A 265,703-nucleotide genomic window follows, 5' to 3' on the forward strand; every position below is an offset into this window, starting at 1 on the left:
AGGTCCTCCAGAGTGGTGGGAGTGTCTCGCCCGGCAAGCTCATCCTTGATCTTACTGGAGAGGCCTCTCCAAAAGGCTCCCACAAGAGCCTCATTGTTCCACCCCAACTCTGAAGACAGGGTCCGAAAGCGGATGGCGTATTGCCCCACTGTAAGGGAACCCTGGCGGAGGTTAAAAAGGGCCTCCGTGGTGGATGCTAAACGACCCGGTTCATCGAATACCTTGCGAAAGGTTTCCAAGAAAGTCTGAATGCTTGACACTACGGGGTCATCCCTCTCCCACAAGGGATTCACCCAGGACAGGGCCTCACCCTCGAGATGGGACACAATGAACGCCACCTTGGCGCGGTCAGTAGGATACTGAAGGGGGGATAGCTCAAAGTGTAGCCTGCATTGATTCAGAAAACCCCGGCATAACTTAGGGTCTCCGCTGTACCTGGGGGGTTTACCCAGACGGGGAGACGGAGCAGAGACTACGTCTCGGGGGGAAGTTGCTGCGGCTGCAGAGGATTGCAGAGCAAGCAATCGATCATCCACGGATGCCATGTAACTTAAGATGTGGGATTGAGCGTCGCGCTGCTGCGCGAGCTCCTGCTGGAGGCTGACCAGGAGGGGGGCGTGCCCGGGGTCTGAGGTCTGCAGGGCGGATAGCCGGGTGTCCATAGACTTCATAAAGGACATTATCCGGGTCTGATTTTCTCGAAGGAAAAGTAATTCCTTTTGTGTAGCGGCCGCGGCACCGGCGGGATCCATGGCCTGGTGATACTGTGACAATTCTGGTCTAATACGTCCAAGAGTGGACCCTCTGGGTCGTGGATCAGGAGCCCCTGGGCCGAGCACACCTGGTGAAGACCGACCCCTGTACAGGGATCGTTAGGGGCAGGACCGCAGGGGGCAGAACCGCGACAGCCGGTACCAGGAGGGACGGCTCGATGGACAGGCAGGCAGAACAAGGATAGCAGGACGGGATAGCGGAAAATACTGGGCAGGAGTCCGCAGGAGGAGGATCGGAGAGGGGGAAACCGGGCAGAGACAGACAGACGGAAGTGGAGCAGGGCACAGAGCACACAGGGGAAAACAGCAGAAGGACAGGCAGGATTCACTAGAGTAGATAAGGGGCCGATGAGTGCAGGGAAGTCACAAACAATCACCAGGCGCCCTCAGAATAGAGCGGACGCCTGATATATCCAGAACCCGGAAGTACGTCCTACAGACCCGCCCCTCAGCGACGCCCCCTACTAGCAGAAGAGAGCGGGGGAACGCGCGTGCGCGGCCTAAGGCCGGCGCGGTTACCCGCAGCAGAGCGGAGACCAGAGCGGAAGTGCGCGTGGACAGGAGGGCGCAGGTGAGGGGACGCTGCGGCGGGCACCGCCGCTGAAGGGGCATCGGCGGGCACGGCCGCCGATGTCACACACCTGAGATACATGATACATACCCGAGCACCCTATGTAAACTTGAGTTGTCATATCGTCATAATTTTTGTTTTACTTTTGAAAAAACCTCAACCCTAACCATAACTCTAACTCTGAGCCCAACCCAGAGCCTAACCCTAATGGCACAGAATGAAAGAAATAAAAATTATAGACTAAAAATTTGGACTAAGTGGATGACACGAGGCAGATGACATACTAATTATTGGCTTCTGATCACTGTAATAGGGTCTATTACAGTGATCAAAAGGAAACCAACAGGACAAATATCTGCTGTTGCCGGCCCGTAGATCTCGGTGGTGCACTACTCATGCGCCCACCATTTTTTAGCGCCAGGGATGGAGCAGGAGGGACTGGAGGATTGCATGGGGACATAATTTCTCTCTACTCTGACATGTATATCATGTCAGAAAGAGGAGAAATGATTTTAATACCAGGCACACTTTTTGTTTTACGTGATTGCCGTTGTTCAATTAAAATCTGGCCCTGATCATGTTCTCCAGGGTCTCCACTACACCATGTAGCTGAGACCTCCGATATTTTTTTGACTCTGGGATGCGCTATACCCTTATGAGGGAATAAGGCCCTTTAGCTGCCTCTGTTTTAATGTGTATCGGCAGTCAATTGCACTCTAAAACATTCCCGCCAAAGCAATTTTCTTTTTAACCAGGCCAATTTTTTCAAATCTGACCATTGTCACTGTATGTGGTAATATTACTTGGGAATTCTTCTACGTATCCCCTGAATCTGAGATTATCTTTTTGTGACAATGTACTTAATTCTAGTGGTAAAATTAGGTAGAAAAATGGCTTCAGATTTATGGAGGGAGGTCCTCCAGAAACAAAGCGGACAGAACCACAGCTGCACATCCAGGGACTGAGAAGGTTCAAACTTTGGCATTTGCCTTTTATTAGCTCCTAAGTTACAACCACACACCTCCTCTTGATGACTTCTAAAAGGGCTGGTCATGGGATGTGGCTTCAGTTTCAGAAAATTATGATATTGCTTATTTTCATGAAATCTTCGTTCCTGGGGGACGCAGATGCTAAACATTGTAGTCATATTTTTTATTATTATTTTATTGCTGCATATACCCCAAATATGACAGGTTTAGCCTTGTCTATTAGGCTGTTATTTATGCTTTCCATTCACCACTTCATCACTTTTCCAAAAATATGACTTTCCGATCTATTATATCGGCGCAGTTCATGCAAACCTCCCTTCTTAATTTCTAATAAGCAGACAAAGATCTTTACGTCTCTCCTCATTCTTATTTCGATCATAAATCTGCTTATCCACATTCCTCGAGCAATGGTCTCTCATCTGTTAGCCATTAGGAGTTTCCTTAATTACCTGATTCTGAAGGAGCAGGTCAGCTACATAGGATCATGTGGAGACAAGTTGTAGAGTGCAAGCTCTTTCTCTCCTCTTCTGCAAATATTTTAATTTTCTCTATGACATAGAGTTAAAGGGGGTGTGATCACTGCTGGCTTGCAGCCCAGCCAAGGAATGAGGAGCGCTGTGCAATGTACTAAGACAGGAGTAGAGGATTCTGAGGAGGAAGTGATGGCTGGAAGTGATGGCTGGAAGTGATGCAGATCAGGTGTCAGGGCACAAAAAGCAAAGCAGAAGGGCACAAAGTAACATAAACTTGACAGAAAAGGTACCATATTTTTCGGATTACAAGACACACTTTTTTCCCCAAAAACTTGGGGGGAAAATGGGGGTGCGTCTTATAATGCGGATATACATTACCAGTACCGTTGCTGCAGGCTGGGATGAGGGGGTGTCCGGTGCTGTGGGGGCTTGGAAAAATGGCCAAGATCTCCATCTGTGCCTGTGCCGCCACCCGGCGGCCATTTTCCTAGAGTTCACCTCGCATAGGAAACCATGGAACTGCGGGGGCTCTGGCGTTTCACACAATGTTGGCAGAACCCCCCCCCCCGCAGCACAGGACAACCGCAGTGGCGCCGCACCGCACATCCGAACACCCCCTCATCCCAGCCTCCTCCAGCAGCTACCCTGGGACCCCGCTTCACCGCAGTCACCACCCCCCCGGGAAGCAATAAGATGCATGGATTATAAGAAGCACCACCATTTTATTAAAAAAAAGGTTTTTTCCTATTTTTGTCCTCAAAATTTGGGGTACGTCTTATAATCCGGAGCGTCTTATAATCCACAAAATGCGGTATATAGGGATCTTTAGAGGGCATTATGCTTAATCATTTATGACAATACCAGTAACTGGTTCAGAGTTCAGGATAATCTTTTTAACAATTTTTTTAATGGGCCATTTGCGGCTTGGTTCATATTTGTGTTATGGCTTTTGTTTAGTACAACACTGCTACAGCAGATCTCAGCATTGAACCATGCCAATTTTTGGCAGCTTAATACAATAACTGTGCATGTTGTAATGTTCTGTGAACTTTGAACTGCTGAACAAAGCCTTCACTATTATGGAAACATAGCCTAATGTACTGCCAGGTGAAATGGTGTCATATAGAATTGGTGGTGTAGTGCATACTTCATCCGAAAATTTAAATGCAAGCCCTGATGGGATTGATGAGAATCTCTGAAAAGATCTTCAGAAAATGTTGAGGACATAAAATAAATAATGTCTAGCTCTCGCATATAGAAGGCATTTACAAAAATTTGGCATTAGTTCTGCATTGCAGCAAAATTCAGTAATTTAGAGGTCAATGTGAATTGTATGTAATAGTTTTTTTTCCTCGGTGCCCATATTGTCTTGAAGAGTTCATACTATATGTGAGACATGCTTTTCCGCACCTGGCACAAAGTGATCTGAGCTCCTGAACTTGCTGAAACAAAGAGTATAGCATATCAGCTTTACCTGCCATGTGTTCTTCTTAGCCGGAAACTGTTCATGCAAATTTCATACTTTGCTGGCTGTCTTTGTTTGCTCTGATCCATGGCAACAAGTGCCAAGTAAAATAAAGCATTCATCAAAGCTACGGTCAGTATTCAGCTCTGTATACCTTCAGTTACTAAGTAGCTTTTATAGCTTCATATCAAGTATTCAATTTAATCCTGCTTTGGGGACAGTGACCGGTCACATCTGGTAAGGGAAGAAGCTGTGTGGTGCACTGGTATGTAAAATAAACCACATGATTTTCTTAAAAGTGAAGGAGTTACATTGCAATGTCATTGGATTTATGGTTTTTTTTTTAAGCTTGAAAAACAATGGCTTTGGCAAGCGGGCATTGGGTACAAAGCAACGTTGTTGGGGATGCACCAAGACCACGGTATGTTTAATGACTTATTTCTCATATTTAGTTTAGAAAAATGTAAATTGTGAAAAGAGACAGAGATAGGGTAGAATAGATACATTACGGCCGGCCTATGTGTGCTTACAATCTACTTTACATCTTTTGCTGCACTTAGTATTCTTTTCAAGGCACTCCTAAAATTGCTTGTACCAAGTTAGCAAGTAACTTGCAGATTGCTGGGGGTCTCTCTGCTAGATTCCCCCCTTTTCCTTGTCAGACAACCATGAAAACCTTCGCTCCATTCAGTGTCTATGAGATAGCCGAGTGCTGAACTTAGTTATCCCAGATATTTCAATCATAGCTTTTTTCCTCCTGTTTTTATTCACTACCATTCTCTAAGGACATTTAATTGAAACAAAATCATGATTTGGGCTAACCAAGCAATGAATCGTTAAAGGCTCAGCTCATCAATATTGATATTGGTCACGCTGGTCATATCACCCAGCTCCAATTCCTTTACTTTATTCTAGTGGACCGGTCTCTTTTCATATAGCCATGCCTAGTGATGCTTTTTCTCTACATTTACTAACAGTGACTTGTATCTACAATGGTATAGCTTATTCAAGTCATTCTGTTCTTCACTGAACACGGGACCTTGGTTTCATTTCCTAATCTTAAAGGGAATCTGTCACCCTTTTTTTGGACAATCAGCTGCCGGCATTGACATCAGGGGCTTATCTACAGCATTCTGTAATGCTGTAGATAAGCCCCTGATGTAACCTAAAAGATAAGAAAAACACGTTAAATTATACTCACCGAAGGGGGCGGTCCGGTCAGGCGCCTCCCATCTTCATACGATGCCATCCTCTTCTTCCCTTCCTGTAGTGGCTCCGGCCCAGTCGCACTGCTCTGCCCTGTTGAGGGCAGAGCAGAATAGTGCGGTGCACAGGCGCCAGACCTCTCCCGACGCCTGCACACTGCAGGACTCTGCTCTGTCCTGTCCTGCGCCGGAGCCACTACAGGAAGGGAAGAAGAGGACAGCATCGTATGAAGATGGGAGGCGTCGGACCAGACTGCGACACCCATCGGACCAGACTTTCCCTTCCAATGAGTATAATATAACGTGTTTTTCTAATCTTTCAGGTTACATCGGGGGCTTATCTACAGCATTACAGAATGCTGTAGATAATCCCCTGATGTCAATGCCGGCAGCTCATAGGGCAAAAAAAGGGTGACAGATTCCCTTTAAAGGGTTTTTCACATTTTCCCCTTTTCACATATAAAGCGCCATGGAATAAATGGTGCTATAATAATAATAAATAATAATAATAATTTTCATAGACATTGTCAGATAGTGCTCTTAAAAACAAGTACTTTTGTCATTTACTGCTTATTAAAATTTTCAGCCTTTCTGGGGATAGTAACACCTTTTATTCTGTTTACAACTTATTGCCTAGGAGACCGACCACTGCTGCTGTCTAAGGATTCTTTTACATTTGCTGTGTTTTTGCGGGCCTCCCCAATAGATTTCTATGGGGTCGCAAAAATGGCCCACAAAAATTAATCGGAGCGCTGTGTGCCATATGGCCGTGAGGGCCGTATATATGGCCGTGAAAGTATCGAGCTTGCTCAATATTTTTCACGGCTTACGGACACGGCCTCAATAGATTTCAATGGTGCCACAAAAACAATGGTAGCTTGTTTTTGCGATACACCTTGTTTGCGGAACGCCGTATTTTTTCCCACCACCAATGTGTCAAAACGGAAAAATAACGATCCAAGGTTTTTTGTGGCAGACCGTGAAAATTATGGAAATACAGCTCGCAAAAAACACGGGAAGTGTAAAAGAACCCTAGCTTGTAAGCACTGCACTGAAGCTGGGCGGGATTGAGAGATAATGGCGGATTCATGCAATCCTGGTAGGCTTTGAAAAAGTGCTTACCAGCTCTACAGAAATGGGCTTCCAAGCACTACACATGTTCTGCGGTCTAGCAGTGGTGGTCAGTCTCCAAGGCAACAAGCTGTAAACAAAATAAAATTGTTAATATCTCAAGAAAGGCTGAAAAATGTAATAAGCATTAAATAGCGAAGTTGCTTATTTTCAAAAGCACTATCCAACAATACACACTTATCAATACATGGATAACCATTTAATCCCTTCACCCCCAAGCCTGTTTTCATCTTTCTGACCAGGCATCAATTTATGGGGTAATAATTCTGGAACGCTTCAACATGTCCCACTGATTGTGAGATTGTTTTTTTGTTGACACATACTTCATGTTAGTGGTAAACTTTCGTCGACTTGATTTGCATTTTTATGAAAATATAAAAAATTTGCCAAAAAGTTGGAAAATTTCGCAATTTTTAAACCCTAATTTTTTATTCCCTGAAACGAAATAGTTATACCACACAAAATAGATAATAAATAGCATTTACCACATGTCTACTTTACATCACCATCGTTTTTTAAGCATAATTATTCATAAATGAAGTTAGAAGAGTTTAACGTTGCTCAGCAATTTCTCAATTTGTTATTGCTTTGGCCCTAGTTTTTAATTTTCAAAACGGTAAATAGGAGAAAATGAACTGTGTTCGGAAGGGAAGAAGCACCATATTGGAGTTCCGATTTTGCTGGAATGGTTTGAGAGTGCCATGTCACATTGGTAGATGCCAGAACAGTGGAGCATAAAGTCTCAATTAATTCATCTAGAGGTGCAGTGATCATATTGACACCAAAGGTGTCACAGAATTTTATACTATTGGGCAGTGAATAAAAAATAATTACATTTTTAGCACAATGTTTGTTTTAGCTCCAGATTTTATATTTTCACTTGAAGAAATGGGTAAAATTGGCACCAAAATTTGTCACGCAATTTCTGCTGAATGTGTCAATGCCCCATTGCTTTCTATTACGTTTTTTGGGGAGGCAGAATGAACAAAAAACAGAAATTCAGAAGTTGTTTTTCATGGGTTTTTTATGCCATTAACCATGTGATAAGGCAGCTTTATTCTTTGGGTCAGTACGATTACAGCGATACCACACTTACATCGTATTTTTATGTTTTGGCGCTTTTACACAATAAAAACTATCTTTTAGAAAAAATAATTGTTTTTGCATCATTATTCTCTGAGATCTATAACTTATTATAGTTCAGCTGACGTAGCAAAATGGCAGCTTGTTTTTTTGCAAAATAAGGTGAAGGGTTCAGCTATACTATTTTTATTTACATTTATTTTTTTATCACATTTTATTGGGGGAATATTGAGGTTTTCTTTCACAGTATGATGAAAAAGCATAAATTTTGCCACTTTTTTATAGTGTTGACTGAAGGGGTTAGATAGTGTGACAGTTTTATAGATCATATCGTTCCAGAAAAGGTGAAACCAAATATATGTGCTTTTTTTTTTTTTTTTTATATATAAATATTCGTAAGTATTGGTATAGTATTTTTATTTTCGCTATTACGTAAAATGTAATGAAGGGTGAGACAAAGTTACTGGTAAGGTGCTGGAGGGGAGGTATGTTTCACTGCGCTTCATGGCTAAAGTGATGTAAAACCCAGAAATTTTCTTCCAGCACATTAAGTGCTGCGAGGGGTTAACAGCCAATTTGTTTAAAGCGCTAGGTTTTTTTGCGGATGACCATAGAGCGAGTGGGAGGTTGTCCACCTTATCTCTACCCCAAGGTGTGGTCTGGGGCTTAAGATCTTGCCCTTTTTCATTTTTGCGTTTCTGTTTTTCGCTCCTCTTCTTCCCAGAGCCATTACTTTTTTATTTTTCTGTAAATATATCCATGTGAGGGCTTGTTTTTTGCGGGACAAGTTGTACTTTTGAACGACACCATTGGTTTTACCATTTTGTGCACTAAAATACAGGAAAAATTTTCAAGTGCTGTGAAATTGCAAAAAAAGGGCAATCGTATACTTGTTTTTTGTTTGACTTTTTTACTAGGTCCCCTTAATGCTTAAAATGACCTGCTATTATGCTTCTCCAGGTCATTAGGAGTTCATAAACACCAAATATGGCTAGGTTCTTTTTTATTTAAGTGGTAAAGAAAATCCAAAGTTTATTAGAAAAAAAAATAAATTGTGCCATTTTCCAATACCCGTAGTGTCTCCATTTTTTGTGATCTCGGGTTGGATGAGGGCTTACTTTTTGCGTGCTGAGCTGAAATTTTTACTGATACCATTTTGGTGCAGATATAATCTTTTGAATGCCCGTTTTTGCATTTTAATGCAATGTCTCGGCGAATCAAAAGACTTAACTCTGGCGTTTTTACTTTTTTCTCGCTATGCCGTTTAGCAATCAGGTTAACCCTTTTTTTATTGATAGATCGGGCGATTCGGAAAACAGCGATGCCAAATATGTGTATGTTTGATTTTTTTTTAATTGTTTTATTTTGAATGGGGCGAAAGGAGGGTGATTTAAACTTTTATTTCTTTAATTTTTTTTAATATTTTTAAAAACATTTTTTTCTCTTTTGGCATGCATCAATCGTCTCCATGGGAGACGAGAAGCTGCCATAACGCGATCGACTCTGCTACATAGAGGCGATGATCAGATCAGTTTAAGGCCCCCCTCCCCTACCTATTATGGATAATAGGTAGGGGAGGGGGCCTTAAACTGTCCCTGGAACTGGGACCCTAACTGCACCTGTCTTGGGGATACTGTTGATGGCAGAGAGGCCAGAGTTTCCGATCTCACTATGCTCCTGTTAATCCCTGGTCTGTCCCCTCCCACACTCCATGGAGCCTGGGACAGAAATGTAATGTGAACAAGACTCATAAGACAAAACAGGGATAACAGAAACCCTCTATCCTACAAAAGCACCAACCAGAAATAGGGAGGAGGATGGGGGTAGGGAGGAATAAAGTTAACGGGAAACAAGGACCAGGAGATAACACACATATAGAACAGAACACCTCTACAACAACTTCTCTCCAAAACACTTAGCTTAAGCACACCACACTGGAAGACAAATCTCCTAAGAGCAAGGAAGCAGAGCTTTCACTGGCAAGACAGAGACGGTCTGGCCAGGTTTTATAGGAAGAGCTAAAGACCAGATCAGAAGCAGCTGAAATGGAGCTGCTTGTTTCTGACAATCATAGAAAGGGTCGTTAACCTCTTCTGCACCAAGGGAAACCAAGTTCATTTAATATGGGATCCAAATACACAGGCTAAATGGAAGATCTGCGATTCACAATATGTAGTGATCATCTACCACCAGATCTCCCAGGTTGGCATGACACACTCATGACAGCTAAGCAGTGCTGCACAGCCACATATGGGTTATTACCACATTCAACAGAAATTGTGTGACAAATTTTGGTGCCAATTTTACCCATTTCTCCTTTGAAAATATAAAATCTGGGGCTAAAACAAACTTATTGTGGTAAAAATGTAATTATTTTTTCTTCACTGCCCAATGGTATAAAATTCTGTGACAAACCTGTGTTGTCAATATGATCACTGCACCCCTAGCTGAATTCATTGAGAGGTATAATTTGTAAAATGGGTAATTTATAGGGGGTTCTGCTGTTCTGGCACCTCAGAAACTCTCCTAGTGGGTCATGGCACACGCAAACCATAACAGTAAAATCTGCACTGTGGGAAAATGTTTTTTTTTATTTTCACAGTTCAACATTATAAACGTCTATGAAGCACCTGGAGGTTCAAGGTGCTCACCACACATCTAGACTAGTGATGAACGAGTATGCTCGTTACTCGAGATTTTCGAGCATTACCTAACAAACAGGCAATCCCCCACATGTATTCAGACTGTCTAGAAGCCACATATCATGCAGCTGCGGTGACACAAACGAAATCTCGAGTAACGAGCATACTCACTCATCACTAATCTAGACATACTCCTTGAGGGGTCTAGCTTCCAAAATGGGGTCACTTGTTGGAGGTTTCCATTGTTTATGCACATTATGCTCCAAACGTGACATGATTCCAGACATTTTTCCATCAAAAAGTCAAATGGTGCTCCTTCCCTTCCAAACCCCGCCATACACCCAAACAATAGTTTTGCCTCACTAAAGTGGTATTGGCGTACTCTGGGGAAATTGTACATCAAATTATGGGGTCCAATTTCTCCTTTTATCCTTGTGAAAATAAAAAAATTTGGGCTAAAAAACATTTTTGTGGGAAAGAAGTGGTTTTTTTATTTTTACGGCTCTAAATTATTAACTTCTGTGAAGCACCTGAGGGTTCAAGGTGCTTACCACACATCTAGATATATTCCATGAGGGGCTAGTTTCCAAAATGGGGTCACTCCTGTGGGGTTTCCAGTGTTTAGGCACATCAGAGTCTTTCCAATAGTGACATGATGTCCGCTCTTCATTCCAGACAGTTTTACATTGAAAAAGTAAAATGGTGCTCCTTCCCTTCCGAGCCCTGCCATGCACCAATACAGTAGTTTTCCTCCACACAGAGTGGCGCACTTATGAGAAATTGCACAACAAATTTTGAGGTTCATTTTCTTTTGTCACTTTTCTGAAGATAAAAAAATTGGGGCTAAATTAGAATTTTTGTGAAAAAAGTAAAATGTTCATTTTTTCCTTCCATATTGCATTCATTCCTGTGAAGCATCTAAAGGATTAATAAACTTCTTGAATGTGGTTTTGAGGACTTTGAGCGATGCAGTTATTAGAATGGTATCACTTTTGGGTATTTCCTGTCATATTGTCTCCCCAAAGTCAAATGTAATGTGGTCTGTAAAAAATGGCATTGTACACTCACTGGCCACTTTATTAGGTACACCTGTCCAACTGTGTGTTAAGACTTAATTTCTAATCAGCCAATCACATGGCGGCAACTCAGTGCATTTAGGCATGTAGACATGGTCAAGACAATCTCCTGCAGTTCAAACCGAGCATCAGTATGGGGAAGAAAGGTGATTTGAGTGCCTTTGAACGTGGCAAGATTGTTGGTGCCAGAAGGGCTGGTCTGAGTATTTCAGAAACTGCTGATCTACTGGGATTTTCACGCACAACCATCTCTAGGGTTTACAGAGAATGGTCCGAAAAAGAAAAAAAATCCAGTGAGCGGCAGTTCTGTGGCCGGAAATGCCTTGTTGATGCCAGAGGTCAGAGGAGAATGGGCATACTGGTTCGAGCTGATAGAAAGGCAACAGTGACTCAAATTGCCACCCGTTACAACCAAGGTAGGCAGAAGATCATCTCTGAACGCACAGTGCGTCGAACTTTGAGGCAGATGGGCTACAGCAGCAGAAGACCACACTGGGTACCACTCCTCTCAGCTAAGAACAGGCATCTGATGGCTACTTTCAGCAGGATAATGCGCCATGTCATAAAGCTCGAATCATCTCAGATTGGTTTCTTGAACATGACAATGAGTTCACTGTACTCAAATGGCCTCCTCAGTCACCAGATCTCAATCCAATAGAGCATCTTTGGGATGTGGTGGAACGGGAGATTCGCATCAGGGATGTGCAGCCGACAAATCTGCGCCAACTGTGTGATGCCATCATGTCAATATGGTCCAAAATCTCTGAGGAATGCTTCCAGCACCTTGTTGAATCTCTGCCACGAAGAATTGAGGCAGTTCTGAAGGCAAAAGGGGGTCCAACCCGTTACTAGCATGGTGTACCTAATAAAGTGGCCAGTGAGTGTATATTTTGTTGAAAAAATTAGAAATTGCTGCTGAAATTTTAACTCTTCTAACTTCCTAACTAAAAAAATATATTTAAAAAATTGTGCTGATGTAAAGTAGACAAGTCATCGGCCGAAAGGGATTTTCTTCACAGACATTCGGTGGTTAGAGAGCATGAGAAGGAGTTAGTATTTCATACACTAAGTAGACCCGTAAGAAGACCAGGTCCTGTGTATTCCCGTCTATTGTGCCAATGTTAATAGTGTGTGTATTGCCTTATGTGTTATAAAAGCTGCATTCACATGTAGTTAACTAAAAACATTTGTTCCTATACAATGTGTAGGTACGGCCATGCTTTAGCCGTCGCCGGAAATATTGCATTTATATTTGGAGGTTGCACAATGAACAAAGTTCTGGTAAGTGCCATCTTCCATGAACGCTATTGCATTACAACAAATATTATATAAAATTTCTCAAATAACATGCATTACATAAATACTGACGTATAGCTATTAGAATACTTTATCTAATATGGGATCATATGCAAATTATCAATAGTTTTTTCCTGAAGTGTAGAGTGAAGCAAGAGGTCAGTCTTTTGCATATAGCATGGACAAAGTCTGTAGTCAAAAAGGCCACAGGTGGAGTGAGAGATCCTACCCATGAGAACAGTCAAATATTTTCTATATATAGAGAAGACCAGTATAAGGCCTCATTCAGATGTACGTTTTTCACATACATGTTCTATCCATGATTTTCACGAATAGCACATGTACCTGTTATACTCTATGGGGCTGTTCATACATTGGTTTCTTTTCGTGGACCGTGTGTCCATGCAAAAATTATGGAGAAATGTCCATTTTGTTACTGGCATAACGGATGAGAAGTACCAGTACAAGTTATAGGTCCAAGGAAATCACGGATAGCACATGGATTTCATCAGTGCATAGATTGTGTGCTGTCTGTGATTAACATTGCAAATGATAAGAGAAGCTTTGTAATTTATGTATTTTTAAACATATCGGCAAGGTTACATCATAATGATATTAGAATCCCGTCGATTGCTTTATGCATACCTGCTAGCCCCTGATGGTCATGGCAGTAATCAATCATGATGAAATGTGTAGGGCTTGATTTATACATTTGAAAATCGATTTATCCGGTGTAGATCCTGGTTGGGATCTGGGGTTCCATATTGAAGAGCACTGCATGTTTCTTTTTAGCCTATGCTTAGGAGAGTGGTGATGCCCATGTGCTTTCTATTGATATCCTAGAGAAGAGCACCCTAATACTAGTTATATTGATAGCATAGCTCCAACTAAAATACAGTGTGTTGCTGTTGAAAATTTGTCCAGTGACAATAGATAAAAATTTTATTATAGCAATAGCTCCACTTAATGCGCAGCACATTGCTGTTAGTAACTGCTACAGTTTCAATATCTATTGAAAACTGTATTTAAGCAAACAAGGGGGAAGCTGCTGAAAATACACATAATAACATCCAGACTTAAAGCCCTTTAAAGGGAATCTGTTACCTCATTTTTGGCCTATGAGATGCGTCCACCGCCATCAGGGGCTTATCTACAGCATTCTGTAATGCTGTAGATAAGCCCCTGATATAACCTGAAAGATAAGAAAAATGAGTTAGATTATACTCACCCGGGCGTCCGGTCCGATGGGTGTCGTGGTCTTGTCTGGCACCTCCCATCTTCTTGTGACGACATCCTCCTTCTTACTTCTGCCGCGGCTCCTGCGCAGGCGAACTTTATCTGCCCTGTTAAGGGCAGAGTAAAGTACTGCAGTGCGCAGGACCTCTCTGACCTTTCCCGGTACCTGCGCACTGCAGTACTCAACTCTGCCCTCAACAGGGCAGATAAAGTACGCCTGAGCAGGAGCTGCGGCAGAAGTAAGGAGGAGGACGTCATCGCTAGAAGATGGGAGGCGCCGGACCGGACCGTAACACCCATCGGACTGGATCCCCGGGTGAGTATAATCTAACTTGTTTTTCTTCTCTTTCAGGTTACATCGGGGGTTTATCTAGATAAGTCCCTGATGGCGGTGGCTGCATCTCATAGGCCAAAAATGAGGTGACAGATTCGCTTTAAGGGCGGTTATCTTCTCAGGTTCACACAGGAAGCGTAATATTGAATAAATCTGTTATACTGTGGGGGCAAAAACCTGATTGACAGTGACAGTATATGAAATAAAGGGGAGAAAATATCATGTTGCTATAATTAAACAAAATTTGCTCTCCAGTAGATAGGGCACGATACCTTATCGTTTATCACAATCTATTAGATTGTCTAACATCTTGTGTGTTTTAATAATAGTAAAACAAAAATATTTAAATAGAATTTGTCATTAAAGTTATGTTTTAATATTAATTCTTCTTTACTCCAATTGGATTAGTCAGTGAAAATTCAAAATGTATTCTTTTTGGAGAAATTAAAATATAAGTACACTGTCAAATTACCTGCAAACGTGTTATTGAAATTATGTTAGTAGCATTATTCTCCATATAACTTTTAAATCACTTTCACACAACTACATATACAAGTGCTTCTCACAAAATTAGAATATCATCAAAAAGTTAATTTATTTCAGTTCTTCAATACAAAAAATGAAACTCATATATTATGTAGAGTCATTACAAACAGAGTAATCTATTTCAAGTGTTTATTTCTGTTAATGTTGATGATTATGACTTACAGCCAATGAAAACCCAAAAGTCATTATCTCAGTAAATTAGAATAATTAACAAAACACACCTGCAAAGGCTTCCTACGCGTTTAAAAAGGTCCCTTAGTCTGTTTCAGTAGGCTTCACAATCATGGGGAAGACTGCTGACTTGTCAGATGTCCAGAAAGCAGTCAGTGACAATCCACAAGGAGGGTAAGCCACAAAAGGTCATTGCTAAAAAAGCTGGCTGTATCCAAGCATATTAATGGAAAATTGAGTGGAAGGAAAAAGTGTAGTAGAAAAAGGTGCACAAACAATAGGGATAACCACAGCCTTGAAAGATTGTTAAGAAAAGGCCATTCAAAAATTTGTGGGAGATTCACAATGAGTGAACTGGGGCTGGATTCTTTGCTACAAGAGCCACCACATACAGACGTATGGAGGACATGGGCAACAAGTGTTGTATGCCTTGTGTCAAACCACTCATGACTTATAGACAATGCCGAAGTGTCTTACCTGGGCCAAGGAGAAAAAGAACTGGACTGTTTCTTAGTGGTCCAAGGTGTTGTTTTCAGATTAAAGTAAATTTTGCATTTCATTTGGAAATCAAGGTCCCAGAGTCTGGAGGAAGAGTGAAGAGGCCACAATCCAAGCTGCTTGAGGTCTAGTGTGAAATTTCCACAATCAGTGATGGTTTGGGGAGCCATGTCATCTGCTGGTAAGGGTCCACTGTGTTTTATCAAGACTGAAGTCAGCGCAGCCATCTACCAAGAAATTTTAAAGCACTTCATGCTTCCCTCTGCCGACAAGCTTTTTGGAGATGGAAATTTCATTCTCCAGCAGGACTTGGCACCTGCCCACACTACCAAAAGAACCAATACCTGGTTTAAATACAACAATATCACTGTGCTTGATTGGCCAGCAAACTTGCCTGACCTTAACCCCATAGAGAATCTATGGGGTATTGTCAAGAGGAAGATGAGAGACACCTGACCCAACAATGCAGACGTGTTGAAGGCTGCTATCAAAGCATCCTGGGCTGCCCTTACACTTCAGCAGTGCCACAGGTTGATCACCTCCATGCCACACCGCATTGATGCAGTAATTAATGCAAAATGAGCCTCGACCAAGTATTGAGTGCATTTACTGAACAAACATTCCAGTAGTCCAATATTTTGATTTTGGATTTTAGAATAGTTTTTCAAGCTGGTGTTATAAAGTGTTCTAATTTACTGAGATAATGACTTTTGGGTTTTCATTGTCTGTAAGCCACAATCATCAACATTAACCGAAATAAACATTTGAAATAGATCACTCTGTTTGTAATGACTCTATATACTACAGTATATGAGTTTTCATTTTTTGTATTGAAGAACTTAAATAAATTAACTTTTTGATGATATTCTAACTTTGTGAGAAGCACTTGTGTATATCTACATACTGTATATACACAGTTGTGTGAGAAAGTTTTGCCCCTTCCTGATTTCCTACTCTGTTCTTTGTTTGTCACACTTACATGTTTCAGTTCACCAAAAAATTTAAATATTAGACAAAGATAACACAAGTAAACACTAAAAGCAGTTTTTTAAATGAAGGTCTTTATTATTAAGGGGAAAAAAAAGCCATGTGAGAAAAAGTGATTGTCGCTTAAACCTTATAATTGGTCGGGACCCCCTTATCAGCAACAACTGTAATCAAGCATTTGCTATAACTGGCAATGTGTCTTTTACAACTCTCTTGAGGAATTTTGGTCCACTCATCATTGCAGAATTGTTGTAATTCAGCCACATTGGAGGGTTTCTGAGCATGAACCTCCTTTTTAAGGTCATGCCACAGCATCTCAGTCGGATTAAGGCCAGGACTTTGACTAGACTTCTCCAAAGTCTTAATTTTGTTTTTCTTAAGCCATTCATAGGTGAACTTGCTGGTGTGTTTAGGATCATTGTCCTGTTGCATAAACCAAGTGTGCTTCAGTTTGAGGTCATGAACAGATGGTCTGAAATTTTCCTTCAGGACTTTTTGTTAGACAACAGAATTCATGGTTCGATTTACCACAGCAAGTCTTCCAGGTCTTGAAGCAGAAAAACAGCCCCAGACCATCACACTACCACCACATTTTACTGTTGGTATGATGTTCCTTTTACTTCTATGCCAGATGTAATGGGAACTTCCTAAAAGTTAACCTTCTGTCTTGTCAGTATTCTCCCAAAAGTCATGCAGACCATTTTTGCCCAGTCTTATGTCATGAACACTGAACTTAACTGAGGCAAGTGAGGCCTGCTGTTCTTTGAATGTTGTGTGGTCTTTTGTGACCTCTTGCATGAGTCATTGCTGCACTCTTGGGGTAATTCGGGTTGGCCGTCCATTCCTGCGAAGGTTCACCACTGTTCCAGGTTTTTGTGATTTGTGGATAATGGGTCTCACTGTGGTTCTCTGGAGTCCCAAAGGTTTAGAAATGGCTTTATAATCTTTTCCTGATAGATCTCAATTACTTTGTTTCTCATTTGTTCCAGAATATCTTTGGTTTGCGGCATGATGTCTAGCTTTTGGGAATCTTTTGGTCTACATCATTTTGTCAGGCAGGTCCTATTTAAGTGCTTTCTTGATTGATAAACCACATTTAATTTATGTTTTAAGAGGGGGCAATCGATTTTTCACACAGGGCCCTATAGGTTTGGATTCCTTTTTCCCTTAATAATAAAGACCTTAATTTAAAAACTGCATTTTGTGTTTACTTGTGTTTTCTTTGTCTAATATTTACATTTGTTTGGTGACACATTAAAGTGTGACAAACATGCAAAAGAATAGGAAATCAGGAAGGGACAAACACTTTTTCAAACAACTGTATTTATCTATATTATGCATTTCATGCATTAATTTATCTTTTTATAGGATGAGGAGCCAGTGTATCTCAATGACTTTTACATGCTTTCAAGTAAGCGTTTCTTACTCAACAATATAGTGTGTATAACTAAAAATGTGAAATTAAGATATGATCAGTTACAGCAAGGTATATATAATGCAGTCATCTGCCAAAATGAATTTTTTTTTATTTTGTTTATTCTTTATAATGATCAGTACAATTGCTTTATACATAGAATTAATTTTACGTTTCATGAAAAATATAATTCTACCTAATTATGTTCTATTTGATTTGCATGGAAAATAAATATGAATTAGTATTAAGTATTATGAAACGTTAATAAATAAAATGTTGGAGACTGGTGCTACTACAAGAGGTCTACAAACTGTAAGGTTAGGTCCACATTTATGGAGGTTTGTCATTTAGATCTTTCACGGGTGGATGAAAAGTAAAAAGAAGGTGTCATCAACTGTGCTGCTAATAAGGATTCAATAGCACGATAAAATCTGTTGATTTTATCCTGCTATTGAATCGTTATCAGCAGCGCAGTTGTTGACACCTCCATTTTACTTTTCTTTCACTCTTGGCACTTTGTGACCGGTGTCCTGCAGCAGCTGAAACACATGCTCGTTTCTTGTTGCTATTTGCAACTACATCAGGTGAGTGGTCTCACATCAATCATTGTACTGGTATCATCGGATAAGACCATATTGCGCTCCTTCTTGTCTCCTAGTACTTTTCTTCCATTTAGATCTTTCGACATTCTGGATTTTTTTTTTCTCAAAGGAGCTTCAAAATTGTTGCCAAACAAGCTTTTAGCTATGTAGGTGTACTTTCATATGATCGTATCTTGAGTTCAAATGTTTTAGAAAAACTGACCTCACATGGGCAGCATTTAGATCAATGTTAGTCTTCATGCTGGTGCCCACAGGCTACTTTTCACAATGACTAATGACGATGGGGAAAAAAAATCGCAACGTATTCCAGTTTGGTCCGATTTACGGACCAGACTAGTGAATGTTAACAGCAGTAAGCTTCTGAAGGGCAAGCAGAACTGCAAATTGCGGACATGACTGGTCTGATAAATTCTGCGGCAGTGTGAACTGAGCCTCAGGTGTATGGCAATGTCTTGAATTGCTTCTGAACCAATTTTACTGCGTAAGCAAGACCTGGAGCAAGGATAAGCATGATCTTAAAAAGAAAACTAAATAAAATAAGCAAGAAATAGTAAAAAAGTTAGCACTGTTACCCCATACTTAAAGATCAATCCTTTCCAAAATCTGACTGAGGCCCTGTTCACACGTACAGTATTTGGTCAGTATTTTACATCAGTATTTGTAAGCCAAAATCAGGAGTGGAACAATCAGAGGAAAGGTATAATAGAAACACTTCACTTCTGTACTTTTCACCCACTCTTTGGTTTTGGCTTACAAATACTGATGTAAAATACTGACTAAATACTGTACGTGTCAACATGGACTCAATTGCACTTTGCTTGTGCGTCAAGTACAGACATAATCACACATGATGTATGCATGTTACACCAAAAATATACACTGTGTGCAGAATTATTAGCCAAATGAGTATTTTGATCACATCATCCTTTTTACACATGTTGTCCTACTGCAAGCTGTATAGGTTTGAAAGCCAACTGCCAATTGTCATGATCCCAGTGCAGGTTTTTGAGCTGCACGTCAGGGGATAATGTCTGGAGCTCAGTGCAGGTTTTGACCTGCACACCTGGGGTTAATGATTGTGGCCTCTTTCTGGTTCTGGGAGAGATTGTTAAACCCCTGGGAAGCTCCAATCCCTGCCAGTTATACTTTTGCCTTTGGCCGAGTGTGCTGAATGACCTCTGTGTGCCTGTTCGTTATAGCTTGTTTATATGGTTCTGACCCAGTTCTGTTTCCCGTTGTGAGTTTGCCTGTTCATTCTGTACTGCACTATCCTCTCTGTGTATGACTCATTGCCTGTGATCTGACTACGCTCTGCTCGCCCCTCTTGTACCTTGCAGCTATCCCAGTGTATGACTCATTGGCTATGTCCTGACTATCCTCCCTGTCTATGCCCCTTGGTAACTTTGTCTCGCAGTTACCCTGCTACGAGTTCTCTTGCAGCTCCTAGCTCTCTGGAGTTTAGGCCACGCCCCTAGCAGTCAAGTGCTTCAGGTCCTGCAGCTCTGAAGTACGCATCTACTCAGCTGCTGCCCTCTCCACAGGTATCTTTGAGCACAGTTCGCTTTACTCAGGACACGCGCACTGGCTCAGTGAGAAAGTTCAGTGCGGCGTTCCTGACATTATAACTGGCCTGCTATTTTTTTTCTCTCCTCACTTCTGCAGCATGGACCCAATGTGTGCTTTATCTGAGCAGGTGAAAAGCTTGACTCAGTCACTGCAGAAGCTTCGTTTGGAACACCAAGCTCTGGCCCAGTCCCAACGGCGGGTTGAGGACTCAGTTCAGGGGGTACTTTCCGCAGGCTTCCAGCAGGTGGGGAATAGAGATGTCATTTTAGTCCCACCCAAATCCCCGGTTAAATTGCCAGATACGTTTTCTGGTAACAAAGATGATTTCAGAGCATTTAAGGAGGGCTGTAAACTCTTTGTCTCTTTGAGACCCTGCTCCTCTGGGGATGAGAAACAGAGGGTGGGGGTGGTTATGTCCCTGCTTAGGGGGTCACCACAAGCCTGGGCATTTTTGCTTTCCTCTTCTGTCCCTGAGAAAATGTCTGTGGATGCGTTTTTTGAAGCCTTAGGGCTTATTTATGATGAGCCTGATAGAGTGCATTTGGCTGAGGACAAGGTGATGAGTGTCTGTCAGGGGAGCACTCGGCCGAATGGTTCTGTACTGAATTCAGACGTTGGGCAGCCGAGATTTTCTGGAGTGATGCCACCCTTCGGGGGCTGTCCCGTAGAGGCCTGTGTGAACGTCTGAAGGATGCTTTGGCATTCCATCCTCCGCCTGACTCCCTGGAGGATGCCATGACCCAAGCGATTCGCTTGGATCGCAGACTGCGGGCTAGAGGCATTATGCAACGGGAAACACCATTATTCTTCAGTGGAGATGAGACCCGGACTCTTCCTGTGGCTATGGAGGTGAGCGCTGTCACCTGTGAGGAAAAGGAAAGAAGACGCCGCCTGGTGAAGCAGTTGTGCTTCTATTGTGGGGAATCTGGACACTGGAAGAAGGACTGCCCCTCCTGTCCGTCATCCTCCAAGATGGCGGGAAACTACTAGGTCTGGGTAGTAGTCGAGGAGACTACCCAGACCTTCAGGTACAATTTTCCTCATGTGCAAAAATGGTGCTGCAGTTGGAACTGGTACTTGGTAATGGTCCGGTTCAGACTACTGCTTTTGTTGACTGTGGTTCTGCTGTGAACCTGATTGATACCAAAGTTATGACTCTTAATAAGATAGGGACAGTCAGGCTTCAGGATCCTTTTAAACTTGTGGCAATTGACTCGTCTCCTCTTACCCAGGACGGTATCTGTTGCAGGTCTGAACTTTTTTCTCTAAAAGTGGGTTCCACTCATGTGGAAAAACTAAGTTGTCTTGTGCTAGATAACTTGCCTGCAGGACTGGTACTGGGGATGCCTTGGCTTCAATGCCATAATCCTACCATTGATTGGGTTACAGGGGAGATTACTCAATGGGGATGTAAGGATAAATGTGTTAACCTGGGACATCTTCTTAACGCTTTTAAATCTGTATCTGTGTCGTCTGTCGGTCTGGAAGGTATTCCGGAGTACCTGAAGGATTTCGAAGACGTTTTTTCCAAAAGTGAGGCTGAGGCGCTGCCACCACAAAGACCCTACGATTGTGCCATTGATTTAGTACCCGGAGCCAAGTTACCTAAGGCTCGATTGTTCAATTTGTCTGGGTCTGAGTGACAAGCCATGAAGGAGTACGTAGCTGAGAGTCTCCGCAAAGGGCATATCAGGCCTTCTGTGTCACCTGTGGCAGCAGGATTCTTCTTTGTGAAGAAGAAAGATGGTGGTTTGTGGCCGTGCCTCGACTTTTGGGAACTGAACAAGATAACGGTTAGGAACACTTACCCGCTTCCGCTCATCCCAGACTTATGTAACCAGTTAGCTGGGGCCCAATGGTTCTCCAAGTTAGATTTGCGGGGGGCCTACAATCTGATAAGGGTTCGGGAAGGGGACAAGTGGAAGACTGCATTCCTCACATCAGAAGGACTCTTTGAAAACCTGGTAATGCCGTTTGGGTTATCTAATGCACCCGCTATTTTCCAGAATTTCATCAATGTTGTGTTTTCTGACCTGATAGGCCGTTTTGTTATTATTTGTTTGGATGACATTTTGGTGTATTCCCCGGACAGCCAATCTCACTTGCAACATTTACAGACAGTTCTCCAGAGACTCAGGGAGAACCAATTGTACGCTGAATTGGAAAAATGTTCATTTTTTGTACAGGAACTGTCTTTTTTGGGGTTGGGTGTGTCCTGTGAGGGGTTTCGTATGGATCCTAAGAAGGTGCTGGCGATCGCTGACTGGGTTCAGCCTCGAGATCTCAAGGGGCTCCAGCGCTTCTTAGGATTTGCGAACTATTATCGAAGATTCATTAAAGGTTTCTCACAAGTGGTTAAACCACTCACGGATCTTACCCAGAAGGGCGCTGATGTAAAAAATTGGTCTGTACTCGCAAAGGAGTCCTTCTCAGCGATTAAGAAATGTTTCATGTCTGCCCCAATGTTGGTACAACCAGACCCGTCCAAACCATTCATTGTGGAGGTGGATGCTTCTGAAGTGGGGGTGGGGGCTGTGCTGTCCCAGGGTCCGGCCACTCTTACCAATCTCAAACCCTGTGCTTTCTTCTCCAAGAAGTTCTCCTCAGCTGAGAAAAACTATGATGTAGGCAGTAGGGAACTTCTTGCGGTCAAGCTGGCGTTTGAGGAATGGAGGCACTTTTTCGAAGGGGCGGCTCACCCTATCACGGTTGTCACGGATCACAAAAATTTGGCATACCTTGAATCTGCTAAGAGGCTTACTCCTAGACAAGCCCGTTGGTCACTTTTTTTTCACGATTTCAGTTCTACATTACTTTTCGACCGGGGTCCAAAAATGTTAAAGCGGATGCCCTGTCCAGAAGTTTTGACCCAGTGTCTCCCCCTGAGCTGCTGTCCTCCATTCTTCCCCCAGGGGTGGTAGTGGCGGGGGTCTCAACTGAGTTGGAACAAGAAATTCTAAGGGCTCAGGCCCTAGCTCCGGCAACCAGGCCAGGGGATAAACTGCTTGTTCCAGATTCATTGTGGCCTAGACTTCTGCCGGAGTTTCATGAGTCTAGGCTGAGTGCTCATCCAGGTATCACGGCCACTAGAGAGGCAGTAGCCAGGGGTTTTTGTTGGCCTTCATTAAGGTCCGATGTCAAGGAATTTGTTTCTGCTTGTGGCGTGTGTGCCCGTTCCAAAAGCTCGCATAACCGGCCGGCTGGGGAACTCATACCTTTACCGGTTCCTGATAGGCCATGGACTCATCTTTCCATGGATTTTATTACCGGCCTTCCACCTTCCAGGGGCAATACCGTGATCTGGGTGGAGGTGGATAGGTTTTCTAAACAGGCCCATTTCATTCCCTTGGCAGCATTACCCTCAACATTATCAAGGTTGTTTGTGCAGCATGTGGTCCGATTGCATGGGGTTCCCCTGAATGTTGTGTCTGACAGGTGTGCAGTTTGTGGCCAAATTTTGGAAGACATTCTGTATGAAATTGGGCATCTCACACTCCTTCTCATCGGCATATCACCCGGAGAGTAATGGTCAGACAGAACGCACCAATCAATCCCTGGAACAAATTCTCAGGTGTCTGACCTCCGCCAGACAGGAGGATTGGTGTGATGCGTTACCGTTGGCGAAATTCGCTTTTAACAACCGGGTGAGTCAGTCCACCAACATGTCCCCATTCCTGATTAACTATGGGTTTAATCCGCATTTTGGGGAGTTTTCACGGGTGGATTCCAGTTGTCCAGGGGTAGAGGGGTCCGTTCAACGGTTAAAAAAACCTCTGGGCTGAAGTCCAGCATAATATCTCTCGAGCCCAGGGGAGGTACAAAAATTTTGCTGACAAACAGAGAGCCTCAGGAGACATGTTTCAGGTGGGAGAGAAGGTTTGGCTTTCCACACGTAACATCAACTTAAAGGTACCATCAGCTAAGTTGGGACCAAAGTTCATTCGTTGGTCCGTACGAGATTATGGAGATAGTCAACCCAGTGGCATATAGGTTGCGTCTCCCCGCCTCCTTAAAGGGGTTGTCTGGGCTTTTCACATAATCTCAGTACATATCTGGGCTGCAGAATTATGACAATAAGTAATTTACTTTCTGTCACTAGTTTGCACGGTTTTCTAGATATTCTGAACAGAACGTCTAAGGGGGGGTGTTATGGCATTGAAATGAGAACTAGTCGTAACCTCCTACTCTACTCCAAACATACCCTCTATAGCAACAACCCCACCCTCCATAACTACAGGCCCTCCCCATCCACATGAAGAAGCCCTCATCACACAGTAACAAATCCTCCCCCTCCAGCAGCCTCACTGCAGAGAGCAGACCACCCAGCTGCTCCTCCCCCAGACACACACTGAACAGTTATCTATGGAAAGTGAAACTAGTGAGGAGGGAAAATCATCCTGTATTCTGGGCCACTCCATGATTACAATACATAACTCATTATCAGTAATTCCTTCCCTAACTGTCCCAGGCTGCTGGCAGCAGTGAGAACAGACTGTGTGATGGCCAGTGATGGGGGTCTGCAGCTTCTAATCTGCACAGGGGATGGCAGTCACTGATGTAATCTGTTGTGTGACAAAGCCTCTGCTGTGTGAATGAGACAGCTCTGTGTCACTGATGTCTTCACACAGCAGCAGATTTGGTGCAGTGTATGTGCGAAGCTCCACCAAACTCCCAGCAAGCTCCAGTGACTAGTACCACCCACTGCCCACTCATTGGCTGGCAGTAAACTGCACCAGCACTCATCTTTATCATTAATCCAGCATTGGAAAGAACACATCAGTGATCCTGTATTTGTGAAAGCAGCACAATACATACATACATACACCCCCCAACACTTCACACTGTTACAGCTGCTGATTGGACAGGCTGCTCCCATCAGTATTTGTGTCATTAGAGACACAGTGCTCACACATACACTGCACCAAATCTGCTGCTGTGTGAAGACATCAGTGACACAGAGCTGTCTCATTCACACAGCAGAGGCTTTGTCACACAACAGATTACATCAGTGACTGCCATCCCCTGTGCAGATTGGAAGCTGCAGACCCCCATCACTGGCCATCACACAGTCTGTTCTCAGTGCTGCCAGCAGCCTGGGACAGTGAGGAAAGGAATTACTGATAATGAGTTATGTATTGTAATCATGGAGTGGCCCAGAATACAGGACGATTTTTCCTCACTAGTTTCACTTTCCATAGAACACTGTTCAGCTTGTGTCTGGGGGAGGAGCAGCTCTCTGCTCTCTGCAGTGAGGCTGCTGGAGGGGAAGAATTCATTACTGTGTGATGAGGGCTGCTTCATGTGGACGGGGAGGGCCTGTAGCTATGGAGGGTGGGGATGTTGCTATAGAGGGCATGTTTGGAGTAGAGTAGGAGGTTACGACTAGTTCTCATTTCAATGCCATAACACCCCCCTTGGACGTACTGTTCAGAATATCTAGAAAACAGTGCAAACTAGTGACAGAAAGTAAATTACTTATTATCATAATTCTGCAGCCCAGATATGTACTGAGATTATGTGAAAAGCCCGGACAACCCCTTTAAAAATATCCAACGTGTTCCATAAATCTCTGTTGAAATCCGTAGGGTCTGTCAAAGAGGACTCCGAGCCTGTTGTTCCTCCAGTGCTGGTGGAGGGTCAATTGGAGTATGAGGTCGGACATATTGTGGACTCTCTGCGGGTGCGCCGCTCTTTGCAGTATCTGGTCCACTGGAAGGGATATGGACCAGAGGAGCGCTCATGGGTCCCTGCTCACTCTGTACATGCAGATCGCCTCGTTCGGGCTTTCCATGCCAAGTACCCGGGTGTTATAAATGAGTCACCGTAGGAGGAAAAAACAAAAATGCAAGATAAGTCCAGAAAACCGGAGAGGATGGTAGCTAGTGGATTGCAGACCCCTGATCCTATTAACAACTAACAGTAGCTGTGGAGCGTTCCATGATGGTCCTAGATGCCTCTTCACAGCCGGAGAACTAAATAAGCCTAAAGAAAGAAAGGGGAAATCTAAACTGCCCCAGAGCAGACCCCAAAGCAATAGACAGCCCCCAACATGTATTGTCGGTGAAAACAGATGAAAACACAAACACAGACAGAAAGACAGGCAGAGCAAATGATGGGGCCAACTAACTAGATAGGAAAGGACAGAAAAGATGCTGGCTGCAATCCGCAAAAATCCTACCAAAAATGTCCCAACACATCTGATAGGAAAAACAGCCCTGAAGTCACTAAACTTCAAAATCCCTATATCAGCACTTCAATATATTCTGAAGACAGAGCAAAAGAGATTTAACCGATCAGGGACAAAAATGGAAATTCAGCAGAGCCCCAGCCGGGGCTAGCAGAACACAAAACTAAGCAAATCAGATCAAATCTCATGGAACAATAACAGAGCAAAACTTAGCTTTAGAAGACAGTAACTGAACTGGAGGCCAGAGCTCAGAGCAGAGAAATCACCAGCAACCCTACAGGGCGTCGGCTGCCTTATATCCACTCAGAGATTCCAGATGTCCAATCGCAATCCACCTGTTCAGGTGACAGGTTTCTCCCATCCAAATCAGTTTCACCACCTCCTTTCACCAGCAGAGGGAGATCATCGGATATCAAAGGTGAACGAGAAAATGAGCTCACAACACCCGGGGAAGCCTGGGGGTCCAGAGGCCCCCCGTTGAGAGGGGGTACTGTCATGATCCCAGTGCATGTTTTTGAGCTGCACGTCAGGGGTTAATGTCTGGAGCTCAGAGCAGGTTTTGACCTGCACACCTGGGGTTAATGATTGTGGCCTCTTTCTGGTTCTGGGAGAGCTTCTTAAACCCCTGGGAAGCTCCAATCCCTGCCAGATAGGCTGTGTTCACACACAGCGTTTTTTTCACGGTTTTTCCCGCGGATTTGCCAAAAAATCCACGGGAAAAGCGTGAAAAAGAATCTTCCCATTCATTTCTATGCATTTAGCACTTTTTGTGCACATTGATGCGTTTTTTACCTCGAAAAAACCGCATTGCGGTAAAAAACGCAGCTTGCTCATTAATTTCGCATTTTTTTCCGCGTTTCTGGCTTTTTCCATGTGTCTAGAAACCGCACGGAAAAAAACGCAAAAAAAGCACAAAAATCGCGGTAAAAACGCGCAGGAAAACGCGCAGAAAAAAACGGACGGTTTCTGGGAAGGGAGTCCTGTTTTTCAGCAGAAAATTTCTGCTGCGTGTGCACTTAGCCTTATACTTTTGCCTTTGGCCGAGTGTGCTGACCTCTGTGTGCCTGTGCCTGTTCATTGTTATAGCTTGTTTATATGGTTCTGACCCGGTTCTGTTCCCCGTTGTGAGTTTGCCTGTTGATTCTGTACTGCGCTATCCTCTCTGTGTATGACTCATTGCCTGTGATCTGACTACGCTCTGCTCGCCCCTCTTGTACCTTGCAGCTATCCCTGTGTATGACTCATTGGCTACGTCCTGACTATCCTCCCTGTCTATGCCCCTTGGTAACTTTGTCTCGCAGTTACCCTGCTAGGAGTTCTCTTGCAGCTCCTAGCTCTCTGGAGTTTAGGCCATGCCCCTAGCAGTCACATGCTTCAGGTCCTGCGGCTCTGAAGTACGCATCTACTCGGCTGCTGCCCGCTGCACAGGTATCTTTGAGCACAGTTCGCTTTACTCAGGACACGCGCACTGGCTCAGTGAGCAAGTTCAGTGCGGTGCTCCTGACACCAATTCTGTAAATCAGGTGATTTGCATCTCTGTAATGAGGAGGGGTGTGGTCTAAGGACATCAACACCCTATATAAGGTGTGCTTAATTATTAGGCAACTTCCTTTCCTTTGGCAAAATGGGTCAGAAGAAAGATTTGACGGACTCTGAAAAGTCAAAAATTGTGAGATGTCTTGCAGAGGGATGCAGCAGTCTTGAAATTGCCAAACTTTTGAAGCGTGATCACCGAACAATCAAGCGTTTCATGGCAAAGAGCCAACAGGGTTGCAAGAAGCGTGTTGATAAAAAAAAGGCGCAAAATAACTGCCCATGAATTGAGGAAAATCAAGCGTCAAGCTGCCAAGATGCCATTTGCCACCAGTTTTGCCATATTTAAGAGCTGCAACGTTACTGGAGTATCAAAAAGCACAAGGTGTGCCACACTCAGGGACATGGCCCAGGTAAGGAAGGCTGAAAAATGACCACCTTTGAACAAGAAACATAAGATAAAACGTCAAGACTGTGCCAAGAAATATCTTAAGATTTATTTTTCTAAGGTTTTATGGACTGATGAAATGAGAGTGACTCTTGATGGGCCAGATGGATGGGCCCGAGGCTAGATCAGTAAAGGGCAGAGAGCGCCACTTCGACTTAGATGCCAACAAGGTGGAGGTGGGGTACTGGTATGGGCTGGTATCATCAAAGATGAACTTGTGGGACCTTTTCGGGTTGAGGATAGAGTGAAGCTCAACTCCCGGACCTACTGCCAGTTTCTGGAGGACACCTTCTTCAAGCAGTGGTACAGGAAGAAGTCGGTATCGTTCAACAAAAACATGATTTTCATGCAGGACAATGCTCCATCACATGCATCCAAATACTCCACAGCGTGGCTGGCCAGTAAAGGTCTAAAAGAAGAAAAAATAATGACATGGCCCCCTTGTTCACCTGATCTGAACCCCATAGAGAACCTGTGGTCCCTCATAAAATGTGAGATCTACAGGGAGGGAAAACAGTACACCTCTCGGAACAGTGTCTGGGAGGTTGTGGTGGCTGCTGCACGCAATGTTGATCGTAAACAGATCAAGCAACTGACAGAATCTATGGATGGAAGGCTTTTGAGTGTCATCGTAAAGAAAGGTGGCTATATTGGTCACTGATTTTTGTTTTTTTGTTTTTGAATGTCAGAAATGTTTATTTTCTAAATTTTGTGTTGTTATATTGGTTTACCTGGTGAAAATAAACAAGTGAGATGGGTATATATTTGGATTTTATTAAGTTGCCTAATAATTCTGCACAGTAATAGTTACCTGAAAAAACAGATATTCTCCTAAGATAGCCAAATCTAAAAAAAAAAAACCCACTCCAACTTCCAAAAATATTAAGCTTTGATATTTATGAGTCTTTTGGGTTGATTGAGAACATAGTTGTTCAATAATAAAAAGAATCCTCTCAAATACAACTTGCCTAATAATTCTGCATGCAGTGTAATTGGCTCTTGACACTGATATGTCTGATTTAGTCTAGACGCAGATGACCATGTATTGTCTCATCTCAAAAAATCGGGTCTATTAGGCAAATCACACTCTGATCCGATTCTCTCGAATAAGGAGAAAATGGAGAAAAACAATTTCTCAATCATCTCCATTCTGTCAGTCATTGGAAACCGGACCTCCGAGCACAATCTGATGGTTCCCACAGACTAATTGACTAGCTGAGTGCAATCCAAATATCAGATCAAACACGGACATGCAGTGATATTTTTTCTTGTGCACACTTGGCTCGAGGAAATAAATTGACATATGCATAACCCAATAGAATAATGTTGATGCAAGTGTGATTCAACATTCTGTCGGATCGCACTCGGATCGAAAATACAGCTGTGTGCACGAGCCCTTACATTGCACCTTTACTGAAATTTTCACTGTCAAAAATGTTACAGTATTTTCCCAACCTTTCCATGAGATGAACAACAGGTTATACTGTAGGTGATGTCTTTTAGGCTGTGTGCACATGCTGCGGATTAGGTGCGGATTCATCCTCGCGGATTTTGTAAAATCCGCAGGTGAAACCGCAGGTCAAAATACCTGCGGTTTTCCCTGCAGATTGCTCTGCGGTTTTTCATCTCCTCAGTGGAGGAGATGGCAAACCGCAGCAGAGTCCGCAGAAAGAATTGACATGTCAATTCTTTCTGTGGATTGAAAACCGCAGATAATCCGCGCGGAAAATTCTGCACCGTCTGTATTGCGTTTTTTGATTCCGATAGGGAATCATGGTACTGTACGCCGCAGCAAAAACTGCTGCGGGTCCGCAGCGGCCAAAACCGCTGCGGAACCGCAGCAAAATCCGCAGCGTGTGCACACAGCCTAAAAGGTTCGAGATCTCTGTATGATCATTTCTTCTTGATAAAGGTTATACAATTCTGTATTGTGAGCAATAAGGACTTTTTAGGCATACCTTCCAGAATGTTCAGTCATAAATGTTTTCAGTACCCTCTATTGTCATTGTGCTTCAAAGTAATAAAAAGAATCTGTATCCAGGTTTTAACTATGTAATCTGTACAGCAGAGAGCCTGATTCTAGGCATAGCAAAAATCTGCTGACAGATTCCCTTTAACACATGTTTACATGACAGGAAGGCCTTAGTGAAAGAGTCAGTATAAGAGACCAGGTGGGTCTGGGTGCTCTCAAGGTTGCCACTCTGCGACCAATCTACTTGTTTTACATAAGTCTCTGATGACTGGATCCATGGTTTTTGAAAGATCTGAAATGGACCTCGCCCCCCAAAAAAATTATGAGCCACTGATTCCTGATTTTGTGGCGCAATCGGAAATCAAGTTTGACATCACCAGCCTCACAAAAATAGACTTTTTCACAGTCTTTTTCTCTTAGGATTTTGTTTACCTCATCATGGGCCAAACTAATTTGTACACTCATCAATTTTTGGCACAAAAATTCATCATTTTATAACTGGACTCCTGTAGACGCAGTTGAAATGATGAAGTTTTTGGGGCCTGATCCTTCACATGAGGATCTTGAAAAAGCCAGAACTTCGGCAATGTTGGAGTGTTGATGTTTTATACAACACTCGAGTATGCCGAATGGTCATGACCTGAACACATTTTGAGGCTATCCACAAATCCCTGCATAATAATAATAATAACAATAATAATAATAATTTTATTTCTATAGCACCAATATATTCCGCAGCACTTTACATTATAGAGAGGACTTGTATAGATAATAGACTATCCAGCATAGCAAACACAGATCAAAACAGATACCTAGAATAATGAGGGCCTTGTTTGCAAGCTTACAATCTATGCAGAAAAAGGGGAGACACAAAAGGTGGATGATAACAATTGCTTTCGTTTTTTGGACCAGCCATAGTGTAAGAATCGGGTGTTCATGTAATGCTGCATGAACTGGTTATCAGCTGTAACAGTAAACACAGAGGGCTATTAGATGCATAAAGCATGTGAGAACATGATGTGAAGAGCCTGGTTATGATAAAAAATTTGAATGGGTCACACAGTGATAGGTTAATGCGTTGATGCGGCAGGCCAGTCTGTACAAATGCGTGTTTAGGGCACACTTAAAACTGTGTGGATTGTGGATTAATCGTATTAACCTGGGTAGTGCATTCCAAAGAATTAGTGCAGCACGTGAAAAGTTTTGTAGATGGGAGTGGGAGGTTCTGATTATTGAGGATGTTAACCTCAGGTCATTAGCAGAACGGAGGGCATGGGTAGGGTGGTAGACTGAGATGAGGGAGGAGATATAGGGTGGTGCTGAGCCATGGAGTGCTTTGTGGGTGATGGTAATAAGTTTGTACTGGATTCTGGAGTGGATGGGTAATGAGTATAATGACTGGCATAAGGTAGAGGCATTGGTATAACGATTGGTGAGGAATATGATCCTGGCTGCAGCATTCAAGAGAGATTGGAGAGTGGAGAGTTTGGTAAGAGGGAGACTGATTAATAGAAAGTTACAATAGTCCAGACGAGAAGGAATAAGAGAAACAGTAAGAGTTTTTGCAGAGTTGAAAGTAAGAAAAGGTCAAATTCTAGAAATATTTTTGAGGTGCAAATAACAAGAACGAACCAGTGATCAGATGTGGGGGGTAAATGAAAGCTCAGAATCAAGTATAACCTCAAGACAGCGAGCATGTTGCTGGGGAGTAATGGTGGAACCACACATGGAAATGGCAATGTGGGTCCCCCCCCCCTTTCGCCCCATTCAAAATAAAACAATTGAAAAAAATTAAATACACACATATTTGGTATCCCCGCATTCAGAATCTCCTGATCTATCAATATATAAAAAGAATGAATCCAATTGGTAAACGGCATAGCGAGAAAAAAGATCGAAATGCCAGAATTACGCTTTTATGGTCGCTGCAACATTGCAATAAAATGCAATAACGGGCGATCAAAAGATCCTATACACACAACAAAATGGTGTCAATAAAAATGTCATGTTGGCGCGCAAAAAATAATCCTTCACCCAACCTCAGATCCTGAAGAATGGAGACACTACGGGCCTTGGAAAATGGCAACTTTTTTTTTTTTTACAAACTTTGGAATTTTTTTAACACTTAAATAAAAAAGAACCTAGACCTATTTGGTGCCTGTGAACTCATAATTACCTGGATAATCATAATGGCAGGTTAGTTTTAGCATTTAGTGAATATGGTAAAAATAAAAATCCAAAAAACAATTGCAGAATTGCACTTATTTTTGCAATTTCACTTCATTTGGAATATTTTTCCCGTTTTCCAGTACATGATATGGTAAAATCAATTGTGCCATTCAAAAGTACAACTCATCCCGCAAAAAACAAACCCTCACATGGCCATATTGACAGAAAAATAAAAAAGTTATGGCCATGGGAAGATGGTGAGCTAAAAATGGAAACGCCAAAACGGAAATACCCCTGGACCTTAAGGGGTTAGACTCTAGAAGCTGTGTGAGAGTACCTCAGGGTACACCCACAGGTCTAGAGTTTACGAAGGGATTGAAACCCCAGAATGCCACCCTATTCTGGGCGTGAAAGGGAAAATTGTGTGCAATTTGGTGCAGCGACTGCCGGATCAAAGTTATCACTTCTACATGGATAATTTTTATACCAGTATCTCACACTTCAAGTCCATATCTGCGAGAGGTACCTCAGCTTGCAGTACTGTCTCCAAAAATCATAGAGGCCTCCCAAAAACGCTAATTGGGCAGATGCTCAGAAGGGGTGACAGCAGAGCCCAATGTAGCGACCACCTGCTAGAGGTCAAGTACAAGGACAGGTGGGGGGTGTCTTTTTTGTTTTCAACATACATGGTGATGGCAGCACCCTCAGCAATGTACAAAGTACCTCTACGTACACACACAGGTCACCAAACCAGACTGTGTACTGGGGTACAACACAGTAAGGCTGGAGTCAGACACAACGTATACAAATACGGTCTGTATTTTATGGCCATAATCTTGCCATATCTTGTGGTATGAGTTTTTTTGAATTTTTTCTATGTTAGCTGTTTTGATATTAGTGTTAGGACTTGCAAATATAAGGAGCCTTGACACGGCTTGCGAGCCTAATCTATTTTGGCCAAAATATTAACCAATACCTCATTAAATGCACTCATTGTATGCATTAATTTTTTGCACTTATATCAGTTTTTGCAGGATGCAGACAGGCGTCTTTCTGTTTGCTTGGTCTATTGGGCATCTGTCACTGTGTGTTGCATATTATGGTGCTGGAGCAGCCCGCCTGATAATACTATGGGCGTCATTAATAGGTTGCAAGCCAGACACTTTGCATCACACTTGCCTGTGTGACTGGCATCATATGCAAGCCTTATCTATGTGCAATTTTTCTACTAGGCAACCAACCCCTCCATGGTCTGGTAGGTGTGGGGTGGTTGTTTTTATCAGTAGTTTTCACCTGTGCTGCCCCTTGCCTTTATTAGTGGAGGTCTGCTGCATCCTGCTAATTATCAAGACACCCTAATAAAGGAGTGGTTCTGCAGGTGGGGACCACAGACCACTTCTCAGTACCAATGCTTTCTGGCTGATGTTTTGGTCACTTTAGAATGTTGGTTGTGCTTTCACACTCGTGGTAGCACTAGATGGACTCTTCAACCCACACAAATGGTTTTAGTAGTGCAGCTCATCCAGGATGGCACATCAACGTGATCTGTGGCAAGAAGACTTGCTGTGTCTGTCAGCGTAGTGTCCAGAGGCTGGAGGCTCTACCAGGAGACAGGCCAGTACACCAGGAGATGTGGAGGAGGCTGTAGAAGGGCAACAACCCAGCATCAGGACCACTACCTCAGCCTTTGTGCAAGGAGGAAGAGGAGGAGCACTGCCAGAGCCCTGCAAAATGACCTCCAGCAGGCCACAAATGTGCATGTGTCTGCACAAACGGTTAGAAACCGACTCCATGAGGATGGTCTGAGGGCCCGACATCCACAGATGGGGGTTGTGTTCACAGCCCAACACCGTGCAGGATGCTTGGCATTTGCCACTGAACACCAGGATTGGCAAATTCACCTCTGGCACCCTGTGCTCTTCACAGATGAAAGTAGGTTCACACTGAGCACGTGTGACAGACGTCTGGAGTCGCCATGGAGAGCGATCTGCTGCCTACAGCATCCATCAACATGACCGATTTGGCAGTGGGTCAGTAATGGTGTGGGGTGGCATTTCTTTGGAAGGCTGCACAGCCCTCCATGTGCTCACCAGAGGTAGCCTGACTGCCATTAGGTACCGAGATGAGATCCTCAGACCCCTTGTGAGACCATATGCTGGTGCGGTTGGCCCTGGGTTCCTCCTAATGCAGGACAAAGCCAGACCTCATGTGGCTGGAGTGTGTCAGCAGTTGCTGCAAGATGAAGACATTGAAGCTATGGACTAGCCCGACCGTTCCCCAGAACTGAATCTGATTGAGCATATCTGGGACATGTCTTCCTAAATCCACCAACGTCCCGTTGCACCACAGACTGTCCAGGAGTTGGTGGATGCTTTAGTCCAGGTCTGGGAGGCGATCCCTCAGGAGACCATCCACCGCCTAATCAGGAGCATGCCCAGGCGTTGTAGGGAGGTCATACAGGCACGTGGAGGCCACACACAATACTGAGCATCATTTTGACTTGTTTTAAGGACATTACATTCCACTTTAATTTTGTGTGGGACTCCAAATCCAGGCCTCCATTGGTTAAAAAATTTGATTTCCATTGATGATTTTTGTGTGATTTTGTTTTCAGCACATTCAACTTTGTACGTACAGAACAAAGTACTCAATGCGAATAATTCATTCATTCAGATCTAGGATGTGTTATTTGAGTGTTCCCTTTATTTTTTTGAGCAGTGTGTGTGTGTATATATATATATATATATATATACACACTGTATATATACAAGGGTTGGACAACATAATGGAAACACCTGGAAACATCAACAAAAGTTAGTTTAATATGGTGTAGGTCCACCTTTTGCGGCGATTACAGCCTCAATTCTCCAAGGTATGGATTCATACAAGGTGTGAATTGTTCCAAAGGAATTGTAGCCCATTCTTCAGTTAAAACACCCTCCAGTTCTTTGAGCGACGATGGTGGCGGAAATGAACGTCTAACTTGAATCTCTAAAATCGACCATAAATGCTCAATAATGTTGAGGTCTGGGGATTGTGGGGGCCAGATGAGATGCTCAACTTCATTAGAATGTTCCTCGTGCCATGCTTTAACGATTCTAGCTGTACGAATTGGTGCATTATCATCCTGAATGATGGCGTTCCCGTCCGGGAACAGTGCTTGAACCATAGGATGCACTTGGTCGCCCAAAATGCCTAAATAATCGCGGCTGTTAATTCTTCCATGAAGGGATATCATTGGCCCGGCGGATCTCCACGAAATAGCACCCCAGATCATCACAGATCCTCCGCCATGTTTTACGGTTGGGAGAAGGCAGTCTGGATGGAATGGCCAGAGGTCGGAAATAGGGTAAACGATGATTCGTCTGAGAATATCACATGTTTCCACTGCTCGAGGGACCAATTCTGGAGGTTTCTACACCACTTTAAATGCTTGGAAACATTTGTCATTGAGAGCAGCGGTTTTCGAATAGCAGCTCTTCCGTGGAATCCAGATTTGTGCAGCTCCCGACGAACAGTTTTCACGGAAACTGGGTTCTGTAGGTGTTCATTGAGCTCAGCAGTGATTTTCGGAGCCGTGGTCTTGCGATCCTCTCTCACAATTCGCTTTAGAGTCCGACGGTCTTCTCAGTCAACTTCGACTTTCGGCCGGACCTATGCTTTGCTGCGGACGTTTTTCCTTCTCTTTCAAACGCAGTCATTACTTTGGAGACAGTACCTCTTGACACGCCAAGCATTCGGGCACTTTCTGTTACCCTAGCACCTGCCATACGAGCACCAACAATTTGGCCTCTTTGAAAATCCGAGAGGTCTGCCATTGGTATCAGTTTCTCATCAATGTTCTTACAATTCTGCAAAACAAACAGTTAATTTAAATACACATATCACATAACACAAATAATCAACTACAAAACATTACCATATGTCACGGTTTGCATGTTTATAACATGTTCGAAGATTATGATGCCAAAACGTTAGGTGTTTCCATTATTTTGTCCAACCCCTGTATGTGTATATATATATATATACATGTCATTGAAACACATATATATTTATATTTCATTCTACATAGCAGAATAGCCACTAAATCAATTGCCGGCTTCTGTAAAATCATTCCAAAACCCGACATGAAATGACACATGGTTTACTGTTAAGAATCGGTCACCGAGGAGTATAGCAGGCCAGGCTAAGCCACAGAAAACCAGAGAGTTGGTAACTAAGTGGATGCAGACCCCTGATCCTGTCCACACAACTAGCAGTAGCCGTGGAGCGTACCTACGATGATCCTGGATGCCTCGGCACAGCCGGAGAGCTAACTAAGGCTAAAGCAAGAAAGGGGAAATGTAAACTGCCCCGGAGCAGACCCCAAAGGAATAGATAGCCCCCAAACATATATTGTCAGTGAGACAAGATGAAAACACAAACGCAGGCAGAAAAATAGATTGAGCAAACGATGGGGCCCTCACTGACTAGACAGGACAGGAAAGGAAAGACACTGTCTGCAATAACGCAAAAAACCATGCAAAAAGTCCAACACGTCTGATGCACAAAAACACTGAAGTCGCATGACTTCGCCCCCCACTCAGTGGCGGATTATAATGAGGTCAATTTGGGCAGTTGCCCCGGGCCCAGTGGGGTTAAGGGGCCCACAGCCCAGGCCAGTAAATTGCCCCATTATAATCCGCCACCGCACAGGGCCGGATTATAGGCAGGGCAGGCGGGGCTTCAGCCCCGGGGCCCCCACCACAAGAGCTTCTAAGGGGGCCCCCACCACATTCCTGCTGGCTGCTGCAATGGCACTCCATCTTCTCCCCACCTAAAAGTGAGTGACCGTGGGGGCGGCATTATGTGCTCTGCTACCAGCAGCATCTACAAGTAGCGTGCAAAGGCTTGTGATGAGATCACAGGAGGTAAGGTGTCAGAGCCCCCGATCATGTGACCCCTGTCTCCTCCCCTCCTGTGACCTCATCACAGGTCCTGTGCACACAGCACAGAGCACTGAGAGCAGCCATGTATGTGGAGTGCGGCTCTGCGGGTGGAGGTCGGTGCTGGAGGCCCCATTATTCTCTATGTGGAGTGCGGCTCTGCGGGTGGAGGTCGGTGCTGGAGGCTCCATTATTCTCTATGTGGAGTGCGGCTCTGCGGGTGGAGGTCGGTGCTGGAGGCTCCATTATTCTCTATGTGGAGTGCGGCTCTGCGGGTGGAGGTCGGTGCTGGAGGCCCCATTATTCTCTATGTAGAGTGTGGCTCTGCGGGTGGAGGTCGGTGCTGGAGGCCCCATTATTCTCTATGTAGAGTGTGGCTCTATGATTCGTGACCCCCGTCACGTGACAAGGGGGGCCCACAGAGTTTGAACTGCCCCGGGCCCTGGCTACCCTTAATCCACCCCTGCCCCCACTATATCAGCACTCTGGTATATTCTGAAAGCAAAGCAAAAAGAGACCAATATAAAAGGGGGCAAAGCAAACTGGCACATACAGTAACATATGGGTGGTGATTCAGCACAGTCCCAGCCGGAGCTAGCTGACCCGCACAAAGCAGAGATAAACAAAACCAGATCAAATGCAAACAGAATAGCAAATGAACCACTTAGCTGAACATGCAGGGAAAGAGCAGGAGACATCAGACCTCAGGAGGCACAGGAAGAAAATCACCAGCAGGGACAGAGGGAGTCAGCTGTCTTAAATCCCAATCAGAAACCCCAGATCTCCAATCGTCTTCCTCATTATCAGGTGGCAAGTCTCTGTCAGATCAGCTCCACTACCTCCAGTAACCACCAGAGGGAGCCCAGAAAGAGAACTCTCAATCTGACCAGTTCCACTATCTTCAGTAATCACCAGAGGGAAGCCAGAGAGAGAATTCACAACAGTTCACATAAAGTAAACCATTTTATTTCATTTAGTTTTTTATATGTCTTTGACTAATAATTACATTAGGGTATGTGTGTAAAATTTGGGACAGCTAGGTGTTAAATAAAGGGGTTAATTAATTGAAAAAAAATGCATGGGCTCCCGTGGTAATTTCGCAACCAGAGAGGGAAAGCCAGTGAGTTAGGTCAGATATTAATAGCCTTGAGAGGGACCATTGTTTTTGGCCCCCTGGCTACAAAAATCTGCCCCCAGACACCCCATCTATGAGATGCACCTTTTCTGGCACTTAGCCTCTCTATTCCCATTGCCCTGTAATGGGTTAATAATAATGAGTTAATGTCACCTTGCTACTGGAAGGTGACATTAAGCCGGATTAATAATGGAGAGGTGTCAATAAGACACCTATCCATTATTAACCCTAGACTAGTAAAGGGTTAAAAAAAAACACACGCATACATTAATTACAAATTCTTTTATCGAAATAAAGACACCAAGTTTTTGACCAAATTTATTCCTCTGCTAATCCGTAAAAGAAACATGGTCCTGTAAAAAAAATAAAACAAAAAAGCAACAATATACATACCTCTCCGCTGGTCAGTCAGGTCCCCCGCTGCAATCCATCAGAAGGGGTTAACTGGTTTACAACGGGACCGGTGCTAATGCGACCAGCCCGCTGTAAACCACTGCCAGAATGAATTAGTTCATCTCTGCGCAGCCTCCCCGGTTGACCGGAGATGAACTAATGAGCGTGGGAAAGTTTCTAAACTTTTTCCCATGCTCATCAGTTCACCTCAGGTCAGCCAGGAACATTAGTGTGGCTGCGCAGGAATAGAGAGGCTAAGTGCCAGAAAAGGCGCATCTTATAGATGCGCCTTTTCTGGGGTTTCTGGGGGCAGGTTTTTGTAGCCGGGGGTGCAAAAACAATGGTCCCTCTCAAGACTATTAATATCTTCCCTCACTCACTGGCTTTCCCTCTCTGATTGCGAAATTACCGTAGAGGCCCATGCAATTTTTTTCAACGAATTAACCCCTTAATTTAATACCTACATGTCCCAAATTTTACACACATACCCTGATCTAATTATTACTCAAATACATATAAAAAACTAGGATTAGATACATGGCTCAGCACACAGTATCACACAGGATAGGATTATATACACAGGTCAGCAGACAGTATCACACAGGATAGGATTAGATACATGGCTCAGCAGACAGTAACATACAGGATTGGATTAGATACACAGATCAACAGACAGTAACACACAGGATTGGATTAGATACACGGCTCAGCACACAGTATAACTCAGGATAGGATTAGATACATGGCTCAGCTGACAGTATCACACAGGATAGGATTAGATACACAGGTCAACAGACTGTATCATACAGAATTGGATTAGATACATGGCTCAGCAGACTGTAACACACAGGATAGGATTAGATACATGGCTCAGCACAAAGTATCACACAGGATAGGATTAAATACACAGCTCAGCAGACAGTAACACAGGACAGGATTAGATACACGGCTCAGCAGACAGTATCACACAGGATTGGATTAGATACACAGATCAGCAGACAGTAACACACAGGATAGGATTAGATACATGGCTCAGCACACAGTATCACACAGGATAGGATTAGATACACGGCTCAGCAGTCAGTATCACACAGGATAGGATTAGATACATGGCTCAGCAGTCAGTATCACACAGGATAGGATTAGATACACGGCTCAGCAGTCAGTATCACACAGGATAGAATTAGATACACGGCTCAGCAGTCAGTATCACACAGGATAGGGTTAGATACATGGCTCAGCAGACAGTAACACACAGGATTGGATTAGATACACAGATCAGCAGACAGTAACACACAGGATAGGATTAGATACACGGCTCAGCAGACAGTATCACACAGGATAGGATTCAATACACAGTTCAGCAGGCAGTATCACACAGGATAGGATTAGATACAGTTCTGGTCTCCGGTGTATAAAAAAGACATAGCTGAACTGGAGCGGGTGCAGAGAAGAGCGACCAAGGTTATTAGGGAACTAGGGGGTCTGCAATACCAAGACAGGTTATTACACTTGGGGTTATTTAGTTTGGAGAATCGAAGGCTTAGGGGTGATCTTATTACAATGTATAAATATATGTGGGGACAATACAAAGACCTTTCTAATGATCTTTTTACTCTTAGACCTGTGACGGGGACAAGGGGGCATCCTCTACGTCTGGAGGAAAGAAGGTTTAAGCATACTCACAGACGCGGATTCTTTACTGTAAGAGCAGTGAGACTATGGAACTCTCTGCCATATGATGTTGTAATGAGTGATTCACTACTAAAATTTAAGAAGGGACTGGATGCCTTTCTTGAAAAATATAATATTACAGGGTATATACACTAGTCTCCTTAATATTGCGTTGATCCAGGGAGCTAGTCTGATTGCCGTATGTGGAGTCGGGAAGGAATTTTTTTCCCCAATGTGAAGCTTACTGTTGCCACATGGGGTTTTTTTTGCCTTCCTCTGGATCAACATGTTAGGGCAAGTTAGGATAGGATATGGGTTGAACTAGATGGACTTAAAGTCTCCCTTCAACCTTAATAACTATGTTACTATGTTACTATGTTACTATGTTACATGGTTCAGGAGTCAGTATCACACAGGATAGGATTAGATACACAGATCAGCAGTCAGCATCACACAGGATAGTATTAGATACACGGCTCATCAGACAGGAACATACAAGATAGGATTAGATACACAGCTCAGCACACAGTATAACACAGGATAGGATTAGATACATGGCTCAGCTGACAGTATCACACAGGATAGGATTAGATACACAGGTCAACAGACTGTATCATACAGAATAGGATTAGATACATGGCTCAGCAGACTGTAACACACAGGATAGGATTAGATACATGGCTCAGCACAAAGTATCACACAGAATAGGATTAGATACACGGCTCAGCAGACAGTATCACACAGGATAGGATTAGATACACAGGTCAACAGACTGTATCATACAGAATAGGATTAGATACATGGCTCAGCAGACTGTAACACAGGATAGGATTAGATACATGGCTCAGCACACAGTATCACACAGGATAGAATTAGATGCACGGCTCAGCAGACAGTATCACACAGGATAGGATTAGATACATGGCTCAGCAGACAGTAACACAGGATTGGATTAGATACACAGGTCAGCAGACAGTATCTCACAGGATAGGATTCAATACACAGTTCAGCATTCAGTATCACACAGGATAAGATGAGATACACAGCTCAGCAGTCAGTATCACACAGGATAGGATTAGATACACAGCTCAGCAGTCAGTATCACACAGGAGAGGATTAGATACACAGCTCAGGAGACAGTATCACACAGGATAGGGTTAGGTGCACAGGTCAGGAGACAGTATCCCACAGGGTAGGGTTAGATACACAGCTCAGCAGTCAGTATCACACAGGATAGGATTAGATACACAGCTCAGGAGACAGTATCACACAGGATAGGGTTAGATACACAGCTCAGTAAACAGTATCACACAGGACAGGATTAGATACACCGCTCAGCAGACAGTATCACAAAGGACAGAATTAGATACCCAGCTCAGCAGATGGTATCACACAGGAGAGGATAAGATACACGGCTCAGCAGACAGTATCACACAGGATAGGATTAGATACATAGCTCAGCAACATTATGTGCCAAAGGAGAGGACATTTTCATTCCAAGAATTCCACTCATTCCATATGATTTGCCTTTTGATTTTAAACGCCTCCAGTTTCCACTTCGAATGGCATTTGTAATGTCCATTAACAAGGCTCAATGACAGTCCTTGAAAGTAGTAGGGATTTGCAATCTCCATGCTTTTTTCATGGTCAACTTTACGTGGCCTGTTCAACAGTTGGAACTGTCAAAAATCTGTTCATCTTTGCACCAAAAGGAAAAACCAAAGATGTTATTTATCAAAAGGCTCTTGAATGAGTTGAAAATAAAATACTATCAATACTTGGGTAATCGTTTAGCTAATTTGTGTTGCAAATCTGTAGTGTTGGATATATGATGTGAAATATTTTTATGTGCAATATAATCATTATAATTTGTTATAACTAACCACAGTTAGTTACTATGCCCGGGCAACGCCAGGCTCTTTAACTAGTTGGTTATAATGCCACCACGAGTGAAAATATGGGTCTTGCACATGGTTAGTATATGCTATAATGGGTTTAAAATGTATCTTGTTGATTTGTTGCCTTGGGCATTAGAAATGAATTTTTATTAGGACTGCGAATGAAATGAATAAGTTCATTGCAGAAATGTTTCATAGAAAAGCCTTATGATAGCATCAGAATAGAATATTGTTTATACAGAAAATTGATATCTTTGTCGGCACTGCTTAAGTTGGTTTCCAATCATGCAGTAAATTCATGCAGTATTATTCAATCCACTGCATACAAACATTTATTGACAGGGGAGGATGGCAGGGTATATACAGTAGTAGGTTTTTGGCATCTTTGGAACTTATGATGCTTTGTCTAGAGCTAGAGAAAGTATAGGAGCCACAAAATGGCCATTACTCATTATACACCCTGATAACCTATCCTAATAATATAAGTTTGGATATAATGGATTGAATAATAAACTAATCTTTTTTCGTACTATTCCGTGAGTGGTTCATTGTTTCTTTCTTAATTTTGAGTGTTGATAGTGTACTCCTGTTTACCCGCCTGTTTCATCACCTGCATATCAGTAGTTGCTCACTGATGCACCTTTTTAATGGCTTAATAAAAGTCCTTGTGTGGCTGAAACATTGCATGTTTTTCTGCTTGATTTTTCTCTTATGTGTATCCTGGGGTCAATAAAGTTTTTGTTAAGGACAATCTTAGGTGTCTTGGATTTTTGAAATTGACCAGTTTTACAACCTTGTGGTATGTTGTATCAAGTTAGCAGGAACTGTGGAGTGTTTCACGGAATATGTCTCAATAAATTATTCAGAGCCCTCCTCACTCTCGTTGTTTCTCCCATACAGAGCTGCTGAAAATATAATTTCTACTTTACATTAGAGGACAGTGATATAATAGCCCAAACAATATTTAGCCTATACTTGCCAACTCTCCCAAAACATCTGAGAAGCTAATAAAAAAAGAGAAGAATCGGAATATATTCATTATATTCATAGAAACATCCAGGAAAGCCGCACTTCCAAATGTTTTCTGGTGCATCCACTCATCCAGTGGCAATATCTGCTTTGAGGTGGTGACGGGCTCTGCAGAGGGTATCTCAGCGGTCGTATGCTCCGCAGGGGCGGCCTGGGGGCGAGTTGCCTTTCCTCCCCACATTCTTCTGGCATCTCCCTCCTTCCATCATGGCGTTCTGGCTTTCTCCTTCCTGCCTGGGCTCTTTTCCCGCCACTGGCTCCCACCCCTCCTTCCGAGGGCGGCGTCTTCTTCCTACTCCTCCCTACCAGACCAGTATACGAACCCCTCGGGGGGTGGGCCATGTTGCTGTCGCATAGAAGTTCAGACAGGGGAGGCCCAGGACAGTTTGCGGTCTTTTCTTAGGACCACCCATGTTGTCACGCCCTTCCTCACCGCGCCGGCGGCCATTTTTAGAGTTCATTTTACAGTCTATTAAATTGGGTCTTCAGCACATTTTCAACAGATTTGAGTCTTAGGCACACAGAACCCGATGGTATCTGGTCTCGTCATCCTGTTCGTGACGCCAGAAATGGGTCACCCTCACAGGGCTGTGGGGTACTCGGTACCGGGCCCGACAAGCTTCAATGGGAGATGTCACGGCAGCTGGGACCTGGCCCGTGGCCCTGGGCGCCCATTGTAAAAGGGGTTGTTGCAGTGTGCTTATGGTGATGAAAGTTTACAAGTGATTTGTGACGCCACCTGTGGTGTTCGGCAGTAGAGATGTAAGCCGACACTGCAGACAGATCCTCTGGGACAGATAGTGTGGTGCAGCAATGATGTTATAGCCCTCCACAGGCAGGGCTGTAGTCCCAGGGCAGAGTAGGTGAAGTGACACGTAGATGGTATAGTGTCTGGCGCAAGGGATGTAGCAGTGCTGGGCGGGTTGGCGCAGGAATGAGTGGAGGACACCAGGGCATGTAGTTCCAAAGCTTTACTCACAGTCTGTTGTACAAACAGGTGCCTGCCTCCTTGCCGTGTCCTCCGGGACAGGGACTCAGTCAACCTCCAGGCCAGATGGAATACTCCTTTCCAACACTTCGCCAACATGTGCCTTTCTGAACGTCTCCTCTTATAGCGCCTTTAAATGAAGTACTCCTAGTGCTGAGTTACACTCGAGTTCCTCCTGTCCGATGTTCTTATGAATTCTACTTGGACGGCAGACAGCTGTAGCCTGCTTCAGGGACTCCTTGCTACTATGTCCCGGCTCACTATCCAGTTGCTGTTGTGCCCCCTAGTCTTGTGTGTGAATAAAGTGGTCACTACTTCTATTCCTCCAGTGTCTGCTGCAGGACCACTAGTATCCATACAACCTCGGGGACCGGGCCCCGGCCTTGCGCTTAGAACTTCTAGGAAGGGTACTCTTCTAACCCACGTCCTCTGTTCTCTTTTACTCCTCACGTTCCGTACTAATCTTTCTTTCTATGGAAAATAAGGCTTTCAGTCTGTGTTGCTCTCTCTCTTCCTTTCCTGTGCCAGCAGACCCAGGTCACTGGGATCTGCTGCAGCACTTCCATCCATCTATCCCTCTCTCCGGGGATCTTCTTCTCTCTCCAACTAACTAACCAACTGACTCCCAATCCTAAACTCTTCCCGCTCTTTGTAATGTAAACTAACTCCACCCACCTCTCAGCACGTTTCGTGTTCCAAGCAGGGAGCCACCAATGGGTGCTTTGCTATACTCCAAGCAGGGAGCCGCCGAAGGTGCTTTGCTACACTACTTTGTGGTGTGGGGAGCAGGTGTTGGAGTGTGGTCAGGAGTCTCCACCTTACCTGGATGGTGGGGCACCACAACTCAGGAGAAGGTGCAGTACCTCTGTGGCGACTGAGCCTCAGGGGCACCACACATACATTCAGGGAGCCGGTAATTGGGCATAGAATGGACATGGAGCAACCTATAAAAGGTGTGGTCATGGCAAATTTATCATGGTCATCATTTAAAGGGCCATATCAACCAATTGACCAGCTCTTGAAGCAACCTGAATTTAAATTGAAACTGTCAACAGGTTTGTACCACCTAATCTGAGAGCAACATAGTGTAGAGACAGAGCCCTTCTGTTACGACACAAGTGTCAGTGGGCACTTTTTTCTGCTGGCCTGGCTGTCCTTGGAAAGACCGAATAAACCAGGGCTCATCCCACTGAACGACCGTACTCCTTTCCAGAATACTAATCAGACAACACAGGGTGAGGGTAACAGTGTGGCAATACTTTATTGGACCACCAACAGTTAATAACATATAGTACAGTTCCAGCATGTACATACGATGGTGCAAATGACAGAGTATCACCCTTCCGCTAGCTCACCAGGAACTACAACTTCTGCGACTTCAGGGCTTGCAGGGCCAACTACCCAACCAGTAGAACCCCGCTTTTGGCAGTCACCCACAGAGGGCAGGTTGCAGCGAGCTTAGGAAACTGACAGATTCCATTGAGGTATGTGGCCAGGTGACCTGATTGTCCCAATCTGGGTTCTCCAAACATCTCCATGAGTTCAGTGATGGGCAGTGGATCAAATCTGTATTTCTCTGGTTGGAGCCATGGTTTCTTGGCTGTTGACCTCTAAAATATCTCTGTAGAAGGATAGAGTGCCCTTTTTATACCCACAGCTGTCTTTCAGACTATGATCCACAGGTTTGGGGGGAAGTGGGAGGAGGTCATCTCTCATTTTTCGAGTGTTCAATTAACCTGCATATTTTGTCCTTCAATGTTTGCAGAACAACAAGCTGCATGAACTGACACAATTGGTAGTCAGCAGTTATTCACCAAATTAATAAACATTTGATTGGTCAATTAACCTGCTCTTTTGTCCGTCAAGGATAGCAGTACAATAAGCTGCAAGGACTGATACAATTGGTATTCAACAACAGATCAACAAACATCAATTCAACCTACACAAGTCAATATTCAGTCTCATATGAACAATAGCTCATGTCTCTGGGTCTACTAAATAATACATCTGGCATAATTAAGAATAAATGCAGTGTTGTCACATCCTGTGATGTGCCACTTATTGGGCTATGTGCTTTAGTTTTGATAAAATAACTACTTCTTTTACTAACCAGTAAAGGCTACGCAAACAACTGTGAGGTGATATTAACCCCGGAGGTATTTTCGTTTTTTGCATTGTTTTTCGCTCCCCTTCTTCCCAGAGCCGTAACTTTTTTATTTTTCTGTCAATATGGCTGTGTAAGGGCTTGTGTTTTGCAAGATGAGTTGTACTTTTGAATGACACCATTGTTTTTACTATGTTGTCTATTAGAAAATGGGAAAAAAATTCCAAACGCGGTGAAATTGCAAAATAAAGTGCAGTCCCACACTTGTTTTTTTGTTTATCTCTTTACTAGGTTCACTAAATGCTAAAAATGACCTTCCATTATGATTCTGAAGGTCATTACGAGTTCATACACCCCAAATATGTCTAGGTTCTTTTTTATCTAAGTGGTGAAAAAAAATTCCAAACTTTGTTAAGAAAAAAATTGCGCCATTTTCCGATACCCGTAGTGTCTCCATTTTTCGAGATCTCGGGTTGAGTGAGGGATTATTTTTTTTTACATGCGAGCTGACTTTTTTTAATGATACCAACCCACCAGTGACCCGCGATCACATGACGGAGGTCACCGGTGGGCGGATTTCCAGCGCAATTGCCAGAAACGCATGTTAAATGCCGCTGTCAGCGTTTGACAGCCGTATTTAGCAGGCTAATAGCCACGGGTGGATTGCTATTTCATCCATGGCTGTTCTGGGCACTTGTCAGCTGTTCACAACAGCTGACAAGTGCTGGGAAAGAGGTGGGCTCACCGCTGCAGCCCACATCAAAGGGAGGGAGTCCGACATCAGCATAAATATACCCCCGGTGTTGGAAAGGGGTTAATAGCCTGTGAAGCTCCATGGATATTGGCCCCTTACCAGAAAAATAATACCACCCCCCAATTGTCAGCTTTCCCCGGGTTAAGAAATTTAAGGGGTCCCCCCATTTTTGACAACTAGCCAAGCTAAAGCAGACAGCTAGGAGCTGATATTCTCAGGCTGGTGAAGGGGCCGTGGATATTGGCCCTCTCTAGCCTAAAAATAGCAGCATTCTGCCTCCCCAGAAAAGGCTTATCTATTAGATGCACCAATTCTGAGGCTTTGCCTGGCTCTTTCCACTTGCCCTGGTGTGGTGGCAAGTGGAGTAATATTTGTGGGGTTGATGTTGGCTTTGTATTGTCAGCTGACATCAAGCCCGTAGGTTAGTAATAGAGAGGCATCTATAAAACACTCCCATTACTAACCCCATAGTCAAATGTAATAAAAATATGCACAGAGTGAAGTCCTTTAAAGGGAATCTGTCACCTCATTTTTGGCCTATGAGCTGCAGCCACCGCCATAAGGGGCTTATCTACAGCATTCTGTAATGCTGTAAATAAGCCCCTGATGTAACCTGAAAGATAAGAAAAACGAGTTAGATTATACTCACCCGGGGGTCCGGTCCAGTCCGATGGGTGTCGCTGCCGGTCCGGCGCCTCCCATCTTCTAGCAATGACGTCCTCCTTCTTACTTCTGCCGCGGCTCAAGTGTACTGCTCTGCCCTGTTGAGGGCAGAGTAAAGTACTGCAGTGTGCAGGGAAAGGTCAGAGAGGTCCGGCGCCTGCGCACTGCAGTACTTTACTCTGCCCTCAAAAGGGCAGATAAAGTATGCCTGCGCAGGAGCCGTGGCATAAGTAAGAAGGAGGACATCATCACTAGAAGATGGGAGGCGCCAGACCACGCCCCAAGTGAGTATAATCTAACTCGTTTTTCTTATCTTTCAGGTTATATCCAGGGCTTATCTACAGCATTGCAATGCCGTAGATTAGCCCCTGATGGCTGTGGCCGCAGCTTATAGGCCAAAATGAGGTGACAGATTCCCTTTAATTGAAATGAAAACACAGACTCCCTTATTTGAAAGAAACACTTCCCACTCTCTTTTAAATAATTAAAAAATACAGCTCGTGGACCTCTCTCTGTTTGATAATCGGACAATATAAATAGAGGGGTCCCCATGCCATTTTTTAATTTTTATTTATTTATTGCACAGGGGCCAGTTGATGAAAACTCTCATCAGCGAACGCCTGCTTTCGCTGTTATTAGCAAAACCAGGTGAACTATGATGAGAGTAGTACTCTCTTCAGCTGACAACTGTGATAGCTCAGACGCTTTCATCTGTGTGACAGTGTGGGAACCGCAGCCCCCTGACAGGCGATAGCGAACTTACCGCCGATCAAAGCCGGTGTTCCTCGTGCTGTCACACAGTTTGGGCCCCCCCCTATTCATTTGAATGGGGTTCGGATTCGGGTTCGAGTTCAGGTACCCTTCTGGCACCTGAACCAATTTTTTTTTAAATGGTCGACCTAATCTGACGGACCCAAACATCCACGTGTCTGCCCATCACTAGTTGTAATGTCTTTTCATTTTGAATCTCAAGAATGATAAACACACTGAAAGTCTTTTAAAATTCATTATATCATAAGAAAAATTAAATTTGTTGCAATTGGTTCAAATTATTTATTCCACAGTAACTCCTAATGATGTAACATGGGAACTAATCCCACACACCGGCCACATACCATCCCCTCGAGAAGGCCATGACATTTTGTAAGTATTAGATTCAACTCGTCGAACAGATTGTGTTTTTCTTTATTTCATAGTCTTTATTTAAAGGGACCCTGACCACCAGAAAAGTTACTTACTTGAAGATATAGAGTTAAACTGACGGTAAATAGCGTTAATACCCCTATATAGCCTACTTGCTTGAAGTGCGGCTACACAGAGTAAATTAAGTTTTAATCACAGAATAACTTCGGTAGAATAGCTCTCTCCGACTCACCAGGGTGGTGCAGGGAATTGATTTTGTCACCTTTCAGGCACCGAGTGACAGCTCGCTCTGCGCTTACACGCAAGCAAGTTGTCATTGGGCAAAGTCTCTGGGCATAATTACAGCCACAGTCGCAGCATACTGAACTGTAATCACTCCAATGCACCGTCCTGGTGACTCGGAGGTACTATTTACATATAAATTGAAATATACAAACTTCTTGATTATATATATCACATTTACGCTGTTAAAATCTTAGTGTATCTAATATTGTTATTTTTTTCCAATAACCCCACATGTATATCTACATAGTTATTTCTTACATTTAAATCAACCATTATTTAAACCTCGCATTACGTATTTCAACAGAAGGAAACGGGAAAGAGAAAGAAAACATAAAGGGAGGGAAAGAGAAAGGAGACAAAAAATATTCGTTTAGTAATTTTTGTGCATCATTTCATATCTAATATATAAAGCTCAAGTGTGTGTATGTATGTATGTATTTGTGTGTGTGTATGTGTGTGTGTGTGTGTGTGTGTGTGTGTATGTGTGTGTGTGTATGTCCGGGATTGGCATCCGCACCGTAGCAGCTGCAGCCACAAAATTTGGCACAGTCACACGTCTGGACCCCGAGAGTGTCCTAGGCTATGTAGTGAGGCGAAATTTTAACCCCGCGCGTTCCAATTCACCAAACAATTTTGCCCCATCTACATAATGGGGAAAAAGTGTGTGTATCAAGCCCCGCCCCTCATTATGATGTCAAAATGGTTGCCATGGCGATGCTGATGTCATCATAGGTTGCAAGCCCCGCCGCTCATTATGATGTCATAATGGTTGACTATGAGATGGAGGATGTGGGAGGATGTGTGATGGGTATATGGGCACTGGACTATGGGATGGAGGATATGTATGACGGGTATATGGGCAAAGGACTATGGGATGGCGGATATGTATGATGGGTATATGGGCACGGGACTATGGGATGGAGGATATGTATGATGGGTATATGGGCATGGGACTATGAGATGAAGGATGTGTGATGGGTATATGGGCACTCGACTATGGGATGGCGAATATATATGATGGGTATATGGGCACAGGACTATGGGATGGAGGATGTGTGATGGTATATGGGCACTCGACTATGGGATGGAGGATATGTTTGATAGGTATATGGGCACAGGACTATGGGATGGAGGATATGTATGATGGGTATATGGGCACGGGACTATGGGATGGAGGATATGTATGATGGGTATATGGGCACGGGACTATGGGATGGAGGATATGTATGATGGGTATATGGGCATGGGACTATGGGATGGAGGATGTGTGATGGGTATATGGGCATTGGACTATGGGATGGAGGATATGTATGATGGGTATATGGGCACTGGACTGTGGGATGAAGGATGTGTGATGGGTATATGGGCACGGGACTATGGAATGGAGGACGTGTGATGGGTATATGGGCACAGGACTATGGGATGGAGGATATGTATGATGGGTATATGGGCACGGTACTATGGAATGGAGGATGTGTGATGGGTATATGGGCACTGGACTATGGAATGGAGGATATGTATGATGGGTATATGGGCATGGGCCTATGGGATCGTGGATATGTATGATGGGTATATGGGCACGGGACTATGGGATGGAGGATAATTACAATTTGCTATAACTAACCACAGTTAGTTACTATGCCCATGCAGCGCCAGGCTCTTCAGCTAGTACATTAATAAATCTCCTTCAGCACCATCCATATGCACTAATAAACACACGTCCAGCAGTCTCAACATAACCTATAAAGCCATTTATGTTGTTTCCTTTGGCACTATTCAGAAAACCAATTTACACAAAATCCAATACTAATTGTGTGCAACAAAGATTAAATATATAACCTAAAAAGAGATGCCACACTTTATATGTAATGAAAATATATAATGTATTAAATAGTTAAAAACATATCATTCATTATATATATACACAATGGGGAAAATAAGTATTTGACACACTGCCAATTTCACAAATTTTCCCACTTACAAAGAATGGAGAGGTCTGTAATTTTTATCATAGGTACACTTCAACTCTGAGAGACAGAATTAAAAAAAACAAACAAAAAAAGCAGAAAATCACATTGTATGATTTTTAAATAATTAATTTGCATTTTATTGCATGAAATAAGTATTTGATCACCTACTAACCAGCAAGAATTCTTACTCTCGCAGACCTGTTAGTCTACAATTTTGTCCCTGGTGTTCTTAGACAGCTCTTTGGTCTCGGCCGTGGTGGAGAGGTTGGAGTGTGATTGATTGAGTGTGTGGACAGGTGTCTTTTATACAGGTAACAAGTTCAAACAGGTGCAATTAATACAGGTAATGAGTGCATAGTAGTAGGCTTCTTAAAGAAAAACTAATAGGTCTGAGAGACAGAATTCTTGCTGGTTTATAGGTGCTCAAATACTTACTTCATGCAATAAAATGCAAATTAATTATTTAAAAATCATACAATGTGATTTTCTGGTTTATATTTTTATGTTCTGACTCTCACAGTTGAAGTGTACCTACGATAAAAATTACAGACTTATCCATTTTTTGTAGGTGGGAAAATTTGCAAAATCGGCAGTGTATAAAATACTTATTTTCCCCACTGTATATACGTGTAACCAATCCATTAAATATATATATACGAGAGAGAGATTTTTTTTAAATAATTTGTTACATTATTGCACTGCTCACTTTAGACCACTTTCTGGTAACAGTTTAATCTCACAAGAACACTCATGATAGTCTTCATTTTTCCAGTGTTGTGAACAAGAAAATCTTTTTGTTTGGAGGTCATGATGACAAAGGTTCTGATGAATGTTTGCCAGGGATATACTCGTTTGACCTAGGTAAGAAGCATTAAATGGTTTTATTTAGAGGGCCCTGATGCAGAATTCTCTTGGACATAATGACCTGTTTCTATATTTACTGACATTTAATGGGGTCATTGGATTTATTTAGTTTACAAAAAAGCCTAATTACTATATTTCAATATAACTATATCCAAATGGATTGAGGATAGAAGGATTCCCCACTGGAAAAGAATGAGAATTCTGTACTAGAAAGGTAAGTCTGGGGTGAGGAATTGTTTTTGTGCCAAGGGCCATTTCGAAATTTATACCTTCCTTCGGGAGCAGTACAAATCGCGTGCTTTCTCCGCCCACAAAGTACGCCCTGACGCTAGCACAGGTGTCAGGATGTAATCTTTTATTGCACGCACCTCAGTGTTCAGTAGTGGACACTGCGTGTGCGTCATCACAGAGCAAGAAGAAATTAATGGGCTGGCGGCTGTCAAAATACAGCTTCCGGCTCAAGAATTGCAGTTTCCGGAAATCTGCCCAGGGGCCGGATAAAAGGCTTTTGAGGACCGCAGATGGCCCTAGGGCCTGAGGTTACCCACCCATGGGATAAGTGCATATGGCGTCACTTAGACGCCGGTGCATCCGACAAATTTTCCCAGGCAAAACTGCTTTAGGAAAGTGCTGGCAGACATTTTCCTGAGGCGGCACTGCCCTCACTCATGCAGAGACTCCACTACCATTGACTTTCACTCTATCGGTAGGTGTAGAAAGCTAGAAAGCCCCCCAAAGAGTGATCATGTCACTCCTTTTACCTGCTTGAGTCTTTCCAAAGAAGTGACTGAAGATGGAACAAGTGCACAGCTATGTCATTCAATATGTTCATTTATGGGGTGCTTTTGCTACACTTTTTCAAACAGATTACTGGCAGAATCCGCCTGAAAAAGATGCTGTACACACAAACTCTAAGAGTGTGTACCCTACCAGAATATTTGGTAGGGTTGATAGATTAAAGAGCTGTGAGCAGCAGTGAATTTATTCTTCTTCTGACTCATTGGAATTGGGAGGGAAATGTTAAATCAACATTTTAGGATAAAAGGCGAAACCTGATTGAATTAACAGCTAATGGCTCGCCAAGAACCAAGGGGTCTTCTGCTCTGAGTTCTTTTTTATTTGTTTCTTGTCCCAGAAAAAAAAAAGGATCACAAAGATTAAAAATATAAACAGTGTCCTTACATTATTTCAGGTACCTTAAGATGGGAAAAATTAAAACCAACTGGAGCTGCTCCTCAGACCTTGAGCCATAGTATGGCCACTGTTGGTGAAAATGTTTTTGTTTTTGGTGGAATCAACCATGGAAAAGTTGTAGATGACCTGCACATGTTTAACACAGGTAACGTGCTTTATATAAATTATATCTTTTTTTTCATATGTTTGACTGGTCTAGTAAAGTTTACCAAAAATCAATGTATTTCCATGGCTTGAAGGAATGACTGATTTTATTCCAATTAATTGTTAAATCAGATTCAGGTAAATTGAGAAAAAAAAGGATATTGTTATATTTGTTATATGGAAAATTAATTGCTACTATGTGTAACAAAGGAACAATTCCAAAATATTACCTATACATTCAAAATGCTGTTTTATCCATTGACAGCATATGTTAGTCTTCAAATGGTGTTAATAATTCATATATTTTTACATGTAAGAACATTTTTAGGCTATAAATTTTCACACAAATACATTTCTCTAAGTTTACATTAATGATTTTACTAACACCCTCAATGCCTTGCTCACAGTCTTTCTCTTTAGGTGTTGAAAAGTGAAGGGTGAGCATGCTTGGCACTGCTCGATATTCGATCGAACATGGGTTCCCATAAGAAACTTATCTGAATTATGCCAGCTGGGTGCAGAGAGATCATTTTTCCTCCGGAAACGTGCTTGAGTTTGCCATTCACTTCCACTACTGGAGTCGAGCACGTCCAAGTGTCCAACATGCTTGATTCAAGTACTGGGCACTCGAGCATTTCAGTGCTTAATCAACACTAATGTGGAGGTCAATCATATCTATAAGGCCTCTTCAGATGTCATTTTTGCATGTACATGTTCTATCCATTTTCTTTTCACAGATGAGACACATACCCAATATAATCAATGGTGCTATTCACATGTTGGTTTTTCTCCGGCATCATGGCTAAAAAGGTTCAATACAAGTCTATGGGTTTGCGAAAAACACGTACAGCACACGAATGGCAACCATGTGCCATCTGTGTGCTGTCCGTATTTAACATTGGAAAGCATCTGAGAAGATTTGTAATTTATGTAAAAAAAAAACTGATGACATATTGATGGCTATAACAGACACACAGGCCGTACACTGACACACTGATTGAAAGCACTGATTATATAGGTACCATTTTTTCACTTACGTGTTTAAACATGGATGTGTCAGTGAGGTTTAAGAAGTACAATTTCTCATTGATTTATTGCAATGAAAGAAAGATAGTGGAATCATGTACAGTGGGTTCGGAAAATATTCAGACCCCTTTACATTTTTCACATTTTGTTTTATTGCATCCATTTGGTAAATTCAAAAAAGTTCATTTTTTTGTACACTCTTGACTGAAATAAAACAAAAATGTAGACATTTTTGCAAATTTATTAAAAAAAGAAAAACTGAAATATCACATGGTCATAAGTATTCATACCCTTTGCTCAGACACTCATATTTAAGTCACATGCTGTCCATTTCCTTGTGATCCTCCTTGAGATGGTTCTACTCCTTCATTGGAGTCCAGCTGTGTTTAATTAAACTGATAGGACTTGATTTGTAAAGGCACACACCTGTCTATATAAGAGCTCACAGTGCATGTGAGACCAAATGAGAATCACGAGGTCAAAGGAACTGGTCAAGGGGCTCAAAGACAGAATTTTGGCAAGGTACAGATCTGGCCAAGGTTACAAAAGAATTTCTGCAGTACTCAAGGTTCCTAAGAGCACAGTGGCCTCCATAATCCATAAATGGAAGAAGTTTCGGACCACCAGAAGTCTTCCTAGACGAGGCCGTCCAGAAGAACCCCAAGATCACTGTGGCTGAGCTCCACAGATGCAGTAGGGAGATGGGAGAAAATTCTACAAAGTCAACTATCACTGCAGCCCTCCACCAGTCGGGCCTTTATGGCAGAGTGGCCAGACAGAAGCCTCTCCCCTGTGCAAGACATATGAAAGCCTGCATTGAGTTTGCTAAAAAAAGCACATGAGGGGCTCCCAGGCTATGAGAAATAACATTCTCTGGTTTGATGAGACGACGATAAAACTTTTTGGTGATAATTCTAAGCAGTATGTGTGGAGAAAAACAGGCACTGCTCATCATCTTCCCTATACAATCCCAACAGTGAAACATGGTGATGGCAGCATCATGCTATGGGGTGGTTTTTCATCTGCAGGGACAGGATGACTGGTTGCAATTGAAGGAAACATGAATGGCAGCCAAGTACATACGTATCCTGGATGAAAACCTCTTCCAGAGTGCTCTGGACCTTAGACCTGGCCGAAAGTTCACCTTTCAACAAGACAATGACCCTACTCTCCTCTGTGACCTCCCTGCTAACTCTCTTGCACCACTCCAGTCTGTCCTCAATTCTGCTGCACGACTAATCCACCTCGCTACTCCCCTGTCTCCCCCCTCTGCAAATCCCTCCATTGGCTCTCAATTCCCCAACGAATGCAGTTCAAACTACTACCACTGACCTACAAAGCCATCCACAACCTTTCCCCTCCCTATATCTCTGAACTAATCTCCCAGTATCTTCCCTCACTTAATCTTCGATCCTCCCAAGACCTCCTACGCTCCTCCACACTTATTCGTTCCTCACACAACCGCCTCCAAGATTTCTCCCGAATATCCCCTATCCTCTGGAATGCCATGCCTCAACACGTTCCATTATCCACCACCCTCGGATCCTTCAAACAGAACCTGAAAACCCATCTTTTCAGGAAAGCTTACAACCTACAATGACCATTCTGCCGCCTCACCACCGCCTGAGCTGCCGCCTCGTCACCACCAGAGCTGCTGCACCCCCGATCTTCTGTCTCTTCCCCACTATCTGGTAGAATGTATGTCCGCAAGGACAGGGTCCTCTCCCCTCTGTACCAGTCTGTCATTGTAAATTTATTTACTGTTAACAATATCTATAACTTTGTATGTAACCCCCTTCTCATGTACAGCACCATTCAATTAATGGCGCTATATAAATAAATAAATAATAGTAATAAGCACACGGCTAAAATAACAACAGAGTGGCTTCAGAACAACTCTGTGACCATTCTTGACTGGTCCAGCCAGAGCCCTGACCTAAACACAATTGAGCATCTCTGGAGAGACCTGAAAATGGCTGTCTACCAACGTCCACCATCCAACCTGATAGAACTGGAGAGGATCTGCAGGAAAGTATTGCAGAGGACCCCCAAATCCAGGTGTGAAAAACTTGCATCATTCCCAAGACGACTCATGGCTGTACTACCTCAAAAGGGTGCTTGTACTCAATGCTGAGAAAAGGGTCTGAATACTTATGACCATATGATATTTCAGTTTTTCTTTCTTAATAGATTTGCAAAAATGTCTACATTTCTGTTTTTTTCAATCAAGATGTGGTACAGAGTGTACAGTAATGAGAAAAAAATGAACTTTTTTGAATTTACCAAATGGCTGCAATGAAACAAAGAGTGAAAAATTTAAAGGGGTCTGAATACTTTCCGTACCCACTGTATGTAAGATTTGTGATCATTACTCTACAGCACTGATGTACATTATATATCTGTATCAAAGGGCTTTTCAGAATGTTGACTTGCTGCATCCTCAAGAAAATTGTCAAAGAAGATTTTTTCACCCTCTGGACAAATGTAATCTATTACTATGGGCATACAGGTAATTGAAGGGTTAAACCAGTCTTACCTGTATGCCACATAGCTGCGGTGTAGATATTGAGAAAAGCAGTTTCAGTGTTATATGGTAATAATTTCTTCCAGGCTCCGAGGCATATGGTGCCTGGAAGAAATGACTACCTCCTGTCTTTGTTATAATGGCACCCTTCTCCCATGACGTCACGCAGACCTGTGACCTGCAGTTGCGGCGCTGTAATCCTGCACATGCGTTGTCCACTTGCACGGTTATGTGAAACTTATCCGCCCTTCTATTGCCAGAGCCGTCATCGAAAGATACAAATAAATGTGCATCTGTTTGAAGCGACCGGAATCAAACCTTCTAGCAGATGAGCATTTCTTTGCATCTTTTAAATCTGTTTTGCATTTTCATTGATTCTGTTGCGGTCCTGCTTAATGGTGTTCTTCTTTAACTCTGTACATCTTTTAATGCATTTATATACTTTATAACTATGTGTCATAATTATTAGTATGTGATCACTTTAGTTCCAGTTGCTTTATTTAAAAGGTGTTACATTATTTTCAAGGTGTCATACTCCCTTGACTTGATGCTGTGAATATAGGTCAGTAACTGGCTTTATTTAATACCTAAGAAGGTGGCAGGGAAATTAACCTGACCTTTATTGCTTGCATTTGCCTATCTGAACTAGCTGAGAAGCTCAGTAGAGGAGATGGAGGAAGAGGAAGATGAAGGGGTTCCATTGCGGCTTCCCATACAGAGGCAGCCACTACAAGCTTTGCATCCTCAGCCCCCATTCTGGCTGTGGCTAGCAGCGGTTGCAGGTCTGCAGTTTGCAGAGTCGGCAAGGGTTGACTAGCCTGGTCCTTTTTTGAGACTGCAAAGGATGACCCAACTAATAATAATAATAATAAATTTTATTTTTATAGCGCCGACATATTCCGCAGCACTTTACAACTCACATTATCTGCCAACTTTATAAAAAGGCGACTCCGTACAGACAAAAATTCCAATAATTTGACTACTACATGCATGAATCCGCACATGCGCCATCAACATGCGTTAGTCTGAGAATCTCACTGTGATAAAATGCGGCCTAGCGGGCCTCACTAACCACCAGCTGTCCCATCAACCGCTTTTGCTGCTTTTTCTTCCTCCGTCACCATGGCAAGTGTTCTCACACAGGTATCTAGCCTTAGAACCTCCACTTAATTACCCACTACAGTCGAGGTGATTGAGAACCTGTCAGCTGTTATGGAAGTGGATATGTCTGCTGCTTTGACCGATCTCAGACACAGAGCACATCAATCATATCTTTCTTAATCCACCCTTTCTCAGTACAGCAGCCAGCCATTGATCCCGCAGTTGTGGTCAATTAAAAGATTTTTTCATCCTACATATGCCAAAGCTAAGAGCTTGAACTTCACCATCTCCAATCTGTTGGCCACGGAAATGCTGCATTTCTGCCTGTTGGATACAGACAGTTTCTGAAAGCTAATGGCCGTCGCAGTCGCCTAATGTCAGTTGCCCAGTCACCATTACTGCTCTAACAAACCAGTGCCTGTTGCAGACAACATCACTTGAAAAAAATCTATATCTGACAGGGTGCATTTCACCACTGACACTTGGACGAGCAAGCTTGGCCAGGGGCCTTACATCTTGCTGACTGGGCACTGGGTGACTGTGGTGGCTGCGGGGACAGTTGGGGATGGGGTTGTTCCACAAGTCTTGAAATCCTCAAGGCTTGCGGGACAAACTTTTTTATCTAACACTTCCTCCACTGTTTTTGCCTCCTCCACCTCCTCTAAGGCCTCCACCTGCACCCTCAACCTCTCTTTTAATAAGATACACATTCCATCACTGTAGAGAGAATCCCCCCCACCTCCATACTGCACAGTCAGGGCTCAGCGCAATCATCAGTGTTTAAATTAATATGCCTTGGAGATCACAGTCATACAGCTCAAAAGTTGTGGACAGCCATTCAGTTTGATCAATGGCAGTCTTCACTGATCCTGGAGCCAGGGAAGGCAGTATGCGATAACGGTGTGAACCTGGTGGCGGCCCTATGCTTGGGCAACCTCACACACGTGCCTTGCATGGCTCACGTCCTCAACCTGGTGGTACAGCAATTTCTCTGCCACTATCCCAGCATGGATGCGCTGCTTCAGAAATCACAGTTGCTATGTGCTCACTTCCACCGTTCGCACCCCACGGGTCATCGACTTGCATCTCTGCAGATGTTTTTCAGGCTACGGATTAACCAGTTGATAAGCAACACAGTGGAATTCCACTCTGCACAAGTTGCAGTGACTGTGGCAGCTGCGACGAGCCCTGGTGCAGTATGTCATTTTGCATAGCCTGGGCCAAAGCAGTACAGATGAAGAGCAAATTACGCTTGCAGAGTGGGCAAAGATGAAGGACCTCTGTACCTTTCAGCACAGTTTTGAAATGGCTACTAAGATGGTTAGCGCTGATGATGCCATCATCAGCATCACTATTCTGGTCACCTACATGCTGGAGCACACTTTGAATAGTCTGAGGGAGGAGGTTGTGATCTCAGAGGAAGAGGAGGATGTGGAAGGGATAATGTGGTGCCCCTGAGGCTTCAGTCGCCACAGAGGTACTGCACCTTCTCCTAAGGTGTAGTGCCCCACCATCCAGGTAAGGTGGGAACTCCTGACCACGCTCCACACCTGCATTCCACACACAGGATAGTTCAGTGGGGCCACCTAACAGCTTCAGGCTGGGGGTTAGCAGAGCACCCCTCGTGGAACCCTGTTTCATAACACGAGATGTGCTGGGAGGCGGGTGGAGTGAGATGATATAAAAGAGTGGGAAGAGTGAGAGTTAGTTGTTGGTTAGTTGGAGAGAGAAGATGGGTGTCTGAAGGACGTGCTGCAGCAGGTCCCAGTGATCTGGGCTGCTGGCACGAGAAAGACCAGAGAAAGAGACTGATAAGATTGATAACCTAGCCTTCCATAAGAGAGATAGAACAGATCGGAACAAAGGAGAATAGAAGGACGGTGGGAAGGTGGTTGAAGAAAGATAGAGAACCCTTCCAATCCAGAGAGCGCAAAGGCCGGGGCCCGGTCCCCGAGGTTGATTGGATCTTTATGTCCGGCAACAGACACCGGAGGAGTAGTGAGCCACTAACGCCTTGCTCCCATCATAGACTTGGGACACAACAGCAACTGAATAGAGAGCCGGGACGCAGTGAGGAGTCCCCGAAGCAGGCTACAGCTGTCTGTCATACAAGTAAAGACTAGGAACACCTAGAGAGAGGCATTCCAGGGTAACTAAGTACTGGAGTGCTTCGCATCTAAAGGCGCATTGGAGGACTCATTCAGTAAGGTACATGTTGGCGGAGTGTGGAAGGGAGAATCCTATCCTGCCTGGAGGTTGGCTGGAGCCCTGACCTGGAGAACACGGTACGGAGGCAGGCAGTTGAGTGAACTGCAAACAGTGAGTAAAGCTTTGGAACCGCATACTCGGGTGTCCTCCAGTTATTCCCGCACCACTACACCTGGGTACCAGCATCTATACCATTCTGCGCCTCTCCTCATCCATTGCACCTACACTGCCCTGGGACTACAGCTCCACCTGTGCAGAGCTATACCATCTTTGCTGCACCACACCATCAGTCCCAGCGGATCTGCATGCAGCGTTGGCTCAACATCTTACTTGCCAAACACCACAGGTGGCGTCACGAACTATTCTAATAAACTTTAACACCATTAACATCACCGCCATTGATATTGAGCGCCCAGGGCCACGGACCGGGTCACCGCTGCTGTGACACATTTTTTCTTACCAAAAATCCTCTAGATCTCTATAAAGAAAATTATGATAAACTGATTAAAACAATTGAGGGACTACTAAAGTCCTTTGATCACCAGTATCTCTCTTGGTTGGGAAGAATAAATATAATCAAAACATATATCACACCTAAAATACTATACACAATGTCCATGGTGCCGATTCCTCTCCCCAAAACTTTCTTTTCGTCCATTAGGAGAACTATCTCACAATATTTTTGGAAATTCAAAAAACCGAGGCTTTCCCATAGATTTCTTACTCTCCCGAATTTATCTGGGGACTTAAACTTTCCAGACTATACTTCCTATCATAAAGCCATTCACATTAATAGATGGTTAAAACTCGCACAGGCCTATCAATCCCCAAATCACAATAATCTAGAACTACTTTTCTTTGAGAAAAATGCGTACCACTACATGTGGAATGATTTGATACCCACTAGCGTCATTCCATATCTTCTCAACCCCAATTATACTGACATTTTCAATATGTGGCATCAAATCCCATATCAGGCAATTTCCCAATTGGACTTGGGAAATGTTTCTTTATTAGATATCTGGCCAAAAGACGCCTGCACGCACCCTGAGAACTTTATACAAGAAGCTCACGCCTCTGAAATTTTAAAACAATTTAATGCTAAATACACTAAGACCAGAAACTGGTCCTGGATCGAATTTCTGACGAAACTCCCCATGCCTGTCTCCGGGCTGCTCTCCAGAATATACAAAAATATTATCTCCCCCTCCAGCACACTGACACCAGTCTGCATACTTTCATGGGAAAAAGAGCTAGGCATCTCGCTATCTGACTCGGAAGTACATAAGATTCTGGCCAACTCAAAGGGGTTCTCCAGATGAATTTTGTTACAGGAAAACTCTTACAAAATCCTCACAAGATGGTATAGAACACCCAAGTTCCTGCATCATCTTGGATTAATTGAGTCAAAGTCATGCTGGAGGTGCGGTTTGGGAAAAGGCAATATGTCGTATATTTTTTGGACCTGTCCTCTTCTTAAAGACTTCTGGTCAGGGGGTGAACAAAACGCTTTTAGACCTAAAGTTAATAACCAGAGGCCTTTCTCCTAAGGAAGTATTGCTCTCTTGTCCCACTCCAGATTGTAGGCTAAAAAAGCATGGGCCTCTGGCTCTATTATTGAGTGCAGCCAAACATTTAATCTCATCCCACTGGAAGAATCCATCTCCTCCACCCCTTGCCGAATGGTTCGAAAAAATCAAACTCATTTACAGAATGGAGGAGCTCTCCAGTTGGGAATCTCATTCACACCCTTTTTTTTTATAAAGGCTTGGGCCACATGAAAGCTAAAATATGCCCAAACTTAGTCCTCTAAAAATCCCCAGATTTCTTCTATTTTCTTTTAGGCTGGTCCATCTGCTGTCTGCTGCCTTTTCCTAATTGCTCCCTCCGACCAACAGATCTTGGCTTCTTAGACATTTATATCCCCCTCACTCACACTTTCCCTTCTGTTCAAGCCCCTACCAAAGCTTCTAAAGGAACTTATTTTTTTCTCATATACATTATTGATGACATCCATATACTCATTTCTGCATGTCCTTGTACCAATGCAAAGTTTTACTGTTAATTTTGGTGTACTATTTGGTTTGACTCTTAGTCAAGCCTCCTAATCTTCTCAATATACTGCTTGTCTAACACCTACACTCTTACTTGAAATGTTCCAATTAGCTGTATTGTTGCTACATTTTTATTCAATAAAGAAATATATTATAAAAAAAAAAATTGAAGAGATGCCTGAGCTCGCCAGTTATGCCTTATACCCATCAACCAACGTTCTCTTAGAACGTGTCTTCAGCGCTGCTGGTGGTGTCCTTACGGATAAGCGCATCCGGCTGTCCCCTGGAAGTATAGACCGCCTAACATTCATCAAGATGAACAAGTCATGGATCCCCAATGACTTTTGCAACCCAGTCGTAGACTGGGAAGACTAGGCAATGGTGTAGTATTCAGTGTGCTGCACTGAGCTTGTGTTACTGCAGTCTGTGACACCTTTGTCGTGGCTTCGGTGGCTGCTGTTGCTACTGCTTCTGATGTTACTAACAAGTGCCTTGATGATGCCACAATCAGAAGGTGGGTGTGTCCACCGCTGTTACTTTTACAATTTCCCTTTCTTTTTTTAAAAGCACCTAATATTCCTCCTATTCCTCTGCCTTTTGCTTCCTTCTGAGTCACGACAAGTCAAATTTTTGTCAAATGGAGACTCTTATACAAGTCTCCTTGTTGTATGTTGCCTGGAGTGGCAGGGGTCTCGGGTCACCATTATGCCATTTCTACACTGGGGAAATTGATGCCACTTTAGTGTTATGTGCAGATAATTTTTTAAAATGTGGAGACTCCAAGTTGGGTCTCCATCTGTTAGGTTGCCTATAGTGGTAGGAGTCACAAAGAACCATTATACTTTTTATAATCTGTGGAAATTGATGCCACTTTAGTCGTGTGTGCCAATAATTTTTTGAAATGTGGAGACTCGAAGTTGGGTCTCTATCTGGTGGGTTGCCTGTAGTGGAAGGGGTGTCAGAGCCCCATTAAACTATTTTTACTTTGGCGAAATTGATGCCACTTTAATGTTGTGTGCAAATATTTTTTTGAAATGTGTAGACTCCAAATTGGGTCTCCATATGGTGGTTTTCCTGTAGTGGAAGGGGTGTCAGAGCCTCATTATACTATTTCTACTCTGGAGAAATTGATGCTACTTTACTGGTGTGTGCCAATAATTTTTTGAAATGTGGAGACAGCAAGTTGGATCTCTGTCTGGTGAGTTGCCTGTAGTAGAAGGGGTGTCAGAGACCCATTATACTATTTCTACTCTGTGGAAATTGATGCCACTTTAGTGGTGTGTGCGAATAATTTTTTGAAATGTGGAGGCTCCAAGTTTGGTCTCCATCTGGTGGGTTGCCTGTAGTGGAAGTGGTCTCAGAGCTAGAAATTGTCATGCTCGCCATGTCTGTCATGTCCGCCTTGTCTGTTTTGCTTCATGACCCCTGGAGCGGTGTGCACGCGCATCTCATGACTGTTGAGCTGTGGGATGCCTGCGTTTCTGCTCTGCCTTCTATGATCGTCTCGTCATGTCTAGAGCCCCTGATCATGTGTCCTTCCTATGTTCCAGCAGAGGCTGGTTCTGCATTCATCTCTGCATGTCTGGAACTCTGATCATGTGACCTGCCTAGGCTTCAGCACTGGTTCTGCTATCATCTCTGCATGTCTGGAATTCTGATCATGTGACCTGCCTAGGTTTCAGCACTGGTTCTGCAATCATCCCTGCATGTCTGGAATCCTGATCATGTGACTGCTCCCTGTGATCCTGGAGGATCTGAACTGGAAGTTCTTCCCTGGTCCTGACCCGGAAGTGGAGGTGCTATGCCCTATATCAGACCGCCCCTTCCTATGGTCAGGGCCTGAGTATTGTGTTGCTTCCCTGCATGGCTGCTTGGTCTGCTGGGTTGCTCCCTCTATTCTGTGCCCTTGCACTTTGCTCTGTCGTGCGTCTCTGCACACGCTCCATGCTCGTATTTCGTCTCTTGTCTCGTGCTTTGTCTCGTGTTGTCCTTCGTGCTTTGTTTGTCCTCACTATGCTTCCTTGTTATGCTATGTTCTGTACCCTGTCCCTGACGTGTCTTTCTACATGTGCAGGCCTCCGCTCTGTACCCTGTCCCTGATGTGTCTCTCTACATGTGCAGGCCTGCACTCTGTACCCTGTCCCTGACGTGTCTCTCTACACGTGCAGGCCTCCACTCTCTACCCTGTACCTGACGTGTCTCTCTACACGTGAAGGCCTCCGCTCTGTACCCTGTCCCTGATGTGTCTCTTTACACGTGCAGGCCTCCGTTCTGTACCCTGTCCCTGACGTGTCTCTCTACACGTGCAGGCCTCCGTTCTGTACCCTGTCCCTGGCATGCCTCTCTACATGTGCAGATCTCCGCTCTGTACTCTGTCTAGTCCCAAGGCTCTCCCTTGGCCCGGCTCTGGGCTTCGGCCTACGCTCCGCTACTAGACTCTGTCCCTGTCCCTGGCGTGTCTCTCCACACGCGCAGGCCTCGTCTTGTACTTTGCCCCTGGCATGCCCTCTGCATGCGCAGGACTCTGCCTCTTACCCTATGCCTTGTCTCTGATGTTTCGTGCGCCCTTGCACTTTTTGTACTAGGCTTTGTCGTGCTGTTTCGCACGCGTCTCTGTCCTGTACCTTTGCCTAGCCCTGCCTTGTGGCTCCGTGCCCTCGTGCACACGCCTGGTCGCCCTGTGCCTGCCTGTTGTGCCTCAGCCGTGCCGCCTCTAGTCGTGCTCGCCTGTGTGCCTCAGCCGTGCCCGCCGTCCAGTGCTATAATAGTTACCGGCTATGTGAGCCGCAGCTGTGCTACCTCTAAGTCGTGCCCGCCTGCTTATGCCACCGTCGGTACCGCCTGCCGGTGCCCCAGCCGTGGTTTCCGTGCTACCTTGCACGCACGCTGGTTTTCGCACTGTGCCTTTTCGTGCTAGTCTTGCACAAAGTCTTTTGCTACTTTGCTCTGCTCTGAACCCTGTCTTGCCTGCCGGATTCTGTAACCTGCCGACCGCTGCCAGAGGTCCGGACCTAGATGACTGCGGCCTGATGTCCGGAGCTGATTTCCGCAGTCTGATACCTGGACCCTGTCGGTCGATGCCAGCACCCCGGATTGCGATGCCACCGTACCCTATCTCGGTCCCTGGCGTGTCCTCTGCACGCGCAGGCCTCCATCCTGTATCTCTCCCTGGCGTGTCTCTTCGCACGCGCAGGCCAGCGTCCCTGTACCTGTCCCTGGCATGCCCCTTGGCATGCGCAGGCCTCTGTCCTGTGAACCTGACCCGGGCGTGTTCATTCACAGGCATCCTGTTTCTAACTTTGTCCTGTCTCCTTGCATGGAACCCTGGTTTGCTTACCGAATGTCCGGAACCTACCAATCACCTACAGAGCTACAGAACCTGATGTCCCGGTTGATCGTTGCCTGCTGTCCGGAGTCTGATGTCCTCGTGCCTCTGTCTACCATCTGCACGTACCATGCTTTGGACCTCGGCGTGCTCTTGCACGCACCTTGCTCTATGTACTCTGTGTGTTCACGTTTTGCACCTGTTATACCCTGAAGTGTTCCTCATGCCTTGGACCTCGGCGTGCCCTTGCATGCATCTTGCTTTATTTACTTTGTGTGTTCACGTTTTGCACATGTTGTACCCAGAAGTGTTCCTTAATGAAGTTTCCTTGAACTAACGTCTTGTCTCACCTTGTCTTGTTTCCCTGAGCCGGCCGTCTGGTCCAGCTGCTGTGGTGGCTCACCCCCTTGGTCTTGCCCCTGACACTCCCTGTATAGGGGGTGGATTCTCACTAGGTCAGCTCGCCTTAGGTGGGTGGGTGCCACGGCCCAGAGGGTCCACTCATTCAAAAGGAAAACGACTCAGCGTAAGCTGACGCTAGTCACAGATATGCTGGACCAGGCCCAGTCCCAACTCCCCCATGCTGTGCCATTATACAATTTCTATGTGGGTCTATTGATGCCATTTTTCCTGGCATCTGCCCCTAATTTTTGGAAATGTTTAGACTCTAATTTGGGTTTTCTTCATGTGTGTTGCCTGAATTTGGCAGGGCTACCAACACAGCAGACCTACACCGGTCCCTCACCCACTTCATAATTTCATTTTAATTTCAAAGCTGTAAATGCTGGCCCAGACCCTGTCTCATGCATGGCCCATACCTGACTGCTGCACCATTATAACATTTCTACTGTGGGTCAATTGATGCCACTTTTCCTGGTGTCTCACTATAGCTGTTTTGGAAATGTTTGGACTGCAAGTTGGGTCTCCTTCATGTGTATTGGCTGAATTTGTCAGGGCTCTCAGACCACCGGGACTACACATGTCACTCATCCACCTGTTACTGATCCATGTTTTTGCTAGAAATGCTGTTCCAGGCCCTGTCCCATGCATCCATGCAGCACAATTATACTATTTGTACTCTGGGTCAATTGATGCCACTTTTCCTGGTGTCTGCCACTAATTTGAGCTGTTTTAGCAGCTTTTGGGCCCCCCTGAAGGTATTGTCTATGTGTTTGGTTTTGCCTTCCAAATTGAATTCAGTGGGGTTTGGATACGTTTAGCAAATTGTTTGGCAAATTGTTCGGCAAACATCAGGAAGTTCTACGATCGTAACCAAACCTTAAAAAGTTTGCTTGTGCCTACTTACAAATACTGATGTAAAATACTAAATCTGTGGTCTTATACTATTCCTCTTATAGTTCCATTCCTGATTTTGGCTTACAAACACTGATGTAAAATACTGACAAATACTGCATGTGTGCACATAGCCAAAGTGTTATCATTTTACTGGGAGGAAAGGAGGAATCGTTCAAGTAAGGCTAATTTCACACTTGCTTTTTTTTGCAGCGCGTTTTTCCCGCAAAAAAACGCATTGAAAAAACGCATACAAATGCTGCGTTTTTTTCAAGCATTTTTATGAGCATGCATGAAAAAAACGCAGCGTTTTTATGCGTTTGTATGCGTTTTTAGTGCGTTTTTACCGCGTTTGCATTTTTTTCCAACATTAGGTGGCCCCTCACACTAACCCAAACCATGACTTTACTAACCCTAACCCTAACCCTGACCCTAACCCTAACCCTAACCCTGACCCTAACCCTAACCCTGACCCTGACCCTAACCCTTAACCAAACCATACTAACCCTAACCCTGACCCTAACCCTAACCCTTAACCAAACCATACTAACCCTAACCCTAAACCCTAGCTAACCCTAACCCTAGCCCTAAACCCCCTTAACTAACCCCAACTCTAACCCAAACCCCTAAATTCCATTGTCCAACTAATGGTAAAAAAAAAAACGCATGCGCAAAAAAACGCCTACATAAGCATGCCAATGCGCACATATGCGCACCCATAGACTTATAATGGGTGTCTTGCTGTAAAAAAACGCATTGCGTGCGCATGCGTTTTTTTGAGGCAAGTCGGACGCCCAAAAAATGCAACAGGATGCATTTTGTGCGCCCGAGCGCATACCGCAAAAAAACGCATGCGCGGAAAAACGCATACAAACGCATGTGTATGCGCACATAAGCGCATCCCATGCAAAGTATAGGAAAAAAAAGCGCATGCGTTTTTTAGCGCTAAAATGCCGCGAAAAAAAACACAAGTGTGAAACCAGCCTTATGAGTGTGCCCTTTTGCTGTACAGGCTTTAGAAAGCATCTTGAGACTAGCTGAGTAGATTCTGGGTAATTTTAAGTTGACTAGATTATGGAGGTATAAATATTTGCCTTAAAAAAAAAAGAATAATAATTGTAATTATTTTTCTTCTTTTGTCACTGATTAAATTTCAGTTTCTGAAACATGGGTGCCAGTAAAGACATCTGGCTCTATGCCCGAGGCAAGGTAAAAATTTAAATTATTTTGCAAACCTAAATTATAAAGTAATTCCTTTGATCATCCAGATATAATTGTTATTTTTGAACAAAACGTAGTAATTCATTGATGTGTTATATTAAGATCGGGTCACACATTTGCCCCTGTCGGAGAAAAAATATATATGTTTGGCGGATGTTCAGCAGATGGAGTGTACTACAGTGATGTCTACATCCTGAATACAGGTAAACTATTTTTTTCCTACTACACATATAGATAATTCTTTTGTATATAAAATTGAAGTCTTGCATTCTTTTTTTTCCATTTTCAGTCTTCCAAATTGCGAAATATCATTCTAAATATTTCTCCATGTTTAATGAATATGCTAGTAGACAAAAAAAGGCATTTTTTTTGTTTAGATGGTGTATTATGTGTCAAAACGAACATTTAGTTAACAAAAATCTTTGACAGTGTAATGTAGGTTATACTGATTTGTGAGTGTTTGTCATCGCTTTCTGACTTCATTCACCCCTTAACGACTGCCGATTCGCCTTATTCCCTCATTGCCGTCTTAAAGCAACGATTGGGAATAAGGGCTCCGCCACACATAGCAACTCACCAGCGATCCCGACAACAATATCAACTTGTCAGGATTGCTGGTGAGTCGCTACATGATCGCTGGTGAGCTGTCAAACAGACAGCTTCACCAGCGATCAGCACCAGCGACGCTGAGCCCGCGGTGTCGCTGTGTACTTTAGTAGCCAGCGCGCTGATGCAGGGAGCTGGTAACTAAGGTACACATCGGGTTTCTAAGGGGCGTGCGTCACTTAGAAACCCGATGTGTACCTTGGTTACCAGCTCCCTGTATCAGCGCGCTGGTAACTAAGGTACACATCGGGTTTCTAAGCACCGCCCGGTGCATAGAAACCCTGTGTTTACCTTAGTTACCAGCGCGCTGATCGCTGGTCTCCCGCCTGTCACACGCAGCGATGCGTGCTGTCCAGCGGGAGACCAGCGATCAAAAAAATGTCCAGGGCTTTTCATCAACGATCAGCGATACTGGCAGGGGGGCCGGTCGCTGGTCAGTGTCACACACAGCGATCTCGCTGGTGAGATCCCTGTTGCGTCACAAAACTTGTGACTCAGCAGCGATCTTGCTAGCGAGATCGCTATGTGTGACAGGAGCTTAAGCATATAGTGCCCCCACAGCATTGGAAATTCTCCCAGATTTCAGCTACCCGGCATGGCAGAGACCCTGGAGAACATGATTAGGGATGTTTTTTCCGGTCCCATGTCACTTGATCTCCTTTATTCTATGAATAACGGAGATTATGTACAAAAAATATCTGTTCTGACATGATATACAGTACATGTCAGACTCAGAGGAAAGAGAAATGAGGTTCCCGTACCCCTCCAGTACCTCCGCCATCTGTCAGTCCCTCCAGCTCCATCCCCGGCCCTCCGCCAACTTCTCCTGGAAAAAAAATGTCAGGCGCATGCTCTGTGCTCCCACCAAAGTCTGATGGCCGGCACCCGACAACAGCGGTGATTTTTATTATTGGTTCATTTTGATCACTGTGATAGATCTAGCACAGTGGTCAAAAGTCAATAATTAGTATGTTATCTCCCCCAGCCCGTGGCATCCCCTTAGTCAGAATATTTTTTTTTATTTTACCATTTTTATTTCTTTCATTCTTTGCCATTAGGGTTAGGGTTGGAGTTAGAGTTGGGGTTAAGCTAGGGATAGCATTGAGGTTAGGCTAGGGTTATGGTAATGTTAGGGTTGGAGTTAGGGTAGGTTTAGGCTAGGGTTAGGGTTTTGATTGAGCTATGGTTAGAGTTGGGCTAGGGTTATCATTGGGGTTAGGGTTTTTTCAGAAGTTATAAAAAAATGATGACAATATGATGACAAGTGCGCACTATTTAAGTTTGCATCTGGGTCTCTCGAGCATCTACAATGCTTGGTGCACATATGAGCATCCCGATGCAAACTTGAGTAGCGAATCAAGATGGGTGGACACCTGGATGGGTCCGGCGGGTTCAGCCGAACAGTTACAAAAAGTTTGGGTTCGGGTACCAAAACCATACTCAGACCTGAACCCGGACTCATACCCCATTCACTTGAGTGGGGAGCCCGAACATCCAGTGTTTGCCACTCTGTCATGTGCATGACAGTGCAGCAAACACCGCTTCTGATCGGCAGTGAAATCATTCCCACGCTGTCAAAAGAAAAACTCTCACGGTGCTAGCGGAGATCTCATCGAAGGCACGGCAGTTCAGCCCGGCTGGGAACAGAGCCTCAGTGACTGGAGGTAACCTCTATGATGTCAGCACCCGTCATTGATGCTGTGTTCAAAGCAGCTCATTCACCAGTGGTTCTCAGCCTGGACAGTCACATCTTGGCACCATCCAGGTTGAAAACTGTTTATCCCCCATACATGGATTACGGTGTGAGACAGAATGACAGACAGGTATGGTATATTGTTGATGTTTAATTTTTGATTTATTACAGGAGATCAAGGGCTTCAGTGAAATTAGGTGTTAGGTGAGCATAACTGTGTTTGTTATTTTTAAATAAAAAAGTAAAAGTGTGTTTTGCTTTATTTCTAATAAAGGACTTTATTCTGGCTATGTCTTTACAGGCGCCTCTCCATTACTAATCAGTGGGCTTGATGTCACCTGACAATACAAAGTGACATCAACCCCGCAAATATGAACCCCAATTGCCACCGCTACAGAGCAAGTGGGAAGAGCCAGGCAAAGTGCCAGAATTGGAGCATCTAATAGATGTGCCTCTTCTGGGCAGCTATTTTTAGGCTGAGCGGGGGGCAATATCTTTGGCCCCTTACCAGCCTGAGAATACCAGCCCCCATTTGTCTTCTTTAGCAAGTCTGGTTGTCAAGAATGGGGGGACCCCACACCATTTTTTTAAAATTATTTATTTAAATAATTGAAAAAAAAACAGTATGGGGTGTTAGGGCCTGCGTAACGCACCAAATAATATGAGGAGATATGAGGTGCGTTCGCAGCCCAGGGTCCACCATGCAGAGATGGAACCTGCTGCTGAGTAATGGCGGAACAAGATGGTAGATGAACGCTTGCTCACACGTGGGTTAACTTCACCCAGTGTGAATGGAAGCAAACACTGTTGCTTTACAAAGCCGCTAAAACAAACGTTGGAGCCTGTTGAACTCACAGAGCTCGGCTCGGTGAGTGCTAATTAAAGGTCACAGAACTCTGTCCCAGAGGCACAGGACTAGAGTTCCTCTAGACAATCAGTGCTCAGCGCTGCAGTGCCAGCAAAAGGACGGACTATATAATCGCGCCAAATGTGCACAGTACCACTTCGGCAGACGCCACTAACCACTATGGGGGTAATAGGAAGAAGCTATACGCAAAACGCGCGTCGGGGCATCAGGGCTGCTCACAGGTCAGGTATAGTTCTCTTGGTGCCATTTTCCACCTTATGACTCCTTGTTTGGTATGATATCTCCATTATGTTTTTAGCTGCTGGGCATTATTTACACTTTTGCAGACATAGCGGTTAAGTTTACATATTGACAAGCTGCTTATCACATTTATCTCTCTACATTTTGTACTACACTATTGCACTTTATGAAGAGGCTTTGTATGACTAATTCAAAACAAAAAATTGTTTTTGCTGCTATGCACTTTTTGCACTTTGCAAATTATATGCTAATTATCTTCTTGTTAGTGTGCTGCCTTTTTGTAAGAAAAATCTTTGCTTTATTGTTCATGGAGTTCATTATGTGGACACCTGTGTGTTGATAATCTGCAGGGATTATTTCATATTTGTTGTAGGAAAAATTCTTTTCCACAAGAATTTAACATTTTTTCCCCAAAAAATGGTTGTGAACACCAGAAATAGAGATGGGCTGTATTTTTTGACTTGTGTTGCTAGTCTTTTTTTGTAGTTGTATTTCCATTGTCTACTTTTTAAAGGAACATGTTTGTTTGAATAAAGATGGATTACTATTTATTATGATAAGGAGTTGACTTCCATTTTTTGTAGGATGCATATTTGATGGGAAGTGCCATTTTTTAGGTCAATCTTTTTTTCTTTGTTTGATAAAATATGTGTTCCCAAACAGTAGTTTTCTCCTACATATGGAGTATCGGAGAAATTGCACAACAAACTTTGGGGTCCATTTTCTCCTGTCACCCTTGTGAAAGTAAAAAGTTTGGGGCTAAAGCAAAATTTTTCTGAAAAAAAGTAAAATGTTCATTTTTTCCTTCCACATTCCTTTAATTCCTGTGAAGAACCTGAATTGTTAATAAACTTCTTGAATGTGGTTTTCAGGGTGCAGTTTTTAGAATTGTGTCACTTTTGGGTATTTTCTGTCACTTAAAATGTGATGAAGTCCCTAAAAAAAAGATTTGTAAATTATGTTGGAAAAATTAGAAATCACTGGTCAACTTGTAACCCTTCTAACTTCCTAATAAAAAAATATGTTTCAATAATTGGGCTCATGTAAATTAAACATGTATTACTTATTAATTATTTGGGGTGGCATAACTTTCTGATTCAAAATTTTCTACGTTTTTGGAAAATTTTTCATATTTTTCTAAATATACGCAAATCATATGGACCAAAATTTACCATTACTGTAATATGAAGTACAATATGTCACAAAAAAAACAATGTCAGAATCAGTAGGATCCGTTGAAGCGTTCCAGAGTTATTACTACATAAAGTGAATGTCACGCTGCTACAATGTAGGTAGGTGCAGGCTCCACTAGATGCCAGTAGAGTGGAAGCAGGGCTGCACCTAAACAGAGCTGGCCTACAGCGCAGCAGTGAGGCTACCACAGGTGGCACAGTTGTGACGGAAGGCTGGCGAGTAAACTGGGACCTGGGGCACCTTTCCTGGCCCTGACACTAGGGGGCACCCTAACTCGCCCTGTTCCCTGGGATGCCACAAATGGCGAGGACATTCTCCTAGCTTCAGCCCTCCGTCTATCCCCTTCTCCCTACCCGGGGAAGAGAGGCGCTACTGTGCACCGAAGTACACAAACCCGACAGACAGAGGAACGAGACAAGGGTAAAAGAAAATTCCACTCACAAATAATACTCTCACAAACCACAGAAGTATAAACCAGGGTGTGAAGGACGGGGGGGGGGGGGGGAGAAAATAAAGCAGGACGGGATGAGGAATTTCCAAGCGTACAAACCAAGCACCAGTCGCACAATAAATTCCTCCAGCACTCCAAACACCAGCTTCTCCATCTCCTTATCCAGATCTTTGTAGCAAATGCTAACTCAGACAAAGATCTGGCCAGCAGACCTAGCTTTTATAGGAGAGAGGAGTGGTTACCCAAGCACAGCTGGTAGCAGGGATTTCCACATGGCAGAGTAACCTTTGTCCTGCTGAAAGAAAACAAACACCTTTAATATGCCGGAGAAGTGCTTCTTCTCAGCGGCAAAGCAGAAGCCATCAGACCCTGCGGTCTTCCGGCTCTGTTCTGTAGTGGTAACTAGAGATGAGCGACTTTGCCTTTTTTCGGGTCGAGTCAGGTTTCATGAAACCCGACTTTCTCAAAAGTCGGGTCGAACTAAATCGGCCGATTATCGTGAAAAGTCGAAGGCCGACTGAAACACGAAACCCAATGCAAGTCAATGGGGAAGAAAAGTCAGCAGTGAGTGGAGGACAGGAAATACACCTACAGTGCCCATTTTATTGCCTAAAACATCAATTCTTATTACTTAAGCTTGTCAACTTTAATTTACTTTATAATAATAGTTAGGCATTGAAAACTGGGGGTTATTTGGCTAAAGTTGTGGGGGGTTAGGGCTGGCTCCAGATTTTCGTGGGCCCAGGGCCAAAGAGTGTCAATGGGCTCCTTTAACACATGCCACAATTCATGATCCTCTGATACGGCAGAGAAATAGCGGTATAGTACAATGAAAAATACTTCACTTCTTACATCTCATGACTGATATCCATTTTAAATTCTCCAATAGCTCCAAAAACGGACAGTATATTACTCCATACATTATTGTGGCCACCGCATAGTGCGCTATACAGAGTAATGAGGCCCATATATTTCTCCATACAGAATAATTGGTCCCATATAATGTTTGAAACAGTATATGATGAGCTTCCACATAATGCTACAGTATATGTTGGTCCCCATGGATGAAGCTCCACTGTGTTATGGGCCCAAATAATGCTCCATATATAATGGGCCCCATTTCTAATGCTCCAGTGCATAATGGGCCCTGTAAATGCTGCTCCAGTGTCTGAAGTCCACCTTTGGAATGCTCCAGTGTATGGTGGGCCTCATATATCATTCTCCAGAGTATAGTGCTCCCCAAAAATAGCTGTCCCAACATTGAAAACAAATAAGTCTCCTCGCTAGGGAATCCCTGTACTAGTCTGGACTCCTCGTCGTCCCCATCTTCCATCTCACTGCACTTGGACTGTTTAGGCAGAGGGCGTACAGACGTGATGTCATCGCGCTCTCTGACCAGAATGTCACTGTCAGGAAGCGCGGAAGACGTCACGGCGGTGGAGCAGGGAGAGGTATTTCAACTTTGCAAGTGCTGTGATCCTGAGCAAGCAGGGGGGGCCTACTCCTTGGCGACGGCACTGGCACAGGACTCCTATTAGTACGCCGGTGTGTCTGACGGCGGGTGTGCACCCCCACCGTCAGAGACACTTGATTGTACTATGAGGGACCTTGTGCCAGTGCCGTTGCCAAACAGTGTGTCCACCCACCTGTCCAGGGCAACGGCACTCGCACGGGTGCGTGCGCCAGGTGGTGACCCCGGCCCTGTGGGGGGAGGCAGCCCAGTTAGGGAGGTGGAAAAATTGGCATATGGTGATATTGGACATTCAGCAGCTGCAAATGGAGTAATTGGAGAAGTCCGCGGAAGAGGAGAACTAAAGCAAGCCATTTTTCTGGCAACCTACGTGTCAGCAGGGGAGGGTGGGAAAAAATCCTTTGAAACCCATGCATGGTTCATTTTAATGAAGGTTAGATCATCAACATTTTGGATTGACAGACGGGTTCTTTTTTCTGTCAGGATTGATCCAGCAGCACTGAAGACTCGTTCAGATAACACACTAGCAGCAGGGAAAGCGATCTCCTGTAAGGCATATTGTGCCAATTCAGGCCAGGTGTCAAGTTTACTGGCCCAATAGTCTAAGGGGAATGACCAGTGAGGGAGAACATCGATATGGGAGAAGAAGTAGTTTGTTACCATAGTTGACAACTGCTGTCTCCTGTCACTTTCGATCGATGCAGTATTACCAGTCGTGTGAGCGGTACTTGAAAAATCAGTCCACAACATGGTCATGAAACCCCTGTGTCCAACGCCACTTCGGCTGTGTGCACCACGAACACCTCATGTTGCCCCCTAAGGATTGTTGGAAAAACATCACTGCCGCTGTGTGCTGGGAATGCCTCAAACAAACGGTTTACCAGAGTTGCTTGTTTGTTAGCCAATAGTAGCTCTAGGTTCTCCTGTGGCATGATGTTTTGGAATTTGCCTTTATAGCGTGGATCCAGGATGCTGGCCAACCACTAGTCGTCATCAGTCATCATTTTGGCAATGCGGGGGCCCCTTTTTAGGATCTGCAACGCATAATCAAACATGTGGGCCAATGTTCCAGTTGTCAATGATGCACTGCGAGTGCTGGGTGGAGGAGCACTTTCTGGCAAATCCACATCCCTCCAGTCACGCACAAACCTTGTACCTGACCTTGTCACGCCAACATTTTTTCTTGCCCCCTGAGAAGCATCCTCCTCCCCAAAATAATCATCCCCATCATCCTCCTCCTCCTCCTCTTCCTCTTCTTCCTCCACCTCATCCACGAGACTTCCCTGAGCAGACAATGGCTGACTGTCATCAAGGCTTCCCTTTTCCTCTTCCTCCTCGGCTGCAAACGCCTGCTCCTTAATGTGCGTCAAAGTTTGCATGAACAGACGCATAAGTGGGATGCTCATGCTTATGATGGCGTCGTCTGCGCTTACCAGCCGTGTGCATTCCTCAAAACACTGAAAGACTTTACCGAGGTCTTTCAGCTTCGACCACTGCACACCAGACAACTCCATGTCTGCCTTCAAACTGCCTGCCCGTGTATCCTCCCACAAATGAATTACAGCCTGCCTCTGTTCGCACAGCCTCTAAACCATGTGCAGAGTGGAGTTCCACCTTGTTGCAACATCGATAATTAGGCGGTGCTTGGGAAGGTGGAGCAATCACTGCAGCTTCTGCATACGACTGGAGTGTACGGGCGACCGGCGGATGTGTGAGCACAGTCTTCGCACCTTATGGAGTAGGGGTGTTAACTCCGGATAATTATTGAGGAAGCACTGCACCACCAGGTTCAAGATGTGAGCCAGGCATGGTATGTGTCTGAGTTTTGAAAGGGCTATGGCTGCCACAAAATTCTGGACTCAAGCGGTAGACTGCCCAGCCATGACTCAGTTTGTCGCTGCAAGTAGTCAGCCAGTACCTCCGCGGTGTGTCTGTTGTCTCCCAAACACATCATCTTCAACACAGCCTGCTGACGCTTACCACTAGCTGTTCGATAGTGGGACACCTCATATGCAACACTGCCAGCTGAGGATGGAGTGCTCGTGCGACTGCGCTCTGTGGACGAGCTTTCGCTTCTGGAGGAGGAGGAGGGTCGAATGCCTACAGCCAACTGTTTCCTATACCGTGGGCTAGGCAGCACTGTCCCACCGCCGCTGTCCCCTGTGGACCCTGCATCCACGAAATTAACCCAGTGCGCAGTGATGGACACGTAACGGCCCTGGCTATGCCTACTGGACCATGCATCTGTTGTGAGGTGCACCTTTCCACTCACTGATTGCTTGAGTGCATGGACAATGCGGTCTCTCACATGCACGTGGAGGGCTGGGATGGCTTTTCGCGAAAATAAGTGCCGACTGGGTAGGTCATAGCGTGGTACTGCGTAGGCCATGAGCTCGCGGAAAGCTATGCTTTCAACCAACCGGTAGGGCATCATCTCTAACGAGATTAGTTTGGCAATGTGGGCGTTCGAAGCCAGTGTACGCGAATGAGAGATGAGTACTTTCTTGTCCTACTCAGAGTCTCTGGTAGGGTGAGCTGGACTTGAGAGCTGCATATGGTGGAACTAGCAGTGGACATGGCGGACTGAGAGAGGGTTGGTGATGGTGATGGTGTTGTGGTGGTGTTGCTGATGACCTAGATTCAGTCTTTCGTAGCAATAACATTGTGATTCCATGACTGCTTTGCCCTTGCGACGACACCTCGACATTTGCTGCTGGTGGTGTGCTAACCGGTGGGCTTACAGTGGGGGAAGCGATGTAGCGTTGCTGATTACCTTCATTCGGAGCAGGTGCACATGTGGTACGTGAGCTTTGGTAGTCCGTCCACGCTTCTGGGTCGCCTTCCCAGAGCTGTGGGGTACTCGGTACCGGGCTGGTCTCTCAAAGGGGAATGTCACAGCAGCGGTGACCCGGTCCGTGGCCCTGGGTGCCCATGTAAAAGGGGTTAAGTGATGGAATAAAGTTTATGAGTGAATGATTCGTGACGCCACCTGTGATGTTCGGCAATGAAGATGGTAAGCCGACGCTGCAGACAGATCCTCTGGGACAGATGGTGTGGTGCAGCAATGATGTTGTGGCCCTCCACAGGTAGGGCAGTAGTCCCAAGGCAGTGTAGATGAAGAGATAGGGGAGAGACATAGATGGTGCAGTGTCAGGCACAGAAATGTAGCAGTGCTGAGGGTGTTGCAGGAAGAAGGCAAGGACACAACAGGGTGCAGTTTCTTTACCTTTACTTTGCTTGGCAAATGCAGTCCAAGGTCCAGATTACAGATGGCACAGGATCTGGCTAGCCTGGAAGCAACTTAGGAATCTCTCTATGCAGATGGGTTGTGTAGTCTCCTTCCTAGCGCTTATTTTTAGGTACTTGCAGTACTGTGTTACACTGAAGTTCCACTTGCTTATTCTCTTTAGAACTCCCTCGTATGGCAGACAGCTGTAGCCTTCCTCTTCTGGCTCACACGTCGCTGTTGTGCCTCCGAGTCTTATGTGGGAATAGAGCTTTTACAGCTTCCTATTCCTCCGGTTTCTGTTGCAGGACCATCAGTGTCCGTACAGCCTTGGAGACCGGGCTCCAGATCATGCGCTATCACTGGGAATGAGCCAGTCCACACACGTTGCCCTCCTCATACGAACTCCTAATTTTCTCTCCTGGCCCCCAGAGAGTAGCTCCTCCCCCAGTTTTGGTTCAGAGCTCCCTCTGCTGACCTGGAATGGAAACTGTGTTGTGTGTTGTGGTTAACTGCTAGAGAGATCCTTTATTGCTTCCAAGCATGACATCACACTCCCTAGGAGGAAGGCAATGCCACTGTGGCGACCATACTCCTGGGGGCGCCACATTTGCAAGTGCATGGTGGTTAAATGTCTAAGCATGCAACTGGTATTCAAATTTCTCAGATTTTTCCCTCGGCTAAAGGTCTTTGCGCACTTCTTACAGATAACTTTTGCCTGATCATTAGGATTTTGTTCAAAAAAGTGCCACACTGCACTCTTCCTACTATGGAAGACATTTTGAGACCTTGCACGCTGTGCTAATTTGACCGTCTGGCCAAGCTGTCCTGCAACCCTTTTGGTTTTTGTAACACGTTTTTGGACTGCTACGGTCCTGCCAGATAACAGCTGTTGCGATGTCGTTGTCTGCTGCGGATCCTCCTCCTCTTCTGGGCTATTGGCAGCGGCACCTTCTTCCCCCAATGGATGCCAATCTGGGTCAACAACTGGGTCATCCATCACCTCCTCTTCAATTTCATGTGCACCTTCCTCTGTGTCACCGTGTAAGGTGGTATAGTACGCGGGAAGGGGCACCTGAGTTTCATCAGGGTCTGATTCTGCCTCAGTACACTGCGAGGAAAATGTAGTGCTCTGAGTGAATGTACCAGCAGAAGAATTTAACATTCTTGCTCTATGGCCTAAAAGTAACAAAAAAGTTAAATCTGGTAAAGAATAATGCCCACCTTGCCTGACGCGGCGTGAGACGTTTTGCCAACTCCAAGTAAACCAGATTCTTATGATCAGGGATCACCATCACAGGGCGAACCGCTCCCTCCAAAAAATGACGCCATTCCTCAAATGCCCATTTGATAGCCAAGAGTTCCCTATTACCAATATCGTAGTTTCTCTCAGCTGGCGAAAGTTTTTTAGAGAAGTATGCGCATGGTTGCCATTTACCAGGAGACGCACCCTGCGACAATACTCCCACCTCGGATGCATCCACCTCTACGAAGAAAGGCTGAGTGACATCAGGCTGAATAAGTATCGGCGCAGACGCAAAACACCCCTTCAGTGTGTCAAACGCCTCCCTTGCAGGACTAGACCACTTGGAGAAGTCTGTCTCCTTTTTGGTCATATCAGTGAGTGGGTTTGGCTACTACCGAAAAGTTTCTTATGAACTTTCGGTAGTAGTTAGCGAAGCCTAAATACCTTTGTAAGGCCTTCAAATCCTCAGGACGATCCCATTCCAATACCGCCCGGACCTTCGCTGGATCCATGCGAAACCCAGTGGAGGATAATACATATCCAAGAAAAGGGATCTCCTCAACCGAGAACATATACTTCTCCATTTTGACATACAACTTATTATCACATAGAATGTGTAGGACTTGCCTGACATGTCGCTGGTGTGATTCCAGGTCAGGTGAATAAACAAGGATATCATCCAGGTAAATAACAAACCTACCTACTAGGTGACTGAAGATGTCGTTTATAAAGTGCTGGAACACGGCGGGGGCGTTTGTCAACCCAAAGGGCATCACTAGACACTCATAGTGACCCTCTGGCGTATTGAACGCAGTCTTCCACTCATCCCAATCCTTAATGCGGATGAGGTTGTACGCCCCCCTGAGGTCCATCTTAGAGAACCATTTTTCCCCCACAATTTGATTAAAGAGGTCGGGAATCAGAGGTAGCGGGTATGGATCACGGATAGTGATTGCATTCAATTCCCGGAAATCCAGGCAAGGATGTAACCCCCCATCCTTCTTCTTTACAACAAAAAAAAACCCTGCAGCAAGGGGAGAAGAGGATGGTCTGATATGACCCTTAGCCAGACTTTCCTCAATATAGTCCTTCATAGCCTGCCTTTCTGGACCTGAGATGTTATAAAGTCTACTCTTGGGCAGCTTGGCACCAGGTACCAGATTAATGGCACAATCATAAGGACGATGAGGAGGAAACTCTTGGCTCCCCTGCTCTGAAAACACATCCTCGAAGTCTGACAGGTAATGGGGCACAGACTGAGTGTCCACCCTGTCAACCGGCTTTCCAAGCATTGTCCTTGACAGTATGTACCCCATTTTACCACTTCCTGTGTCTGCCAATCAGTTACCGGATTGTGCTCAGTGAGCCAAGGAAGTCCCAGTACTACAGGTGAGGGCAGGCCCTCAAGCACGTAACAGCTTAACACCTCAGAGTGTATGGCCCCCACCTGTAATCGCAGGTCATGGACCACCTGTGTGAATGCCCCTGCTTTAGAGGGCCAGAATCGATAGCTATAATGGGTATCGGTCTAGACAAGGTATGTGGGACAAGGCCTTAGTCCTGGACAAACTTGGCATCTATCAAGTTAAACCCTGCCCCACTATCCAAGAAGGCAGATACGTCCACCTTAATTTCACCCATATATACAATAGCTGGAAGGAAAAACTGAGGTTTTCCCACCGAGGTTATAAGTACACCCGAGTTGCCAACCTCCCCGCAACCCGGGCCCTCTAGTTATCCGGTGGTTGTTTAAACAAATGACAGGTGGGACATGTGCTCACAAAATGACCCTTTTTGCCACAACAGAAACACACTCCCCTGTTACGCCGGACAACTGTACGTTTGCCAGATTGGGACGCCGCACCCACCTGCATAGGTTCCACAGTGGGTTCTGTACAGGCCATGCTCAAATTCGGACCTCCCATCCCCAGAGGTGACTCCTTTTTTCTCTGGTGAAGACGGCGATCGACCCTGATCACCAGAGCCATGGCCGCCTCAAGGGAATCGGGAGTCTCATAGAGAGCTAATGCATCTTTTACCCTCTCAGAGAGACCCTCACAGAACTGACTATGGAGGGCCAGGTCATTCCACCTAGTGTTGGTTGCCCAGCGCCGAAACTCGGAGCAGTACTCCTCCGCCAGACCATCTCCTTGCTGAAGTTGGCGCAGAGATGACTCAGCCAAGGAGACGTGATCAGGGTCGTCATACACCAAGCCCAAAGCCTGAAAGAACCCCTCTACTGTCTGGAGTGAGTGTGAGTCAGAAGGGAGAGAGAATGCCCATGCTTGTGGGTCCCCCTGCAGGAGCGAGATAACAATCCTCACCCGTTGCTCCTCCGTATCGGAGGATACCGGACACAGCCGGAAATATAGTTTACAGGCCTCAAGGAACGCAACAAACTTGTCCCGCCAACAGAGAACCTGTCTGGCAGCGCGACCATGGGCTCAACAATAATTTGTCTGGATGACGCGATCCCCACACCAGATGTAACAGGGGGCTGTGAAACCACCATGCGTAAATCCGCCACCTCCAAACTGAACTGCTGCAATTTCCCTGTCAGCGCTGTGATGGGATCCATTATGGATCAGAAAAAGGTTTTGTTCTGAGTTAATGTCACGCTGCTGCAAAGTAGGTAGGTGCAGACTCCACTAGATGGCAGTAGAGTGGAAGCAGGGCTGCACCTAAACAGAGCTGGCCTACAGCACAGCAGTGAGGCTACCACAGGTGGCACAGTTGTGACAGAAGGCTGGCGAGTAAATTGGGACCAGTGGCACCTTTCCTGGCCCTGACTCTAGGGGGCACCCTAACTCGCGCTGTTCCCCGGAATACCTCAGATGGCGAGGACCCCGGGGCCTCCGCCCTAGCCCTGTCTCCTAGCTTCAGCCCTGCGTCTGTCGCCTTCCCCCCACCCGGGGAAGAGAGACACTACTGTGCACCGAAGTACACAAACCCGACAGACAGGGGAACGAGACAAATAATACTCTCACAAACCACAGAGGTATACACCAGGGTGTGAAGGATAGGGGAAGAAAATAAAGTAGGATGGGATGAGGAATTTCCTAGCGAACAAACCAAGCACCAGTCGCACAATAAATTCCTCAAGCACTCCAACCACCAGCTTCTCCCTCTCCTTGTCCAGATCTTTGTATTATCAAGGAAAGATAACCCATTAATAAATAGTAAAACAAATACACTTATATATATAAATTACCAACCAATGGGATATAATTTATACAGACCTAGAGGACAATCGCAAAGAAATGTATAAAATATATAGAAAAAACAGCGAAAAAAGGAAGTCCAATACAGATTTAGCAAATTTGTAAACAATTTTATTCAAGTATATCAGGATAATCAAAAAAGGGGGGAAGTGAGACAATGATGACCATAAAAGGTACATGGGCAAAAACAATAGGGCACACAATGGTGTCAGGACATGGGAATATACATAGTATTACAAATATATCATACAAAATTAGAACATGCATCATAATCCCAAATGTAGAAAATGTTAGTAACCAGTCATAATGACCCCTAATCCGGGCTAGACAGCACTAACATAGGCTGTGGAACCAGCCACCACTCATGGTAAGTGCTAACAACAAGTTAAACACAAAATATACACACAACGTCATATTACCTTCAGACTGGTCAGTAAAGTGAGTCCACCCAAGTGTTCCCTCCCCAACGCACGTTTCGGCTAGATGGCCTTCATCAAGGTAATATGACGTTGTGTGTATATTTTGTGTTTAACTTATTATATATTTTGTGTTTAACAAAAAACAAGAATATAGAATAGCTTCTGTTAGTAAAGATGTTGTCACGATCCAGTTTTGGATCTGTGGCAGATTTTGCTTTGCATATTAAACCTTTTTTCCTTTCAGGCCATCGGGGGTTAATATCAGTTTTTTCCCCCGGTGGCCGCTGGTGTAATTGCATGGTTGGTCTGCTTGCTATGCAGGTGGTTGACCACTCCCACCTTCCTTTAAAAGGTCACCAGGTGCTGTAGCTCACTGTTGGTGATACACTTTCTTTTTGATACCAACAGTGGTCAAGACAGGAGCTGGCTGAGAGCAGTGGTGCTTCTGCTGAATGCTGATCTGGTGCCTTACTCTGCTGCCTTACTCTGCTGCTCGGTGATTTAACCCCGAGGTGTTTGTCTTATCTTTCCTTTGGTGTTTGGTGCAGTTCACTTTTTTCCCTGTCTCACCTCCTGGGGAGGGGGTTGGGGATTTAGCTCAGAGCTAAACAGGAGATAGGGACAGGTCAGTGACTTGGGCCTCATTACCATCAAGTGTACCCCCAAGTTAAGGAATGTCAGGGCATCCCCCTAGCCTGAGGAGCAGTTCAGGGGCCCAGGTTTCTCGTCCCCTGTTTTCCCACTACTGCCCCGTGACAGATGACTTGTTTATTTTTGAAGTATAACTTTTACAGTTGTGTGAAAACATTTTTGCCCCTCCCTGATTTCCTATACTTTTGCATGTTTGTCACACTTAAATGTTTTATCTCACAAAACAAATTTAAATATTAGACAAAGATAACACAAGTAAACACAAAAAGCAGTTTTTAAAAGAATGTATTTATCCTTAAAGGAAAAAGAAATCCAAGCCTACAAGGCCTTGTGTGAAAAAGTGATTGCCCCCTAAACTTAATAACTGGTTGGGCCACCCTTAGAAGCAACAACTGCAAACAATCATTTGCGATAACTGGCTATGAGTCTTTTACAACACTCTGGAGGAATTTTCGCCATGTCATCTATGCAGAATCTTGTCATTCAGCCACATTGGAGGGGTTCCGACCAAGAACCGCCTTTTTAAGGTCATGCTACGGCATTTCAGTTGGATTAAGCTTAGGACTTTGACTAGGCCACTACAAAGTCTTAATTTTGTTTTTCTTAAGCCATTCAGAGGTGGACTTGCTGGTGTGTTTTGGATTATTTTCCTGCTGCATATCCCCGGCGTGCTTCAGTTTGAGGTTACAAGCAGATGGCCGAACATTCTCCTTCAGGATTTTTTGGTATACAGCAGAATTCATGATTCCATTTACCACAGCAAGTCTTCCAGGTCCTAAAGCAGTAAAACAGCCCCAGACCATCACACTACCACCGCCATATTTTATTGTTGGTTCGATGTTCCTTTTCTGAAATGCTGTGTTACTTCAATGTCAGATGTAATTTGACATACACCTTCCAAAAAGTTAAACTTTTGTATTGTCAGTCCGCAAAGTATTCTCCCCAAAGTCTTGGGGATAATCAAGATATTTTCTGACAAAACTGAGGCGAGACTTTATGTTCTTATTGCTTAGCAGTGGTTTTCGTTTTGGAACTCTGCCATGCAGGCCGTTTTTGGTCAGTTTCTTTCTTATGGTCTAGTCATGAATTTTTTCAGAAATCTCACGCATACACATTGAGTTTTTTTCCTGACCGAACTAGAAAACTACTGAATTTTTGAAAACTGCAGCATGTCACTTCTTTCAGCATTTTTGCAGCATATTTGCGGCATTTTTTCACTCATGGATGAGTAAGAACAAAAACGCAGCCATAACGCTGGTATCAGGTTTTGCTGCATTTTTAATGCAGAAAACTCAGTAACAACAGGCACTAAATTATATCAGCATAAAAACGCAGAAAAAATGTAGCAAAACCTGCCTTTTTTTCCACAGCTTCTTTACTGCCAAGAGAGAAGGTTTTGCCTGCAGAAAAAAATGCAGCAAAAACGCTACTTGTGAATATACCCTAAAGATTTGACTTGTTCATGATCTAAAAACAGACCTAAAAATTATTCCTTGGGTGCTCAAGTTCACTAAAGGGACCTGTGGCCTTTCCTGAGCTGTGTAATTGGGACACATAGATTAGAGCATAACGTGAACAAGAACCTTTCTGAGCCTATGTATGCTGAATTTCTGGAACATCTGTTTATGGGATCCAGAGCAATACTTTACAATCATAGAGTAAATGAATCCTTTGTTTCCATCAGTTGTAAGGTGCCAGACCGGACAAGCTGCTTCTCCATGTCACCCTGGCACTTTACAGGAAAATCGTGCCCTGTTCAATTGTGCTATCACGTGTAGGGTGCGTTACACTCACTGGTAGGTCGCAGGTCTCAGCCGTCTCCAATCTCAGGAGCCGATGCACATTTCTTTTCCTATAGTACAGTACACTTCCATCATTTTTTTCTGTTCTGCCTGGCTGTCCCTACGTTCACTGCTCCTGCTAGCCCCAGGGATTTCCAGTCCAGTTTAACAGTATGCTCAAGGTCCATTACCTCTCCCACACGTGGTTCCACAATAATCTTCCTCTGTACAGAAGGGGTTAAGGTGCTCAGCATAACACCCGAATCGAGCCTTGAGCTCTGAATGTTACAGGAATATCTGCAGGGAATTTTTATGAGGCTTCCTACCACCCAAAACAATTTGTACTCGCCCTTGCTATCAGCCCAACTGCACCTTGAACTTGACCTTATCTCACTAGCTAACAAACCCCTTCAAACAGGAAGCAGTCTCCTATTATTGGCACTTGCACCTCCCACTATGGGCTAGTCCCAAACATTAACACTTCCTTACCCTATTGTCATAATCTAATTACAGTCACTATCTTATATCCTAATTCCTAACCTCGTTCTTAAGGCCCTTTTACATTTAGCGATGCACCAGCGATCCAACCAGCGATCCGACCCGGTCAGGATCGCTGGTGCATCGCTAAATGATCGCTAGTGAGCTTTCATACAGAAAGATCTCACAGCGATGCAGCAGCGACGCAGCGCACGATACTCACCTTTCACACACAGCGATCCTGCGTCCTCCCGCCCGCCTCCACGCGTCGCTGGACGTCACAGCAGGAAGTCTCAGCAGGAAGCGCCCGATGAGAAATGGAGCCGGACATTCTCGCGCGATCAGCGATGGACAGCGGGGGAGCCGGTCGCTGGTAAGTATCACACATAGCGATATCACTAGCAATATCGCTATAACGTCACAAAACCAGTGACGTTTTAGCGATATTGCTAGCGATATCGCTTAGTGTAAAACCCCCTTTACTCTATACTTATTCTGCACTGTACACTACCTACATTATTCATTAACTTTCCATTACTTATACAATATGCATTACTATATCACACTCCATAACACATTGCAATTCACATTATATCACATAATTACACAATATATACTGAAAACTGCAGGACATAGATTACACAACAATATATAAATGATGCATGACACTATATGCATTATGCACCCCACAACATGACTGGTGTCTTCAGGGGTAGGAACATGAAAGTTACAACCTCTCAAAAGGTAGTACATGGAGGAGTGGAGGTAGCATATATTTTTTCTTTAGATTAAGCAGTGAGTGAAATCCGTGGTGGGCCAATGTACAGAGAGGAGTTGGATTCAATACAAGACACTAACAACCATCATCTTCTGTAATAATCATTATATTAAACTTATATTAACTCATTCCCCGCATTAGAATTATTGTTGAAAAAATTTATTTTTTTTGCACAGCGAAAATACCCAGCATCAAAATCTCACCAAAACCTCAAAGTGTGAACGTAATATTACACAGCCAGTATCTGCCTCTAACATCAGCGGGTAGAGTCAAGCTAAAGCTCCACCTCCCCTTGTCCGTGCTCCTATGTAAACCAGTCTGTGGTTGGCATTCAAAGGAGATAATTATTTTTACTATATAATGCAATACTCTAGTATTACGGTATACAGTGGATAGAAAAAGTCTTCATACCCCTGTTATAATGTCAGGCTTTTTGTCATGTAAAAAAATCATACCAAGAAGAATTATTTTAGAATTTTTCCACCTTACTTGTTGCCCATAATCTGTTGAATACAATGGAAAAATAAATTGAAATCTTTTTCAGGTGGAAGAAGAATGAAGAACGAAAATAATGTGGCGGCTTAAATATGCATACCCATAACTAATACTTTGTTGAATTTTCCCTTTCAATTTGTGACAGCATTCAAGGGAATCTGTCACCAGGATTTTGCCATCTAATCTGAGTGCAGCATAATGACAGAGACAGAGTCCCTGACTCCATTGATGTGTCACTTACTGGGCTGCTTGGTGTAGTCTTGATAAAATCACTCTGTTTTATCATTAGAGGACTAGTTACCCTCCACTTTCTGCCTATGCACAGTGTATACAGAATACTGGCAATCAAGGGTGTGGTTGGGGTTATACAGAGCTCAGCATTCAGAGAACTGGTAGATCTTCAATAGTAATTTTATCAAAATGACAGCAAGTAGACCAGTAAGTGATACACTGGAATCAGGGTCTCAGCCCCTACGTCATGTTGCTCTCAGATGGTGAAGCAAAATCCTGATGACAGATTCCCTTTCAGTATTTTGGGGTAGGAATCTATCAGTATGGCACATCTAGATTAGGCAATCTTTGCTCACTCCACCTTGCAGTGGTGCTCCAAATCTTTCAGATAGCAACTCCTGTGTACAACTCTCTTTAGGTCAACATCCCATAGATTTTCAGTTGAATTTAGGTCTGGGCTGTGGCTGGGCCATTCCATAACTTTGAACTTCTTCTGGTGAAGGAATTCTTTTGTCGATTTGGAGGTATGCTTAGAGTCATTGCTGTGCTGAAAAGTAAAATTGCTCATCTTCAGTTTTTTTATCTTTTAGAATTCTTTATTCAACAGAATCAGACAGGAAAGAATAAAAACACAGCACAACAATTACATTGTATAGCATCCAAAAATGTCAATCAGCTACAATTTCACAATATAAAGACATTATAATAACGGCAGCTGCATTAATAAAGCTCAATAGTCAAAATATAAACATCATCCCATCTGAATCCATATTCAGCTTTTAAGGAGAGACTTAATGGCTTTGTTGCAAAAATCACAGATATTTAGGACTGTTCATAATTCCATCCATCTTTACTAAAATCTAGTTCCAGTTGTTGACAAACTGTCCCAAAGCATAATGCCGCCTGCACCATGCTTCACTGTGGGTATGGTCTTCTTTTGATGATGCGCCGTTTTGGCTTTCTACCAAACATACCTTTTGAATTTATGGTCAAAAATGTCAATCTTAGTCTTAAGAGACCATAGCATTCGTTTGCCAGACTTGATGTAGGTTTTGGCAAAATAATAATAGAATATGGGAGATTGTTGTCACATGCATATGCAACAAGTACTTGCCAGAAATTCCTGCAGCTCCTTTGTTTCTTTAAGTCTCTTGGCAGCCTCATTAAACAATGTTGTTCTTGTATATTCATCCATTTTTGAGGGCTGTCCAGTTCTAGGTAATATTTCTGTTGTGTCAAATCTAAGTCACTTCTTGATGACCATCTTCACCATGTTCCATGGTGTATCAATGCCATAGAAATTTTTTGTACCCTTCACCTGACTGATAGCTTTCAACAATGAGATCCTTTTGCTGTGTTGTAAGCTATTTAAGGACTATGGTTTTTGCTGTAAAATGCAACTTAGAAAATGTCCTACTGGAAGTTAAACTTTATGTGGGTTTTTCAGATTCACTTTAATGATAGCAGCTGTATTGACTACTATTTAGCTTGAGTTTAATGTGATTGGCTAATTTTGAAAACAACCACATCTGCAATTTCATTGCACTTTTTTTTAAAAAAATAAATAAATTCCAGTTTCCTAGTCCTGGCAAAATTAATAGTGCCATTCTTAATTAAAACCCATCCTGGAAAAATCAAGTGCTCACACAACTCTGTCAACAAAAAAATAAAAAAGTTAGGGAGGAAAAAACTAAAGTGGAAACAAAGGCTGGTTAGGAAGGAGTTAAACTTGATCACTGTTAAAGACCAAAAGAGAAAATTAACATCTAAAAACAGTCACAGAATAAAGATTTTTATCTGGAGAGCCTGCCCAATGATGTATAGCAGATCTAAGGCAAACTTATGCAGTGTGAATCTCATACTATGAGGCTAAATGGATAGTATGGTGGAAAGAGTCAATGCCACTCAAGAGTCAATCCTGCACTAGTTATAACATAGTGTACCAGTTTTCCAGAGTGTTAAGTCCTTACAGATTTAAATGATTACTGCTTCATTTGACATTATGTCAACAAAGCAACTCTTTCCCTTCCGGTCGGCTCCGTTGATGAGGCGTCAGTGCCACCATCATGTTGATTGACAGCCAGCTCCCCATAATTAGGCAGTGAGGAGCTAGCTGTCACTTTGGACATTGTCCCACAACGAATTTCACTCTCTGCTTAATCTAAAGAAAAAATATATGCTAACTCCACTCCTCCATATATACTACCTTTTGACATTGACAGTAAAGCCCCATCAACAGAACAGAGTGGAGAAAAGGAAGTTGCACTGTTGATGATACGACACCAGAAGCCGCAAAATCACTGGAGACTACACTAAGCTGGCAGTGATCGGAGTGACGCAGAAAAGGCAGGTAGTTAGCAACTACCTTCTCTGTACGTTCTTAGACCCACAATGAAAAATAACCAAAGTCTCGGATAAACCGTTTAAATGTCCTAACCGTCAAAGTGTTCTTATTCCGTAATAGAGAAATGAGCCAGAGCTTTCAATCAAAACTCAAAATCTGAATTTACAGAAGCATCACCACCTATTTAGCAGTGTCCTTACCTATTCCACCCTGGCATAAGCTTATTTTGTCTGTAGCATAATTACAGAACTGAATGCGTATGATAATATTGCCATTTTATACTTCTATTTTTCGTTAGCTACTCTGTCATGGCAGTGTTGTGAGATCAAAGGAGAGAGACCACCTGGAAGGAAACTCCACACGTTTACAGCTCATCATGATAAGGTATTATCCAATACAACATGGCACAAATCGTTAAATCTAAACCAAAATGTGACTTTCTTCTTCGTCTTCTAATGCCCGGTACCATACAATAATATACATTCTGTTTCAAATCAAATACAGATTAAGGCAAGAGTAGTGTGATTTTTACCAAAGATGACCATCAATCTTAGTGAAATGTAAAGATGTAACTGTGAATATGAATTCACTTTTGCAACCTAATTTTTGAGCTGTGTCTATAGCTTCTATTCAGACCTATGTATCTCTATCCAGCCAAAATGCAGTCATTCTCCATACATCTAAATCTTAGTTCTTACAGTAAAAATACATCTTTGCACTGTGTTAGCCAGTAGATAGAAAAATATCAAAATATGAGAGTTCTCAGTCGTGGATACCTCTTAATGGCTAACTGAAAAGGTGGTAACAAACAGCAAGCTTTCAAGACCAACTAATCAGGTCTCTACATCATGCATAGAATAATGCAAAATCTGAAGAGTCATATATTTATACACAACAGGACATAGAATAGTGCAGTAAATAAGAAAAGTGATGTGAAGCTGAGTTATCAGTATGGGAAGGGAGAAACAGTTTTGTCAGTAAATGTTGTAGCAGTTCATTGATGGAGTGTAAAAGTTTTATTGTCCCATGATTAAGGTCAGTTCCAAGGTTGTGATGCCCAAAATGGTCTGAGGAGCACATTAATTGATATAGAAAGAATTAATATATTTTATTGATCACTCATGACAGCGCCACGAGAGAGGGGATCCACACTTCAAGGACAGGAAACCTACAGGTATAAAAGGGTGGCACCTTTCCTGCGCATCACTTGGTTTGCTGTCCTTGATGGGTAAACCTATTACAGGCATACCTGAAGATCAGAATAATGGATGACCGTTTTCCCAAGCCCAACCGGGCAATTCAGGCAGCGGTATTTTCCCTGCCTAGGCTGGTGTGAGGTGTCTGGAAACATCACAGTGGGTCCAGGAGGACTTTCATGCTTGTGTGCATGTGCAAGTGAGCAGTTTCCCAGGTGGAGATAGCTGGCTCTTCGGGCACTAGCACACACCGGGGAAGAAGACAGTGGCACGCGTAGTGCAGTGCTCCAGTGATGCCACTCAGCGTGTAATGTTCAAGGACGCTGGGGGCATTCTGGAGGAGCGTACCAAGGTGAGGTGCAGCTGGGGCGATCCCGGATGTCACATAGGCAATGTGATCAACCTGCTCACCTGGATCTTCTAGGTGTACCGGAGCCTGGAGGGGTGGGAAATAGTGCTGTTCTGGCTTTTAAGAGGCACTTCCATGCCCGTTGTCCCCTCCAAGAGAATAGATGCACCCGAGCAGCAGGTGCAGCCGCAGCAGCATGAGGAGCAGCAACAGCTCATTGGAAAGTTCCAGTAGCAAGCAAAATCCTGTCTATCCCGTAGCAATACTGGCAATGGCCGTGTTGGTCAGAGGCGAAGTTCTGCAGGCAGTGGCAGATCCAGTCATAGGAGCTCCAGCAGAGTGCCCGAGTCTTCAATCTCTCGAGTTTGTCTTTCGACAGATGTGTTCCCCTCATAATTTAGTACCATTGGATTGCCATCAGCCTGGTACGTGATCTTCCTGAAAGTTCACTCGGTGATGTAGCCTTTCCCTTTTTTTGTTTTTGTCATTTTGTTGCCAGGAAAAGAAGTGTACAGCAAAGTCTAAGCACAAGGAGTGTGCACTTTGCAGAAATCTATTGCCTATTTCCTATCAGAAAAGACTTTGCCAGACTTGTAGTAGCAGACAGTAGCAGAGGAGACACCTAGCTTTGCCAACTTAAGAGCAACCATCAGGGCAGAAGTTAGAGAGTCCCTTAAATCTCATTCCCAGGAAGAGGTCCATAAGGGGAAGAAGAATAAAAGGGCTAGGTCCCTGGTGTCTAGGGTTTCAGTTAAGGATGAGGACTCCTCCTAATCCTCCTCATCAGCTTCCTCCTCTTCAGACATTAACACAGCAAATCTCTGTTTCCTTATAGAACAGATGGACAAACTTGTAAAGGCAGTTAGGACCATGATGGGGATTAGTCGAGTCCAAGCCCAAAAATTCGGTTCAAGACATTATGCTTGGAGGCTTGAACCAAAAGAGGTATAGGTCCACACCTTGATACAGAGGGAATGGAAAATCACTTAAGAGGAGATATCCCTTTGATGAACCGTCCTCGTCAAGCTGGGACAAAGCCCCAAAATTGGATGTGACTGTAGCAAAGGCTTCTAGAAGAACCTCTCTCCCTTTTGAGGACATTGGGAATTTAAAAGACCCCCTCGATAAGAAAGCAGATACTTCCTTAAAGGTACATGAGAGACGTCGGCGGGAGCTCTAAAACCGGCAGTGACTGCTGCATGTACAATCAGATCCTTATTGATCTAGTTGGATCATCTGAAAACCTAGTTGAAGGATTAAACATCTAGAGACAGCATCCTGGCCACTGTCCAGCTTATGCGAGGGGCTGCATTATTTTTGTCGGACCCTTCAGAGGATTCAGTTCGTTTAACGTCGAGATCTGCAGCCCTTTCAAATGAGGCCTGTAAGGCCTTGTGGTTGAAATGCTGGCCAGGGGATATCCAAGGTAGAACAAAGCTGAGTGCCATTCTGTGTGAAGGGGTATACCTGTTTGGCCCAGCTTTGGATGAACTTTAGGTAAAGGTTGGCGATGCTAAGAAGAGATTTCCTAGCTTATCCAACCCATTCTACAAGCGATCCTTCAGGAAAAGAAAGTTGGCCCAAGGAAGCCCTCCAGAGATCACGACAAATCGGAAGACCGGAAGACGAAAGGTGAGGTTTCATGTTTGGAACCTCCTTCCAGGATTAAAAAAAAACGGGCCAATAACTTCCAGCCCAGGTGGGGGGCTTTCGTCCTTCTTTCTGGCCTGGGAAGAATTATCAGGGAGTAATTGTGTTCTTGCCCTGATAGAATCTGGGCTAAAGATGAAGTTACACTCAATCCTGCAAGAAAGGGTCATGGTACCGCCCTCTCGGTCTTCGACAGCAGAACAACAGGCCTTAGAGGCAGAAGTCTCATAGCTGGTGCAGAAAGCTGTCCTATTGGAGGCTCCCTTGTTAGAAAGAGGAAAGAGGTTTTACTCCCCTCTCTTTCTAATTAAGAAACCAGACGGCTCCTTTAGGACAATAATAAATTTGAAGACCCTGAATACATTCTTAAGAATCCTTCATTTTGAAATGGGATCTGTAAAATATGTAATAAAATAACTCTTCCTGGATAGCTTCATGGCAGTTTTTAGATCTGAAGGATGCTTACTACCATGTGTCCATACATGTAGAACACCAACAGTACCTCAGAGTTGTGGTAGTCATTGAGGGAGTAGTCAGACACTTCCAGTTTAGTGCCCTCCCATTTACCCTCGCTATTGCCCCTTGTGTCTTCACCATAGTGGTGGTAGAGGTCATGGCCCATCTCCTGGAAAAGAATATATTGATTGCCCTGTATTTGGATGATTTTCTAGTAGTAGGCAATTCAGCCCAGCATTGCGCTACCCAGCTAGAAGGAGTAATGTCCACTCTAGAACACTTAGGTTGGCTATTGAACCTTAAAAAAAATCGAGATTAGAGCCCCTAAAAGTAAAGGAATTTCTGGGTCTTCTGCCTGACTCAGAGGTGCAGGAGTGTCAACTCCTGGGCGGTAAAATAGAAAATATCCAATGCCAGGTGTTAAGGGCCCTGAAGTTTCCCATCATGTCTTTTAAAAGTGCTATATCCCTTCTGGGTTCTGTGACGTAGTGTATCCTACACAAACCACCAGGGGGAAACTTGATCCAGACCCTTAATGTAGACAGATCACTTGTTCCAACTAGTGGAAAGTCATCTCCTGTCTTTGATGGCTTTTCACATAAGAGGAAAGAGAGGAAAAGAGAGAATCAGAGTGCCCTTTTTAAGCCACAATCAACTAAAGCAAGGAGAGTGGGAGTTAGATCAGTCCATCTTCAGCTAGATAGTGCAGATGTGGGGCCATCCAGATAGTGACCTCTTTGCCACCAGGTAAAAAATTTCTGTTCTCTGAATCCAGAGAAGTTTCCCAGGGGGTAGACACCTTCTTAGTTCTATGTAAATTCAACTTAGCGTACATTTTTCCTCCAATAGCCCTGATCCCACTGGTGGTAAGGAAGATCAGAGAAGACAAAGCAAGGCTTATCTTAATCACCCCCTTTTGGCCCAGAAGACCATTGTTCTCATGGTTGAGGACAATGTCGATCACTGACCTATGGGTCTTTCTAGAAATTCAGAATTTACTCTCTCAGGGACCAATCTACCATCCAAGAGTATCCAACCTTCATTTGATGGTGAGGAATTTGAGAGGGTTTCTCTCCCAATCTTGTCTCTACCCTACTTCAAAGTTGGAAAGTATCCACAACCAGAATTTAGGCCAGAACATGAAGAAAATTTCTAACTACCCCAAGATCAAGGATAAAGGATGGAGCTTCAGAGGGTTATGTTCTGGAATTTCTGCAGAAAGACCTCAAATTAGGCCTATCCACCAGCACCCAAAAAGTCCAGGTATCAGCTCTGGGGGCCCTGAATAACTATGATCTAGCTCGGAATTATTGAGTTTCTAGAATTATTAGGGCTTCATCTAAAAGAAAGTAGTGCACTGAGATTTAAACCTAGTCTTAGCAGCTATGACAGAGTTACCTTTCAAGCCCATTGATTTAGCACCTGTCAAAGTTCTTTCCCATAAAACTGCCCTTCTGGTAGCCTTAACATCTGCTCAGAGGGTTGGTGACATACAGGCCCTTTCTGGAATTCCACCATTCACTCAGTTTATGGCAGACAGGGTAATCTTGAAACCTTTAATATTGAAAAAAGGTGCAGCAGTATTTATCTGACCAGATCTCAGAACTAATGCACTCTCAGTATACAGAAAACCCATGTAGTAGAGATGGTGGCATTAGAGGTGCAAAATACTGATGAGACAACCACTCACAACCAACCAGTCCATGGAGGGGGTGATTGCTTAGTATTATATTGCACAAAAGTGGCTTGTATAGGGTGCTGTTCACACACATGTAATGCAAAGTATCTGGCTTACTGCTTATTAGTGACTTTCATACTATCAGATTAGGTGGCTGCCCTGCCCAGCACTATCTAAGCGCATCCCATGAGAACAGACACCCTAGCTTACAAGGCCAAAAATGATGGGTCTGGCTGCACCCTGAAAAATAATATATATATATATATATATAATATATGAGGTATTGGTCAATATATTCACGCACACAACCCGTGACAAGAGTCCTCACACTTGTGAGTCCTAACACTAAACTAAATAGCAAAGCCGCATTTTTGGAGGATTTTTAGTCCTCTTTTTGTGGATTTGCTATTTAATGTAATTTTGAAACCTAATCCATCTGACCTACCTAAAGTATTGTCCCGGTTTAACACATTACAGGAGATAGTTATTCCTTCTTTCTGCTCTAACCCAAAGAATCATAAGGAAGAAAAGCTTCATACGCTAGATAGTAGAAGATGTCTACTGAAGTACCTGTCTGTTACTGACTCCTGGAGAAGGATAGTTCTTTGTTTGTGTTCTTTCAGGGACCCAGGAAAAGACTTAAAGCTTCAAAATGCATATTCAAAAGCATATTCTGCAAGTGACAAAGCAGTTCCAGAAGGTCTTAAGGCACAGGAACTGGTCTTCTCCTTTCACTTTCTATAAACATTATAAGCTGGAAATGGGTTCCTCTTCCGACCTTGCCTTTGGAATAAGGATGCTGCAGGCTGTGGTCCCTTCCTGAAATCTTACTTTTCTCTGTAACTCTCTCGTGGTTCTGTCATGAGTGATCGATAAAGTCTTAGTTAATTACTGATAAAGAGATTTTTCGGAACCCATGACCCTTATATTCCCTCCTGTCACATATGGATAAGCAATTCTTTCACTAGTGCTTGTGATTTGTGGTGTAGGTATAATTTGTGTTTTTACGATAACCATTGGAGGTCCTCTTATGATCTGTAATCCAATTGATTCATGGGAGAGGTGCCACTCTTTTATGCCTGTAGGCTTCCTGTCTTTGAAGGCTGGATCCCCTCTCTCATGGGGCTGTCATGAGTTCCAAAAAATCCTGTTACCGGTAAGTAACTAAGACTTTTTGGAACATAAGACACACTTTTTTCCCACAAAATTTGGGAGGAAAATGGGGGAGCATCTTATAGTCCTGGGGCGGCAGTAGTGAAGCGGGGTCACAAGAGGCAGGAGCAAGATCCTAGCAGTGGCAGGAGTGGGACCATGCTGCGGGCCCTGGGCTGGGAGGAGGGGGGTGTCGGCGCAAGCGCAGATTTATGTATCAGCTCAATGATGAGCCAAAATCACAATCTGCGCATGCACCATTTTACTGAAGACCACCATGAGATCAATGTGCACAGCGGGAACTCCGCTCCTGCCCTGCACAGCTGGAACACCACCCTCTCCTAGTCCAGGGCCCTCAGCATCATTCCACTCTTGCTGTCAAATGATGTAAATGTGACCCTGCTCCTGCAACCCCGCTCCACCCCCCCCCCCTTTTCCCCACTAAGCTACATTTGGGCTGTAATACGCATCTGTGATCCTTGACATGCCTGATCCTAATGACAGGTTAAAATTTCTTTTTTTTCCCCTACTATACTCCTCTAAACTTGGGGTGTGCCTTGTGGTACAGTGCGTCTTATAGTCTGAAAAATATGGCAAATACATGTAACACATTCATTCCTGCACTGAGTGTGTCAAAGGATGACATTACAACCCTGGGCGAGACATCAATCAGAGGACAATAAAACCTTTATACTCCTTATCTATGAACTGCTTCAATACAGTATTTACCCCCCCTTCCTATGTTGATAGTTCTGCTTCACGTCACGTCTCTTATTCACTGAAAATACTTTTATGCCCAAAAATGACAAAAGTATTCTCGGAGTGATACCTTTATTGGCTAACCAGAAAAATATATATTTGCAAGCTTCCATACCACAGGGGCTCCTTCTTCAGGAGGTTTTACAAATGGATTAAAAAGAAAAAAGCACAACATTTAAGAGATATTACAACAGGACATTTGTTCATGAGTAGGAATTCAGGTAAGGGGGTGGAAAGCGGAAGATGAAGTTAGTCAATGTTCCACAGCACTCACAACCAAATTCCGCCATTTGCTAGTTGAGCTCAACAGACTGGAACTGAAAGATGGGGACAGTATTTCCAGAGGGAAGAGCTTGAAGGTGATGCCGGATCAGGTGACAGCTGAGGTGCAGTTGTCAAATATAAAAGGCCGGGATGGCAAAGTGGGAACTCAGTTGGCACCAAAACTTGAGAATGGGAGGTTGCATAAGCAGCGTAAAGAGCTTGTTGTCACCCCCAAAATAGAGTCACCTGAAAGTGACTGGATATCAGAGCAGGCGAGGCGCCATTGGTCAAGCACCAAAGTGCAGACTTTATCAGTCAAGACTCCATGCACCTGTCAAGACACAACATCCATACTCCACCAGGCAAGCATCAAAGGTGGACGCTTTGAACAGTATGGAACATCTGTTGTGCTTAGGAGAAATTCAGGTTGAATTGTGCCGTTACTTCCTATGAGCATGTCACGTACAGGGTATGGGCCAGTGCCATGCTTCAGTGAACAAAGGCGGTCAATGTGAGGAACACACTGGGTAATAAGTAACTTACATACTAGGGACTTGCGGCCTAATGGGAAGTACCGGTGACCCCCGCTAGGGTCAGTGTAACAATGGGAGGCGGTAATAGAAGCATACAACGCTGATGGCCTAGTACAGGGAGTGACGGCTATTCAGTTGAGATTTGATTTGAGCTGCGACATATTAAGGATAGTGTATATAAATAGAGTGTCGAATAGGATATCGCATTTAATGTAGTAAGCGTCATAACATACTACATAACTCTTCTTGTTATTATCTATCATATTTTGTGAACTTGTGAACGTGTATACCTGTAACTAGATTTTGTTTCTGCATTACAGAAGTAAATAGTGAAGGTTGAATATCACTGCTTACTCATTGCTTGCTTAGTTGTCTCCAAGTAACCGATTACTGTCCGATTTTGTCCAATTTTGTATTGGATGGCACACGGACAAACTTTAAAATGATGGATCCAAGAATTAGATCCATGTACCTCAGAGCATATCCTATCCAGATCTGATTTTGAGGATAAAAAAACACAGTCCACAATAATTCACACACATTTCCAGACAAGTTGACTTGTCAAGTAGTGACGTGTCAAGTATACTTGTTACTCAGGTTTCCCCGAGCATGCTCTGGTGATCTCCAAGTATTTTGGCGTGCTCGGAGATTTAGTTTTCGTCGCCTCTGCTGTATGATTTGCGGCTACTAGACAGGCTGAATACATGAGGTGATTGCCTAACAAACAGGCAATCCCCACATGTATTCAGCCTGTCTAGCAGCCGCAAATCATGCAGCTGCGTTGACACAAACTACATCTCCGAACACGCCAAAACACTCGGAGACCACCCGAGCATGCTCGGGGAGACCCAAAGTAACGAGTATACTCACTCATCACTATTGTCAAGTTGTCTATTCAATGTGATGTCTTGCCTTGTGACTTCTTATTTCTGAAAAAGAAATATGTATTTTATTCAATCTTGAATAAAGAAACAACTCCCCACTCCACAACATCTTACCCAGCGTTTACCTATGCATAGACCAGTGGAGCTTTCTGTAGTGTATATACTGTAGCTGCCAAATGATGTAGCCATAGACTTCCTGTTTGTCTGTACACAATCACGTCTACACAGCCATCAAGCTGGCAGATAGTGTAGTTGTAATCCATTTGTTCCCTACATTTCCCTGCCAATCAACCAATCACCTTCTATTAAAACGGCATTCTCTTTATGTGATGGCCATCTAACTTCTGGTATCCCACCTAAATGCACTGCTTCAGCGCTGTACTCCCTTCAGTTTTTCCATGCATAATGGCACTATCAGACTGGGTAGATGACTGGGAACAACACTGTAAAGAGGAAAAGGTGTGAAGGGATCACAGCACTAAAGCAGTAGTTGAATCCATACTTTCGTATGACATTATGTTCTTTTTTCTTTGGCTCCATTGACAGGACATCTACTTGCTTGGAGGCATTGAAGAAACTGAAACTGAAATTAAAATGTTGAAATGTGATGTAATGAAGCTAAGTCTTGGTAAGTAATGTAAAATGTAATTACATTATATTTATTTAAAGTATTTACCTGCAGACATAGTGTAATCTGCAGTTTTAAACCATTTTAAACATGTTCGTGTGTCTTAATTGGAAAAGCGGCTGCAGGGAAAAAATGAAATTATATTCTCCCTGCAGCCACTTGTTACTCAGTGAGAGCACTTCCTCTGACCTTATTTGACATCCTGCTCTGCTGTATGTTTATGAACTGTTATGTCAGTCAAGGACCAGAGGGAGCGATTATAGTGCGCTCACTGTGTAGCGAGCAGTGACTTTAAAAGCTCCCTACACCTCTGATGATGGGAAGAATACAGTGCTACAGGGAGAATATAACTTCATTTTTGTCCTGTTGCCTCTTTCGGTTGGACACCCGCACAGTTTGTAATGCTATTTACCTGCCGATTACCATTATAACGGCAGGTAAAAACTGTTTGTTTTTGCTGAGAGATTCCCTTTGATTCTTCCAAAGCTCTGAGAATCGCAATTACTTGTTACACATGATATTTCTCAGTGGATAGCACTGCAGCCTTGCAGCGCTGGGATCCTGGATTCAAATCCCACCAAGGACAACATCTGCAAGGTGTTTGTATGTTCTCCCCGTGTTTGCGTGGGTTTCCTCCAGGCACTCTTCTTTCCTCCCACACTCCAAAGACATACTGATAGGGAATTTAGATTGTGAGCCGCATCGGGGACAGTGATGATAATGTGTGCAAACTGTAAAGCGCTGCGGAATATGTTAGCGCTATATAAAAATAAAGATTATTAAAAATAAAGATTATATCCATATAAATCACTTGTGGCTATGAACATTATAACCATCGCATCTATCAGCCTAGTTATAATCAGAAAAGTTGTGAAATAAGAACATTAAAAAAATACTATGTGCTCGACTACAGTTGTTTCCCAGATGTACTGCGGATATACTGTAGGTCTCACTGAGATTTTTAAGAGCGGTCATCAGGGAAATGAGAAATAAGAGTTCATGATATGTAATTAAGTTTATCTCTGAGCAAGCCATGGTTGAGTTGTTTACTTCAAACAAGACGATGATGCTGAAACCCATCTGTACTATACTATGAATTGTTAATATTTTACCTCTACGTATCATTGTATTGGTGCTCCAAATACTTATAGAGGTTGTGCACTACTTTATCATTGATGACCTAATGACCTATCCTTAGGATAGGGCATCATTGTCTGGTCAGGGTCCAACACCCCACACCTCATGCTGAGCAGCTGTCCTCGGTGTTGGCAGCTGCTGGCTGGAAATGCTCAATTGCGGAGCTGCTCCATCTTCTGATTGTGGCCGTGGCAGTGGCCACACTAAGAGCGTCTGATCATCGTGGATGCCCGGTGTCAGACCCTGACTGATCAGACAATGATGACCTATTCTGAGGATAGGTCATCAATGATAAAGTAGTGGATAACCTCAAAAAGTCACAGATTATTAGGTTGTGGGGCACACATCTAGTTATTCATTCTGAATGACTATGGTGACTGTGCGGCATGTGGTATATTGTAATTGTCTGGTATGGTTTTGATTGATGACAATGTTCAATGAGGTAATTTGTTTGAGTTATATTTTAAAATATCGAGATCACAAAGGTGTCCTCAAAGAGGCTAACAGGGTTCTACACTACCATTAGGGCTCATTCACACGTCAGATTACGAGAAAAACGGATCAATTTTAATCATCAGAGTTTGATCACAGTGTAGTCCGAGTGTCAAATTGTTTTACTCATACATGAAGACATTTAAAGAGAAAGTTTCTCTACCTTTTCGTTCTGACAGTCCGTGAAAATAGGACAGCTCTCAGATGTCATCTGTGGACAGTCCGATTTTTTTCATGTACCCATTGACTTGCATTGCTGATTTTGATCCAACAATTAGATCAAAATTGGAAATGTCGCTGCAGTTTTCCACAGATTGAAAAATCCCATAGACTACGAAATGTATTAGTGTTATCTGCTAAAAACTTGGATAGTACTCACACATGAAAATCGGACATGTAAATCAGCCTTTATATTGATTACCCCTCCTTAGTGTAGATCATCAATATGAGATCTGTGGATGTCTGACACCCAGGAGTGCTACCAATCAGCTGCCACCAGCGGCCAGATGTAAACGGTGTACGGAACAGAACATCACTGCTCCATCACAATGTTTATGGCTGCTCACAGGTATTATATTTTGAAGAGCTGATTTGCAGTACCTCGGAGCCAGCACTGAACAGTTTGTTGGATGCGGTAGGGTTTCTGTGCAGCTTTCTAAACTGTAGTGTGGGGACTGTATGAGGCTAATATTTTAAACAAAAAATAAATTCTGATATGATATAAATCTTTTTTATATAATGAAAAGTTATGTTACAGTCTAGTACACGTTCTATTATTATTTTTCAACCTTCTAAGATGTCTACTTGCTGTCAGTGAAAAGGACCATTCATTGCTTACCCCCAGAGGATCAAAGGCAACCATGATCGGGTCCAACACAGTGCATCAGATGTGTCCCTCCTAATGGGAAGTGCGTTTCTATTTTTTATCAGGGCAATTTTCAGCATCTGAAAGTGATTTTCCTATTCACGAACATCAAACATTAATCATGAAATGGTGAGAAAATAAAAAAGTTGAAGGATTGTTCATCAATATCAGATTGATGGGGTTCAACAAAAGGCAGCACCAAAAGTTTAAGGATTGTTCATCAATATCAAATTGATGGGGTTCAACAAAAGGCAGCACCACTTAGAAGCTATTTGTAGTACCAGAAGGAGCTACTTATGGGAATGTAACGGCACAGCTTTGTACATTGAGTACTGGCCATTCGGAGCTGTGCTACTGGGGGGACGGCCATTGCTATTCTGCCACTACAAACAGCTGATCAATGTTGGAAACCATTGATCTGGTGTTGATGACTTATCCTAAGTAGTTTAAAACCTCTTTAATTACACTTACAGATGCCAAGGCTCTCTGAGGAAATATACTGTTGTGCTCAAAAGTAGCAGAATTGTTGCTTTCTTGGCTTTTTTTCAGAGAATATGAATGATAACACCAAAACTTTTTCTCCACCCATGCTTAGTGGTTGGGTGAAGCCATTTATTGTCAAACTACTGTGATTTCTCTTTTTAAATCATAATGACAACCCAAAACATCCAAATGACCCTGATCAAAAGTTTGCATACCCCATTTCTTAATACCGTGTATTGCCCCCTCCAACATCAATGATATCTTGAAGTCTTTTGTGGTAGTTGTAGATGTAGTTCTTTATTTTTTCAGATGGTAAAGCTGCCCACTCTTCTAGGCCAAAAGCCTCCAGTTCCTGTTAATTTCTGGGCTGTCTAGCATGAACTGCGTGCTTGAATTCTCATACTGGCTCAATGATATTCAGGTCGGGAGACTGAGATGGCCACTCCTTGAACCTTCAATTTGTTCTGCTGTAGCACATGGCAGGTCAACTTGGCCTTGTGTTTTGGATCATTGTCATGTTGGAATGTCCAAGTAGGTCCTTGTGTAGCTTCATGGCTGATGATTGCAAATTTGCCTGCAGTGTTTGCTGATAACATTCTGCATTCGTCTTTCCTTCAACTTTGACCAAGTTTCCTGTGCCTTTGTCGCTCACACATCCCCAAAACATCAGCGATCCACCTCCATGCTTTATAGTAGGAATGGTGTTCCTTTCATCATAGGCCTTGTTGACCTCTCTCCAAATGTAACGTTTATGGTTGTGGCCAAAAAGTTAAATTTTTTTCTCATCACTCCAAATTACCTTGTTCCAGACTTGTCTCTGTGCTGTTTTGCATATTGTAGGTGAGATACTTTGTGGCATTTGCGCAGTAATGGCTTTCTTTTGGCGACTCGACCTTGCAGCCCATTTTTCTTCAAGTGCCTCCTTATGCATCATATTGAAACAGCCACATCACTAGTTTTCAGAGAGTCCAGTATTTCAGTTGATGTTATTTGTGAGTTTTACTTTACATCCTGAACAATTTTTCTGGAAGTTGTGGATGAAACTTTTGTTAGTCTACCTGACTGTGGTTTTGCTTTTACAGAGCCCCTGATTTCCCATTTGTTAATCATAGTTTGAATGCTACTGGCTGGAATTATCAATTCCTTGGATATCTTTTTGTATCTCTTCCCTGGTTTATACAGTTCAATGTCCTTTTCCCGTAGATCCATTGGCAATTCTTTTGCTTTCCCCATGACTCACAATCCAGAAACGTCAGTGGCTGGATGAAAGATTCAAGAGTCTGTCTGGATCCCATAAACTCACTCAGTTTTTATACACACACACTGTTTATAAGCAAACAGATCACAGGTGCGGATGTTACCTTTAGTAGCCATTCAAACCCATTTGTGTCAACTTCTGTGCATGTTATTGTAGGGAAAGTGGACTGACGTACGGACCTGTCTGCTGTGGGAATGTAAAGGTATGGTGTGCTTTAGGTGGACTGTTGCATTTATAGATGGGAGACAGCTGGAGAAAGGAAAGATGGGTGTAATACTGAAGTTTGGCCACAAGATGGGAGTTGTCATGATCCAGGGTGGATCTGACAGATTAAATGCACAAGTAACCTTTTTTTTTTCCTGTGAGCTGTTTTGCTTAGGGTTGGTTTTGTCCCCAGTGGCCAGTATGGTCATTGCACTTTTGCTTAGACATAGTTTTGCCCCGGTGGCCAGTATGGTCATTGCACTGGTGTTTTTAGAGATAGTTTACCCCCAGTGGTGGTTATAGTAATTGCACAGGAATCACTAACAGGTGTGTTTGCTCTATAAAGGTGTGTCAGTAGTGCTCACTCACGCGGGTGATATTATTATTATTGTTGGGCTTTCCAACCATCCTGGGTGAAGGAAGGAGCTGGATGGGGAGCTGGAGGAGAGTCCAGGGCGGCTCATTCAGAGTCCTGGAGTGGCAGCCATGGTGTCAGCGAGGAGTTTGTGTAAAGCATGGTGGAGTGGCAGCTATGGTGTCAGTGAAGAATTCCTGCAAAGCTTGGTGGAGTGGCAACTATGGTGTAGAGCTGCACTCAGCTTGCTGGACTCTGCTACTGAGAACTGCACTCAGTTTGCTGGACTCGGTTGCTGGACAGCTGCACTCAGGTGCTGGACTCTGTTGCTCCAAGGCGGCACTCAGTGCTGGACGCTGTTGCTGTAAAGCTGCACCCAGGTGTTGGACACAGTGGAGGAAGATGCACTCAGGTGTTGGTCTCTGTTGCCAGGAGCAAGTACATCAGAGCAAAGCTAAGTGTTTCCCTGTTTGTCACTTTTCTTCATGTTGGTGTTAGTGCAGCCGTGGGGCCAGTGCCTGCACCACCCAGCTCCCTAGCAAGGGATAGGTGTAGGGTGTGCCAGGGCTACAGGTTCCTGAGCGGCGCCCAGTGCGGAACCGGCATAGGAAACGTTAGGAGCGTTAGGGACACTGACTCAGGGGAGTGCAGGAGGTCTCCACGCTCCCCATTCCCTATTGCAGGGCCCTCCGTTGTAAATGTTTCCCTATCCCCCTTTGTCTTGTTGTATTAGTTACCGGCCTGCGGGCCGCGTCACACTGACAATTACACGTGCCGCGTCCTGTTGTATTAGTTACCGGCCTGCTGGCCGTGTCACACAGGACGGGGCACGTGACATTATCACCAACCACCATTACATTTTTTCTGGTGAGCCTCGGGCCATGTTCAGACCTGTGAGCATTTGCTGCTGGGTCTCACTGAGGTGAGTGAGGAGCTGTATGGTGTGTAAGCAGTTCCAGCAGCAGTAATCAGGGTCTGGGGCCTTCCCTCTGTCTCAACCGGCAAATCAAATAGTGGCTGGCAATAAAGCCCCCTAGAGTCGCTGCTGGGGAGCGGGACTTTCTCATACAGGCGAACGCACCCAGACAGGTGGGTGGAGTTGGTGTCCCCATGGTGCTGTCTGGGGTTCCCCGAGGTGAAGGGGTACGTCCCGGTAGTGAGCAGACTGGTGTTATAGTCTGTGGGGCTCACGCCAAATCTTCCATACCACCGAAGCCGCCCCCTCCTGGTCGTGTGGAGGAAGGCGACCAGGGAGTGTATTTTTCCTCCATATCCCAGGCCCCTCCCTCTCCGTTGTGAGCAGTAGGTGTGCAGCGGGGGAGTAGGGGCAAATCTCAACCCTCGCCATTAGCCAACCCTGGGAGGCGCAGACCTCGTGGTGTAAAGGGTTGGAGGGTGGTGTTCCCTTGGTGAATAGCAGGGGTGTGAGTGTGGTGACACAGGGGGACTCCTCTGTTGTCGATCCCAGAATGAGTTCACCGAATTATGACAAACGAATGTGTGGCAATAAACGTTCAGGTCCGGACCTGTGTGTGAACAAGCATGTTTGGGTGGCCACCAGAAAACATCCTGTGGAAGTGTGTTGCGGAGTCTTACCAGCTCATACCAAACATACACTTACATAACTCGTTCCCCAGGTCGGCGCTTTGGAGATGTGTGGTGCCTCCAGAACATACATTGCCTATACCAGCGGTGCGTTTGTCATTCACCTGAAGCGTCAGGTAGTGGTTGGGGTGAACTCTGGTTCTGGGCATCCCCGCTGTAGGTGGTGCCCTGATGAGGAGTGGTCTTGAGGGTCCAGAGGCCCCTCATTAAGGGGAGGGTACTGTCATGATCCATGGTGGATCTGACAGATTAAATGCACAAGTAACCTTTTTTTTCCTGTGAGCTGTTTTGCTCAGGGTTGGTTTTGTCCCCGGTGGCCAGTATGGTCATTGCACTTGTGCTTGGACATAGTTTTGCCCCGGTGGCCAGTATGGTCATTGCACTGGTGTTTTTAGAGATAGTTTGCCCCGGTGGTGGTTAGAGTAATTGCACGGGAATCACTAACATGTGTGTTTGCTCTATAAAGGTGTGTCAGTAGTGCTCACTCACGTGGGTGATATTATTATTGTTGGGCTTTCCAACCATCCTGGGTGAAGGAAGGAGCTGGATGGGGAGCTGGAGGAGAGTCCAGGGCGGCTCATTCAGAGTCCTGGAGTGGCAGCCATGGTGTCAGCGAGGAGTTTGTGTAAAGCATGGTGGAGTGGCAGCTATGGTGTCAGTGAAGAATTCCTGCAAAGCTTGGTGGAGTGGCAGCTATGGTGTAGAGCTGCACTCAGTTTGCTGCACTCTGTTACTGAGATCTGCCCTCAGTTTGCTGGACTCAGTTGCAGGACAGCTGCACTCAGGTGCTGGACTCTGTTGCTCCATGGAGGCACTCAGTGCTGGACGCTGTTGCTGTAAAGCTGCACCCAGGTGTTGGACACGGTGGAGGAAAATGCACTCAGGTGTTGGTCTCTGTTGTAAATGTTTCCCTATCCCCCTTTGTCTTGTATTAGTTACCGGCCTGCGGGCCGCGTCACACTGGACAATTACATGTGCCGTGTCCTGTTGTATTAGTTACCAACCTGCTGGCCGTGTCACACAGGACGGGGCACGTGACAAGAGTAGAGAGCTGTGAGAAAAGGACTTAAGATCAGCTTATGGCTATGAAAACGTCATGGGGGCGCGGTTACAGGAACTCTAGAGGGGAATTCCCAGTGAGAGAGGAGATATAAGAGAGGAGAGAGAGTTCCAGAACGGACAGTCCAGAGAGGGGAGCTCAGAAGAGAAGACTAAAGGAAGAGACAGGAGAAGCTCCAGGAAGGACTGTTGAGGAAGACGGTCAGGTGGGTGACCCTGACAGGAGAAGCCACAGACAGAGAGAGAGCCTGGGGGTACCACAAGACGGACGGACTCGGGCAGGTGAAGCGCTGTGGTGGTAAGCCTAGGGCGGCCACAGTGAAAGAGCCGCGTGGGACGTCATAGAGGAGAGGAGGCAAGTGAAGGTACCCGGGCCTGTGTACGGAGTTGAGCAGCTGCTGTGTGGTGCTGCGGGTCGTGAGAGTACGACCAATAAAGAGGGCCTGTTGGGCGCACCTTGGACTCTGTCTCAAGTCTGTTCGCGGTAAAGAAAGGGGTCACCCCCCAATCGGCTCACGTACCTACATTATCAAGCCAAAATCACCACGGTGTATGAACTTTTGATCAGTGTCATTTTGAAGTTTTGGGTTGTCATTATGATTTAAAAAGTGAAAACAGTAGTTTGACAATAAATGGCTTCACCCAACCACTAACCATGAGTGGAGAAAAAGTTTTGATGTTATCATTTATATTCTCTGAAAAAAAGGCCAAGAAAGCAAAAATTCTGCTGGGGTATGTAAGCTTTTGAGCGCAATTGTACAAAGCAGACACAAAAATTGGAGAAGTGACCTTTGCTAAATAGATTGCACTGGACATTTTTTAGAGCTTTTTGCTTTGTAGCTATTGACAATTACTCCCATTCCTTTCACTACTTTTCATGAACCTCATTATCCTTACCTGTGTTTTATCCACTTATTGAAAAGTAACTAATTAGTATGAATTGTGGAAATATATGAATTATATATAATGCATGATATCAGAGAAGAGAAGTACCTTATGACGAGGACTTTTAAGAAATTAATTCTGGCAGAAATACATTAACTATTCATGAGTACGGCTGGCATACAGGTGACTCTACCCATGACGCTAATCTGTTTTAGTCCTATTTAAACCCTAAAGAATAGTTTTACTCCATTGACACTTTCATGTGAATGGAAACGCTCTTATATAGAACGCGCAGTAGAATTATACTGTGCTAAATAATGCACATGTTATTGGATTAGACACAGAAAAAAGCACCATTATTCATATGTCATTTCCTTCGTGTAGTTATGTGTTCTGCCCATACGCACCCCATCTGCAGCCAGAACATTCATCACCTATTTATGCATGCAAGGTCTGTATAGGAAATCAGCAGCCACAAGTATGAATGTCTGCCTTCATGCAAACCTAAATGCAGACTTACAGCGGCAACTGCCTCAGCAGACCATCCTGGTTCTCCATCTCCTACTTTGTGAGGATAGTTGGAAAGTTTCCCCTCTCCTTCCTGGTTGTACCTATTCACTGTGCCTGCTCAGCAGACCATCCTAGTTCTCCATCTCCTACTTTGTGAGGATAGTTGGAAAGTTTCCCCTCTCCTTCCTGGTTGTACCTATTCACTGTGACTGCTCAGCAGACCATCCTGGTTCTCCATCTCCTACTTTGTGAGGATAGTTGGAAAGTTTCCCCTCTCCTTCCTGGTTGTACCTATTCACTGTGCCTGCTCAGCAGACCATCCTGGTTCTCCATCTCCTACTTTGTGAGGATAGTTGGAAAGTTTCCCCTCTCCTTGCTTGTTGTACCTATTCACTGTGCCATAGGGACAAAAATCCACAATAAGACCTCATTGAGATTTCCATTTTTCATGCATGCGTTCTAGCCGTCCTTTTCAAAGCTAGAACTCAAAATCTATGGGGCTGTTCACATGTCTAGGTTTTTCTGCATGAGTCCACAAACAAATCATTCAGTCTATTGGTCCGTTACAATCATGGACATCATTGTACAATCCATGTGCTGTCCATGATTAACATTGTAATGTATAGGCGAAGCTTTGTAATGGAATTATTTCTTGATATGTGAAAATCACTGAAGGTAAACTGACACATTGACCAAACGTTCATGAAAATCAGATCTAAAACACTGATGATACACGCACAATTTTTTAAGGTGCGTGAAAAACTACCGATGTCTGAATGAGTCCTTATAGTATAAGTTATATGTGCTGGCCCTTGTTTAGAAAAACATAAATTCTTTCATCCAAGAGCAGTGCCACACCTGTCCACGTGTGGTATTGCAGTCCTGCTCCATAGAACAGGTAGAGTTGAGTTGAGATACCAGACACAACCCAAGGATAAGTTTTTAGCTCCTTTCCAACCCTTTAACACAATGTGCACACTGAGCCTTTTTGCCACATAAATGGCCTCATAGGTTTGGCTAAATCAGAATTTATCATGTGCAGGTTTTTGCAGTGGATTTCATCATTAATTTCACCCATTGTATTGTCATGATTTTATCATCACTGTTTCTGGAAGATATAAGTTATAGTTTTCCAATCATGGATATTTCCTCTTAGATTGTAACCTTGCAAGCAGGACGCTCACTCCTCTTGGCATCTGTTGATTTATGTGACCAGGTGCTGCAGAATATGTTGGCGCTATAGAAATAAAATTATTATTATTAATATTATTATTAAAACTGTGCCTTTATTGTAGAATTTGTGTCTGTAGATACAACCACATAAAACCATCTGCAGCCATATTCTATGGTTGAAAATCATATTGTGCAGGGGTCAACAACACTTCAATGTTTAGTTGTTCTTTGTGTCACACATCACATTGTATCTTTCATTGCAATGAATATGTAGTCAGTCACATTGCAATGAATGGAGGAGTCCAAGGTCCCATTGGCCTAGAGATTGGAGAGGGTGACACATTTTTACCAATGACATCTTCTCTTTAGTTAGTGTTATGTAATGTCTGCTTCACTCATTCACAGTGGCGGGCTGGGCAGGGTGGCAGGGAGGAAAATGCCCCCGGGCCGCTCCCCCAGGTGCACATGTTGGCATCGGGGCCCGGGAGCTCTCTCTGAGCTGCGTGCTCTGCCGTCTTACCTTGACGGCTGCCCAGCTCTGACTGCCTCCCATTCAGGTACTTTCTCAAAGGCCTCATTCAGATGTCCGTTTTTCACAGATAGCACACATAGCCATGGCCTTAACATTGGAATTAGTTGGAGAAGAATTGCAATGTTATTCTCATATGTGAAAATTACAGTAGGTAAAAACTGACACATGGAGCAAACAATGATGAAAATGTGATCCAAAACACTGATAAAAATTGGTCAGTTTTGTTTACGTACAATAAAATAACAGATGTATGAATTAGTCCTTTTAAATATATAACAACCTGCTTCTTATCCTTTGCAGCTAAGATGAAATGGAAGATGCCACTCTATTTTGGCATTCCACCGGCATGCAGATATAAGCATACATCCTTTGTTCTGCAGAGTCATGCAAGTATTGACAACATGGCCATGCTTTCAGTAATGTGACTCCAAATCTCAGGAGTAATAGAAAGAAAAAGTCATGAACCATACTTTTATAGACTTTTGTACCCTATTTAGATAATAAATGAATATATCATAGCTCTCCTTTGAAGAAATTAGAAAAAAACGTCTTGTCTGTAACAGTTAACCGCTTCTATGGAGAGGTCAATGCTGACAGCAAAGAGGAAGTGTACCAAAGAGGTTGCTCTCTTAGTAGAAAAAAGTGTTTGCCCCCTTCCTGATTTCCTATTCTTTTGCATGTTTGTCATACTTAAATGTTTCAGATCACAAAATAGATTTAAATATTAGACAAAGATAACACAAGTAAGCACAAAATGCAGTTTGTAAATGAAGGTCTTTACTATTAAGGGAAAATGAAATCCAAACCGACAGTGTCCTCTGTGAAAAAGTAACCCCCCCCACCTTAAAACATTATTTAACTGTGGTTTATCACGTTTGGAAGCGGAGTTCAAATTCCCTAGCCATAATCAGGCATAATTACTGCCACACCTGTTCTCAATCAAGAAACCAGTTAAATAGGACCTGTCTGACAAAGTGATGATAGACAAAAAGATCCACAAAAGTTAGACATCATGCCATTGTCCAAATAAATTCTGGAACAAATGAGAAATAAAGTAAATGAGATCTATCAGTCTGGAAAAGCTTATAAAGCCATTTCTAAAGCTTTGGGACTCCAGCGAACCACAGTGAGAGCCATTATCCACAAATGACGAAAACATGGAACTGTGGTGAATCTTCTCAGGAGTGGCCAGCCAACCAAAATTAACCCAAGGGCGCAGCAATGACTTATTCAAGAGGTCACAAAAGACCCCACAAAAATATCAGGAGAACTGCAGGCCTCAATTGCCTTAGTTAAGGTCAGTGTTCATGACTCCACCATAAGAAAGAAACTGGGCAAACATGGCCAGCATGACAGAGTTCCAAGACTAAAACCACTTCTGAGCACTTAGAACATAAAGGCTTGTCTCAGTTTTGCCAGAAAACATCTTGATAATCCCCCAAACTTTTGGGAGAATACTCTATGGACGGAAGAGACAAAAGTTCAACTTTTTGAAAGGTGTACAGTATGTCCCATTACGTATGGTGTAGAAGTAACAGCATTTCAGAAAAGGAACATCATACCAACAGTAAAATATGGTGGTGGTAGTGTAATGATCTGTTGCTGTTTTGCTGCTTCAGGACCTGGAAGACTTGCTTTGGTAAATGGAACCATGAATTCTGCTGTCTACCAAAAAATCCTGAAGGACAACATTCGGCCATCTGTTCATGACCTCAATCTGAAGCGCACTTGGGTTATGCAGCAGGCCAATGATAAAAGACACCAGCAAGTCCACCTCTAAATGGTTTAAGAAAAACAAAATTAAGACTTTGGAGTGGCCTAGTCAAAGTCCTGACCTCAATCCAATTGAGATGCTGTGGCATGACCTTAAAAAGGCAGTTCATGCTCAGAAACCCTCCATTGTGGCTGAATTACAACAATTATGTAAAGATGACATGGTCAAAATTCTTCCAGAGCATTGCAAAAGACTCATTGCCAGTTACTGCAAACGCTTGATTGCAGTTGTTGCTGCTAAGGGTGGCCCAACCAGTTATAAGGCTTAGGTGGTAATCACTTTTCACACAAGGCCCTGTAGATTTGGATATCATTATCCCTTAATAATAAAGACCTTCATTTAAAAACTGCATTTTGTGTTTACTTGTGTTATCTTTGTATAATATGCATATTTATTTGGTGATCTGAGACATTAAAGTGTGACAAACATGCAAAAGAATAAGAAATCAGGACGGGGCAAACACTTTTTTACACAATTGTAAATATAATTGGCAATGCCTTATACTGGATAAAAAAAATTTAAAAACTGGTTGTTAGGGATCTTCCTTTATAAATTGTGTAGTGAGGATACTGAGTGATGGGGGCTGAATCTGTGCCCCTTTTCACAGTTTTGGTTGTTCCCCATTCCCCATTGATCTCTACAACTAGGATCACAATAACTTGTCTGTCCGTGGAAAACATGTAACCAAAAACAACGTGGCATGTCCAGGTGGTTTGATTTATGGACGCTATACATAGGATATAAATACTAATCCATGACAGGTAGACCTTTGGTGTGATGAAAGTGGGGAATACAACACTATGGGCCCATTCACACAGCATGTCCTCCTGCATTCAGTGGCCCCGTCAGAGTTTACGTCTTAACCCCTCACAAAACGGGGTTTGGGCTTATGTGTTGATGGAGTCATTAACTATAGTGTTACAGACAGAGTGATCGCGTACTCTGTTGTACATCATTTTCAGCGGTATACACCTATTGCAGGCGGACAACAAGACGTAGTCTATAGTGATGGGCGAGTAGCATCATTGCTCATTTCTCACAGAGCATGCTCGGGTGGTCTCCAAGTATTTTGGCGTGCTCAGAGATTTAGTTTTCCTCTCTCAGCTGCATGATTTGTGACTTGTTTTCCAAATGTTTTATTTGAGTTTCAATAAATGGGGAGGATGGAGGAGGAAAGATGGGGAAAAAATGGGGGGGGAAGTAAAGGGAAAGAAGGAAAAAGGAAGGACAATAAAGTCCAAATATAAAGAAGACATAAAATGAAACAAGTTAATGCAGAAGCATATTATACAGTGAATTATTACAAAGGTAGGTATTTAAGCATATAATGTATTAATATATATGTTCCAAAGACCCATACACAAGGGGCCTAGGCAGGTGCACTCTGGGTGAAGACTTAACAACTCCAGCCATCTAGACCATTTCCTAGAATATTTAGCAAATTGATCATGCTCATTTGCAAATTTCAATTCAAAAGAATGATGAAGGCTAAGTTTGTCTATAATTTCATTAATTTATGGGGGTTTGGGGTTTTTCCAAAGAAAGGCAATACTATGTTTGGAGACTAGTAAAATGTGCATAATCAATAGCCTGTTAGAAGTATCAATTTTGTCTGCGTCCAGAGAAAGAAGGGCCAGACGAGGAGACAAAATAAGTCGTGTCCCTAGGATAAAATCGATAAGGTTAGAAATCTTTCTCCAAAAGGAAACAATTTTGGGACATTGCCAAAATATATGCAAGATATTTCCTGGCCTTCCACAACCCCTCCAACAGAGCGGAGAATTGTCAGGGTTGATTCTAAGAAGTCTAACAGGGGTATAATACCATCTCGTTAAAAGCTTGAAGTGGGTCTCAAGGAGTGATACTGAAATGGAAGAGGCATACGAGAGGGTTCATGCCTGTTCAAGGTCAGAAGGGTCAATTGTCGTGTGCAATTCGGTTTCCCATTTGACAATATTTTGAGTCTTTACTGCTTCAAAGCTATTGTTACACCATTTGTACATGTATTCAAAACTCCAAAAAATAATATGATCTATATTACAAATAAAGTTAACTGCTGGTTCAGAGACTCTCGGGTAGATAGTAAGGAACTCATGGATTATGTCTTTGAGGTTAACATATTGTAAGAAAGCAGGGGTAATAGATTGAAATCTTTCCTTGAGTTTATTGTAAGGTGTACAAGTAATGCCATCGTATAAATCTTTAATTTCAGAGTCAAAGTCCAAGTTCAGACCAAATGGGGTCAATGGTCTCATTAGACGCTTGAAAGATAACTGATAGAGCCAGATTTTTTATTGTGACTTCTTTGTTAGAGCCTCTTTTTGGAGCAGAGAATTTTTTCCAAGCTTCAGAAATAGCTTGAAAAATCGGATGAGAATTTGTAATTAATTTTTTATGAAGGAGTTGGTTCAGAATTAGTAGGTGAAGAGGTTTATAATTATTAAAGAACAGTTCTAGTTCATGCTGGTGTCGTATCATGAGGCCACCAGTATGAGCTTTGTTTGACTAAATTTGCAATGTAATAGGCCGTAATATTTGGGGAACCAGCTCCACCATAAGATTTATGGTTGTATAGAATATTTTTTGCTATTCTGGGTCTTTTGTTATTCCATATAAAGGAGTTTAATGAGGCTTGAAGGTTTGTGAGAGAGGAAGTGGGTATTTTTAAAGGCAGTGAGCGAAGTAGGTATAGGATTTTTTGGGAAAATATACGACTTGACCATCATGATTTTTCCCCACCAAGAAAGCCCATCATCTCTAGAAGTACGGAATTCATTAAAAAGCTTTTTAGTAAGCAGCTCTAAGTTTATTTTTATTAGAGAGTTTACGTTTTTGACGAATTTTAGGCCTAGATATGTCAGCCCATCAGTGGCCCACCCCCAAGGTGAGATGCCCTCAATTTCTTCTTGGTCTGATCCTAGGTTAAAGCCAAGTATTTTGGATTTTGAGTCGTTTATTTTAAAATAAGAGATTTTAGCAAAAGTCTGGATTAAGGTTTGTAAGGCAGAGATAGAGTTGCTTGGATCTGTGAGGGTAAGAATAATATTGTCTGCATACAACGCTATTTTAAAATCTCTGTGCAAAGTTTTGATTCCCGAGATCTTTGTGCTGTTCCTGATTAGTTGGGCCAGAGGTTCAATAGCCAATGCAAAAAGCAATGGTGACAATGGGCAACCCTGTCTGGTCCCATTAGCTATATTAAACGTAGAGTAAAGATGATTGTTGGAATAAACCCTCGCACCAGGGCCAGAGTACAAAGCCATAATACCTCTCGTGATCTAAGAAGCCATTCCAAATTTTTTGAGAGTTGCTTCGAGATATGACCAATTAAGGCAGTCAAACGCTTTCTCAGCATCAAGAGAGATAACAATGGCCCTGAGTTTGTTCGAGGAAATAAGCTTAATTATGTTAATGAGTCTTCTCATACCATCTATGGATTGTCTTCCTTTGATGAAGCCTATCTGATCATTGGAAATTAAACTCGGGAGGAATTGATTTAGTCTATTGGCCAGGATCTTTGCATAAATTTTTACGTCTGTATTGATGAGGGATATAGGTCGATAATTAAAAATTTGGCTAGTTTCAGAATTTGGTTTTGGGATTACCATAATTTCTCACTTCCAGCATCTCTTTGGGAAATTGACCTGTTTGGAAAGCTGAGTTAAATACTTTGACAAGGTGTGGGGTTAATATATTACTAAAAGACTTGAAATAATCATTACTAAACCCGTCTTGGCAGGGTGATTTGAATGTTTTAAGTTTGTTTATGGTACCTAGGACTTCTTGTTCATTGAAGGGAGAAGACAAAAATGATAAGTCTTCAGGGCTTTGGAAGGTTCATGCTGGAAAGAAATGATCCAATGTCTGAGGTAGATGGCTGCATATTGTGGTTGTCTTGGTTGATATTGTACAGATTTTTGTAATAATCGGCAAAAGCTCCTACAATATCTTTAGGGTGGACTAGGGATGTACCATTAGAGAAAGTTATACTGTCAATTCTATTCCGTTTCCATATATTCTTAATTCTCTTTAACATGTATTTTTAAAGGGCGATTTATAGATAAGTAATGTTCGCATTTTGCTGATCTAATAGATGAGTCGTAAAAATTGAATATGATTTTCCTTAACTGCAACCTGAGATCAGTAAGTTCTGATAATACAGCTTGTTTGTTAGAGGAAACAGAGGATCGACATAGTTCCTCTTCTTTAGATTTAATAGACTGTTGTAGGGTAAGGATTTTATCCCTATTAATTTTTTTTTGTCTGGAGGAAATTTGAATCAATACTCCCCTCCACACCGCCTTGTGAGCATTCCAATAGGTAAACGGATTGAGTAGGTTTGATTCGGTTTCACTAAAATAATTTTGTAAGGCTGAGCTGATTTCTGATTTGATGGTGGGGTTATGAATCAGAGAGGAGTTGAATTTCCACATGAATTGGGGATGAATTGGGGACCCTATTATCAGTTCTGCAGTTACTGGGAATGATCTGAAATAGATTTATTAAGTATGGAGCTGGAGGAGAACCTTGGCAAGGAGAAGACATCTGTAAGTATCAGATCTATTCTAGATGCCGACTGATGGCCATCAGAAAAATGAGTAAATTCTCTAGATGTGGTGTTCAAACAGCGGAATGAGTCGAATAGCTCGTGATTATAAATCCAGCTGTTCAAGGATTGCGTTTTTTGTCTGCTGGGAGAGGTGGAGTCTAGTACACCATCTGGCACCATATTAAAGTCCCCTAACAAAAGTAGGGTTCCTGATCATAAGGTGTCTAATTTTTTCATTAGCTTATTCAGGAAGCTAATTTGTCTGAAGGTGGGAACATAAGTATTAACTATTGTGAAGATTTGGCCGTTCAATTTGCACAGAAGAATATGATAATGTCCTTTTTCGTCTTTTACGTCAGAAAGCAATTCAAAGGAAATTGAGTTACTAATCAGGGTTAAAACCCCAGCTTTCTTTCATGGGCCGCAAGATTCAAATACAAATGGGAAATTTTTGAGATTTATAGAATGGTGGTTGTCTTTTTTGAACTTGGTTTCTTGAAGGCATACAACCTCAGGATGCATCCTGTTAATCTCCCTACCAATGGAAAATCTCTTCCAAGGGCTATTTAGCCCCCTGACATTGTATGATACAAATTTTATTTTCATGTTACAAGAATGGTTGGGTTCGTATGAAGTGGGGTAGAGGAAATGCAGACACCAGAGTGCACCTACCTTTGTAGAACTTAGTTGTCCAAAAACCTCAAACTATATACCTAATCGAAACCAAAAACAAAAGAGACACAAAAACAATAAGAACAAAATTGTCCTTCAGGAAGAGCCGATCCGGAAGGCTGTAATTCCTTAGTGGGGAAAGTTTGTGTATGGATCCCATTGGAGGCATCCCTTGACATAACAACACTATTCCCAGAAGGAAAATAATCTCATGTGATATATGAGTCCATAAAGTAGTAGAGAAGTGAGAAAACCTGTGGAAAGAAGAATAATAAGCAGTACAGACAATACATTGACCAAATAATCAAGAATTGTAGAGAGGCCTTATAACAAGGTGAGTAAATATATTGGCCAGGTCTCTCCGTTGGATCATCCCTTCTCTGACGAGGGCCCAGGGTCTTGAGAGTTGGAGATTCTATGGCGGTCAGGTGTCCTGTAGTAGGACAGGAAATCTCTTCCTTCTTTAGGTGAGAATAGGACGGTCGTCTTTCCTTTGTAGATTATCAAAAGTTTAAGTGGGAAACCCCATTTATAGGGGATATTATTTTTCCTCAAGGTGGAAGTGACTTGCTTAAAAGACTTTCTTCCTTCAATCGTTTCCTTCGAAAGATCCGTAAATAGCTGAAGGTGAGCATAGGGTTCTGGAAAACCTCCTAGATCTTTAACTGATTGTTGAATTTTTTCCTTAATCTTGTAGAAGTGTACCCTTAAGATGGTATCTCTAGGTAGATCTTTGTCGATATTCTGTGGTTTGGGAAGTCTGTGGATCCTATGTATGATGAGATCTTGGTCTGTAAGTGTATGTAGTAATTTTTTGAAAATTGTCTTGACGAAGTCTTCTAGTTTATCCGGTGAGATAGATTCTTGTATTCCTCTTATTTTCAAGTTGTTTCGTCTGTTCCTGTCTTCTATATCCACAACTTTAATTTTAAGTCTGTGAAATTCAGATTTGAGGTCATGGGTGTCTTTTGATAAATCATCAGTGCGTTCTTCCACTACAGTTAGCCGTTTTTCGTGGTTGTCTAACCTGCTGCTAAATTTATCCAAGGTGGACGGTAAAATTTTATTTTGGTTTTCAAATGATTGCGACATACTTGACGTGATTTTCTGGGCGAGAGTATCCATGTAAGAGTGCATGGATATAACATCCAGATTTTAGGAAGGAGAAGGATTGGTGTTATCCATCTTAAATTTTGACCTTTCCGGCGAAAAGTTTGGTGAATTATCTCCAGACTCAGGACTTGAAGCGTCAGCTGGCGATGTGAATTTTTCAGAAGTTTTACCAAGATTTTTCCTTTTTGATGAGAGAGATGTATCCATGACCTCTTTATGAGGAGATCTGGCCTTAAATGGGTTAACGATATCCACTTGATCTTTAAAGTTAGGATTGTAAGAATCCTGAAATTTTTGTGATTTTTGAGGAGTCGTGTTAGACACTTTCATTGATTTGGACACTGGAGTAGCCTTGTGACTCATCTTGTGCCCTTTTTTGAAGCCTGCCTTGCAGGGATGATATTAGAGAGAATTGATATTATTGGTGATGTTTATACTGAATAAACGTTAAAAATATAGAAAATTCTTGTGTCTTCCTATGCCATTTTATAAAAGGGACCGTGAGGAATGAGATACACCACAGAATCAGATGGTACTTTTAATATTGTATGATGCATACAGTAAAATCCTTTATTAACTGCGCGCTGATATAGACGCGCTCCCTGTGACTTTAAATGCAGCCATGACAGGCGGCTAGTCTTCACACAGGGCTCAGTGACGTCAGTCCCCGCTCATAAAATATGCAACAGGGGAGCCGGCAGCTGATACATGGCACCGCTGAAGAAAGGCAGATCACCCCAGTGGAGCTGCACAGGAGCGGTGGGGAGCGGAGGTAACATAGAAATAGGCACAAATCACGGACTATTTTGTGTCCTTCCACCTCACAGATCTGTTATGACAGGAAAATGGCGTACTTGAGATAGGACGTTGAGATGAAAGAGATCCCTCCGCAGCCGTTATAGCTCCCGCAGCCCCGCACAAAGCAGGGGAATATAGCTAAATTAGGACACCCTGGGACTTCCAAAGGGTCTAAAACAGACAAGAGGAGTTTCCAAAAAAAAAGTCAATGTCTTAATTATGCAACAAGAGAAATCCTGTCAGATTAGGCACAGGGTGGGGACTATTTTGTGTCCTTCCGCCAATCAGCTGGTATATGACAGGTTTTTTGTAAAAAAGTATCTCCAAAAGACAATAAAAATCTTTAAAATGTGGTAGACAAGCGTGGAGATACTTTTTCTGAGGACAAGGACAGCCGGTGGGTAATGGAGGGAGCAGGGAAAGGATTTTTTCACTCACGGTTCAAAATAGTGTCACCTTGCAGTAAAATGGCGGGAAAAGGCCTCAGATTTCAAAAATGTATTTTTTAATGTCCAAAGCTCAGACAAGGGGTATCAGAATGTACCTCTGAGTAACGAGAAAATAATCCTTCCGTGGGTTATCGAAGAGAGCGATATTCTTTTGCTTTATTTGTCGCTTTAGGAGATGCCTCCTCAGAGATCCTGATCCGTGCGTGTTACACCATTGCCAGCTCAGGCAACGCCCCCATGATTTGCAATTGTAAACAGGCTGAATACATTCCCTAACAAACAGGCATTCCACACATGTATTCAAGCTGTCTAGCAGTCGCAAATCATGTAGCAGAGTCAACGAAAACTAAATCTCCGAGCACGCCAAAATACTCGGAGACCACCCGAGCATGCTCGGGGAGACCTGAGCCACGAGTATACTCGCTCATCACTAGAGTCTACTGTAGGCCACTGTACACCCTAATAAGACTTGTATTTTCTGCTTATGGTCATAATACACTAGTAAGTGTTATAGGTGTTCTTTTCTTGTTTTTGCTTATTGTTTCCAGTTTCCATTCTCCAACCTTTCTCTATGTCCTCTTTCCTTACACCCAAAAACCCTCACTTTCCCCTTTTATCACCCAACATTCTTATAATATCAGACTGGTTGTTCAAAAAATACATACTGTATATGGACTTTATTATCTAGTTTTAACTCCCTCAATATGTATGATATGATTGGGAGGATCCAATAAAGTGTTTTGTACAACCTGAAAATAACTGAAAAAATATTGTTAAAATTATGAAAAATTGCATAAAGATTTTTTTTTATAGAACATGTAAATCAAGTGTTTCAGTTTTACAATTCAGGTTTTAGATTGAGAACTATATGTGAATATAGTATGGTCACATTTTTACATTTTTTTTCCTTCCAATATTAAAGCTTTTTGTATTTGGTGGAAGAAATGAAGAAAAAGACTTCAATGATGTAATGGCTATGAAACTCATAAATCCTTCTGACAGACAACCCAGTAAGTTATACAATGCAATGTTACAAAAAGGACTTAAGTGTATATTCTTAAAAGGATGGTCTGGAAGTAAAAAATGTTTAAATCCTAAATATTTATTTTATGTCATAATCTAATCCTTTTTTCCAATATTCCTTAATTAGAAATTCCATATCATTCGCTTACTATGCTGTCTTTTTTTTTTCAACTGGTTCCTGTGTGATAATGGTTTGTTTGAGAATCCCACTGCATGCCGCATTACTCAAACGAGACGTCATCAGGGGCAGAGGCTGTGGTCACTGGCACAGTCTCTGCCTGCCCCACCCTTAAACGAATTGTCATCAGTGATCCGTTTCAGGGGCTTGGCTAGTCCTTGCAGTATTGTGCATTCGTCGGTTGTCAGTTTCAATAGATGCTCAGTAGGATTTTGTATATTGCACAGTGACATTGCGCTCCCTTGACAAAACAGATGAGAAGTGATGAGCCGGAAAGAGTGCACTGTCAGTGCAAATTGCAAGGAAAGAACAAGCAAGCAAAGTTTAGTGATGTCACCAGCCTCATCCCCTGAAGACTCGTTTGAGTATCCCAACATGCACTGGGATTCTCAAACAAAGCATCATCAAACATTAAATAGTAAAAAAAAAAAAAAATAAAGCAGTTACAGTAGTGAGGGAACGATAGGGACTTGTTAATAGAAATATGTTAGAAAATAAATTAGATTATGATATTAAATAAACAGACATTTAGGTTAAAAGTAAATGTTAGTTTAGGACCACCCCTTTAAATACTGAGTTTAACTGCTTGATATCTTTAATTCTTTGCAGTCATGAAAGACATTCTGTTAGAATGCGGGATTCAAGGCATAAGCAATGGGTATGTATAATTTTGTAACTCTTTGTAAATACTGCCTAAACTCCATGAATGAATTGTAATGTCCAATACCCTTTCTATGTCCGGGGTCACACTTGCGAGTGCAATGGGAGAAACTTGCGCAAGTCTCTCGCCTCAATACCCGGCACTGCCGCCAGTACGCGGGACTGGAGTGTGCGGCTGCATGTATTACTATACATCATCCAAAAAGATCAAGGAAGCATAATGCCATAAAATAACAAAGCTTTATTAAAGTCAATACCAAAAACACATAGACAAATATAAAAGGAGATACATATCCAATATGACACCACAAGGTACATATGTTACACAGTTATATATACCAAAGACTAATATGCTTAGTGCTACAATATATTCTGAAGGGCAAGATCAAAAAATTAATGTAGTAAAACGCTGTGCAGTAAAAAGCTGGATCAACAGTATAACCCAATGGGCACTCTCATAAAAGTACTGCTAAAATTCAATATAAGTTAATGTAAAGTTCCACTGCCCATTGGGCAAAAGACAAATATGAGATGAACAGTGGTGTTCCTATTGTTTAAGCCAAGAGGTGCCCAGAAGTATATTGATAGGTAAATTTATATGCAAAGGCTATAGTGGTCAGCATGCTCCATATTGGTATTAGTGCCTAAATACATGGTCCGTAGGACCAATATAGCATGATACCACCACTACCCCTGCATTACCTGCCACCCCAGATAAAAGTGTAAAGAGAAAGCATACCACCTTGTGGTGTCCCCGTCCCCGACGCGCGTTTCGCGTTAGCTTCGTCTTGGGGGATAAGTGAGTGTGGCTGCATATCTGCTGTGACCTTATGTACATGTCCGTTATCATTAAATTACCTTGCACATGTGCAGATGCGATCCCGCAACTCCCGACGTGTGACGTCATCTCCGGGATGCGCCCTCCAGCCGCTCAGCCACACCCCCATCTGGCACATCATGATGAGGAGGAAGCTAGAGCAGGACAGGAGGTACGCGTCTCCAAGACAACTCGCATCACTGCAAGATCACGTTACAGGCAGCTTAGCCACGCCTCCGTCCGACGTGTCAAGTTAACCTGCGAACATACTCAACACAGTGTCTGCCGAGAGGGTGAAAAGGCAAGATAGGGGGTGCAAATAAGGAAATATATGTGATAAATGTGATAATACATAAAGTGAAATGAAAATGGAAGTATAAATAAACTAAAATTATACATATAAATAGAAGTGACTCTCGAAAATACAAAATGACAGACATATATTAATTATGATATTGTATATTCATAAATAAACACACCTCAAGTAAATTATAATTAAGATAAGCTCATTATGTAATAAATGAACTCATATAAAGTGCAATGTTATATAAATCTATTACACCTAAAGTGAGAAAGTGCCAATAGCTAAATAGTTATACTAAATACCCCCATATGTATAATAAATTCAATACATGTGAACATCCTTCATGAATGGTAGTGGGAGCATGGTAAATTCATCAGACTCAATGACTAAATATAGTCCAAATGCATACAGAAATACAAGCAAGTTGATATATGCAAGTTAATAAGGATAAATTCCTCACAGTGAGATACCTTATGTGTTACAATTACACACAAGGAATAACTCCTACACGCAGTATCTATATAAAGCCAATAGACGTCCATACTTATATATACAAAAAAATTCCTTCATGGATAAATCATTCCATAAAAAAGGAGAAGATTCTCCCAACATCCACAATTAGGACAACATTCCTGATTTTCTATTTCTCTGTTTTCTCTTCTTCAATTCATCTTTGTAGGAGTCCCAAAAAGGTAATGGCCGGATGTAGGACTGCTCTTACGATTCCAAGGCATCCCAAATTTTGCTTGATTAACTCCGTACTCCATCACTCCCAAATCATACAGGTCACGCAGGGAATAAACTATTTACATGTGTAAGCTCTGAAAAATAATAATAATAATCGTATGCTTTCTCTTTACACTTTTATCTGGGGTGGCAGGTAATGCAGGGGTAGTGGTGGTAGCATGCTATATTGGTCCTACGGACCATGTATTCAGGCACTAATGCCAATATGGAGCATGCTGACCACTATAGCCTGTGTCTATAAATTGACCTATCAATATACTTCAGGGCACTTCTTGGCTTAAACAATAGGAACACCGCTGTTCATCTCATGTTTGTCTTTTGCCCAAAGGGCAGTGGAACTTTACATTAACTTATATTGAATTTTTGCAGTACTTTTATGAGAGTGCCCATTGGGTTATACTGTTGATCCAGCTTTTTACTGCACAGCGTTTTACTACATTAATTTTTTGGTCTTGCCCTTCAGAATATATTGTAGCACTAAGCATATTAGTCTTTGGTATATATAACTGTGTAACATATGTACCTTGTGGTGTCATACTGGATATGTATCGCCTTTTATATTTGTCTATGTCTTTTTGGTATTGAATTTAACCCCTTCATGACCAAGCCTATTTTGACCTTAATGACCAGGCCATTTTTTGCAATTCTGACCAGTGTCCCTTTATGAGGTAATAACTCAGGAACGCTTCAATGGATCCTAGCGATTCTGAGATTGTTTTTTCGTGACATATTGGGCTTCATGTTAGTGGTAAATTTAGGTTGATAATTTTTGCGTTTATTTGTCAAAAAATCAGAAATTTGGTGAAAATTTAGAAAATTTTGCAATTTTCAAATTTTGAATTTTTATTCTGTTAAACCAGAGAGTTATGTGACACAAAATAGTTAATAAATAACATTTCCCATATGTCTACTTTACATCAGCACAATTTTGGAAACAAAATATTTTTTTGTTAGGAAGTTATAAGGGTTAAAAGTTGACCAGCGATTTCTCATTTTTACAATAAAATTTACAAAACCATTTTTTTAGGGACCACCTCACATTTGAAGTCACTTTGAGGGGTCTATATGGCAGAAAATACCCAAAAGTTACACCATTCTAAAAACTGCACCCCTCAAGCTACTCAAAACTACATTCAAGAAGATTATTAACCCTTCAGGTGTTTCACAGGAACTAAAGCAATGTGGAAAGAAAAAATGGACATTTTAATTTTTCCAACAAAAATTTTCTTTTAGCATCAATTTTTTCATTTACACATGGGAAACAGGATAAAATGGATGCTAAAATTTGTTGGGCAATTTCTCCGGAGTACAACGATACCTCATATGTAGTCATAAACCACTGTTTGGGTGCATGGCAGGGCTCAGAAGGGAAGGAGCGCCATTTGACTTTTTGAATGGAAAATATGCTGGAATATTTAGCGGTTGCCATGTCGTGTTTGGAGAGCCCCTGTGTGCATAAACATTGGAGCTCCTCCACAAGTGACCCCATTTTGGAAACTAGACCCCCCAAGGAACTTATCTAGATGCATAGTGATCACTTTGAACCCCCAGGTACTTCACAAATTGATCTGTAAAAAAAAACAAAACACTTTTTTTTCACAAAAATTTTCTTTTAGCCTCAGTTTTTTCATTTTCACATGGGCAACAGGATAAAATGGATCCTAAAATTTGTTGAGCAATTTCTCCTGAGTGCACAGATACCTCATATGTGGTCATAAACCACTGTTTGGGTGCACGGCATGGCCCGGAAGGCAAGGAGCACCATTTGACTTTTTGAATGGAAAATTAGCTCCAATCGTTATCGGACACCATGTCGCATTTGGAGAGCCCCTGTGCACCTAAACATTGGAGCTCCCCCACAAGTGACCCCATTTTGGAAACTAGACCCCCTAAGGAACTTATCTAGATGTGTAGGGAGCACTTTGAACCCCCAAGTGCTTCACAAAAGTTTATAACACAGAGCAGTGAAAATAAAAAATAATTTTTTTTCCTCAAAAATGATTTTTAGCACACTATTTTTAATTTTCACAAGGCTAACAGGAGAAATTGGACCACAAATCTTGTTGTCCAGTTTGTCCTGAGTACGCTGGTACCCCATATGTGGGGGGGAACCACTGTTTGGGCACACGGCAGGGCTCAGAAGGGAAGGAGCGCCATTTGACTTTTTAAAATGCAAATTACTTCCAATCGTTAGCGGACACCATGTTGTGTTTGGAGAGCCACTGTGTGCCTAAACATTGGAGCTCCCCCACAAATGACCCCATTTTGGAAACTAGACCCCCTAAGGAACTTATCTAGATGTGTAGTGAGCACCTTGAACCCTCAAGTGCTTCACAAAAGTTTATGACGCAGAGCCGTGAAAATAAAAAAAAAATTTTTTCCCTCAAAAAATTATTTTTTAGTGCGCAATTTTTTATTTTCACAAGGGTACCAGGATAAATTAGACCCCAAAATTTGTTGTCCAGTTTGTCCTGAGTACGCTGGTACCCCACATGTGGGGGGGAACCACTGTTTGGGCACACGTTGGGGCTCGGAAGGGAAGTAGTGACATTTTGAAATGCTGACTTTGATGGAATGGTCTGCGGGTGTCATGTTACATTTGCAGAGCCCCTGATGTACCTAAACTGTGGAACCCCCCCACAAGTGACCCAATTTTGGAGACTAGACCCCCCAAGGAACTTATCTAGATGTGTGGTGAGCACCTTGAACCCCCAAGCGCTTCACAGAAGTTTATAACGCAGAGCCGTGAAAATAAAAAATATTTTTTTTTCCACAAAAAAAAAATGATTTTTAGCCAGCAATTTTTTTTTCACAGGGGTAGCAGGATAAATTGGCCCCAAAAGTTGTTGTCCAGTTTGTTCTGAGTACGCTGATACCTCATATGTGGGTGGGGACCACTGTTTGGGTACACGTCGGGGCTCGGAAGGGAAGTAGTGACATTATGAAATGCTGACTTTGATGGAATGGTCTGCGGGCATCATGTTACATTTGCAGAACCCCTGATGTACCTAAACTGTGGAACCCCCCACAAGTGACCCCATTTTGGAAACTAGACCCCCCAAGGAACTTATCTAGATGTGTGGTGAGCACCTTGAACCCCCAAGTGCTTCACAGAAGTTTATAACGCAGAGCAGTGAAAATAAAAAATATTTTTTTTTCCTCAAAAAAAATGATTTTTAGCTAGCAATTTTTTTTTTCACAAGGGTAGCAGGATAAATTGGACCCCAAAAGTTGTTGTCCAGTTTGTCCTGAGTACGCTGATACCCCATATGTGGGGGATGACCACTGTTTGGGTACACGTCGGGGCTCGGAAGGGAAGTAGTGACATTATGAAATGCTGACTTTGATGGAATGGTCTGCGGGCATCATGTTACATTTGCAGAACCCCTGATGTACCTAAACTGTGGAACCCCCCCACAAGTGACCCCATTTTGGAAACTAGACCCCCTAAGGAACTTATCTAGATGTGTGGTAAGCACCTTGAACCCCCAAGTGCTTCACAGAAGTTTAGAACGCAGAGACGTGAAAATAAAAAATATTTTTTTTTCCTCAAAAAAAATGATTTTTAGCCAGCAATTTTTTTTTTCACAAGGGTAGCAGGATAAATTGGACCCCAAAAGTTGTTGTACAGTTTGTCCTGAGTACGCTGGTGCCCCATATATGGGGGGGAACTATTGTTTGGGCACACGTAAGGGCTCGGAATGGAAGTAGTGGCGTTTTGAAATGCAGACTTTGATGGAATGGTCTGCGGTCGTCATTACGTTTGCAGAGCCCCTGATGTGCCTAAACAATAGAAACCCCCCACAAGTGACCCCATTTTGGAAACTAGACCTCCCAAGTAACTTATCTAGATGCCTGGTGAGCACTTTGGACCCCCAAGTGCTTCACAGAAGTTTATAACGCAGAGACGTGAAAATAATAAAAAAAAAAATTTTCCACAAAAATATTTTTTTAGCCCCCAAATTTTTATTTTCCCAAGGGTACCAGGAGAAATTAGACCCCCAATGTTGTTGTGCAATTTTTCCTGAGTACGCTGATACCCCATATGTTGGGGTAAACCACTGTTTGGGCACACGTCGGGGCTTGGAAGGGAGGAAGCACCGTTTAACTTTTTGAACGCAAAATTGGCTGGAATCAATGGTTGCACCATGTCGCGTTTGGTGACCCCCTGATGTGCCTAAACAGTGGAAACCCCTCAATTCTAACTCCAGCCCTAACCCCAACACACCCCTAACCACAGCCCTAACCCCAACACATCCCTAACCCTAATTCCAACCCTAACCATAACCCTAACCCCAACAGACCCCGAACCCTAATCCCAACCCTAGCCATAACCCTAACCACAAGCCTAACCCTAATTCCAACCCTAACCCTAATTCCAACCCTAACCCTAATTCCAACCCTAACCCTCTTTCCAACCCTAACCCTCTTTCCAACCCTAACCCTTTCCAACCCTAACCCTCTTTCCAACCCTAACCCTCTTTCCAACCCTAACCCTCTTTCCAATCCTAACCCTAACCCTCTTTCCAACCCTAACCCTCTTTCCAACCCTAACACTAACCCTCTTTTCAACCCTAACCCTCTTTTCAACCCTAACCCTAACCCTCTTTTCAACCCTAACCCTAACCCTAACCCTCTTTTCAACCCTAACCCTAACCCTAATGGAAAAAAAAAAAAAAAAATATTATCTTTATTTTATTAGTACTGCCTACCTATGGGGGTGATAATCGGGGGGTTTATTTACTTTTTCTTTCATTTTGATCACTGTGAGAGTGATCAAAATGAAAGAATAGAATCTGCAGCCGGCAGATTCGGGCGGGCGCACTGCGCATGCGCCCGCCATTTTCAAAGATGGCGGCGCCCATCATCCGGACCCGAGGGACACCGGGAGGGACGGGGGGACACCGGAGGTACCGGGGGGGGTGAGGGGGGGATCGGAGGCTGGCGGGGAGCAGAGGGAATGGGAGGGGGGCAGATGATGACAGCGGCGGCAGATCGCCGCTGTCATTCAGTTGCGGGGGGCGATCGCCGGTGGGGGGGGGTGGAATCGGTGTCTCCAGCCATGTCCGATGCTACAGCAGCATCGGACATGGCTGGATTGTAATATTTCATCAATTTTCATTGATGAAATATTACTATCGCTCTGATTGGCTGTTTCACTTTTAACAGCCAATCAGAGCGATCGTAGCCACGTGGGGGCGAAGGCACACCCCCTGTGGTGAATTACAAAGCCCCCTGTATCTGCGGGTCGGGTGACCTTTCAGTGACCCCGGTCACCCGACCCGCAGGGGGGGCTTTGAAGTCATGACGCCACATAGGCGTCACTGGTCAGATTTGAACCAGGTTTCATGACGCCTATGTGGCGTCATTGGTCGTGAAGGGGTTAATAAAGCTTTGTTATTTTATGGCATTATGCTTCCTTGATCTTTTTGGATGATGTTGATATTGGGAAGTGCCACTTATCTAGGCCCCACTTTTTGAATGCATTACTATACAGCTGAACGCTCCGGTCCGAACCGCCGGTGGCAGTGTCAGGTATTAAGGCGAGACACTCGCGCGAGTTTCTCCCATTGCACTCGCAAGTGTGACTCCAGCCGATTACTCTTTATTATGAGTGAAGAAAAGAGTAGATGAGCCTACGGGCTCAGCAGAACGTATGATTGTGAGCGATCACATGTTTTACTGCATCATTAATTTATTATTTCATGTACTATAGGACATGGTATGCTTTCCAGTTGTAGATAAAATAGAAATATGGAACAGACTGATGCAATTGTTAGATAGATACGGGCAGTATACTGACTTATAGGTCATTGAGGCCATTCACACATTAGATTTGTTTTCACTGTCCCGTGTGTCTGATAAAAAGTTTTAGCTGATCAGTCTTGGCCATCCAATTATACAGAATGCAAACTATCCATTGTCACATGTGAATATAGCTTCTGGGTGCATTCACATAGATGTTCGGCAATGTTTTCGATTTTCTCAGAAAGAAAAGCCCACCATGCTGTGTTATTTTTGCCATTAAAACAATGGAAGCCACAGTAGGACCACTAGAAAGTTAATTGAGTCCATCTGCGCTGTTTGGATCTGTCGTATGAAAGGGAGATTTTGGCTCCTAGCAAAGAGGTGATTGGAATAAAGAGAAATTCACTTAGATTAAAAGTCACAATTAAAAAGGCCTAGATAAAGATAACAGAAATATGTGCATGGTGACTCAATACTATAGGTATAGAGGTCTGGCTTGCTTTCCAGAAGGGTGGGGTATTTAGGTCACAACTCCATCAGCCATGGATCATTGTTGCACGTCCAAACCAGAATAATGTTGCACATTATGATGAGTCAGTTGTGCATAAATGAAAACTCAGCATACTGTCCTCATACTGATGACCATGTCAGCATTGCCTGAGTCATCAGATGGGGCGGTGCACGCACAGTATGATCCGAGTGACGTTGCAGGGGCCAGTCTAATGATCTGCACAGGTGCCGTTCCCCTCTGCTGAGACAACTCCAGGTGGTGAATCAGTGCCTGCACGGAATCACTGCCTGGAGTTGTCTCATAACAGAATGCAGCACATATGTAGATTGATAGCCCGGTAACCTCTGATAAGACGACCATGGGCAATAACTCGGTGCCTGCGCACAATCTCAGGCAGAGCAAGAGAGAAGAAGGACCTGTCCGGAAAAAAAATTAAGGCCAGCAAAATAAGAAGACAGTCACTTGCGATTAAAACCTGACAGATTGCGCTACAGTTTTTATACTACATACTACAATAAAAGTATGGAATTAATAAGCATCAATTCGAATCCACAAGCAGCTTTTTCCTCTTTAGCCTGAGAGCAGCATAATGTAGAGCGAGAGTCTGATTCCACTTATTAGGCTGTACTTTCAATACAATTAGTGTTTTATCAGCAAGAAATTATCTTTATCTCACATGCAGGCATTTCAGGCAAATCTGCATATTCCCGCCCCCACCTTTGATTGGCAGCTTGCTGGCAATAAACAGTGTACACAGGAGCTGCCAGTCAGGGGAGTGGGTGAGGTATCACAAAACTTAACATTTTGACCAGTGCTACATCTACAACAGAGAAAACAGGGATGCTATCAAAACTGCACCAAGCAGGTCCAGTAAGTGATATGTTGTCGGAATAGGGTATCTGCCCCTCATCATGCTGCTCTCGGATTACATCAGAAAGACCTACTGACATATTCTTTTTAACCCCTTTGCGACTTTGAATGTATTTATATGTCCAGGTCGGTAGGTACTTACCGACCTTGAACGTATGGATACTTCATAAATTTAATGCGGCAATGCGATTGCGGTCGCAGTGATCTCAATAAGGTGCTGCTGATTCTCACAGCAGGGCACCTAGAGTCGTCATCTCGAGGGGTGTTACGATTACTGTGATCAGACATGCATAACACTGGGGAACAATTTGAAAAAAATTTTCTGTTGAGTTAGGTTTTTGAGCTGATTTATAATAAAATTGGCATGCTGATTCCAAAAATGTAGTCAGTTTTTTTCTATCACGTCAAGTTTTTCCTCCTCAACTTACCTGCCATAGAAGCACAATTGCACTGATTTCTGTAATAAGACTTGTTATCTGAGTACAATTCGACTCATATAGAGCTACGTGGCAACTTGTAAGAGTAGTCACAACTGAGACAGTGTGGTGAGAGGTGTGTACAGCTCCCAATACGTCATAATTATCAATATCTTTACACAAAAAATGTATCATAGTAGGAATAAATTGGATTTGTGATAGCTTTTCTCTTTACATTGGGCGCTTAGTTGTAATTTATATATCTTTTATGATTTTTTTCTTTGTTAGTTTTCAAAGCTTGTAACTTTCCATCTCAGTGTTTTATTTGCTTATGTACATATTTCCTTTGTTTCAGATCATGTCTGCTCCTTCTTCCTCTCGTCGTAAATGCCTAAACAACCCTGACTCCTTCTGCTATATTTGTGGTGTTTTCACCATTCCAGTTCAAAGGGCAAACATCAGTGCATTTGTCAAACAAGCATATTTTGCATATTTTAAAGTAAAACTCGGTGATCAAGATAAGCCATGGGCCCCTCACATAGTGTGCAAGCAGTGTGTCGAGAGTTTACGGATGTGGACCAAAGGAACACGTGAAAAGTTGGCATTTGGTATCCCCATGGTGTGGAGAGAGCAAAAAAGTCATTCCACAGACTGTTACTTCTGTTTAGTGAAAACATCAGGATTTAACAGGAAAAATAAAAGTAAAATAGAATATCCAAATCTACCGTCAGCTATCAGACCAATGCCTCATTCAGCTGAAATTCCAGTGCCAGTTTTCGAACAGCTACCATCTCTAGAAGTTCTGAGTGATGTTGACGAACACTTTGACAGCAATGATGCAGAATTTGAAAGTCACAAGGATTCAGTTCGTAAGGGATTTGATCAGCACGAGTTAAATGATTTAGCACGTGAATTGGGCTTATCAAAAAAAGCTTCAGAATTACTAGCATCAAGGCTGAATGAGAAACAGTTACTTGAACAAGGAGCGAAGGTATCATACTTTCGTACTAGAGAAAGTACATTTTTGCAGTACTTTCGGTGTGACAGCGGTTTTGTGTTTTGCCATAATATTCCTGGTTTACTACAAGAATTAGGGCTTTCAATGTACAATCCAAATGAATGGCGACTGTTTATTGATAGCTCAAAGCGGAGTCTTAAGTGTGTCCTTCTACACAATGGCAATTTATTTGGTGCAGTCCCTATTGGGCATTCTGTCTCTCTTCGTGAAGAACATGGAGATGTAAAGAGAGTTATTGAGTTATTGAAATATGACACACACAATTGGATCATCTGTGTTGACCTTAAAATGGTTTGCTTCCTTCTTGGTCAGCAACGTGGGTACACAAAGTATCCCTGCTTTCTCTGTATGTGGGATAGCAGAGCTCGAGAAAAGCATTGGGTTGAGTCGAATTGGCCTCCAAGATCTGGTCTTAAACCTGGAGATCCTAACATTCTACATCAGCCACTTGTTGACAGGAAGAATATACTATTCCCACCTCTGCACATAAAACTAGGTCTCATGAAGCAATTTGTAAAAGCATTGCCAACTGACGGCGACTGTTTTAAGTACATCATGTTGGCACTTCCTGGACTGTCCATTGAAAAAAATCAAGGCTGGTGTGTTTGATGGTCCACAAATTCGACAGCTCATCAAAGATGAACATTTCACCGGGACTATGTCAGATCTTGAGAAGAATGCTTGGTTATCATTCAAAGACGTCGTCAAGAACTTTCTTGGAAATACACGTGCAAGTAATTACAAAGAAATTGTTCAGAAACTATTGGAGAGCTACAAAGTGCTTGGTTGCAACATGAGTATTAAACTACATTTTCTGCATTGCCATCTTGCCAACTTTCCGGAAAATCTTGGTGCTGTTAGCGATGAGCAAGGTGAACGATTTCACCAAGATTTGAAGGTTATGGAAGACCGTTACCAGGGTAGATGGGATGTACATATGATGGCTGACTATTGCTGGAGCATCAAACGTGATTGTCCTCAAGTTAAACACTCCAGAAAAAGCTATAAATGTACATTTTTACCTTAAATACTTGCATATATATATATATATATATCCTTTGTAAAAACATGATAGTGTTAAAAAACATATTTGTCATGCCTATTTCTTATATATTTCATTTTTTGTTCATATTTGTACTATTTAAAAAAAAAAAAAACTTTTTAGGTACAGTAGTTTACATATTTTTGAGAAGACAAAAATCCTATAGTTCAAAAACTTGACGTGATAGAGAAAAACTGAGATCATTTCTGGATTCAGCATCCAAAAATTAATTAAGAACAGTTGTCTGACCTAACTCTTAAAAAATTGCGTTCCCCAGTGAATTGATTAGTGTCTGTGTTCGCTTTTGGCAAGGCCTTTTTTTTCTTTTCTGTCTATTTTTTTATCACCCTTTTGCACTACATCTGTGTGTGCCCTACAGCCGTCGAGTGCTGATCACTGAAGCACATCAGTAATTGACCTCCGGTTGTTGTTTTTTGTGTGAAAAAAGAATCAAAATAAATAATGTAGATTAGTTGATAGGACTAGATTAGAGACAGTAAAAATATACCATAGTAATTTGTGTCTATTACATTATTTTTTACTGAATTTAGCTAGGATTAGTGTCAGTGCAGAAAAAAGAATCACATCTGCGCTTGCATTCTACAGATGTTGAGCATATCAGTGATCATCCTCTGGTTGTTGCTTTTTTTCTGAGTGTGAAGAAAAGAATAAAAGCAATGTTGATTAGTTCATAGGACTAGATTAGGGACAATAAAAATATACCATAGTAATCGGCGTTTACTATAATATTTTTCTACTAAATTTAGTTAAGGTGAGTGTCAGCATGAAAAAATAAGAATCACATTCGTGGATGCGTCCTACAGCCGTCGAGCGCTGATCAGTGATCAACCTCCGGTTGCTGCTTCTTTTTGTATGAGAAAAAGAATTAAAAAAATTAAATTAGTTGATAGTAATAGATTAGGGACAGTAAAAATATACTGTCTACTATGGTATTTTTTACTGAATATAGTCAGGGCTAGTGTAGGATAGTTGCAGACGCTCAGTAATTTTTTTTTTTTTACTGACGTACATTTAGTTATCTTTTTCTTTCTAGATTCTTTTCTTTTTTTTTTCTTTTCTAAATAAAAAAGTTTATAACACACACATACACCTGAATAAAATTTGGTACACACACAAACATCGCATGTGTGACAAAATGTCCCGCTCATCCAAATCACTTTATTCAGTGCAGGAGGCATAAACTTTCCTTACCTCAAACACTTATAGTGAGGGAGAAGATCCCACATTCCTTTATTTTTCCTAGTCCTCAAGTGATACTGAACTGCCACACAGACGCTATAAGACAGAAAATGAACTATCACCCTGTTAGGCGTCGGATTCCTGCCTCTGCACAGGAGGAATCTCGAGCCGTGCCTTTTGCGGTCTCCCATTCAGTCCCAGAGGAGGCTGCTCAGCAACGACGTCATTCATGGCGTCTTGATGAGGCCAGTGCTGTCGGTTCAGTTGCTGCTGCCATCTCAGGGATAGTGATAGCAGCCTGCACTGGTCAGCAGCAAGCAGCTACTGGGACTAAGTCCTTCTTTCGGGCTACTGAGCATGCCTGTGGGACGACCTCTAATTGCAGGTCGGAGGTCACATGCTCAGGTCCTCAAGCAGCTTGGATTGGACCATCAGGAAAAAGGTTTGCATGGCTGCTCAGCTATGCGCTAATATAGACTCTGATGGTTAGTTGTGTGTGTGATGACGGATGTATGAGACTGGTGACTGACTCATTATGAAACCACTACCCTCGGTTGTGTATGAGTTAGGGTTTAGGGAGATAGAGTCAGCGCCAATAGTGGCATAACCTATGTGCCTCAGAGCATCCTGCTTTCCACACGAGCGTTAGCACCAGATAGCACAAGTCAGCACAAGGCACCACTGGACCGCATGTGCAGCAGTGTTCTTCTCAGTGGCGCCGTGCGCAATTCAAGTGCTTTCCTCCCTCATCTAGGTGGTTAGTGGCGTCTGCTGAACCAGTGCAGTGTGCACGTGGTGCAATTAGATTATTTAGTTCAGGCACCGCAGTTGCGATGTCGAATGCTAGTGGGACTAGAGGGACTCTAACCCTGTGTCCTTGGGGCAGAGTCCTGTGTCTCTTAACTAGTGTTCACCTTGCCAAGCCCTGTGAGGTTAACAGGCTCTGTCACTTACGTTCTGTGGATCTGTGCAGTAACAGAGTTCACTCCTGTACACACCGGGTCAGCGGTTACTGCTATGAATGGGTCACCGAGGAGAAAAAGATTAAACAAGCTATGTCACAGAAAACCAGAGAGGTTGGTAACTATGCAGATTGCAGATCCCTGATCTTAACCACACAACTAGCAGCAGCCGTGGAGCGTGCCTACGGTGATCCTAGACGCTTCGTCACAGCTGGAGGACTACATAAGTCTAAAGCAAGAAAAGGGGAAAACTAACTGCCCCAGAGCAGACCCCAAAGGAAAGACAGCCCCCACACATGTAAAAAATGAGGATGATTGACCTCATGGAGATCAACATCCCACACTGCGGAGACACCATCACGTGTTTCTCAACGCAGTGATTCCCAAAGGAAAGACAGCCCCCACACATGTATTGACGGTGAAACAAGATGAAAGCACAAACACAGGTAGGAAAATAGGCTGAGCAAACGATGGGGCCCAAACTAACTAGACAGAATAGGAAAGAAAAGACACTGTCTGCAATCTGCCAAAAACCCTACAAAAATAATGTCCAACACTTCTGATAGCAAATTTAACCCTGAAGTCACTAGACTTCTCCCACTATATCAGCACTCTGAAATATTCTGAGACAGAGCAAAAAGAGGCCAATCTAATAAAGGACAAAAAAAGCAAATTGGCAAATACAGATAAATAAGAGTGGAAATTCAGTACAGCCCCAGTCGGAGCTGGCTGACCACACAAAAAACTGAATAGACCAGCAAAATCAAGTGTGAACATTAGCAGAAAACTTAGCTTGAAATGACTGGAACAGAGCTGAAGACCAAGACCTGACAAGCAAAAGGAATCACCAGCACCAGAATAGGGCGTCGGCTGTCTTAAATCCAGTCTGAGATTCCTGAGGTCCAATCGTCATCCTCATTATCAGGTGGCAGATCTCTACTGACTAAATCAGCCTCACTACCTCCAGTTACCACCAGAGAAATCCTGGAAGGAGAACTCACAACTGGTGGACCGGAAAATGAACTCACAATGGTACTCCCCTCTTGAGGAGGGGTCACCGAACCCTCATCCACGCCACCAGGCCGATCAGGATGGGCCCGGTGAAAATCATGAACCAATCTATTGGCATGAATATCAGAGGCAGAGACCTAAGAATTATTCTCCTGGCCATAACCCTTCCATTTGACCAAATACTGGAGTCTCCGTCTAACCAAACGAGAATCCAATATTTTCTCTACCTCATATTCCACATTGCCTTGAACCAACACAGGGTCAGGAGGTGCCGCCATAGGAACCACTGGCTCAACAAACCTCTTCAACAGAGACTTGTGAAATACGTTATGGATCTTGAACGTAACTGGGAGAGCCAATCAAAAAGAAACAGGATTAAGAATCTCCAAAATCTTATAAGGTCCAATAAATCTTGGCTTAAATTTTGGAGATGCAACCTTCATAGAAATATTCTTAGACGACAACCAAACCATATCACCCACTTTAAACCGGGGACCAATGGTCCTATGCCGGTTGGAAAATCGCTGGGCCTTTTCCTGAGAGAGTGACAACTTATCCACCACTTGGTCCCATATCTGCTGCATTCTCTCAACCACAGTGTCCACACCTGGGCAGGACAAAGATTCCACTTGCCCTGAAGAGAATCGAGGATGAAACCCAAAATTACAGAAAAAGGGTGACATCAAAGTGGCAGAACTAGCTCTATTGTTCAGTACGAATTCGGCCAAGGGCAAAAATGAGACCCAATCATCATCTTAAATAAGACTACAAGGTCTGGTTTGTTCTCTCAGTTTGTCCATTGGTCTGAGGATGAAATGCAGAGGAAAAAGATAACTGAATTCCCAGTTTAGAACAAAAGACCCTCCAAAATCTGGAAGCAAAATGGACTCCTCTGTCCGACACAATGTTCTCAGGAATCCCGTGCAAACGAACCACCTCTTGTAAAAACAGGGGCACCAACTCAGAAGAAGATGGCAACTTCGGGAGTGGTACAAGATGGACCATCTTGGAAAATCTATCACAAATCACCCAGATAACAGTCATTCTCTGAGAAACAGGGAGATCAGAAATAAAATCCATTGAAATGGGGCATCAACAAACCACTAGAACGAGAACAGGACTTGGACCTGGAACAAGTCCCACAGGACTGCACAAAATTCCTGACATCACAAGATAAGGCAGGCCACCAAAAAGACCGACTCACCAAATCTCTGGTACCAAAAATACCCGGATGACCAGCCAGCGCGGAGCAATGAATTTCAGCCATCACTCTTTTCCTCCACTGGTCAGGGACATACAATTCCCCCACAGGGCATCGTTCAGGTTTGTCCTCCTGAAATTCCTCCAGGGCAAGTCTCAAATCGGGTGAAATGGCGGAAAGAACCACACCCTCACCTAGAATGGTAGTAGGCTCGGTCACATCAAGAGAATCCGCAAAGAAACTCCTAGAAAGGGCGTCCGCCTTAACATTCTTAGTGCCAGGAAGAAAGGTGACCACAAAATTAAAACGCGTGAAAATCAAGGCCCACCTAGCTTGTCTAGGATTCAAGCGCTTGGCTGATTCAAGAGAAATCAAATTCTTGTGGTCGGTAAGGACCACAACTTGATGTCTAGCTCCCTCCAACCAATGTCTCCACTCTTCAAATGCCCACTTCATGGCCAACAACTCCCGATTCCCCACGTCATAGTTACGTTCAGATGGGGAAAATTTTCAGGGGCGGAGCCTGAACGTTGGTGGAGCAAGAAGCAGGAAACCTGAGCTCCCGGACAAAAGCACCAAAAGGGGCTCTAATATCACCAGAGCTTTTTTTTTTATACCATCCCCGCATTACAACCCAAACCAGGACCCCACTGGATCGCCTAGACCCTGAGTGGCGAGTCACATTCGGGATAAAGAAGAGATTCATCTAACTGGGGCCCTGCCGGCGGGAGATTGCCGGAGTGGCGGAAGGATACATTGCTAACAGCACCATCACCTCGGGCAGAAGACTTCACCCCTGACCTAAGGCTGACAGATAAGAGAGACCCAGGAGCTGACCCTCCCCGGCAGATAAGGTACCACTGCGAAATCCCCAGACCAGGACACACAAAAGCGCTACTGTTCTCATAGCTGGGGGACGGCTACAGAGAGTGTGTATCACGCTGCAGCACTGAAAATAGTCCCGTCGGGCTTGCAGAAGACACGCTGCCCCGGACCTAGAATAGACGTGCAGCTGCACGCTTCAGCCTCCTCCCCTCTCTGCAAACAGTGAGAGAGATCTGAGGGAATCAAGCGTCTCCGGGAGCAGAGGTAACGCTGAAATAACAGAAGCAAGGTGACGGAGTGTCTTGAGCAGGGGGGTCTGATTCAGGGGACAGAGAATCAGGAGAGCATGGTCATTCTACCTAACTCCGTAGCAATAAAGGAGATAGCTCTGATCAATCAAGTGGGGGCCTGAGACTGTCTGACCCGAGGGGTGCGAGGAGAGAAGGGAGTAATATTAGGAGCCTTAGATCTGTATTAAGCGCTCCCCCCACCAGTGCTGTCCCTACACCTTCCCTCCCCCCCTTATCTGCTTTCTAATTAACCCATGTTATACCAAGCTGAACGGATATAAGAGACGATTCTCTGGAAAACTAACAGAACGTGGTTATAGATTGCCATCTAGTGACCAGAGCCAAAACGACATCTCTTTCCATTGTTTATCACCTATAAGATTGGACATAAAATGGAATATTAGCTGAATCCATAGCCAGCGAGAGGAACTCTAATCTTCAAACTGCTCTATTCTTCTCTTCTTTAGATAATTGCAAAAATGGGGAGATCTAGCGTTAAAACGCAAAAAAGCATGCCCAAATCTACAAAATCCATTACGCAAACAGACGTGGATAATTTTCTTAAAAAACAAACGGTTCCGTCAGATTCTCTTAAATCACCCAAGCTTCGTGATTTGACCTCATTAGAAGATTCAGATACTGAACCGGAGAGTGACTCTGACACGGGAAGCACAGCAAGATAGGCCTTAGTCACTCGTTCGTTCATCAAACGTATATTGTCTAAAGCTCTCGAGCCAATAGGACAAGAACTTGCAGAGATAAAACACGACCTAAAACTTCAAGGTCACAGACTTGAGACATTGGAAAATTCGCAAGTTGCCATGACACAAAGTTCGAACGCTGTACTAGACTCTTTAAAGGTCCATGAAATCCAACTACATACAATTCACACGGTGTTAGAGGATCATGAAAACAGAGAACGTTGTAACAACGTAAGAGTTAAAGGCCTTCCTGAAACAGTGGCCTTTGAGGCGTTATGGAAAGCAACACAAGAGATATTCAAAGGTCTACTTAATGAATCAGATCCACAGGAAATCGAACTGGTGAGAGTACACAGAGCACTACGTCCGAGGCCTTCTCAAGGGGAAACTCCACGAGATGTGATCTGTCGCTTCCTCGATTACCGAGTAAAAGACTTAGTTCTCCGCAGAGCGCGGGAGGCGCAGGAGATCTTGTATGAAGGCTCACAAATTAAACTTTTCCAGGATTTATCAGCTAACACTCTCAGAAAGCGGAGGATTTTGAAACCATTCACTGAAGCATTGATAAAAAAAGGCATCCGTTTTAGATGGTTGTTCCCGTTTGGAGTACATATAACAAAAGGAGACAAAAGTATTCAAGCAAGAACATCACAAGACATCAAAGAGGCATGTGAATCCTTGGGGATTGAGCTGGAGGCTTACCCAGACCTGGAGCCCTTCCATTCGGCGACCCTATTGCACCCGCTACCAGATGACCCGGCGTGGCAGATAGCCCTGACGCCAAAATCACAAAGGCTGAAAAGGAAGCTAACAAAGACCTCGCCTCCTAAGGACTCCAGAGACACTACTTGATCTTTAAGTTAGACCTAGATTTTGCAGTTAAATTTTCTTGGTGTCTACCCCAGCTGGGGTATCGAATATGGTTGAAGCAAATTTGATGGGGTTGGCGTGCTTTTCCAAATATGGGTAAGCACTGCTGCCACATCTATCCAATAATTCGTTATAAGGTTTTAACCTAGATCTAGTTACAGCCCAAACTGGGCAATCTCCTAGAATGGAGCATTTCATATTTCATATTTAGTTTATAAGGTTGATTGGAATTTTCCTCAAGCTGGTGTAGGGTTCGAGCAGGCTCACAGGATGCAGTGACGAGACACGAGACTGAATGTGGGGTGAAATAAACTTTTATAAGTTTTAAAGCCGCAAGGGCTAAAACTGCTTAAATCAGACAAAAGGGGAAACACTTATTTGTCCTCGCAGGGACTCGTAAAACAACATAAAAAAAACAAAAAGGGTCCTTATTTTCTCTATAATACACTTAGCCTTCCGGGCGTCGCTCGAGTTCACGACCACTCAGGGGTTGCAGATGTGGCTGCCTTGTAATCCACGACTTCCCGGAAGGACTTGTGCTTGTCCAGCCCCGAAGAGACCAGAACGATGGGGCGCAGCAGGCCCTTAAGAAACTGGACGGTGGGGCGCAACGGGCCCTGTAGTAACCGGAACGATGGGGCACAACAGGCCCTGAAGAAACCGGAACGATGGGGCACAACAGGCCCTGAAGAAACTGGGCGGTGGGGCGCAACGGGCCCTAAAGAAATGGGGTCGGTGGGGCACAACGGGCCCTGAAGAAGCTGGCACGGTGGGGCACAACAGGCCCTGAAGAAATGGGGTCGGTGGGGCACAACGGGCCCTGAAGAAGCTGGCACGGTGGGGCACAACAGGCCCTGAAGAAGTGGGGTCGGTGGGGCACAACGGGCCCTGAAGAAACTGTTCAGGGGGTCAATCTCCCAGGCGTCCGTTTAGAGGCGCTCGTTCCCCAGCCAGGTCATGACGCAGTTTCAAAAAAGACATAAACGTTAACAAATTCTGCTCAGTGTCCCCTCAGTAACCGGGACGGGCTCTGCGGCCGCCTATAGCGAGGTGACGTCCCCTGAGGTCGGTGATGACGGGGCCGCGGCTGTGGGAGAAGACAGGGGGGCAGTGTCCTGGCCACTGTACCGGATTGCTGTGTCGTCGCAGCGGTCGCCTGAGATCCCGGTCCTGTCACACCACGGAGGGAATCAGCGGCCGTCACTTTATCTGAATCTTTGCGGGGGGAAACTCCCGGGGAGAGTCTCTTACGCGTCAACCTTCGGTAAGTCTCAAATTTCCCTTTTTCAGACTCCTGCCTGTCTCTCTTTTCCACACCGTCAGTTGCCACAGTCCTCTCTCTGCCGCACGGCTTCCTCTCTCCTGTCAAGCTCTCTGCCAACTGCCACCTCAGCGCGTCCCCTGCTCCTTTTACCCTCGCCCCGCCCCCTGTTGCCCTGACAACTTCAGTCGCATGTCTCCCTTTGTAATCCCCCTGATGTGGTTTCTTCAACAACCCTGATGGCGGTCCCCCTGGTTCCAGCCCAATCACTGTATGGGGGTCCTCCTCCCCACATTCCCCCACCCTGTAAGCTCGCCAGTCCTCGGGCGAGGGTGTTAGTCTATTGAGATTGGTCTGTAAAGGTGTCAATATTTGTTGCCATACGAACTGGTCTTGTTCATACCGTTCGGGGGGTTTGCCGGCTGTTGACCGCTCGGAGCGTCTAAGTTCGACTGGGGTGGAATCTTCTGGGGTGGTGGACGTCGGTGAGCTGCAAGATGCCGGTGGGTTAATTGTGTCAATTGGCTCATTATTGGGTGGAGGGCCCTTGGGAACTGGAGGGAAATCCTCGTCGTCTGAGTCCCAGCATATGGACTCCGGTTCGGATGTCTTCGGGACGGGTTCCAGTTGCTTCGGGTCGGAAGAAATACACAGGCGTAACATATTACGATGCACAATGCGAGTGGGCAGTGTTTCATCCTGCTCGGGCTGTATTTCGTACACAGGTCCTTCTGAATGGATACGGCGTAGTACCCGATAAGGACTCTCTTCCCAACGTGACTCCAGTTTATTCTGGGGGCGTTGATCTAGTACAAGCACACGGTCCCCGCTTTGGAGATGGGGAGGGGAGGTTGTATTCTTCCCGGGGTGTTCCCAGTCTTGAAGTTTGGTATGTACAATTCGGTGAAGAGTTTGCAACCTGTGGCGATGATTTCGGACCCAAGACGACACTCCGGTCCAGGGCCGAGGCTCTTCGGGGTCCAACTCTACCTCCGTGATCCCTTTACCCTCTCGTCCGAACAGCAGGAAATAAGGAGTATAGCCCGTTACTCGATGTACCCGATTATTATAAACCCACACTAATTCAGAAACATATTCAGGCCAACGAGCTTTCTTGTCACTCTCCAGAGTGCGTAGCATTTGAATCAATGTCCGATTAAATCGCTCACAAGCCCCATTCCCTTGCGGGTGATATGGTGTGGTCCGGGATTTATCAATCCCATAAAGATGATGTAGTTCCTCCATAACTTTCCCCAAAAAACATGCTCCCTGGTCGGAATGTATGCGTTGAGGACAGCCGTACACTTGTATAAAATTTCTGCAAATTGCGGAGGCGGCTGACTCCGCGGTCTGGTCTCGAGTAGGGGTGACCACAGCGAATTTAGTGAAATGATCCACCATGACGAGGCAGTGTTCGTATCCCTGGAATGCGGGACCAATGTGCAGATAATCCACCGTCAAGAGCTCCAAGGGTTCTGAAGTCACAATCGTCTGTGTTGCGGCCCTCTGAGCAGGCGGTTTGGCCAATTCACATAAGCGGCAAGTACGACAAACTTCGTCCACAACAGCCGACAAGCGTGGGTGATAAACTTTATGTTGTAACCATTGCAAAGTCTTTTTGACTCCAAAGTGGGCCCCTTTTTCGTGAGCCTCTCGAGCCAGTTCGTGTAGCTGAGCTCCGGGCGTAACCACCTGCCAAACAGTCGTTGAGGTTGTTTGCGAAGTGATCTTACGGTACAGTAATCCCCTTTGGATAATCAGTCTCTCCCATTGTCGCAGCATCAGCGACAGGTCTTGGGTCAAAGCTTGTCGTTGAGTGTCAGTGGGTAATTGACCAGCAGCGACCCATTTCCGGAGAAGTCCAACTTCTTCATCTTCTTGTTGCTGTTGTATCCACTTATTACGAGATTGTTCCAGGATGCCCCTGTGGGCCTCTGGGGAAGATACTTTTGCATCAACATTGGTGAGCACGGCAGCGGTAAGAGCGAACGGTATTTCCTCTCCTTCTAATTCTTCGTCTCGATTCTGTCCAGGAGTTGTATGTCGAATCCTAGAGAGAGCATCTGCATGAACATTCTCGGCCCCTCTTTTGTAAATAATCTTGTAATTGTACTTCGCCATTCGGGCCACCCATCGCTGCTCCAAAGCCCCCAACTTGGCGTTTTCCAAATGAGCCAGTGGGTTATTGTCAGTTCGCACTACCACCTCGGAGCCCGCTAGGTACTCTGCGAATCTCTCCGTCATAGCCCACACCACTGCGAGGAGCTCGAGCTTAAAAGAGCTGTAATTGTCAGGGTTACGCTCGGAGTCATGGAGTGAACGGCTTCCATATGCGATCACCCTTTCCCGGCCATCCTGAACTTGTGACAACACAGCTCCTAGCCCGTGAAGACTCCCGTCAGTGTGCAGGATGAACGGCTGAGAAAAATCCGCATAAGCCAACACTGGGGCATCCGAGAGTGCAGCCTTGAGATCTCGGAAGGCCTCTTCCTGAGGGTGTTGCCACTGGATTTTTCGCCCATTGGCCCCAGCGGGAGCCCCCTTCAGCAGGTCATGTAGGGCTCGAGCTCGACATGCAAAATTCTTTACGAAACGACGGTAATATCCAGCTAACCCCAGAAAAGCCCGCACGTCTTTCACCGTCTCGGGGGTAGGCCATTCCTGGATAGCAGCAATCTTCTCCCGGGATGGCCTCACACCTTCTGCCGAAACGACATGACCCAGATACTCAATCTGAGAGCGAAATAGGTGACATTTCTGAGGCTTCACCTTCAACCCGTACTTTTGCAGCCGGCTGAGTACCTGTCCCAACCGCTTCAGGTGGTCCTCGAAGGAGGCGGCATAGACGATGATGTCGTCCAGGTAGATCAACGTGGCCTCAAAATTGAGATCCCCTAGACATCGCTCCATCAATCGCTGAAATGTCCCGGGGGCGTTGGCCAGCCCGAATGGCATTCGATTAAACTCAAACAGTCCCATGGGCACTATGAACGCCGTCTTAGCTCTGTCCTCTTCTGACATAGGCACCTGCCAGTACCCACTGGCCAAGTCCAGGGTCGAAAAATATGTTGCTTTACCCAATGCAGACAGAGATTCTTCTATGCGGGGCAGTGGGTATGAGTCTTTAATAGTGCAAGCATTCAATTTGCGATAATCCACACAGAATCGTAGTGTACCATCTTTCTTCCGAACCAACACGATGGGGGCCGCCCAAGGGCTTTGACTTTCCCGTATCACCCCTTTTTGTAGCATCTGAGCCAGCAAAGTTTTCACCTCCTGATAGAGTTGTGGCGGGATCTGTCGATATCGTTCTCGGATAGGGGCCGCTCCTGCTGTGGGGATCTCATGAGTGATGGCGGTGGTACACCCAAAGTCGTCCTCATGACTAGCAAATACTTCATGGTACTGTCCCAGCAATGCTTTTACTTGTGAAAGTTGGGCCGCAGTTAGTCCAGAAAGCTCGGCCCGCATCTGCTCCAAAATATTTCGGCCCTTCTCTTGTGTCGAGACTTCGTGGGCCTGTAGGGTTCGTATTGTTACCTCCCCGGGATCCTCGGGGTGTACTCGTAATTGAACCGCAGCAGCGGGCAGCACTTCTTCTAGAGGCTTTACTAGTTTGGCCAGTACAGTCCGTGCTTTCAGAATGATATCTCGGTCTTCAAGGTTAACGCAGCGGACCAGGGCGGTTCCTTTTCGCACCGTAGCGAGGGAACGGGCCACCAGTATGCCAGGAGGTAAGTGCTCTGAGTGACACGGCTCCACCTGCACCTCTACGCCTTCCAAAGGTATCGGGGCCCGAATTGGCAGGGCCACCACTGTCTGTCCAGGAGGCAGCACAAGCAGGGGTGCTGCTGTCGCGATGACCTTGCCCAGAGCCTCACCCTCCTGGCAGTCCCGATGCACCCGCGCACCTCGCACCAGCTGCTGGAATACCTGTCCCTGAGCTGTGCGAGAACCCCACTGCTTCAGTGTCCTTTGTGTGGGATCATTAAGCAACAGGTTACCAAACTCTTTTAAAATATTCATGCCTAGGGTGACGGGGTGTCGTTGATCAGCTTCTCCTTGAGTCAGCACCACCCCTCTGCGGCCGAGGGGTTTACCGCACAACGTCACCTGCACCCACACTACCCCGGCAACCGGAACCGGCAGTTGGTTGGCGGCTACTAGTCTAATCATGGGCCCCCACTGAGGCCTTGCTGCCTCCGGAAAGTTTTGTTGAAAGTACGCTGCGGGCATAGTGGTTACTTGTGACCCCGTGTCCACCAGACACCGGATGGCCCGGCCCTCTACTTCTGCCCAAACTTCAGGACACTTTGCTACCAAATCTTCGGGACTTCCACCACCCCTAGTTGTGGTTTTCGGCTCCGAGCGGCGTCCCCCCAGCCCGGAGCCCTTTAGTTTAATGGCCGCCGGGGTGGGTATTCTCCCACGCCGCGGACACTCTCGGGCGAAGTGGCCTGGTTCTCCACACTCATAACACCGGGCCGGTAGAGATTGACCACCTCGCGGAGAGCGTGACCCCCAGGGACCGGGATTAGCACTGGGTCGTCCAGTCTCCGGTTCGGTTCTTCTCTTTACTTCAGCCAACTCGCTCTTTATATTTTTCAATTCACGCTTCATCTCCTCCACCCATTGAGGTTCCTCAACTGTGTTCGAGGAGGCCTCCACACCTCGGACCTTCCCCACGGGGACCGCCATCCCCTGCTCTTGCTCCTGAACCCGTGCCTGACTTCCCACTTCTGAAAAGTCGATTTGGGGATTCATTCTGATCCGTTCCCTTAAAGCCTGCTTTATCAGTGGATCTCGCAGTCCAGTCACCAGTAGGTCACGTAGGGTTATGTCAACAGGTCCTACCCCTACCCCATCTTTTCTTTCAATAGCCGTATGCAACTCTTGGAGTACATTCATATACTGAGTAATCGTCTCCCCCTCTGCCTGCATCCGGCTAAACAGTCGGGTCCTTAACTCTCCCACATTAGTGGGATCCCCGTGGGTCTGTTCCACTATCTGCAACACCTTTTCAAAAGTGTTGCGGTGCCCCGGGGGTTTCAACATCACTGACCTCCGCACCTCCCCGTCTAGGGCCATGAGTGCCACTTCAGCTTCCAGGTCAGGGGTCATTGGGTGCATCCGAAAAAGCCCCCTCATCCGCTCTGTCCAGCTCCATAGCATAGTATTTGAGCCAGAGAATCTAGGCAGGTTGTTCAACATGGCCCCCAATGAGATGCTGGTACGGGGACCCTCATTATTTACAGAGCTTACAGCTCCCCCATGTTCGGGGCTACCACTGTCCGCGCTCGGAGACTGCATCCTGCCGACTACGCCAAGTGTAGGGTTCGAGCAGGCTCACAGGATGCAGTGACGAGACACGAGACTGAATGTGGGGTGAAATAAACTTTTATAAGTTTTAAAGCCGCAAGGGCTAAAACTGCTTAAATCAGACAAAAGGGGAAACACTTATTTGTCCTCGCAGGGACTCGTAAAACAACATAAAAAAAACAAAAAGGGTCCTTATTTTCTCTATAATACACTTAGCCTTCCGGGCGTCGCTCGAGTTCACGACCACTCAGGGGTTGCAGATGTGGCTGCCTTGTAATCCACGACTTCCCGGAAGGACTTGTGCTTGTCCAGCCCCGAAGAGACCAGAACGATGGGGCGCAGCAGGCCCTTAAGAAACTGGACGGTGGGGCGCAACGGGCCCTGTAGTAACCGGAACGATGGGGCACAACAGGCCCTGAAGAAACCGGAACGATGGGGCACAACAGGCCCTGAAGAAACTGGGCGGTGGGGCGCAACGGGCCCTAAAGAAATGGGGTCGGTGGGGCACAACGGGCCCTGAAGAAGCTGGCACGGTGGGGCACAACAGGCCCTGAAGAAATGGGGTCGGTGGGGCACAACGGGCCCTGAAGAAGCTGGCACGGTGGGGCACAACAGGCCCTGAAGAAGTGGGGTCGGTGGGGCACAACGGGCCCTGAAGAAACTGTTCAGGGGGTCAATCTCCCAGGCGTCCGTTTAGAGGCGCTCGTTCCCCAGCCAGGTCATGACGCAGTTTCAAAAAAGACATAAACGTTAACAAATTCTGCTCAGTGTCCCCTCAGTAACCGGGACGGGCTCTGCGGCCGCCTATAGCGAGGTGACGTCCCCTGAGGTCGGTGATGACGGGGCCGCGGCTGTGGGAGAAGACAGGGGGGCAGTGTCCTGGCCACTGTACCGGATTGCTGTGTCGTCGCAGCGGTCGCCTGAGATCCCGGTCCTGTCACACCACGGAGGGAATCAGCGGCCGTCACTTTATCTGAATCTTTGCGGGGGGAAACTCCCGGGGAGAGTCTCTTACGCGTCAACCTTCGGTAAGTCTCAAATTTCCCTTTTTCAGACTCCTGCCTGTCTCTCTTTTCCACACCGTCAGTTGCCACAGTCCTCTCTCTGCCGCACGGCTTCCTCTCTCCTGTCAGGCTCTCTGCCAACTGCCACCTCAGCGCGTCCCCTGCTCCTTTTACCCTCGCCCCGCCCCCTGTTGCCCTGACAACTTCAGTCGCATGTCTCCCTTTGTAATCCCCCTGATGTGGTTTCTTCAACAACCCTGATGGCGGTCCCCCTGGTTCCAGCCCAATCACTGTATGGGGGTCCTCCTCCCCACACTGGCACTCTATGAAACAATGTCAGTAGGTAACTATGGTACGTTGGCATATTGGTCAATGATATTGTGCAACATAATAACATGGATGGTGTTAATATTGTGTTCTCCCCCTCTTCACTTTTTTGTTTCCTCTACCCTTTTCTCTCTCTCGTCTGCTCTACTTGACCTAGATCCCCTCTCCACCCCCATGGGCACAGGGATTCGTCTCCGTCGTGAGCTGCAAGGATACTACTGTGTACAGAAACATGATGGATACGGATAAGGTACACACCTTTATCTCTTTTAACGCACATGGGCTGAATTCTCCAAACACTAGACGCCACACATTACAACTATTCAAAAAACAGCAGGCAGCGGTATTGCTTATCCAGGAAACGCACTTCAAACCGGATAAATTGCCCTCCTTTGAAAGCTCGGTATATGATAAATGGTTTCATGCGACAACCACCCAATCCGGTTCCAGAGGGGTTTCAATAGCAGTGGCAAGGGGAGTGCCCTTCCAGTTAAGAGAAACTATGGCGGACCCTCAGGGTCGCTACATCTTTGTTAAAGGTCTACTAAATGGTGCCCTTGTAACATTGTGCAGTCTATACGCACCAAATAAAAAACTATTGAGATGGGTACTCTCAACACTGAGAAAAATTGATGGCTTTAGAGAGGGTGCATTGATAGTGGGTGGGGACTTGAATGTTGCATTAGAGCCTTTGCTAGACACGACCAAACAGAAAAGTTCGCTCTCACCTAAAGATCTATACAGAATAAAGTCACAATTGGGATCTCTACAATTGATTGACACATGGAGATATCTAAACCCCTCTGACCGAGACTACACCTTCTACTCCCACCCTCATAAATCTCACCACCGCTTAGACTATATTTTTATATCCAGTAAAATGCTCGCCAATACACAACAGGCGAAAATAATCCCGAATATTTACTCCGATCACTCTGCGGTTTTGTTAAAACTCTCACTATCTAAAGCCTTTCCCCGACATAGAGTATGGCGGCTCAATGAGTCAGTACTTGGAAGTACCGAGGTACAGAAGCGTATAAACAAAGTGCTATCCCAATATTTTGAGCAAAATGCTTCACCAGAAATTTCCTCACAAATACTATGGGAAGCACATAAGTCAGTTGTCAGAGGGGAGATGATATCTATCACTTCCTTTCTAAATAAACTTCAACAAAAAGAAATCCAGGATCTTTATGATAGTATATCACAGCTGGAGCTTACACATAAACATAAAATAGATCAACATAGCTTAGAGAAGCTACAACAAAAAAGACAACAACTTAAAGACATATTAAACTCGAGATCTGCTAAGCTTTATGCAACATGGAAAAACAGAATGTACGTCCATGGAGACAAAGCATCCAAATTAATGTTATCACAACTGAGGAAGCGGCAGTCACGTACGCTGATTAACTCAATCAAGAATGAACAAGGGTTCAGCTCGCAAACTCCTGAGCACATGGAGCGGGCATTCCTTGACTACTATAAGAAATTATATAATCTCCGTCCGGAAGATAACGCCGATTCCGCACTTAAAAGAGGCATGGACACTAGGTCCTTCCTAAACACTTTAGATCTTCCTGTCTTGTCTGATTCCCAAAAACAATATCTTACTAGACCTTTTTCACTGGGGGAGTTGCAGTCCGCCCTGTCAAAGTGCCCGAAGGGGAAAGCACCCGGTCCAGATGGATTCTCAGCACTTTACTATAAATCCTTCTCTGGCCTCCTACTCCCACATTTATTGAACGTCTGCAATGCAGTTTTACAAGGCCACCCATTACCAAACCAAATGCTTACAGCCAGAATATCCCTAATACACAAAGAGGGGAAGGATCCTGAGCTGTGTAGTAGCTATAGGCCAATCTCTCTCCTTAATGTGGACCTAAAAATCCTAGCAGGGCTGATGGCAAAAAGGATGGCCAAGTCATTGCCAAATTTGATTTCCTTAAATCAGACTGGGTTTGTGGGTGGAAGGGAGGGAAGGGATAATGTCGACAAAGTATTACACCTCCTTCAATACGCAAAAAATCGTAAACTCCCATTGATGCTTCTTGGAACAGATGCAGAGAAGGCCTTTGACAGGGTGGACTGGGTATACCTACGGGAAGTGCTGGTCAAGTTTGAGATACCCAAAGCGTTTATAGCAGCCGTAATGGCAATGTACGATAAGCCCAAGGCACATATTAGGATTAACGACTTTATAACAGATGCATTTACTATAAAGAACGGAACAAGACAGGGCTGTCCCCTATCCCCGTTGTTATTTGTGCTAGCAATGGAATCTCTCTTAAGGGCCATACAGGTACATGAGGGAATAGAGGGTATTCGTATCAATAAGACACACTATAAAATAGCGGCATTTGCGGACGATCTCTTAATCTTAATGACTAATCCTTTGCTGGGACTCCCAACATTGATGGATCTCATAGATCAATATAGCAAAATTTCCAATTTTAAAGTAAATATGTCTAAGTCGGAAGCGCTGGACATACGTATGTCCCCGAGTAACTTAGCCAAACTAAAAAGTACATACCCATTCACCTGGCCAAAACAATGTATCAAATATTTAGGTGTAAAGATAGGAAGATCGGATAGAGACCTCTTTCAACAGAATATTCCCCCCCTAATTGCCTCAGTAGAAACCACCATGAAATCATGGAGGGACTCGTATGTGTCGTGGATGGGAAAGAAAAATTTACTGAAGAGCCTAATCTTACCCAAGTTCATATATGTCTTCCAAATGCTTCCTATAACCATCCCCAAATCGTATCTTCTTAAAATTAATACATTATTCCGCAGATATGTTTGGAAAAAACAGAAGCCCCGATAAGCATACAGAACATTAACATTAAACAAGTCGAGGGGTGGGATGGGTGCTCCAGACATAGTAAGGTACTACCAAGCGACAATGCTTACTAGAGTGGTAGACCTGTTGCGGTCTCCTAACAATAAGCAATGGATTGAGGTGGAGGAAGCACTAGCACCTTATCCCCTGAGATCCACCTTTTTGGCGTATCCTTGTAAAAACATAAACAAAAATCTACCTAATATACACACCAAAGCTACCTTAAAATTGTGGAAGGGATTGGTGAAAACTCTAGTTCCCCCTTTGTCCCCCTTACTCAAGTTGGCAGATATAATGCCACACGCATCTTATTCCCGAGACAAAGATCTAATCAAACCCGGCTCCCTGGCAAATGTAGCGGTTGATGAACTATTGATGGATGGGACACTCCCCTCCTTTCAGGAACTGAAGAAACAACCAGGGCTTTCCATCTTGACCTTTATACAATTCGGCTCTATAAGAGACTCCTTGGCACAGTATCTTTTAGGAGCAGACGTTACCCGCCCACTGACTGCATTTGAGACTCTCTGTGCAACAAAGGATAAACCCAAAAAGATAATGTCGTCCATTTACCAGATTTTAAATATAACTGACTGTTGCCTCAAAAGAGCCTATATAACAAATTGGGAAAAGGATTTGGGATACAAGTTTACCCCAAACCAAATATCACACATTTATAATTCTTCTCATGGCCCGTCACAGTGTGTTAGAGCACAAGAGAATTCTTTTAAAATAGTCGCCAGATGGTATATTACACCAAAGCAGAACACTCATTGGCGGATGGGGTCTTCTGTTAGGTGCTGGAGATGCTGGGAATCGGAGGGAACATACTTACATATGTGGTGGTCCTGTCGACCCCTGCTGCAGTTCTGGCGCCTAGTAGAGGATTATATCGGGGAAATTGTGGGCAAAAAGCTTACATTGACACCGGAGATAGTGCTCTTAAATTTTCTGTCACCGACTGGACATAAGAATACCGCTCTGTTGACTCAACACATTCTTTCAGCAGCAAAACTTTTAATACCTATGAACTGGAAGACAACTACTACTCCATCTATATCCCAATTGCAAGGGAAGGTAGATATGCTATATCAAGTAGCCAAACTGGCTGCCTTGGTGAATGGCTCACTTTCAGCTTTTGAAAGAGTATGGCACCCATGGACCCGATTCAGATCCATTAGTAAAAATAAATAAGGCTATAGTGGCCTCCTTGTTCGGCTTTATCAGAGTAGACAAAGCCCTTGTTGCCTAGTGTTCCCCTCTCCCCCCCCTCCCCTTGCTTCCCCTATATTCCACCCCTATCTTCCAACTTCCTCTTTTCACTACTTGACCTTCTGTCCCTTTATTCCCTATACTGTTTTTTTTTTTTTTTGTTCTTTTTCATCTTTGTTTGAAATCATGGCATATGTGATGTAGCAAGGACGTGTGGATGGAAAGAACCCAGATTTGAACCCAGATATTCTTGCTACTGGAAGTTCCTTTAAGGCTGTTGTTGTCCTTAAACCTCTGTATATCAATAGTTTTTGCCATGTATTGATATTTCAAACCATTTGTTTAACTCCCGAAAAGTGGAATTTGTAGGTTATATAATACTTTCGTAAGCTACTTTGTTGATTGCTTTCTTTCTGATGTAACTTGCAGATTTCAATAAATAAAACATTAAAACAAAACAGATGGGGAAAATTTTCGAGAAAAGAAGGCACAGGGATTCATCTTAGAGGTTACCGGATCCCTTTGAGACAAAACGGCTCCTGCACCAATCTCAGAAGCATCTACCTCCACCTGAAATGGGAGTGAAACATCAGGTTGCGCAGAACTGGAGCAGAAGTGAATCTCCGCTTAAGCTCCTGAAACGCCGAAACTGCCTCTGGAGGCCAATTCACCACTTCAGCGCCTTTTTTGGTCAAATCCGTCAGTGGTTTAACAACACTAGAAAAATTACTTATAAATTTACGATAGAAATTAGAAAAACCCAAAAACTTCTAAAGAGCCTTCAGAGAAGTGGGCTGAAGCCAATCATAGATGACCTGTACCATGGCCGGGTCCATTTCAATAGCAGACGGGGACAAAATGAACCCCGAAAACGAAATCCTGTGTACATTTCGATCCCTTAACATACAGAGTATTTTCTCTCAAGATCCGGATACAGTCTGAACATGTTCCACATGAGAATCCCAATCACTGGAAAAAATCAAAACATCATCCAGATAAATGATCAAAAACTTATCCACCAAGTTCCGGAAAATATCGTTCATAAAAGACTGGAAGACAGAGGGGGCATTAGTGAGCCCAAAAGGCATCACCAGGTACACAAAATGTCCCTCCAGGGTATTAAAAGCCGTCTTCCATTCATCCCCGTGCTTGATGCGAATAAGAATATACGCCCCCTACGGTCAAGTTTGGTAAACCAACAAGCACTTTTGACCCTGAAAAATAAATCAGAAATCAGGGGCAACGGGTACTGATATTTACTGTAACAGTGATCTTATTAAGGGAGCGATAGTCAATACATGGCCTTAATGAGTCATCTTTCTTGGCCACAAAAAAAACCAGCACCTAAAGGTGAAGAGGATGGTCTTATATGACCCTTCTCTAATGACTCCTTGATATAAGATCGCATAGCATCATGTTCAGGTACCGATAAGTTGAAAAGCCGACCTTTGGGAAATTTACACCCGGGCATCAACTAAATTGCGCAATCATAACTCCTATGTGGAGGCAAAGACGCAGACTTACTCTCACTAAATACTTCAGAAAAATCAGCCAAATAGTCAGGAACATCTTGAGACTGGGGAGAGGTGGAGAAAACAGGAGTGTCACCAAGAGCACATTGACAACCCCAACTCACCACAGACACAGATTTCAAATCCAACACAGGATTATGGGTCTGCAACCACGGAAAACCTAGTACAATAATATCATGTAAATTGTGCAACACCAAAAATTTACAATTCTCTTGGTGGTCCGGGGCGACCCACATAATCACCTTGGTCCATAACTGGGGTTTATTCTCCGCCAAAGGGGTAGCATCAATACCCCTCAAAGGAATAGGGGTCCGCAGGGGAACCATAGGAAAACCACAACACTTAGTGAAGTCAAAATCCATCAGATTCAAAGCTGATCCTGAATCCACACATGCCTTAGCGGAAAATGTGGACAAGGAGCAGATAAAGGTAACAGCCAAATGGAACTAGGCTGCACACTGCACATCGTAAATGAGTGAGCAAAACGTTTCTCTCATTTAGGGCAGGCTGAAATAGCATGAGAAGCATCTCCAAAAAGAAGCATAACTTATTATGCCTTCTAAACTCTTGATGTTGCGCCCTAGACAAAACCCTATCACATTGCATGGGTTCAGAGGTTTGTTCGAGAGGCGGCACCGCCTCTCGCGTAGTTTTACGTTCTCGTAAACGTCGATCAACTTGAATGGCCAACGACATAGAGTCGTCAAGACCAGAAGGGACAGGGAATCCCACCATAACATCCTTTACGGATTCTGCCAGACCTTTCCGAAAGGTCTGGCATCATCATTCCATTTAGTAAGGACCGCCCACTTTTGGAATTTTTGACAATATAACTCAGCAGCATCCTGACCCTGTTTTAATGCCAATAAGGTTTTCTCAGCTTGATCAATAGCATTAGGCTCATCATACAATAACCTCAGGACTTGAAAAAATGCATCTACATTAGCCAGAATAGGATCTCCAGGTGTCAAAGAAAAGGCCCAGTCCTGGGGATCGCCGCACAGCAGGGAAATGACAATTTTAGCCTGCTGCACCGAGCTCCCCGAGGAGTTAGGCTTCAAAGCAAGAAATAGTTTACAATTATTCTTAAAGTTCAGAATTTTAGACCGATCCCCAGAAAACATATCAGGAGTAGGGTTCTACAACAGATGATTGGGCGAGATAAGCAGAAATTCTCTGCACTTCAGCAGCGAGCTGCTCAACACGAAGGAAAAAATCCTCCTACGGCCCCAGAGAAAAAAGAGGAAAAAAATATATATTAAAAGATTCTGACACTTTTTTTTTTTGCAATTCTTTCCTTCTTTTGAGTACCCTAGAATCTACAGTTGGACCGGTAATTCTGTTATGAATGGGTCACCGAGGAGGAGAGCGCAATAGGCTATGCCACCAGAACACCAGAGAGGTTGGTCGCTCAGCAGATTGCAGACCCCTGATCTTAACAACAGAACTAGCAGTAGCCGTGGAGCGTTCCAACATTGCCCTAGATGCTTCGTCACAGCCGGAGGACTAACTAAGCCTAAAGACAGGAAGGTGAAATCTAAGCTGCCCCGGAGCAGCTCCCCAAAGGAATAGACAGCCCCCAAACATATACTGTCCGTGAGACAAGATGAAGCACAAACACAGACAGAAAATAGATTGAGCAAATGATGGGGCCCATACTGACCAGATAGGACAGGACAAAAAAGGCACCGTCTGCAATCACGCAAAAACCCTAACAATTCCAACACAACTGATGTACAAAAATACTGAGGTTTGCACAAACCTCGCCCCCACTATATCAGCACTCAGGTGTGAACTGGCGGCTAGCAACAGGCTAATACAGCAGGGGACTGAGCAAACAAGCAAAAGATACAAAAATACAGGGCAGGAGCCAGCAGCCCCTGGGGGAGCAAGCTGACCCCTGACAGCAAGGCAAAATCAGATGCAAAGGGTTTAGCAAATGACACTTAGCTAAAAAATGCAGGATCAGGCAGGAGACAGAAATCCTCAATAAGCAAAGAAAGGAGTATCACCGGCAGCCACTGAGAGAAGTCTGCTTACTTATGTAGTTCCAGTCACTACCCCCACTCCTCCAATTATCTTTTGCAGCTGTTGGGTTAACATCATGTTGACCAGCTCCACTACCAGCAGTATCCACCAGAGGGAGCCTTGCCTCAAAAGTCGGATTAAGAGAGTTCAAAACAGTACCCAAAACAGTTCATAAGAGTGCATGCTGAAGCAGAATCTATGAAAGTGTAAGCCATTTTCACCCAAAAGAAAGCAGAGAGGGAAACGGAATCTGCACGCAATAAAGCACAGATTGCACGCAAGAAAGCAGAGATGGAAGCTGAATTTGCACGCGAGAAGGTGGAAATAGAAGCCCTGCAGAAGGAATACGAACATGCAGCAGCCATAGCAAAGCTAAAGGTCTTCGAGCACCGACAACACTCCCTTCAACACCGACCTCTCTCTAGAGCATCAGGACGTTGATCCGCCTGCAGCTCCCAGCTTTCAAGGTCAGTCCAATGTACCACAAACATTCAAACCCAAACCTCCTTCATGCGTCAATACATGGCCTGACCCTGCACCTCAGCAAATGTCATACGCCAAAGTCTACATGCAATCTAACATGCCGACAAGGCACTACGCTCATGACAACTGTGTGGTTCCAGCCCCGCATACAACAGAGATCTTATGCCACAAACCGGTTGCTGGTCTAAACGCCTACGTCACTCCGTATCTTCCTATGTTCTTGAACCAAGAAGATACGACCCACGCTAACTGTATCACTCAGCCAGCAAATGCTTCTCCAAAGTCAGAAACAACAGACATGTCCGATTTTGCAAGGTACATGATATGCCGAGAACTCACTAACACCGGTCTCACAAGGTTCGATGACTAGCCTGAGAATTACTGAGGTTGGAAATGTTCCTTTAAAGCTGCAATTAGTGACCTTGGCATCACTGCTGCTGAAGAGCTGGATCTGCTCATCAGGTGGCTCGGACCTCAATCCACAGAGCGGGTCAAGAGGCTCAGATCCGTTCACATCAGCAATCCAGCAGCTGGTCTCATAGCTGCATGGGAAAGACTAGAACATAGCTATGGCAGTCCCAAACCCATAGAGAATGCACTGTTTAAGCGTCTACAGGATTTCCCCAAAATATCCGGCAAGGACAGTTCAAAATTCCTAGATTTCAGCAACCTGCTCCTAGAGCTCCAGTTAGCCAAGGCAGACATGCACCTACCTGGTCTCAGCAACCTGGATACTGCTCGGGGCATTAACCTAATAGTTTCTAAGCTGCCATACAATATACAAGAGAAGTGGACTACTATTGAGTCAAAATACAAAAGAGCCAATCAAGCCTCTTTTCCTCCATTTTCCTTCTTCTGTGACTTCATCAAGGTGACTGCAGAGTGCAAAACTGACCCCAGCTTCTGCTATGAACAACCAAGCAGCTCTGCATCATCCCCTAAGTACGGGAGTTCGTGCTCTCACTACAGCAACCGCAGTGGTCCGGAGTCTGCAAAAAAGACAGAAGTTCTGCCTACACCGACATCAGCACCAGACAAAGGCAGTGAAGGTGAGAAGGTTGAAAATCTGAACCGCCAGTGTCCAGTTCACAAACTGCCACAACCCCTGAAGAAGTACATCAGCTTCCGGAAGAAACCCCTTCAAGAGCAAAAGGAGCTCTTGAAGAAGTTTGGAGTATGCTTCAGGTGCTGCGCCTTTACCGAACATCTTGCGAAGGACTGTGTCATCGCCATCAAGTGTCTAGAGCGCGACAGCAAAGACCACATACAAGCGCTCCATCCATCAGAGCCTGACTCTGCGTCTACACCTTCTCCCACTACAAGCCATGGCGGGGAGAGTTCAGACCAAGTGACAAGCCATGTTGCGGTATCTTCCTCATGCACCGAAGTCTGCGGAGAAGGGCTTCGAGACAAGTCCTGTGCGAAGATTTGCCTGGCAAGGGTGTATCCCAAGGGTCATCCAGAGAAGGCAGTCAATGTGTATGTTAGTCTGGACAACCAGAGCAACAAATCACTGGCCAGGTCAGAACTCTTCGACTTATTTGACTTAAAAGGAGACGTCTATCCCTTCACCTTGGGCACCTGCAGTGGCATTATAAAAACCTCTAGAAGAAGGGCCAGTGGCCTCATAATAACTACTCTTGAGAAGGATGCCATGGAGATACCACTACCCACGCTTCTTGAGTGTACACAAATTCCATTCAAATCCCAACGCCAGAAGTCGTTCTTCAGCATCCTCATCTCAGAATGATAGCTAAAGAGATGCCACCCCTGGACTACAAGGCAGACATCGTAATTCTCCTCTGCAGACATATTATATGACTGCACAAGATGCATCAACAAATCCACGGACTACTCAATAAACCGAACGCCCAGCGCCTCGAGCTAGGCTGGGTTATCATCGGCAACGTCTGTAGTGACCAGACAAAGGATCCAAGCAGCATCTCCTCTTACAAAATGCTTATCACGTCAGATCACCATAACTTGTCCCCCCTGCCAGACCCACATCATTACTGGACGAAGGAGAAATCAAACGACACTAAATGTCAACAACAACCATCTGAAAATTCAAGTCTGCTTTATCCTCGAGACTACAACCTTGAGACAACAGCATTCGATCCTTCAAACAAGGACAACAAGTCACCACCTACAGTGGAAGACAAAGTGTCAGGGTCACGAGCATCAAACCCACCAATGACAACTATAACAGCTGGGTAGCTCCCTCACCTTCCCTTCCCACAAAGACTGAGTTGCCAAGGGATTCACAGCAAGCAACTGCTAAGTTCCCAGCCTTTGAAGCCTACCTCCATCACAAGCCTGGTCAAGCCGAAGCCGTGCTAGACCTCAGTGCTCAGAGTGAGAGCCCCTCTCTCAACAGCCTATCTTTTACCAATATTGCTAGCGTTCTCCCCAAGCAACGCAGCCTCAGCACACTGCCGGACGTCGAACAAGACACATTCACTTCCCAAGCATCACCCTGTGATGAACTTGTTAATAAACTTGGGCCAAGAGAACCAGAGTCTAGGAAGGATCTCGAGCCAACCTGCCTTACAAGTTGCTTGACCAAGGTAGCAGTATGGAAGCTGAGATCTCATCACCCTGGACATCCTTCCAACTGGTCAGTCATCATGCCTGCTGACATGAATTTCAGGTTCATCGTCTGCTGGCTCCACATGAACTTGGCTTTGTCGCTGGACTCTGCCACGGCGGGGAGCACACCTTCGCATTCTACTGCCATGCCAGGACTCGGGATTATCAGCATCCATCTGAACTTTAACTTCCCCTTGTGGACTGGAACTTCTACTATTGGGTTGGAGGAAGAGTTGGCAAGTTGTGGCTTCCCCAATCCGAAGATGAGTTTTCTATTGGACTCATTTTTCATTTTTTATTCAAGGTCTACGTTTTACTACAAGTATGGACTTGATTTCTGCATTATGTTGCATTGTTTTTCTTCTCTCCTCTCATTGCAGGTTTCACGACATCGAGGGAAAGATTCATCTCCTTATCTCGCACAAGGACTTATGAAATCTGACGATTTCAGATGGGGAGTGTTGTGTCCCACAAATGGGAACAACCCGTAATGTATATTTCTCTGTGTTTAGTTTTTCCTCCAATCAGCAAAATTTCCTGTTGTTGCTAGGTAGAATTATACTGTGTGAAAATTGTCCCCATGTCCCTCCTGTAGTTGAGCTCTGTATTAGGTTGCTCCTCCCTTCTTCAGTTTAGCCTACAGCAGCCATTACTTAAGATGCATGTGTACTCCCCTGTACAGATTACCCCTTTTTACCTACTGTCCATTGTAAACTAATACAAGATTTTTGAAGAAAAAAGCATCGTTTCTCCTGGTCTTTCTACAGTTGCATTGCCAGTGAAGTTAAAACTATCTGTGGACGCCTGGTGGTGTAAGTTCGAGTTATACAATTATATAAGAAGCTGATAGTTAGAACACTTGGGATTACAGCCATCAGGAAGAGAGAGAATACCAACAGTTACTGACTGCTTGTGACGTTTTGGGGTCTGGTACTTCACATGAAGCCAGAACTTCTGCAATATTGGAGTGTTGATGTTTTATATAACACTCCAGTGTTATCCACATGGCTATGACCCATAAACGATTTGAGACGATTCAAAAATATTTGTATTGCAATAATAATGCACAATGTCCTCCCAGAGATGACCCCAACTTTGACCAACTTTTAAAGTTCAGCAGTCATTTTATCACTTCAGCATTAATTACATGCCCCATGAGTCCCTATTCCATTTCAAGGGGAGGCTCAAATTCCAGCAATACCTGCCCAGTAAGGGGGCCAGTTACGAAATTAAACTCTACAAAGCTGTGTGAGATTACCTCAGGGTACTGTCACAGGTTAAGAGTTTATGACGGAATGGACAACCGGATTGAACGCCCTGAATGTCTCCCTGCCTGGGAGTGATGGGAAAATTGTGTGGGATTTGGCACACTTACTCCTGGATCAAAGATATCACCTTTACGTTAACAACTTTTATACCATATCCCACTCTTCAAGTCCTTCTCTGTGCGAGCTAACGCATCCTGCAGTATTGTCCACTAATTGGGCAGCTGCTCAGAAAGAGTGATAGCAGAGGCCAATGTAGCGACAACATGCTGGTGGTCAAGTACAAGGATGAGGGATGTCCTTTTCTTGACTTGTGTAGAGGTACCTCTACACAGGTCAACAAACCAGATCGTGTAATGGGGTACAAGAACATGTGGGGAGTTGATTTTTCTGATCAAGTCCTTCAGCCGTACAATGCCATCAGAAAAGCCAAGGCATGGTACAAGGTGTAGTGCTGGCCGTGCACATCGTACAGATGGCAATGTACAACGCTTACGTGCTATCACGATGTGCAGGCCAGGCTTGCACGTCGTACCTTCATTTGCAGAAAGTTGTGATCATGGCCCTAATCTTTTGAAGTCAGGAAGGTTGCTGGCCCCAGTCCTTTGGAACTGAAGGTCCTCGCATCGTACCAGGCCAAAATTTCCCTGGGAAGGTCCCTCAAACCACAAAGAAAGGAATGTTTCAAAAGATGTGCCAAGTGTGTTACTGAAGGAGTTCAAGGATACCACTTATCAGTGCAACACCTGCCTGGACATACCTGGCCTGTGTATAAAACAATGCTTCAAATTGTACCACACATCCATGGAGTATTAAATTCATTTCTGATTTGCACAACTTATGTATGCCACTACGTTATAAAATTCACATACCAGGAAACACTAGATCAGTTACAAAATTAGGTCACTTGTGGGGGATTTCCACTATTTAGGCACATCAGAGGCTCTCCAAACATGACATGATGCCCGCAAACTATTCCATCAAAGTCTGCATTCCAAAAAGTCACTTCTTCCTTTCCAAATTCTGTCATGTGCCCAAACAGTAGTTTTACCCCACATATGGGGTATCAGCGTACTCAGCAGAAATTGTGCAACAGATTTTGGGGTTTATTTTCTCCTGTTACTCTTAAAAAATCGGGGGCTAAAATAATATTTTTGTTGAAAGAACTTAATTTTTTCTGAAGTACTTGGGGTGGTCAAGGTGCTCACCACATATCTACAAAAATTTTGTGGGGGAGTCTAGTTTCCAAAATGGAGTCTCTTGTGAGGGGATTCCACTGTTTAGGCACATCCATCAGGGGCTTTCCAAACTCGACATGGCATCCGCTCTTGATTTAAGCCAATTTTGCGTTCAAAAAGTCAAATGGTGCTCCTTCCCTTCCGAGCCCTGCTCTGCGCCCAAACAGTGGTTTTCCCCAACATATCGGGTATTTGCGTACTCTTTAGAAATTGAGCAACTATTTTTGGAGTTCATTTTCTCCTGTTACCCTTGTGAAAAGAAATTGGGAGCTAAAAAATCATTTTTGTGGAAAAAAATGATTTTTTTTATTTTCATGGCTCTATATTATAAACTTCTGTGAAGCACCTTGGGGTTTAAGGTGCTCACTACACATCTAGATAAGTTCCTTGAGGGTTCTAGTTTCCAAAATGGGGTCACTTGTGGGGTGTTAACACTGTTTAGGCACATCAGAAGCTCTCCAAACGCGACATTGCGTCCACTCTCGATTATAGCCAATTTTGCGTTCAAAAAGTCAAATGGTGCTCCTTCCCTTCCGAGCCCTGCTCTGCACCTAAACAGTGTTTTTCCTACACATATGGGGTATCAGCATGCTCAGAAAAAAGTGCACAACACATTTTGCAGTACACTTTCTTCTATTACCCTTGTAAAAATAAAAAAAGAGTCTAAAATAATTTTTTTGTGAAAAAACGTTAAACATTCATTTTTTCTTTCCACATTGCTTCAGTTCCTGTGAAGCACTTGAAGGGTTAATAAACTTCTTGGATGTGGTTTTGAGCATCTTGATGGGTGCAGTTTTTAGAATGGTGTCACTTTTGGTATTTTCTTACATTGAGGCCCCTCAAAATCTCTTCAAATTTGATGTGGTCCTTTAAAAAAAAGGTTTTGTAAATGTTGGAAAAATTAGAAGTCACTGGTCAAGTTTTAACCCTTATAACTTCCTAACAAAAAAAATAATGTTTCAAAAATTGTGCTGATGTAAGTAGACATGGCATGGGAAAATTTTATTTAGCAACTATTTTGTGTGACATATCTCTCTGATTTAAAAAATGTGTCCACTATTTTGATAACTCCTTGTCCCCCATAAAATATTAACCTCATAATGACAGCCAGTACATCTTTTTATTGACCTGAGATATATAAGAGAATATCATCCCCATACAAGTGACAATCCAGCAGCTGTCAGCTGTACACTATAGCTGACAACTTGCTGTATCACAAAAGATCAGTGTTGGCATCATCCATATCTGTTTAACCCCTTAGTTGCTGCTGTCAAAGTAACTACATTAAATAAAATGGTTAATAGATTGTGGGGGCTTCCGCTTTAATCTAATTGACACACTGATATCATTATTGTGTAGTCCAGATGTTTGCCATGGCAATTCATGGCCAAATAGCGGCCTTAGAGTCTCCCGGCTGTAGCGGTCAGTTCACAAGTTAGCGACATGACTCGTGGTGAACTCACAGCGTGGGAAAAAGTTCAGAAACTTTCCTACGCTAATCAGTTCATCTCCGGTCAGGTGGGGAGGCTACGCAGGCTGTGGTTTACAGCCGGGCCCGGGCCAGTCACATTAGCATGGTTCCCGGTTGTAAACTATTTAACTCCTTCAGATGGATTGCAGCGTGGGACTGTATGGCGGACATGTATGGGATATTGTTGCTTTTTTATTTTGGCTTTTTTACAGGAGGATGATGGCTTCGATTGGATTGGGAGTTAAGTAAAGATGGAAAAAATGTGTTTATTTATTTCATTAAAAGTCTTTATTCTTAATGTGTTTTTTTTAAACTCTTTCAGACTAGTGGATTAATAATGGATAGGTGTCTTATTGACACCTCTCCATTATTAACCAGCCTTAATGTCACCTTACAATAGCAAGGTGACATTAACCCCTTATTACCCCATATGCCACCCGCTTCAGGGCAATGGGAAGAGAGAGGATAAGTGCCAGAATTGGCAAATCTTACAGATGCTCCTTTTCTGGGGTGGCTGGGGCAGATTTTTTTTAGCCAGGAGGGCCCAAAAACAATGGTCCCTCTCTAGGCTATTAATATCTGCCCTCAGTCACTGGCTTGCCCTCTCTGGCGGAGAAAATTGCGCGGGAGCCCACACAAGTTTTCCTTCAATTAATCCTTTAATTTAACACCTACAGCTCCAAAATTTTACACACATACACTACTAACTTTATTAGTGAGGGACATAAATAAATCTAATGGATATGCAATGGTTTACTGTATGTAAACCATGTCTCATATCCTGTCGGGTTGTGTAATGATTTTACAGAAGCTGACAATTGAATTATCGGCTGTTCTGCTATCTCTAGCTCTATGAAATATAAATATATATATGTGTGTGTCTCACTGACATACTATATTATATACAGTTAGGTCCATATATATTTGGACAGAGACAACATTTTTCTAATTTTTGTTCTAGACATTACCACAATGAATTTTAAACAAAACAATTCAGATGCAGTTGAAGTTCAGACTTTCAGCTTTCATTTGAGGGTATCCACAATAAAATTGGATGAAGGGTTTAGGAGTTTCAGCTCCTTAACATGTGCCACCCTGTTTTAAAGGGACCAAAAGTAATTGGACAGATTAAATAATTGTAAATAAAATGTTCATTTCTAGTACTTGGTTGAAAACCCTTTGTTGGCAATGACTGCCTGAAGTCTTGAACTTATGGACATCACCAGACGCTGTGATTCCTCCTTCTTGATGCTCTGCCAGGCCTTCACTGCGGTGGTTTTCAGTTGCTGTTTGTTTGTGGGCCTTTCTGTCTGAAGTTTAGTCTTACAAGTGAAATGCATGCTCAATTAGGTTGAGATCAGGTGACTGACTTGGCCATTCAAGAATATTCCACTTCTTTGCTTTAATAAACTCCTGGGTTGCTTTGGCTTTATGTTTTGGGTCATTGTCCATCTGTAGTATGAAACGACGACCAATCAGTTTGGCTGCATTTTGCTGGATCTGAGCACACAGTATGGCTCTGAATACCTCAGAATTCATTCGACTGCTTCTGTCCTGTGTCACATCATCAATAAACACTAGTGACCCAGTGCCACTGGCAGCCATGCATGCCCAAGCCATCACACTGCCTCCGCCGTGTTTTACAGATGATGTGGTATGCTTTCGATCATGAGCTCTACCACGCCTTCACCATACTTTTCTCTTTCCATCATTCTGGTAGAGGTTGATCTTGATTTCATCTGTCCAAAGAATGTTCTTCCAGAACTGTGCTAGCTTTTTTAGATGTTTTTTAGCAAAGTCCAGTCTAGCCTTTTTATTCTTGATGCTTATGAGTGGCTTGCACTGTGCAGTGAACCCTCTGTATTTACTTTCATGCAGTTTTCTCTATATGGTAGATTTTGATATTGATACGCCTACCTCCTGGAGAGTGTTGTTCACTTGGTTGGCTGTTGTGCAGTGGTTTCTCTTCACCATGGAGATTATTCTGCGATCATCCACCACTGTTGTCTTCCATGGGCGCCCAGGTCTTTTTGCATTGATGAGTTCACCAGTGCTTTCTTTCTTTCTCAGGATGTACCAAACTGTAGATTTTGCCACTCCTAATGTTGTAGCATTTTCTCGGATGGGTTTTTTCTGTTTTTGCAGCTTAAGGATGGCTTGTTTCACCTGCATGGAGAGCTCCTTTGACCGCTTGTTTCCTTCACAGCAAAACCTTCCAAATGCAAGCACCACACCTCAAATCAACTCCAGGCCTTTTATCTGCTTAATTGAGAATGACATAATGAAGGGATTGCTCACACCTGTCCATGAAATAGCCTTGGAGCCAATTGTCCAATTACTTTTGGTCCCTTTAAAAACAGGGTGGCACATGTTAAGGAGCTGAAACTCCTAAACCCTTCATCCAATTTTAATGTGGATACCCTCAAATGAAAGCTGAAAGTCTGAACTTCAACTGCATCTGAATTGTTTTGTTTAAAATTCATTGTGGTAATGTCTAGAACCAAAATTAGAAAAATGTTGTCTCTGTCCAAATATATATGGACCTAACTGTATATATAGACTATATATATGTTTTCACGAATATTTGAGGACATGGATCCATTATATGTCCATTTTACAAGCCGGCAAGAAAATCTTGCCGTATGGATGCCATACGGATGTCACATGTATGCTTAGGTGTGAGAAAATCGCATCCTCGCACTGCACACGGATAACATACGGATCACTGTTCAGGGAACATTTCTGCAATTCTCGTCTGTAGAAAATGGACTTTTTTTTATACGTTGTGTGTGATTCCAGCCTAAAAGACATAATCATTAGTGATAAGCGAGTATACTCGTTGCTCGGGTTTTTCCGAGCATGCTCCGGTGACCTCCGAGTATTTGGATGTGCTCGGAGATTTAGTTTTTGTCGTCTCAGCTGCTTTATTTGTGGCTGCTGGACAGCCTGAATGCATGTGGGAATTCCCTAACAAACAGGCATTCCACACATGTAATCAGCCTGTCTAGCAGTCGCAAATCATACTGCTACGGCAGCAGAAACTACATCTCCGAGCATGCCAGAATACTCGGAGGACACTCAAGCATGCTCGGAAAAACCCAAGCAACGAGTATACTCGCTCATCACTAATAATCTCCGCTTGCTGTCTACTGCAACATTTCATTTAATGGTACAATCTCTGCTTGCTGTCTACTGCAACATTTCATTTAATGGTATAATCTCTGCTTGCTGTCTACTGCAACATTTCATTTAATGGTACAATCTCTGCTTGCTGTCTTCTGCAACATTTAATTTAATGGTACAATCTCTGCTTGCTGCCTACTGCTGTCTACTGCAACATTTCATTTAATGGTATATAACAGCGCCTGCTGAATGTTTGCTAAATTCATTTGTTGCATGTAACTCAATACTTACTGCTGTATATCCATGTTGGGCCCAGTAGAGATGTTATCAGATGCAAGGTGTTACTAGCATATGGATGTAGCCAGGCCCTGTGTGCCTTTGATTGTCTAACATCTTCTGGTGTGATAGCCAATTGGTAATTTATCCCAAATCAGTTCCCACAATCCGTCTCTCACCTGATCCTCCACTCAGTCCTATATATTCAGATGCTTCCTAGGGGAGCACGTGTGCGGGTCAGGCACGTGTCTCCCTGCAGCATAAGTATCACTGCAGCAAAAGTATTGTGAAGATGCAGTTATTACTACGGCAGTTAGTCAGGACCCTTCACTATACATCTGTCTCTTTTGGGTATGTCTGCTGAGTAAGCACTTTTTATTACTTGGATCTAGCTTTTCTATTAACCCTCTTACTCCTCCACCATTTTTACATAAGGCCTCACAGTGTTTGCTCCTTTAATCCTCACTCCTTTGCTATCCCCAAACCCCTGCACCCTCTAACCAAATAATCATCTCCCCTTCCCTCTTTCCTCCCCACCTGACCTCCTCTGCTGAACTGCTCCTCAACCTCTAACCTGTCCGAATGAAACATAAAACAAGCTACCCACTCTCCTTCTCCCATCTGCTCTCCCTTTCTCAGCTTCTCCTCACTGCTGGTGACATATCTCCCAATCCTGGACCCCCACAGCTCATACCTCCCATTACTACCCCTTCCTACCACTCCCTATCTAATAAGAACTACCGCAATCTTTCCAACTTAAAACCTGTGCCCTTGACACCCAACTCCCTGCTGCCTCTCTCTTGAGCACTTTGGAATGCCCGCTCCATCTGCAATAAGCTCCATGTGATTCATGACCTCTTTCTCTCTTGCAATCTTGCCTTCCTTGGCCTCACAGAAACCTGGCTGACACCCTCTGACACTGCCTCCCCTGCTGCGCTGTGTTACGGCAGCCTCCACTTCACCCACACTCCACGTTGCCCCTCTCGTTCATGGCAGAATGCGACTTATCAACAGACAACCATGGCACAATATCACCACTAAAAAGCTTCGGCAAGTGTTCAGGATTGCAGAGCGGCGCTGGAAGAAAACAAATTCGCAAGACGACTTCACCGCATTCAAACAGGCAACACTCGCTTTCAAATCTGCCCTCACCTCTGCTAAACAGTCCTACTTCACAACCCTCGTATCTTCCCTATCTTACAAGCCCAAACAGTTATTCAAAACTTTTAACTCCCTCCTCCGCCCACCACTGCCCCCTCCAACCTCCCTCATCTCTGCCGAGGACTTTGCCACACACTTCAAAAATAAGATTGACCAAACAAGGCAAGTCTTCATCGTTCAACCACCACAACCCCTTTGTATACCAGACCAATGCCCAAACCCCATAACCTCACTCTCCAACATCACTGAAGGGGAGCTTAATTGTCTCTTCTCCAAATCGCACCTCACAACCTGTGCACTTGACCCCATTCCATCCCACCTCCTTCCCAACCTCACCACCACACTTCAACTCTTCAACCTATCACTAACGTCCAGTACATTCCATTCTGCTTTCAAACATGCCACAATCACGCCTATCCTTAAAAAGCCAACCCTAGACCCAACTGCTATGTGCAGCTATCGCCCAATATCGTTACTTCCATTCGCTTCCAAACTCCTGGAGCAGCATGTCAACGCTGAACTTTCCTCCCACCTATCATCTAACTTGCTCTTTGACAATCTACAATCTGGTTTCCGCCACCATCACTCCACTGAGACAGCCCTGACCAAAATTACTAATGACCTACTTACAGCCAAATCAAATGGACAATACTCTATACTCCTGCTTCTAGACCTGTCCTCTGCATTCAACACAGTTGACCACTGCCTCCTACTACAGATCCTCTCCTCCTTCGGCATCAAAGACCTTGCCCTATCCTGGATCTCCTCATACCTTTCCAACCGCACATTCAGCGTCTCCCACTCCACTTCCTCATCCCACCCTCTCTCTGTTGGAGACCCCCAAGGCTCTTTTTCAGGACCCCTACTCTTCTCAATCTATACACTTGGTCTGGGGCAACTCATAAAGTCCCACGGATTCCAGTACCACCTTTATGCTGATGACACTCAGATCTACCTCTCTGGCCCAGACGTCACCTCTCTGCTGTCCAGAATCCCAGCGTGTCTATCAGCCATATTCTCCTTCTCCTCGCGCTACCTCAAGCTCAATGTGGACAAATCTGAACTCATCATCTTTCCTCCATCTCACAGATCTTCCTTACCCGACCTAGCTATAACAATTAATGACATCACGCTTTCCCCAGTACCGGAAGTCCGCTGCCTCGGAGAAACCTTTGACTCTGCCCTGTCCTTCAAACCGCACATCCAGGCTCTTTCTACCTCCTGTTGCCTCCAGCTCAAAAATATTTCCAGATTTCGTCCTTTCCTCCACCCTCAATCTACTAAAATGCTTGTGCATGCCCTCATCATCTCCCGCCTCGACTACTGCAACATCCTTTTCTGTGGTCTCCCTGCTAACACCCTCGCACCTCTCTAGTCCATCCTTAACTCTGCTGCCCGACTAATTCATCTCTCTCCTCGCTACTCCTCTACTTCTCCTCTCTGCAAATCTCTTCACTGGCTCCCATTCCCTTAGGGTATCCAGTTCAAATTACTAATACTGACCTACAAAGCCATCTATAACCTGTCTCCCTCATATGTCCCTGAACTAATCTCCCGATACCTTCCCTTACGTAATCTCTGGTCCTCCCAAGACCTCCTTCTCTCCTCCACACTTATTCGCTCCTCATCCAACCGCCTCCAAGACTTCTCCCGAATTGCCCCGGTCCTCTGGAATTCTTTGCCCCAACAAGTCCGACTATCAACCACATTTGGATCCTTCAGACGGAACCTGAAAACCCACCTCTTCAAGAAAGCCTACAGCCTGCAATGACCCCGCTACCTCCTTCTCTCTCACCACTACCGGAGATATCACCTCAACCAACACCGGAAATACTGCAACCCACCAACCTACTGTCTCCTTCCCCACCATCCTGTAGCATGTAAGCCAGACAGGGCAGGGCCCTCTCCCCTCTGTATCAGTCTGTCATTGTTAGTTTGTTTACTGTAAGTGATATCTTTAATTTGTATGTAACCCCTTCTCATGTACACCACCATGGAATCAGTGGTGCTATATAAATAAATAATAATAATAAAAATAATCATCATCATTCAAAGTTTGAAATTTGCAGCTTTTTTTTACATTTTTGTCAAGTTTCTGATATTTTTTATAAATAAACACAAACCATATCAACCTAAATTTACCATTATCATAAATTATAATGTGCCACAAAAAAACAGACTCAAAATCACTGGGATTTGTTGAAGCGTTCCAGAGTTATCACCACATAAAGTGACATTGGTCAGAATTTAAAAAATTGGCCCCATCACTAAGGGGTTAAAGCCTATTCTTACCTCCCATGTCGGCACTCTCTCCACGTGGCTCCTATGTGATGCTGTGACACGTGACGCTGGCACCCAATCAGCGCTGGCGTCACTGTCCTCATCTTCGGACAAATCGAACATGAAGAGGAAGTCCGGGCTGCAGCTGATCTCTAATTTCCTCTTCATGTTCCATTTTTCCAAAGGTGGACACAGTGATGCCAGTGATAATTGGGCACTGAGGTCACATATTACAGCACCACACGACCGCCACGGGGAGAGCGAGTGTTGACATCATGGGAATGCTACCAGAATGGGAGATGAGTATAGGCTTTATTATTTTATGGGGGCCAAACATTTTTGATCAAGACGGGGTTGTCCTAGTAGTGGACATTCCCTTTAAAGAGAGAAAAAGTAAAAGTTTGAAAATTGAAGAAATTTTACCACTAACATGAAGTAGAATATGTCACGAAAAAACATCCAGAATCAAAGGGATCCATTGAAGGGTTCCAGAGTTATAACCTCATAAAGAGACACTGGTCAGAATTGTAAAATTTGGCCTGGTCATTTAGGTGAAAACAGTCTTGGGGGGAAAATAGGGTTAAAGAATTGTTACAGATATGTCATTAATTAGTGGCCTAATTTCCTGATGATGGTTCCCTTTAAGCCAAGCAATATTAGCAACCATTAGATTATAATGGGCACATTGATTACTTTCTTTAGTACATATGATGAAGAACTGAACAGAGCCTTCAAAGGAAATGCATCATCTATAATTATTTTACTAATTAAAGCCAGATAATGGCATATTCTTTTTATATTTTTTTTCTAAATTTAGATTTAATATATTTTCTGCGCATAATTATGAGTACAGCCATCTTGCTTGAGCTGCTGTTAACAGCATTTAGAGATATACTTTACAATAGCTACATAGACAGTAGGATCCTGTGGGCTGGACATGACTCATATGGAAGATTGTTCTAGGAATGCTGTGTGACCCGTGCAGACGTCATTGTGCAGAGAGGTGGGAGGAGGTGATCTGAGTCCTTAACCTATTATGAATGGTGGCTCCTGTGTTATCTAGGTGTGGTTACTTTACCTCTCATTGTAATCCTGCCTGCGGTGGCAATGATATGACCGCTGAGACGTAATCTATTCAGGACAAGAACTGTTAGACTATTACTTGCCTCTGTAGCCAGAATAAAAAATGCAAGATTTTATAGATTAATATATTGAAATAGATTGTTATTATTATGTACTCTTTTTATGCTTTGTAGATATACACCAACCAAAATCCCAAAAGTGAAATATCACCTAAGCGAGCTAGAGCCTCCAAAAACCTCTTCTACACATGCTATTTATGTAAGTCCATACAGCTAGATCATTTTCATGCCTTTATGCTACCGTTGAATAGGTTTGGATTGTTGCCTTGACAACTCGGACCTCTCTGGATCTCCATACATCTATTCAGAAAAGTTTAATAAACAATGGTGCAGACACCACCGGCTAGATCTGTCATACAACTTCCCTCAAAGTCACTTTTTAGATTTACGAATTTTTCTCAGATATATTTATTTTAAACCAGGGCAGTGGAGTATGTAAGCCAAACCTCCAACTCTTCAATTTCCCTTACTCCGACTCCCTCATATATGGCTCATGTTTAGCACATACTGCATTGAACTACTGTACCCAATTTAATATATATTTTAGGAGTTGGTCATTTTATACCGTCTCCAACTCCAAAAATGGACACCGACTACACAGCACTGTTTCGAGCACCATTATTATTTCTGTACTCCTCCAATTTACTTTATGACAAATCTCTCAATTTCAATTTCTTGCAGGATATTAAAGAAAGCAGCTTTATGTCTCTTCGTAGTGAAGCTATAGAAAAAATAAAATCAGCCTTCGTCTTGTTAGACACAGAATTTGAAAAATTTGACCTGTAAGTTTTGCGATGCTGTTTTTCTATTAAATAGATGCCTATATAATATGTAACGTAATGATAAGGTATTTTACATTAACATAAAGAGTATTGTACGGTATAATATATAGAGAACCCTTAGGTAATTCATAATAATCTTACTCATTTGTAGTGCATTTATTACAAGATTCCTTATAATAAAAACTGTACTTGTTCTTATAGGATACAGATTCCTTCAAGAGCATTTTTGCTTAGTTCCATGTACTTTTAGTTAAACAAGTATTTTTGCATTGATGTTTAGAAAGGTAAGGTTTAGAAGTAGTCTATCAGAACGAGCTCACTGATGGATTTGATTAGTAATTCATTCTGCAGTCATTCAAGCACCTAGGTAAAAAAGAAGGCTGTTAAAGGGAAGCTTCTGCGGGCCCTCCAATCCGCCACTGTGTTTATATTGAAGCCTTTATAAAGGGTATTAACGCACCCCTGGTCCTGACTGACAGCCAGTCCCAATGCAGAGCAAGTGTCAGTCAGTGCTAGGGGAGGGGTCACAGCTGCACTGACTGAACCCGTACCGGCGCTGCCCTGGTGACTGAAACCGGAATTCTGCCGGGTGGGAATAAAGCTCATTTTCTCCCTACAGCGTTCGGCTAAGTGCCAGTGCCTGTCAGGTCAATAGCATTATTAACCCACTATGTGCAGATTAATAGCGTTTTTCTTGGTAACAGGTTCTTTTTAAGAAAGTAATTGCTAGACAAAAGTCTAAAAGCCTCTGGAATCCCTTCTCTCACCCCCATCATCAGTGCTAGGCCTTCCTTCATTACTCTGTTCACCTGAACAAGACATTTTTCCTTTCTCTCTTGGCATCCTGGGCCCCACTGCAGTTAAGGGTCCCATTTATGGGACAAAAAGATATGAAAAACTATACCCCCATTATATTATCCACCAAAACTTTCATCGTATACACTTGTTTTGGATCAGTAATGAACAATTTAAAATAAAAGCAGGATAAAAATATGAAGACAACACAAAATGAAAAGAATACCTATCAAATACTAACATATTCTTACCCCCAAATTACGGTATACATGTAGAAACCACAACTTGTTCCACATACAGTATAACCAGACCCAATACCGCTGTTAAGATGAAAAAAAAAGTTATTAGGACTTGAATGCCAAATTCAAAACATTTTTATCCCAAACTGTCCCGTAAATGTGAATTCTACATACAGGTTTGTTATGCCTTCCATAATAAAAGTATTCCGCTTTAGAATTTTTCATGGTAAAAATATTAGATATTTACAGGTATTATGGTTGGCTTTGTGTTCTTAGCGCCACCAGCTGGCAGTTGCTTGATATGAAGAGTCTGTGTAATGAATACTTGATGCATATGAGACATTGGAGTGAACCGTAATGTTCTTAATTAAATTCAACTACATGAATATATTTACTCATCAAATTTCAAAGCTATGACTTAATTTTAATTTTAAGCTACCTTACAAGTTTAATTTCTAATTTAATTACTTTTTGTGTTTTTTTTTATTTCTTAACCCTTCTGCCATTGGACATACTATTTCGTCCATGTAACCTGGGATTTAATTTTCATGGATGGAATAGTACGTCATGCCCTTTAATGCAACACTGTGACAAGTCGCGGTGATCGCATTAAAATTCTGACACAATCTTACCTGTGTCGGCATCCTAGGCTGTGTCCCCGCCCACCCGGCCTCTCGATCGTTGTGATTGGCTGTTCAATTCTGAACAGCGAATCGCAGCCTCTCCCATTGTTTCAGCCAATCAGCTCCGATCCTAGGCTGTTGCCAGGGTCACCAGGGAAAGCTCTGATTGGTGGGATCGATGTGATCATCGATCCCACCAATAACAGGTCACAGAACTGGTATGACTGCTCTGTGACCTGTCTGTCACCTGTCTCTGACCTATGTGTGACTTGCACTGCAGGTCCTCACACTAGGTGAGGATTCCTGCAGAGCAGTTACACTGCCAGATCTCTTCCTGTGCTGGGCCTGTTGAAAAAAGAAGAAAGAAAACAGAAGAAAGATGACAGAAGAAAGAAGAAAGAAGAGAGACTACAACCGTAAGTGTTGATTCCTGATCCCTGCCCGATCTCTCTTCATCCACCCCAATTCCCCCATCCCCCCTCCATCCCTCCTTTGCATCGCCTCCGCCACATTTAGCAGTCGCCGAGTGTTGATTGGTGATGCAGTTCACCGATCAACATTTAGGCTCGCTTTTCTCTCACCCCCCTTTGCGCCACCTCCGTGCGCACATTTAGCAGCCGCCGAGCGTTGATTGGAGACACAGTTCACTGATCAACACTTGTGCTCACTTTTCTCTCACCCCCTTTGTGCCACCTACGTGCACACATCCAGCAGCCGCCGAACTTTGATAAGTGACGCAGTTCACTTATCAGAGCTCGTGCCTGCTGTTTTACACTTTTCTCTTCACAGGCATTTTTTTCTCCCTATAGGCTTTTTTCTTTTAGCTTTTTCTTTTCAGATAAAAGTTTACACCAATCACTATCCCCCCACATACACAAACAGTTATAAATAAAGTACACACAAAGCACCATATTCACAAAAAAGTCCCTCTCGTCACGTTCATCCCAACAGCGCTATTCATTGGAAGAGGCATATGCTTTTTTTGCCTCCGACACTGATAGCGAGGGAGAGGATCCCACATGTCTTCACTTTTCGAATTCTTCACCCTCATCCTCTTCCTCCTCCTCATCTTCCTCCTAGGGTCCTCCCGAACCGCCACGCAGACGTCCCAGGACAGAAGATGAGGCAGCGCCCACCATTCCCAGAGATAAAGCTGAACCAGCACACCCCACTGCAGACCCCGCATGGACCTCGCCCCCCTGAAAATTACGAGCCACTGATTCCTGATTTTGTGGCAGAATCAGGAATCAAGTTTGACACCACCGGCCTCACAGGAATAGACTTTTTCAGTTTTTTCTCTGAGGATTTTCTTAACCTCATGGTGGAGCAAACTAATTTGTATGCGCATCAATTTTTGGAACAAAACCCCAGTTCATCATATTCTAACTGGTCTCCTGTAGACGCAGTTTAAATGATGCAGTTTTGGGGCCTGGTCCTCCACATAGGGATCCTGAAGAAGCCAGAACTCGGCAATATTGGAGTGTTGATATTTTATACAACACTCCAGTGTTCCGAATGGTCATGGCCCAGATGCGTTTTGAGGCCATCCAAAAATTCCTGCATTATACTGATAATGCACAGTGTCCCCCACGAGATGACCCCAACTTTGATCGTCTGTTCAACGTTCGGCAGGTCATCGAACACTTCAACAAAAAGTTTGCTGAAGTGTACGTGCCTCAAAGGGACATCTACGTGGATGAGCGCTTAGTTCATTTTAAGAGAAGGTTCGGATTCCACCAGTACCTGCCCAGGAAGAGGCCAGGTACAGAATTAATCTCTACAAACTGTGTGAGAGTACTTCAGGGTTCACCCACAGGTTTAGGCTTTATGAAGGAAAGGACACCAGGATTGAACCTCCTGAATGTCCTCCTGTCATGGGAGTGAGTGGGAAAATTGTGTGTGATTTGGTGCCCCCACTACTGAATAAAGGTTATCACCTCTATACCGATAACTTTTATACCAGCATCCCTCTCTGCGCAAGGTTCTTGCAGCCTGCGGTACTGTCTGCAAAAATCAGAGAGGCCTCCTGAAAACGCTAATTGGGCAGATTCTCAGAAGGGGTGACAGCAGAGCTCAATGTAGCGACCACCTGCTGTTGGTCAAGTGCAAGGACAAGAGGGATGTCCTTGTCCTTCTTTTGACCACCATGCACAGTGATGGTAGCGCCCTCAGCACTGTATGAGGTACCTCTACACAGGTCTGCAAACCGGACTGTGTACTGGGGTGCAACAAAAACATGGGGGCGTTAATCTCTGCGATCAACTCCTCCAACTGTACAGTACTTTGAAAAAGGCCAGGGTGTGGTACAAAAAGCTGGCCATGCACATCGTACAAATGGCAATGCTCAACGCTTTCCTGCTGTCACGCCATGTGCACGCCACACCGATACGTCATACCTTCAGTTCCAGGAGGTAGTGGTTAAGGCCCTGATATTTGGCACTCAGGACGGAAGGGGCCCCACTACTTCCACAACTGAAGGTGCTCGTATCATACCAGGTCAGCATTTCTTGGGGGAGGTTCCACAAACTGGAAAAAGAGGTAAGTCACAAAAAAAGTGCCTAGTGTGTTACAAAAGGGGAATACGCAAGGACACCATTTATCAATTTGACACCTGCCCCGAAGAACCTAACCTGTGTATGAAGGATTGCTTCAAATTGTACCACACCTACATGCACTACTAATTTACTTAGATTTACAGGAAACAGTAGATTAGTTCCAAAAAGGGGGCACATCTAGATAAGTTAATTGGGGGTTTAGTTTCCAAAATGATGTCGCTTGTGTTTTTTTTTTTACTGTTTAGAATTATAAACTTTAGTGAAACATTTGGGGTTTCAAAGTGCTCACCGCACATCTAGATATGTTCCTTAGGAGTTCTAGTTTCCAAAATGGGGTCATTTGTGGGCGGTTTCCACTGTTTAGGCACATCTGGGGCTCACCAAACGCGACATGGGGCACGATCTCAATTCCAGCCAATTTTAGTTTGAAAAAGTCAAACGGCGCTCATTCCCTTCCGAGGTCTGCCGTGCGCCCAAACAGTGGCTCCCCCCCACATATGGGGTATCAACGTACTCAGGACAAATTGGACAACAACTTTTGGGGTCCAATATATGCTGTTACCCTTGGGAAAATAAAAAATTGGGGGTGAAAACATCATTTTTGTGAAAAAAATATGATTTTTTATTTTTACGGCTCTACATTATAAACTTTTGTGAAGCACTTGGTGGTTAAAATTTCTCACCACACATCTAGATAAGTTCCTTAGGGGGTCTAGTTTCCAAAATGAGGTCACTTGCACTTGTGGGGGATTTCCACTGTTTAGGCACATCAGGGGCTCGCCAAACGCGACATGGCATCCAATTTCAATTCCAGCCAATTTTGGTTTGAAAAAGTCAAACAGCGCTGGTGAAAAAGTTCAGCCTTGGTCTCATCAGACTATAACAGGAAAATGTTACATGCTTTTGGCAGACATGATATAGGTTTTGGCAAAACAAAGCCCTGATTGGATGTTTTTCTTTGTAAGAAAATCCAGACCAGACATATGAAGAATACTGCAGATACTCAAACGGAGCCATGAAATCGATATCATAGCAGATGAAAACACAAAGGGTGGATTACAATCTTCCAATCTCCATTTATGTTGGGATATGTAGGAGTTCCAGGAGAAGTGAATAGAATGTGTTTGTACAATATGAGTAAACAGGTGCTACCGAATGGAGTTATTGTATGGATGAAAGAGAATCTCACAGATTTCAATACACCTGCATTTGAGAGGAAACTAATGAAACATCCAGAGAACACACCCTGTAAAATACATTGCATATGCCAATAATTATAAGGGTTAACCGACCTCTGACAGGTGGAGACTGGCTTAAACTCCTTCTGTTTAGTAAAACCTATTGGATAATGTAGGTCTGAATTTTATATCTGACCTCATGCATATTCAGTATATCACAAAAGGTAGTACACCCCTCACATTTTAGTATTTTTTTATATCTTTTCATGAGACAACACTGAAGATATGACACTTTGATACAATATAAAATTAGTCAGTGTAAAGCTTGCATATCAGTGTACATTTGGTGTACCCTCTAAATAACTCGACACACAGCCATTAATGTCTAAACCACTGGCAACTAAAGTGAGTACACTCTAAACTGAAAATGGACAAATTGTGCCCAAAGCGTCAATATTTTGTGTTGCCACCATTATTTTGAAGCATGACCTTAACTCTCTTGGGCATAGCATTAATTAGAGCTTCACAGGTTGCTACTGGAATAATTTTCCACTCCTTCATGATGACATCACAGAGCTGGTGGATATTGCAGACCTTGCTCTCCTTCACCTTCCGTTTGAGGATGCCCTACAAATACCCAACATGCTTGGCCTATCCAGCACCTTTACCTTCATTTTCTTTAGCATGGCAGTTGTCATCTTTGTAGATGTGTTAGGGGTCATTATCATGTTGGAATACTGCCCTGTGGCCCAGTTTCCGAAGGGAGGAGATCATGCTCTTCTTCAGTGTGTCACAGTACATGTTGGCATTCATGATTCCCTCAATGAACTATAGCTCCCTACAGCTGGCAGCACACTCATTGAGCCCCAAACCATGGCACTCTCACCACCATGCTTGACTGTAGGCAAGACATACTCATCTTTGTACTCTTCACCTGGTTTCCGCCACACATGTTTGACACCAACTGAACCAAATAAGTTTACCTTGGTCTCATCAGACCATAGGACATAGTTCCAGTAATTCATGTCTTCAGTCTGCTTGTCTTCAGCAAAGTGTTTGCTGGCTTTTTTGTGCATCATCTTTCGAAGGGCTGCCTTCTGGGACAACAGCCATGAAGACCAATTTGATGTAGTGTGCGGTGTATGGTCTAGCCACTGACAGGCTGACCCCCCAACCCTTTAAACTCTGCAGCAATGCTGGCAGCACTCAAACATCTATTTTGAAAAGACAATCTCTGCAAATTACATGGCGAGGCTATTTCTGAGTACAACCTGTCTTGTTAAAACGCTGCATGATCTTAGCCACTGTGCTGCAGCTCAGTTTCAGGGTGCTGGTATTATTCTAATAGCCTAGGCCATCTTTATGTAGAGAACTATTCTTTTCTTCAGATCCTCAGACAGTTCTTTGCCATGAGGAGCCATGTTGAACCTCCAGTTCTCAGAATGAGAGAGTATGAGAGCGATAACACCAAATTTAACACACCTGCTCCCCATTCACACCTAAGACCTTGTAACACTAATGAATCACATGACACTGGGGAGAGAAATTGATAATTGAGCACAATTTGGCCATTTTCACTTAGGGGTCTACTCACTTTTGTTGCCAGCGGTTTAACCCCTTTACTCCCAAGGGTGGTTTGCATATTAATGACCAGGCCAGTTTTTACAATTCTGATCACTGTCCCTTTATGTGGTAATAACTCTGGAACACTTCCATGGATCCGATGATTCTGACATGGTTTTTTCGTGACATATTTTACTTCATGTTAGTGGTAAAATTTCATTGATATAACTTGAGTTTATTTGTGAAAAAAAATGAAAATTTGGCGAAAATTTAGAAATTTTCGTAATTTTCCAACTTTTAATTTTCATGCCCTTAAATCACAGAGATATGGCAAACAAAATACTTAATTAGTAACATTTCCCACATTAAAATTCACTGCGCTTATACTCAAAAAAACTAAAATGGATATATGCCAAAAAATCGTCGTACAATAAAGGTACTCTATATATTGACCCCTCACCGCTGCTGCCAAATAGCAGCAGACTGAATAACAGACAGTAATTGACAATAGTTATACCGCAGAGGTACTGTGTAAATTAACCCCTCACCGCTGTTAACGGGTAGCGGTAAGCTTAGACACTTACTTGTGAGGTTGTAGAACAAAGTTGCTAAGTTCCGCTGTTAGGCAGTGCATTGCCGTGTGGCATGAAAGAGAGCGCTCCCAGTGTGCCGCTGATTACTGGCATCTGACTGACATGTGGGAGATGAGGGCGGGCAGCGTGGAGAAGCAGAGGCTGATGGCGGGCTCCGGCCGAAGCACCGCCGTCCACACACACTGCAAGGCGCAGGAAGCTGGGGGCGTGACATCACGTAGCTAGCTGCTGGGGGTCAATACTGAACGACGTGTTTCGAAGGACGTGGTCCCTCTTCATCAAGGTTGCAGATATTGGCCCCAATCCATCCTAATAACCCCCTGCCTCCCAGTTTAGCTCCACCCACCCTGTTTGAGTAATATGCCCCCTCTGTGAATGTGGTTGCATGGACTAGTGGTTGCAGAAAAAATTGCATAAATAAGAGATTGAATACAATAAATGAGACATTAAATATAATGTGCAGTATACACTCACTGGCCACTTTATTAGGTACACCTGTCCAACTGTGTGTTAAGACTTAATTTCTAATCAGCCAATCACATGGCGGCAACTCAGTGCATTTAGGCATGTAGACATGGTCAAGACAATCTCCTGCAGTTCAAACCGAGCATCAGTATGGGGAAGAAAGGTGATTTGAGTGCCTTTGAACGTGGCATGATTGTTGGTGCCAGAAGGGCTGGTCTGAGAATTTCAGAAACTGCTGATCTACTGGAATTTTCACGCACAACCATCTCTAGGGTTTACAGAGAATGGTCCGAAAAAGAAAAAAAATCCAGTGAGCGGCAGTTCTGTGGCCGGAAATGCCATGTTGATGCCAGAGGTCAGAGGAGAATGGGCAGACTGGTTCGAGCTGATAGAAAGGCAACAGTGACTCAAATTGCCACCCGTTACAACCAAGGTAGGCAGAAGAGCATCTCTGAACGCACAGTGCGTCGAACTTTGAGGCAGATGGGCTACAGCAGCAGAAGACCACACTGGGTACCACTCCTCTCAGCTAAGAACAGGAAACTGAGGCTACAATTTGCACAAGCTCATCGAAATTGGACAGTAGAAGATTGGAAAAACATTGCCTGGTCTGATGAGTCTCGATTTCTGCTGCGACATTCGGATGGTAGGGTCAGAATTTGGCGTAAACAACATGAAAGCATGGATCCATCCTGCCTTGTATCAACGGTTCAGGCTGGTGGTGGTGGTGTCATGGTGTGGGGAATTTTTTCTGGGCACTCTTTGGGCCCCTTGGTACAAATTGAGCATCGTTGCAACGCCACAGCCTACCTGAGTATTGTTGCTGACCATGTCCATCCCTTTATGACCACAATGTACCCAACATCTGATGGCTACTTTCAGCAGGATAATGCGCCATGTCATAAAGCTCGAATCATCTCAGATTGGTTTCTTGAACATGACAATGAGTTTACTGTACTCAAATGGCCTCCTCAGTCACCAGATCTCAATCCAATAGAGCATCTTTGGGATGTGGTGGAACGGGAGATTCGCATCAGGGATGTGCAGCCGACAAATCTGCGCCACCTGTGTGATGCCATCATGTCAATATGGTCCAAAATCTCTGAGGAATGCTTCCAGCACCTTGTTGAATCTCTGCCACGAAGAATTGAGGCAGTTCTGAAGGCAAAAGGGGGTCCAACCCCTTACTAGCATGGTGTACCTAATAAAGTGGCCAGTGAGTGTATATTAGAAAGGTTGGGCAAGTAAAAAATGAAATAAAACATACGAATTAAACTAGATCTATACTTTATTAGGTTATTAATATAAAAATAAAATATATATGCAAAGCACCAAATAACCACTAAGAAGTAGTACATATACTAATTTGCACTGTTTAAAAAAGGGAAAAGACAAGAAAAGGAAAAGAGTAGAAAAGTATTAATAGACAGAAGGATCCTCGTACATTAAAAATAAGGTGAATAAAAACTCCCATAAATCCCCTGTATCAATTTTGGAAAGAAAGGGGATTTTTGGATTTCTATTTATGTTTTATTTAGTTTTTATTTTTACTAAGATAGAACAAATTCAGGTTTAGAAGGCATAGAACTCAATTTCATAGTTTAGGCCTTTATGGGCCATACTGTCCAGATGGATAATCCACCTGGATTCAATTCTGGACATCTGTTTCAAAAAATCCCCACCTCTTGGATTGGGGCGGACTAGTTCGATACTGCAAAAGGAAATACCATGACAGGATCGATTGTGGACATCCAAAAAATGACGAAATAGGCGATGACCTTTAATCCCCTTATTAATATTATCCAAATGCTCCTTAATTCGAACTGTCAATCTTCTTTTTGTCCGACCCAAATAAAACTTGTTACAGGGGCACTTCAATAAATAAATGACTCCTCTTGATTGGCACGAGATGGCGGATTTAACGCTAAACTCATTCGTATGGTCCGAATTATAAAAAGTAGTTTGTAATTCTTTCTTAATGCGTGTCCGTAGACAGCATGCACATTTGCCAAACGGAAGAAAACCCATTTTTGGAGTCAAAAAGTGGCTCATAGGTGTTAATTTTGAAGGAAAAATGGGTTTAGTGGTAGGTGCTAATAGGAGGCCTAAATTTGGGGCTTTTTTTATATATGAATTTAGGGTGTGGCGGTAAAAGGTTACCAATAACCTTATCTCTCAACAGTATCGGCCAATATTTTCTGATAATTTTATTGAATTTTGTAGGTCCTGAATGAAACTGAGTAATAAAGGGTAGCTGATAAATTTGTTCCTGAAGACTAGGCGGATCTTTGTTTAAAATGGATTTATGGATCAAATCATTTCGGGAGATGTTTTTGATGGTTAATCGGGTTTTCTCCAATGTGTCAAAATCCTAACCTTTGGCTACTAGTTGGTTAGTAAGATGTCTAGATTCATTGTCATAGTCATCATTATTTGTGCAATTTCTTCTTATTCGAATGAATTGTCCCTTAGGGACATTGGTTAGCCAAATTGGTAGATGACAACTATCAAGATGAATATAGCTATTGGAGTCTACAGCTTTTCTATGGCACTTCGTTACTAATTTGTTATCTTCAATGAAGATTGTAAGTTCCCTAAAGGCCTAAACTATGAAATTGAGTTCTATGCCTTCTAAACCTGAATTTTTTCTATCTTAGTAAAAATAAAAACAAAATAAAATAGAAATAGAAACCCAAAAATCCCCTTTCTTTCCAAAATTGATACAGGGGATTTATGGGAGTTTTTATTCACCTTATTTTTAATGTACGAGGATCCTTCTATCTATTAATACTTTTCTACTCTTTTCCTTTTCTTGTCTTTTCCCTTTTTTAAACAGTGTAAATTAGTATATGTATTACTTCTTAGTGGTTATTTGGTGCTTTGCATAAATATTTTATTTTTATATTAATAACCTAATAAAGTATAGATTTAGTTTAATTCGTATATTTTATTTCATTTTTTACTTGCCCAACCATTCTAATATATACTGCACATTATATTTAATGTCTCATTTATTGTATTCAATCTCTTATTTATGCCATTTTTTCTGCAACCACTAGTCCTTGCAACCACATTCACAGAGGGGTCATATTACTCCAACAGGGTGGGTGGAGCTAAACCGGGAGGCAGGGGGTTATTAGGACGGATTGGGGCCAATGCCTGTAACCTTGATGAAGAGGGACCACATCCTTCGAAACGCGTCGCTCAGTATTGACCCCCAGCACTACCCGTCCAGCTCAGCAGCTAGCTACATGACGTCATGCCCCCAGCTTCCTGCGCCTTGCAGTGTGTGGATGGCGGTGCTTCGGCTGGAGCCCGCTGTCAGCCTCTGCTTCTCCACGCTCCCCGCCCTCATCTCCCGCATGACAGTCGGACGCCAGTAATCAGCGGCACACTGGGAGCGCTCTCTTTCATGCCACACGGCGATACACTGCCTAACAGCGGAACTTAGCAACTTTGTTCTACAACCTCACAAGTAAGTGTCTAAGCTTACCGCTACCCATTAACAGCGGTGAGGGGTTAATTTACACAGTACCTCTGCGGTATAACTATTGTCAATTACTGTCTGTTATTCAGTCTGCCGCTATTTGGCAGCAGCGGTGAGGGGTCAATATATAGAGTACCTTTATGGTACAACGATTTTTTGGCATATATCCATTTTAGGTTTTTTGAGTATAAGCGCAGTGAATTTTATTTTGGATTTTTGTTTGTAATTTATGAAACAGGATTTGCACAGTGCATGTTTTCACTTGCAGCTATTTTAGTAGTCCTTCATTATAAGGTGGAGCGCCAGTGGGTATAGTTGATTGTAACATTTCCCACATGTTTACTTTACATCAGCACAATTTTGGAACCAGAATTTTTTTTTAGTTAGGAAGTTGTAAGAGTTTAAAGTTGACCAGCGATTTCTCATTTTTACAACACCATTTTTTTTAGGGATCATATCACATTTGAAGTCACTTTGAGGGATCTATATGATAGAAAATATCCAAAAGTGACACCATTCTAAAAACTGCACCCCTCAAGGTGCTCAAAACCACACTGAAGAAGTTTATTAACCCTTCAGGTGCATCACAGGAATTTTTTGAATGTTTAAAAAAAATGAACATTTAACTTTTGTTCACAAAAAATTACTTCAGGTCCAATTTTTTTTATTTTACCAAGGGTAACAGGAAAAATTGGACTGCAAAAGTTATTGCGCAATTTGTCCTGAGTACGCTGATACCTGATATGTAGCGGGGAACCACTGTTTCAGCGCATGGCAGAGCTCGCAAGGGAAGGAGCGCCGTTTGACTTTTTCAACGTAAAATTGGCTGGAATTGAGATCGGATGCCATGCCGCGTTTGGAGAGCCCCTGATGTGCCTAACAGTGGAAACCCCCCACAAGTGACCCCATTTTCGAAACTAGACTCCCCAAGGAACTTATCTAGATGTGTGCGGAGCACTTTTAACCCCCAAGTGCTTCACAGTAGTTTATAACGCCTGGGTGTGAAATAAAAAAAATCATATTTTTTCCACAAACATGATCTTTTAGTCCCCAATTTTTTTCCCAAGGGTAACATGAGAAATTGGACCACAAATGTTGTTGTCCAATTTGTCCTGAGTACGCTGATACCCCACATGTGGGAGAAAACAACTGTATGGAGACACGTTGGGGCTCGGAAGGGAAATAGTGATGTTTTGGAATGCAGACTTTGATGGAATGGTCTGCGAGTGTCATGTCGCGTTTGGAGAGCCTCTGATGTGCGTAAAAAGTGGAAACCCCCACAAGTGACCCCATTTTGGAAACTAGACCCTCCAAGGAACTTATCTAGATGTGTGGTGAGCACTTTGAACCCCCAAGTGCTTCACAGAAGTTTATAACGTATAGCCATAAAAATAAAAAAATCATATTTTTTTCCACAAAAATGATATTTTTGCCCCCAATTTTTTATATTTGCAAGGGTAACAGGAGAAAATGGACCCCAAAAGTTGTTATGCAATTTGTCCTGAGTAGGCTGATACCCCATATGTGGGAGTAAACCACTGTTTGGGCGCATGGTAGAGCTTGGAAGGGAAGGAGCACAGTTTGACTTTTTCAACGCAGAATTGGCTGGAATTGAGATCAGACACCATGTCGCATTTGGAGAGCCCCAGATGTGCCTGAACAGTGGAAACTCCCCAATTCTAACTCCAACCCTAACCCCAACACACCCCTAACCCTAATCCCAACCCTACCCCTATCCCTAGCTCTAACCCTAACCCTAATGGGAAAATGGAAATAAATACATTTTTTAAATTTTATTATTTTTCCCTAACTAAGGGGGGATAAAGGGGGGTTTGATTTACTATTTATGGTGGGTTTTTATGTTTGGCAGCTGTCACACGCTAAAAGATGCTTTTTATTGCAAAAAATAGTTTTTGCATCACCACATTTTGAAAGCTATAATTTTTCCATATTTTGACCCAGAGTCATGTGAGGTCTTATTTTTTGCGGGACGAGTTGACGTTTTTATTGGTACCATTTTCGGGCACATAACATTTTTTAATCGCTTTTTATTCCGATTTTTGGGGCGCAGAATGAACAAAAAACAGCAATTCATTAATTATTTTTTTTTGGGGAGGGGGGGCGTTTACACCGTTCCACGTGTGGTAAGATTGATAAAGCAGTTTTATTCTTCGGCTTAGTATGATTACAGCGATACTTCATTTATTTTTTTTTATATTTTGCCAGTTTTATACAATAAAAACAATTTTGTATAAAAAATAATTATTTTTGCATCGCTTTATTCTGCGAGCTATAACTCTTTTTTGCAGGACAAGATGATGTTTTCAGTGGTAACATGTACATTTATATACGTCTTTTTTATCGCGTGTTATTGCACTTTTTGTTTGGTGGTATGATGATAAAGCATTGTTTTTTGCCTTGTTTTTTCTTTTTTAAGGGGTTCACTAAAGGGAACAGTTTTATAGGGCGGGTCATTACGGAAGCGGCGATACTAAATATGTGTACTTTTATTTTGTTTTTTGTTCAAAAAAAAATAATTTATTAGGGAATTTTCTTTTAATATATTTAGGAATTTTAAAAAAATTATTTTTACACATTTTTTGTTAACTTTATTACATTGTCCCGGGGGGGACATTACTATATAGTGTCAGATTGCTGATCTGACACTTTTCCCTGCATTGTGTCAGGTCAGCAATCTGACAGGCAGTGCAGGCAGCTCTGAGAAGCCACCTCCCTGCAGGACCCAGAAGGCCCCCATGACCATCTTGGATCCAGGGGCCTGCAGGGAGGAGGCCCTCGGAACAGCGCAAGCACATCGCATTGTTCAGAGGGTCTCAGGGAAGCACGCAGGGATCCCCCTCTCTGCGCGAGGCTTCCCTATGCCCCCGGAACACTGCGATCATGTTTGATCGCAGTGTGCCGGGGGTTAATGTCAAGGGAGCGGTCCGTGACCGCACCTTGCACATAGTGCCGGGTGTCAGCTGATCGCGATGACATACTCTCCCATCATACGGGCCCGGGTCACCTGGACGGGATAGTATGTCAGATGTCAGGAAGAGGTTAAGCATCAATGGCTGTGTGTTGAGTTATTTAGAAGGTACACCAAATTTACACTGTTATATAAGCTGTACACTGACTACTTTACATTGTATCGAAGTGTCATATCTTCAGTGCTGTCCCATGAAGAAATATAATAAAATATTTACAAAAATGTGAGGTGTGTACCGTATATACTGGTGTATAAGCAGAGTTTTTCAGCACTTTTTTTTGTGCTGAAAAAGCCCCCCTCGGCTTATACACGAGTCAATTGTCCCAGAGGGCCAGCGGGTGAGGGGGAACGGTGGAGCAACAGGTGACAGAGGCAGGAGCAGGCGGCTGTGGCTACAGCCTGTGCTGCTGCTAAAAATAAATGAATATTCATTTCTCTTATAGCGCGCACAGTGACAGCTTCCAGAAAACATCATACTCACCCTTCAGTGTGCGTTGCATCTCCTTCAGGCAGCACTTCCTGTGCTGAGTGATCACGTGGCACCACTCATTAAGGTAATGAATATGCACGCGTCTCCACTCCAATAGGCGTGGAGGGAATATTCATTACCTTAATGAGCGGTGCCACATTATCACTTGGCAAAGGAAGAGCTGCTGGAAGACGGAGCCAGGTCCTTTGAGGGTATACTAGAAGGTGAGTAGGTTGTTTGTTTTTTGTAATAGGAAGCATGTATACAAGGTCGGGAGGAGGGGAGCCACACATACCAGGACAGCTACGAGGGAAGCCACGCATACCAGGACAGCTACGGGGGGAGCCACGCATACCAGGACAGCTATGGGGGGAGCCATGCATACCAGAACAGATACGGGGGAAGCCAAGCATACCAGGACAGCTACAGGGGAAGCCACGCATACCAGGACAACTACGGGGGAGACACGCATACCAGGACAGCAACGGGGGGAGCCATGCATAGCAGGACAGGACAGGGCAAGCCATGCATACCAGGCTAGGGATGAGGGGACAATGCATACCTGGCTTAAACTCGAGTCAATAAGCTTATCCAGTTTTCCATGGCAAAATTAGATTCCTCGGATTATACTCGATTATATATGGTACTCACTTTTGTAATATACTTTATGTTAATAATTATCCTATGTATATTGCATTGTTACATTTGTTTTCCTTTGCATGGTTATGTACTTGGTTTATTTATTTCCACACATATCAATTTCCATGTGAGTGTGACCACTCAGCTCCGCTCTCACCTCCCCCTTTTTTCCCTGGGAATTTCTTTCTTATAAATAACTTTCTTTTCCACCATCAGACATACTGTCATGATTAAGAACTTTTTGGCTAAAACGTGTAGTCCAGACGTCTGAACATGTACTACCATGATTTAAATTTTTCCCAGTTTTTAATGTTTATACTAATAATTCTGAATTTTTCAGGGTTTTTTTTTTGTTCTGATATAGCGACTGCTGGATCAACTCCCTTTTTTTCTGCTCTCTGGATGTTAACTTTGGTCCCTCCCAAATACAGATGCGGATATTTAAATCTGTGAGGTTCCCTTATTTGTATTTGAAAAACTTGATGAAGGTGCAAAGCCAGCACAACATCTCGTTTTTAGTTTTTTAAATAAAACCCATTCTTAATCCATATAATTACTTCATTTGTTTTCTCAAATTGTACAAACACAGCACATTCATTTCTCCAATGTGTCATTTTGCATTATCATTAAAGGGGTTTTCCCAGTCAGGGCTAATTTTCTTTAGGCCGAAACTTAACAGTTTTTAGTATACTCGCAGTTAGGATTTGGCTCTGCTTGACGGTTTGATCAGTCATCACGTGATCACTCATATGCAATTTGCATTCTTGTTATATGACAATTAACTTTTATCCCTTCTTCTCTCAATGCTTTAACATTGGTAATCAGAGAAACATGAAGATTAGCTCATTGCCACATGACCTCATGCATGCAAATCACACGAGCAATCACATGATGACCAACTGAACTAGCAGAGCCGATTGGCAAGTAGAGCCCAATCCTAGCATTGTGTATCTTATGGGAATACCATAAGATAAAGTGACTGCCGAAAATTAGCCTTGGCCCAAAAAACCCATATAAGGATAATGCATTGACTTTGACTTGATGAAAGCTGGGCCCTCAAAATCAAGTCCTCTGGAGGGTTCAATGCTCCCTGGTCTGACTATGCACCTGTTTTACAGAAGCACTAGCCGAGGTTAAATTGGTATGAATTTACAACAAGAGCTGTTTAGCACAAATAGCTGAAAAAGTTAGTCCTGGCTACGATAGATAAGTGTCAGAACATAGTGGTATAGATACGGCTATAGCTACAGTACCCATGCTGGCCCCTGTTCACTGCAGTACTAGGAACCTATCAAGGGAAGAAATGACACTAGGATGCACAATGGAAAGAAAAGGCTAAACCTACTACAACAGTGTAATGCGCTGGGCAATGTTTTGTAGGAAAACCCTAGATTCTGACATATGGTTGTTACTTTTAGACATGCAACCGACCTAATCATTGTTGCCAAGTACACCCTTTAATGGCAATGGTATTTCCGAATAACTGAAGCCTCTTTCAGTACAATAGCTCAGTGGGAGTTATTTTCTAAAGAGCCTATGTGTCACAGTTCCACCCCTCAGGGTGTCTGGGATGCAGTTACTGACATCTCGGCCATCCAATCCAGTACATGGGTGTGCTGAAACTGTCAGTACTGTGATTGACAGCATGGCCATCCAATCTGATTCAGGGGTGCGCTGAGCTGTCGGTGTGTTTATTGGCAGCTCAGCTAGCCAATCTGTGACTGCAGAGCGTTGGCTGTCTCATGTGTTCATTATTCCAATTAATGGCCATGCTTCTTAACTGAGCCAAGTTTCCCAGAACACTGCCAGACGTGCATTCATCTTGTGAGGTTTGTGCTTTGTGCTCTCCTGTGCCTTGAGTTCTATATGATTGTCATAACCAAGTCCAAAGTCAGGCAACATGACTTTGGACTTGGTTATAACAATCACCTGTTTAACCCCTTCAGCTCTGATCCGTTATCCTCACGGTACTCTGACCTCGGAACGCTACCTGACTACGCTTTTGTCTCTTCCTTCTGTTTATGACGTACACTCCTGGCTTCTGATCTTGGACTCCTTGACCACTCTGACTGACTAGCCTCACACTATGACAAATGAGAGCTGAAATTCAACTGGTTTCTGTAAGAAACTATTCTTCACCTTTTCCTTTGTGCTAATATTTTTTAATAGACGGTAAATAAAATGTTTAAACTTCATGTATCTTTAGTGAAAGAGGAAAGTTTGCCCAGGATCAAGCTGCTTTCTTGCATGAAAAAGAAGAATTCAACAAACAGTACAAGCTACGCCAACAGGTTTGAACTATTGGTTCTAGAATTCTAGATTTCCATTTTTTACTTTGTGTTCATTTTTTATTTTCTGGTGGTAGAACGAACAGTGGTATTGACCAGTTTAAACTGATTATGTAATATTACCTAGTATTGTCATGTAATCCAGTGTGCCTGAAATATTTTTCTACTCTTTTAAAAATATGGATATACAGATAGACATAATGAGGAGTGTATATTTATCACTCAAAATTGAAATTGCAATATTAAAAAAAAATTGTGGAAATCACAGGATAAATAGTAATATTAAAGTGTGTCTGTCACCAGAAATTTACACTCCAAACTAACCATATAGCTTTGTATGAAATGGAGCACCAACAAAAATCTTTTAAGCTTTTAAATCTAATCCCGTTTCTACAAGAAACAACGTCAATGTAATATGCTAATTAAAGGGAATCTGTCACCCCATTTTTGACCTATAAGATGCGGCCACAGCCATCAGGAGCTTATCTACAGCATTCTGTAATGCTGTAGATAAGCCCCGATGTAACCTGAAAGATAAGAAAAACAAGTTAGATTATACTCACCCGAGGGTCGGGTCAGGTCCAATGGGTGTAGCGATCCGGTCCGGCGCCTCCCATCTTCATACGATGACGTCCTCCTTCTTACTTCTGCCGCGGCTCCTGTGCAGGCGTACTTTATCTGCCCTATTGAGGGCAGAGTAAAGTACTGCAGTGCGCAGGCGCCGGACCTCTCTGACCTTTCCCGGCACCTGTGCACTGCAGTACTTTACTCTGCCCGCAACATGGCAGATAAAGTACTCCTGCGCAGGAGCCACGACAGAAGTAAGGAGGAGGACGTCATATCTAGAAGATGGGAGGCGCCGGACTGGACCGCGACACCCACCGCACCCACCCCCAGTAAGTATAATATAACTTGTTTTTCCTTCTCTTTCAGGTTTCATCGGGGGCTTATCTACAGCATTACAGAATACTGTAGATAAGCCCCTGATGGCAGTGGCTGCAGCTTATAGGCCGAAAATAGGGTGACAGATTCCCTTTAAGGTGATCAGTAAATCCTAGCATGGCTAAATGCCTCGGTGCTCTGTTCCCCCACCTATTTAGCCCGTGCTGGTTTACCTAGGGCAGGTGTTGTATGAAGATAAATCTCTTATGTGTCACTCGTTAATGAGAGAGCAAACAAATCACTCTTTCCTCGCTTCTTACTTTGCTCATCTTCTGTGCCATCACTTCAGTTCAAGAGAGAGCATACAAATAATAGAATGTTAGAGTTGGAAGGGACCTCATGTGTATTTATGTCCAACCCCCTGTTCAAAACAGCGCAGGATTCACTAAACCAAGGATGGGGAACCTCAGGCCCCAGGGCAATTTACGGCCATTGATGACCTTTTATCAGGCCCTTGGGCAGATTCTCAGGGACCGCATTCTTGGGCAGGGAGCTGTATTTTGATTGCCACAAACTCATTAATTTCTTCTTGCTCTGTTAGCACACACCATTGTTCACTAATGAACACTGAAGGGCATGCAATGAAGGATTACATCCTGACACCAGTGCCAGAGTCAGGATGTATCTTGTGGGTGGAGTTTGTATGGCCCCCGAAGGATGGTATAAATATCCAAATGGCCCTTGGCAGAAAAATGATTCCCCACCCCTGCAAACCATCTCAGGCAGATGTCTGTCCAGACTCTGTCTGAAGACTTCCACTGAAGGAGAACTCACCCCCACTCATGGCAGCCTGTTCCACTCATTGTTCACGCTCACTGTCAAAAAGGTGTTTTTTTTATATCTAATCTGTATCTTCTCCATTTCTCTTTCATTCCATTGCTTCTCGAGTTTCCATATGCAAATGAGAATAAGAATAATCCCTCTACACTGTGAAATCCCTTCAGATATTTGTAGACAGATATTAACTCTCCTCTTAGCCTTCTTTTTTGCAAGCTAAACATTCCCAGATCCTTTAACAGTTTCTCGTAGGACATACTTTGTAGTCTGCTAACCATCCTGGTACCTCTTCCCTGAACTTGCTCCAGTTTTTCAATGTCTTTTTTAAAATGTGTTGCCCAAAACAGGACACCGTATTCCAGATGAGGTCTGACCAAGGAGGAGAAGAGAGGGATACTTACATATTATGATCTGGACACTATGCTTCTCTTAATACATCCTAGAACTGTGCTTCCCTTTTTTGCTGCTGCATCACACTGTTGTTGACTCATGTCTGTGTTCTGTTAGTATACCCAAGTCTTTTTCACACATGCTGTCACTTAGTTCTATTCCTCCCATTCCGTAGATTTTTTGTTTTTCTTGTCCAGATGTAGAATCTTGCATTTCTCCATGTTAAATACCATTCTATTAGTCGCTACCCATTTTCCAAGCTTATCTACATCCTTCTGAAACCCTTTCTTTGTCTTCTCTACTGTTAGCTTTCCCTCCAAGCTTTACATAGTCTGCAAATTTAATTAGTTTACCTTTAGTTGCCTTATCTAGATCATTTATCCACTTGAAACACTCTTCCAATGGGATGTGCAACCATTTTTTACCACTCTATGAGTACGGTCACTGTGCCATTTATGAATCCACCTAACCGTAGCTTTGTCCATCCCATACTTGGTCATTTTTTCAGTAAGGATAGTATAATATACTTTATCAGCTGCTTTGTTGAAGTCGAAATATACTATATCTACCGCATTTCCCTGACCCACCCAGTTAGTGATTCCATCATAGAAGGAAATTAGATTAGTCTGGCATGGCTTGTTTGCTACAAACCCATGCTGGCTCTCGATATTTAAGGCCCCGTCACACTAAGCGACTTACCAGCGATCCCGACACCGATATCAAGGTGTCAGGATCGCTAGTAAGTCGCTATGTGATCGCTGGTGAGCTGTCACACAGACAGCTTCACCAGCGATCAGCACAGTGATGCCGAGTGCCCAGCATTGCTTGCCATCGCTGTAAAAAATAGAATCAAAATAAAAAATATAGTAATTCTCACCTTCCGACGTCCCGTTCAGCCATCCTGCCTCTCTCCACTCTCCGGTCCCAGTGATCCTGTGCACGAATGACCACGAGATGTCACGGTCTCGAGGGATAACAAAGTCTCGCGGTCATTCGTGCAAAGGCTTACTGGGACCGGAGCGTGGAGAGAGGCGGGATGGCTGAACAGGACGTCGGAAGGTGAGAATAACAATATTTTTAATTTTTTTTATTATTTTTTACACCTGATCGCTGGTCTCCTGCCTGTCACACGCAGCGATGCGTGCTGGCCAGCGGGAGACCAGCGACCAAAGAAATGTCCAGAGGTTTCTTCCAGCGATCAGCGATACTGGCAGGGGGGCCGCTCGCTGATCGCTGTCACACATAGCGATCTCGCTGGTGAGATCGCTGTTACGTCACAAAAGTTGTGACTCAGCAGCGATCTTGCTACCGAGATCGCTTAGTGAGACGGGGCCTTTACTGTATTCTTATCCAAGTACTTTCATACATGCTGTTCAATAATGTGTTCAAAGATCTTTCCTGATATAGAAGTAAGGCTCATTGGCCTGTCATTTCTTGGCTCCATCTTCTTCTTTCCTTTTTGAAAATAGGAGCAACATTTGCCCTTCTCCAATTTTTTGGGACTTCTGGATTTTTCAAAAATTCTTACTAGTGGTTTTGCAGTTTCTCCTGCTAACTCTTTCAATACGCTAGTATATAATTCATCTGGACCAGGAGATTTAAATTCATTTAAATTAGCTAAGTGTTCCACCACCATCTCTCTGTTTATAGATAGTGAGGATTCTTTTATTCCTTCAATGGCACCATGACGATCAGTTGAGGTTACAATTGCTTTCTTAGAGAACACAGTTGCAAAATAGGAATTTAAAAGTTCGTCCTTCTCAACATCATTTTTGACCACTTCACCCTTTTCATTCTGTAAAAATCCTATAGCATATTTACCGTATATATTTGTGTATAAGCCGACCCGCGTATAAGCCGAACCCCCTAGTTTTGCCACAATAAACTGGGAAAACTTATTGACTCATGTATAAGCCGAGGGTGGTGCTGCACAAGGGTTAGTGCTGGCCCAAGAAGATGCTCCATTGTTCTGCCCTCTGAATATAGGGCAAATTGTGTTTGTATTATGTGCTGGTTTAGTTATAGCACCATCTAGTGGTGGCCGAATTTATAGCTGTGTCTTTAATAGCATTTACAGCCTGTGTCTTTAAGAGAAGTGTTGCACTATGGGATTGAAGCAATGTATTGTGAGATTGAAGCAATGTATACTGGGATAAGGAAGATGCCATTTTCTTCTGTGTATTTCATAAGGACACACGTGTTTTTGTTCTCCTGTGACTCTCCAACTTGGGTTTGTTATCCAAGTAAAGCATATCTTGTAAAATTAATATCTTTTCTTGCAATGCAGTTTTGTTCAGAGATGTTATTAACTGTATGGCAGCCAGTGCACAGTAGATGTAATTAGACACCTGTGTACTTCTATGTAAAGTTTGCATCACACTGTATACTTCCTGTAATTGTGTTAGCTGTGTGATCATCTGCCCAATACTTACCCATGTCGTTTGTATTCTTTATAGTTTTACATGTTCTATACTCTTCACCAATAAACAAGTTAGACTACAGAGAACAGTCTGCTTATTTTGGAAGATAGAAGGTGGTTTATGCTATATGCTAGAGTGCACACCATGTCAATGTGTATGAAGGCGAACACTCCATAAATACCCCCATATGCTGCTGCACAAGGGTTAATGGTGGCCCAAGAAGATGCTCCATAAATACCCCCCATATTCTGCTGCAGATGGGTTAATGCTGGCCCAAGATGCTCCATATATAAATACCCCCATATATTGCTGCTGCAGCTGCTGAAATTAAAAATAAACAAATGACATACTCACCTCTCCCTGGGAGCCAGGTGCCAGTATACTGAGCAGGCGGTGACACTGGCGCGCTATGTGGGCCAGGTGCCCATGTCGCCGCTGGCTCAAGCCCCCGGCACTGGCGATATTTACCGGTCCCCGCTCCATCACCTTTTTGTCTCCTGGGTCTCTGCAATGACATTCAGCAGAGGGCGCGCACTGACTACTTCATCGCGCCCTCTGCTGAATATCACAGTCAGAGGACCCGGGAGACACAGCGGTGCATGGCGATGGAACGGAGAAAGGTGAATATCGCTCTGCCCCCCGTCATACTCACTCCCTCCTGGCGTACAGTTTTCTCTGCAGCCCCTGCTTCTCCCTCGGTTGTCTTCCTGCGTTCAGCGGTCACGTTGTACCGCTCATTAAAGTCATGAATATGCGCATATTCATGGATTTAATGAGTGGTACCACGTAACCCTGAACACAGGCACAGGAGATCTACGGAGAAGCAGGGGCTGCAGAGACATGCCAGGAGGGGGTGAGTATGGACTCTGACACCCCCATTCCCCCTCCCCCGCTGACCCTCGGTATATGACTCGTGTATAAGCTGAGAGGGGGACTTTCAGCCTTAAAAAATGGGCTGAAAATCTCAGCTTATACAAGAGTATATACGGTAACTTGTCTTTTGCTTTTGACATGCACCCAAAATCCTTTTTTACTGCTTTTGGACTCCCTTGCAAGCCTTGCCCTGTGTTCCCTGAAAACAGAATTATATTCTTCTTTAGTTATGCCCTCCTATTTCTATTTAAGATACATTTCTTTTTTCCTTTCTAACAAGTTATTAAGTTCTGAGTTCATCCATCCTGGCCTCTTTAAATGCTTCCAATTCTTCCTTCTTTTCGAGATTGTTACCGATTGTGCAGTAAGAGTGTGTTGGTAAGAATTAGGTCCAAAATTGCAGATCCTCTTGTTCTCATTTCTACCTTTTGAAAGATAAACTTGTCAGCAAGAGAAAATAAGAATTTTCTGGACCCATTACTTTTGTCTGAGAGAGATTACCAACAAATATCTGGATAGTTAAAATCTCCTATGATCACTATGTCGTACTTTGAGAATAGAGACATCTGATGTACAAAGTGTTCATCCATATCTGCACTCTGTTGGCCTATAGTACATACTTACAGTACTGTTCTTTCAGTTCTTTTCTCCTTGTATTCTTACCCAAACAGTTTCTATAGAACTACCAGTCTCTGAAGCTTGGATCTCTGTGGTGATATACATTTTCAAAACATACAATTCAACACCTCCTCCCCTCTTGTTAATCCTGTTTCTGATAAATAAGTTGTAGCCTTCATGGTTTGTATTCCAAACATGTGTATCATCCTGCCACATTTCAGTGATGCCTATGACATCATATCTCACTTCCTCTATTAGCAGCTCCAATTCTCCTTGTTTTTTTCCCATGCTCTGTGCATTTGTATAGACACATTTTAGTTTGTAGAATTTTTTTTTTGGTCCTCTATTTTCATTCATTCATTTTGTTCTATATTTCCACTTCTAATGGCAGGGTTCTCAAATGAATTCATTAGCTGATTATTTTTTCCTGGCCATATATTTCCCATCCATGTTGTTCTAGTTTAAAATTCTCCTTATGAATGTCCCAAGGCATCTACCAAACATGTGTGTTCCTGTTCTCCATTTTGGAAAAGATTCTCCTGCTCTGTCAAGGAAATCCTCATCTTCTTTGATGAGCTTCAGTGTACCTATTCTCTCTTGAAGACTTTGCATCTTTTCCGCTAACAGAGTAACAAGCTTGCGCTTCTGACACGTAAAGCTTGTTTTTTCCTCTGGCAAGTCTTTAAATATATAGCACACATTGCAGCACACAATATGGGTAATCTACTTCATGTTGAACAAAACAAATTTCTATGGAATCGGCATAAAGATTTAATTCCTGGTTTGATGACTTTCTCCATGCAGCTCGATCCAGCTACACCCAAAGATCCTTAGACTTGCTTCGACTGCTCACGCTTTCCAGAATGCACCAACCTCGGACCATCTGACTATGCGTTGTCTTTGCCCTCCTGTACTGCGCACCCTTGCCTCTGACCCTTCGATCAGCTGCTGCAGACCTAGGGACTGCCCTGGAGTGGTATCTGGCAACTACATGCGGCCCAGTCTATGCCCACCATCAGAGATTCTAGTGAAAACCAAGGTAGTTGTTTGGTCACGCAGCTCCAGGGTATTCCCGGCCCGTGGCGCAGTGGGTCCTCACTCACCTGCATTACACAGACATTACAAGAAGAGAGTGATTAGTGTGCTCTCTCCTGCTTTAGTCAAGCTAACACTGTCAATCAACATTGAAGGAGTGGCAGTTATCTAAATAAATGGGTGGAACAGTGCATTTTTAGCCACACAATGGTTGCACTGAGCACGTTTATTTGCATATTACAATAATGTTGTTTTTTTGGACTAATGAAAGAGCAGATTTAAAAACAAAAAAGGTCATTTTTTTATTGTTGTGTTGCTTTATCCCTACAAGGGTTTATGGTTTATTTGAAGTGTACATTTGGGATAAAAGATTCCCTTCAATGATATACAAATGATGAAAAAATGGAAGCAAAATTTTCAAAACATTTCAATTTATTCCACAACTAAATCAATGCAATGCTGAGCTGTTAGTGTACATGGATTGAAGACTAGAGGAGTCTTGGTACCGCACATATACATTATGCCAACCCCAAAGAATAGGACTAGTGTGACCTTCCCTCATCATGGCGTTGCCCACGTGTTATCTAGACCAAACTGTGGCTATCGTTGAGCCCACGACAAAAGTGGGAGGCTATGCTGAAGAGGATAGACCTCTATTCCATCCCATCCATGACAAACACCCTTGCTCCCAAACATTTGATCTGCTAAACCTTGTCCAAAAGTGGTTGCAGCCGAAAGTTCTCTACCCCAGCACAGAAGGTAGAGTGAGTTTTAATAGACTGGCTTGTGCACTCTCTTCCCAGCCCTATACAGACTTGGGTTGCCCAGGGAGATCCCTGGAATGCCAGTGACTTGGTGGGACTGATCGAAAGGTAACAGGGGATAGAATGTTCTTTGTGGAGGCAACCCACTCCATACTGGGGATCCCAACAGGGGGCAGAGGCTAAAAAGGGGGTGGGGCATCCACAGTCCAAGGGAGCGGTGTAGGTCATGCCAAGGTTCTTATCCGATGATGTAATTTTGCTAGAGATTCCACGGCTCAGGTAATATAGCTGCCCATTGTCCCCTGACCACTGAGCAAATTTACTGTAGCATGGGTTGCCATGTCCATTCTATGCATGTTCGGCTGCAGTGAGGATGGTCCACCCGACGAGAGGCCCCAAGCTTGTTCTGTAAAAGTGAATGGTCTGCAAATGACTGGAATACTAGACTTAGGGCATTTGGTGACTTTCATGAGGGCCACACTACCTCTACAACTGATCCCTGGAAAACCGGTGGGATGCTGAAAAGACTATTTGGTGGTCAGAGTGGTCAATAAGACAGCCCAAGGTATTAAGAATCTTGGAGTTATTGAGGAATCTAACAGCAGATGGTCTAATCCGATTATCCTTGATCCAAAACCCGATGGATAATGGAGATTCTGTAATGAGTATCGAAAGCTGAACGAAGTCTCCACGTTCGATGTATATCCGATGCTGCATGTCAATGAGCTGATGGAGAGACTTGGGCTGGCAAAGTACATAACCACTTTGGATCTAATAAAAGGATATTGGCAAATCCCCATGTCACAAGATGTGAAGGATAAGATGGCTTTCTCTACTCCCGGCAGTTGCTTACAATTTGTCCAGATGCCATTCTGACTGCAGAGAGCTCCACCTTTCAGAGGGCCATGGACCACATCCTCACACCCCATAAGAATTACGCTGTGGCATACCAGGACAATATCATAATCTTCAGCCCAGATTGCAGAAGTCATTTGGGAAAGGTCCAGGCGGTGTTCATACTTCGGAAGATGGGGTTCTCTATACATAAAAAAAATGTGCCATGGGGAAAAAGGAGGCCAAATACCTTGGATATGTACTAGTTAGAGGCAAAATCAAATCCCAGATCAATAAAGTAGACACAATCCAGAACTAGAAAACACACTCAAAAAAGCAAGTTAGGGCCTTTCTGAGAATCATGGGTACTACATGAGGTTCATTCCAAACTTTGCCAATTATGTTCGACCTCCTTAATGGGACAAAATCAGTCATGGCCAAATGGACATCAGAGACGGAGATGGCTTTCAAGAACTTAAAATTGCTCTGTGTAATTAGCAAGTCCTGGTTGCTTGTGTTATCCAATGGTTTCTAGCCAGCAGTTACATGATAAAGCTGATGCCCTCATGAGAATTCCATATCTAGTGGTAGAAGGTGCCAAGTTCTCTGCTTTAGGCAGAGGGGGGTGGTATGTAAAGAGACTGTAGGATACCTCGTGGATGGGAGATAAACCTGAAGTAATGCTTTAGTACATATAGGACTAGAAGTGGTGAATCGACCATGACAGGTTGGTTATGAGTAGCTGAAGGGTTGTGAGCAACGGCTGCCCCCATATCTCCACTCCTGGGTGTGGATCACTTTGTAAAATGAGACCTGTTTGTCCCACAGATGGTTGTGTGTAGATCTCCTTTATTGAGTGGCTTTGCTAAAGGACTAATAACCTGGTCTCTAAGCCAGGAGGGTTAACCAGCACTATTGTTTAGACTTGTTACTTTATATTTCATCTTGTGATGAACAAAGGCTATATTTAAGTTAAGTTTTCCTGTGATGTGGTGTTTGAGGACTGAAATAAATCAGCTGGACTTTAAATAGAAATGGTTCCTGTGATACCTCAGATTGCTCCCAAGTGAGTAGCATTGTTACATTCCTCATTATTAATATTATCATTAACATGTCTATTGATCCTGTGATTTTGATATGTCCATTCATTTTCTTTTTGGTGTTGTAATTCCAATGTTGAGTGTGTCATCAACATTGAAATTGCAATGCCAAGAACTTCTTACTCATGCAGCATTTTTGTATTTTTGTATGTAGGAACTTCAAGAAATGTTGGAAAAACACAGACTGCAAAATGAAACATGGCTGAAAGCAAGAGCTGAGGAAAATGACAAAGAAAGGAAAGACATTTGTAAACTAAGAGTAAGTTGTAAATGTGATGGGGGCATTATAAGTGGTCATTTTACCTTACACAGATTCTTCTTTCTGCAAATTTTTTTTATCTGGGCCTATACAATTTCTCAAGAAAGATTATAAAAGTAAAAGAAGTATGGCTGGTCAGAACCCTGCTCAATGGCGAGGTCATCCAGCAATCTTTCCACAAATGTGAATTTCTGAGTACCTTTGAGTTTCTGTACCAGAAGATTTCTTCTAGGTTATCATATTCACTTACCGGACTTGAGTTAATATTCCAGTTCGGGTCCGAACTTGACCCAGAACTCAATAAAAATAAATGGTGCCACGAACTTTGGTTGTTATATTGTGTTATGAGTTTATGCTAAAGGTCTATGGAGCCCGATAACGTGGGTCAAAAATGAAGACAGACACGGTATCTCACAGTTCCAGATGTAAATATATATATTGCAGAGATATGAACTTCAGATGAGATGCAAACTGTGACTCTACAGATAAGCAGGCAAATAAGACAGTCTCAAAGTGTGCAGATGTAGTAGTACAGACCAGTCCAGCAATGCAGGGTCCGGGGCCCAGAGCCCGGGCCGGCTCCGAAAGGATAGCAGACCGTAGCGGAGGTGAGTGCAGAGCTGGTGTAAAGCAACAGAGTCCTTCCGAGGTACGTAGATCCAATAGCAGGCAGGGTATCCCGAAGATTAGAAGCAAGCAGGTTCCAGGTCCTTCCAACTTGGCAGCAAGTAAGGTACAAGATACACAAGCAAGGTACCATGTGCAGAGTTCCTTTATATACACAGCAGACAGGAAACCAGGAGTATCAGACAGGAAGCAAGATGGCCCCCGTGAAGCCTGCAACTTTATTTTGGTTAAGAGCAGAATCCAATCGAACTAAGGGCAAGAGCAGAGAAAACAGGTACACAGTCCCAGTCCTTGCACATTGTCATAGTAAGGGCTAGGGGGCTGCAAAAGAAAACAAAATGGAGGTAAGAATAGGACAATTGCCTTGCAAACAAATGTGGAGAGAAAAATTAATTAAATCTCTTTCAATTAGTTATTAAAAATTGAGTTATTTAGTTTACTCAACAGGTTGGATAGAATAAATAGAATGGAGTGAGCCTGGGCAACACATTCTATAATCAATGTAGGCTATTATAATGAATGTCATGCATTCATATTCATTGAAACCCACGCAGTGTTAAATCACATTAATAAGAAAAGCAGACAGCTGTGAGCTGGTGTTATTATTCTGGGAAGGGACCAATATCCATAAAGTTTCCCAGCCTATTAATATCAGCTCACAGATGTCTCAATAGCCACTACTCATTAAAAAGCAGGGACCCCCAAAAAATGATGTGGGGTACCCCTATTTTTAATAACCAGCAAAGGCTAAAATAAAAAATAAATATTAGACAAAGATAACCCAAGTAAGCACAAAATGCAGTTTTTAAGTGAAGGTTTTTACTATTAAGGGAAAAGGAAATCCAAACCTACAGGGCCCTGTCATGATCTAGTCCAGGGTTTGTTTCTGATTATTCTTTCCCTGGGATGGTCATGCAGGGGTTAGTCTTCTCTGCCTCGTTTTGGTATCTGTCTGGCTATTTCAGTCTGCTGGTACCTGCAAGCAGCATCAATTATAGTTCCAGTCTCCCCGTTATACCCTGATTTGTCCTGTGCCCATTTACCTACGTCCCTTTCCTCTTTTCCCTTGTGATTTCGCTCATCATAGTACTCACTCTCTGTGTTGTGACTTCTTGGTATTTGACTGAGCTTGTCCTCTGAGCTGTGTTACTATCTTCCATCTCTGGCTTTCCTGCTCCCAACCGGCTCTGAATACTTTGACTTGTTTCTGACCACGTGTATTGCTGTGACCTCTGGTACTCCATTCTCTCTGTTGCCGACCCGTCTTTTCTGACTATTCTTCCACCACCTAGTGGCTCCTGCCTGCTGCTCTGTGGTTTCACTGAGTGTACCTGTTTTCCTTCACCCGCACCCCCTGGTGGAGGTTATGTACTACTGCGATGCAGCAGTGATTACCCCCTTTAAAACATAAATTAGGTATGGTTTATCACATCTTTGGGAAGCGGAGTTCAAATTCCCTAGCCACACTCAGGCCTGATTACTGCCACACCTTTTCTCAATCAAAAAATCACTTAAATAGGACCTGCATGACAAAAGTGAAGTAGACCAAAAGCTCCTCAAAAGCAAGACATCATTCCGCGATCCAAAGAAATTCTGGAACAAATGAGAAACAAAGTAATTGAGATCCAATATCCACAAATGGCAAAAACACGGAACACTGATGAACTTTCCCATGAGTAGCTGGCTGACTAAAATTACCCCAAAAGCACAGAGATGACTCATCCAAGAGGTCACAAAAGAACTGCAGGCCTCACTTGCCTCAGTTAATGTCAGTGTTCATGGCTTCATCATAAGAAACAGACTGGGCAAAAATGTCCTGCATGGCAGAGTTCTGAGACTAAAACCATTGCTGAGCAATAAGAAAAAATGCTCATTTCAGTTTCGGAAGAAAACATTTTGATGATCCCCAAGACTTTGGGGAGATTACTCTGTGGACTGACAAAGCACAATTTGAACTTTTTGGAAGGTGTATGTCCCATTACATCTGGCGTAAAAGTAACACAGTATTTTCAGAAAAGGAACATCATACCAACAGTAAAGTATGGTGGTGGTAGTGTGATGATCTGGGGCTGTTTTACACCTTCAGGTCCTGGAAGACTTGCTGTGGTAAATGGAACCATGAATTCTTTTGTCTACCAAGGTCTAAGGTGTAATGTTTCTCCTTGTGAAGAGTGATATACAGGCTATGGCATAATAAGGAGGCTTATTCACTGTACAATGCTCCTCTGGGAAGTTTAATATGCAAATTGCCTCTTCAATGAAGAAGAGGACTTAAACTCTATAGTGTCACCTGTTGGAAGCAGCAATCCTGCAAGTCACTACCGATCCTGTAACAAGTCTTGCACCATAACTTAGGCTGTTTACCAAAAAATCCTGAAGGAGAATGTCCATTCATCTGTTCGTGACCTCAAGCTGAAGCGCACTTGGGTTATACAGCAGGACAACAATCTAAAGCACCCCAGCAAATCCACCTCTGAATGGCTCAAGAAAAACAAAATTAATCATGCTTTGAAACCCTCCCAATGTGGATGAATTACAACAATTTTGCAAATACAAGTGGGCCAAAATTCCTCCAGAGCGTTGTTCAAGACTCATTGCCAGTTAACACCACCACTTGATTGCAGTTGTTGTTGTTTTGGGTGACCCAAGCAGTTATTAGGTTTAGGGGGAGTGACAGGGTCAATGTAAGTGAGGGGATATATGTATCATGAAGATTGCGATCTTCCGTGATGTGAAAAGCCACAAATTTCTCTCCAGCATATTATGTGCTGAGAGGGGTTAATCGGCCATGACAGGGTTGTTGTTGTTTGTGAGTAGCTGTAAAAAATGGGCGGGACAGTTACTTATCATATCTCCCCCTCAAGAGTGTGGTTCAGCAAGTTAAATGTCCTGCTATAGAATTTTTTTTCTCTGTGTGTCTGAAGGAAGGAGAGTACCAAAGAAGTGCTTATGTGCAACTGTGCTGGACTGTGGCGATTGTACCCTGTGCTATATGTTATCTTTTTGCTACCCGGTTTTGCCAGAAATGCCATGTTTATTTTGTTGAACCCTCCTCTGGTTTATGCCATGATTTAAATAAACCAGCAGAATAAACATTCCTGTCTACCTCTGTAAGCAGCAGAGTGAGTCAACCCACCACAGTTGGTATTTCAAATGCAGTCAACATTCCAGGTACACGTATAACTGCTATGATGGATAACCTGCATGTCTTTGGTGAAGTTGGCAGTGAGCCAAGCCAAGAATCAAAGTCAGACAGCATGGTGGATCTGATTAAGCACTTTGTGAAAGCACAGCAACAGCAGCTGGCACAGCAGCAGCAATGGCTGGCACATCAGGAGATAAGCTGCTTATGCAACAGATTCAGCAGAACCAACAGCAGCAGCAACAAGACCAGCACCGACAACAAAAGCAGTAGATTGAGTTGCTCGCAGAGGTGGTTCGTGGGAGGCTGGAAGCTCCATCCCCAAATCCAGATGACAACTCATATGTCCAGAAGACGGTAAGATGAGCCATGCAGAAGATGACCCTGGGGGATGATGTGGAAGCCTTTCTCATGGTTTTCGAGAGGTTGCTGATTGGGAGAGACTTCCTACAGAGCACTGGGTCGAGGTGCTGGTGCCATATTTCACAAGTGAACCTCAAAAGGCGTATTACGACTTAGCACTGTAGGATGCCAAGGAATACACCAAGTTAAAAAACAAAATCTTAGCACACCTGGGAGTAAATATGTTGGTTAGAGCCCAACAAGTCCACCACTAGGCATATGCCGGTGACAAACCCACTCGCTCGCAGATGTTTGCTTTACTACATCTAGTCCAGAAGTGGTTGCAGCCAGAGTCTTCCACTCCAGCCCAGATGGTCGAGCATGTGATGAATGACAGATTTATCCACTCCCTTTTCCAAGCCCTTGCAGACCTGGGTTGCCCAGGGCAATCCTAGGAATGCATACGACATGGTTAGCCTAGTGGAGAGGTACCAAGCTGTTGAGAATTCTCTAGGGAAAAAGGACATTATCACTTCCCCATACTGGAATATCCAAAACGGGGCAGGCCCACTACTGATGGGATCAAGAGCCACAAATGGGGGACATCCAAATTCCGCTGAGTGTCTCCCAAAGACTGTTAAGGAAGCATGTTGTGTTGGGAAAGTCACAATCCTGGACATGTAGTCGCCCAGTGTCATATGTCCCCTGAACTGTTGGACTGCAACCTGCGACTTTTGTACTCGGGAAGTTGGTGACCCTGACCAAATGTGCTACTCTTCACCACCAGTGAATCCCTGACAAATTTGTGGGCATTCGATGTATACATGAAGAAGCCAAGGACTACCTGGTAACAGACTGTGTAATCTTGGTAACAGACTGGTAGCAAGTGCCATGAGGTCGGAGTAGTCAAGGACTTGATACATCCAGTCATATTGGGGCGGTATTTTTCCTTATTATAAGACTTATGGCAAAAGGAGGTATATCGAGCGTCGCTTATAAAAGCCAGACCCCTCGGGAAGAAACTCCATCAAAATCAAAAATGGATGAGTTCCCTCTGTGTGTTCCTGCTGGCGAGGAGGATGAGACGGTGATCGAGGAGACCAACCTCCCTCAGTTGAAAGTTTCCAGAGAGAACTTTGGCGTTGCTCAAGTTAGGGACCTTACCTTAAACGGGTCGTTTGATAATGTTACCATTTGTAACGGGGTTGCTCAAGAGCCGGGGTAGATAACAGGTTCCCACTCTTGGCACTCAATGAGGAGTTGTTGTATCAAGTGACTAAAGTGAGAAAAAACCGTGGAGCAGCTGTTAATTCCAGGTCTCTATCAGTGGAGAGTTTTAGACATGGCCCATTTGAGTGTTTTGTGGGAACATCTGGGTGTAGAAAAAAAAAAATCAAGAAAAGGTAATACAGAGGTTCTATTGGCCCAGACGCTATCGGGAGATCCTAAATTATTGTACGCCCTGCCCCACCTACCAGGTAACTGCTCCCTCTCCCCACTTCCGAAGTCCACTAGTCCCATTACCTGTTATAGAGGCCCCTTTTGAGAGAATTGTGATGGACCTAGTATGTCCCATAGTTAAGTCTACACAGGGACACCAATACATCCTTGTGGTCATGATATGCGACCCGTTACCCATAGGCGGTACCACTGAGGAACTCATCGGCCAAGTGTATAGCCTGAGAACGTGTCCATATTTTTTCTGGGACTAGCCTGCAAAAGATCTTGATGGACCAAGGGACACCTTTCATGAGCAAGGTGATGAAGGAGCTGTGTAGGGTGCTCCAAATTACTAAGCTGCAAACCTCCATCTACCATCCGCAGATGGACGGCCTAGTGGAGCTTTTCAATAAGACCTTAAACCGGCCCAGGAGCAACAGTGTCAAGAACTGCTGCAGGAACCATGACCTATTCTCTGTATTCTCTTAATTCCCCAGGTGTACACAAGTGGTGGAGCAGTACTCTCTGACAGAGCCACATATAAGGGTGAATTTTAAGCCATATACGATTCCCAAAGCACGCCGTGAGGTAATCTCAAACAGAATGAAGAGATTGCTAGACTTCAACATGATCAAGAAGTTCAAAAGCGGGTGATTGAGTCCCTTCGTGCTCATTCCGAAGCCAAACATTGAGTGGCGGTTTTGTATTGATTACCTCAGGCTGAATGAAGTGTCCGAATTTGATGCGTACCCGATGCCATGTGTTGATGAGCTTATTGAGAGGCTTGGACCTGCGAGGTACATTACCATCTTCGACTTCACAAAGGGCTACTGGCATCCTCATGTCCTAAAGTGCCAAGGAGAACACTGCCTTCTATACAGCTGATGGGTGCTTTCAATATACCAAAATGTCTTTCTGACGACTGTGTGCTCCAGTCACCTTCCAGAGAGCCATGGTTCGGATCTTAGCTCCCCATAAGAAGTATGCTGCAGTTTACCTCAATGACATAGTGATCTTCGGCCCAGACCAAGGTAGTCATCTACTAAAAGTACAAGTGATTCTGGATGCTCTGAGGAAGGTGGGGTTTACCATAAAGTAAAAAAAAAGTGCCATGGGGAAGTGGCCAAGTAGTTAGGATACATTATCAGGAGAGGCAAAATCAAGTCACAAGTAAACAAGGGTGAGGAAATCCAGAAGTGGCCTCAACTGCTTTCCAAGAAGCAATTGAGAGCATTTCTTGGTATTGTGGGATATTATCTGTGGTTTAACCAAATTTCACCATAATTGCTGCACCACTGATGAATCTCCTTAAAAGAACCAAATAGATGATGGCCAAATGGAATGCTGACACAGAAATGACATTCCAAGAGCTGAAGCTGGCCCTACGTAAACAGCCGGTCCTGGTCGCACCGGATTTCAGTTGAGAATTTGTGGTCCAGATAGATGATTCAGAAGTCTGGTTGGGAGCCATGCTATCTCAAGAGATAAATAGTGAAGAACTTCCCATCCTGTATTTGAGTCGGAAAGTCTCTTCCTGCGAAAAAAAATTATGCCATTGTGGAGAAAGAGTGCTTTGCTATCAAATGATCCATTGAAACGCTGAAGTATTCTCTACTGTGTCATAGGTTTAAGCTAGTGTTGCACCATGCATCTCTGAGATAGTTAAGAGAAAAGAAAGGTAAGAATGCCTGGATGACTAGGTGGTTCTTAGGCCTCTAGGACTTTAATTTCCACGTAGAACATAGACCCGGGAAGGTGCAAGGTGATGCGGATTCCCTCTCCAGAATGATGTCTGAGGGTGCCACAACCCCCTGCTTTGGTCAGGGAGCTGGGATATATGACAGGGTCACTGGCAAATTAAGTGAGGGGAGATACAGGTGCTTCTCACAAAAATAGAATATCATCAAAAAGTTAATTTAATTCAGTTCAACACAAAAAGTGAAACTCATATTATAGTGAAAACTTAAAAGTCATTATCTCAGTAAATTGAATAATTAACAAAAACATCTGAAAAGGATTCCTAAGCGTTTAAAAAGGCCCCTTAGTCTGTTTCAATAGACTCCACAATCATGGGGAAGACTGCTGACTTGACAGATGTCCAGAAGGCATTTATTGACACACTGCACAAGGAGGGTAAGCCACAAAAGGTCATTTCTAAAGAAGCTGGCTGTTCACAGAGTACTGTATGCAAGCATATTAATGGAAAATTGAGTGGAAGGAAAAAGTGTAGTAGAAAAAGGTGCACAAGCAACCAGGATAACTGCAGCCTTGAAAGGATTGTTAAGAAAAGGCCATTCAAAAATTTGGGGGAAATTCACAAGAAGTGGATTTCAGATGAAAGTACATTTTGCATTTCATTTGGAAATCAAGTTCCCAGAGTCTAGAGGAAGAGTGGGAAGGGCACACAATCCAAGCTGCTTGAGGTCTAGTGTGAAGATTCCACAATTAATGATGGTTTGGGGAGCCATGTCATCTGCTGGTGTAGGTCAACTGTGTTTTATCAAGACCAAAGTCAGCTCAGTCGTCTACCAGGAAATTTTAGAGCACTTCATGCTTCCCTCTGCCATCAAACTTTTTGGAGAGGGAAATTTAATTCTCCAGCAGGACTTGGCACCTGTCTACACTGCCAAAAGTACCAATGTCCGGTTTAAAAACAACAGTATCCCTGTGTTTGATTGGCCAGCAAACTCGCCTGAGCTTAACCCCATAGATAACCTATGGGGTATTGTTAAGAGGAAGATGAGAGACACCAGACCCAACAATGCAGACAAGCTGAAGGCTGCTATCAAAACAACCTGGGCTGCCATAACACCTCAGCAGTGCCACAGGCTGATCGCCTCCATGCCACATCGCACTGATTCAGTAATTGATGCAAAAGGAACCCTGACCAAGTATTGAGTGCATTTACTGAACATACATTTCAGTAGGCCAACATTTCAGATTTTAAAATAATTTTTCAAGCTGGTGTAATAAAGTATTCTAATTTACTGAGATAATGACTTTTGGGTTTTCATTGGCTGCAAGCCATAGTCATCAACATTAACAGAAATAAACCCATGAAATAGATCACTCTGTGTGTAATGACTCTATATAATATATGAGTTTCACTTTTTGTACTGAATAACTGAAACAAATTAACTTTTTGATGATATTCTAATTTTGTGAGAAGCACATCTATGTATCATGAAGATTACTATCTTCCATGATGTGAAAATCCAGAAGTTTAGCTCCAGCATGTTATGTGTTGAGAGGGGTTAATCAGCCATGACAGGGTTGTTGCTGTTTGTGAGTAGCTGTAAAAAATGGGCGGGACAGTTACTCACCACATTTCCACTCCAAGGGTATGGTTTGGCAAGTTAAATGTCCTGCCACTGAGTTTTTTCACTGTCTGTGTGTCTGGAGGAAGGAGAGTGCCAGAGAAGTGTGTATTTGCAACTATGCTGGGCTCTGCTGATTGTATCCTGAGTGGACGGATTCCCGCAGGCATAAGGACTGAGCTACACGCAGGGCCGGACTGGGACTAAAATTCAGCCCTGGCATTTGAAGTTACACAGGCCCACTAGTCACATGGTGACTATATAATATCTTTGTACACTTATAGTTTACAAGAAGTGAGAGGAGATTAACACGACTATATAACATGTAGTCACAGCTGTGCCCAGTATTTCAGCTCAGTCCTATTTATTGCTTTTAGGTACAGTACTCCTCCCAAATCTCTGTCCCCTTTTGTATGCATGATTACAGAATTCCTGGCAGAACTACTCTCTATTGGGCAACCAGACCCCCTGGTCATAGCCGCCCCTATCATACCTCCCAACTTTTGAAGAAGGGAAAGATGGACAAAGACTGCGGCGCGCACAGCGCACTGCTGCAAATTTTGGCAACGCCCAGCCACACCCATTTCACAACTAGTCACACCCATGTCCACACCTAATCGCACTCATTTAGCACTGCTGATCACACTGACTGGTACTGAGGGCACAGTGGCTGGCATTATGGGCACACTGACTGGCACTAAGGAAGAGAGAAAACAGAGAGAGAAAAAAGAAAACAGAGAGCGAGAAAGAAAGGGGAAAGAAAGAACAGTGAGAGACAAAGAAAGAACAGTGAGAGACAGAGAAAGAACAGAGAGAGAAAGAAAGAGGGGAAAGAAAGAAAGAACAGAGAGAGACAGAGAAAGAACAGAGAGAGAAAGAAAGAAGTAAAGAAAAGAAAGAACAGCGAGAAAGAGAGGAAAGAAAAAGAAAGAGGGGAAGAAAGAACAGAGAGAGAAAGAAAGAACAGAGAGAGAAAGAAAGAACAGAGAGAGAAAGAAAATGAGGGAAAGACAGAACAGAGAATGAAAGAACAGAGAAAGAACGAAAAAGAGAGAAAGAAATAAAGAAAGATTCTATAAAGATACTATAGCAGCCCGGCTCCCATTGTAGTGCCCACCTGAGCCGCCCGGTGCAGGACCTATCATGATCCACTCACATGGCTGGCATCCCCGATTCCAAGGCGATCCTGCTGTCTGCGCTGTCGGAGGAGGACACTGTGATGGATCTGAAGCATTCCTGGTTCCGTCACAATCTCCTCAAGAAATTATCTCATTTCCGGTCAGCTTCCAGCACGTCACTTCCGGTGGAACGTCATGTGTGTTTTAAAATGCTCCTCGGGGCTCCGCCGTGTACTCCTGTGTCCGTGGGAAAAGCACGCTTTGTATGTTTTGTACACACTTGGCTCCGCTCCGTACATCCCGTACACATATGGCTCCACTCCGCGCACACACGGCTCCACTCCGTCCACCTCGTCCACGCGTGGCTCCTCTCCGTACACCTCGTACACACGGCTCCTCTCCGTACACGCGTGGCTCCTCTTCGTACACACGCGGCTCCTCTCCGTACACCTCGTACACACAGGAGCGGAGCCATTACACCTCGTACACACACGGCTCCGCACACCTCGTACACACACGGCTCCGCTCCGTACACCTCGTACACACGGCTCCGCTCCGTACACCTCGTACACGTGCGGCTCCTCTCCGTACACCTCGTACACACGGCTCCGCACCGTACACCACGTACACACGGCTCCGCACCGTACACCACGTACACACGCGGCTCCTCTCCGTACACCTCGTACACACGGCTCCGCTCCGTACACCTCGTACACACGGCTCCGCACCGTACACCTCGTACACGTGCGGCTCCTCTCCGTACACCTTGTACACACGCGGCTCCGCTCCGTACACCTCGTACACACGGCTCCGCTCCGTACACCTCGTACACACGGCTCCGCTCCGTACACCTCGTACACATGGCTCCGCTCTGTACACCTCATACACACACAGCTCTGCTACATCCACACTGTAAATCCTGACCCCACACATACTTACCTCAACCAGCACCATGACAACAGCAAAGCAGAGTCTTGCAGACGGTAGAGGCAAGGCTGAGTGCACAGGACCTGTTATGAGGTCACAGGAGGGGCGGAGTCAGGGGTGACATGAATGGGGGTCTGGACAAAGGCTCCTGATCATGTGACCCCCCTTGACTCCTCCCCTCCTGTGACCTCATCACAGGTCCTGCGAACAGAGCGAGCAGGCAAGCGAGTGCGACGCTGTGAGTGGCTGCGGGGGGGGAGGGGGTCTCATGCTACGGCGAGGATGGGGTGCGTGGCGGTTTATCTCCCTGCAGTGCGGGAGGAACTTGAAACTATCACCGCCATGCCCGCAGAGGGCCGGCGGCAGGAGCAACAGTGGCCGCAGCAGCTGGCAAGCGGCCAGATGCCCGCGGCCCACGTGACAGCGGCCCAGTGGGAAAATGCCCGGTTGGTTATATTGCCAATCCGGGCCTGGCTACACGTTATCTTTTTGTTTCTCGTTTTTGCCAGAAAGGCCATGTTTATTTTGTTGAACCCTGCTCTGTTTTATGCCATGATATAAATAAACCAGCAGAAGAAATGTTCCTGTGTATACCTCTGTGAGCCACTGAGTGAGTCGACCTACCACACAGGTAATCAGTTTTTCAAACAGGGCCCTGAAGGATTGAATTTCTTTTTCCCTTAATAAAGAACTTTATTCAAAAACTGCATTTTGTTTACTTTTGCTATCTTTGCCTAATATTTAAATTTATTTGGTTATCTGAAACATTTAAAGTAAACCTGTCACCTCATTTGGTCTCTATATGATGCAGCCACTGCTTTTCAGGGCTTATCTATAGCATTCGAAAATGGCGCCTCCCTGGTTATCTGAAACATATAAAGCGAACCTGTCACCTCTTTTGGCTGCTATACGATGCAGCTACTGCTTTTCAGGGCTTATCTACAGCATTCTAAAATAGCGCCTACCATCTTCATGCAACGCTGTCCTCCTGCTTGCATCGTCACTCCCCGGCATCGCCCTCTGGCGCAGGCACACTCAAAGTACTGCAGTGCGCAGGTGCTGGGAAAGGTGAAAGAGGCCCAGCGCTTGCGCACTGCAGTACTTTGCTCTGCCCTCAACAGGGCAGAGAAGTACGCCTGCGCAGAAGCGCAATGCCAGAGAGCGATGAAGCAAGCAGGAGGGCGGTGTCGCAAGAAGATGGGAGGCGCCGAACCCGCGACACCCATCGGATCGGACCGCCCCCCGGTGAGTATAATAAAACTTATTTTACTTATCTTGCAGGTCAGATCGGGGCTTATCTAGAGCATTATAGAATGCTAAAAATCATATCAAAAGAAAAGCACCAATAGAAACAAAAATACTAAAAGTAAAAAAAGAATAGGGAGATGACAATGGTGAGCCAAAGAAACAATGGGTCCACGGTAGTGGATGAGGTAAAAAAAGAGAAACCTCAGGCAGGGTAAATAGCTGTAAACATCAATCAGCTCAAAAGTGCATGTGCATAGTGCTACAGAGTCCATCACTATAGTCATAAAGTAAATCCAAAAATAAGGATATACTGAAAGCATAGGGACAGCATAATGACTGGCAGCCATAAGTAAAGGGAAAGTGCAGAGCCAAAAATCAGTAGGATAAGGTGCATGAAAGCCTGAGGAATTACCTGATATGCCGTGGAGCCACCCACCCCAACACGTTTCGGCGCAGTGCCTTCTTCCGGGTGTATCATTATAGAATGCTGTAGATAAGCCCTGAAAGGCAGTGGCTGCATCTTATAGGTGCCAAAAGAGGTGACAAGTTCCCTTTAAGTGTGGCAAACATGTAAAAATAGGATCAGGAAAAATCAGAAAGGGGGCAAACACTTTCACACAACTGTTGCTTGGTATCTGATTTCCTAGGCAAAGAGCACACACTTGCAAGCTGTTTGCTATACAGCTTACAATTGCAGTGCTGAAGCTGATCGGATTGGGCTTCAGTGCCTCAGCACTCCTTCGATGCTGCAGTGGCAAAGCTTTACTTGTAACTTATAACACTACCCTTCACCTCGCCAAACAGACCTACTTCACCACCCTGATCTCACTAGCCAACAACCCCAAGAAACTTTTTTTTTTACACTTTTCACTCCCTCCTCAGGCCAAAAGCACAAGCCCCTATCACAGACATTTGTGCTGACAACCTGGCCTCCCACTTTACAGAAAAAATAGATAATATCCGTCAGGAAATCTGCTCCCAACCACCAAGTTGCTGTGACTCCCATCCCTTCCTGCATCTCCTCTGGCTCACTTTCCACATTTGATCCCATCACAGAAGTCGTCTCCAGATTCCTCTCGTCTGACCACATGCACTACCGACCCCAGTCCCTCACATCTCCTCCAGTCTCTCTCTCCAGTCGTCACAACTCACCTAACTGCAATCTTTAATCTCTCCTTCTCCTCGGAAATTTTCCCATCCTCCTTCAAACACGCCATTGTTACTCCATTACTAAAGAAACCCGCTCTTGACCCATCCTGCACAAACAACTACAGACCAGTCTCCAATCTCCCCTTCATCTCTAAACTTTTGGAGTGCCTAGTTTACTTCCGCCCCCTACATTCGACTGAAACTGCACTCAAAGTGACCAATGACCTTCTGACAGCTAAACGTAAGGATGACCACTCTCTGATCATTCTTCTTGACCTATCTGCAGCTTTTGACACTGTTGACCACCATCTTCTACTCTCTAGGCTCCAGTCACTAGGCATTAAGGACACTGCTCTCTCCTGGTTCCCTTCCTATCTTTCTGACTGCTCCTTCAGTGTTTTGTTCTCTGGCTCCATGTCATCTCCTCTTCCTCTCGCTGTCGGGGAACCTCAGGGCTCAGTCCTTGGCCCCCTTCTCTTCTCTCTACACGGCCCCAATTGGACAGACCATCAGCATATTTGGCTTTCAGTACCATCTTTATGCTGATGACATACAACTATATACATCACTCCCTGACCTTACCCCCCGCTGTACTAAAGAATGCCAGTGACTGTCTGTCCGCAGTCTCCAACATCATGTCCGCTCTCTATCTGAAACTCAACCTCTCCAAAACTGAACTTCTTCTGCTCCCGCCATCTACTAACCTCCCTAAATCTGACATTTCCCTCTCCGTGGGTGGCACCACAATAACACCCCGGCAGCAGGCGCGCTGTCTGGGTGTTATATTTGACACCAATCTCTCCTTCACATCCCATATACAATCTCTTGCCGCTCTTGCCACTTACACCTAAAGATCATCTCTAGAATCCACCCTTTTCTCACCATGGAAACAGCAAAAACCCTCACTGTAGCATTGATCCACTCCTGCCTGGATTACTGCAACGCTCTATTAATTGGCCTCCCCATTACTCGACTATCCCCTCTCCAGTCCATACTTAATGCAGCAGCCAGGGTCATCTATCTGGCTATTCGGTACTCGGACATGTCCGCTCTTCGCCAGTCCTTACATTGGCTGCCCATTCATTATAGGATCCAATTTAAAGGACTTGTTCTCACCCACAAAGCTCTCCACAGTGCAGCACCCCCCTACATCTCCTCCCTCATTTCTGTCTATCGGCCTAACTGACCGCTGCGCTCTGCAAACGACTTTCGACTAACCTCTGCACTAATCCGTACCTCCCACTCCCGACTCCAAGACTCCTCCCGTGCTGCGCCAATCCTCTGGAATGCTCTACCCCAAGAAATTAGGACTATCCACATTGCATAGTTTCAGGCACTCCCTCAAAACACATTTGTTCAGAGCGGCCTATCACGTTCACTAATCACAGTCATTCTATGTGTAAGTGTGCGTGTGTAGCCCATTCACTATCTCCATCCATTCCTCACTCCCTCAAGATGGCCGGACCATCATTGTAAATACATCATTGTAAATACACACCTGTACTTTGTATCTCCCCCAACTCATTGTAGATTGTAAGCTCTCACGAGCAGGGTCATCTTATTTTTAAATTGTAAAGCGCTGCGGAATATGTTGGCTTTATATAAAGATTATTATTATTATGACTGAGAGCACAGTTCAGGGCAATGATGCAGCTGGTTTGAACTGTCAATCTTCAAGAGCACTCTACTCCTTGGCAAGCAGGAAGCTGGGAGGCATAGGAGCTATGTGTTCCTGAAGAAAAAAAATAGACAACCCCCTTTAATGGAATGAAAGTTTTCTATAACTTGTATTAGTACAGGAACACTTCCATAACCCAGGTTACACGAGGACAGTTTAGTACAAAATAAATGTACTGCTATTTGGATTGAATGGACTGGTGAACTGTTCTCCTACCTGGATTTCAAAATATAAAACTTTTTTATGAGTAGCAGATATAATTTTCCTATAAGTAATGTAAAGTGCTACTATACAACTTGTCTATGTAAATGTATAATAATAATCAACTCTATAACACTATTTTAATTACTGCTTAGGAAGAAATTCTTCTGCAACAAGAAAAGTTGAAAGAAGAACAGCAAATGATTGAAAAACGCAATCAGCAGTTGATTTCCATCATGCAGCAGTTCAAAGGAATGTAAAACGCTTTAATGTTAGTGGTAGAGGCAGAAAGATTAATCCCAAATATTTCAACTCTGTTAATCTGAATAATGTGTGATTTGTGCTTGGTATCACCACAACGATTATTAAAATGATAGGTATTTTTCATATATATTTTATACTTGGCATTTGGAATACTCAAATTTACATACATTATACATACAGAGTAAATTTTAGAATTCAATGCCAGTATGTTCACTTTCCTTCTTTCAGCTTAACTCAACTTTAAATAATAAAATACTGTTACATAAAGGTTTTGTTCTGATTTGGACAATCTTTATTTGTTGGAAAGGTTCCTTGAAAATGACCTTATAATAGATTGCCCTGCTGCTTAAACCCTAAGAGATCAATGGTAAAATTAAAGAAAGTCTGACAGCAAGTGTTCCACTCCCTGCTGTGCCATCACATGGAAAATGAAGGATTACAAGGTATTCATTGAAATTAATGCACATACGAATCATATCTGTACCCTAAGAAAAAAAATTACCCCCTCCTTTCCTTTTGAAAAGTACATTATGTAAAATGTAGTGCTGATAATAACTGTGGAGACACTGGGGTCAGTTGGTGCTCTAATCTGCTAGCCGAAACCGCATGCATCATGAATCATTCCACCGAACATGCATTCTCCTTTTACCGTTGGCATAATACTACTCTGACAGCACAGGATGAGGGTAAAACAGTGAGGAAATACTTTATTGAACCACAAAACAGTCAAATAACACATCAAACAGTCCCAGCAAAATACCCAAGGTGGTGCAAAATTACAGAGTCTCACCCTTCCCCTGACTCGCTGGGATAAGAGCAGCTGTGACTTCAGAGCTTCCAGGGCTGACTACCCCACCTGTGGCATGCAGAGAGAGGAGGGAATGACAAGCTTAGGAAACTGACAGTCCATTGAGGTACAAGGCCAGGTGACCGGAGGGTCACGACCTGGCTTCTCCAAACATCTCCATGGAGCCAGGTGACCAATGAGTACCAATCCTGGCTTTCCAAAACATACCCATGGGGCTCAGGTGATCGTTGGGTCCAAATCCTGACTGCCCAAAATTTATCCATGGTTCACTGATGGTCAATGTAGCAGATCTGTATTCTTATAAAAAAAAAATCAGGTCTGTATTGTATTAAAAAAAAATTGGGGTTAAAGCAATATATTAGTGGAAAAAATGTAATTTTTTATTTTATTCATTACTATTTGCATTACATCCTCTGAAACACTTGAAGGGTTAACAAAACATCCTGTCTGCAGATTTGAATACTTTGAGGGTATGTGCAGACTATCAGTAAATGCTGTTGGATGGACGCTGCATACTTATACAGCGTCCAACTTGCAGCGTCCAGATGTTACAGCATGGTGGATGGTATTTCAAGAAATCTCATGTCCACTATGTGTCCACAGACGTCCGCGGCTCACCGGCGGAGAAGGAAATGCCGCATGTCTTTCCAGACCCCAGCACGTTAATTTGCCTTGCAGAGATACCTGTCTCTGCATGAGAAATTTCTCCAATAGAATGTATTGGTCGTGGTAAATCCGCACGGTTCAGTGATCACATGCGGATTTACCTGCGTTCAATAGACGGCAGCGCTTTGGACACAGCAAACATGAGATGCATCCAAAGCACTGCCACTTCTGGATCGTGGACACCCGGCCTGAGAGATGTGGTTTTTAAAATGGGTATCACTTTTGGGAGTCTTACCCATATATAAGCCTTTTAACCCCTTAATGACAGTTAATACATCTTTTAACTGAGCTGAGATATAAGAGAATAGCATCACCATAGAGGAGATAATCCAGCAGCTGTCAACTATACATTATAGATGACAACTTGCTGCATCAGCCACGATCAGTGTTGGCACCGTCCATATTTGTTTAACCCCTTAGATGTTGCTATCAATGACTATCACATAAATGGTTAAAGTGTTGGGGCTCCCTCTTTATCCCCATCGGCACCCTGAGATCATGATTGTGTGGTCCTGATGTTTGCCATGACAGTTAACATCCAAATCGCGGCCTTAGAGTCTCCCGGCTATAGCGGTCAGTTCAGAAGTTACCGACACTTAGGTGGTAAAATACACTTATTCATTCCTATCATGCCACTTTGTATTACTGAAAAACACCTGACAGCAGTTTTCAGAATGTCAGGGGGTTCTGTTTTTAAAATGGTCTCACTTTTGGGGGTGTTCCAACATATAGGACCCCTAAAGCCACTTCAAACCTGGATAGGTCCCTAAAAAATCAATTTTGTAAATTTCCATGAAAAAATGAAAAATTATTGCTACATTTTTAAACCTCCTAAAATGCTAACAAAATAAAATAACATTTTACAAATGGTGCTGATGTAAAGTAGACATGTGGGAAATGTTATTTATTAATGTTTTGCTATGGTATGACTGTCTGAATAAAAAGGATAATGATTCAAAGTTTGAAAATTGCTATTTTTTTTAAATTTATCAAATTTCTGATTTTTTTTTTTATAAATAAAACACAAAACATAGCAACCTAAATTTACCATGATCATAAAGTATGTTTCAGGAAAAAAAAAATCTCTAAATTACTGGAATTTGAAGCGTTCCAGAGTTACCACATAAAGTGACACTGCTCAGATTTTTAAAAATTGGCTCTGTCACCAAGGGGTTAAAGTCACTTCAAAAGTGACTAGGTCCCTCAAAAAACAGTTATTGTAAATTTCCTTGAAAAAAAAAAGAATTTTCTGCTAAAATTTTAAGCCATTTAACAAGTTAAAAGGACGTATGAAAAATGATGCTGACAAAGTAGATGGAGTGTTATTTACTGTCATTTTATGTGTGGTATATCTGGCTTAAGGTTATGAAAATTAAAAGTTTAAAGATTGCAAATTTGTCTAAAATTCTAGATATTTTCATACATAAATGCAAAATATTTCGACCTAAATCTACCATGAATATAAAGTACAATGTGTTGCGAATCAGAATCACTGGATATGCAGAAGCATTCGAGAGTTATTGTCTCACTTAATTTGCATTCCATTAAAAATAGCAGACAGCAGGCCATGTTCAGCCCTTACGCATTTTGGGTTACAAGAACCGTTACTCATCGGTCTACAAGTTTTTCTGCACGTTTGTCTACCGCGGTCCTACAAGCCATGTCTGTGCACCCTCCCCAAGAGCCCTACTGCTGATAGACATGCTCTGTATATATTATTAATATTTATTATTATAGCGCCATTTATTCCATGGCGCTTTACATGTGAGGAGGGGTATACATAATACATACAAGTACAGTAATCTTAAACAGTACAAGTCATGACTGGTACAGGAGGAGAGAGGACCCTGCCCGCGAGGGCTCACAATCTACAAGGGGTTGGTGAGAATACAGGAGGCGAGGGTAGAGCTAATCGTGCAGTGGTTTGCAGGTTGCAGGCTTGTCAGAAGAGGTAGGTCTTCAGGTTCTTTTATATATTTACACATTGTGGTTGTATTGTTTTCTTTCCTATATGGAAGTTGTTTCAAACATCATCATATTATAAAAAGCAACCACAAGATGGCAATAGATCATAAGTAGATGTAATTGTCAGCTCAATCCTGGAAAATGGTACAAATCTAGGGGGTTACACAAGTAGCTTGGCAATGTAAATCATGTATGAATAGATCTGCTGTTTCTGCCAATATTGATACTGGAATGGGAGCGTAGAACCTGTATTTTTGTTATTCTGGTTAATAAAATATATTGGAGAGTAGCCTGAAATTGTGCTGATTTTTTTCGTTCAAATCCAGAACATGAAACTAAGAAAATCTGCTCTGATTTTGGCCCCCTCTGCCACTTTAGATGAACAGCTGTTACAGACATTTCCATCCACAATATAAAAATAGTTTTACCTATGGAAAACTTGGGTATTTTCTTGAAACTATGTTCTTACGGTAATTAAACATTTATTTTTTTTAATAATTTTGTCCAGCATGAAAAGTTAAGAAATAGAGATGATCGGATCGATCTGCAGTGGATCAAGTTTGAGTTGAGTTTCTTGAAATTCGTGGTTTCACATGAATTAGAAGATTCTGAAATTCAATTTGTGGTTCCCCCAAAAAAATGCCCAGCACCATTTCCCACACTGCTGAAGCATCATAGAGCAGGCTAATGTCATTTTGCATTGCCACACAGGCTTCCCCATAATGACCTGCAGCTATGACATCCACTGGATCATTATACCTTGTACAGTGGTGGTCAGTACCTGGGTCATCACAGGCCGGCGTCACACTTACCGTACAAAAAAATCAGTCTGTTTTTCACGGACGATAATCGCATCAATGTTTAGTGAACAGTGATCCATATGTCATCGTGTGCAACGCGTTGCTGTGATTTCCTCACATCAAAATATCCATGTGACATTCACACTCTTGCAAAATGGAAATCTAACAGATCAGAGAGCAGGCTGTTAGATCGCTGATCTGAGTGCTGTCCAAACTGTCAGATCAGCGATCTGACACATTACAGTGATGTCCCCCCTGGGACAATAAAATAAAGTAAAAAAAAAAGTGTAAAAATAATTTATAAAAAATTCCTAAATAAATTTAAAAAAAAGACATATTCCCTAATAAATTCATTTTTTGGAAATAAAGAAAAAACAATAAAAGTACACATATTTAGTATGGCTGCATCCATAACGACCCACCCTATAAAACTGTCCCACTAGTTAACCCCTTTAGTGATCCCTTTAAAAAATAAAAATAAAAAACAAAGCAAAAAACAATGCTTTATCATCATACTGCCGAACAAAAAGTGCAATAACGCGCAATCAAAAAGACGGCTATAAATAACCATGGTACCGCTGAAAACATCATCTTGTCCTGCAAAAAACGAGCCGCCACACAGCATCATCAGCGAAAAAATTAACCCCTTCACGACCCATGACGCCTACGTAGGCGTCATGAAAAGTCGTGCCCAAACGGCCTATGACGCCTATGTAGGCGTCATACTATAAATAGCCCCCCTGCGGGTCGGGTGACCGGGGTCACTGAAAGGTCACCTGACCCGCACACAGAGGACACACTAGTTAATCCCTGGGGGCGTGGCTTAGCCCCCACATGCCTACGATCGCTCTGATTGGCTGTTAAAAGTGAAACAGCCAATCAGAGCGATTTGTAATATTTCACCAATGAAATTTGGTGAAATATTACAATCCAGCCATGGCCGATGCTGCAATAGCATCGGACATAGCTGGACACAGACACCCAACCCCCCCACACACCGACTGGCGGGGCCGATCGGCCCCCGCCACCGATGGACGGCGGCGATCGGTCGCCGCAGTCATCATCTGCTCCCCCTCCCACCTTCCGATCCCCCCGGGACCTCCGATCGTGCTCCCGGTGTCCCGCCGTGGCTCCCGGCGTCCGGATCATGGGCGCCGCCATCTTGCAATATGGCGGGCGCATGCGCAGTGCGCCTGCCATTGTCCTAGATGGCGGCGCCCATGAATTTGCCGGTTGCCAATTCATTTTTCATTTTGATCACTGTGATACACTCTCACAGTGATCAAAATGGAAAAAAAAAGTAAGTACACCCCCCTTTTATCACCCCCATAGCCAGGCGCAAATAATAAAATAAAAAAAATATTTTTTTTTCCATTTAGGGCTGGAACTAGGGTTAGGGCTGGAACTAGGGTTAGGTCTGGAACTAGGGTTAGGTCTGGAACTAGGGTTAGGTCTGGAACTAGGGTTAGGTCTGGAACTAGGGTTAGGTCTGGAACTAGGGTTAGGGTTAGGTTTGTAGTTAGGGTTAGAGTTGGGATTAGGGTTAGGGGTGTGTTGGCGTTAGGGTTGTGGTTAAGGTTATTATTAGGGTTGGGTTAGGGTTAGGGGTGTGTTGGGGTTAGAGTTGGAGTTAGAATTGAGGGGTTTCCACTGTTTAGGCACATCACGGGGTCTCCGAACGCGACATGGCGCCACGATTTATTCCAGCCAATTTTGCGTTCAAAATGTCAAACAGCACTCTCTCCATTCCGAGCCCCGATGTGTGCCCAAACAGTGGTTTACCACCACATATGGGGTATCAGCGTACTCAGGAAAAATTGCACAACAACTTTGGGAGTCTAATTTCTCCTGTTACCCTTGGGAAAATAAAAAATTGGGGGCTAAAAAAATGATTTTTGTGAAAAAAAAATGATTTTTTTGGTTTTCACGGCTCTGAGTTATAAACTTTGGTGAAGCACTTGGGGGTTCAAAGTGCTCATCAAACATCTAGATAAGTTCCTTGGGGGTCTAGTTTCCAAAATGGGGTCACTTGTGGGGGGTTTCCACTGTTTAGGCACATCAGGGGCTCTGCAAACATAACATGATGCCCGCAGACCATTCCATCAAGTCGGTATTTCAAAACGTCACTACTTACCTTCCGAGCCCCGATGTGTGCCCAAACAGTGGTCCCCCCCCCACATATGGGGTACCAGCGTACTCAGTACAAACTGGACAACAACTTTTGAGGTCGAATTTATCCTGTTAACCTTGAGAAAATAAAAAATTGCGGGCTAAAAAATCATTTTTTGAGGAAAAAAATAGATTTCTTATTTTCACGGTTCTGCATTATAAACTTCTGTGAAGCACTTGGGGGGTCAAAGTGCTCACCATACATCTAGGTAAGTTCCTTGGGTGGTCTAGTTTCCAAAATGGGATCACTTGTGGGGGGTTTCCACTGTTTAGCCACATCAGGGGCTCTGCAAATGTAACATGACGCCCGCAGACCATTCCATCAAGTCGGTATTTCAAAACATCACTACTTCCCTTCTGAGCCCCGACGTGTGCCCAAGCAGTGGTCCCTCCCCAAATATTGGGTACCAGCGTACTCAGGACAAACTGGACAACAACTATTGGGGTCCAATTTCTCCTGTTACTATTGTGAAAATAAAAAATAGCAGGCTAAAATCATTTTTTGAGGAAAAAAAAATATTTTTATTTTCACAGCGCTGCGTTATACACTTCTGTAAAGCACCTGGGGGTTCAAAGTGCTCACTATGCATCTAGATAACTTCCTTAGTGGGTCTAGTTTACAAAATGGGGTGATATGTGGGGGAGCTCCAAAGTGTAGGCAGACAGGGCCTCTCCAAACACGACATGGTGTCCGCTAACGATTGGAGCTAATTTTCCATTCAAAAAGTCAAATGGCACTCCTTCCCTTCTGAGCCCTGCCGTGCGCCCAAACAGTGGTTCCCCCCCACATATGGGGTGCCAGCGTACTCAGGACAAACTGAACAGCAACTTTAGGGGTCCAATTTATCCTGTTACCCTTGTGAAAATAAAAAATAGCGGGCTAAAAAATCATTTTTGAGGAAAAAAAATTATTTTTTTATTTTCACTGCTCTGCGTCATAAACTTCTGTGAAGCACTTGGGGGTTCAAAGTCCTCACCACACATCTAGATAAGTTCCTTGGGTGGTCTAGTTTCCAAAATGGGGTCACTTGTGGGGGAGCTCCAATGTTTAGGCACACAGGGGCTCTCCAAACACGACATGGTGTCCACTAACGATTGGAGCTCATTTTCCATTCAAAAAGTCAAATGGTGCTCCTTCCCTTCGGGACCCTGCCGTGTGCCCAAACAGTGGTTTATGACCACATATGAGGTAGCTATGCACTCAGGAGAAATTACCCAACAAATTTTAGGATCCATTTTATCCCATTGCCCATGTGAAAATGAAAAAACTGAGGCTAAAAGAAAATTTGTGAAAAAAAAAGTCCTTTTTTTTTACGGATCAATTTGTGAAGCACCTGGAGGTTCAAAGTGCTCACTATGCATCTAAATAAGTTCCTTGGAGGGTCTAGTTTCCAAAATGGGGTCACTTGTGGGGGAGCTCCAATGTTTAGGCGCACAGGGACTCTCCAAACGCGACATGGCAACCGCTAAATATTCCAGCATATTTTCCATTCAAAAAGTCAAATGGCGCTCCTTCCCTTCTGAGCCCTGCCGTGTGCCCAAACAGTGGTTTATGACCACATATGAGGTATCGGTGTACTCAGGAGAAATTGCTCAACAAATTTTAGGATCCATTTTATCCTGTTGCCCATGTGAAAATGAAAAAATTGATGCTAAAACAAAATTTTTATAGGAAAAATTAAAATGTTCATTTTTTCCTTCCACATTGCTTTAGTTGCTGTGAAGCACCTGAAGGGTTAATAATCTTCTTGAATGTAGTTTTGAGTAGCTTGGGGGGTGCAGTTTTTAGAATGGTGTCACTTTTGGGTATTTTCTGCCATATAGACCCCTCAAAGTGACTTCAAATGTGAGGTGGTCCCTAAAAAAATGGTTTTGTCAATTTTGTTGTAAAAATGAGAAATCGCTGGTCAACTTTTAACCCTTATAACTACCCAACAAAAAAAAATTTTATTTCCAAAATTGTGCTGATGTAAAGTAGATATGTGGGAAATGTTATTTATTAACTATTTTGTGTCACATAACTCTCTGGTTTAACGGAATAAAAACTCAAAATGTGAAAATTGCGAAATTTTCGCCAAATTTCCGTTTGGTGGCTCCCTGCTTGGAACACGAAGCGTGCTGGGAGGCGGGAGGAGTTTAGTTTGCACTAAAAGAGCGGGAAGAGGATAGGATTTAGTCAGTTAGTCACAGGAGTCTGATGAGGTCAGTCTGTGAAAGGAGATCCCCTGAGTGGGATGAAGGAAGTGCTGCAGCTAACCTCAGTGATCTGGGTCCGCTGGCACAAGAAAACATTGATAGAAAGCCTGACTCTCCATAAGAAAGAAAGGACTGATACGAAACGTGAGGAGAATAAGAGAACAAGGACCAGGGTTAGAGGAGAACACTTCCCAAGTTCTAAGCGCAAGGCCGGGGTCCGGTCCCCGAGGTTCTATGGATACCAATGGTCCTGCAGCAGACACCGGAGGAATAGAAGTAGTGACCACTTTATTCCCACACCAGACTTGGGGGCACAACAGCAACGTGTGTGAGCCGAGACTAGGTAGGAGTCCCCGAAGCAGGCTACAGCTGTCTGCCGTACAAGTAGAATTCTTAGGAACATCTGACAGGAGGAACTCCAGTGTAACTCAGTACTGTGAGTACTTCACTCAAAGGCGCTAAGAGGGAGACGTTCAGAAAAGGCACATATGTTGGCGGAGTGTTGGAAAGGAGTACTTCATCTTGCCTAGAAGTTGGCTGAGCTCCTGACCCGGAGGACACGGCACGGATGCGGGCACCTGTACCACAACAGACTGCGAGTAAAGCTTTGGAACTACATGCCCTGGTGTCCTCCACTTATTCCTGCGCCAACCTGCCCGACACCGCTACATCCCTCCTGCACCCGACACTACACCATCTAAGTGTCACTTCACCTACACTGCCCTGGGACTACAGCCCTGCCTGTGGAGGGCTATAACATCATTGCTGCACCACACCATCTGTCCCAGAGGATCTGTCTGCAGCGTCGGCTTAACATCTTCCTTGCCACTTATTGACTTTCACCACCATAAGCACACTGAAACAACCCCTTTTGCAATGGAGCCCCAAGGCCACGGCCGGGTCACTGCTGCCATGACAGCTCCGGTTGAGAAGATCAACCGGCCCGGTACCGAGTACCCCACGGCCCTGGCGAGTGAGGGCGCCCCATAATCTTACGGTCAGTGGGGTCTTCTCTCTTCTGTAGAGTGTAATCTCTTATGGTAAGCAGGGTCACTTGTCTCTTCTGCAGATTGTAATCTCTTACGGTCAGCAGTGTCCTCTTTTTTCTATAAAGTGTAAGCTCTTATGGTCAGCAGGGTCCTCTCTCACTCTAGTGTGTAATCACTTATGGCCAGTGGGGACCTCTCACTCTACTGTAGTGTGTAATCTCTTATGGTCAGCAGGGTCATCTCTCTCTTCTGCAGATTGTAATCTCTTATGGACAGCAGGGTCCTATCTCTCTTCTGTAACATGTAAGCTCTTATGGGCAGCAGGGTCCTCTCTCTCTTCTGCAGAGTGTAATCACTTATGGCAGGGTTCTGTTTTTCTTTTTCTGTAATGTGTAGGCTCTTATGGTCAGCAGGATTTTCTTTACCCTGTCCACTCTCCCATGTGTATTTTCCAAGCAATTACAAGCTTTCCAGTATTTCTATTCGTGCAAATGTATTTGCCACAATTTGTATTTCCAAAGATCTAATAATCTGTTATGAAAATCTGCAAATCACTTCTGTGAAAAAAATAATTGCATGTTAGTTGCTTCCAAACCCCTGCTTTTACTCAGGCTATTTGCCTGCCTTTAGCAGACATGATATCTGTACTCCAAGTGATATCGCAAGATAATCACTTGGAGTACAGATGATAGATAGTGAGCAATACAGCTCAGCATCCGTTTCTCACTAGCTCAGGGGTGAAGCTGCTGCAGGAGATTGTTCTGATAAGCACAACACTCAGAGGAGGAGACAGGCACTGGCACTGTGACTGCCAACATCAGTACTCCAATTGAGTATCTTCTGATATCAATGCAGATAAAAGTAGGCAAATAGACTGGGGAAAAGATGGGCTTGGTATAAGGAGCAAGAGTGATCATCACCTCCTGAAGATGCCATAATAAATGTAATGTGTTTTATTAATGTATTTCTCAGTTGCTGCAATGATTTTGAAGTTTACTATGAAAACTAATTCTAGCTGAAAGTGTTTTGGGCAAGAAAGAATTGGCAACTAGTGGGAAGCTAAGGGAGGGGTTTATCAATATAAGGGGCTGTAGAGACCTAGCACACCAAAGTGCTCGGAGTGCCAACACAGTGAGCATCAGCCATACAGAATGCAAAGTCAACCAGAAAAGGAATGCAGAAAAATGGCAGAAGTATTTTCCTTGAAGCGAGTGCAACTTTGTCCAAAGCTGGAATAGGCCCAAACAGGAGCATAATTGGGAACAGCAGTGAAACAGATTTACTGGTAGTCCTGAGACTGTTGTGGGCTGGAAAAGGTCGCCCTGCAAGTGGTTAATTGTGAGGTGATCCTTACCCAACCCTCCCCTCCAGGATGCTGCTTTGAGATGAGAGTATCTGGCAAGATTTGAATTTGCACAACACCTACAGTGACTTGCAAAAGTATCCCCCCCCATAGCATTTTTGGGGTTTTGCTACCTTACATTCTGGAATTTCACAGTCTTTTTTTGGAGGGTTTGCATCAGTTCACGTAAAGAAAATGCCTGCAACTGTGCACATTTGGTTTTCTTTTTTGTGTGAAGCAAGCAACAAATAGGACAAAATAACTGAAAACTTCAGTGCGCATAAGTGTTCACTCCCCTAAAGTCAGTACGCTGTAGAACCTCCTTTTGCAGCAATTACAGCTGCGAGTGACTTCGGATCAGTCTCTTTGAGCATTCCACATCTTGCTACTGGCAATTTGTGCCCATTCTTCAAGGCAAGACTTCTCCAGTTCCTTCAAATTAGATGGTTTCTTCTGGTGAACAGCAATCTTCAAGTCTGCCCACAGATTCTTAATTGAATTAAGGTCTGGGCTTTGACTAGGCCACTCCAAAACATTTACATGTTTCCTCTTGAACCACTCAAGTATTACTTTAGCAGTTTGCATTGGGTTATTGAAGTGAACCTCCGTCCCAGTCTCAAATCACTGACAAACAGGTTTTGCTCAAGAATATTGTATGTGTATTTCACAACATCCATCTTCCCCTTGACTTGGACCATTTTCCCTGTCCCTGCTGCCGAAAAACATCTCCACAGCATGATGCTGCCACCACCATGTCTGTGGGAATGGTGTTCTTCGGGTTATGAGCAGTGTTGGTTTGGCGCCAGATATAGCATTTACCTTGGTGGGCAAAAAGTTCAACATCATTCTCATCTGACCACAAAACCTTCCTCCATAGATCCCACATGTCTTTTGTAGAGATGAGCGAACACTAAAACGCTCAGGTGCTCATTACTCAAGCATTTTGTAATGGTCGGGTGCTCGACCCAAGTAATAAGTATAAAAGAAGTCAATGGAATTCTCAAACCTTTTTCCAATGCTCCCCCTTCCCCCCAAAGGTCGATGGTGGGAGCAATGTTGTCACACCTTTAGGAACTGACAATAAAACATACAAAACCAAAGATGAAATTGATTTTTGCTGGAAAAAAATGTTGAACATTCTTTCCAGGATAATGACTTGTATAAGGCAAAATAAATAAGAGAAAAAAAGCTCCTCCACATCTTGGGCTATGTTCACACGTAGTGTAATTGCGGCATTTTTGCACCGCTTTCAATAGTGAAAAAAAAAACATTCACCAGGAAATGTAATAGGGTGAATTGCATATCCTTTATGCTGCAGCCTGCAACTGATAACAAAACCCCTGTCCAGGACTAAATCTTTTTGCACTTAATCCTGCAAATTGTTCAGAGCAGGGAACTATTATACACCATATTTACTGCGGCAACTACTGCGTGCATCAAAAGCATACAGCCAGACTAGGTTGGATCTCAATAGCATTGCTATATTGATACTGCAGTTTTTTAAGTCCATCTGAATTGGCAAATTTTGCTGGCATTGTAACACTGTCTGCAACTTTTTCTCAGCAGAGATATATCATACACAGTTTAAATTGGGCAAAGTGCGTGGTAAGGGACGGGGAAGTGGATGTGATGATCATGGTGAGCACAGAGGTCGAGGGCAACTGTGTCTGCCACGTGAACACAAACACATTATGTCGACCTAGCTTCCTGTCCCACTTTGTAGGGAGATGCAGAACACCACTCTTGAAGCGGACCAGTGTGAAAAGGTTGCTGGATGATTTGCAGATAATACTTCCAATCACTTTGCCAGTATCACCCTGTCTACATCATGTTCCAGTCTCAGTAGCTGTAATTCTGTACCACATAATCCTCACCCTGGTTCTCCTAACTCGCACGATGCTGAGTGCCCTGAGAAGAGTTCTCACACTTGGACACTCTGAAAACCTGTTCACATTTCCATTTATAGACTCTAGTCTCTCGCCCTGCCCGTTTCAATCAGGACATGAGAAGATCGCATGTAGCGATGATCAAATAATAGAGCAGCTATGCTCACAAGGCAGCGATGGTGGGAAAATGCAATTACTGTCGCAAGAGGTAGAGGATGATGATGACACACCATTGCCAACATGTGGTGTTGTTAAGTCAGCAAGTCAGGAGGAGAACCAGAGTGCGGAAGCGGAAGATGAGGTGGTGGATGATGAAGTCACTGACCCATCCTGGGAAGATGACAAAGAGCGAGGGCAACAGCGTTCAGAGAGTGATCCACAGCACTTCAGCAGGGTGGAGGCGGCAGTGGGGGGGGAGGGCAGAGACACAAGGCAGGCAACTGTTCGCCAGAGCAGAAACACAGGTGAAGCTGCCAAGCCAATTGTTAGGGTTAGGTAGCGCGTGTTCCATCCCAGGGTCTAACCGGGTCCCAGCTTCAACAATGTTCACCCAGTGTGCCATCAGGAAAATGTAGCTTCACTGACCATAAGCAATTGTCCACATGTCTGTGGTTAAGTGGACCTTCACAATAACAGCAGTGTCCCATAACATCAGCCATGCCATGACCACATGCTTGTGTAAGGAAGGGACAGCAAACTGGGAGAAATAGTGGCAGCTGGGAACGGAGTACAAAGGAATGACTGCTGCCATAAGATTGCGGAAAGCTTCCATCTCCACAAGCATAAATGGCAATATTTCCAGGTGAAGCAGTCTGGAAAAGTAGCTGTTTTAGTGTTATAGCCTGTGGATGGGTGGCTGTGTATTTAAGCTTGCATTTCAAGGACTGGGCTAGGGACAACTGAACACTTCGCTGTGACAAGGTCAGAGATGCAGGGTGGGATGCATCTTCGCTTGTGTCATGGACAGGGATTGGCATGTAAGTAGAAAAGGGGAAGGTGTTACCTGCAGGCACTGTTTCTGGACCTTGGCGGTCGGTCCACCTAGTTGGGTGTGTTGCTTACAAGTGCCTGAGCATGCTGATGATGGTCAGGCTGGTAGTTGTGCTGACCCTTCTTATGTTAGCATGGCAGATTTTGCAAATAGCCTTTTCTGGGTTAACGTGGCTGTCTTTAAAAGATCAATAAACCTATATTGAGGGGGCACGACTGAAGTTAGTTTAAATATTTATTAACATGATAGAAATAAGTCAATGACATGACAAATATCTCAACAGAAAAAATTGGCGGTGGACAGGAAAATAATTAGATAGCTAGGTATAATACGTATAATACATAATCACAATAGCAGCCAAATAGATATTGCAGAAAAAGGGGTATGGTGCAAAAAATCACAGGTACATTGAAAGGTAAGGGTCAAATAGATAAATAGCAGTGCTAAATAGACTAACAAGTTACCCAGTAAATATTGCACCTATGCCCCTGCAGTAAAACAAAGTTTGCAATCAGATACAAAAATGATGGGATACAAAAACATAGAGGCAACAAACAGACACCAAGCTTGCATACCTAATTATCAATGAAGTAAAATATTAAAGTGACTAGTGCAGAATTTAGAAAGTAAATGTAAAAGCTGTGGCAAAATGCACGTTGGGCACAGCAGTCTGAGCAGGTAAGCAGCCCCCATCACTATCTGGCATCTTTTACTTTCTAAATTGTGCACTAGTCACTTTAATATTTTATAGCAGTCGCCATGTCGCGTTTGGAGAGCCCCTGATGTGCCTAAACAGTGGAAACCCCCAACAAGTGACACCAATTTGCAAACTAGACCCCTTAGGGAACTTATCTAGGTGTGTATTGAGCACCTTGAACCCACAGGTGCTTCACAGAAGTTTATAATATTATGCTGTGAAAATAAAAGAAATCACATTTTTCCAGATAAATCTTTTTTAGCTCCAAATTTTGCATTTTCATAAGGGTAACAAGAGAAATTGCACCTTAAAATTTGTTGTGCAATTTCTCCTGAGTGTGCAGATACCCAATATGTGAAGGAAGACAACTGTTTGGGTGCACAGCAGGGCTTGGAATGAAAGGAGCGCTATTTGACTTTTTCAATGTAAAATTTGCTGGAATAATTAGCGGCTGCCATATCGGATTTGGAGAGCCCCTGATGTGCCTAAAAGTGGAAACCCCCCCACAAGTGACACCATTTTGGAAACGACCCCTTATGGAACTTATATAGATGTGTATTGAGCACCTTGAACCCACAGGTGCTTCACAGAAGTTTATAACATTAAGCTGTGAAAATAAAAAAAAATCTTTTTGGTTACAAATTTTGTATGATCACAAGGTCAAAAGGAGAAAATGGACCCCAGTGTTTGTTGTGCAATTTCTCCTGAGTTCACAGATAGCCCATATGTGGTCAAAAACTACTTTTGGGACACAGTGCAAAAGCTCAGAAGGGAAGAAGTAGTGCCATATTACAGTGCAGATTTTGCTGCACTTGTTTGAGGGTGCCTTGTTACTTTGATAAGAGCCCCTGAGGTGCCAGAACAGCAGAACCCCCCCATAAGTGACCCCATTTTACCTGTTAAACCTCTCAATGAATTCATCTAGGGGTACAGTGATTATAATGACACCACAGGTTTGTCACAGACTTTTATACCATTGGGCAATGAAGAAAAAATAATTTACATTTTTTCCACCAAGATTATGTGCTAGCCCCAAGTTTTACATTTTCACACTGGGAAATATGTAAAAATGGCAACAAAATTTGTTAGGACTACTTTGCTATATGAAGTGACTCGGGAGGGATGGAGCGCTATTTGCCTCCTGGGTGCAAATATTCCTAGACTAGTTTGCAGATTCCATATAAAGAGCCCCTAAGTGCTAGAAAATCAGAATCCCCCCTCAAGTGACCACATTTTGGAAATTATAACCCTTTGGGAATTTATCTACAGATGTAGTGACAATTTTGACTCCATGGGTGTTTTCCAAAAACAGGCAGCAGTGGTAGAGCAGTCACATTTTTCAACGTGACTGTTCCACACGTGAGATCGCCATGGGACAATCGGTATTAAATGTACTACGTCGGACAGGATAGTATTATATGTTGATTTATAATTTTATTGTTTGCAGGAGACGAGGGTGTCAGGGATTAGGTGTTCAGTAAGTATGGTTAATTTAGATTCCATAAATGAGTGTGATTATTTCATATAAAGGACTTTATCCTGGGTTTTTTTTTCTTATATAATATCACTATGGGGTTAGTAATTGGGGCATGTTTTTGACACCGCTCCAATACTAACCTGTGTAATATATGTCACCTGACAATACAAAGGTGACATCAACCCCACAAATATGAACCCCACTTGCCACCACTACAGGGCAAATGGAAAGAGCAATGCTAAATGACAGAATTGGCGCATCTATAAGATGCACCATTTCTGGGGCGGCTGAGAGCTAATGTTTTTAGCCTGGGGGGTGCCAATATCCATGGCCCCTTCCCAGGCTATTAATATCAGCCTGTAGCTGTCTGCTTAGCCTTTGCTGGTTCGATTTTATAGGGGGACCCCATTCTCAATTTTTTTCTGGGGTTCCCCTGTAAACTAGCCAGTAGAGGCTGAGCAAACAGCTGTGAGCTGATATTAATAGCCTAGGAACCTTTATGGCTATTAGCTCCTTCCCAGAATATTAACATCAGTCCTCAGCCATTGGCTTTCCCTCTGCTGGTTATGAAAATTACGCGGGAGCCCACGCAATTTTTTTTAAATTTTTTTATTAAAAAATAAACATTGTGTTTCAGATTTCTGACAGTTGCTGGTTTGTTACAGCATATGTACCGAATATACTAAGCCATATAAGCTGACCCGAGTATAAGCAGACCCCCTTAATTTTGCCACAAAAAAACTGGGAAAACTTATTGACTCGCATTTAAGCCTAGGGTGGAAAATGCAGCAGCTATGGTAAATTTCAAAAAAAAAAAAAAAAAAAGATACCAATAAAAAGTAAAATTAATTGAGACATCAGTAGGTTAAATGTTTTTGAATATCCATATTGAATCAGGAGCCCCATATAATGCTCCATACAAAATACGACCCATATAATGCTGTACAAAGGTTAATAATGGCCCCATAAGATGCTCTATAGAATATGCCCCATATGCTGCTCCATAGATTATGCCCCATATGCTGCCCCATAAGATGCTCCATAGATTATGCCCCCATAAGATACTCCATAGATTATGCCCATATAAGATGCTCCATAGATTATGCCCCATAAGATGCTCCATAGATTATGCCTCCATAGATGCTCCATAAATTATGCCTCCATATGCTGCTGCAAATAAAGAAAAATGACACTCACCTCTTGTCACTGGGGGAAAGGTGCCGGTGTCAACGCTGGCTCAGGGCCCCGACACCTGAGATATTCACCTGTCCCCGTTCCAACGCTGCTCGCCGCTGTCTGCCAGGTCCTGTCAGTGACTGTTTAGGCGGAGGGCATGGTGCGCACTAACCACGTCATCGCGCCCTCTGCTGCCTGAACGTCATCGACAGAGGACGCAGCAGACAGCGGCGAGCAGCGATGGAACAGGTGAATATCGCATATACTTACCCACTCCTGGCGCGGTCTCTGCAACCCCGTTTCTCCTGATCTCAGGCTCCTTCCTTCAGCGGTCACGTGGTACTGCTCATTAAAGTAATGAATATGCGCATATTCATGGCTTTAATGAGCGGTACCACGTGACCGTGAAGGGAGACCGTGGGAGAAGCAGGGGGGCTGCAGAGACTGCACCAGGGGTGTAAGTATGATCTGACACCCCCCGCTCCCTCTCCCCCGGAGACCCCCCTGGCGTATATGACTCGCATATAAGCCGAGAGGGGGACTTTCAGCCCAAAAAAATGGGCTGAAAATCTCGGCTTATACGCGAGTATATACGGTAGGTATTATGTTAATGCCCCTACATAGGCTGGTGACTGTGTGTGCGCGCGCATGTGTCTAACTTTTTATGTACCGTTTTTATTAATGAGGGTATCTGACGGCTGACACCTGTTCATTACTAAACCTCGGGCTTGGTATTACACACTATTATATATATATATATATATATATATATATATATATATATATATATATATATATATATATATTTTATTATATTCACTCATTTGATTTGTGTGTGTAAACACTACATTTGAACATGGTATGTAATGACATTATGGTCTTCAGTGGAGAATGAAAAACAAAAGGTTGAACATGGAAATTACATCACAATTTTTTTTTTTTTTAATATATATTTAGCTCTATGGATTTACAAAAACGCATAAAAACGCATACTAAAACAAAGGGTATGTGCACACATTGCAGATTTGTGTGCAGAATTTTCTGCACAAAAAATGCATCTCCTGGCAGAAAACGCAGCTGCGGATTTCACAAACTTTATTGCGTTTTTAGTGCAGTTTTCAAAGCGGATTTGTCTGCGTTTTTGTAAAGCTAGATAAAGAGAAGAAACTTCAAAAATGAAAAGAAAGAAATTTATCTGAATCAGCAAAGAGTGCAGATAAGCTACACTATGTGTATAACAATATTTACATGTCTTCGTTTTTTCAATGTGTTTTGCGCTAACCCATATTTTTATCTTAGACGCAGCCCGGTGTCTGATGTGCAGCCGGACCAGCAGAGGGAAGAAAGCTGATCCGAAGACAAAGAAAAATCATAACTATTTTTTTGGAGAAAACTTTGTATTCTATTTTCATGTATTAAAATAGATTACTCATCTTACTCTGTTTTTTTTTTTCTATTTTATTTTTATTATTATAATTATGAGTGATGGGAGAGAGAGCGTAACATGACTCTTCTCCATCACTGCTTTGTTTATCAGCGTATTTTATGCTGATGGCCAATTGTGTGTGTGGGATGGTGTTGCCCTAGGCAGATATTTAGATGTATGTATGTTCAATAAGTCAGATAGTAAAATTGTCGCAACACTCCAGCAAAAAACTTATCTATAGTAGTGTCAAAAGTGTGTGCTTTATACAAATAGCCCTGGTATATACCCCTTATGTTAATTTTGATAAAACACTCCATGAAATGTGGAAAATATAACTTTATTCTAAAAACGATAAACACTTTATGACCAACATAGTCATTTCTTTTGTAATCAAAAATTTTTTCAAAATAACTTATTTGGTTCAACAAACAAGACTTTCTGTAATTACAATAAGGAATATGGTCTCGTTATAGAAACAGGTGTTGTGTCGGCAATGCTCAACTGTGTGGCAGATGATAACATTATGGACCTGCCTTATGGCTTGTCTGTGACACTAACCCCTTCCTGACATCTGACGTACTATCCCATCCATGGGACCCAGGCCCCCATGCCTATGGATGGGATAGTACGTCATAGCGATCAGCTGCGCTCTCGGGGGGAGCGCTGCTGATCGCGGCCGGGTGTCAGCTGATTATCATGTTAACCCCTGGCACACTGCGATCAAACACGATCGCAGTGTTTCGGGGGTTTAGGGAAGCATCGGCAGGGAGGGGGCTCCCTCCGTGCTTCCCTGAGACCCCCGCAGCAGCGCAATGTGCAGCGCTGCTGTGGGGGCCTCGTTCCCTGTAGGTCCCCGGATCCAATATGGCGGCGGGGACCTTCGGGGGCCTGCAGGGAGCCGGCTTCCTCACTGCCTGCAGAACGCAGGTATGAGGAAGGCTACTGCAGCGCCAGTGTCAGAAGTGTGATATGTGTTAGATCGGCGATCTCAAATATGACAGTGATGTCCCCCCTGGGACAATGTAATAAAGTTAACTAAAAACAAGGGTACAAATAATTTATAGGGGGGAAAAAAAAAAAAAAAAAAAAAAATATTCCCTAATAAATTCATTTTTTGGAAATAAAAAAAACAAAACAATAAAAGTACACATTTAGATATTTAGTATCGCCGCGTCCGTAATTACCAGCCCTATGAAGCTGTCCCATTAGTTAACCCCTTTAGCAAACCCCTTAAAAAATAAAAAACAAAGCAAAAAATAAAGCTTTATTAACATACCACCGGTCAAAAAATGCAATCAAAAAGATGGCTATAAATAACCATGGTACCGCTGAAAACGTCATCTTGTCCTGCAAAAAACGAGCCACCATACAGCGTCATCAGCGAAAAAATTAAAAAGTTATAGCTCGCAGAATAAAGCGATGCAAAAATAATTAGTTTTTATATAAAATTGTTTTCATTGCATAAAAGCACCAATGACATAAATGAGGTATCGCTGTAATCGTACTGACCCGAAGAATAAAACCGCCTTATCAATTTTACCGCATGTGGAACGGTGAAAACGCACCCCACACCCCCCCCAAAAGAAATTCTTGAAATGCTGGTTTTTGTTCATTCTGCATCCCAAAAATCGGAATAAAAAGCGATAAAAAAGTCACGTGCCCGAAAATGGTACCAATAAAAACATCAACTCATCCAGCAAAAAATAAGACCTCACATGACTCGGTGGGTCAAAATACGGAAAAATTATAGCTCTCAAAATGTGGTGATGCAAAAAATATTTTTACAATGAAAAGCGTCTTTTAGCGTGTGACAGCTGCCAAACATAAAAACCGCCATAAATAGTAAATCAAACCCCCTGTTATCACCCCCTTAGTTAGGGAAAAATAATAAAATTAAAAAAAAATTATTTCCATTTTTCCGTTAGGGTTAGGGCTGAGATTAGGGTTAGGGGTGTGTTGGGGTTAGGGTTGAAGTTACAATTGGGGGGTTTCAACTGTTTAGGCCCATAAGGTGCTTTCCAAACGCAACATGGCGTCTGATCTCAATTCCAGCCAATTCTTCATTGAAAAAGTCAAATGGCGCTCCTTCCCTTCCAAGCTCTGCCATGCATCCAAAGAGTGGTTTACCCCCACTTATGGGGTATCAGCCTACTCAGGACACATTGCAAAACAACTTTTGGGGTCCAATTTCTTCTGTTACCCTTAGGAAAATAAAAAATTGGGGTCAAAAATATCATTTTTGTGGAAAAAAATATGATTTTTTTTATTTTCACGCCAGGACGTTATAAACTTCTGTGAAGCACTTGGGGTTTCAAAGTGCTCACCACACATCTAGATAAGTTCCGTGGGGGGTCTAGTTTCCAAAATGGGGTCACTTGTGGGGAGTTTCAACAGTTTAGGCATATCAGAGGCTGTCCAAACGCGACATGACACCCGCAGACCATTCCATCAAAGTCAGCATTCCAAAACGTCACTACTTCCCTTCCGAGCCCCGACATGTGCCCATACAGTAGTTTTCTCCCACATATGGGGTATCAGCGTACTCAGGACAAATTGGACAACAACTTTTGGGGTTCAATTTCTCCTGTTACCCTTGGGAAGATAAAAAAATTGGGGACTAAAAGATCATGTTTGTGGAAAAAAATATGATTTTTTTTTATTTTCACGCCAGGGCATTATAAACCTCTGAAGCACTGGGGGGTTCAAAATGCTCACCACACATCTAGATAAGTTCCTTAGGGGGTCTAGTTTCCAAAATGTTGTCATTTGTGGGGGTTTCCACTGTTTTGGCACATCAGGGGCTTTCCAAATGTGACATGGTGTCCGATCTCAATTCCAGCCAAAAAAAAATCAAATGGCACTGCTTCCCTTTGGAGCTCTGCCATGCGCCCAAATAGTCATTTACACCCACATATGGGGTATCTGCATACTCAGGACAAATTGCACAATAACTTTTAGGGTCCTGTTACCCTTGGGAAAATAAAAATTGGGGATGAAAAGATCATTTTTGTGGAAAAAAATATGATTTTTTAATTGTACGGCTGTACGTTATAAACTTCTGTGAAGCCCTTGTGGGTTCAAAGATCTCACCACATATCTAGATAAGTTCCTTGGGGGGTCTAGTTTCCAAAATGGGGTCACTTGGGGGTTTCCACTGTTTAGGCACATTAGGGGCTCTCCAAACGTGACATAGCGTCCGATCTGAATTCCAGCCAATTTTGCATTGAAAAAGTCAAACGGCGCTCCTTCCCTTCTGAGCTCTGTCATGCGCCGAAACAGTGGTTCCCCCCACAAATCAGGTATCAGGACAAATTGCGCAATAACTTTTGTAGTCCAATTTCTCCTGTTACCCTTGATCTAATGAAATAAATTGGACCTGAAGCAATTTTTTTTTTTAAAAAAGTTAAATGTTCATTTTTTTTTTAAACATTCACAAAATTCCTGTGAAGCACCTGATGGGTTAATAAACTTTTTGAATGTGGTTTTGAGCACCTTGAAAGGTGCAGTTTTTAGAATGGTGTCACTTTTGGATATTTTCTATCATATAGATCCCTCAAAGTGACTTCAAATGTGATGTGGTCCCTAAAAATAAAATGGTGTTGTAAAAAATGAGAAATTGCTGGTCAACTTTTAACCCTTATAACTTCCTAACAAAAAAAATTTTGGTTCCAAAATTGTGCTGATGTAAAGTAAACATGTGGGAAATGTTACATAAGTTTTTTGAGTGCCATATCTCTGTGATTTAAGGGCATAAAAATTCAAAGATGGAAAATTGAGAAATTTTCAAAATTTTCACCAAATTTCCGCTTTTTTCACAAATAAACGCAAGTTATATCAATTAAATTTTACCACTAACATGAAGTACAATATGTCATCAGAAAACAGTGACAGAATCAGTGGGATCCATGGAAGCGTTTCAGAGTTATTTCATCATAAAGGGACAGTGGTCAGAATTGTAAAAATTGGCCCGGTCATGAAAGTGCAAACCACCCTTGGGGGTAAAGCGGTTAAAATAGTGTAATCTGGGCTATACCCAAAGCTTACTGAGTTTGAATCGGAGTAGTATGAGTAGTTGCTTTGAGGCCGGTGATAGCATTGGTCGTCACGCTATTGCGGTGGTGGTGACCTTGCCATGGTGGTAACCCCCATCACAATGTCCGCTAATGGTGTGATTGGTGCAGGGTCTTCAAATGCAGACAGTAGAGCATGCACTCTTGTCATAAACTTAGTCTGCATTTCCGGTGACATTAACAGAGCCTTGCTTGATAAACTGGCGCCAAAGAAATCCAAGTGGTCTTCCCTGGAAGACTTGTGGATGAGATCTATGGTGTCATTTACCCTCTTAGTTGTCTCATTCTTTTTTTTTTGGTTTTGCTTTTTTTGGGTTGGGGCTCAGTTAATGCCACCGAATTGGCAGCTCTTTGGTTGGGGTGGCATCAGTTTTGGGCGCAGCAGATGCCGTCCCTGAAGATGCCATCCTAGCAAATGCTGCAGCCGATGTTACAGCTACAACAGAACAAGATGGAGAGTAAGGTCCGCAGACTGAAGATCCATCCATCGAATCAGCGGTTCCTGCTGGCTCTTGGCTAGCATCTCCTGCAGCCTCAGGAGCAGAAATGTTTCCTTCAGTGCTGTGAAAATAAACAAAAAGAAGTCTTCAGTATTAATTCAATTTATATTCATCATTACTACAATCAAATTATATATAACAAATCACCTCCTCAAAGTCCTGCTGGTGAGCAAAAAACTCAAGTCATCATAAAGACTGAAGTGGACTTTGGCTGGTGAAGAACCACTCTTCCCAATGGTGGTGTTGATTTTTTGGAATCGATCTCGCACCGGACTCCACCAGTTTTCAACATCTTTAGCTAAAATAAAAAATCAAAACACACTATCATCCTTACATTCCTTTTTAAAATGACTATTATTAAAGTTTAAAAACTGTAAAAAAAAGTAAATTACTAATTTTCTGCTGCAGGGCACTGGTGTAGCCATCAAAATCGGGATATAGGTCCCGTAATATTCTGCTCCAACATGTATCCCTTGCATATTTATCTTTGTAGGCGTCATCGGCCGGGTCCCAGATGGCTGGCATGTCCCTTATACACCGGTATGCCACGGACAGAGGGATGCAATGCACTGCTGACACACGGCTATCACAGGTACAATGGGGCTTATCTTAGTTATCCCACCACTGGCACCATGTGATAAAAACAGCAAGCTAGTCTTGCCGTAACAATTTATCGCGGGGGGGGGGGGGGGGGGGGGGGAGATCTTGGATGTCCCACCACTGCTAACAATCTTCCACGAACTGCGGGGATTTATGTACAGTGGGGCAAAAAAGTATTTAGTCAGTCAGCAATAGTGCAAGTTCCACCACTTAAAAAGATGAGAGGCGTCTGTAATTTACATCATAGGTAGACCTCAACTATGGGAGACAAACTGAGGAAAAAAAATCCAGAAAATCACATTGTCTGTTTTTTTTTCCATTTTATTTGCATATTATGGTGGAAAATAAGTATTTGATCAGAAACAAGCAATCAAGATTTCTGGCTCTCACAGACCTGTAACTTCTTCTTTAAGAGTCTTCTGTTTCCTCCACTCATTACCTGTAGTAATGTCACCTGTTTAAACTTGTTATCAGTATAAAAAGACACCTGTGCACACCCTCAAACAGTCTGACTCCAAACTCCACTATGGTGAAGACCAAAGAGCTGTCAAAGGACACCAGAAACAAAATTGTAGCCCTGCACCAGGCTGGGAAGACTGAATCTGCAATAGCCAACCAGCTTGGAGTGAAGAAATCAACTGTGGGAGCAATAATTAGAAAATGGAAGACATACAAGACCACTGATAATCTCCCTCGATCTGGTGCTCCACGCAAAATCCCACCCCGTGGGGTCAGAATGATCACAAGAACGGTGAGCAAAAATCCCAGAACCACGCGGGGGGACCTAGTGAATGAACTGCAGAGAGCTGGGACCAATGTAACAAGGCCTACCATAAGTAACACACTACGCCACCATGGACTCAGATCCTGCAGTGCCAGACGTGTCCCACTGCTTAAGCCTGTACATGTCCGGGCCCGTCTGAAGTTTGCTAGTGAGCATTTGGATGATCCAGAGGAGTTTTGGGAGAATGTCCTATGGTCTGATGAAACCAAACTGGAACGGTTTGGTAGAAACACAACATGTCGTGTTTGGAGGAAAAAGAATACTGAGTTGCATCCATCAAACACCATACCTACTGTAAAGCATGGTGGTGGAAACATCATGCTTTGGGGCTGTTTCTCTGCAAAGGGGCCAGGACGACTGATCTGGGTACATGAAAGAATGAATGGGGCCATGTATCGTGAGATTTTGAGTGCAAACCTCCTTCCATCAGCAAGGGCATTGATGATGAAACGTGGCTGGGTCTTTCAACATGACAATGATCCAAAGCACACCGCCAGGGCAACGAAGGAGTGGCTTCGTAAGAAGCATTTCAAGGTCCTGGAGTGGCCTAGCCAGTCTCCAGATCTCAACCCTATAGAAAACCTTTGGAGGGAGTTGAAAGTCCGTGTTGCCAAGCGAAAAGCCAAAAACATCACTGCTCTAGAGGAGATCTGCATGGAGGAATGGGCCAACATACCAACAACAGTGTGTGGCAACCTTGTGAAGACTTACAGAAAACGTTTGACCTCTGTCATTGCCAACAAAGGATATATCACAAAGTATTGAGATGAAATTTTGTTTCTGACCAAATACTTATTTTCAACCATAATATGCAAATAAAATGAAAAAAAACAGACAATGTGATTTTCTGGATTTTTTTTTCTCAGTTTGTCTCCCATAGTTGAGGTCTACCTATGATGTAAATTACAGACACCTCTCATCTTTTTAAGTGGTGGAACTTGCACTATTGCTGACTGACTAAATACTTTTTTGCCCCACTGTATATCCCACTTTTCAGTTCCACTTTGGAACTCGCCGCTCTCCGGCGCCCCTTACCCTTAGGTCAGTCAGGGAACTACACCTGGGATAATGGGTCGCCGGCTGGCTGCTTCAATGAGGTCTGGCCACCCGGCATGCTGCAGTGAGGGAATTATAAAATGCTCTGGCCGCAGCCACCCAATTAGCTTATAAAATCCCTTCCATCACTCTCAGCAGTATCCAGATCACACATTGCCGCCACCAGCTCTAGAGTTTCTCTGATTAAGTTATAAACTTAATAGAGAGATTCGAAGTCAACCCAATTCAGTAGCAATTTTCTTAAAGGCACATGTTCGTTTTTAGAGCATGAAGACAGACTAATAAAGTTATAGTTTATTCCCCCAAAAGGGGGGCAGTGATTACACAGATAAAAGATGTTACAAATTTGAGACATTAGGTATGTACAATGCAAATATAAAATAAATGGGATTAACATAGAGATCAACACTTACAGTTGCTTAGTTGGTCTGTAGGCTAACCATGTGGGGAGGCGGAGCCACATGTCCCCCTGCATCTGTGGTCCTTTGGATATGAAACCTCCAGCTCGAATGACCAATTTTAGGGAGTACCTTATAGCTTTGGGTTTGTGACATCACGAAAGGGCGGTCTGGTGATGTTCCTCCCCCTGCTCTAGGAGTTACAATTCCTCATAGACTGTAAGCTGGCGAGCAGGGCTCTCATTCCTCTTGGTATTTGTTATAATCTACTGTATGTGATTATTGTTATGCTGTAATGTCTATTGTCTGTACAAATCCCCTCTGAAATGTAAAGTGCTGCGGAATATGTCGGCGCTATAAAACTAAAATTTATTATTATTCTGACACCAAAACTTATAATGACTATATCTCGCAGAGGGTACCTCGTATAAACACGCACATGGTATCATTCTTTTTAGCCTGTCGAGGATAATAATTCAAGACCAAACATGCAGTAATTATGTCACACCGGTTTAGGAGAAATCCAGTTCTCGGTTTCGATGGGTGCTGGAACCGTGAAAATTATGGGCCAGAACGCTTGTTTTGTGTCCTACGCAGATATGTGGTTTTCATATCTCTGTCGCGTATCGTTTTCGCGATCCAGTCTCTAATATTACCCATTCTTATATCCAGCCGCATGGTGCTTCAAACAAAGACATTCTTTCCCCTTAGCTTAATTAACATTCCTTAGCTGGAGAGGAGAGAAATGCTGGCACAGGAAGTGTCTGGTGTCCTATTACAGATGCAGGCAGAGGAGACACACATGCAGCTGCTAAGGGGGAAGGAGGGGGGGGGTCACATCAGCAGCGTGTGACAAGCAGAAGTCTCATCTGTAGTGTAACAATGGGAGATTCTGGAATGTTCCAGCGAAGTCATACTTATCATTACAGATAATATGTAATTAAATAACATTCATTTTTATTTGGTTATCATATACAAAATATAATTAAAAAAAAAAAAATCATAATATATACACACACGTTATACATAGATATATAATATATATATTATCTAGATTCACATTTATACAGAAATAAAGAGGGATAGATGATTTAGGGCAGATGTGAGCCAAGAAGGAAGTATGGTTTCTGAAACCCCCCTGGCTCCAAACATCTGCCCCCAGACACCCCAAAAAAGATAGCAGTAAGATGCAGCACTTAGCCCCTCTCTTCCTCCTGCCCGGTAGCGGTGGCAGATGGGGTAATAACATGTTACCGTCACCTTGTTATTGTAAGGTGACATTAATCCGGGTTAATAGAGAGGCGTCAATAAGACGCCTATCCATTATTAATCCAAAGAAAAAAGTGGTGTGGGCTTACGCCCAAATTTCCCATCCAGAAAAGGAAAGCCAGCGACTGTGGGCTGATTTTTTTGTAGCCTGGGAAGGGGTTAATCTTCCCAGGCTTTGAATATCAGCCCACAGCGGTCTGCGTAGCCTTTTCTGGCTATAAAATATAGGGGTACCCCACGTCAAGTTTTTTGGGGGGTCCCCCTATTTTAATAGCCATTAAAGGCTCTTCAGGCAGCTGCGGGCTGATATTCATAGTTTGAGAAGATTACTCCTTCACAGGCTATAAAAATTGGCCCCCAGCCACTGGCTTTCCCTCTATGGACTTAAAAAAAAAAAAGTTAAAAAAAAAAATGGCATGGGCTCCCGCCCAATTTTCAAGTCCAGACAGGGAAAGCCAGTGACGTGGGCTGATTTGTAGCCTGGGAAGGGGTTAATCTTCCCAGGCTATGAATATCAGCCCGCAGCTGTCTGAAGAGCCTTTAATGGCTATTAAAATAGGAGGACCCTCCCAAAAAAACTTGACGTGGGGTCCCCCTATATTTTATAGCCAGAAAAGGCTATGCCGACAGCTGCGGGCTGATATTCATAGCCGAGGAAGGGGCCATGGATATTGGCCCCCCTCCGGTGCGCCAAATCTGGTGCTTAGCCTTTCTCTTCCCATTCCCGTATAGCAGTGGGAGATGGGGTAATAAGGGGTTAATGTCACTTTTGACTGGATGGTGACATTAAGCACGGTTAATAGTGGAGTGGAGTCAATAAGATGTCGATCCATTATTAATCTCAAAAGAAAATTGGGGTGGGCTCACGCCCAATTTTCCCATCCAGAAAGGGAAAGCCATCGACTGGGTGCGGATATTTTGTAGCCAGGTAAGATTAACCCCTTCACATGCTATAAAAATCGGCCCCCCAGTCACTGGCTTTCCCTCTCTGGACTTGAAAAAAAAATGGCGTGGGCTCCTGCCCAATTTTTAAGTCCAGACAGGGAAAGCCAGCGACTGTGGACTGACTTTTTTTGTAGCCTGGGAAGGGGTTAATCTTCCCAGGCTATGAATATCAGCCCGCAGCTGTCTGCATAGTATTTTATGGCTATTAATTTTGGGGGATGCCCCCCAAAAAAATGACATGGGGTCCCCCTATATTTTAAAGCCAGAAAGGGCTATGCAGACAGCTGCAGGCTGATTTTCATAGCCAAGGAAGGGGCCATGGATGTTGGCCCCCCTCCTTGGCTACAACTACCAGCCAGCCCAGAAATGTTGCATCTATAAGATGCGCCAAATCTGGCACTTAAGCCTCTCTCTTCCAATTCCAGTGCAGCGGTGGGAGATGGGGTAATAAGGGGTTAATGTCACCTTTGATTGTACGGTGACATTAAGCCCGGTTAATAATAGAGAGGCGTCAATAAGACGATCCATTATTAATCCTATAATAGAAAGAAAAAGAAAAAAAAAAAAAACACAATTTTTTTTTTTTTTTTAACGTTCTGATTTTTACCATACTTATGAATACGCCTAATTCCCCGAATCCCTCGATCACCTGTAACAAAAATAAAACAGCAAACCAACAATATAACACCTGTTCCGATGTAGTCCAATATTGAGTGTCCCCCGACGATCTATAGTGGAGAACAGTCATATCAGGAGATATGACTGCTCTCCACGGCTTCCAAATCACACTGACAGAAGCTAAAGCTCCTGTCAGTGTGACTGCGCATGCGCAAGAGTTTACTGGAGTTCAATGAACTCCGGGACTCTCACTTTACGGCACTTCACGCAGGTCAAGTGCCGTAAACTGCCGGCGAGCTGAGATACACTGCAAGAGCAATTAACTCTTGCAGTGTGTTAGGGTTGCGGATCGCACTAAATATAAAATATAAGGAAATGCAATCGCAACCCGGGGTCCACCGTGCAGAGATGGAAAACTGCTGCTTAGTAATGGCGGAGTAGTAAGTGGACACCGGCAGGTTAACCACTGACCCGGTGTGCACTGAGGCGAACTCTGTTACTCCACAGAGCCGCTGAAAGAAACGCCAAAGCCTGTTACCACCACAGGACTTGGCAGGAGCGCGTAGCATAAGGTCACAGGACTCAGCCTTTAGACCGCAGGACTGTAGTCCCTCTAGACCGCTAGCACTCAGCGCCACAACTGCGGTGCCAGCAAGAGTCACTAATAGCTAACGTGTGCAAGTGTGCACAGTGCCGCTGTCACTTGCCGTGGTTCGATATTGCCCAGCAGTGGGCGACACCATCGGATGCTAGTGTGCGAGTACTAGGAGCACGGTGGCGGAAGCATAGCCACCTGTTGGCGCTGACTCAAATACCCCAACTCACGCGTATCAAAGGAGGGGCTAATTTAATGAGTCATTCACCAGATTCATGCATCCATCATCACACATACCAACAACATTATGCGTCTATACTAGCGCATGGCCATCCAATGGGAGCAGCAATAGGACCTGAGCATGTGACCTCAGACTTACAATGAGAGGACCTCCCACGGGCATGCTCAGAGGACCGAGAGAAGGACTTAGTCCCAGGAGCTGCTCGCTATTGCAGGTTACAATAGCTGAACCCTGATTAGCAGCAGTAACCAAGCCAACAGCAGCAGACTGAGCAAGACGCCGAGAATGACGTCTTTGTTCAGCAGGCTCCACTGCGGCCGGAGAGGAATGGGAGACCGCAGACGGCAAGGTTCAGGATTCCTGCTGTGCAGAGACAGGAACCTGACGCCTAACACTGCATCACCGGAGGACGTCGTGGGACAGTCTATTGGATTACAGCGGACTAGGGATTTTTTTTTTTTTTTTTTTTTAATTTTTCAATGATCGAGGGAGGGCTTCTGGGACAAGGCATATGTGGTATGTACTATATGTTGTATGTTACATGTTTGTACTTGGTTTGTGTTTTTAACCCACTGTAGTCATTTGCATGATGATGGGAATAACTCTCCTATCATATTTGGATGGGAGCAGTTGTCCCATCCGACAAATGACTACAATCAGTCACTACAGACACACAGACCATATTTACCAAGTCAACCATACGCCTCACATCGATCCCCATGTGACAGTACGCCTCCATTTACTCTACACTCTGCCCATACACTTCCTCCTGTGACATCACTTCCTTCTGCTGCGGTTTTTGACACCCAAAACTGCAGCAAATCAGCAGATTTTTTTTACATCTGCGGATTTGCATGACACAATGGAAGTCAATGGGTGCAGAAACGCTGTATATCCGCAGAAAAGTGACATTCTGCAGAAAATAAAACGCTACGTTTCTGTGTGGATTTTTTCGTAGCATGTGCACATCAAGTCTGCGGTTCCCATAGGCTAACATTAGTTGTGCACTACACTGCGGATTTGATGCAATTCCGAGCGGAAAAAAATGCTGCGGATCCGCAATGAAATCCACAGCGTGTGCACATACCCAAACACATAAAACCGCTCGCATTTTCCGCTGTATTTTTCTGCCAAAGATGTAGAAACCTTGCAGAAATTTCTGCAAGCAAATATGCAACATGCGGACATAACCTAAATGTTGTTTAGGCATACTGGGTCGTGATTGGTTTCCCACTCTGAAGCAGAGTGGATATAACATTGACAGAAAACCCTCTCTTTTCTAACAGTGTCATTTCCATGCCGTCAAGTAGAGGCCAGATACTTATGGATGGAATATCAGCCCTTGGACAAGGAGGTTCGGGATTTCCAGTAAAACCCATGGATCTGACACAGGCCTCCTTCTCAGACACGAGAACCAAAGGACTCTTGGGCCAGAAGGGGCAATCAAGACAATCCTCGCCTTGTTTTCCTTGATTTTTCTTACAATTAGGGGAATCAGTGAAACTGGAGTGAAGGCATATGCCAGGCAGAAATCCCAGGGAATCAGGAGAGTCTACAGCTAAGGGATTCTCCCTTGGGTCCAGGGAACAGAACTCCCTCACGTTCGAGTTTAGTTTTGCGGCGAACAGACCCACCATCGGGAGGCCCCACATCCAAACTATCTTTCCAAAGACATCCTGATCCAGCACCCACTTCCCTTGTCTCAGAGGATTGAGGCTTAGAAAATTCACCTTGGTATTTTCCTTCCCCTTTATATGTAGGGGCGTCAGTGAAACGAGATGTTTATCCGTTATCTGAAATAGACGATTTGTCACTCTCTATGCTTTTGACAGAATGCAACCCTGGTGGTTTATGTAGGCCACAGATACTCAATTGTCAGAGAAAATATTGACACTCTGTCCCTGTAGTGATAGAAGGAACCTGCTTACATCCCATTCTATAGCTTTTTTTCACTCTCAATTCAGATACCATGGACCTCCTCCCTACCCAGATGAGCTCCCCATCCTGTGTTACTCGCATCCATGGTGACAGTGATATTATCCATTCAGGGAACAACCCTGGACACATTTTATCTAACCACCAATGAAGGGACTGTACTGACTGAGGAAACATTCTCTAAGTGCTCTCTAAGGGAAAACTTGTTATGCAACACATCCCACTGCAGTTCCCTCGAATGGAATTGAGCCCACAAAACCACTAGGAAAAACGATGTCAATCTACCCAGCAGGTACATTGCATCCCTAAGGCTAGTTTCACACTTGCTTTTTTTTGCAGCGCGTTTTTCCCGCAAAAAAACGCATTGAAAAAACGCATACAAAAGCATACAACTGCTGCGTTTTTTTCAAGCATTTTTATGAGCATGCATGAAAAAAACGCAGCGTTTTTATGCGTTTGTATGCGTTTTTACCGCGTTTGCGTTTTTTCCAAACATTAGGTGGCCCCTCACACTAACCCAAACCATGACTTTACTAACCCTAACCCTGACCCTAACCCTTAACCAAACCATACCCTGATCCTAACCCTAACCCTGACCCTGACCCTAACCCTAACCCTTAACCAAACCATACCCTGATCCTAACCCTAACCTTGACCCTAACCCTTAACCAAACCATACCCTAACCCTGACCCTAACCCTTAACCAAACCATACCCTGATCCTAACCCTAACCCTGACCCTAACCCTAAACCCCCTTAACTAACCCTAACTCTAACCCAAACCCCTAAATTCCATTGTCTAAACTAATGGTAAAAAAAAAACGCATGTGCAAAAAAACGCATACATAAGCATGCCAATGCGCACATATGCTCACCATAGACTTATAATGGGTGTCTTGCTGTAAAAAAACGCATTGCGCGCGCATGCGTTTTTTTGAGGCAAGTCGGACGCCCAAAAAATGCAACAGGTTGCATTTTGTGCGCCCGAGCGCATACCGCAAAAAAACGCATGCGCGGAAAAACGCGTACAAACGCATGTGTATGCGCACATAAGCGCATCCCATGCAAAGTATAGGAAAAAAAAACGCATGCGCTATTTAGCGCTAAAATACCGCGAAAAAAAACGCAAATGTGAAACCAGCCTATGAGACATGGAGGGGACTCCACTTTCAACAGGCACTGGATTTTCTCTATTTTAGATACTAGGAGGTGACACTCCTGAATCTCTGAATAAAACAATCTCGAGAAACTGCTAAGTTTTTAAGGGCACTAACCTTGATTTCTCTATATTCAACAACCAGCTCAGACCTCAGGGTGATTACCTCCTCTAGGTGTTTATTACATTGGTGGGCCAAATTACCTACCAAGTAATTGTCCAGATAAGGGATGATTAAGATATCTCATTCTCGGACACGAGATAACTTCCGCCACTACCTTTATAAATACCCTAGGGGTTACTGCTAACCCGAACGGAAGGGCCCTGAATTGGAAGTGCCTAACCACCCCATCCATGACCACTGAGATCCCAAGTTATCTCTGATATTCTAAATGTATGAGCACGTGATAGTGATAGTATGTATCTTTTAAATCCAGTACTGCCATGTAACAACCAGAAAAAAAGCAGTTTTATTGTCAACTTGATAGACTCCATCTTAAAGGTTTGTACTCTCAGGAAATTATTCCTGCCTTTTAAATTAACAATAGTCCTGAAGGAGCACCATCAGGCTTGGATATCAGAAAAAGGAGGGAGTAAAAACCCCTCCCTCCTTCGAACTCCGACTTCTACAATAAAAAAGAAAAAAATGCCAGCTTACCCGGTTGATTCAAAAGATAAGCTGCTATACTGTATAGGCTCTCAGCAACGGATAAATGACAGGAGCTCTTGCCAACAATAATTGCGAAAAGGAGATAAATCCAGCGAGCCAAGTTTGAAGTACATAAAAACTCTTTTTCCTTATTTCAAATGTAATAATTATGGCAATGATAAAGGTCTAGCCGAAACGTGTCTTGCCGTGCGCTTTACAGCAGTAATTTTTCCTATCTCTGCCTATATCTACAATATGCTGCTATGGATAAATATTTTTAATCTACGTTTGAAATAAAGAAAAAGTTTTTATGTACTTGAGACTTCTACAATTACAGCCTTCTGGATTAAATCCAGGACTTTTTATAGGACTGACCAATCCTTTTTTTTGTAAAGTTCTCTCATAGGATTCCCTTGTCTATCCATGCCTACCTTTCTTCACATCTCCTGCTTTTGAGAAAGGGATGGAACATAGTCTTGTTCTAGCCTGGATACCTCCTGGCCAACACTTCAGCCACACGCTCCTACGGGCAGCATTAGAGCCGTTGATCTTTCTTTTAATCTCACAAAGTCTGCTGAGGTATTTGCTAAAAAAAAAAAGCTGCTGCACCTTATATCAGCGGAATGGTGGAAATCTTTTCTTGCCAGTCAGTCTTTCAGCGGGGTGTCTAGCTGCTCCAGCTAGATCAATATAGTAATATAGTTATTAAGGTTGAAGGAAGACTAAGTTCATCTAGTTCAACCCATATCCTATCCTAACCTGCCCTAACATGTTAATCTAGAGGAAGGCAAAAAAAAACCCATGTGGCAAACAGTAAATTGGGGAAAAAAATTCCTTCCCGACTCCACATACGGCAATCAGACTAGCTCACTGGATCAATGCAATATCAAGGAAACTAGTGTATATAAACTGTAATATACTTTTCAAGAAAGGCATCCAGACCTTTCTTAAATTTTAGTAGGGAATCACTCATTGCAACATCATATGGCAGAGAGTTCCATAGTCTCACTGCTCTTACAGTAAAGAATCCACGTCTGTGAGTATGCTTAAGCCTCCTTTCCTCCAGACGTAGAGGATGCCCCCTTGTCCCAGTCACAGGTCTAAGAGTAAACAGATCATTAGAAAGGTCTTTGTACTGTCCCCGCATATATTTATACATTGTAATAAGATCGCCCCTAAGCCTTCGATTCGCCAAACTAAATAACCCCAAGTTTAATAACCTGTCTTGGTATTGTAGACTGTTATGATTGGGTCACCGAGGAGGAAATCAAGACCAAGCTAAGCCACAGAAAACCAGAGAGGTTGGTAACTAAGCGGATTGCAGACCCCTGATCCTATCCACACAACTAGCAGTAGCCGTGGAGCGTACCTACGATGATCCTAGACGCCTCGACACAGCCAGAGAACTAAATAAGCCTAAAGCAAGAAAGGGGAAATCTAAACTGGCCCAAAGCAGACCCCAAAGGAATAGATAGCCCCCAAACATATATTGTCGGTTAGACAAGATGAAAACACAAACGCAGATAGGAAAATAGACTGAGCAAACGATGGGGCCCACACTAACTAGACAGGACAAGAAAGGAAAGACTTTCTGCAATCACGCAAAAAAACCTGCAAAAAATGTCCAACACGTCTGTTTTTTTCATTAACACCTTGGACGTGTTTTTTTTTACTGCTTTGTGACATAATATATATTTATTAAATATTGAATGTATGTTTAAATTTTTTTATTAGTGTATATTTCTATTTTTTCTAGCGACTATGATCAAGGCCATTATCTGGCCCAAACGTCATTTGACTGTCGCTTTACCAACCACTATAAATAAATCTTCACTTGAAGCATATTTTCTATTTGTATGTGTGCAGTGATTTCATCTACGACTCTTTTGATGCATCCCATTATTTTATTTGCCTTTGCAGCAGCTGCCTGATACTGGCCACTAAATGTGAGTTTGTCGTCCACCCATACATTCCAGATCTTTTTCAGTGAGTTTTGCCCAGTGTTTTACAATTAAACACATTATTATACATCTTATTTCCTCTACCCAAGTGCATGACCTTACATTTATCCCCATTAAAGCTCATTTGCCAATTATCAGCCCAAGCTTCTAGTTTACATAAATCCTCCTGTAATAGAAGATTGTCCTCTTCTGTATTGAATACCCTGCAGAGTTTAGTGTCATCTGCAAATATTGAAATTCTACTCTATGCCCCTACAAGATCATTAATAAATGTTAAAAAGATGTCGGCCCAATACTGACCCCTGTGGTACCTCACTGCTAACGTGACCCAGTCCCAGTGTGCTCTATTAATAACCATTTGTTTCCTATCCCTGAGCCAGCTCTTAACCCACTTATACATATTTCCCCATCCCCATTGTTCTCTGTTTATCAACCTTTTGTGTGGCACCGTATCAAAAGCTTTTCAAAAGTCCATATACACCACATCCACTGCATTCCCTTGGTCCAATCTGGAGCTTACCTCTTTATAGAAACTCATCAGATTAGTCTGACCGGAACGGTCCCTTGTAAACCCATGTTGATATTGGGTCATGAGGTTATTCTTCTTCAGATATATAGTATAGTATCTCTTAGAAAACCTTCCAGGATTTTACCCACAGTTGAGGTTAAGCTTACTGGCCTATAATTTCCAAGTTCAGTTTTTGTCCCCTTTTTGAATATTGGCACCACATTTGCTATACGCCAGTCCTGTGGTACAGACCCTGTTATTATGGAATCTTTAAAGATTAAATATAATGGTCTATGACTACTTATTTCCTGCAGTACTCGGGGGTGTATCCCATCCGGGCCCGGTGTTTTGTCAACTTTAGTGTTTTTTAGATGCCGCTGTACTTCCTGCTGGGTTAAGCAGGTGACATTTAATGGAGAATTTTTTTTTTTTTTTTTTAATCACTAATTAGGTTATCATCATGGGATTTTCTTGTGTAAATACTGTTGAAAAAAAGTTGTTTAGCATATTGGCTTTTTCCTCCTCCACCATTTCACCCAGACTATTTTTAAGTGTGCCAACACTATCATTTTTCAGTTTCTTACTATTTAAGTAGTTAAAGAATATTTTGGGATTATTATTACTTTCTCTGGCAATGAGTCTCTCAGTCTCAATCTTTGCGGTCTTGATTTGCTTTTTTACAGAATTTAATCTTCTGTATTTGCCTCAAATACCTACTTGCTTTAATTATCTGGTTGTACACGTTGCTGCTACAGCCGGCTTCAACAGCACCTGCTGACGTTTACCAAGTGCCTTTCAGAAAAGTGTCAGCTTTTCGGTCAAGTTGGTCCTCCAAAGTCCAATATCGTCAAAGGGCAGAGATGTTCTCCTGGATGCTTTAGTAATTGCCGAATCCAGTCTTGAAGCTTTGCCCCAATATACACAAATATAGTACCCAACATACACAAATATTCTACCCAATATACTCCTGGAGCTTCCCAAGCAGCTGCTGCTCTTGCTCCAACTCCATACACTAAACAGGAGACAGTTAGGCTGGGAATCCCTGAGCAGTGATGCCAGCCTACTACATACCGGCTCCTGCTCCCAACACCCAATTAGGACCATCCAGGTCCTGCGCAGCTTCCTGCACCAAATTTTGTTTTACCCATAAGTGCCCCCCCCCTGACAGGGAGCAGCGGGCACATCACAGCGTCTTCCAATGTCAGCAGCACCCACCTCTTCCAAGAGCGCAGCACTTCCGGTCTTGGCCAATGTGACTACAGGGAAGAATCCAGGACACGTCAAGCATTGAATACCCATCTGTGCCACACTAGAGCAGCTATCCCCCAGGCAGGGGATGCCGCTCACCATGCACTTGCACCCATGTGTCAGCCCCCTTTAGCGCATTGTGGTGCCTCCGGGAGCCCCGCGCTGGCCAAGGCAGAGGTGTCTGCCTGAATCAGCCGGCTGGGGCAGGAAGGCAAATCCTCCGTTGAATCTTTGACAGGTAAGCCTGTTACATGTTCCCATCAAGGACAGGAAACCAACTGATGCAGGAAAGGTGTGTCACCTTTTTAGCCTGATGTTTTCCTGTCCTTTGTGGGCAGATCCCCTCTCTTGTGGTGCCATCATGAGTGATTGAATTAAAAGGAGATTCCAGCAGCTGAATAGGAAAGGGTTCTTCACATTTAGAGCAGTAGTCAGACTGGAATGTCCTACCGCAAGGGGGGGGGGGGGAAAGGGGCTGATGATTTCCTCAGTATACAACATTGTGGGTTATAGATAATTTAGTGACAACCATGTGGATCGTCTTCTCACCCATTTCCCTTTATTATTTTTTCTTTTGACTTCTATCTCAGCTTCAATTTTTGTTCTTAGGTGAGTGCACACAGTGCGGATTCACCTGTGGATTTTTCTGCGCAGATTTGCAGTTAAAACCGCAGGTAAAGTGACCTGCGGATTGACACCTGGACAATGGAACAGGTGTAAAACCACTGCGGAATCCACAGAAAGAATTGACATGCTTCAGATTTAAAACCGCAGCAAATCCGGGCGGAAAAATCCGCAGCATGGGCACTAAGGTTTTGAAATCCCATTGGCTAACATGGTACTGTACATTGCTTGCGGATCTGCTGGGCCAAATCCGCTGTGTGTGCACATACCCTTAAGTCTACTCGCTCCTTGGCAAAAATATTTATTTGGGAAGGAGGGTGTGTGAAGGTGTTTAAGGCTTGTACTGCCGCCAAGTCCGTTTCTTCTACTCATACTTCTCTTGCTAATAAGTCCTTGTATATGCGACTGCCTACCTGACATGCGACAATGCAGATTTCTTCAGACCTCCCTTCTTAGGCATTCAAGGCCTTAATTTCGTGTACATTTGGTTACTTATTTCATGCTTTACCACCTTTTTGTGTATTCTCATTTTATTGCCGTAATAAAACTAGTTCCAAAATATAATTACACCCCCCCCTCCAATAGGGAAAGCCATCAAATGAGCGATATGACCCTCTATAAACCAAAGCTGCAAGTACAAGATTTATTTTAAACATTTTCAAGATCACACCAAAAACGTATTAAAAATTTACAGAGTTATGTAGCATATCAATATGGTTTAAATTTTCAGATATAGCAGACTGTTTAACATTTTAAAATAGACCTGGGAGCAAAAGAAAAATTATTTCTACATATGACAAGCTGTCTCAGCCACATTCATACACACAAACGAGCACAAAAAAATTTAAAAATAAGGCGACAAAGAAAACAATTCTCAGTTGCCTTTTTTAATATTTTACCTCTTTTTCAAGAGGAAATTGCAACTCATCATGCTAGTTCAAGCTGCTTAGAATTCTGTTTAATAAAAGAACCTCATTCATCACTAAAGTATGCCATTGAAAATTAATGCAACTTATTGTACACGTAATATGAAGAGGAAGGGTTGTCCATTTGACCTACAGGTTTTCATTCCTGGAGTTACATTTAATGCCAAAAAAAAAAAAAAAATTGATAATATACCAACCAAAACAAGACGTTGTACTTAGCACCTTCAACATTCTCAAACAACAAAAAAAAACAAACTAAATATTTAACAAAAATATCTATACTCACCTTTTCTTTCCTTTGACTACTTGCTGTAATTTACTAGCTTCGCTGCTCAGTAGTACGGAAAGCACCGGCGGTGACTAATAATTAGATGTAACAATCACATGCTGGCTTATTGTAAACAAAAATGATATATACACACTACAGGATCAGAAGGTAAAGAATCTATAAATGAGCAAAAAATAAAAATGGGTTCACTGACCACCACCCCAATAACACTTGCGGTGCTTTTTTATTTGATGAAGTTAGGAAAAATGCCTTCTAAAGCATTATCTATGGTACTTTTCAGAACCCAAGCAAAAGGGAACAAGGAATGTATACAATAACATTTATCTAGACATACAAAAAGATAAAATGGATGTCTCATGTACGACTAATAGACGCAGCAGGAAAATGACAACCTATCGTGGATTACATAAAGATGCATTAAACTAAGTGGTTACATAAATCACATGCACATAAGGCCTGTTTCACACTTACGTTTCTGCAGTCAGTTGCCAGCCGCCAAAAAGGCGGAGAACGGATCCGTGACCGTCGAAACACCAACGGGAGCCACCGGACCGTTGGTGTGACGGGATCCGCCGATCTAGGAGCGTTAAAGGAACCGCGGTCCTGTAAAAAATATAAAAAAAATTACCAGCGATGTAGCAGGGCCGCGAGAAGAGAGCAGGGAACTCGCCGGCATGATCCGGTGATCGCGATTTGGATGTAGATCACGGCCGGGATACGGAGCGTGATCGCGCATGAGTTGTAGCGCGTTCCCGCCCGATCATCGCGGGAGTTGGAGCGCGTTCCCGCCCGATCATCGCGGGAGTTGGAGCGCGTTCCCGCCCGATCATCGCGGGAGTTGGAGCGCGATCCCGCCCGATCATCGCGGGAGTTGGAGCGCGTTCCCGCCCGATCATCGCGGGAGTTGGAGCGCGATCCCGCCCGATCATCGCGGGAGTTGGAGCGCGATCCCGCCCGATCATCGCGGGAGTTGGAGCGCGATTCCGCCCAACTCGCACGATCACGATTATCGCAAGAGATTTTAGCGGCTCTCGGGCGGGCGGTAGTTAAGGGTTAAAATGCTTCCCGGAGTGAAAATAGCGGACCGTCACTGCAAAAAAAAGTTGCAGAGTCAGTCTCATCCGCCCGGGAGCCGCTAAAATCTTGGAGGATCCGTACAATAACGGGTGTGACGGACGACCGTCAGTCAGGATCCGCCAATAATGTAAGTCTATGGGTGTAAAAAACGGATCCGCCCCTTTTTTGCCGTTTAAAAAAATTGGCGGATCTTGACTGATTGGAAAAACTGGTGTGAAACAGGCCTATGCTGAATGAAATAAATCTCTAACACTGACAACACCAAAGACAGAAGGCACTTTTCCCAGTATCACTATTATATTTAGTCAAAAGTGCATGTGACTTTAAGACGATTGGAAGGAGGCTGAAATTGCGCTAAAGTGAGGGTATATTTTATAATATATATATATATATATATATATATATATATATATATATATATATATATATATATTCTATCCCTGTAAACAAATAAGACTAGCAAAATAGTCAAGTGCCTTCGTGCATATGGATAATGTTGCTAATCTTTAAATCAACAACCAGTAAAGTGACCTACAATAATTTCACAGATCATGCCATCATATAGTAGAATATATAATCACTGCACTCAGAGGCTGAAGAGGTTTGCTTCAAGTGAATCGTTTATTAAAGGTGATAGGTGGACTGACAGGCAAAAATTCTGCCAGTTAATGGCCTTAATCTCAATGCCGCTGAAAATAAGTGAAAGAAAACAATAAATCATGCAGAAAAGACAGAAAATATATACATATATAACGAAAACATGTCATGGCAAAACACAAAATACGAGTATGGGAGCATGACTATAGGTTACCAATGAAGGTACAGTTACTTTACCATACTTAATTTTTGTACATTTTAATTATTATACAAAGCACAGAGACAGCAATGGCAAAAGGCCTTTTGACCCCTATACACCATTCCCCCTATTGTGGTAAATATATTTTTTCCATGTTTTTATTCTTTTTTTCCTCCCCCTCCCTGATATTCTCTCCTTTTAACCATCTCTCCTGGAGACTTGTTACTCTCTACTGCTTATAACAAAGCTATTCCTACCATCCAACCTGCGACCCTTCAGTGTTTGATTTATGCTTGCCCAAAACGCTCTCACTGTTCCCTATCAATTTCAACAGGAATTTTCTGTCCATTTCTACATCAACCGTCTCCATTGATCGCTTGTATTGTAAACTAGAGAGATATTTTCCAAAGGGTATGTCCTATTGAGTTCTTACAAACCTCAGATTCATGATATGCATCCACAAGACCTTGCCAATTTTACCAGGCCTTTTGCCATTGCTGTCTCTATGCTTTGTATAATAATTAAAATATGTACAAAAATTAAAGTATGTATGGTAAAGTAACTGTACCTTCATTGGTAACCTATAGTTATGCTCCCATACTTGTATTTTGTTTTTTGCCATGACATGTTTTTGTTATATATGTAAATGTATACATTTTCTGTCTTTTCTGCATGATTTATTGTTTTCTTTCACTTATTTTCAGCGACATTGTGATCAAGGCCATTAACTGGCCGAAACGTTAATTTTTGCCTGTCAGTTCACCTATCACCTGTTATAAACGATTCACTTGAAGCAAACCTCTATGAGTGCAGTGATTATATATTTACTATTTATGGGACCACTGGCTCCGTTCACTAGCACCATCATATCCACAAGAGTCGAGTGCTAGCCCTCTGCTCTTCTACAGCATGCCATCACATATACCATGCTGTCAGATATGGTGTAATTTGAAACTACATTGAATAAAGTGCATACTTTATTGATTTTACCTGGGTTGTGAGCAGAGTAAAGGCAAAGGATTGCTGCATCTTCCACCCCAATGTGCATTTTGCCAATTCTGGGGGCGTGGAAGAATTGCTGAAACGCGCGTTGGGGTGGGAGAGGCAGCAATCCTTCACTCACAACCCAGGTAAAAATCAATATAGTATGCAATTTATTGTGGCTTCAAACTACACCATATCTCTATTGACAGCATGGCATATGTGATAGCATGATCTGTGAAATTGTTCTAGGTCACTTTATTGGCTGTGGATTTAAAGATTAGCAACATTGTTTTTCCATATGCAAGGAGGCACTTTGACTATGTTATCAGTCTTATTTGTTTACAGGGAGTTTTTCATACCCTCGCTAACATAATTTCAGCCTCCTTCCAATCTTAAAGTCACATGCACCTTTGAATACAATAAAAGACACTTTGCCCAGTATCACCATCTTTGGTGTTGTCATTGTTAGAGATTTCATTTAGCTTATGTGCATGTGATTTATGCAACCACTTAGTTTAATGTAACTTTATATTTAATCCATAATAGGTTTTCAAGGGTTTTTTTTCTTGTGTCTTTTAGTCTGACATGAGGCATCCATTTTATCTATTTTTGTATGTCTAAATAAAATTTTGCTTATTATTGTATACATTCCTTGTTCCCTCTTCCTTGGGTTCTGAAACGTAAATCTTGATACGGAGTGTAACCTTTGCTGTTGAGGTTGTCTATGGACTAATATGTATGCTCATTTTTTCTACAGTGTATACATTTTAAGATAAAAGTAAATTTTTGCAAACAGGTCAGGTCTTTTGGTAACTGCAGCCTACACGTATCACAATAGATAGGATGCAAATTAACTTAAAACAAAACAAGTCACCTGAGAAGAAAGTTTGGAAAAAAGGCAAAAAAATCTGCTGGCAGACAAGTTCAGTGTCTGATATGTCTTAACTCATTCTGCAAACAGTAGCTCGCAAAAGTTTTCACCCCCTTACCTTCAATAGTCACATCCTTAGTGAAAGGACATCCACACCTGTGTGCAATCTAAGTGTCATATGTTGTGTCAGTTTATACACACCCTTTTCTGAAAGACCACAGAGTCTGCATCATTATTAAGCAAGAGGCGCCACTAACCAAACGCCATGAGGACCAAGGAGCTCTCCAAACAAGTCAGGCACAAATTTGTGGAAAAGTACACGCCAGGGTTGGGTTATAAAAAATATAACTTGGGAAAAAAACCAGAGTGGGTAGAAAAAAAGACTTTCCTTACACAAAAATTGTAAGGCTTGTTTTGAGTTTGCCTAAAGACATGTGCAAGACTCAGCAAATGTATGGAGGAAGGTGCAGTGAGTGGTCAGATGACACCAAAAATTGAACTTTTTGGCCACCAAGGTATGTGTCATGTCTGGTGTCAAACCAACACAGCTCATCATCCCAAGATCACCATTCCCACAGTGAAACAGTCGTGGTAGCATCATGATGACCTTGAGGAAAAACCTGTGTCAGTCTGTCAGTGATTTGAGACTGGAAAGAAGGTTCACCTTCCAACAAGACAATGACCCAAAGCATACTGCTAAAGCAACACTCGAGTGGTTTAAGAGGAAGTGTGTAAATGTGACCTTAATCCAAATGAGAATCTGTGGTCAGACAAGAAAATTGCTGTTCACCAGAGGAAACCATGCAACGTGAAGGCGCTGGAGCAGTTTTGCCTTGAGGAAGGGGCACAAATCCCACTGGCAAGATGTGGAAAGCTCAGACTTATTCAAAGTGACTTGCAGCTGTAATTGCTGCAAAAGGAGGCTCTACAAAGTAATGACTTTAGGAGGGGCGAAGTTATGCACACTGAAGTTCACAGTTATTTTATCTCATTGTTTTTTCTTCACAATAAAAATCAAATGTTAAACAGTTGTAGGCATGTTCTTTACATCAACTGATGCAAGCCCTCACAAAAAAAGTGAAATTCAAGTTGTGAAGTAGCAAACAAAACAAAAAATGCCAAGGAGGGTGAATACTTTTGCAAGTCAATGTAGCTGTATAGCTCTCAGAAACACAAAGTTTCCGTCCAACCCCTGTCACGTGCAAAGGACTATCCCAGCAGACAAGTAATTAGACCTTATAGCAGAGTGGCTGGCCAATATGCTCAGCGTTGCATCTGTGGTTGGCAGCCATCTATCCCATACACAGATTGGAGCATTAACCAATTAAATTGAATAGAATACAGATTACGAGTACATTTTCATGCCTTAACATTTTTTGCATAGAAAATTAAGAATCTGTAAGTTTCTTATAAGACCTAGGTGATTACTTAATTGGTAACACAAAATAAGCGTATTTGGAGGAATAGGATTCCAAGAAACTCAAATTGCTCAAAATGGTCCAAAAATTTTAATGAAACCCCATTGCAAAATGTTTAGCCAAGAAATGCATGCATTTCATGTTTTTTAAAGTATTAAAATACTTTAATGGAAACTGCATCTTTCATAAGTGTTTATATCAGTGTTTCCTAAACTCCAGTCCTTAGGGTGCCCCACAGGTCATGTTTTCAGGGTTTCCTTAGTATTGCACACGTGTAGAAAGTATCAAGGCATCAGGAATTCTCATAGGCAATACTATGGAAATCCTGAAAACATGACCTGTGGGGCAGCCGGGAAGACTGGGGATTGGGAAATATTAGTTTAGAGTAATAGTTTTAAACATAATTGCACTCAACCTTCCATATACTACAAGTTAAAGCTACTTATTTCTTCAAGCAGCTTCATCTCCAACTTGTTGCAGAACTTTTTTTTTTTTTTTTTTTTATATAAAGGGATAAAGACTGGGGTTACTCATGTATTTATGCATGTATAGTGCATTATTTTTTTTTATCATTGGACAAAATGAAAAGTGGAGAAAAAAAAGAGAAACCTAAAATCAAGTCAAGATTTGGTGTGCCCACCCTTTGCCTTCAAAACAGCAACTCTATAATGTACCTGTTTCCAGTTTAAAAAACCTATCAGGGAGGTTGTTCCAAACATCTTGGAGAACTAATCACAGCTCTGCAGGCTTGGGCATATCCTTTTGCTTCTTCAGGTAATCCCAGACAAACTATGTTGAGATCAGGGTTCTCAGATTATTATTCATTTCCATATTAATTACTATCAAGAATTCTTGTTCTTTACGCTTAAGATGGTTCTTCATTACTTTGGCTGTATGTTTCAGGTTGTTTTGCCGCAGAATAAGTTTGGAGTCAGATGCCTCACCTGATGGCATTGCATGATTTTTGTCAAAAAAAACCCAAAAACCCACCTTTGACATGGAAACAAGGCCAATCAACTATGCACGAAAACACAGGAACCAGGGTTCAGAAAATTGGTAGCGGGTGCTGTGGACTGACGAGTCAATATGTGAAACATTTAGGCTAAGTGCACACGTTGCAGAAAATTTCTGCTCAAAAACCTGAATCCCTTCCCAGAAACCACACCTGTTTTTCCGCGGTGGTTTTTGTGCGGTTTTGATGCGTTTTTTCCCGCAGCGGTTTCGAACCGCATGGAATCAGCCAACACTGCGGAAAAATCTGCAAAATTAACTAGCATGCTGCGGTTTTTACCGCGATGCAGTTTTTTCACGGTAAAAAACGCATCAATGTGCACAAAAAGTGCAAAATGCATAGAAATGACTGGGAAGCTTATTTTTAGCGGTTTTCTAGTAAAAACCGCTAAAAAACCGCTGTGCGTGAACACAGCCTTAGCTGTAACAGAAGGCAGGTTTTTTTTTTTGCCAAAGCTGTACAATGAGGAGTATCTGCAGGCAGAAGTGACGCATAGTGGAGGCTCAGTGAAAGTTTGGGGCTGCATTTCAGCAAAGAAAGTTGGTAATTTGGTCATGATTAATGATGTCCTCATTGCTGAGAAATAAGGGTAGATACTTCATCATGCAATGCCATAAGGGAGATGTTTAATTTGGCTTCAAACTTATTCTGCAAAAAAACAATCACCACAAACATACAGGCAGTCATTAAAGGGAACCCATCAGCAGGATTGTGCTCAGTAACCTACAGACAGGGTCAGGTTGGAGCCGTTATGATATCTTGGGTGATGAAATCCATCTTGTGGTTGTTTAATCTTAATTTTGTAGTTTTCCATTAATGAGATTCTCGTGCTTCGGGGGCGGCGTGTGTGTGCATGTCTTTATGTGGTGCGCTGTTTAGTTCTCTTGATCTCTCAGTGACCTGCTGCCTATTTTACATGCATATTACACGTATTGGTAAAATAATAAAATTAAAAAAAAAAAATCACCTTCAGTAGGCAGGCGCCAGCGCTGCAGCATGATCACATGTATAATGTGCATTATATGGTTTTATTTTAGTCATACACATTGATGGGAAAAAAACAAAACAAAATGGCACCGGGGGGTGCCTGCGCAGTAGCAGCTATCGGATCACAGACAGATGCTACTGCGCAGGTGCCATCTTGGTAGGGACATTTTTTTCTTCATCTAGCAAAATGGTACCGCTGGCGCCGCAGTGGCATCCATCGGTGATCTGAGGTTAAAAAACAATGTATAAGACTAAATAAAACAATATAACGTACATCAGTGTCCTGTCATAAGCCTTCAGTATAAATACATAAGCAGAGCACCACATAGACTCCCCCAAAGCACAAGAATTTCACTAACTGAAAACTTAAGTAACCGCAAGATGGATTTCATCAACTCAGGTATAATTTTAAATCAGTATAACTGCACCAACCTGACACTGTGTGTAGGTTACTGAGCACAATCCTGCTGACAGGTTCCCTTTAAGAATCTTCTTCAATGATAAAAAGAACAAGTCCACATAGTCAAGATCCCAACAACGAAGTCTGTCTGGGATTAAATGCAAGAGAAATAAGGATTTGTGCAATCCTGAACGCACAAAAGACCTGGGTTAGTAGTTCTCCAAGATGTTTGGAACAACCTCCCTGAAGTTCCTTCAAAAACTGTGTGCTAGTGCACCTGGAAGAAATGGTGGTTTGATACGGTTTTTAAGGCAAAGTGTTATCAAATATTGATTTCTCTTTCGTTCACACCTTATTTTAATTGATGAAAAACCTAATACTATTTTTGTAAAGCATTTCTGCTTGCACATTTTTCCCACTGTACTGTGTATTTTATTATTCAATGTGTTTATTACTGCAGCAGATATATGGGCGATATCAAATTAGCAGAATAAAAAAAGCTTAGATACATTCTGAACAAAAGCTAATCAATACTACTGCCAGCAATCTAAAACTACCATATTGGTAAAGGAAAAATAGACCACAATGTACAACAGTTTCACACTGCAAACCTACAATTTTTTTTAATAAACTCTGCACCATCAGGAAGAAAATGAATATTCTGAATAGTGAGTAAAGTTCTAGATGCCCTTTTACTAGCTAACTGCTGACCAAATTTTTATCTCAATTTCACAATCCTAATAACCTACCATATTGTAGAAGAAAAAGTGTCACAGGTGAAAAAAGTAACATTTTAAAACAGACTATTATAGATTTAAGCAATTAATTTTTTTTTTATTTATTTATTTTTTTTTAACAGGGGCTTTTTTGTGACACATGGCATCCCCACCGTCCAACTGTTTGGAAGCTCTCCGATAATGACGAAACCCAGCTCTGTCATTTACATAGCAGCTGTAACTGGGTACTGCAGATCCACCACCTATTTAAAGGGAACCTGTCACCAGTTTTGGCCGATATGAGATAGGGCTACCACTTTTCAGAGCGGATGCATACAGCATTTTAGAATGCTGTAAAAGCCCCCAACTCGACCAGTAAGAAAAGAAAAAAGTTATTATACCCACCTGCAGGGCGGTCCAGTCCGAGGGGTGTCGCAGGTCTTGGTCTGGCGCCTCCCGTTTTACGATTGCCGTCCTTTTCCTAGTTTCGTGTGGCTAATGCGGCCATGCATCATCCACAGTCTCCCCAGCATCGCGCTCCTACACAGGCGTAATTCTCTGCCCTCTTGAGGGCAAAGCGCTGCAGTGCCCAGGCACCGGGAACGGTCAAAGAGCTCAGGCGCAGGAGCACTGCAGGACTTTACTCTGCCCTCAGGGCAGTGAAGTACGCAAGCAAGTACTGGAGTCTATATTGCTAACAAAATTTTACTTTGTATTCATTTTGAATATAAACTAAAATTTGATTAGTCATATAGACTAGTCCTCCTTGTTTGCAGATTACGTTGAGTCGTTAAATATATGGGTACGCTACAAGATGTTGAACTGGTATTTGATAAAAGGGCAGAGACGTACACCTGTGCAGGAGCGCCTTGCCGAGGAGACAGTAGACGATGTAAGGACGATTCATTCACGCGAAGCAAGGAGGATGGACAGCCCAGCAGGAAAGTATAAAAAGTTAATTTTTCTTCTCTTACAGGTCTGGTTTGGGGCAGATATAAAACATTATAGAATGTTGTACACATCAGTCCTGGAAGGTGGCAGCCATAGCTCCCATCAGCCAAACCGGTGACGGGTTCACTTTAAATGAAAATGGGAGGCAATGAGTAAAAATGCAGGGGCCAGCCACCAAGTTATGTTATTTTAATTTTTCAGAATATTAATGGTCATAACGAGAAATATTTCTTGCCTTGATATTGGTGTTAAAAATAAAACTAGCCATACACATTAAAAGGCATTATTTTGGGTATGTGCACACAATTTGTTTTTAAGAGGATTCACTTCAGGATATAAAAAAAAGAGAAAAGTAGTGAATGTCACTATTTGACCGATGGAACATACGCTAATCTAGGCACTATACAATCAAAAGGATGCAAATAAATTAAAAAGAAAAAAAAAACAAAAAACCACTTGTAAGTCTCTTCAAAACCACTTCAAGAAACTAAAAATCTCCCCATAGAAGTGTTTACTAAAGGGTTTCCATTAGAAAATCCATAGTTTGACTGCCTAAAAATTAAAAAAAAAAAAAATACAAACTGGATGCATATACCCTTACCTGGCAGTACTAAGGTTAGTATTTAGCATCAGTAGTTGTAAGCCAAAACCTAGAATGGAATGTACAAAGTACAGTGGAAAGATTTTCACTTTTTCTGCATTTTGTAGCCACTCCTGGTTTTTTCTTACAAATACTGAAGCAAAACACTGACTTAAATACTGATGTGTGAATGATGCCTAAGGTTTTCAATAAAATATGTTGCAGAAAACAAAATGCTTTATTGGTATGGGTAACATCCAAAAATTGTACAGCATAGAAAGCATTGCAAAAAGCTTCTGTTTAGAAAATCACTTTGTATGGCTAAAAGGGAACATTTTGGTAGAGGGCAGATATCTATTCCAGGTCTAGAGTATCAGAGCTAGGAGCTTCATGCTCTACGGGGGACACTGGATGGAATTTCATGGTTAGAGATCTCATCACTATGTGATGGCATTGGTTCGATTGGTAAACTGCGCTTTTGACAGTAGAAAAACTTACAGGAGACCAGGCGCTTGAAAATGGATTTAGAATTTTGATACAGAAGTAATGAATTAAAACTTTCAATATAAATGTAATTAATCTGTCACAGTCCATTAGCGATTGACACCATTTACAAGAATTTGATGACGTGTGTTCTGTGGATCGTACATCTACATTTACTGAAAAGCAAAACAACCTGGTAAACTAAAAAGACCGAAAATATAGGAGGGGGGTGATTTAAAAAAAAAAAAAAAAAAAAAAAAAAATTATATATAAAAAAACTTCACAACATGCACCTTTATTCTGTAACAGTACGTATGCAAAAAAAAAAAAAAAAAGAATGGTCTGGTCAACTATATTCTTGTATATATATTTTTATGTAATATTACATGGCAGCCTGACATCACGCACACAAAATACAATTATACATCAGAAAAAAAAAGGCTGAAAATAGGATTACAAACAAAGCACAGCTGTTAGTTCAGTCCTGTGAAATATCTGGACAAACCACTCGTATCCAGGTATTGAGATGTTTATTAACATTAAATGCAAGCACTGCATGCACATCTAAAAACGTGAGCCCTAACAAAAACCTGAAAAAGAGAGGCTTGGTGGAAGTTCTTTAATGTACATCTACCTGACTTAAAACAGGTGAGATCCAATATAAAACAGAAACAGAAGGGAGGGGGATACAGAAAAATGTATATAAAACTCAGTATACATGTAATCAAAAAGGACAAAAGTCATATAGCATCCTAAAGAAAGGAAAAAAAAAAAAAAAAAAAAAAAAGGCCCAATGTGACAACATACACACGCACATTTACAATGTGTTACAAATAGTGATGAGCGGGCGTGCTCGGGTGTTATTAGAGTATCGTGGGGGCTCGAGTATTATGTTCTGGTCTCCGCGGCCGCTTGATTCGCGACTTGACAGCCACAACACACTGCCTGTCAGGAAATCGCCGTCTAAGAGCCGCGAGTCATGCAGCCGCGGGGACTAGAACTTATTACTCGAGCCCCCCACGATACTCTGATAACGATATGTCCGAGCACGCTCGCTCAATACTAGTTACAAACTATAGAGGTGGGCTCACGGAGCCGGGCTCTGCTTTGAGATTTACATGCAGGACTCTCCAGAGTCAATAAGTCACTTTAGAGATCTGCAGGATAGAAAAACACGGTTGCAAATCTATGTAGTTTGCTGAATGCACAAAAAAAAAAAAAAAAAAAAATTCAAGACCTTTTTAGTGTGTAACACGAAAAGACTAATTGGATAATCTGTTCATTGAATACCCCTCCTGCCTTTGCTTGCCCAAAAGAACACGAAAGTTCTGAAAAGGCAATGGACAACTGACATTGAGGAATTTAAAAAGAAAAAAAAAAAACTACTACAAGGCATTTCCCAAAAGGCTAAATATGAGACATGGCAAATTTAGTAGAAAGAACACCCCAAGGTTTTATGTAACAGTTCAGGAGGCAAGTGCGAAAACTTAGCAGCAAAGGGGGGCAAAGTAAAACCTCTTATAAGAATCCTGACTACGTTCTCATCTAGAATAGAAAAAAAAAAAAAAATTCAAACAGAGGACGTTGCATTGGCGGACACATGCGGTTTTTCTGTATATACTTCACGCAAAGGACACCTCTTCCAATATCTTCTACTATGAGAAATGGCCAACTCACCTCCAGTAACTGGGGTGCCCAGGCATGTGGGGCACTCAAGTCGCACAGAATACAGAAAGTAAATCTTCAAAGCTTTATTACGGGCGTCTTATCGAGGACTGTGGCGGTATCCAAGTGCGTGTGCACAGGAGACCTTTCTCCAAACACTGGAGCCGCCAAATTTTTCTAGGGGGAAGCCGCTTCAGGAAAATGCTAGCGGTTTATTTCCTGAAGCGGATTCACGTTTTTTTGTCATCTTCTCTACACTTTAAATTGTGGAGAAGATCAGCTTCCGCTAAAGGAGCACGTTCCTGTAAACCACTTCACAGTTTTCAAACCCTGAAGTGGTTAGAAGAAGTGACATAAGACGCAACCTGTGCACAGAAATACCATTTCGATAAGGTGGCGCCCAAAGTCCATCTCTTGTGGCTGTTTTGTGGAGCCTTTTCAGGGAGAACCGGCCTAAAAACACATCATTTGCACATATCTTTTTTATTTTATACATCGGGATGCAGGATTAATCCGTGTCTGCAACACATTGTACACTAGGTTGCCAATCTTTAAGTATACCAATCGGTTGACAAAAGGTGTCATAAG

The 265,703-nt window shown here is 43.4% G+C and overlaps 1 protein-coding gene and 1 long non-coding RNA gene across 2 annotated transcripts; one reads left to right on the plus strand and one right to left on the minus strand.

Moving 5' to 3' along the window:
- The first annotated feature begins 4,424 nt into the window (after positions 1-4,424).
- Positions 4,425-214,562, plus strand: LOC141089047 (kelch domain-containing protein 1-like). The gene is made up of 19 exons (XM_073575317.1): positions 4,425-4,536; positions 4,620-4,692; positions 12,617-12,689; positions 17,845-17,887; positions 48,995-49,073; positions 52,101-52,189; positions 53,385-53,531; positions 68,219-68,270; positions 68,385-68,485; positions 89,973-90,058; positions 99,142-99,223; positions 110,082-110,167; positions 120,059-120,146; positions 120,947-120,995; positions 170,201-170,285; positions 170,768-170,868; positions 188,670-188,754; positions 198,659-198,763; positions 214,108-214,562. Exons 2-19 carry the CDS (start codon positions 4,631-4,633, stop codon positions 214,210-214,212), a joined length of 1,518 nt encoding a protein of 505 aa, XP_073431418.1. The 5' UTR covers positions 4,425-4,536; positions 4,620-4,630; the 3' UTR covers positions 214,213-214,562.
- On the minus strand, positions 199,175-214,215 carry LOC141089048 (uncharacterized). The gene is made up of 2 exons (XR_012232157.1): positions 213,572-214,215; positions 199,175-199,711 (listed from the first exon to the last, which is right to left on the minus strand). It is a non-coding gene; the product is annotated as an uncharacterized lncRNA (long non-coding RNA).
- Positions 214,563-265,703: the final 51,141 nt, after the last annotated feature.

The sequence above is a fragment of the Dendrobates tinctorius genome, unplaced genomic scaffold, assembly GCF_039654945.1.
Source record: "Dendrobates tinctorius isolate UK_male_01 unplaced genomic scaffold, ASM3965494v1 ptg000044l, whole genome shotgun sequence".
Lineage (NCBI taxonomy): Eukaryota > Metazoa > Chordata > Amphibia > Anura > Dendrobatidae > Dendrobates > Dendrobates tinctorius.

Coding starts and splice junctions, on each gene's coding strand:
- LOC141089047 (XM_073575317.1), top strand. CDS start 4,631: ATGGCTTTGGCAAGCGGGCATTGGGTACAAAGCAACGTTGTTGGGGAT. Junction 4,693..12,616: donor GGGGATGCACCAAGACCACG/GTATGTTTAATG, acceptor TACAATGTGTAG/GTACGGCCATGCTTTAGCCG. Junction 68,486..89,972: donor TGTCTACATCCTGAATACAG/GTAAACTATTTT, acceptor ATTTTTCGTTAG/CTACTCTGTCATGGCAGTGT.